Source organism: Lonchura striata, chromosome Z, assembly GCF_046129695.1.
Source record: "Lonchura striata isolate bLonStr1 chromosome Z, bLonStr1.mat, whole genome shotgun sequence".
NCBI lineage: Eukaryota > Metazoa > Chordata > Aves > Passeriformes > Estrildidae > Lonchura > Lonchura striata.
The window spans coordinates 1,225,392-1,510,508 of NC_134642.1; the positions used below are offsets into that span (position 1 = coordinate 1,225,392).

A 285,117-nucleotide genomic window follows, 5' to 3' on the forward strand; every position below is an offset into this window, starting at 1 on the left:
CTGCACAGGGACTGGGGACAAGGCAGGCAGGGACAGCACACAGGGAATGGCTCCCACTGCCACAGGGCAGGCACAGATGGGAGATTGGGAATTAGGAATTGCTGGCTGGGAGGGTGGGCAGGCCCTGGTACAGGGTGCCCAGAGCAGCTGTGGCTGTCCCTGCATCCCTGGAAGAGTCCAAGGCCAGGCTGGATGGGGCTTGGAGCAGCCTGGGGCAGTGGAAGGTGTCCCTGTCCATGACAGGGATAGAACCAGATGGTGTTTAAGGTTCCTTTCAACCCAAACAATTCTGTGACTCCACAGCACAGGTTTGGACACTCGGAATCCATCCAAAATGCTGCAATGTGAGGCTGAGCAGGTACAGGGAGAGGTACTGGAATTCAGCGGCTGCGGAGAGCTGCAAATGTCGCTTAATTCCCATCAGCCAAGCCTCGTGCTTTCACAAACAAGCAGGAGGTGCAGGACTGGCAGCCAGGGGTTTGTTTTTCAGGGCAGGCCTTTGGCAGCCCGAACGAACGGAGCTGAACCCACCCCTCAGCAGGGCTGCAGGATGCAGCGTAACGAGTTTCCTGCCATTGCCCCTTCCTGGCAAAAGCTGCTGCGATGCAGTTCTTCTGGGGGAGATGGATTTTGGAGGGGATGTGCCGAACCAGCTCTCCAACAGGAAAGCAGGAAAGTGAGATTATGGACAGCCTCTGCCCGCAGCACATCAATTTAAGCTGCAGCTGCTTTGAAAGGCAGCAGACTATGCCGGATCCTGAAAAGAGGAATCTGCGTGCAGAAAGTGGGGTGAAACTGATACCCAAAATTAAATTCCTTGGAGGGCAAAGATCAGCACAAAGTCAGAACTTGAGGACTGCTCACAGAGCTCCTCCTACCAGCAAGGTTCTCTTTGGCTTCATTATTTCTATTACAGTACTAAATATTAACAATGTGTGTAATTGTGGAGTATTTTTAAGTTAAAAAAAATCAGCATTTTCACTTTTCCTTGTAGCGTGTCCAGCGGAAAAAGAAAAAAAAAAAAAAAAAAAAAAAAAAGAAAATCACCTGGAAAACATTTCTCTTAGTTTTTTAGGAATGATTGTTATCTGGGTGAAATAGTTTGAATAAAAAAGAAAGGGCAAAGCCTGATGTTTGATGTAAAATTAAATATAAAATAATTTTAAAAAACAAAACCAAAACTAATCAAAACACCAGCCAAACCCCACCATTCTTTAATATCCAGATATTGTTACCAATTTTGTCACTTGTTAGTTTACTAAAACTTCTTAATTAGAAATATAAGGATGGTAATTTCACAGTGAGAAGAAAATTGGATCCTTAACAATAATGTTACCACCTGTATGCTGCTTGTTTCAGAACAAAGTGTTATTTAAAATCAATGGTGGCTGATTTTTTATTAAAGATGATCTAGAAAGTAGCTTGCCAGAACAAAATGTGCCCTTAGAGATGTATCCCAAACATCACAAGAAGCCCTGGCTGTGATAGTCTGCATCATTTCCTAACAAATTAATATTAAAATAAAGAGATTTCTGTTAAACATGAGATTTTACAGCAGTAAGCTGGAATTTTCAGAGTCAGCTTTGGAAGGGAGTTGGGGGAAAAAGGAAATGAAAACTACCTAACCTGATAAAGCCTCAATGGGGGCTGTGTTTCCAGAGCTGCTGCCTGCCATAGATCTCTTGTCCTGGGTAAATTGTTTGGGTTTGCCGAATTTCAGTCTGAGATCACTTTAGGAAACATGGTGGAAAAACAACAGTTTCCCACTGATTTATTTATTACATGTTCAGCAGCGTAGCTCAATGGTTTGTACTGGAAGCTGTTAACATGTGATAGGAAAAGGATCTTTATATTTCCCCTTATCCACCAGACAACGAGAATGTAATGATAAAACTCCCTTCTGCACATGAGACCACACATCTGAAAATACATCATATTGTTTTCCTCCTTCTGGACTAAACAACTTGTGGGCTCTGATACTTTCCAGAACTCATTCTCTCCCACTAAGCTTTGTTTTTCTTGAAATGCCTGGAAGCGCAGTGTGTTCCCCAAGGGTTGAAGAGGTGGCCAGAGCTCTCTGTCTTCTCCTGCAGCGCCGTGGCCTTACTGACTCACTCCCAGCTCGTGATCATCTATTTCTGCCAAAGGAGCTGCTTCCGAGTCAGCTGTTCCCCACCCACTTCTCCTGATTGCTCTTGTCCAGGTGGGCAACCCTGCTGGTGTCACGGAATCCAAGAATCCCAGGGTGGTTTGGGGGGAAGAATCTTAAACCTCATTCCACCCCAGCCCTGCCATGGCAGGAACACCTCCCACCGTCCCAGGTCACTCCAAACCCTATGCAGTCTGGCCTGGGACACTTCCAGGGATCCAGGGGCAGCCACAGCTGCTCTGGGCACCCTGTGCCAGGGCCTGCCCACCCTCCCAGCCAGCAATTCCTAATTCCCAATCTCCCATCTGTGCCTGCCCTCTGGCAGTGGGAGCCATTCCCTGTGTGCTGTCCCTGCCTGCCTTGTCTCTTCTGCACCATGTCTGATTATTCATCCCTTTCCTCCAGACCCTCGAGATCTCTTGGAAACTCTACATCTATTGCAGTCCTTGTCCTTAACACCTCCATGCGCTCCCCACATTAAAAAAAAAAAATCTCTGTTTTCTTCTCCAGGTTATTACTGAAATTTAAACCCCCAAGAGGTGGGACAGTAACCCAGGTGACACCAAGCCATGGGTGGGGGACCCAGGAGTTGTTCTGGACAGGCCATGGGGATGAAGGTGCTGTGGGGCACAGGGAGGTGTTAGAGGCCTTAACATATTAAATAAATAAAAGGCTTCTTTCCCCACAAGGCCTGTTACCCATCACAGAAGGAAATGCAGTTAGCATGAAACCGTTTGTCCTTGACATATTTATGTTGCCTGGTATTTGTCTCTGTATTTTCTTCTTGCCTGCAAATGATTCCCCAGTTACATATTCCATGGTGTCTTTAATGTTGTTAACTGAAGCTAACTGGCTTGTAATTTACAAGTGTTTTGTATTTTTTTGTCCTCAGTGTGCCAGCACCTCACCTCCCTTCCAAAAGCCCCACTGCAAACAGCTCTTTGATGGCTGGACTCACTTTCTAAGTGTTCTGGGAAAAAGCCCATAACACCAAATTTATTTGAGAGCCATCAGTTGATAAAACCTCTTTGTAACCTGTCCTTTCCTCATTCTCCCACTGACTTTAGCCCTTTATCCCTACTTTTGCTGTGCCAGCTGCTGATTGTACTGGACATTCTGGTGCCCCCACTGCAATGAGGACAGAAAATCATCCTCCCATGATTGACACATGAGGATGATGCAGAAGCATCTTCATAGTACGTGACCTTATTTCTTGGAGTCATTTGGGTCTGTTGAAAAGACTTATGTAAAAATAACAGGAAGGAAAATTCACAGTCAGCAGAGATTGCTTTCTAGCTAAAAATAATAAAATAATCTTTTATTGACATAGTAAAATTAACAGGTAGCCAAATTTGCAAAACTCAACTCAAATACTTTCACTTCCTCTTTAAGCACTCCAGCTGGGTTACACAGCCAGTTCTTGTCTCAGGTGTGAAAAAAGTGTGTTTCCCAGCACAAATATTCACCTTTCTGCAGAAGGGAAATTGTTCCTGCCTGGAGTTGGATTAGGAAGGGAAGGACTGTGCATGGCTCGGCATCCCATGCCAGCAGAGAGGTCAGCAGGGCAGCATTTCCCTGGAGTGTTCGTGTGCAAGGATCCATGTCACTGGCTTGGAATTCTGATTTCTGCCCCACCTCAGCACTCTGCCACAGGCAGCGCTGCCCCAGCTCTGCAGCTGTGCCTGCAGGGAGCTGCACCTCCTGCTCTGCCCTGCTTCAAGGACTCCGATTTGCTGGGAGGGAAATCTTGACCTTGCTGCTTATCTCACCCACTTGCTGAGCTGTGACTGAGAGCAGCCAGGCAGGATGTAGGTGGTGAAACACCAAACAATGCCTGGTGAGCTTCTCTGTGATATCCCCTTCTAATTACAAAATACAGATAAAGCGACTTGGAGATGTACAGTCTTTCTGCTGAAACCTGGAGCATGCAGGGAGAGTAAGGAGATGTTTCCTGAGATGGATCAGCTCTTGGGGCAGGGAGGTAGGGAAGGACCACAGGCGGCTTTATAGAAATAAAACTGTAAATCCACTAGTGGGCTTTACTCTGTCCTAATCATGCTGGAATTATTCACCCCCCCACTCACAACATGTTCCCTTTTTGTGGTAACCCATTGCTCTTTCAAGGCTGAGAGAAAGGAAGGAGAAAAATATCTTTTCTGCACGCCTGTGGGTGTGGAGAGAGGGAAGCAGCTGATCCTCCACCCTCCCACCCCCTTCTCCCGTGGGGATTTGGGGTAAAAAGAAGTGTTTGTCAGATGGCGCCTGGGCCAGATGTGGTTGGGGAAGGACTCTGATGTTTCCACTTCCACAGCTGGACCACAGTGACCAAGCAGGACTCATGCACACAGTTGACACCTCCAGCCACAGCCAAACACAGACCTGTCCCATCAGCTGCCTCCTTCACTCACTCAGAAAGTTCACAGAGCTCTTTTCAGCCTCCAGCTCAAAACTCTCAATCTTCCTGTAAAGCTGAGAGTAAAAAAAAAAATTAAGGACTACTTGAATTTTATGTGCCAGTGCTGGAAACTTGCATCTTGCTGCTATTAAATTCCATGGGGAGATATATGGCTGCAGCAGAAACACGTGCTGTGTCACAGGTATGCGAATGATGAGCCAATGGTGCTTAAAGCTCCACCATGAAACATCCGTGGGGCTCTGGGGCTGTAGAACTTAGTGCCAGCATGAATTTAAATTAATCACAATGGTGACGCTGCTGTCTCAGGGGAAACGGCACAATAGACACAAAAAATGTCTGTGTATATTTGGGGCTCAAGGCATGAGAAGGACGTGGAGCTGCTGGAGCCAGCCCAGAGGAGGCCACAGAGCTGCTGCCAGGCTGGAGCCCCTCTGCTCTGGAGCCAGCCTGGCAGAGCTGGGGCTGTTCCCCTGCACAAGAGAAGCTCCAGGGAGAGCTCAGAGCCCCTGCCAGGGCCTCAAGGGGCTCCAGGAGAGCTGCACAGGGACTGGGGACAAGGCAGGCAGGGACAGCACACAGGGAATGGCTCCCACTGCCAGAGGGCAGGCACAGATGGGAGATTGGGAATTGGGAATTGCTGGCTGGGAGGGTGGGCAGGCCCTGGCACAGGGTGCCCAGAGCAGCTGTGGCTGTCCCTGGATCCCTGGGAGTGTCCCAGGCCAGGCTGGATGGGGCTTGGAGCAACCTGGGACAGTGGAAGGTGTCCCTGCCCATGGCAGGGTGGGACTGGATGGGCTTTGAGGTTCCTTCCAGCCCTGGCCATTCCAGCGTTCTGTGATTCCTGCCACAGTCAGGCCTGTGTGGCTCTGCACCACAACACGTGATGCCAGCTGGCAGGTACTGCCTGTGACCGGCGACGTAAGGGAAAGATTTATATTTAACTTGCATTTTTAAAATACATTAGTAGAAGTTCTGAGCTCTGCTACTGATGCAAAGCATGTCACTGTGACACACTTTGATATCTGTGTGACTCGCCTGTTCCTGACTCAGCCAGTCATGTGGATCTGAGCAAACAGGAAATCCCCCACCAAAAAAAAAAAAAAAAAAAAAAAAAAAAAAAAAAAAAAAAAAAAAAAATTGTACCCAAAATACACAAAAAAACAAGAGTCATAGTTTCCCTGAAAAAGTACTTTGAAGACTGCCTGGAGGAAGACTCACAAGAAAGCCTGGCTGGAGGAACCCAAGATGGTGGAGTGTGACCAGTGAGGAAATCTCAGGGGGATTAATAACCAGAGACGAACTGGCAACTTCTGAAAGCCCCAGCCTGGGAAGCCAGGGGCATCTGCAGGACAGAAGGACATTTGATCCAGCAGAGGGAAGGGGCTGGTGTGCCAAAGCACTGGCTCGTGTAGCCACCACAATCCCAAAGAGAATAGGCTGCCATTTTAGGGAAAATAGTCTTTTATGAGGGGTGGGGAGGAATTTGGTTCTCTTAAATAGAGTTGATTTTCCTTCTAGAGGAAGAAGTTGAAAGTTTCATTTGTACAAAGAGGGAATTGTCTGTCAGTTGATACCAATCAGTTTCTCATACTTCCTTGAAGGACAGAAAGGCCCTACTGTCCCTGCCAGATTTTCCCACTGCAGATTTTGCTCCTGAAATTGGGCTGTGGTTTGTTGAGTTGCTCCATCCGTCAGCACGTGCTGTCTCTCCGTGCCTTCCCAGCCCTCCCCTTCTGCCGGCAGGGCTTGGAGCACCCTGGGATAGTGGAAGGCGTCCCTGCCCATGGCAGAGGTGAAACAGGCTTTAAGGTCCATTCCCACCCAAACCATCCTGGGGTTCTGTGGTTCTGTGATTATATGAAGTTTATGGGCTGTGCTGTAGAGGATCACAAAGGGGACATCACACTATGATCAATATGATCAAGTGAAGCCAGTTTTATTGTACAGAAGCCTGTATTGATAATACGTTCTGCTGGGCATGAGTCTCTAGCTAATAAATGATTGGTTAATTCTAACCGTCCCTGCATATAAAATTAAATGCTGATTGGATCATCTGATTCTTCAAATGTCTTGCTTTGGTCCTCTGGCCCACTCTGAGTTCTCTTTTTTTATTTCTTAAACTTCGCTGACAGCTTTTGCTGACTCTTCTGACTTCTTTCTCTGTGGTCAGGGATTCACTGACCCCATTTCTTGAACTGGTGACTTTGTTATCAGAAGGCTGGATTGTGCATTTGCTGACTGTGTCCATTGTCCTGCAAAAATCCTCAACAATTCCCCCTTCTTGTCTTTGCACAAGCCAGACTGACTTAATAGCTTGTTCAGTTATCCTGTGTCCTGTGTACAAATTGCAATAAGCAAGGCACTATAAGCAAAATTGCTAAAATAATGCAAAGCAATGCCAGTGTACTAAGTCCTTAAGCCAGCCTGTCATGCCCCAAGATTTTAGCCATTCATCAAAAGAGTTCTCAACAACTGTGAAATTTTTCCTATTCTCCTTAAGCTGTGACAGTTTCTTGTGAATGGATTCAGAGTGATCAGAAAGATTCATGCAGCACATACCTTCAAAATCCTCACGCCCATGTCTCTGTGCTAGCAACAAAAAATCTATGGCAGCTCTATCTTGTAACACGGCGTGGTGTATGCTACGCACATCACTGGTGAGCTCATTCAATACTGCAGATTCTACCCCCACAAAAAAGGAAAACTCCAAGAGTAGCATCCTTGCTGATTTATACTTTAGGGGTACAGGCCATATCAAATTGGCACAGTATGCCGTGGTAGTGTAATACCATGAAGAAACAGGAGATATCCAAGTGCTATAATTTTCTTGCTTAATTTTTCACTAACCATATTCTTGCTTTTGTAATGTCCAAAAAACCCCAAACAATAGTTCCCAGGCATTGATCCTAAAATGTCCAATTCCTGTGGTTCCATCCCTTAGTATTTAACTCCCGAGCAATTGTGAATGCTTGAACTCCTAGAGGGTTTCTGAGGACCCCTAGTGTTTCGCATCAATTTTTGGTAATGATCCTATTTTGACTAGTACACCAGCTTGACCAGGCCTTACTTAAGGTGTTATAAATTTGGGCTCTGTGCCAATGTTCAAATTCTTCAAAGAAGTCTAATGGAACACAAATTAAACATGTGGAAAATTGATCAGAGGGTGTAGCTAATATAAGCAAAAGGATTTCTGCCCTGTTTTGTTGGCCCATGTGACCCACGTGTTAGTTTCATGCTCAATGTTATATAATCCCTGAGTTTCCCTGATCATTGCACTGATTATCATTGTTATTACCTGCCAAACTATTGCTATTGTTGCCGTTGTGATTGATTGTGCCTATGCCTTGCCCAATAGTCTTTGGCCTTGTCCCATTGATTGTCAGAAATGTGATGCTTTTGTGGTACTGCTGTTCCTTCCCCACACTCAGTAGCTGTAACCTGACTCTGCATTATAATCTGATTTGCTGTGGCTTGTTTGGCCAAGTGCAATTGAATCCAAAGCAGCCCTCTTTGATCTTGTGTTTCTGTCAAAGATAAATCCTGTGTAAAATTCCACTGTTGTAAAAATGTTCCCTCCAAAGGGACAGGAGGAGGCCGTCTTTGATGATTAGTCCCTAAAAATATGGAAAGTGCATTTTCTGGGGTAAGTATGTTAAGTATGTTAAAGCATCTATTGCATGCTAAGTTAGTGGAACTAAATTTCTGCTTTTTCTTTTGAGCCAAGATTAGATTTTTTCTTGACGAATTTGCTGCCAAGATTTCAAATTACAATTTATACAATGAACCCGAACTCATTGCTTACATACAGCCATGCACAGGACAAGTGTTTTCAATCTGACTTACAATCTGTGATGGAAGTGGTGGTAAAGCTACAGTTCCAGTTACAGATACTCTAGGTCCAGGTATCCGTCCTGCTCCTGCAATCTCCAGCAGCCATGGGAAAACATCTGAGCACTGGTCAGCTGTCAGGTATTGGAGGAGTGGATCCAGATGTGTCCGGATTCGGTGTGACTGCCAATGTTCTGCCTCTGGGGATAGCACGGGCTGATGTCTGTGTTTTCAAGTAGGGCTTTACCCACTTGGCTGGCACCCAGTGAATACCTTTATCTGTAAGCAAGCACATATAACCTCTCCCTATTAGTTTCACTGTAGCCGGTCCATCCCACATCCCCATTTCTGGGCTTTTGAACATGACTTGAATACCATCAGGCAATTCCCTCACTTGGCCTACGTGTGAGGGCATGGTGCACAAGAATAGGTGGTTCATCCCTATCTCCTGTTGTTCTGAGGTAATTAAGCATAAAGATGGCTTTAGCTGTTCTTTCTTCTGGAGATTACCCTATAATTCCCACTTTTTGTTTTTGCAGCATGCCCTTGAGTGTCTGATGGGCGTGCTCAATAATTGCCTGACCTGTAGGGTTGTATGGAATACTAGTGTCATGTTGAATGCCCCACAGATTACAAAAACACTTGAATTGTAAAGAACAGTAAGATGGACCATTATCAGTTTTAAGGGCTAAGGGGACTCCCAATATTGCACAACAATTGTACAAATTCTTCTCAATATGACGTGCTGTTTCACCCGTTAAAGGGGTAGCCCATATAACACAAGAGAAAGTATCTATACAAACATGTACAAATTTCTTCTGACCAAATTCTGCTACATGGGTTACATCCGTTTGCCATAATTGCAAAGGCTGAATACCTCTTGGGTTAACACCAGTGCCTAAGCCAATGACATCCTTTTGGCAATCTGGACAGGATCATAGGGTGCCAGTGGCATCAGTAAGGGGAACACCAGATTGCTTAACCAACATTTTTGCAGATTGATGTAAAAAGGCATGCTTGTTGAAATTTATCAGAGGTTGACATTGGCCAGACAGCAGCTACTAATTGATCAGCTCGAGCATTACCTTCAGACAAACCAGGGAGATTTTGATGACCACGAACATGAGTAATAAAGTATTCCTGCCAACGTTGATTTAAGGTTCTGAGCGGTGGGCTCAGAAGGGAATACAAGTGTCTATTACGCACCTCCTTAATGTACAGAGCTGACTACATAAAGCAAATCAGAAACAATGTTAATGGCCTCATCATTCCAATTTTCAAAAACCCAAATGACAGCTTTCAATTCCAACGTTTGCTACGTATCTTTTGCCTCTCCAAACATGACGTCCTGTTTCCATAATTTGATTTGCTGCCATGTGCAGGCAGCCCTTTTTGCCCTTTTACCTGCATCAGTAAACACTGTCAGCCCAGACACTGGGCTCTCATATCTCCATGGTCTGTCCTCCAGACGCTGATGTTCCAATAAAGATAACACCTGATGTCATGGATACGTATTGTGAATTTTACCATCATAATCAGCCAAAGCTCTCTGTAAAGGAACAGAATGCCTAGTTCCCCATTCAAGATACCAATTAGTCAATGGCACTGCAATTGCATATGGTTCCTGACCCCAGATTTCTAAGACCCTTCCTCAGCCTTTCATGATTGAGCAAATAGTTCTAAGTGAGTGGTAATAGTTCTAGGCTGTTTCACAGGTAAAAATACCCATTCTAAAATAGTTAAAGGGTTAGCCAAAGTCTGTGTCCACTGACAAATTAAGGCAAAATGATGCTTAGCATAATGGTCACCCTCCAATTCTTGCAATGCCTAAAACAGAATTGATCACTGGCCAATTTTTAGGCCATATTGTGTTTGAAATGATGGTTACATCTGCTCCGGTATCAGTTGTGAGCCTCTTAGTGATAGAATTACCATTGGGATGAGTCAAGGTTACCCGTTTACCTCCGGTGATGTCCATGGCCCAATATAATTCCGGCTTACCTGTAGAGCCAAAGTCGCCTGTCCCCTGCTCCTTGAGGCCTGTACAGTGGACACAAGACTTAAAGTGAACAAGCTGAGCAATTTGTGAGCCTTTGGGAATAAATACAGGAGGGAAAAATGTCCTAACTATAATTTTGACAACCCCCTGATAGTCTGCATCAATAAACCCAGGAATTATATCCAGTCCTTTTTTGCTAGCAGATGATCTCCCTAACAGGAAGGCACTAAGCCCATTCCCCAGGGGTTCCTTCACATTTGTCTCTATCAGGTACACAGTAGATCCTGTGATGGTGACACTACTGTGGTTTCCACATCCACTCTGGTGTTCCAGAGGTTGCTGACTGGAGTGAGTAAAGTCCTCCACTAGATACTGAGCTATCCATGCAACTCCCCGAGCTTGTGTCTTGGCATGCAGGGCTGCACTCTGCTGTCTGTTTCCCTGGAACTGACATTCTTTGGTATTGCGGTTATCTTTTCTGCACATGGAACAAAACTTTTTAATTGTTACACAGTGGCACTGACTCCTAATATGTCCAATTTTTCCACACCCAAAGCATTTAATGTTCTTGCCTTCTGCTTTCTTTTGCAGTTTAAAAAGCAATGGTTTTACTGCACCCTGTACAGTAGCTGCTACATAAGCTGCTTTCTGTCTTTATGTAGTTCTAGCCATCAGCTCCAACATTTCCACAACATCTGCTCCCATTTTTAAGGTACCTAAAATCTGCCGAGTTTTATCATTTGCATTATGAAAAGCCAGCATATTAAATTATTGTATGTTTGTATCTGAATCAAGATCAGGATGATCACAAATAGCTTAATGTAATCAATCTACAAATTTATCAAAGTCCTCATTTCGTCCTTGACGAATTTGTATAAAAGACTTAGTGCGTAACCCATCTGGGAGTGTGAGGATGGCAGCATATGCTAATTGTTGGCTCATATGATGACTTAATCAATACTTCTGGCTCGGGTAGTTCCAGTAGCCCAGGGTCCCTTACCATGCAATTGTTGTGCTGTTAAGCCATACAGAGGGTCTCCCTGAGCTTGAGGTTTTGCTGCCTCTTGAATGCATTTTGCCTCCCAACTTTTATGAAACTGAACTTGTTGGTTGAGGGGCATTATCAGTCTTACTAGCGTTTGAACATTGGCTGGAATTAATGCGTTAGAGGTAAAAATATTTTGCAGAAGTGACTGTGCAATTTGAGATTTTAAGCCATATTCTGAAATAGAATCCTTCAATTTCTCTAAAGTCTTCCAATCAAATGGCTCCCAGGTGTGATCCCAGGTAGGATTAGTAACCACAGGGAATGCTTCAATATCATTCGAGAGGAAAGTCCCTTCCACAATGGCTTCAGTTATAATTCCTCTCCATTTCAGTTTCTGAGCTGCTTCTATTTCTGGGCTGCATTCCAGCTCTAACTCCTCATCCACAACACAGTAAGAGGGTGGCATTTTTCTAACCGGCTCCAGCCCTGTCCCAGCAACAGAATGTGAGGGTGGTATTCGCCTTCCTTTTTGCCTGTCTGAGCCGACTACCATTGGTAGATCCCTTTTCTCAAAAGAATAATCCCTTTTGGGGACAGCTGAGTCTTTTTGTTGAATCACTAATTTTTGTAAATTGTCAACCAAGGAGTTCAAATCCTCATCAAGAGAAGCACCACTCATCACAACATCACCATCCTCATCTTTTTTTACCCAATGTATGTTTTTCTTCTAAGTTACTGCCACCGGCTGTTTCTTTGCTTTGAATATAATTTTCACTTGATTTACAGTCCAAGCCTCTGTGGGAGGCACTGGCTCCCTCATTCTCCATCTGAACTGGGGGCACAGTTGGTATAATGCCTGATTCGGGAGTGGAGACTGAGCTGAGGGGTTGTGGACTGCACAAGGGAGTATCTAAGGTAATAGAGAACAGTTGCTGGACTGAACTGACTTGAAATGCTTGAGGCTTTGGGTTTAAATCAGAAGCAATAGCTGCACAAGCTGCTGCTGTAGCCTTTCTCTCTACCTTCATAGCCCACAGCACCTCTATGATAGTTTTCCACAAAGTAGCATACTTAGAAGCCTCTTTTACTTCACCACCTCCAGACACAACACAGTCCCACAACATTTGCCCCACAGCTTCGCATGTTGAAATCTCAAAGGCGACCTGCGCTCCTGCTATGAGGATACAGTCCCAAGCCCAGTGAATATGTCCGTTCAGAGTGGAAGCCTCATATTTTTGTTCTCTCTTAGAGAGGATATGTTGGAGGAGTTCGTGGACCCCATCTCTCAGTGAATATGTCCGTTCAGAGTGGAAGCCTCATATTTTTGTTCTCTCTTAGAGAGGATATGTTGGAGGAGTTCGTGGACCCCATCTCTCTCGTGGTCTGACCCCATCTCCTCCCCAGCTACTCACTTGATCAGAACAAGATTCAAGTAGTCTTCACACAGAGCACGGCACACTTGAACTCCCTTTTCCCCTCGCCAGGGCAGCGAGGATACTTTCAACTGGCTTCCCCACTTCCTGAACACTTGTCGCTGATCCTCTGCACAGCAGCCAAGTTGCTGTCTTTGGGTCCCTTGGTTGCTATCATGTTGTTTGGGTCACCAAAAAAATGTGCTTTAGAGGATCACAAATGGGACATCACACTATGATCAATATGATCAAGTGAAGCCAGTTTTATTGTACAGAAGCCGATATTGATAATACGTTCTGCTGCGCACGAGTCTCTAGCTAATACCTGATTGGATAATCCTAACTGCCCATGCATCTAAAATTAAATGCTGATTGGATCACCCGATTCTTCGTATGTCTTGCTTTGGTCCTCTGGCCCACTCTGAGTTCTCTTTTTTTATTTCTTAAATTTCGCTGACAACTTTTGCTGACTCTTCTGACTTCTTTCCCTGTGGTCAAGGATTCACTGACCCCGTTTCTTGAACAGGTGAGTTTGTTATCAGAAGGCTGGATTGTGCATTTGCTGACTGTGTCCATTGTCCTGCAAAAATCCTCAACAATGGGCCATTCCTTACAGAGAGTTTTCAGGAAGAAGAATCCAGTCCAGCCGATCCAGAACAGACCATATCCTCCATATAGCCTATATCCCATATACATTCCCAGTGAGGAAAGCCAGTGACCAGGGTCCTCTTAGACACCTAGGTTAAGGACAATCTGTTTTTTCATCAAACATTAATGTAAAATAAACTCAAAGTCACAGGCCATCTGCAATGTCTTTGGAATAAACCCAGCTTTTTTAGGAGGAAATGTTCTCAGAGCTGGTGGAAGGACTTACAGAAGAATAGGGGCTTTAGAGAATCCACACACCCCTGTTTATTTTTGGATTTCAAACAGATGGCACTGCTGCACATTTGTACACTGTCTATTACACATAAAGCTGATTGCTGGTTTTGTATGTAGATCTTAAGACTAAGGTAACATTTCCCATTAGGCACACCATAAAACCCTAGGCAGAACTACAAAATATCAGGAAATTCAGCCCTCCCTCCACTCAAATACAAGTTTTCAGGGGGAAAGTGATGTGAAGTTGTTTCCCTTTCACAAACCTCTCAAAGATGTCACAACTCAAAACGTCACAACGGTATGCCAGCATTAACTCTCTACTGAAATAAACTAAAAAGATTCCATTCTATTTCAAGCACTATCATGGTGGTATAACACATACTCCAGTGTGTAAATCCTGTGTACCAAACTGCTGTGTTTGACTGTGCAAAGATCCCATTGTTGACACCAGAAGCAATTGCACTGGGTTTTAATTGGATGAGAACAAGCTTTACATCCAGGTTAAACATTGACCTTTCTTCCCTGGGATAGTTTTTTTCAACTTGTTATCAGCCAAGCTAATATGATTATGCGCAAGAAAGCAAAGTTCTTGGCAGTGTATGTGTGTGTGTGTGTTCCAGAGCTTCAAAGCTTCACCAACAGCTTTTTCCTGAGACTCCTTTGAGGGCAATGAGCTTGAAGCAATCACTTATGCACAGCCAATGTTCTACTTCCCATTTTCCTCCATCCCAGGCAGGTTGCGAGCTTGACATCAGCTGGACATGCTGCAGGAGGTCTCTGTGACAGTCCTGACCTGGGAGCTGTGGGTCTGCACTGCTCCACCACCTGTGGGCACAGGGAAACCATTCTTGTCATTAGCTCCATTTCACAGAGTCACAGAAGGGTTTGGGTTGGGAGGAACCTTAAAGCTCATCCAGTCCCACCCTGCCATGGGCAGGGACATTCCACTGTCCCAGGAAGCTCCAAGCCCCATCCAACCTGGCCTTGGACACTCCCAGGGATCCAGGGGCAGCCACAGCTGCTCTGGGCACCCTGTGCCAGGGCCTGCCCACCCTCCCAGCCAGCAATTCCCAATTCCCAATCTCCCATCTGTGCCTGCCCTTTGGCAGTGGGAGCCATTCCCTGTGTGCTGTCCCTGCCTGCCTTGTCCCCAGTCCCTGTGCAGCTCTCCTGGAGCCCCTTGAGGCCCTGGCAGGGGCTCTGAGCTCTCCCTGGAGCTTCTCTTGTGCAGGGGAACAGCCCCAGCTCTGCCAGAGTCATTTACCTAAATCCTTTCCATTCCAGTGCCAGCCTGTCCCCACTGATGTCCACACACTGGCACCTGGGGCTGCACTCTGTGCTGTGCACGGTGGGGACGGAACCCTTTGTGGCTCCCTTCCAACTCAGGATATGTTATGATTCCATGATTAAAGAACACCCCTTCTTCAGAAACTTCTAGGTATTTCTCATTTGCCACATGGGCAGGCAGGCATTGGCACGGGCTGCCAAGAGAGGCCAGCCACAATGGAGATGCTCAGAAGCACCGGGCTGTGGCTTGGGGTGCTGCGGTGTCGTGGGGTCAGAATTATAGTGGCAGGGCTGGAAAATACGGAGGATCTCTTCCAGCTCTGATGATCCCCTGACCACAAAACACTCCTCAGTGTCCCCGCTATGCCAGGACAACCCTCAGACCGCCCGCCATGCCATGTCACCCCTCAGTGTCCCCAACATGCCAGGTCACCGCTCAGTGTCCCCAGCATGCTAGGTGCCAGGACACCCCTCAGAGGGCCCACCATGCCATGTCACCCCTCAGAGCCCCCGCCATGCCAGAACATCCCTCAGTGTCTCTGGCCATGCCAGGTCACCCCTCAGTGTCCCTGCCATGCCAGATCACCCCTCAGTGCCCCTACCATGCCATGTCACCCCTCAGTGTCCCTGCCATGCCAGGTGCCAGGACACCCCTCAGTGTCCCTGCCATGCCAGGTGCCAGGACACCCCTCAGTATCCTGCCATGTCAGGACATCCCTCAGTGTCCCCGGCCATGCCAGAACATCCCTCAGTGTCCCCGCCATTCCAGGACATCCCTCAGTGTCCTCAGCCATGCCAGGTCACCCTCAGCACCCCGCCATGCCGGGACACCCTCAGTGCCCCCTCCATGCCAGAACATCCCTCAGTGTCCCCTCCATGCCAGGTCACCCCTCAGTGTCCCCTCCATGCCAGGTCACCCCTCAGCGCCCCCGCCATGCCAGAACATCCCTCAGTGTCCCCGCCATGCCGGGACACCCTCAGCGCCCCCGCCATGCCAGGACACCATTCAGTGTCCCCACCATGCCAGGTCACCCCTCAGCACCCCCTCCATGCCGGGACACCCTCAGCACCCCCTCCATGCCGGGACACCCCTCAGTGTCCCCACTATGCCAGGTCTCCCCTCAGACCCCGCGCCGTACCATGTCACCCCTCAGCGCCCCCGCCATGCCAGAACATCCCTCAGCGCCCCCGCCATGCCGGGACACCATTCAGTGTCCCCACCATGCCAGGACACCCCTCAATGTCCCCACCATGTCAGGTCACCCCTCAGCACCCCCTCCATGCCAGGACACCCTTCAGTGTCCCCTCCATGCCAGGACACACCTCAGTGCCCCCTCCATGCCGGGTCACCCCTCAGCGCCCCCGCCATGCCAGAACATCCCTCAGCACCCCCTCCATGCCAGGACACCCTCAGCGCCCCCGCCATGCCGGGTCACCCCTCAGCGCCCCCGCCATGCCGGGACACCCTCAGAGTCCTCGCCATGCCGGGACACCCTCAGCGCCCCCGCCATGCCAGAACATCCCTCAGCGCCCCCGCCATGCCAGAACATCCCTCAGCGCCCCCGCCATGCCAGGTCACCCCTCAGCGCCCCCTCCATGCCGGGACACCCTCAGCGCCCCCGCCATGCCAGAACATCCCTCAGCGCCCACGCCATGCCGGGTCACCCCTCAGCGCCCCCGCCATGCCGGGACACCCTCAGAGTCCTCGCCATGCCGGGACACCCTCAGGCCCCCGCCATGCCAGAACATCCCTCAGTGTCCCCTCCATGCCGGGGCACCCTTCAGTGCCCCCGCTATGCCAGGTCTCCCCTCAGACCCCCCGCCGTACCATGTCACCCCTCAGTGTCCCCTCCATGCCAGAACATCCCTCAGCGCCCCCGCCATGCCGGGACACCCTCAGCGCCCCCGCCATGCCGGAACATCCCTCAGCGCCCCCGCCATGCCGGGACACCCTCAGCGCCCCCGCCATGCCGGGACACCCCTCAGCGCCCCCGCCATGCCGGGACACCCTCAGCGCCCCCGCCATGCCGGAACATCCCTCAGCGCCCCCGCCATGCCGGGACACCCTCAGCGCCCCCGCCATGCCAGAACATCCCTCAGCGCCCCCGCCATGCCGGGACACCCTCAGCGCCTCCGCCACCATGATGCCACTTCCGTCCCGCGCGCGTCCCCTCGGTAACGGCGGCGCCTCCATCCGCCATGGCGGCGCGGCCCCCGCCCCGTCCCCAGCCCCCGAGCCGCTCTCACATCCAGAGAAGCCGGGAGATCCCGGGCTGCGCGCCGCACGAAGTGGCGCTGGTGAGGGGCCAGGCCGGGGCCGCCCTGCTCCGGGGAGCTGCGGGAACGCGGGGACCGAGCCGCAGAGCGGGGCCGGCTCCGGCGGCACCCTCTGGGAGCAGCCGGGAGGGGTCCCGGGGAGCCCTGGGGTTTGGGGGTCCTGAGGAGACCAGTGCTGTGTGAGGGGTCCCGGGGAGCCTGGTGCTGTGTTTGGGGGTCCAGGGGAGACCAGTGCTGTGTGAGGGGTCCCGGGGAGCCTGGTGCTGTGTTTGGGGGTCCAGGGGAGACCAGTGCTGTGTCAGGGGTCCCGGGGAGCCTGGTGCTGTGTTTGGGGGTCCAGGGGAGACCAGTGCTGTGTGAGGGGTCCCGGGGAGCCTGGTGCTGTGTTTGGGGGTCCAGGGGAGCCTGGTGCTGTATGTGGGGTCCTGGGGAGCCCGGTGCTTTGTTTGGGGGTCCTGAGGAGACCAGTGCTGTGTGAGGGGTCCAGGGGAGCCCGGTGCTGTGTTTGGGGGTCCTGAGGAGACCAGTGCTGTGTGAGGGGTCCAGGGGAGCCCGGTGCTGTGTTTGGGGGTCCAGGGGAGCCTCATGCTGTGTGAGGGGTCCCGAGGAGCCCGGTGTTGTGTTTGGGAATCCTGAAGAGACCAGTGCTGTGTGAGGGGTCCCAGGGAGCCTGGTTCTGTGTGAAGGGTCCTGGGGAGCCCAGTGCTGTGTTTGGGGTCCCAGGGAGCCTGGTGCTGTGTTTGAAGATCCCAGGGAGCCTGGTGCTGTGTGAAGGGTCCTGAAGAGCCCAGTGCTGTATTTGGGGGTCTCATGGAGCCTGGTGCTTTGTTTGGGGGTCGCGGGGAGCCTGGTGCTGTGTTTGGGGTCCCAGGGAGCCTGGTGCTGTGTTTGAAGATCCCAGGGAGCCTGGTGCTGTGTGAAGGGTCCTGAAGAGCCCAGTGCTGTATTTGGGGGTCTCATGGAGCCTGGTGCTGTGTTTGGGGTCCCAAGGAGCCCGGTGCTGTGTTTGGGGGTCCCGGGGAGCCTGGTGCTTTGTTTGGGGGTCGCGGGGAGCCTGGTGCTGTGTTTGGGGTCCCAGGGAGCCTGGTGCTGTGTTTGAAGGTCCTGGGGAGCCTGGTGCTGTGTTTAGGGTCGCGGGGAGCCTGGTGCTTTGTTTGGGGGTCCCAGGGAGCCTAGTGCTGTATTTGGGGGTCTCATGGAGCCTGGTGCTGTGTTTGGGGTCCAGGGGAGCCCAGTTCTGTGTTTGGGGGTCCTGAGGAGACCAGTGCTGTGTTTGGGGTCCAGGGGAGCCTGGTGCTGTGTTTGAAGATCCCAGGGAGCCTGGTGCTGTGTTTGGGGGTCCTGAAGAGCCTGCTGCTGTGTTTGGGGTCCCAGGGAGCCTGGTGCTGTGTTTGAAGGTCCTGAGGAGCCTGGTGCTGTATGTTGGGGTCTCATGGAGCCTGGTGCTGTGTGAGGGGTCCTGGGGAGCCCAGTGCTGTGTTTGGGGTCCTGAGGAGCCTGGTGCTGTGTTTGAAGATCCCAGGGAGCCTGGTGCTGTGTGAAGGGTCCTGAAGAGCCCAGTGCTGTATTTGGGGGTCTCATGGAGCCTGGTGCTGTGTTTGGGGTCCCAGGGAGCCTGGTGCTGTGTTCGGGGTCTTGTGGATCCTGGTGCTTTGTGAGGGGTCCCGGGGAGCCTGGTGCTGTGTTTGGGGTCCTGAAGAGCCCAGTGCTGTGTGAGGTGTGGGTGTAGGCATGTCTTGTCTAATTTAGGAGCAATTTCATCACAGAAAGGACATTCAGGCCTTGGGAGGGGCTGCCTAGGGAGGTGTTGGGAGTCCCGATCCCTGGAGGTGTCCCAGGAACGATGGGACATGGCACTGAGTGCTCTGGGTTGGGTGACAAGGTGGGGATCAAGCACAGCTGGAGCATGATGATCTTGGAGCTCTTTTCCAGCCTCAGTGATTCTGTGATTACCCCATAATTACAGTGAACTCATCATTTGGTGTTAGATACTTGCACAGTCACTAATTCAACTGAAAAACACGCAGTCTAATAGTTTGTATTTTCACCCATGAATGATTTGCATTGGAAAGGACCTTAAGTCTCATCCAGTGCCATCCCCTGCCATGGGCATGGACACCTTCCACTGCCCCAGGTTGCTCCAAGCCCCATCCAGCCTGGCCTGGGACACTTCCAGGGATGGGGCAGCCTCAGCTGGGAAACTTGTGCAGGTGCTTCACAACCTTCACAAAGAATTCCTTCCTACACCCAGCCTAAATTTTTCCTCTTTCACTCTGTACCCATTTCCCTGGTCCTGTCACTGCAGTTTCTGATGAAAACTCACTCTCTGGATTCACTGTAGGCCCCTTCACATCATGGAAGGCTGCTGCGAGGTCTCCACTCTCTCCATTTCCTTTCTCTCTCAGCTAGCCAAGCCCCCCAAGAGAGACCTCATTGAAGAGGCGATTTTGTCTGCGAGGCTGGTGGAAGAGGAGCAGCGTGAGCAAGAACGTGCCCTGCGGGTGTTCCGCCGCTACCGCAACGTCTGCGACTGGCACAAGGGTGGCGAGGACAAATGGATGCAGCGTGCTGCCCAGAGGAAGGTCCAGGCGACGCTGCAGCAGTACCTGCAGGAGATCGAAGTGAGAAGAGAGAGGTAGCGAACAAGCAGCCAGTGCAGCGTCCCTGCTGTTTTCAGTCTGTGCACCAGTGACAAGTGTTCAAACACAGTAACCAGTGTAGCAGAGGCAGCATTTGGAGCCTCCTGTCTGCCACAGAGGATAGAAGTATAGCATAGCACTTTCATTGCTTGATTTTTAAAGAGAATGAAGAGTACCTTAATACAATCATAAAATGATGGAATGGTTCGGGTTGGAAGGGACCTTAAAGCTCATCTTCCCACCAGACCAGGTTACTACACACCTTGTCCAACCTGGTCTTGAACGTTTCCAGAGATGGGGCACATAATCAAATAATTCCAGGGTGGTTTGGGCTGGATGGGCTCATCTAGTTCCACCCACCCTGCTGTGGACATCCACAGCTTCTCTGGGTAGCAAAGTCAGAAATTCAGTTCAGTGTCACTGAGGGTTTTGTTGCAAAATCATCAAGCTATGTTTAAGTCCTACAAATAACACTTTGCAGCACAGTCAGCTGAAAAAAGTTAATATTTTTGAAAGACTTGTGGAAAATTTCAAAGGTGAAGCACATTGCTGCCATATAGAGAACAGAATTGTGCTGCACTGCTCTTTGTAAAAAATCATGTGATTTAATTTCTCAGTTACTGTTTGATGTCAAGTGACTTTGTAGCTGTGAAGGCCGTCAGTTTGGTGTCCTAGTCTAATGTGCCTTCAGGGGAATTGCACATGGGTTCCACAGAAGCACTGGGGTTAGAAGGAAGCTCCTGAGATTATCTGGTCCAACCCTAGAGTCACCTAGAGCAGGGTGTGCAGGGGTGTGCGTCCATTTGGGTTTTGCTTGTCTCCACACATGGAGACTGAATCACCTCTGCGGGCAGCCTGTCCAATATCTGACAACACTCATAGTAAAAAGAAAACAAAATGTTTTCTTGTGTTCATTGAGAATTTCTTATGGTTTAATTTGTGGCCCCTTGTCCTGCCACTGAGCACTGCTGAGGAATAGGTGTTTATCTTTTCTGCATTCCTTCCCTTCAGGAGTTTATGCACATTGGTAAGATCCCTCTACAGGCTGGACAGCCCCAGCTCTCTCAGGAGAGAAGGAACTTCCAGAGAGATTCTCCCGTTGGGAGAGGTGCTCCAGTCCCTCAGTGTCCCTCGGCTGGCACCCTCAGCTGAGGCTGTGTCCTTGGGGTGCTGCGGGGCCCAAGAGCTGGCGCGGCGCTCGGGTGGGGCTCAGCAGTGCCGAGAGGAAGGATGTCCCTGGTGCTGCTCGCACTGCTGCTCCCCCGCAGCCCAAGGTGCCAGTGGCTCCCTTTGCCACAAGGGTGCATCACTGGCCCGTGCTTAGCTTATCTGCCGGGACCCCAGGTCCCTTTCTGATGAGACCCTGTGGCATTTGGGCTGAAATCGGTGATTTCTGGATTCCTTAGCCCCAGGTTTCTCACTGCTGGGGTTAGCAGAGAGGTAAATGATGATGTGTTTAAAAACCGCCTATTTGACATAATTTTCTCATCGAAGATATTTCAGGATGAAGTGTTTTGTGGAGTGATGCTAAAATAGCAAGCAGTCATTAGAGAGAAGATACAATTATAGATGCATAAAGGAGGGAGGGCATCAAGAAAAGGTTCTTCCCCCAAAGAGTTGTGGGGCACTGATCAGGCTCCCTGAGGCTTCCAGCAGCCTTTGGACAGCGCTGCCAGGGATTCACAGGGTGGGATTGTTGGGATGTCTGTTCAGAGCCATGGAATGAGCACTGCCAGAGCTCCAGGAGCCTTTGGACAGCACTGCCAGGGATGCACAGGGTGGGATTGTTGGGATGTCTGTGCAGGGCCATGGAATGAGCACTGCCAGAGCTCCAGGAGCCTTTGGACAGCACTGCCAGGGATGCACAGGGTGGGATTGTTGGGATGTCTGTGCAGGGCCATGGAATGAGCACTGCCAGAGCTCCAGGAGCCTTTGGACAGCACTGCCAGGGATGCACAGGGTGGGATTGTTGGGGGGTCTGTGCAGGGCAGGAGCTGGACTGGGTGATCCTGGTGGGTTCCTTCCAGCTCAGGATATTCTCTAGGTCTATGCTGGAGGATAACTGTAGTACAAAATCCAATTTTTATCAGCTAGTGACAAATGTAGTCGGAGAATTAGAATGATGAATGGGGAACTGAAGTCATAAAGCAGCTTTGAAAGTGAGTTTGTAAGATCAGGAGTTTAAACTGCCTGGACAGAATCACTCATGTTGTGCTGTAAGATTCCCTTGATGGACACAACAGGAATGATCCCTGAGTTAAAATTTGATGTTCACTTCTCTGGCATTTGCAAGAGGTGTTGAAAGGAGCCCAGTACTCACTTTGTGTTAATAAAAATAAACTAAAACTTTGTTCTTTGACATAAGGATTGATTTAGCCTTTATTAAAATGTTTTCGTCACAGGCTCCGTGACTTTCTGGAGGCAGAGGAGAGTAGGTACCTTGCTGAGGTGAATGCACTTGATGAAGAAAAGGCACAGCAAAGAGAAGTAAAGATGAAGGAACAAGCTAAATTGCTGAGGGAGAAGAGGGAGCAAGAAAGACTACAAGTGGTGGCTGAAAAACGAGAGCAACAGTTCAGGTATTGTCATAACTATATCTTATAAAAGAGAATCTGCCCGAATTAAATATATAGGAGCAATTTTAAAAGAAGCTGGCAATAATGAACTGAAGAAGTAAAAATAAAAGTGATTGAAACAGTAAGACAGAAAAAAGCAAATTTATCAATTCTTGCAAGTGTAGTGTGTCCTCCTTGTCCACATGACCATCCCTGCGTTTCCACCTGTCAAATCAACCCTTTTTGTAATTCCTGTTCCAGCTTTATGCTGTTGGAGTGAACAGTGCAGGGAAAGTTAATTTGGCCTAAATAAAGCTTACTAAGACTGTACATCAAAGATTCCTAAAATGTTAAAATTGTCCAATCAGACAGTGTTTTTATTTATTGCATACTTTTCAAGAGTAGCAGCTGCAGCTAAGGGTTTAATGCAGCCTGAAGTCCTGTGCCAAATCTTCATGACTGAAAGCAGTAACTTACAGGTACTTACTAGGACCTGAGGCCTTGGCATGAAATCTGCCTTGTCCCATTCCTGTAAATCTGGTTTTCCAAGGGAGGGATGAAATAAATAATAATGTTATTTAATTGTGATTATTTGAAGTGTCTTTCCCAGTCTCCCACGGTACTACAAAATCTACACCACCTGCTTCTCAGTGTGCACAGGCTGCGAATAAAAATCAACATTGGCTCTTACTTGTGCATAAACACTCATTAACTAATTCCATACATAAATGTTTGTTAAAATGTGGGGTTTATTGGCTTATAGACTTAGATTTTAGTGTTAGAAGTGCATGCACTGCCTAATTTCACTTGGTGGTTTGAAAATGTGGTCCATGCCTTTTGCAGCTTCTGGTTTGTTCTCTATCACACAAAGTGGTTGAAACTCATTTTTAAAATAGTTTGGAGGGGGTGCTGCTGGAGTGAATTTTATTCTGTACTTGTATCTTGTTTTACACACCAGGGAGATGTTACCTAAAGGTAGGTGTCTAAGTGTTGGTATCTTTATATTCCTTGGGAATCTGCATTCCTGTTCTATTCAAAACTTACACCAAAATCAGGACAGTTACAGGAACCTAAAGTCAGTCCCAAACAGGCTTATCCTGCCCTGTCAGCTGAACTGCACCCCAGCCTCTACTGACTTTAATTAGGTTCTCATTGATCAGAGTGGGAATTTAGCACATATGCAGATTCACCTTCAGATGTCTAATTTTAGCTATTTTAATTGCAAAATGAATCACACCACTGAGCTGCATCATCTGGTGACACATACTTGAACTTTCAAGCTGTAGTTGCCTGTCCTAATGTCTCAGGTCCTTTGTGTTCCTAATGTAGCCTTGTTGATCTATGGGTCACTCAGTCTCATGGGAATATTTCATCCTATTATTGTTATTTTACCTTTGTCACTCTGCTCTGGGAACTAAGCCACATTCACACCCCACAGCATCCTGTTGAAAAGTGTTGTTAAAGCTTTACTGTTGGTGTTCTGCTGGCTGCATGTTTTCAGAGGACTTGGAGGCTGCGAAGCCATCTCTCCTCACAGCTGTTGCCAGTGGCAGTCTTGGGGTACCTGCATTTATTTGTCTTGTTTAAGTAGCCCCAGATCTGCTTTTCTCTGGCTGTTAGATGTTACTCTTCCTCCTAAACCATCCTGGTCCAGGCAGAGATCTGGGAGCAGGATTTGCTCCTCAGGAGACCAACACTTACTGAAAACAAGCAGTAATTGTGTCACCACCTGTCCTCTGGAGCAATGGCCTCCAATCCTCTGACTGCACTCCCAGAGCTGTAAAAACTTTTAATATTCATCCCAATATGTTTATTTATCAACTGTATAAATATATAACAATATACTGTACATTATAAAACATATGCACAAATAGAAATTAAAAAAGATGAGGTAAAGATGAAATAAATGCAATTTTTTACTTTGTAATGTTATTTATAAATGGTACAAAACATAATCTCTTCCTGCACACCTGCCCCCTTTGGAAATTATTTCTCCAGGGCACACCCAGGAGCCCTGGGAAGTCAAACCAGTAGCATGTGGATACAGACATGATTTTCTGTTTCACTTTGCCTGTGGATTTTCAACTCTTTTGAATATCTTTCTGAAACCTGATACAGACTTGTTTGTATTTCCTTTAACTTCAAGCAAGGTGCTCTGCTCTTTTGCAGGCATGGATTCTCAAACCTTGAGGTATAGGAGCACCTACACCATCAGACATTCGTCCAGAGCACTAAAAAGCAGCATTTTGGCTGGTTGCCATGGCCTGAGGGTACAGGTGTAACAGCCTCTCAGTAGTACTGTTAACCAGGAGGAGTCCTTTGTCTCAAGGTGACAGAGGGGACAAGGCTTGGACCACAGGAGTCCTGCTGGAATTCATTTTCAGGGAGGGCTACACCTTGTTAGAGAAGAGACTCAGCCAGTGCTAGCCTGAGGGCATGTTCATCATGGGCAACTTTAAAGAAAACTGCAATGTCTTAAAATTTGCATAAAACACAGATCACATCCTCTATCTTGTGGTAACATCAGAAGCATCCAGATGTGGAGTGATGTTATCCCAGCAACATCATGCTGAAGCCATAAAATGAGTAAATCAATAACTGGGGAGGTTCTGTCTTTGGAAAGTAGCCACATCCAGGCCCAGTTTTAATGTTAAGAAGCTTAGGATAGCAAAGTAAGGAAGAAAACCTGCCATCTGGGGGAACAGATGTTTATGAGTTGGTGTAAAAGCTGCTTTGAGGGAATTATTTTGATGAAATCAAGCAATTACAGGGTTATTTTATATTAAAATTCTAACAATGTTGAACATAATTAACTTCTACTCCCCTGTGGGAATTCAAAAAATATCAGATTAGTTTATAATCGCAGAAAAGTATAACAAGTTCTTTATTACTTCAATGCTGAGTGAACTTTGAACCCATTGTGTTAAGGTAGTACAGTGATTGCTACTTGTAAAATGTAGAATCTTAATAATAGTAAGATTTAGAATCTTAATAATAGCATGTTTCCCTCACAACATTTGAGAAATATATTTTTCATGAATACTAATTAGTGCTGTGGCCATTCATCACCACTAAAACCCATCCAGGAGATGAAAGATAGATTCTAGTGGTAAAATGTAAGAAAACCATCAATGACATAGTATGTTTGATGGCCTGCTGGGAGGCAGAGACACTCCTTGGAACGTGCCACGACTCATGGCATGCACACCCTGTGCTGCTCTCTGCTTTTTTTGCTGGGTTGAACAGTGGTCAGGAGGTTCCTGTCTCATCCAGGAGGTAAAACAACCATCCCTTTTCACCAGCCTGCATTGGCACTGAATACAGCATCTCATAATGGAATGGTTTGGGTTGGAAGGGGCCTCCAAAGTCATCTTTATCATGGGCAGGGACACCTCCCACTGACCCAGGCTGCTCCAAGCCCTGTCCAGCCTGGCCTGGGACACTTCCAGGGATCCAGGGGCAGCCACAGCTGCTCTGGGCATCCTTGGCCAGGGCCTGCCCACCCTCCCAGCCAGCAATTCCTAATTCCCAATCTCCCATCTGTGCCTGCCCTCTGGCAGTGGGAGCCATTCCCTGTGTGCTGTCCCTGCCTGCCTTGTCCCCAGTCCCTGTGCAGCTCTCCTGGAGCCCCTTGAGGCCCTGGCAGGGGCTCTGAGCTCTCCCTGGAGCTTCTCTTGTGCAGGTGAGCAGCCCTGAGCACAGGGGCAGAGGGGCAGAACCCCCCCTGCCCTGCTGCCCACGCTGGGGGATCAGCCCAGGGCAGGGGGGTTCAAGCTGGGGCAGGTGCAACAAATAGCAAGCAGAATGGAAATGTTTTCACAGCAGTGCTGTCCCTTTCACTGTTTGTCAGTGCCCTTCATCTTTCATTATGGGTTCCATGGCACTGGGTGCTTTAGCTGAGAGGATGAACAGAGAAATGTCCTTGTCCCCAGGGAAATGTGAAGCAGCTACTGTTGAATGCCAGCGGGGAGAAAATGTGGTGAGACCTCTGCTCTGCAAATTAAATAACTACCCTGATACGGAGATTGGTAATAGCATTGAGGTAGTTGCCTGGTGAATATTTAATATTTTTTTTAAACAGGATAGTCAGCTAAAGCTTGTGTAGTGTCACAGTATTTCACATTGTGAAGGTAACTACTGCTGCCATGAAGTTGTTCATGATTCAGGCTGTGGTATCTTCTCTGAATTCCTAAACACCTTTGCAATAATTTGCATAGATAGTTTTATTCAGCATGAAATTGTGGGATCTCTTTTCACTTCATAGCATTCACATGCATCTGTCACACATCCTCAGACCTTATACATCCTTTACACTTGCAGGTCTTCATCTTCCTTTGCCATCTTCACATTCTGACTTCATGAAAATCTATATCCTGTTTATAGAACAGAATTAAAATGCTTGCAGATTGTTCAAATTAAATAATGTTTGATGGCATATGTTGATCTTAATAATGCTTTGTTTGCAAAAGTAAAATCAGAATCTGCAATTAGTGCAGTGTTCTTCAGGTGAAGATAAATTACCTCTTTATATGCAACTCAGTTGCAGAGAGTAAATGGAAATTGAAAGCTGCATTACTTGTTTGACTTTCTACCTTCTCCAGGCTTTTATTGCAACTTGTCTGAATTATCCCACAGAACTTCACTTTAATAAATTTCTAGTGGTTCCTGCTCAACCATGTAACCCACATTTCCATGGTTGCAGTATTTTCTAAATATGAATGAGCTTTCAGGTGATTTACAAACCTATTCCAAGTCTTCATTTGAATAGAGAGCAACCTACATGTTTGAATAAGTGTAGCATGAATGTGTTTCATATGTTAATAAAAGATACATATGCACACAACCCCCCATGCTCCAGCCACATGTAGAGTACACATTGTGTGTACAATGTGTGGATGTGCTGCGTGTTCATTTAAACTCACAGAATGTCCCAGATTGGAAGGGACCTCCAAGGATCACCCAGCCCAGCTCCTGCCCTGCACAGACCTCTCAGCAATCCCACCCTGTGCATCCCTGGCAGCGCTCTCCAAAGGCTCCTGGAGCTCTGGCAGTGCTCATTCCATGGCCCTGCACAGACATCCCAACAATCCCACCCTGTGCATCCCTGGCAGCGCTGTCCAAAGGCTCCTGGAGCTCTGGCAGCCTTGGGCCCGTGCCCATTCCCTGGGCAGTGCCAGCCCCTCTGGGGAAGAGCCTTTTCCTGATATCCCACCCAAACCTCCCTGGTACAGCTCCAGCCCTTCCCTGGGTGCTGTCCCTGTCCAAGGGAGCAGAGATCAGTACTGCCTCTTCACTTCCCCTTGTGAGGAAGTTGATTCAGGTGTTTTTTACAAATTCAAATCCTTCTGCTCATTAATGTCAAAACCTCCATCAAATCAGGCTCTCTGTGGTTCCTTAGGTTCCACAAGGAATCAGTGTCAGACCAGGGGTATAACTGGTGTCCTGGGTTGCTTGTTTTGACCAGTGATGAGCTGAGAGCCTTCATTCACCACACGCCTCCAGACTTGCTTATTGATTTGAGACTTTTTTAAAAAAAGACTTTTACATTGCCTTCCAGAAACCGATGTCACGAGTATCAAGAACACTGTAAAAAACAGAGAGAGAAGGAACTGGGTGACTGCCAGCTGGCCCAGCAGACTCTAAAGGAGACACTGAAAAAGGAAGAGAAGATACAGGAGTGGAAGCTGGAAGAGATTTGTGAGAAGGAGCTGTTGGCTAAGGACCAGGAAGCGGAGCTGAAGGCGCGGGAGGTGGCAGCACGGATCCGGGAAATGGTGGATGTGCGTGAAGCCCAGGTGGCCGTGCACGCTGCTCGCAGAGAGGAGAAGAAGCAGGAGATCAGGCAGGATGCTGAAAGGCTGGTAATTCCCATAGTGTTCTGCATTCAGCCTTGGGCAGAAGTCCCTTCTCATGATAGGCTTACTAGACATTTAGACTAATCCATACCTTATTTGTATCTTCATGATTCCATTAGTATCTGAGCCTGTGCTGTTAAGCTAAGCCTCTTTTCCAGAGCTGTGGCAAAGGCATCCCCATTTACAGAGGAAAATACATATTTTGAAACTCAGCATTCTGAAGGGTTTTGGCACTCAGTCTCTCAGAGGAATTGTGAGAAATGGAAGCATTTTAAAGCTTTTGCCAAATACCTTTGTTGTTTTTTGATTTCCAGTTTCCTGCAGGATAGCAGGGGAATCTTTTTCCCAGGTGAAATATTTATTTTATATATATTTTTAAGCAAATTAGCTAGCAGCACTTAAGCTCTCTTGCCTGCTTAGTTAGACCTGGCTGCTGTTGAGCTCACATCACAGGAGGCATTTGGCTACCTTGGCCCAACTGCTCAGCCACTTCCTTCTTTTTCATCATCCTTTTCCATCTCTCCTGCTGTAGTTTTGCTGGCTTCAGTGTGGCTTGCTAGTTCAGTATTCTGTGTTGACTTTGAATTATGGGAAGCTATTTAGCTCAGACTCAATCTTCATTTTGCAGCTATTTACATGTAGAGGCTGAATGATCGCTCAGGATACTCTGTTAGACACTGGAAGCTGCTACTGGCATCATATATGCTTCCCCATTTTATAAAAATGAGACAATAATGAATCTAAAGCTCTGAAAATGCTGCTGTGAAAATATTCCAAGCTAGACTAATGTTTTGCTTATTTAAAAGCATGTAGAACAGAATTATTTTCTTGTAACAACTTCTAAGGCACTGCTAAACCTCCCAGGCAAAGAATGCTGCTCCTTAACTGGCCTTTTCAGAAAAGCACTATTAGAATAGAAGACTTTGCATCTTCCCCTGGAGACAGCAGCCTGGGGCTCTGTCAAGGAGATACATTTCTGGTGAAGTGGTTGGGTCTCTGGAAAAGAAAAAGCTTTCTTTGAAGGAGAGTTTCTGTATGGAAAATGAGATGTAATCCATTCTCAGCAGAAGAGAGGTGGGCAGATGGTCTCATTACAAGTCTTTCATTGCAGGCTGGTAGCCCCTAATGACCAGGAGTTCCATCTGGACAAATGGACAGCTAAGTGTGCATAAACGTTTCTCCTGGTTGTTGCAATGAAAATAGAATATTTGGTGAAGGAAAACTTGCACCTTTGGCAGAGTAGACCACATGCATGCACCAGGATATCTCACAGGTGGATGACAAAGCACAGACAGAAGTTTTTGCTTTAGCTACACTGACTACATTAGCTACTTTCCTCCTTTGTCTTATTTTCCCCTTAAAGAATGTGATTTCTTGGAAAGTGGTTGGCTTCATGTTATCCTGACTAGTTTCAAGAGTTTCTGCCATAGCACTTTGGTCCTGCCTTGCAGAAGAGTGGTTGGTAACCACTTCTGGGCACATTTGTGACATTGTGCTCCCCCAGTGAACAAACTTTCATGGATCCCATCCCTGCTCTCACACAGCTTCACTGATGTCAGAATTCATCCAAAGACATGTGCCAACTTGCACAGCAGACTGCTAACTATTTCTGCTTTCTTTTCCACCTTTGCTGTTCAAAGCCTTTTGGATTTCTAATGCTATTCCTCAAATTATATATATATTGAGTTTCAAAGCTGTTTCACCAGCTCCTGAAAGTGATTTTGGCAGTTCTGGCAGATACAAAGTCAGCTTTGGCTCTGAAATTCTGCAAGAACCTGTGAGTGCTTTATGTCCAGCATCAAAAGGGATGTTGCTTAGGGAGTGCAGCTTCTGCTTCCCTATGGGAAGATTAGATGTGCTGTTTATGACAAACATGCTAAGGCATTTTTTAAGACTCATTCACATTACAAAAGAGACATTTAATTTGAAAACAGGTTAACAGAAAGCAGTGTGCCTTAGAGACAGCTGAAGCATGATTTCTGAGATAATGCAATGCTAATGATGGTCACACACTGTGTTATGACTGTGTTTCAGTGCAGTTGTGCTTGTATACTTATTTAATTGCAAGATGTCCAGAATGAATTACTTAATTATGCTACTTTTGAAATTTTTTGTGGCTAAATAATCTTGAATATGCAAATATCTGTTTGCATTTCCAATTTGTCATTGTTTCTTTTTTAAGAATTAGGTTTCACTGCACATTTTTCCAATACAAAGTGGAATATAAAGTTCTTTCCTATATGAAGTGGGATGATTAGAAACCATGGAACTTCAGTAACTGCCCATGAGAACACAAGGATCCAGTCACTGACTTTGTGCAGCCTTATGACTGGTAGAGATGCAGTGCTTTGAACACACAACACAGGCAGAGGACAGATAATATCTACAGAAACAGCAGGAACATGTGGCCCTGTTATTTGTCAGTGCTTGTGGCTGTGTATGAACGCTTGGATATAGATCAAAAGTGCTGCAATGATACTGATTTCCCTGCAAAGACTACTTTATCTGCCTGAAACATTGGGAATACGCCGGCACAATACTGTTTTTGTATTGAAGTGCATGTGATAATTACGGGTAAAAATCCTGAATTCTAGTGAATGATGTACTAAAATGTTCGGGCTTTACCAGGTCTAGTGGATGACCCAAATTGTGTGTTGCCAGCAAGACTTTTCAATGTTGCAATAAACTAACTCTAGCCACCACTTAGTTTGAAGTTACTCAGTGATTTTATAAACGGGCTACTTTTATCCTTGTAGCAAGAAGAGCTGCACCGGCTTGAGAAAGAAAATGAAGACCTTGAGAGGAAGAAGCGATATCAGCAGAAGGAATGCAGGGATATGTGGCTCAAGGCAGTGCAGGACAAGCAGAAGCATCTTGATACAGAAAAACAAATTCAACTTGCCGAAGAGAAGGTGATCTTGGAAAATGATTTTCAGGACCCCGACAAGGAATATGCCATGATAAGAAATAAAAAAGTAAGTTGTTTCATTGTGAGCCTGTGGGGCAATACCTCATCTAGACTGGTTCTGTGGCCCTGTGGACTGCACAGGGTAGCAGAGAACAGACACAAGCTCTTCTCCCTGAAAAGATAATTCTTTTGTTGAACAGCCTGCTGCCTCTCCTTCTGCCAGCACACTGCAGCTCTGCAGAAGCCCATTAGCTGTTAAAACCACAGCATTTAAAGCCTGCTTTGCAATCAGCAAGGCTGCCAGGCTGGATATGTGAAGTGGGGGCTCTCAGGAAATCCTGGAATTTTGTCCCTCCAGGCTGATTTCATTGTGTATAAATCACCTGAACTTTATCATCCTTACACTGCATGGACGTAATAGAGGCTGGAAAACTATTTTTTTGTTTCATAGACTTGATGTGGTAAGTATTTGTAACTGCAAAAGAAAGGAAATATTTAACTTATTATAATTAATGAAAACTAAAAAACTGTAGAATATTTAAAAACTATAAAGACAGATGCAAACTCTCATGTTTTATTTCTTGGAGATGCCATGAGTCAATGGATGTGTCTATAATTTCCTGAAGTTAAAACAAGTAGATTGTCCAACTTCAGCATGCAAATGAGTCTCAGGGTATTTAAAATAGGAGAGAGGTGGTTAGAAGCTCCTGTAGGTTAGGAAAGTTGTATCAACTCAATGTTAGACCTTGCTGCAGAATTACAGGAGGTGATATATATTATATTATATTATATTATATTATATTATATTATATTATATTATATTATATTATATTATATTACATTACATTATTATATTTAATGCAGGTGATACTGGAATAGCCTTGTCAGCTGTGGAAAGTCTGTAAAATGGATGTGTTGTAGCAGCTGACCTACTGTGGGGAAAGGGATCACTCTATTTGTCCTTTTGTCTGGCCAGGTAGAGGATTCTGAGCAGTTCTTTCCCATGGCAGATTTTGGAATGGACTCTGGGCTCCCAGCTCTCACACTGGCTGTGAACTGTCGCTTTTCTTCAGGTTTGGAGAGGCTTTTTAAAACTAATTTACTCAGATCTGCAATCGTCTGTGTGTTTGCAGCAAACGCTGTTGAAGGAGCAGCTTAGTTACATGGATCATCTGGCTGAACAGCTGAGGAAGGAGAAGGAGAAAGAAAGAGAAGACGAGGAGATTTTCAAGGAAGAGAGGGATCAGGTTTGGGCTGAGAGGGTTGAGAGACTGAAACAAGAGAGGGAGGCTCGATTTCAGCTGCTGAGAGATGTCGTGAACACAAGGCAGTCGCAGATGAAGGAGAAGTGTAAGTGGTCAAACGCACATCTGGGCAGAGGCAGCACAACACCCTGCTGCTGGGAACAGCATCTGCCCCAGCACACGCTGTGTGACAGAGTGGACAGCAATGTGACCCTCCCCAAACCTGTTCCCAAAGTGCACTCCTACAGGCATTCCTTACACTAACTCCCCATTGCCATCACCAGAGCAAAGCCCAGTAAAGTAAGGATTGCATGGGCAAACAGTCATTGTTATTAGTTATATTATTATGAAACCCCGAATGTGAAAACTGTCCAGTTCTGAGTGGGTGAAAAATAAATAACTGAGAATACACTTTGTTTGTGTGGCACTTCAGAAACAACAAAACTCAAACCTAATAGTTAGACTACTTAGCCCAAATCCAGTCTCACTGTCCCTTCAAGCTCAGCAGAGCTGTTACTTTATAAAAGGACTTTTGATTTTGTTTTCCAGTGCAGAAAAAAGAAGAGAGGAAAATAGAGATTGCCGAAGAGAAGAAGGCAATGGCTGAAGCAGTCAGACAGTTTGAATATGAAGAAGCAGAAAGACACCATAGGTATTTTTCTTCTATGTCATCAGGTCATTTCTTTGCAGATCAATCTTTCAAACTTGTGAGAGAGCTGTTTCTTTTTTTCTGATACCTCTAGAACATTTAGTGGACTTCCTTCTATGTAGAGAAGCTTTCCCACCACACTTATCAGTTCCAAACTTACCAGCTCCAAACTGCCCAAGAGCAGACTTGTAATACTGCATCTGGTATTAAGTCATTAATTCTGACCTCAGAAGATAGTACATATCCTTGTGTTGGTTTTTTTGATCATCATGTGACTGACATCAATCATATTTCCTAAACACACCCCTCACACTCTGAGCTGTTGTAACAAGTGGCAGAAGTCTGGAGAGGAGGGTTAATGAAAGGTTTGCTTGTTCCTGCTGCAGGAGAGCAAGTGTGTCCGGGCTTATTGCTAAACTCCACCCACAGATATCCTTGGAGCAATCCTGTGTCAGCCGCCAAAACACCAGGCTGCAGCACATAACCCGTAGTGCCTCTGGATGAGCAGATCCTTACACGCAGTAGCTGGAATGTTCCTCTGGGTGTCATGCAAAGCCTTGGGCAGAGGGCCACTCACTCCCCTTTTGTACTCCTGCCCTTTCTCCACTCTTGTCCGTGGGATACAAGTAGCTGCTTCCCGAGCCGGTATCTGTTGTGTTGTCTGAGGGCTTTATTGGAAACGATTTCCCAGCTGTGGCAGAAGTGTCACCCTTGTGAAGGAAACACGCTGGGCTCCAGCTGGGATGTGCTCCACTTAGCTGAGATGGCACTCAGCAGTGTCAGGAAAGGTTTGTGGCTCAAGTCTGTCAGTGCACAAGTTCTGACTACTCTGTTGGCATTTAAGTGTTTGTGTGACTCCTGCTCCAGAAGGGCCTGAACATGTAAGACTTTCTCTGCTTCTCCAGAGGGGACTGAAAGCAGTACACAAGTCCTGAGGTGCAAGAGAAGATTGATTTCTTCTGACAGCCACTTCCAGCAATATCAGTGCAGCAGGGAGTTGTTCTCAGCAGGAGGGTGAGGATGGGTGCCAGCAGCAGCACTGAGCCCGAGCCAGGGACAGACTGAGACCCAGCACCCTCATCCTCTATCCTCTCATCACAGCTGTGAGGAGCAGGGAGGGCATGCTGATTACAGGGAGTTGTTCTTTCCCTCTCTCTGCTCGAGCACCAGTTTTACACTCTGCTTTACAGGACACAGCAGAGTGCAGTTAACTCTCTAAAGCACACAAGGTTAATAGTGGCAGTTACTCATAACTGCTGAAAGGAGCTTTGAATGGTTCTTTAGTATAAACTTGAATGCTAACAGATTACATAATAATAATAATAATTTTTAAAAGTTGATTATTTTTACCCATACTGCTTAAATAACCTATTAATTTGGCATTTCCAGAAAAGTACAGAAGGCCAAAGAATACAGAGATCAGCTCACGTCTCAAATTGCCTATCAACAGTGGCTCCAAAAAGCTGAGGAAGAGAAGAGGAAGAAAGAGCATGAATCAAATATGGAAGCAGAGAGAGAGTACCAAGAAAAGATAAAGCTCATTCTGTCAATGCCCCACAAGTCAGAAGTAAAGCCCTCCACTGCAAAAAAAAGCATTAATGCCTGACTCTTAAGGGCATCACTCACTATGGTATTTTAGCTCACTCAGTTGCCTTTAAAGACATTTTCTTAGGATGCTTACACCTGACAAGTTGGAAGAACTTTTTCCACTGTGATACTCCAAACATTTAATTGAAATTACAAGAAACAGAATATTTTAAAGTTTGTTTTCCCCATGGATTTTTTTTGACAAATCTGATTCAATCCAAAGTGCTTGACATTTTAATATAAGAATACTGTCTGCCCTCTACAATATAATAGTGTATTATTATGACATGAATAATGCACAGGTATTCTTTTTAATCTGCACAAACAAAAATTGTAGAAAACTTTCAGTAAACCTTTATTAAAATGCCTTTCAAACTGAAAACCTTTGCAAAATTGTTGTCTTTGTATTTAGATACCAAATATAAAACTCTGAATGTATTTTACCATGGGGTGAACATTAAAAAGGCGATATTCTTTTGCACAGATTCTGATAGCTGCTGAATGATCTGTGGAATATTGGAGTCACAAGTCTGTGTGTCCTCTGCTTGGGCAGAATTAAGTATGCAGGGCTGAAGTTGGAGGTGTCTTGTAAAAAGGTTTATTGTTTATAATTTTCATGGCGCCTCTGCCTCTCTGGGCTTCCTTGGATCACCAGACACTGAACACATGGAACGGGGGGCCGGAGCACCACCGTAATTCAAGACAGCAGCACAGAAGCTGGCAGGATGTCCCCAGGAAGGGGCTGGTGGGTTTTGGCAGTGGGGAGCAGGGACACCTCGCTGGCCTCTCTGCCCCACCCCAGCTTGGCCCTGAAGCAGGAGGAGCAGTGGGTAGGGGTGACCCAGCTGCTCCCCGCGGTGCTGCCCTTGGCCAGCTCCTAGCTGTGTGTTTCATTGGTTTTTCCTCTGGTCTGTTCAGAGGAGGGAAGTGAAGAACCCATGTGAAACCTCTCGTCCTTTCTTGGTCACAGACTTTGTGGCATTTGGAAATGTTTTATGTTCTTTTTTCTCATTTTTCTAAATGAGTCTTTGCTGCTGCTTATCTGCAGTTGTTTCTCTCTCCTTCAGCTTTTCAGCTTCTGCCATCTTTCCTCCAGCTCCTGATTTTTCACCCTTTTCTTCCAAAACTTCCATCTTTCACTAGCCACTTGCTCTGCAATTTTTGTCCTTCCACCCTCCTTTTCAGCATATTGGCTCCCTGTTAGCAAACCAGTTTGTGTTTTTGTTATGTGAGAACATGAATGGATGCGCAGGGGAGCTGGTAAATCCCTGGGATCAGAGCTCAGGAGCTCCAAATCCCAGATATCTTGGAAGAAACCAGGAATAAACACTCTGCAAAGTTGTGTCCTCTTGGTTTAAAGCAGACACCAAGTTGACAAAGGCTTTTTTGTCCCCTGTGGAGAAAAAGGCCAGGTGGAGATGTGTTAATCGGAAACGACCAGTGGTCTTTCAGCAACCCAGCTGATTCTGGGTGTACATGGTGGAGGAACCTGGCTCTGCTGAGGGCTAAAGGAGTGTGGTGGGATTTTATCATTACTTACAAAACTTCCTGAGTCACAAGGGAGAGACAAGTCTACTGGAACTGTTTCCATCCCAGCAGGGAGCCAGACAGGCCAGAGCAGGGCCTCTCATGGCTTCTTCCTTGTTTTCCTTGGATCCAAACAGGGTTTGTCCTACAGGTACTGAGGAAGGAAGTTTCCAGGAAGGTGAAGCTTCAGGCTGGGAGAGGTAGGCTGGTAGCCAGGATGTCAAGCCCTTGCACGGTGCTTTTCAGCAGCCATCTCCAAACTGCACAGAGCTGCTCCTGTTCTGCAGATGGGTAAATCCATCCCAGATGAAGGAAATAGTTTCATCAGTGCAGAGAGCTGAGGTAGTCATAGGTCCATGCTCCCACCACTGAGTCAAATTGGCAGGATGATTAAGAGATTAATTTCCTGGTCTGCTGCAGACTCCTGGAGTAGCCTGTGCAAGCAATGTATATTTTCTTTTACAATTGTGACCTCCCTTTGAAAAATGAAGATAATAGCACATCCAGAATTCCAGGATTAATTAAAGCATGTTATTAAAGGCTGTGACATTTGTTGGGTACACCTGATATAAAGAGATAAAAAAAATACCACATTGGTGAGCTTTGTGAATTCAAGTCATCCAGAACCATAATAAATCTCCTTTTTTAATAAAATAATAACTCATAAGAGGTGGTCAGAGCTATCAAACATTTATAGAGTGTCTGAGCTCCTGCTCCTGGAGGCAAATTTCCTCTGCAATGAACATGAGGTCTTCACAAGATTAAAAGATCAGACTGGAAGAAGTTTGCCTTCAGCAGGAGTGAATTCCCATGGGATAACGGGCAACTCAACTCTTCTGAGACAAAGCTGTTGGTGGGTGAGCATGTTGCTGGGGCTGAACGCTTTGCTGCCAAATGCTTTACAGGATTCAGGTTGGTCCAGAAGAACTGGTGAGGCTGGCTGTGTCACAGCCTCCTCGAGAGGCACCTTCTTGCTGCCCCCAACAGATGAGTGATGCAGTAAGAATGATTTTTCTCCCTCAAGACCGAAGGGTTTCCTTAATCCTGCAGATTTCCATATCCTTCCAGCTCCTTGGGTCTCCTTGCAGCAAACTGGGTAAATAGGGCAGCAAGCAGAACGTGCTGCAAAGCTTGGTCGTGCCTTTGCCTGCCTCGGGCCAGCACTCACGTTACACCTCTGACTTACAGGTCACCAGGCCAAACACAGCTGGAATTGTGGATTGCAGGTGCCAGGAACCTCCGGAGTGTTAGCTGCTGCTCCTGAAATCCTGTGGCATCTCCTGCCCCAGTGAGCAATCCTGCAGGGAAACCAGCTATTAAACCCCGAGTGCAGGGACACCACTGGTGAGGGAAGCAGCCTGGCCAAGCCTTGAGCTTGCCCTGCACCAGGGCTCTGAGCCACGCAGAGACAGAACCACAGCATTTGGAAACCTGGCAGTCACGGCCTCTTCCCTTACACATGTACTAGAGCTCTGCAAAATATTCTCCCCAGTATTTTTTTAATTAAATTTGTCATGGTGACAGAGGAAGAGCAGAGGTGTGCAGTGTGTGGGTGACTTGCCTGTGGCAGGGCTGGGAATGCCAGTCCCTGATCACATCATCCCAGGCTCACTCCAGGGTTTGAATCCTCAGCATCTCCCAAGGCTTTAAGACTTTTCTACGTGCACCTATGTGCTTACAAGGGGTTTTATACTGACCCCTGGGCTTTCCATGACATATTTTTGGCAAGACGATGAGCTCTGGAGTAGTTCCCCATGCCCTATGGCATGGTGCTGGCTTGGTTTCTGCTCCCTGGGTGGGGCTGGGCTGCAGGGCTCTGGACAGAATCAGTTCTATTTGCAAGATGTTAATTATTCATTGCTTTATCACCTGGAATAATTTATCATTACTTTAAGCCAGGTAGGAACTCTTGCTGCAGAAACAGCCAGTGTTCACTGTGCACTGCACCGGGGTACTGTGACTCTGTCAGGCTCCAGATTGTGCCCACATGTTGCACGTGGTGACTCCTGTGTGGCACAGGAGAAGTGAAATCCAGATTTGAGGTCTTTGGGACACTTTGCATGCAAAAATTCGGGACCTGGAGTTGTACTTAGCAGCAGCCAGCTCTGTTCTGATGACATTTAGAGCTGTCAGAACTTATGCTCCTCACTGGCCTGTGCCAGCACCTGTCCATCCATCCATCTGTTCCTGGGGTCTCCATGTGTCAGTACAATACAGGGACAAGGCCAGGACCTTAAAATGAACTCCAGCCCATCCTGTGCTTGTAAAGAATCCACTGGCTGTGCTTAAAGGGGAAAACCCCCTGGTATTTAGTTAATTTTTACCTCAAGGTGCCTTCCATGTGAATGCAAGAGGGAGTACCAAAAACCGCTATTTAAGAGCCCATGCCTGTTAAATTTGATCAACATAAGTTTTGATTCCCAAATGGAAAGAAGATTCCATCTCCTGGAGGAGACAATTTCCAGCAGCTCAGCAAGTTAGGATGTACTTCAGGGATTCTGTGTGAATTTTGGGGTTTTTAGTTTCTGAGTTTAATTAAAGTTTTAGATTAGTGGAGAATCACATGTGACACCAGCTGGTATTTCACGGGAATGGCTGTGCTTTGCCTCTGGGCTACCACTGCTACCCCAGCTTCACTGAAAGAGATGCTTCTAATTCCACCAGTGCTCCACGTTTTGTTTCTGCAGCTGATTTAATGAAATGAGAGGAGCAAGTTTTGTTTGCCTGACTAAGCTCTCTTGGAGGCTTTGCAGAGATTATGCTGTCAAATTTTCCCAGGGCAATTTCTAGACATGGTGCAAATTTTTTTCTCCCCTCCCTTCCTCCTTCCCCGACTCCCCCCAGAGCCACCTGCAATACTTTTTTTTTTGATTCATTGAGGATATCAGAGCTGGAAAAGAGAGGTATCTGCAATGCTGGCAATGTCCTTCCACTAAATCAGCACTGCTGCCTGCCAGGCTTTGGGGTGGAAGAGAGAAAATGTGACGAAGGGGAAGAGTTTATCCTGCAGGGGACAAGGAGCAGAGTGTGAGATGCCACCAGCGATCACTCTGAGGAAAGGCTGTGAGTGGCACAGCCCGAAACCACGGGAGGAGGGATCCCGGTGACGGAGTAAACAACTGTGACAGGCAGCAGGATCCGCTGAGTGTGGTTTCTGCCTGCTCAGTTAATATGCAAAATACTTTGAATGATAAAGAATAGCAGCAGTGGTTAATTAGGAACACTTTGCATTTCATTCTCCTTCTCAGGCTCTGAAAGTGCCGTATAAGCATGAATTGCAGAACAGGGCGCTCCCGTGGGATGGAAGGAAGCGGCATGGCCACAGATTGACGGGATGGGATCAATTTTTGGCTGTTGCTGTGGAAGTTGGAATTCCTGTCGTCGGTGTAGGAGAGGCACACAAGCAAGAGCCAGCAGCAGTGGTGCTGGTGGGACCCCAAACCCACCGGCAGGCAGAAGACAGAGAAAAACCTATCCCTGGCACATTTCTCGGGTTGGTTTCTAGTGGGCTCACGAGAGCAGTGCTCCTGACTCGGGAACAGATGTGTCCTGGCAAAGGACACCCCAGCGATGTCGTCCCTCCTCAAAGTGTGGGGGGTCCCGGTGGGGGAGGGAAGACCCGAAAACCACCAAGGGGCCCCTGCCTGGGACTTAATTACTCCTCTTCTGTGAGAAAGGAAGATGGATAAAAGGCAAAAAACTCCCAAACGCAGCACCAACCTACGCTGCCGGGGGGATCCTGCCCGGGGGGCGCCGGAGATGGGCGGGATGCTGAGCACCGCGGGGGAAAGCGGGCGGGAGAAAGAAATATATTTATTTAAAATAGCTTTTTTTTTTTTTTTTTTTTTTTTTTTTTTTTTTTAAATAAATAATAATAAAAGCCAAGCCAAAGGGAACCGAAGGGACCCGAGCCGAGCCTCCCCATACCTGAGCGGGGCGCGGCGGAGGCGGAGCGGCGCTGCTGCCGCCTCCTCCTCCTCCTCCTCCTCCTCCTCCTCCTCCTCCTCCTCCTCCTTCTTCTCCTTCTCCTCCTCCTCCTGCCGCTGCCGCTCCCTTCGCTTCCCCTGCCCGCGCCCGGCCGGCCGCGGCGGGTGTAAAGGTCGGAGCGCGGCTGTGTCGGAGTGTCCGTGTGTCCGTGCGGCGGTCGGTCCGGCCGCCCGCCGCCCCCATGCCCCGCGCCTAGCGCCGCCCGCCCCGGCCATGTCCGCCGCGCAGCTCTACACCAAGGTGAGCGGGGAGGGGCGCGGGGGGCTCTGCGGGTGCCTCTCCGTGCTCCTTCTGCCCTGGGGAGGGGCTGCTTCCCGGCCCTGGAGGGGCCCCGCAACTTTCCCGCACCCGCCGGGACGGCGGCCGCAGGTGCGCGGGATGCGGAGCGGCATCCCCGGCGTCCCCCCGCGGGTCCCGGGCCCCTCCCGAGCCCCTCCCGGGCCCCTCCCGGGCCCCTCCCGGTCCCCCGGCGTTTCACCCGCCCGGTTCTCCGCGCTGGAGGGTGAACTTCGCCCGTGGGTCGCGGCCGTGGCCTCGCCCTCCGTGCGCTCCGTCACCTGCGCGGCCAAAACACTCTCAGCCTCCCCAGATCCCCTTGGAATAATCCTTCCCCTCCTGTATTCCTACACCACGGGGTGGAGGGGGAGGAGGATGCAGTCCCTATAATCACAGAATCGCAGAGTAAGCGCCGTAACTCACCGAAGCGCTTCCGCGGTGTCCGGTTTCCAGAGTCCTTTTTGTTCCACAACTCCTGGATGAGATCCCTTGGCAGGGGTGCGATGGGACGCGCCCGCTTCCTCATGGAGCCAGGGCAGGTGACATGGCTGGTGGCCTGGCTGGGCACCGCGCCCCGACGGGCCCCGCTCTTCCCAGAGGGAAGGTTTGCTCTCAAAAAGTGATCGCGGCGGTAATCCAAGGCTCAGGTGCTCTTATTTAAGCAGAGCCTGAGGTCTGGACTAGAAAAAACACTGTTTCCACTCGGTGTTAATTTTTAATTTTTTGTTATTTTGTGGCTGTGGGATACTCGAATAACCCCAGCCCTTGCCCAGCCCAGGCTGTGGATGCCTCCCACACAGCTTGGGGGCTTTCAGCTCATTTTCCTGGGGTGAGGCTTGTGTCCAGAGAGATCCCTGCCGATTGCCTGTCCCGATGGAAGAGCTCGTCGCCGGCAGCGCGGGGTCCGCCGGGCTCGGAGCTCTCTGATGTGGCGAGAGTCCTCTCGCCGTGCTCTGCATCTCCCGGGGCTGCTCGGGAGCGCTGCGGGCAGCCGCGCTCCGGGAATGCGCGCTGTCAAAGCCATCGGTAGCGCCCTGAGAGGAGAGCTTGCCTTCAGAAAAGCCTTTGCTGTGTAACAGTGTCAGCATCATCTGTTGTCATAATGAGAATTTTAGTGGTTTGGATTCTTCCTGTGGCCGTGGTCAGCTCATGGAGGTGCTGCCAGATTGGCACCAGAGTCACTTTCTGTCACTTTGCTGCAGATTTCTGCTTCTGTAACAGATTTTGCCAACAGCTTTTTTATGTAATGTCGGTGGTTGCCACGTATCTTTTACTTTGGCTGCCGCTATCAAAGGGATGCAGGATGAATGGTGGGTCTAGCGATCTCTGAACCTGCGGGGATTGCAGAAGCCCTGCTGGACTGAGCTGGGCTGTCGGTGAGCAGGATGACCTCCATCCTTCTCGGGAGCACTTCAAAAGCAAAGTTTGGAACACCTTTTCCCCTTGGAAATTCCGGAGAGGAGCAGAGGTGAAACTGTGGCTAAACAGCTCTGACCTGCCGACCACAACAGCTCTCAGGATGAGTGCATTGATGTGATGGCAAGCATCCCTGGGGAGGAGGGAGGCTGGCTCCCAGTGCTGTGTTATCGCTGTTGATGGGCTGATTAAATCAACCTGGTTGATTGATTTTTGACTTGATGAGCAGGTAGTTAACCTGCGTTGTCTTTTTTGTGCTGCTTTTTGGTTTATATTCCTGTTGGTCTGTTGAACAGGTGTAAGCTGCCTCCCGGGACATTGCTTGGGATTTGGCTGCTGAATGGGGACTTTCTGATGAGGAAGTGGTGGGGATTTGGTGGCAGCCTGTGTGTGTTGTTAACTTTAAATTTATCTTTAACAACAACAAAGTTTGCTGGTGAGAGCAGGTGCTTCAGCATTGGCCCATCTCCTGTTGCCTGTCAGTTTTGCAGGAACGTTGCTAGGGACATAGCTGGTTTTTTAGTGGTGGGGCCAGGGGCTGGAACCCACATGGGTCATCTGTGCAGCTGAGTCACGGTGAAATTTAGGACTGTCCTGCTGGGCTGTCTGCTGCATGGGGCCTCTGTGCCAGCTCTGGCCTTTGAAGCAGCCGGAAAAATGTTTCTTGTGACTTTGAGAGTACAAGGAAAAGATCAAAGAAGGCTTAAAACCCACAACAAACCTAACCTGGAGGTGCACCTTCACTTGGTCTGTGGTGCTGAGGAAGGTCTTGTGCTCGCCTGCACTTCAGCTCCGTGCAGAGGTGATGCTCAGGGGCAGAGGTGATGCTCAGGGACGGGGGTGATGCTCAGGGACGGGGGTGATGCTCAGGGACAGGGGTGATGCCCAGGGACAGAGGTGATGCTCAGAGGCAGAGGTGATGCTCAGAGGCAGGAGTGATGCCCAGGGGCAGGGGTGATGCCCAGGGGCAGAGGTGATGCCCAGGGGCAGAGGAGATGCTCAGGGGCAGAGGAGATGCCCAGGGACAGGGGTGATGCCCAGGGACAGGGGTGATGCCCAGGGACAGGGGTGATGCTCAGGGGCAGAGGAGATGCTCAGGGGCAGAGGAGATGCCCAGGGACAGGGGTGATGCCCAGGGGCAGAGGTGATGCTCAGAGGCAGAGGTGATGCCCAGGGACAGGGGTGATGCTCAGGGACAGGGGTGATGCCCAGGGACAGGGGTGATGCCCAGGGACAGGGGTGAGGCCTCCTGGGTCTCTGCTGGCAGGTGAGGCTGTTTGTGGGGGGAGCAGAGGAGGGGGAGCAGGTGATCCTGGGTCAATACAGAGTTTTGCTGAGAGCCTATTGATCCCAGGGGTGCTGTTGTGCTAGCACAGCCACAACTGCACCTTCCTCTGAGCCATTCCTCCTCCTGCTGGAGTCAGGACAAGAGAAACTGCTGAGGAGCCACTTTGGAGCATCCAGGTGGGAATTCCCAGGTCTCCTTCCTGCTGAACTGCAATGGGAGCTGGAATGTGTTGCGTGGAGGGCCCTTAACTTCCATGTGGTGCTTGCAGAATTTTCTGGGACCTTGTAAGGACATGTAGTAGTTTTCTTGGTGTGTAAATTTGTCACCATGCTGATGAATTTGGTGTGTTGGATTGGCCTGGGGAGCACTTAGGCAGGAGAGGAACCCATCCTGGGAACACCAGCAGCTCTGAGCTTCTGCTGGAGGCCTTCTCCATGGGATGCCTCGTGTGCCCCTTCAAGATCAGGGCTGACTGGTGTTTAATACCCCCATCAAGCAGGATAATTAATAGCTCTGCCTAATTATGAGCATGAGAGTATTTCCAACACTGCCTCAACCTTCAAGTGTGTCGGACTCCACTTTGCTAAATAATTATGGAGAGACCATTCTGTCTCCTCACTCCCACTGCTTTACCTCGTCACTCTGGGGTTATCTGGCTGTGGCTTTTATTTTGTGGCAGAATCAAACAGGAGTTTAGTGCCTGTCCCAGCAGAAAGGGAGTTCTGTGGCAGGGGATGCAGACCTGGTCCTGGAGCTTCTGGCACCAGCCTGTGCAAGAGGAGCAGGGCAGGTAGTGGTATAGAGGATTCCAGCCTGCAAAAAACCCGTTCCAGATGGGGAACTAGGAGAACTTCTCCTAATCTGTGCGTTGCCCAAGAAACATCTTTCTAAAGCTGCTTGTGCTGGCCCTGCCACGTCCCTGATGTTCCCAGCTCCAGCACTTCCCAGGCAAATTGCTGCTGGGCAGGGGAGTTTGGCAAATCCCCTTTAGCTGCAGCAGGAGGCGAAGACAGGTCTCGAGCCCATGAGCCTGTGCAGGTGCCAGCGTGACCCTGCCGTGGGGTACCGGGGTGCTCTGTGCCCTGGGCTGGGCAGTGGCAGGAGGGATGCACCAGGACACCCCACGGAAGCTGCCATCATCACCAGCAGGGCTGATTTGCAGCGCTAAACCAGAAATTAGAGTTGTTTGTGCAGCTGTGTTGTAAGGTGAAGCTCTTCGTATGACAAAACCAACTGTAATTGCTTTGGCTTCTGGTGTTCTGCTCTCTTACAGGTGCTTCTTAAAATATGTTAATTGTCCTTGTAAGTATAGCCTCTGAACCTCATGAAAAATAGTGCTTCTGCCAGGCTAGGGAATAAGCTGTGTCTTTCTGCTCCTGGGCTGTTGTGCAGCTCAAGATAATTCTCTTCAGAAGGTCTGCAAGCTCTGGGTAAATAAAAAACCAGGGTATTTATTTTTCATATTATTTTTTTCCTCTCATTGTGCAAAGTGGCTGCTGTTTGCCAAGTGTTTTCTTACAGACTTGATGCATTTTAAAAATCCTCTTCTAATGGCTGGTGTTGGGTATAGAAAACTCTGGTTTTCGCTTAAAGTTGTATTAAATGAAATAGCTGGAATGAATTGGTGGTTTCTGACCCCGGGGAGAAACTTCTCAAAAGTGCATAAATGCTGCCAGTGTGATCACACACTGATTGAGTCAATGAATTGGCACAAACCTTCTGGCATAAAACCTCCTGAAAATTATTTATCCTAAAAGGCTTGGGGAGGATTCATCCCTAGCGTGTGCCTGTGGGCTGGTTTGGGGCTGAGGAGCAGCTGGGAAGGAGAGAGAAGGTTTTCTATGGATTGTGTAGAACAAATTCCTGGGAACAAGTGCTGGGGACAGGGAGTGTTTGGGATTCAGTCCCAGGACACCCACAGGATGCTGCAGAGCTCCTGAACTCCTGCTGCTGCCATTGCGGCTCCTGTGAGGAAAAGCAGGTTATGGCAGAAGGTTTTGTATTTGTTTCTTCATTTTAGACGATGAGAATATGTCTGGGTCACAGCACAGAGGGCAGGGACAGCTTGGAGGCCACGCTGGGGGTTTTATTTAAGGATGGGGCCATCTCGCTGAAGGAGCTGGGTCCATTGGCATCCCCGGGCTCCTCCTGCTCCTGCCTCATTATGAGCTGCAGTGGCAGGGAGAAAATCATTGAAATGTAAACTCTGATTGCTCCAGCCAGCTCTCTGCAGCTTGGGACTGTGCCAAGGGCACGGCCAGCGCCGCAGCCGCCCGGGGCCCCCTCGGCTTCCCCGCGGTGGCAGAGCCAAGCCTGGGCCTTAAATATCCTTCAGCCCACCGTGTCTGGGCCTCGTGTGGAGCCAAGGGAGGTGAGAGATTGTGGCATGGTGGGGAATTTCTCTGCCTCGATGGGCAGGGTACGCCCAGAGTTCATTCACCCCACGCTCTCCTGGCACTGCATGGGTACACATCCCACCACAGGGCAGGCTGCTCCGGGGCCTTTGTGCTGCAAAAACAACCACATTTTCTTCTCTGTTTGTGCAATTTTTCATCTCAGTTGCGCATTTAATAGCCCCTGTGCTGGGGTCAGGCAAGAGCCACTGAGCCAAGGAACAGGGAGCTGAGTGCAGGTGCTGGGGCACAGCCCCAGGAATGGTTCCAGCAGGGTAAGTTAGCTAGATCCCAGCTGTATCCCCTCTTGCTGGCTGGGATTAATCATCTTCCTCTTTTAAAAAACTATTTTTGAGAATTCCTGCCCTGATTCTGCTCCGAGGGTGTGAAACTGTGGCGTGGCAATGGCAGTGCATGCAAGCCCAAGTAGCAGTGACTTGCTGAGCTAACTCCAGGGTGAAAGATGGGGACAGCAGCGGGTCTGAGATGCTGCTGTGCTGGTTCTTATGGGATTGGGTGGGATGGGTCCTTCCTGCCCTTTTCTGCCCCGAGGAAGGAGTTTATCCGAGGTTATTTGTTACAGGCAGCCTGGCTGCTGTTGAGGAATGTATTTACAGGGGAGGATTTTTGCTTTGTTGTTCTTTCTTGCTGCCAATTACCAGGCAGAGAGAATAATGACCCTGAATGTGAACTCATGCATCTCTTCTGGTGACTGAGAAAGAAGGCTGTGTTTGTTTGTGACAGTATTTCTATACATATATGTTTAAACTACTCAGTTTGCTGTAAAGCAGTGCAGTTCTAGGTGTGCTGGACTTTTAATTTACACACCGATTAATTTGGAGCCCTGTCCAAAACAGGAGCAACGTACCCTTACTGTGATGGCTGTCCTTCAGGGAATTCACAGGAGTAGCCCCACTTGAGCATGGAGGTGCACCTTGGACTTCCTGAGCTAGCCACGGGTGTAATAAATGTCAGGTAATGCAGGTGAAACTCTGAGCTGGGTGTTTTTGTGTGGTGCTATTGCCTGATCTTTGACCCTTCCTGCACACAGAGGCGTTCGGTGCTGGTTAAAGGAACATCAGAGCAAACTGCAATCCAGGTCAGGAAAACGACTGCTGTTATTGCAGCGAAGCCTCAAGCTGTGGCAGACACCTGAAATGTTTGCAGAACACTTTAGGAAGAATTTGCTGCTTATCAAAACTGTGAAAAGTTCCCTGGGAGCTTTCTGTGTCGAGCTGGTTGTAAAGCAGTTGCCCTCGTAAGCCTCTGGCCTGCTCTAAGACACGTCTTGTTGGGATTTGGCTTAACCTGAACCTTCAAGTATGAGCAGAGACCTGTCCAGAGATGGTGGCAGAGCTGGGAAGAACCAGGCGTGGTGGGTGATGGGCTTCATGTGGCTTTCCTCCCGTGAACACTCTTTAATGTGCTGTCTGGGCCATGGTGAACTCATCAGTTGTGCTAATGAAGATTTTTGAGGGTTTGGTATTTCTGCTCTTTGCCTTTCCTGTGGTATCCAGAGGGTTTGGAGAAAAAAATCCCTACAGGGGAGAGTCTGCAGCCTGGAAATGTGTAGTTTTAGATTTCTCCAGCCGTGCTCTCCTTTTGCCCTTGGTTTTTCCGTGTCTGAAGTCTTCTCCAGCTGACTTAGACCTGGGAATCACGGGGACGAGTTGAACATGTCCAAGTAGGGGCTGTGGGACTACAAGAGCTGTGAGCAGCAGGTCTGTGACACTCACTGTGAGCAGTGATTAATTGCAGGTGGTGACTCCCAGCCCTGGTAGGGTGTAGGAGCTGGGATGGTGGTGCAGCCCCTCCAGCAGCGTGTGCCACCTGCTGTGCCACCATCCTTTGCCATTTTTATCCAAACCCGCTCTGATTGTTCCTTTTTAGATTTCACTATTAATTTCCGCCTCCCTGAGCAGTTTTCTGTGGCACTGACTTTTGCTGCCCTGTGTCTGTCCCCAGGAGCCAGCGGTGCTTCAGGCCCTGCTCTGGCAGTCCCAGTGGATCAGCAGCAGTGCTGTGTAACCCCCCTGGCTGCCCTCCCTGGCCATGTGTGGTGCAGGGCAGGCTGAAGCGACCCTCTTCGTGTCCCCCTTAATGCACAGCCCTCATTTCCCTCTCTCGTGCCCCCACACAGGCACTGTGGTGGCACCACTGGGGTGGCTGTGCCTTCTCTGGCTGCTCCAGGTGCTTCCATGGATCTTTAGTGGGAGATGTGTGTTGTGTCGTGGAATCCCAGAATGGGTTGGGTTGGGTTGGCGCTTCAAGGATCATCCAGGTCCAGCCCCACGGACAACTTCCCCTATCCCAGGTTGCTCCAAGCCCCATCCACCCTGGCCTGGGACACTTCCAGGGATCCAGGGGCAGCCACAGCTGCTCTGGGCACCCTACACCTCTGGGACACCCATGTCCATTCTGAGTTTTGGATATTTTTCCCGGCTCTCATCCACAAATCTCTGCTCACCATGTGCTTCCAGCTGTTCCTTGAGAACATCCTTTCCACACTTGGGGTTGACCAACCCTTTCAGACCACAACCAGCTCCCACCTGAAGCACCACAGGCAGCCCACGAAGGGATGAGTTTCCCTTGGTGGAGCCCTTACGCCCAGCTAATGCAAACCTTCACCCTTCCTGTGAGTCACTGCCCAGGCTCCCTCCTGGAAGTGCCACAGCACGTGAGGTGCTGGTAGGATGTGCTAAACACCACTTGCTGGGAGCAGGATGTGTTGTGGGTGAATCACGGCCACTGCCTGCCACAATAGCATGTTACACCTCAGGGATGTGGCCTGGCGAGTCACTGCTCTTCAAAGGGGAAAAAAGACCCTGGATGTATTCAAAGGTGGCTTTTTAAAAATCATGGGCATGTCTGTTTTTTTCTGGAAGCCCCACAGGGATGGTTTCAGGTGGCACAGGCAAACCTACAGCTGCCAGAGCAGGCTGGGCGTGAGCAAGCACCTGGAGCTGCTGACATGTGTATTAGGAAGTGAGCATTGAAAAGGGCTTTAAAACAAAATAGAAATAAAAAACATCTGATCCCTGTGCCTGCTGAGGAGCTGGTCCGTGGTGCTACACCCCAGGCAAGAAGGGTTGGTGTAAGCATATCTCAAGTCAGCCAGTGGATGCCAAGATGCTGAGATGATAGAAGTTGTAATTTTAAATCTAATTAAGCTGAGTAACTCTTTGTGGATTTATGCTGCTTAATTATTGTGAGCTCTGGGAAGGTGGGTGCTGTGGGTATTGCTGTTCTTTGCACAGAGACTGCCGGGGCATGGCGTGGGGCTCCTTCAGGGACACTCCATCTCCTGGTGGGGTGGGCATGGAGAGCTGGAGGTGGGCTTCACATGGCAGCACTGGACTGCTGTGGCCTTGGGCTGGTCCCACAACTCCTGCTAGGACCACGCGTCCTGTTCTGCAGGCAGGTTGAAGGAGAAGGCTCTGCTCCAGAGCAGAAGGTGGATGTGGGAATACTGGTGTGACTCTTGCCAGCTCTTCCCACACATGTGGGGTGACTGTTTGTTGCTTATCTGATTCCTCTTTCACCACCGTGTTCAGTGGTAAGAAATAAAATAATGAAAGAAATTGAAGATAAAGCACTGCCTATCCAGAGCTTGGTTGGTATCTCATGTCTTTGATTTCTTCCAAGGCCAGGTGAGACAGGAAAGCAATTCTCTGCCGGGTTAGACTGTAAACAAGTGCACTGTCCTCTTGCAAGCAGTGGTACCAACAAGGCACGTTCTAGCTGAAGCCAGACCTGTAACACCACGGGAAGGCTCTCAGGGAAGGCAGGTCTGCTGGGCTGTGAAGATCTCACCTGGTGCAGAGCTGCCCTCAGGGGTGTCTGCAGGGCCTCCCCTGCTCCCCGGGCTGGGATTTTCCCCCGTTTCTGTCGGGGAGCAGAGGTCCCAGGGTGACAGACCCCAACTTGGCAGCACATCCTTCACGGCCCTGGCCAGAGAGACAAGCAGCCCTTATCTTGCTCCTGTAAACCCTGGAAGCACCAGGTGTGAAACCTGTCACTCCCCCTCCCTTCTGCTTGTTTTCTCCTTCCTTCTGCTTCCCAAAGCCTTTGTTTTTTGTTCGGATTCTGCCCCAGCAAGGAGACAAGGAGTTCCTCCCCGTGCAGACGAGGGAAGCGGTGGTGCTTTGCCTGCCCCGTCGCAGGGGATGGAGGCAGAACTGTTAAATAAAACACTTCATTTAAAAACAAGCAAGGAGGAAAATCGAGGTGTCTCAAGGTGCAGGTCTGAGCTCTGTGGAGCCCTGGGTTGAAGGGCTGATGCTTTGGGTGCAGCTGGTGGCGCGGAGGGCTGTGGAATTCACCCGGGGGCAGCTGCTGCTGCCCGGCCCCTGCTCGTCAGAGCTGCTTTGAAGCCTCCTGTGCTTTTTGCCATGCCAAAACAAACTCAGAGTCGAGCCTGTCAGAGCGAATCTTCATCTCTCTGCACTTTGCCCTCCCCGCCGCTGGCGCGGTGAGGGGTGGCTGTGCTCGCACCCCTGGGTTTTGGGGAGCCCTGGGGTCTGTCCCCCTGCTGCCCAGGGTCACTGGAGTGCTGACCAGCTTGGAGCCACCTGAGCTGCCTGCTTGACCATCAGGGTGGGCCTGAACCATCCTGGGCAGTGTAGCCTGACTGAATTTCCCTTTCAGCACTCGGTGTTGGGGATGGCTGAGGCTGCTCCAGGCAGTCCCCAAAAACGAGCTGCAAGCAGGCTTTTCCTCCCTAAGCACTGCTCTACCCAAAATACAGGTTTGCATCTCAAAGTCCACCACCAGGTGTTTGAAACCGTGCTCTCACCCCAGTGGAAATATCCAGTGGAATCTCCCCGGGGCTCCTCTTCTTTTTCTTTTTTAATATGGATTTCTGCACCACACACTTTTTATCTTTGCATATAAAGCTAGTTCTCAGAAGCAGAATATTCTGTTTGTCAATGCCAAAAGGTCTGTGGGCCCTCTCCCTCTCCCTCTCCCTCTCCCTCTCCCTCTCCCTCTCCCTCTCCCTCTCCCTCTCCCTCTCCCTCTCCCTCTCCCTCTCCTTCTCCTCTCCCTCTCCCTCTCCCTCTCCCTCCTCTTTTTTTAATATTATCTTAATTTTTTTTTTTATTATTGGGCTGAAAATTGTGCTGTCTCCTGCCAGCCTTTGCTCTGGTGCAAAGTCTCAGCACCGGGGGGTCAAGTGAGGTAAATCAGCAGAATACAAACCCTGCTGTTATTGACTAAACTTTGCCCGGATCTCACCTAATCACCAGCCTAACACGAATTTAAGAGCTCCAGATCCTTTCCTGTGAGGAGAGAGCTCAGCCCCACATCAGCACTGGAGCAGCCCTCATCCCAGGATCCTTCCAGGGCCCTGGCATCCTTCTGCTGCAAAGAGTGGCATTTTTGAACCTTTTGGATATAACTCATGCCTGAGTGATTTCTTGCTGTTACTTTCTCTTTCTGGGGTAGCAGCTTTACTGCTTTTTTGCCCTTTTTTTTTTCTTCCCCTACTCTGACAGGATTCTGCTGTAATTTTCAGTCACTTGAGAGGTATTACCCAAATTTAGGCTGTTGTTAACTCCCAGCAGGATGGTTTTTGGTGTCCCTGTGTGAAGAGCAAGCTGGATGTTGTGGCTGATGGAAAATCTTCCATGTGCACAAGAGTTTTGACTGTGGGCCCACTCAGCTCACAGCTAGTGGGGTTTCATCCTCCTAGCAAATCTGAAGGCAGTTTCTTGTCTCTCCACTTTCAGTTCTAACGGCTGAATGTTTCCAAAGGAGGAACCTTCCAACAAAACGATTTAATTTCCCTCGGTAATATTTTGGGCACAATCTGTTGGCGACTCTTTTATCTGGCGTGCCATCTCTAGGCTTATAACCCTCTTTGATGTGGCTCATTCAGGGGAAAAATGGCATTACACACTACCTCAATCATTCAGATGTCAGAGAGGATATTGCATTTGACTAATCGGGGGAAATTTGGGAAGATTTAGTAATGCCAGGAGACATGACCCACTTCCAGTTAAACGCTTTTCAGACAATAGAGGTTGTGCTAAGTGGTGGGGGAGGGAGAAACACTCACAGAGTAGAAAAAAGTGAATAGTTACTTATAATTTTAAATTTTATTGGGCTGACCCTTTCCTAGGCTCAGGATGCGCTTGCTTTCTTTTAGTGTTTACTTTTTACTTTTTCTGAGAGAAAGGTAATACTGATGCTAACTGGTTTATCTGGAGACGACCATCGCTGTGCTGTGGGTACCCGTCACCTTTGGGATGTGGCTGGTGGATGCTGGATGTGGCTGAGGGTGTTGGGAGCTGTGGCCCAGCGAGGTGTGGCTCTGGTCCAGCTGTGGGTGACCAGCGGTGGCTGGGGATGTGGGAATGGATTTTGGCTGTCCCAGCTCAGGAAGGTGCCTGCCCAATGATGTGCATCTTAAGTGCATAAAGAATATTAGTCCACAAAGCAAGATTTAAGTTTTTTTCTTGTGTTCCAAACGTTCAGTGTGGCTCATTCCTGATCCTACAAGTGTCTGGCCAAAACCAAACAGAAACTGCAGAGGTGCAGCTCTGTGATGTTGTAAAACTGCGAGATAGCCAAACCTAAGTTTGTAGTATATAAACTCTTACTTCAAAGGCTACAAAGGAGAACATTCTTTTAAGAGGCAACTCCATAATTTTTAGTGCTGCAAGTTCTGTCAAGCGGCTTGTGGCTGTTGCTTTGTGCAAGGTTTTATCTTTGCAGCCATGTGAGCCGAGCAAAAGCAACTTACTTTGCTTAAAGCTTATTAAACCCCTTATTAAAAATAGTTCTGTAATCCTTCTGGAGTATGGCAACAACACTTGGGTCTAATTCCATATTGTAGCTAAATTCACGTTGTAGCAATGTGCAAGGTGCTGCTGAGATGCAGACACACGACATTGCAAGATCCTGGAGCGAATGTCCGACGTGATGGAGCGACGCCAGAGCCCACCTGAAAAGGCTAAGATGAGCTGTGCTGCATGGGCAGCATTTTGGGGCAAAAAGTCCACCCTAGAGATGTGCTGGAACTGCTGCTGGTTTCTGGAAGGGGGTCCAAGTCTTCAGCCTTTGTTGCTGCTTTCACTTTGGTGTGATCATTCAGGCGTGGGTGTTTTTTACTGCTCTGCTTTTGCCTGCAGCCAGGATTCCACTGCTCTCCTTCCACAGGACACAATCCACTCTTGTTTTCTGAGCTGTTCCCCAAAAGCTGCTCTTTGAAGAGCCACATTATAATAGAACTTGAAGCTTAGAAATAAACCTCAAGTACCTTCAGCGAGCAAGCTAGCACCTTCCTTGGGTTAAAATCTTTCTTCTTCTGCCTTCAAGCTTCAGAGCCAGTAGACTGACATTTTTTAGATGCATCCCCGTTGATAAATGCTGCTTTTACGTGCAGTTACAGAGATGGCTGGAAGAGACGTAGCCCTGACGCTTGTCTAGATAAATTAATTTCCTTGGCACACACCTCTGGGTGTCTGAGCTGGTCACTGGGGGCTCTGGACTCTGTGTCACCCCTGTGTCCCACGAGTGACTCCAGAGGAATTTCTGCAGCATCAGCGGTGGGTGCTGGATGCCCAGAGCTCCTGTGAGGTTTGGGGGGCTCTGGAGTGATGGCCAGGCTCGGGCTGGGCAGCAGGATTGCCTCCCTCTTGCCTCCCTGCTCACACTCACCTGCCTGGGAAGCAGATGGAAAGCTGGGAACAGCTAAAATGTTCCTGGGATCTGGACAAACCTGTCCTGGCGTGAGGCTAAACTTCAATATAATTAATTTGTCTGGGAAGAGAAAAGGCCAATTTGGAAGGACTTGGCTTCTCTCCCCCCGTTCACACAAAACAAATGTAATTTTTCAAGTCAAGGCAGAGCAAAATCAGTGCAGATCTGAAGCAGGGCTCATATTTTGAAAGCTGAAGAGCTTTTGAAACACCCCAGCAGATGGAATGGGCCCTGGCTGCATCTGCCTTACCTGCTTTAACCCCATAAACAGCTCTGACCCTTGTCTCTTACAGGTCTTGTACATAATTTATGTCTGATTTGAAAGTTGGCTGCTCTGTTAACACACTTGTCCATGACTGATGCTCGGAGGAGTCTCCTGGGAGCTGCAGTGCCCATGCCCAGGGCTTGTGTTCGATGGATGAGATGCATTAAGGATGTTTAAGCTGCTGGATGGAAGCAGGCCAGTTAAAAACGGAGACACGGCTTTTCCCACCCGTGATTTGAGGCAGAGCTCAGGGAAACCTGAAGCCACTGAGTGGGTTCTGTGCTCTGGCCATAAACCAGCAGCCAGGGGGTGGCTGCCGTGTCCTTGGTGCCACAAACCCGTGGTGCCGTGCTGGGTGTGGGTGTGAAAATGCAGCAGTGGCCGTGAATGTCTGTGGGGCTGGGGTGGCACCTGAGGCCTCGATGGGTCTCTGCAGGGGCTGTGTGTCCTTCCAATAGCCAAACCCTGCTGGTGCTGGGCTGGTGTCCTGCAGCCGTGTCCCTCGTGTCCCTCCCAGCAGGCAGGAGCCCCGCTGAGCCTTCATCTCTGCGAGGATGCTGCGAGCCCCCTGAGCTGCCCTGCCTGGGGTCAGCAGCTGCTGAGCCCTCTGCTTGTGTCCAGCATCCCTTCCACATGCTCACAGAACCCCCTCAGTTCGGGGGATTGAATCAGTTCCTGGGGATGTCTCTTGCATTTTATTCCTGCAGATGGAATGTAAGACACTGGGGATAAATTTGCTGCAGCAATAAAACACAGGTTAGGAGAGATAATGATATTAACTGTGGCAGTCTGTCTCACTACCGGAGCAGCCTCTACCCTCTTCTGTCTTGTGATGAGGAGAGATTTGTGGCTTATTTTCCCCTGTGTCAGTGCAAAATGAGATGTGGGCTTTCTCCTATGCATGCAAATCCTGAAAGAAGTGTTGGAGGAGCAGGGAAATCCCAGCTTTCCCAGAAAGAATTCCCAGCTGGAAACAGGCTGTGGGGATGCTGAGGTTTGCTGGCTTCCTTTGAAACAAAGCCCAGGCCTTTGACAGGGCTTTGTTGGTAGATGGACAGAGGGGAAACCTCCTTTCTGAACAGGCTAAAATGCCTTCTGAGCAGGTTAAGCTGCTTTCCTGTGAAAAGAGCTTTTGTGGAAACCAGTCCCGTGGGACGCCTCCCTGGGACATCAGTGCTGGCAGTCAGGAGCTGGCTTTGTGGATGTGCTGGTGGCAGCCAGGCTGTCCCCAGATCCTGCACTGCTGTGGCCATCAGCGCTGTCCTTGCTGACCTGGCAAAGGCCTGGGACATGCTGTGTCCTGAACGAGGTGGCTTCTCTGAAATGCGTCAGTCTGGAGCTCAGATCCACGATCCTACAGCTGGAAATGCCAGGAGCATGGAAATATGGGGCTTCTGCAGACCCTCTGTGGGGAAATCCCAGAATCACAGAAGGGTTTGGGTGCAAAGGATCTTAAAATTTATCCAGTCCCACCCCCTGCCATGGGCAGGGACACATTCCACTGTCCCAGGTTATTCCAAGCCCTGTCCAGCCTGGCCTGGGACACTCCCACGGATCCAGGGATAGCCAGAGCTGCTCTGGGCACCCTGTGCCAGGGCCTGCCCACCCTCCCGGCCAGCAATTCCTAATTCCCAATCTCCCATCTGTGCCTGCCCTCTGGCAGTGGGAGCCATTCCCTGTGTGCTGTCCCTGCCTGCATTGTCCCCAGTCCCTGTGCAGTGATTGAAATCAGTGACTGAGAGCATCCAGGAAAATCCGGAGGGAGGCGAGCACTGGGCTGAGCTCCGCGGGGTTGTTGGGCGTGTGGCTCTGCTCTGCTCTTCCAGCCTGGTGCAGGGGACATCCTGCTGCTGGAAGTGACCCCGATTTGCAAATGCAACACAGGGAGGTTGGGGAGAGGAGGGGAAAGCAAATATTTGCCTTTCTGTGGCTGAATCCATCTCGCTGATGCTCTGATAGGTCCTGCTCCTCTCACACTCGAGCTTCTGCTCTTACTAGAATATTTTTGTTTATACAAAGTGGGTCTTATCTCCACTGCAGCTGGGAATTGGGAGGCTGTGCTCTGGCAGTGCCTTTGATAATGCCCTGATAAGGGCTCGCTGCCCCTGGCAGGGAGGAGGAAAGCCAGCCTTGCTGCCCTGGCAGGGAGCAGCAAGGTCAGAGGTGCCACAGGGAGGTGGGAAACTGAGACAGTGGCAAATGCTGGTTTGGTATCTGGGGTGAAGAGGGTGGGTTTAGGTGGTTTGGATGCAGCTCTGCACGATGATAGCACCATGCCACGACCCAAAACAGGATTTTTTTTTTTTTCCTTAATAAAGGAACTAAGAGTACTCGTTGGAAAGTTTGCGGCAGCCTCCAGTTTCACCCCAGTGTGGGATGGAAGGTGGAGCAGCTGTGAGGGGACATGAGCTGCTTCACATCTCTCTGCTGTTTGTAGATCACATCCCCCTTGGGGAGGGTACCAAATCCCTGGTGCATCCATGAGTGTGCATGGCCACTAATGCCTCTTATGATGCATTTGGATATTGGGGAAAATTCCTTTATGGAAGGGGCTGTCCAGCCCTGGCTCAGTCACCCAGCGCAGTGATGGAGCCCCCATCCTCACAGGGATTTAAAAGCTGTGTGGATGTGGCACTTGGGGACATGGGGCAGTGCTGGGAATGGCTGGAACTGATGGCCTGAGGGCTTTTCCAAGCCAAGTGATTCTGGGGCTGTGTGGTTTGGAGTGCTGTGGGACAGGCCCATGCTGTGGGTGGTGCTGTGGGTTACCATGAGTGCAGTTGGCACGTGAGTTCAGCTGTCCCTGCCCAACCACTGACCCCTGCAGCTTGAAGGAACTCAGCTGCTGGGACTGACTATTTTGTCAGAAAAGGCAGAGACCTTTGCTCCTGCGCGTTCTGAACTGGGAACTCTCAGAATGGTTGGCAAAATCTTCGCTTTTACAACAAAATAAGCTTGAAAAATGTAAAGTTTATTCAATTTAGTTTTTACTTCCTCATTTTATTCATCTACCTAGCAAAGCATGAAGTCACCCCTTAGAGAGAGGGAAAAGTGGCAGAGCAGTGTTTGGTGGAGGTGGATTTGAGTTACTCTTTGGCCCTGGTTTGAGTGAGCTCATGACTTGTCTCCAGCAGTCTTCTGTATGTTGTTCCCCTTCCCTGAGCCCTTCCTGCAGAACACAAATGCTGCTTTTGTAAAGGCACCACCTCCCAAATCAACTTCTGAGATTCAAAATTCAGGGATTGATGGAGATGTTCTTTCCTGAATCCTTACTCATCTAAGCAATAAGTACAGTTATACTGCTATAACTTCAATATGTGTTATTTGTTTTGCTGCTTTTCTAGTTAATAATAAATGTTTTCCTCACCTTGGGTGGCATGAGTAGGTCTAACTGAGCCTTGAAATGGGTCAAGTGCTGAAGCTGAGCTGATGGGACCCCGTGGCCTCCAGGCAAGTGGCATCAGTTGCTGTGTGACCATAACTTCTGTCCTCCCCCAAGGGAAAGGCAGCCCTTGGGCAGGAACTGATTTCCTGGTGCTGGGGCAAAGCTCCTCGGGCCTGAGCCAGGGAATGTGTAGTGGGAACAGAAATCTGACAGATGTGGGAAGAGCCAGAGCTGAGGCTTCCCTTTGTGGCAGCCCTGCAGCCCTGCCTGTGCCTGATGGGAATAAAGAAATGCTCCTGTGGCACAGGGAGGGCTCCTGTGAGTTCACACATCTCCTGCTGGGACAGGGATGTCCTGTGTGCCAACCCAAGAGTGGCTCTGTTGTGGGAATGGGGAAGGCAGGAGGAGCACCCCATGGCTGAGTTAGATTATTTTGGGCTTTATTTTTACATCTATTTTTATTTTCTCCTTCTGTTTGGGTGCTTTGTTCTATGGACACTTCAGTGTTTCATGAGAGTTGTGTTTGATTTTCCTGGGAATATGTGTTTGTGCACAGCTGAGGCAGCCACCCTTCCAGAGGGAAGAGATAACCTTGGATTTGTCTATCTTTTCTGGGGACATTGCCAGACCAGGGGAAAAAAAAAATCAAAATTCAAACCAGAAGGTGAATTTAGAAAAGCTACATTTTGTGGTGGTGATTTTTGTTTTGTTGTTTTTTGTTTGTTTGGGAATTTAGGTGCCCTTTTTGTAAGCATTTTCCCACTTGGGCAGTCTTCTGTATGTTGTTCTCCTTCCCTGAGTCCTTCCTGCAGAACACAAATGCTGCTTTTGTAAAGGCACCACCTCCCAAATCACCTTCTGTGATTCAAAATTCAGTGGTTGATGGTTCTTTCCTGAATCCTTGCTCATTTAAGCTTTTGTCTCCCCTACCCTTGCTGGAGGAGATTGGATGTGGTATTTAGGGGATGCTTTTCCATAGAGTTGCTGTGTGGGGTAAAGAAGAGGCTGCAGGATATGAGTGTGGGAAGATCTGGAGAGCCCAAATTTCAGTATTTCAGCTGGACAGCTAAAACTGTGTGGGAATGAGAAGGAAAAGAGCTGACTGTCCAGCCATGCTATGCATTGCATTTTATATATTAAAAAGAAAACCTCGTTTTGTTTGAGTTTCATTGGATACGTGTTTTGAACCAGTGTTAGCTCAGCAATTGCAAAACCGTGCTGATTTATTTCACAGAAGATACAGAGTCTGTACATGAACATGGAGCAGCTCGTGACACAAGTGCTCCTCTGAGATCTGCTCTAAAAGCATCTTGGCAGCACCAGAGCCAGTACAAATCACATCCCCAAATACTCGGAAATTACTGCAAGAGAGAAATTTAGGAAGAAACTCTTCCCTGTGAGGGTGGGCAGGCCCTGGCACAGGGTGCCCAGAGCAGCTGTGGCTGTCCCTGGATCCCTGGGAGTGTCCCAGGCCAAGCTGGATGGGGCTTGGAACAACCTGGGCTAGTGGAATGTGTCCCTGCCCATGGCAGGGTGGCCTTGGGTCCCTTCCCACCCAAACCATTGTGCCATTGTGTGGAAATGCAGGAGCAGTGGTTCCCCCTAGGAGACCTTTCCTCTGCCCTGCTGTTCTCAGCATCTGGGAGTGTCTGAGGGTGTGTTCACTGCTCCAGTTATTTCAATTTAATGCATTTATTCCAGCTTTGTGTCTTGATCACTGGGGCTGTTCTCCAGGTGTCTCCTTTCTAACAGACCTTGTTGCTGGAATTCTTTTTTAATTACCTCTAGTAAAACATTACTGTGTAAATCCCTGGTGATCAATTTGTTTTCCTTTGGTTGCTCAGCAGTGAAAAGGATGCAGAGGTGGCCACGGGGGTCTTTCCAGCATAGCCCTCTTACTGGAAAATGCTGAAAAATGTCCTGTAACTTTAAGTCAAACCCCTTTGAATTAACTATGCCTGAGTGATGTTCCAAGAGGGGTTTTAATGCCCGAGTTCTGGAGATGTGAGGGGTTACTGCGCAGGTTGATTAATCCAATTACTTCTTTTGAGTAAGGTTAACAGTCCAGTCTGGTGGAGAGGTTGTACTGCAATTAATGGTGAATTTTGGTGTTGTTTGGGTACAGTGGTGCCCAGCGGGGAGCACGGCTAAGCTCTGGAGTGGTGGGGGATGTGCTGTGGTCCCCTGGATTTTGGGAGACACTGGTGACACCCTGAATGCTGCTGGCGTCACTGCAGTTACAGCCAAGGAGCAGCCACTGCTTTAAACATGCCCAGCTGAAAGCCCTGCTGTCCCCTGGCTGCATCCCTGCACCCCAGAGCCAGGCTCCTCCCAGGACCATTTTCATCTAAAATCATCTAACATGGGGTGGTCACTGCCCTGGGAAGTGAACATGCTTGTGAATTTCCCTACAGCATCACAAGGCTGTATGACAGATAGAGGACTCTGAAAACCCAAGGGAAAAAGGCCATTTTTGACTATTTAATTAAACCCAAAGGCTTTTTTTTTTAAACTATTCATTACCAATCGGCTGTAAATGGTGTATATTGAGCATGTTTTGTATCCAGGTTATGTTCACAAATGAGTACTGAACTCACATGGATTTCGGATGGAAAAGGGGACAATGATGGCAAGGTTACCTCACATCACTGCTAAAGGTTTTGATTAATTGAGAATTACAGGAGAGAAGGGTAATTAATGCCAATCAAGAGGGATTTTCAGAAAGTAGCCTGGAAGGATTTCACTCTTGCAGTGTGACAGACTGGTGAAAGTCAGGCTACAGGGACACTTGGTCCCTGCATGGAGATTTTAGTTAGAAAAAGGCAAAACCTGAGTCTGTAAAACCCCAATAACCCTTACTTTAATAATAATAATAAAAAAGTGTGCATGACTGAGCTGTATGTGAAAGGCTCATCCTGGGACAAGGATTTTTTCGTGGTCCTGTGCAGCGTGGGGATTTTTAATTAATCACTTTCCAGGAAGGGTGAGGAGTGCTGGAGGAGCTGATGTGGCTGGGTGGTGCTGGGCTGTGGCCATGGGCACCCATGAGTGCTGGAGCCAGGGGAGGTGCCTGGGGAAGGGGTGCCAAGCTCCCTGCTCCAGGATGGTGATGCCCACAGCTCTTCCAGGGAAGTCTGCAAGTGAAGTCCTGTTACCTGCATTGGCTTTATCGACAGATTTTTGTCCTTCCCAGGGAGTCTGCAGAGATTTTGGGGGCTTGCCAGAGCATCTCTCTTTCTGGCAGGGGATGGACAGTGATGGTGAGCAAATGGAAGTGTCTGCAGGGCTGAGGCAGGCCTGGCAGAAGGGAAACTCAGTGTTTTTGTGGGGCAGTGCTGCCCTGCTCAGACCCCAGGAGCTGGGGAGGGGACTTGCAGCAGCGCCCTGGGTGTTGACGTCTCTTGGAGCTGCTCTAACCACGGTGGGCACGAAGTTTTGGAGGGCTTTGCAGGGTTTGGTTAATTCTGCCGTGGAGCACATGCTCCAGCACTCCAGGCTCAGCCCTGCAGAGGGAAGAGCCCTGCCTTGCACGCCGTGCCTCACCAGGCTGCTCCCAGCTCCCAGCCTTGGCTGTGCTGTTCGGAGCCACCCAGGGAGGAGGCTTTGGATCCACCCAGGCTGTGCTCAGCCTGATCCCGGCTGGAGAGGACTGCAGAGACACCCCGAGTGCTGCCAGCTCCCATTAACCCGGCCCAGCCCTCCCCTGCCACACCTGGGGCTGCTCCCAGCTGTTTGCTAGGGTGGTGCAGGTGACAGTGCACATCCCCTTGCTGGCCCTGCTTTGGTTTAGTTGCTTTTTAAAGGGTAGAGAAGCAAAGTGAAAATAGAAGTTGCTGCACTGCCCGGAGCAAACCATGGTGTCCCAGCCCACGAGGCAGTGGCTCCCCAGCCCGGGGTGGGGGGAACTGCCTTTTTTACCCCAGATTAAGACCAGATTGTTTATTTGCGCTGTCCTGAAGCACCTGGGGCTTTACCTACTTCTGCAGCATCCGATGACTTACTGGGAGAGGAATTCTGCAGTGAGAGCAGGACTGTGTGTGCACTCAAGACCTTGACGCTGAACTTGTCACTCTTAATTAGACCTGTGATAACGAGCGACGCCGAGATGCCACAGAAGAAGTGGCGGGGGAGATGTTGTGAGCACATGAGTTGGCTTTTAGTAACATATAAGACTATTGATTAGTCTTGGAATCTGTCCTGAAAATCACAGCTAATTAATGAAAAGCCTTCAAGGGTACCCCGAGTATTTCTGTCCTGGTGTCAGGGCTTGCCTGCAGCCCCCCTGTGCTTGGTGCCAGCTTTCTCTCTGGTTTGGTGGCATGGGGTTGGTGCAGTGATGAACTGCAACCTTTTAAATGCCCCTTCGTTAGAAATGCTTCTAATGAGCCAGTGGATGAATGCTGCAGATGCTGCTTGCCCAAGCACTGCCCAGCTGCTGTGACACATTTTCAAGTCACCATCGGAGTTAATTTGGGCAGGGAATAAAGTTCCACAGGGAGAACTAAAGCAGATTTAGTGCTGGTGGGAGACTTGGAGCCATCCATCAGCATGACAGCTCTTCAGGGGGAGAGGAGAACACCCCTGTGTCTCGAAGGCATCAGTGAAGCACAAATTCAGGGGCCTCTGCAGTGCCCAGGGATGGAGAGGTGCTCCCCAAAATTTAGGAGCCCTGCCTAAAATTTGGGCTTTGTCTGGGTGTGCATTTGTGTGTTTGTCCAGGGTCCACCTCCACTAGCACAAGGATGATAGGGAATATGAGGGGTGGTGTAGATAATGCCCATCTTCCTTGGCTCTGCTGTTTGTTTTTGTACATTTTTATGAGCCCTGGGAAACACTCAATTTGTTTGTTCTCATGTTGAGGAATTAGAGATGTTCCTGCAGAGTGCCACTGTCTTTCCCTTTACATTTAACACCCTCAGCAGGTTAGCACTTTCATTCTGTAGCTCAAAACAATGTTTTTTGTGCTTTTTAAGAAGTAAAACACTATTTTCCCTATCCCTAGAGCATGATGCTGTTGTAGTGTGTGCGCCCCACTTGGAATTGAAATGATGATTTGCTAGTTGTTTTGGTGTTTGTGGGGATTTAGAGTGAGGAAGAAGCTGGTCTTTTGCTACTGGAGTTCCCTGTTTGAGTGGATACCCTCTGGGCTTGTGCTGGAGATGCTGGATTTGTGTTTTTTGTCCCCAGTGTTGGGTACCAGCGCCGGGAGAAGTGTGCAAGCCTGGGACATCCCTGTGGCAGGCAGGGACACCCTCAGCCACCCCCTCCTGTCCCCTGTGAGGCTGTGCCAGCTGGTGGTACCCAGCAGCAGGCCGAGAAGCCAGACCAGGCTGAGACACCAGGGTCAGCAGGTCCGGCAGTCACGGCACAGCTTAGAGAGCCCTGACCCAAATTTGAGCTTGGCTTGTCTGTCGGGCAGGGGAGAGATCGCTCCTGGGATGAAAATCTTATCCAGAGGATGGGAAAGGGAGGATTATGGTTTGCCATCTGCCTCGAGATTCAGTAATGTAAATAATGATAAAAAAGGTAATGATCCACAAGTCCCTTAATGGAGATATTTTGCCTGGCTGCCAGAGCACCTCGTGGTGCCTTGCTGCGTCATGGGCGAAGCAGATTTTTCTCCTGAGTCGCTGCCAAGTGGGGCAGAAGGGAAGTTTAAGGCTGCAGGGCACCCAGGAGAGGTCCCTTTCCGTGTCCCCCTCCTGCCAGCACACATCCAGTGGTTCTCCCCAGCACCCATGGGCGCAGCAAACACAAACACATTGACCACAGCAGAGTCACTCCTTCAATAACCCCCTGTGGGACCCTGCTGCCTCGGGCACAAACCCCCTGTGCTGCTGACCCCAGCTCAGCCCCAGTCTGTAGAGAGAGAAGCTGTGGACATCCAGACAGGGGCTGCAAGTAAAGTCTTTTTTTTTTTTTTTTTTTTTTTTTAATTTCTGGAAGAGCATCTTTAAATTATTTCTGGGAAGCGATCTTCGATTCTAGTTTAAAAATGAAAATAATGAACAGAAAAATGATACCCCAAGTGTGTGTGATATGGGCACTTTTATTTCCACTTACAGCATGCACTTTCCTCTTGGTTGAGAAGAGCACATTTTGGGAAAACCTCAGTTTTAGTAATAGATATCTTGTGAGTGAGATCTGCAAGGTGGTTATTGGTGTGTTTGAGTGTAAGCTGCTTAGCCATTCACAGGCTGTGTGGGAAGCCAGGGCTGACATTTGTGCTGGTTTTTCTTTCGTGTCTATTTTTAGTCCTCTTCGAAAGCATCCAGCAGTAGTGGACACTGAACAATATAGAATGAGGTTAGCAACAAGCCCACTGCAAAGGAGAAAAAAGTAGAAGTGTGTTTACTTAACAGAGAAAAATATACAGAGATTTGTCCTGATTTCCACCTTGTTCTAGTTAAAATTTGTGCATTCACCTTTGATTTTTTTAAAAAAATCACTCTTTCTGTTTTCTATAAAGTCCTTGCATAAGATTTTCTTAACCTGTGTGGAAGAACCTTTGTCACGACATGCTACGTGCTCACCTCTGTCACTGAATTCCCAGTGGTGAGGTGGTTGTTGCTATTTTATTGCCAGAATTCTGGGTTTGCTGCTGTGCCCTCCCTCTAGCTGCAGTTTGCTGGAAGGATTCCCCTGGAAAAATGCCCTTGACCCAGGAGCAATGAAAACTTCCTGGGGTCAGCTGTGAGTGTTGGCATTCCTGAAATAACTCGGGGGATTAAAACCCAGTAATAATAAAGATGGATTTGCTGATGTCCAGCTCGCCACGAAGACTTGCGACCGCCAAACAGCCCAGATGAAGCTGAGATCACTGGTTTTTAATATTTTTTACTTAATGGAAGATGATACAATTTTCTTAATGTAATGAAAATGATGCTCTGTCCATGGAGTTGTAACTCCTTGCCTGCAGACCTGCATCTCTCCTCGCTGAGATGGAGCACATTGCCCAGAGCTTGCTGGGAGTGCCTTTGGCCAGCACTGAGGGCTTTGAAACAGTAAAACAAGACCTGCCTCTTCTAATTTAATGTTGGTTTTAATCTGCATCCGCAGCGGCAGCCTGCTAAAATCTAAATCAAATCAGGAGGTGGGATTGAATTTATTAAGCTTCTGCTTAAGCTGTGTGGAATAATGCAAGAGGCAATGAGAGCACTGAATGGATTTAGTTTTACTGGGGATCTGGTTAAAAAAAAGTCACAAAGTAAACCATATATTTTTTATAATTTTCTTTTTGGAGCTGGAGCATATGGAGCTATTTCTAGTTAGTTTTAGCATTTGTTTAAAGTCATCTTTTCTTAAAAAATAAATTTAAAAAGGTAAAATGTATGGAAGCCCTGGAGTGTCTGGAAGTTGAGTGGCTTGCCCAGGGTTGTGTCTCCTGAGCCCAAACTCAAGTTAATCCTTCATTCCCAATGCTTTGAGATGGGCCCGTGTGCCCTCTGCTTTTCAACAAGCTCCTCCAGCAGATCAAGAGGCTGTTGAAGCTCTCAGGAAGCCTGGACAAGGATTGTGAAGTGGTAAAATGATGCTGGAAATGCAATTATGGGAAGCAGCATCTCACAGGGATGCTCTCCCCACCCACGCCTGGGTGGGCACCTGCCAGCGCCCTGTTTTTGGTGACACGGTGGCCCTCACCCGAGTGGGCTGACTTGTCAAAAAGAGGGGGTGTGAGGCTGTTTCGGGGCTCAGGTTGCAGAGGTCAGAGGCAGGGAATGCAGGGGAGGTGAGGGGGGTGAGCCCAGCGTGACCCCACCGGGGGCTGCCCCCAGGCCTCCTCAGGCTCTAATTAAAGCTGGCCTTGTAAAGACTCACCCGTGACACAGTGCTTTTATCCCAGCGCTGTGTGGTTGACATGTCTGGGATTTATGGCTGGAAGGGAGGGCTCGGGTGGGGGTTTGTGCAGCAGCCTGCCCTGCAGGGAGAGGAGGACGGTGGAGAAGCCCAGCAGGATGAGTGGTGTTCCCCCTCTCTGGATATGTGCGTGTGCACGCACGAGAGGACGGCATTAGGGATGCTTGGGGAGCTGCATTCACTGCAGCCTGTGCCGACAGCCCCTGGCTCTGCAGCGGGGTGGGGAGCACTCGGTGTGGGGAGTGCTTGACTGCACCTGGGACCTGCCAGCATGGGCTGTCACCAGTGCTCCTGGGGCCTTGCAAACACATCTGTACTGTGTGGTGCATTCTGTCCTGTGTGGTGTGTTCTGTCCTGCATGGTTCATTCTGTCCTGCATGCTGCATTCTGTCCTGTGTGGTGTGTTCTGTCCTGCATGGTGTGTTCTGTCCTGCGTGGTGCATTCTGTCCTGTGTGGTGTGTTCTGTCCTGCATGGTGCGTTCTGTCCTGCGTGGTGTGTTCTGTCCTGCATGTTGCATTCTGTCCTGTGTGGTGTGTTCTGTCCTGCATGGTTCATTCTGTGCATGGTGTGTTCTCTCCTGTGTGGCCCTTTGCATGTGTGTGTTTGCACAAAGTCTGGGAAAATCAGTTTTATTATTATCACTATTATTGTTATTATAACTCCGCAGTGTTGCGGGCAGGGTGGCTGGTGGATGAGCCCACACCCACCAGGCTGTGGGCAGTGGGTGCTGAGAGCTGTCACCCTCCTGTCACACCTGGGTGGCTCCTGGCCGTGGCTGGTGGTAAATTGCTGAGGGTGGCCCGTGGGACCTCTTGCTGCTGCTGCCAGGTTTCACCCCCAAAGGCACCCCATTTCAGGCTGCTCCAGGGTCAGCGTGTCCCTGTCTGCAGCCACCAGTCCAGGCAGGTCCCGGGCTCAGCCCAGCCCCGTGTGCAGGTTGGAACATTTGCAAGGTTGCCAAGACCAGCAACACCTTGTGTTTGAAGCTGCCCTGAGCTGGGTACACCCTGATCCTTGGCTATTCTGGGCACTTTCTTTCAGCGTGTCTGAATCTCACTTCTTGCCATTAGAGAGCTGGCACTGGATGAATCCACATCATCAGTGGGGAAGCGGCTGGTAGGGGTCCCAACCAGCCCCTTCCCCACTGCAGCCTCCTTTCTTTGTGGCAGGGGAGCACTGAAAGCTCATGAGGTGCTAGAGCTGGCATGCTGAGAAAATTCAAGTTTTCACATCGTTTCCCCGACTCCCTGGTAAAACTGTTGTTCTGGGAATATGATTGTGTGGCTCCATTAACATCTAAAGGTTCCTGCTGCTGTAGCTATTGAGCAGTTCTAAAAATAATTACGTGTGATAACATACAAAAATCTATTGCTTTTCAGCTGCAAAGTGGCCTGTCAGGTGGTGGCTGCTGCTGTGTTAACTCGTTGGTTGCCACAAAATGTTGCTTGGACATTGTGTGCTGGGGTTTGGTTTCAAATGAAGGCCAGAAGCACCTCTGGGGCTCTGGGGCTGCTGTCACTTGGGTTGGCTGGCATTTCCCCCAGCCCCTGGTGCTTTGAGTAGGAATAAGATGCTGTAGCTCTCATTTCAATCAGCAGGAGGAACAGGGTGGAGAGCTGCCCCAAAGGATCAGTAAATCTCTGGTTATTGGAGGGTTCCTGTTGGTGCTGTGGGCTGGAGGGGTCCAGCACCAGCCTGGCTCTGTGAGTCCGACAGCCTCATGGGCACTTGGGCTGAGCTGCACAGGTCTCCCTTGGTGACCCTAGCTTTGTAGATACAAAAGGAAGGTTAAATTTAACCTAATTGGCTAATTCATTTAAATCTAAGTGTGTTCCTGGAGCCTGTTTGTGTGTTCACCCCCAGCTGAAGGAGCTGGCTTTGGTGTCCTCATTTGCCTGCCTCTGCCCAGGGCTGTGGCTGGGGTCTTGCCCTACACACTTTGGTGTAGGGATTGATGGGGGTGAATCGTGATATTTCATTAAAGCCTTCTGGCAGGCTGTTTTTTTCTTCCCAGGGAAATTAAATTCCACGTTTACCTTGAGACTTTACCCTGCTTTGTTAGATTGGTAACGAGCCAGTGTACACCTTGTCCAGGGGAAAATTAGACTGAAAAATTAGACTTCTGGTCTGTAATTTACCCCAAGAACTAAAACTGGATTTATTTTTTCTTTCACTAAAATAAATGGTTTAGCTGCATTGACTTTACAATAAGTGTGAGGCTGCATTACTGCAGAATTAATTTATTTCTCATTTAATTTCCCGAGGTTTCATCGTGTTTAAACTTTTTCTTTCTTTTCTTTTCTTTTCCACCTCTCCAGTACACTAGGGTTTGGATTCCTGACCCTGATGAAGTTTGGAGATCGGCAGAAATTATCAAGGATTACAAAGTGGGAGATAAAAGCCTCCAGCTGAAACTTGAAGATGAAACTGTAAGCTTTTGAATGTCATTATTCTTTTTAGCAATTTAAAGCTTCGAATTAATGCGTGAAGAAGGCTGAGCCATTTCATAGTTTCTGTGAAGTGGTTTAAAATGTGTTTTATTGCTTTAACACTTCCAGCTTTTCCCTGCCTGGTCCCTCCCTAGACACTTGTGTTAGAGTAGGCTGAGAGAAAAGCCCTTGACCTCCATCATCTCTTTTCATCTCCTGGCAAACTTGTAATAGTCTGTGATACCAGGATGTATTTTTTTTAATAGCAGCAGTGTGTCAGAAATGCCAGTTTGTGCTTTTTGCTGCTGAACAAACTGTGGAGAGCACGGCTGGTGGCATCCACTCAACCTGGGGTACTGATGGAAAACCCACACACGGCTCAGAGGTGACTGCTGTGCAACAGCTTTCTCCACGCCTTAGTTTTTCTGAGTATAATCTTACATAAACCTCTTTTTTCCTCTGCTTTATTTTTAAATAAGAACAGCTTTTAAAAGGCAAAACCACAAAACTCATTTAAATGTAGATGTTCTCTAGCAAGCGCTGGCTCTAAATGCACAAACAGCCCGGGCTGTAGCATGTATACAGCCAGCAATTAATCATCCCCAGAGCAGGACAGAGGCTGGGGAGGAGCAGCTGCTCTCTGTTCCACATAAAAACCTCGTGGAGTGGGACACTGGGTGACAGCAGGGAATTGCAGATGAAGTTAACCACGGCATTTGCATCAGCTGCAAATTCAGTTTATGGGAAGGGAGCAGCCGTGCTGTGTACCCACCATGAGCTGCCTGCTGTAGCAGGAAGAATAAATACATTTTTCATGAAGAATTGCACCTAAACCATCTTTCTTCATGGAGCAGGTGGGGTTTCCTGAACTGTCTGGAGTGTGATCTGCTCTGATATCTAGAAGAGTTAGTAGAGACCACCCACTAGAAAATTCACATGTGCCAAGCAGGCCGAGCAGCTCCCATCCCCTCCAAGCCAGACAGTTCCCCACTGTGGGGAGCATTTTCACCATATTGCCTGGTGGAAGATGGAGAACAGGAATGAGCTGTGGTTGATTAGGCAGTTTGTCAAAACAGTTTTTCTTTCAGAGCAGCTAAAGCATGGGCTGTTGGCAGTGTGTGAGGGTGCCAGCTTTGCAGAGAACGTTGTTGATGTTGGGATCTGCACACAGTCCTTGGTGCTGTTGCTTTTTCCTGGCTTGGCCTCTGTGGCTTTCGTTGTCCTGCCCAGTTTGCTGTTCCAGCATAGGGCAACTTTCTGGGGAGGATCAAGGATGGAGGATGCTTGATGCCTTTTACCTTCCACAGTGATAAACCTGGATGAGGAGATGCACAGATGCTACCCTGCAACCCCTTGGGAGCACCAGGCATAGAATCACCATTTTATCGTGGAATGGTTTGGGTTGGAAGGAGCTTAAAGTTCATCCCACTCCACCCCCTGCCACTATCCCAGGGTGCTCCAAGCCCTGTCCAACCTGTCCCTGGATGTGTCCGAGGATCCAGGGGCAGCCACAGCTGCTCTGGGCGCCCTCCAGGGCCTCATTAGCAAAGAATTTACTCCTAATATCTTACCTAGGCCTACTGTCCTTCAACTTAAGGTAATTCCCCCTTGTGCTGTCCCTGCCTGCCTTGTCCCCAGTCCCTGTGCAGCTCTCCTGGAGCCCCTTGAGGCCCTGGCAGGGGCTCTGAGCTCTCCCTGGAGCTTCTCTTGTGCAGGGGAACAGCCCCAGCTCTGCCAGGCTGGCTCCAGAGCAGAGGGGCTCCAGCCTGGCAGCAGCTCCGTGGCCTCCTCTGGGCTGGCTCCAGCAGCTCCACGTCCTTGTGCTGCTGGAGCCAGGGCTGGACACTGATGGGTGCCCATCCCACCCACAGGAGCTCCTTTCTTCCTCTTATGCTGAGGCTGCCAAAGAACACCTGCTCCTATTGCTGAGACCTACAACCCCCATCTCCCTTCCTGGTTGAGATCTCCTGCAGTTTCGGTACTTGGGCAGGAATTACTGTTTTCCTCTTTAATCTGGATATTTCCTTGGAAACTAAAGGGACTGAGGAGTCCTGCAAGGTCTAATCCTTTTGTGCAGCTGAGTTCAGGATCAGCAACATTAAAGTACAAGGCAATGAAAGGATTACCAGGTGTTGTAGGTAGTAGCTTAATAAGCATGCCACAGTCATGGTGAAAAATGGAACATCTCATTTTGGGGTTGTGCTAGAGATCCAGGATCTCTGGGAGTGCCCTGTTTAATGCTTTCCTGTATGAAGCCCTGCCTGGATCTGTGTCATGTTGGACTGAAAAGCTCTAGCAAAGGAGAGCAGCACTTTTGTGCATCAGGTTGGAGATCCCAGCACTCGTACTTTCAGGGGATTCAAAGCTGTAGAAAGCCTTTTGCTCCTGACAGCCAGCATGCATTACCCAGCTGTTCAGTGCTTCCTTTTGTCCTTGTGCTTTAAGTGAGTCTTCATGTGTTTTGTGGTTTCTGGCTCTGCTCTGTATGCAGGAGTGCTCCCTCCGAATGAGGAGCTGACTGTAAAATATCACAGGGCATCCCTGGTGTGTTTGCCATTAAGATGTGAGACTGACTGCAAACTCTTGAAAATTGGCATTGACAACATGGAACTGGAGGATAAAACTAGCCTGAGGTTCTCAGACATGCTGAGAGATCCTGTCCTCATGCACTTGGGTCAGCTTTCCTTGTGCTGTTTTCACGGGCAGGGATCCAGTGGTTTTGTTGGAAGCTGAGATTCCTCCCTTCTGATGGGAGCTGAGCATCAGGCCTCCTTTCTGAGGTACCCTGTGGGAAGCAGCATCACTGGCAATTTGTTTTCTTTTCTCTGTAAAGAAAAAAAGTGCAGTTTTTCTTTAGTTGATGGCTCTGTTGCTCATTTGGGGATGATTCAAAAATAGCATAAGGCTGCCCATATGCCAACTTCAGCGGCGTAACCTGGCTCCTCAGACACTTCAGCAGCAGGGATGCTGTGCTTCTCCATGTCCTCTCTGCCTCAAGGGGTGCCAGGTTTCAGGTATAAAAGCAACTGGAAATAAAAATGAGCAGAGAAATCGCTCTGATGGTAAGAACATGGTCTAGTTTGGATGAAGCTGCTTGTCCACTAGCAGGGAGATGCTTAGATCAGATGAAGCTGTGGGTTTCTGTATGCTGCCTGCCACTGCTCGGAGCTGGCTGAGGGCTGTTTGTCCCAAGGCTGGCCTGAAGGTGACTCAGGTATTGCCAGGTTGGCGCTCGTGGACCCTCAGTGTCCACCAGGACAATGTGATGGTCAGCTCAAAGCCATTACCAGAGGGGTGGCCTGGCAGTTTGTCATCCAAGTCCCCATGGCATTTATCATTAAGGGGCTTTTAATTTAATTTAGAGCAGGGTGTGTAAGTGCTTAGCATTAGCAGGAGTTATGCCTGGAAAAGCTACAAGCCATTAAAGGAGCTGTTGTCTGTGGCATTCTCTCTCTCTCAAGACTTTTTCATAGAGGAGCTCAGAGAGAAGAAAGAGAAAACAATTTCTATTTCTGCTCCGTGTTTTTCCCATGTGGAATGTGTTTGGAGAATTGTTTAGCTGGGATGATTGCTTGGTTGAATTCTGGTGAGGATTCTTTGAGCCTGATGGCCAATCCAACCCACCTGTGGCTGGACTATAAAGAGAAAGTCACGAGTTGTGAGTTATACTACTACTAGATATAGTAGTTAGAATAAGTGGGTAGGTAGTTTTAGTATCTCCTTTAAATAGCATATTCATGTATTATTGCATAGTTATAATAAAGAAATCATTCAGCCTTCTGAACTAGAATCAGACATCATCATTTCTTCCTACCGGGTTCACCTGCATTTACAATAGTTGTTTTTTGTTTCTGTGCTCCTCGTGCGTCTCCTCAGCTCTACGAATACCCCATTGACCTCCAAGGGAGCGAGCTGCCCTTCCTACGTAATCCAGACATCCTGGTGGGGCAGAATGACCTGACAGCCCTGAGCTACCTGCACGAGCCTGCGGTCCTGCACAACCTCAAAGTCAGGTTCCTCGAGTCCAACCACATCTACACCTACTGTGGTGAGTGTCCAGACCACATGTTCAGCTCCTGAAAGGTTGTGGGGCCATGGAGAAACCCCTTGAGACCACCAGCCAGATGCTGCAGCATGAGGAAAGTCTGGGGGCAGTGGGTTTAGAGGGGTGGGAGGCATGAGTATGTGTTAAAACCAGAAGTGGTTTTTGAGGGCTGGTGCACTGTGACCCTGCTGAGCTCTTAGTGGGAACATCTTGACAGATGAGTTTGAGGCCAGCCTCGAATGTGCTTGGCAGCCCCCACAGGGGAAAAACAGGACTTAAAAAATCAGTCAACAGCAGCATGCCAGAGCAAGATATTACTGATGAATCTCCATAGCAGGTTTTCCTCCAGAAAAAAGTGCAAAAAACCATTCAGTGCTGCCATTTCCTTCCTTTTCTTCAAGGCTTTGGGAATTATCTAACTCCCAAATTCAGAGCAGGAAGAGGGCAAGTGTGACCTTGGGTTTGTGGTTTTTGGGGAGGGTGCCTTGCCAAAGCTATGCAGGGCAGCAGTTACCTGTGGATGGACAACAACAAGTTGCGGCTTGAAAAATTAAGAGGAAAGGAAAGAAGGCAATACATAGAATGTCAGACTTATTTGGGTTGGAAGGGGTTTTAAGAATCATCTTGTTCCAACCCCCTGCCTTGGGCAAGGACACCTTCCACTGTCCCAGGCTGCTCCAAGCCCTGACCAACGTGGCCTGGGACACTCCCAGGGATCCAGGAGTAGCCACAGCCTGCCCACCCTCCCAGCCAGCAATTCCTAATTCCCAATATCCCATCTGTGCCTGCCCTCTGGCCCTGGGAAGATGGGAAGCCATTGCCCCTTGTCCTGTTGAGGCTGGTGTGTACAGCTGTGGCTGTTTTGCAGTTTGGGGCTGCAGAGGAAATGCTCAGCAGGAGGAGATGACTTCTTAAAGCAGCGCCCTGAAAATACGTAGCCTCTGTGGCTCTTAGTGATGCTAACTTTCAGTATTTAATGATGTGTAGTGTTGGATTACTGGCCTAAATTGCAGCCTTTTGCAGCTGCACGTGTGTCTTCAGTCACCCACTGGCCTGCTTTCATCCAAAATCAGTGAGGTTTCATGAGAGCAGCTTTTCATGAAGGTTCGTGATCATCTGGAGCACAGCATTAATGGCGATGCAGGCATCTGGGCTGTGTAGGTTTAGTTGCAAAGCTCTGCCTGACTGCAGCATGCCCTGTGCTTTGGTTATAAAGTGGCTGGGAAGGGCAGGAAGGTGCTGGTCCGAAGTGAGGAGACCCCTCAGCTTGGTTTGCACTGTGGTTTTAGTGAGTCAGGGAAAACTGGGGGTGACCTGAGCAGAACAGGGAAGCAAGCAGGAGGAGCAGGGCTCGGGGAGGTGAAGCAGCTGGGTCAATGTCCTGCAGGGGCAGGTGGTGCGACAGACACTGACCTTTGCCTTTCTGGGTGTTTGCTGCAAGATGAGAGTTCCTGTGCTAGTTGGAGTGTGCCTGAGCCCTTGACCGGCCAGGCTGGGAGCACAACACTGCCCCACAGCCAGGAGCACCATGCTGGCCCCACAGCCAGGAGCATGATGCTGGCCCCAAAGCCAGATGTACCAGGCTGGCCCCACAGCCACATGCTCCACGCTGGCCTCACAGCCAGGAACACAACACTGACCCCACAGCCAGGAGCACCATGCTGGCCCCACAGCCAGGTGCTCCTGGAGCTCCTTGCAGGGACAGCTGAGATCTGCCTGACCCAAAACTCCTCAGAGGTGGAGCTTGGTCAGCACCTGGGTGCAGAGCAGCTCCCTGGAGCCCACGGGAAGCACATGTGTGGCTTGGCCTCTCATTAGGTCCCAGCTCAGCGCCCGGAGCTGGAGAGGAGGCAGACATTAAAGTCTCAGAGCAGGCTCTGGCATTCCTTTCCTGTCATTTATGTATTTCAGTTTGATTTGGGCACATTCTTTGTTAGGTGTTTTTACTCGCAGCCCAAGCCAGGGGAAAACCGAGGATGTTTGTTTGGGTCTAGAAGAGCTGTGGTTGCACAGAAATTTCTTTTCTGTAGTGCTGGCTTAGGCTGCATTGATCTCTCCTCACACCTGCAAAGTCTGTCTTCACACAATGGAGATTATTGCACATTTTTGCTCTTCTCACCAGCTTTGTGCATCTCCTCTGTAGCTGTACAGGGGCTTACTGCCTTGCTCTTGCAGGGGATGCTGAGATAAGAATTACAAGCCCTTCCCCATTCACTTTCTTTGTTAATGCTCAATCACTCTATTTTAAAAATCTTACTGAAGCAACTAACACAAGCCCTGAAAACCCTGAAATATGGACTCCCTGCTTGGTTTGTGAGGTACCTGCCTGTCTGTCTGCCCTCAGGTATCGTCCTGGTGGCCATCAACCCCTATGAGCAGCTGCCAATCTACGAGCAGGATGTCATCTACGCCTACAGCGGCCAGAACATGGGGGACATGGACCCCCACATCTTCGCCGTGGCCGAGGAAGCCTACAAGCAGATGGCCAGGTCAGTGGGGGCCCAGCCACAGGGGTTTGGGTCAAAAGTGGGCAAAGATGCCATTAAATGCTCCAGATACTCAGTGAAAGCAAAATTGAAAGAGAGCGGGTGGGGGGGGTCAGGTATTGCTAATTAATTCTGCCTAATGACTTGATCCCAGTTTTGCACCCAGACTCTGGGTTGATGGGGATCCCTGTGGTCCTCAGGAGCTCAGGGGTTTTGCAGAAGATCCCTCTCTTGTTGCTTCTTGGATGAGTTTCCTGGAAGAAATTCAAACCACTCTGCAAATGTCATGTTTAATAGCTTAGAGGAAACCACACTTCAGATAATTTGGTGAGATAATCAAACTAAATCCAGAAGCTAATGTTAGTTGTTGTTTCATGGAGAAGTTGTGATTTTGAGTTAGGTGGTAACTGGCAGATACTTGGAGATATTTATGGGTCCCTCAAAGCAGTGTCTTCACCAGATGGATACAGTGAGAGTTTTTACTTTATTTATTTCCATGCTTTTTGTGTTGCTGTGGACAAATGTAGGATTTTGTTCTTAACAAATAAGTCATGATCCAAAAGAGAACTGGGGAGGAAACTGAAAATTGTTGTACCAGGGTTCATTTTATTATAGTTATCAGGATTCACGCAGTATGTTTTTGTTTGCTTGTGGATCAGCTGAGATTTTGTACAGCCTTGCTTTTAATAGCAAGAGCAAGCCCTGAACCATTTTCCAAGGTTATTTATTTCTGCTGTGTCTGGATTTTAATGGTGAGTTAGGATGCATTTCTAATAAAAATGAGCTGGATTTCAATCCAGAAATGCACATGAAGGAGCCATGCCCAGAGATGGGATGGATTGCACCCAAACGGAGTCCAGCCTGCAGTTCACTCCTGCAAGTGCTTGTGCTCTGGGCAAAACCGCTTTGGGAAGAGTTCAGGAATTTGGGGAGCTGCCTGCAGAAAGACAGTGATTTAGGATTTTGTCCTTGTGTGATTCCAGACTGAGCAGCAAGCTGCAGGGCTCTTTTTAGAAGAAACCAGGGTTTTGCTGACCTGTTTGGACAGGACCTGTGGGTTTTCCAGGGCAAGTGTCTAAAACACAAGGCAGCAACTCACTTTTCTGCTAAGTTTGTGCTAGGGACAAACTTCAGGTGCTGAAGTTTGCTAGGTGCACTTCTCCCACATGCCTCAGGAATTTTGCAGGCAGTTGCCTAACAGCTCTATCCAGCAATGCTTGTCTCTGCTTTCCTCCTTATCAGAATAAAGCTACTTTTGACAGCAACTCATAAAGGATAACTGCTGTCTCTGGGTGGTTCAGACTGCTCTGTTTTCAAGGGGACAGGAAAATAACCACCTTCAGAGCTCTTAGACAAGGTGCTCACTGCTCAGTGCTCCTCTGGTGCTCTCTGTTTTGGGCTGTTATTATGGTAATTGCAGGCTTGGGTACAAAAGAGGGTTTCAGACAGGGCTGAGAGGAGACTGGGACATGGATTAGAGGAATCTACCTGGTTATTTGAAATGCACCTTCAAATGTAGCACACTGAGTTTTAAGTCTGAGTGCTCCTGGGTGGGTGTTGTGTTCTCTGCAGCTTGATCTGAGCTTTTCCCAGAGCTCCAAGGAGAGTGGTGGAGCTGTTGGGGCAGGGGGTGTGGATGGCATAGCTCCTGGGTGATGGATACAGGCCAATGAGAAGGACTTATTTCTGCCCTTTTTTTGGCTGAAATGCTGACTCTGTGGGATGCCTCGTGTCTGCAGCTCAGCTTTACTGCTTTGGGGTGAGGTGGGATGTGACTTGTTAAACCTAAAACGGTTCAAAAATATCACTTGTTTTGCACTTCAGCTTTTAAACAATTGGATTATGTCTGGTGCATCCATATAGATTAGGAATAAAACTCAAGCCTGCCATCTCAGAAGGTCAAACTTGCAAGGTGATTGAGAGCAGGAAAACAGTCTGGCCAGTCCTGGGGTTTTTTTGAGTATTTTATGTCCATTTGTGGCCCAGAGCACACAGGGAAAGTGCAGTGAAGGGGATTGAATGGGATTGAATGGATGGCAAGGGAAAAGGACACAAAACTTAAAGACTCTGTGTTAAGTGAGAAAAATTGGAGGTAATGAGATTTTTATTTCTCTGAGCTTTCCATGCAGAGACAGGGTGCCAGGGCAGAGAGTAAGGCAGTCGGTGTGTACAGCTGTTGGTGACTTGCTCCTGTGCTTTCCCACTGCCTCAGCCTCAATGCCCAAGAGATGGGACAGGAAGCACCTTCACAGGTGACCATGTGGCATCCTGTGTTTGCTTTTGTCCTGCCATCAGAAAAATGCCAATTTAAGAAGAAAAAAGGAAAAAATAAAAAAGATAAAAACAAAAGCCGTTGTTGGGCTGTACAAGGGGGCTGCAGAGGTTGTATAACAACACCTGATCCCTGTTTTGAGTCAGAATTTTTCATAAAGCACCTGAACACCTACAGCGGATGCAGTGTGTGTTAAAACTCCCCTTTAAGTGTGAGCTTTTTATGAAGAGGATGTTTTTGCAGTTCTTGCATGTGAAACGGCTTAAAAAACAACAACCAGAAAAAGGGCTAGTGATTAAAATTCATATGTGACATCCTCTAATTTTTACAGTGACCAGCTCTTTAGAAAATCCCTAGAAACCCAGTGTGGGATAAAATGCGCTCAGTTCAGTGAAACCGTGTTGTTTTAAACAAAATGAGCAGCACGGAGTCAGTTTGCTCCAAGGGCTGCTGCTGGAGGTGGAGGAGTCAAGTGTTGGGATGGTGGAAGGAGGGATCATTTAGTGATTATTAGTGGCCCTGGGCTGGAAGCAGTGAGTGCCTTGGGACATGGATTGCCTGCAGGGCAGTGCAGGCACCTGCTCTGGCCAGGGTCCTGTCCTGGGGAGGTGCAGTGGGGCTGGGGGCCCACAGAAGGTGTTTTCCCTCCTGGGAGCAGTCTGAAAGCTGTGCCATGGTCACACGGAGGGACAGCACATCCGCTGATGCCCTGGCTGGTTCTTTCTTTTCTCACAGAGGAACAAAAGATGCCTTGTGTGCCCACATCCTGGCTCTAATTTCCCTGTGTGTCATCGCTCTGGGCAGGAGCCTGGAGTCTGGCAAAAATTCCCTCTGGAAAACCTGCATTTCTACTGCAGTCAACCTGACCTGAGCAGCACACGTTTCACACTGCTCTGTGCCAGCACCGCCGAGGCCGAGCTGGGGACAGCTCTGAGCCCTTCATGACAAGGACATGGAGGGGCTGGAGCATGTCCAGGGCAGGAAATAGAGTGGGGAAGGGGCTGGAGCCACAGGAGAGGCTGAGGGAGCTGGGAAGGGGCTGGAGAGTTCCTGAGGAGCTGGGAAGGGAATGGAGAGTTCCTGAGGGAGCTGGGAAGGGAATGGAGAGTTCCTGAGGAGCTGGGAAGGGAATGGAGAGTTCCTGAGGGAGCTGGGAAGGGAATGGAGAGTTCCTGAGGGAGCTGGGAAGGGAATGGAGAGTTCCTGAGGGAGCTGGGAAGGGAATGGAGAGTTCCTGAGGAGCTGGGAAGGGAATGGAGAGTTCCTGAGGGAGCTGGGAAGGGGCTGGAGAGTTCCTGAGGAGCTGGGAAGGGGCTGGAGAGTTCCTGAGGAGCTGGGAAGGGGCTGGAGAGTTCCGGAGGGAGCTGGGAAGGGAATGGAGAGTTCCTGAGGAGCTGGGAAGGGAATGGAGAGTTCTGAGGAGCTGGGAAGGGAATGGAGAGTTCCTGAGGGAGCTGGGAAGGGAATGGAGAGTTCCTGAGGAGCTGGGAAGGGAATGGAGAGTTCCTGAGGGAGCTGGGAAGGGAATGGAGAGTTCCTGAGGGAGCTGGGAAGGGGCTGAGCCTGGAGCAAAGGAGGCTCAGGGGACCTTGTGGCTCTCACAGCTCCTGACAGGAGGGGACAGCCGGGGGGGATTTGTGATCTGTTCCCAGGGAACAGGGACAGGAGGAGAGGGAACGGCCTCAGGCTGGGCCGGGGAAGGCTCAGGGTGGAACCAGCAGGAATTTCCCCATGGAAAGGGGCTCAGGAACTGGAACTGCCCAGGGAAGGTTGGAGTGCCCATCCCTGGAGTGCCCAAGGAAGGACTGGACATGGCACTGGGTGCTCTGGGCTGGTGGCACAGTGGGGATCGGGCACAGCTGGGACTTGATAGTCTTGGGAGGGCTTTTCCAACCTTACAGAGTCCATAATTCATGCTCTGACCCCTGAGTGTGACCCACTAGTTGTTGCCAGCTCCATGGAGGAAGTTTGGATGGTGACAGTGCAACACCAGCTTCCTCACTCTCAGCCTTTGGGTGCTTTAGCTGTATTTTTAGTTAAATATTCCCCATCTTGTCTGCAGCTCCATTTTAATTCTTGACAGCTTGACTTGTCTGTGTGGTCATCATGTTTTCATAATGCTGGGCTGAGTCTATTAGGAGAATCACTACAGTGGATCTATTTGTGTGACTTTTCTGTCTTTGGCCCTTGTCTCTTCCTTTTGTATCAGCTGGGTTCGTTCTGGGCACAAGCTAGGAGCTGCTAGTCCAAGTAAGCTTTCTTAATTCTTTTGGGTTTGGTGAGGCTCTATTTCTTGGTGGTTTTTGTTTCGTTTGGGTTTTGTTCCTGTTTTCTGGTTTTTTGTTTGTTTTTTTTTTTTTTTTTTTTTTGCTATTTTCTCCATCTATTTATTTATTTATTTGATTAAAACCCACGCATAATACATAATAAAATACAGAATTGAACAGCACTAGGTGAGAGAGGCATGTGCTGTGGTCAGTGGAGCAGAAGAATGGGCCCTCCAAAGGCTGCCAAACATGTCTCAAGAGCAGGGAGCAGGCAGCAGAGGTGATCTTTGCTCAAACCATAAATCAAACACTGAAGGGTCCGTCAGCTCTGTGTGTTTTCCACATGGCAGCTCTGGGTCTCCATTGTGTGGGCCCTGAATGCTGTGACATGGCAGCAGCCCACGCCAGGTGACGGACACAAAACCAGCCCAGTGTCCATCTCTCACCGTGGCAGAGATCTCAGGCAGTAAAGGACTCGTGAAAGCCTCCTGAGAAGTGCAAGGACTGGGTCAAGTGCTGGGGGTGTTTTGCCTCCATCTGGCTGATGCTTTCACAGGTGCATCCCTGCAAAGCTGTTCCATGAGGCCAGGCAAACATATCTTGGGTCTCATTCACATGAAGCTGCTAAATCCAAATTACAGATGAGTGTGATGTTCTGCCAGGAGCACAGAAGGGTTCTGCAGGCCTTACCTGACCCTTGCAATGTCAGTGGGAAGGCAATTGTCCTGGTGACCTGTTGCCTTGACTGGAGCTTCCTCCTTCCCCGCTTGAAGATCTTCTCACAGTGTTGTTGATAGTTCTTGCAGAAGAAATCAAATAAGAAATGCAGGAGTGATTTGATGGATGAGTTCAGCTTCAGCATATCTTGTCTGAACAGCGGCTCAGTGGGTACCAGATAACCCCTGCTTGGTGTCTGCAGTTCCAGCCGGGCTCAGCATCTGTTGTGCAATTCCTGAATTGTAAATTGTATGGAAATAGGGTGTCTCCTGCCTTCAGCCCCACTGCCCACACCTTGCTTCTGTCACCAAGTGCTCAAACACATGGAATGCAGGCAGGTAACTCGATGTAGCAGTGGCTTTCCATTTTTATTGGAAGTTAGTGCTCCGAGGCTTTGCACTGCACTGTCCAAATCGCTGCTGCCTGCAGCCAGAGGGGAAATGTCTGTGTCCTGCAGAGAGGCAGGTGCCACTGGGGCTGTCCGAGGTGACCACAGCTCTCTTTTCTGCTCTGGGGCGCAATGCTGGAGCTGGAAAAGAGCAGAAATTGCAGCGACAACCCTGCACACCAGCAAATAGACTCAGGGAGGGGTATGGGCACGGCGGGGGATGTCTTTTCATAGCACTTCTGATTTCCAGCTTTTACAGGACGACTTAAAGCCATACAAAAAGAGAGCAGACAGGAGTTAAAAGAGAGATTAACCCCCGACAGAGATGCAAGGGGAATCAGACTGGCACAGTAAATAAGGCTGAATCTTGTGTTATATTGAAGGCAGGGAAAGGTTTTGTTTGTCTCCAGGGGAATGAGGCTGGGTGGGGGCTTGCAGGGTGTTTTGGGGCTGAGCTGTGCTGCAGATCACCAGGGCTGTGCAGCAGAGACTGTCCCAAAAGTAAAGCTCTGGTCTAAAAATGGGACCAGGTGAAAAATAACTCAAGAGCCTTGGATTTAGGAAGCTGCAAGCTGAGGGAGTTCTCTTATCTTTAGACTTAAAAGTGGGATGTGAATGAGGGGAGGAGATTTTGCAGGAGTTATCCCATGATAACATGCTGGTGTAAGACCTCAGGGATTGTTTTTCTTCTCCCAAGGAGATATGTAAAAAAAAAAAAAAAAAAACTGGGAGACACTCCAGGAAATGTTTCCCAAGAACTGGAGAGAGACTCTCTGGTCTTACTTGCTGTGGCAGAGATGCTCTGAGAGGTAGCCAACTAATTAACTTTTTGTAAATGTAATTTTTTTTTTCCTTTTTGGAAATTTAGAATAAAGACTGTGCTACTTACTAGCAAATTTAATAATAAATGAAACATACCCTATAGAAAAATCATAAATACTCATTAATGGGACAGAACGGGCATGGGAAAACTTAATGTAGAGAAAGGCCAGTGCCTTACTGAAAGTAATGAGTGTGTGTGTGTGTGTGTGTGAGAGAGAGAGAGAGAGAGAAATATCACTGACCAGAAAGGAGGGATAATATCCTACATCAAACATGTAACTACTGCTGTGATGCAGGAGAACTGCTGGAGCTCTGGGGGAAAACAGCTGTAACACCAAGTATCATTAAACATTCAAAACAGCATTTATGAGCATAATTACATCTTCAGAGCCCAAAGACTTGTGATTGGCCTTGCCCACCTCCCAGTCACTGCTGGCCAACCCACATCCTCAGTGAACTTCTGGAGGTCTCGGGATGGGGAACCCAGAGCGTGGTTTTTGAAAATCCCTTCCAGGGGTTTTCCTTGTGCTCATCAATTGATTAATTAGTCAGATGGCAGTGTGGGAGTTTTCCAAGCAGCAGTAGCTTAGGACGGTGGTCAGTCAGAAGGACCTTCTTTCTGGGTCTGGCATGGGGTGGAAGGAAGAGTGATGCTGTTGAGCCAGGGATGGACGAAATGACTCGTACAATTTCAGAAGGCAAATGAATGTTTATTCAAAAACACCTCTCTGTTTTATAGAGAACATAATGAACATTAATTCCATTGGTCTTAGAGTAAAAACATTTCACCTGATGGGTACACTGGACTTAGGACAGTGTGGCAGAACATTTCTATAAACAATATGAATGGAAAGCAAGATAATAGATTGTTTACATTCCTCTCGGACTTTTCCCAGGCTTAGCCTGGCAGAAATCTTTCTCTTTTTCTCTCTGACTGAACTGAGAATATCCACAGAAGAGCAGCTGACTTGTTCTCCTGGTGCTCCAAAGCTATCTGCTGGCACAGCATCCCAGGGCTCCTTCCTGTGTGTGGTGCTTTTTGGGAGGACACAGCCCCAAGCCTCCTCCCTCTGCAGCGCTCCAGCAGCTTGCAGGTGGCCTGGGCTGCAGCCAGGGATGCTCTGTGGCGTGATCCCAGCACAGAAAAGAGCATCAGGGTGCCAGAGAGCTGAGGAAGCTGGCCGGGTGCGTGTTTTGCTCTCCTTGGGAACAGCACACAAAGGAATTGCTGACCTCGTTTCCGTGAGGCCGAGGAGCTCGTGTTCCTCCCCGACGGGGTGTGCAAAGCATCAGTCCTGCAAGAAGGTCATCCAGACTGGAGACAGCTCAGCATTTTGCAGAAACTCGGAGCTGTGAGAGTTTTCTGTGCTGTTGGATGGGCATTTCCAGCTGGCTGTGTGAAGCAGACGGGGCATTAACAGGCTGGGGCGTGTGGGAATCCCAGTGCTCTCGTGGGGAAAACACCTGGAGCGCTGGAACCCCTCATGAAAGCACTCTGACCTCTGCAGAGATGCCGTGATTTGCTCCGTGGGGTTTGGTCTCAGTGTTGGGAGCGAGGGGTTGATGAGTGTTAAACAGAAGGAGCAATCCTGCCCCTCTGGAGAAGGTTCACGCTGCACCTTGCCTGGTCTCCATGAGCGTGCTCATCCTTGACCATTCTGGGCCACGCTGCTGCTTTTACTTTTTCCCAGCAACTGAGACATAAAAAGCTGCATTTTCTCTCTGGCTCCTTGCTGAAACCCAGTGGGGAGCAGATGGGCTCTAAAGCTGCGCAGAGTGAATTCCAGGGAAAGCATCACCCCCAGTTCATCTCAGAAGCACAGAACTTGCTGAGCTGGAAGGGACCCATCAGGATAATTAGGTTCAACTCAATTCCACCTCTTTGTAATCCAACTCTTTCTTTGTGACCAGAATGTATTTTGAAGCTCTGATATGGGTGTAGATTGCTGGTGAAAACAGTGTTATTTTCCCCCACCACTGGTATGTGGTACTGATGTGTATCAGAATACATATGATACACTGATATATATCAGAAGTTAGTTATCCCTACAAAAATAAAATTATCTATGTTAAATATAGTTTTCTGTGAAAAAAAAAAGAAGGACCAAAAAAAGGTTGTATAGTGTAATCCATACAGTTTATGAACAATACAGAGTAAAAAATGACCCAAATGTATAGCTTGTGAAAATCTGTCCTTGTAGTGCTCCTGGCTTCAGCAGCTGCACCACAAAAAGTGCATTTGCAGCTGATATTTGAAAATGCAAACAGAAAACAAGTCCTTAAACATTCTTGTTCATCTGGGAGAAAAATATCTTCTTGGGTTTCTCTGAGGGAAAAGTGTAACTGCCTCTAAGTTGTGGTTTTCGGTTTGCCTTGAGTAAAAATTCTAGGGATTCTAAAAACCCAGATTAGATCCAACAAATAAAAGAAGCTGCTGCCACGCTTAACAGTGATGCTGCTCCAAATTCTGGTTATCCCACAGAAATGGGAACAACTCCTGGCTTCAGAGACCATTTCAGAGAAGGCTTTTCTCTGTGTTACGATGCTGCAGCACTCTGATTCTCACCTCCAGAGTGCAACTTCTGTTCATTTGAAAACAGAGTCTGAGTTTTCCTCATTGTCATTAATACTCGAGGGATGCAATCCAGTGGTAATTAAGTTATTGCGTTTTTTATATTTCTAGCAACACAATGCTGTAGCTGTGCTCATTCTTAGCCTTGGCAGCACTGACAATGGAGAAATGCATTGGGGCTTTTGTGGGTGTTGTCATTGTGGTCAGGCTTAATTCAAACTGCAGTACTTAAAGGCTTTTTAATCTTCAGATTGCTTTATGAACACTAATCCTCCAAGCAACCTGAAAGAAGTAGGTTAAATATGATTTCCATGGTGGAGAGACTTATTGACTCATTCCATGACAAAGAGAATTAGTGTCAGATCTGGGATTAAAGCTGGAGTGACCCCTGACAATTGTTCACAGGGTCTGGCTCTGCCTTCATTTATTCCAGATCCTTTTCCCTCTTGGAAAAGCTGTGTTTTCAGTGCAACTGGTTTTGCTCCTGCTGCAGAGACCAGGGTGAAGTTGTGCAGTTAAGCTCCTTGTGCCAGTGGTGGTTTTCTGAAGGGATGACTATGAAAACAAATCCTAGATATTCCAGGTCCCTTCTCATGGGTTTAGATTGTTGCTTTAAAGAAAGATGACTTTGGAAAAATTCCAACTGGTGATATATATATATATATATATATATATATATATATATATATATATGTCCAAATAACATTTTGGGCATATTTGTGTTCAAATACTGTTTTCAAGCAGTGTTGCTGAAGGCTGAGGGTGTAAAATCTGGACTGAGGTGTCCCCCGTCTCCTCTGTCTCTGGCAGAGCAGTGGTGAGAACCATCCCTGTATTCAAACCCCTTTTAATTGCAGTGGCTTGACCATCCCCTTTTCTGAAGTGAAGATTTTTCCAGGGGTGTTCTGCCCTGGATTGATTAGGTAAAGTGGTGGGATCTGCACATGGAAACACTGAGCAGTGCCACACTTCTGCTCTGATGCATATTGCTCCGTGTCCAGCTGGGCAGCTTGGGGTGTGGATTCTTCTCCACACCTTTCCCAGGCTGGTTGGGGGCTCCTCTGAGGGCAGCAGTGGTCTCTGTGTTCCTGCAGGACTGACTGCTTTAACAGGCAGGGAAATATGTTCCCTGGGTGTAAAGGCTGGTAATTAGCTGCCAGTGCTAATCAGCAAAGGAATCTGAAGTGCCCTTTCTCCTCATAGCCAACTGACTTTTGTTTGCCTTGGGCAGCACCTTTAGATGTTGCCTTTCAAAAATGGTATCCATTAGACTTCTAGAGTAGATATAAAGAAGGAATTTCTACAGGTTGCCCAGAGCAGCTGTGGTTCCCTCATCTTTGGGAATGTCCAAGGCTGAGTTGGATGGGGTGTGGAGCAACCTGGGGTAGTGGAAGGTGTTCATGGCCTTTACTAGATGGCCTTTAAAGGTCCTTCTCAACCCTAGCATTTTTATTAGTCCATGCTATTTTTCATGTATTGTAAAACCAGTGACCCCCAGCTTAGTTTTGCTGGCTGGAGACCTCACCCCTCTCTTATTGTGTGTGCTCTTGAGGGGAATTGCTCTTAAGATGGCAAATACCTGCAGAAAGATGTGTTGCCCACCTCCAAAGCACCTCTGGAGCTACTAGTACCTCTTGCATTGAAGAAACCACTCTGGATCTTGTTCTGGTTAGACTTCTGCTCCTTTGTGGTTTTATTTGCCTCTCTGATGGCTGGGGGCTGTAGCCCAGATCGTGGTGTGGTTTTCCAGCCTGAGCATCATGTGAGTTGTGAGACACATGGAGAGGAGCCCTGATGCACTTTGTGGCAGCATAAAAAGCTGTGGTGGCAGCCCTGAAGTGCACAGGAGCCCACCCAGCCCCAGGATGAGATGGAGCAGCACTGCCATGCTGCAGCAGCAGCAGTATTCACCCATAAACACTTAATTTTATCCAGGTTTTTTCAATAATAGTTTTCTCCTGTGCTGGCACTGCCAAAATGAAATGCATTTTAAGCAGCCATGTAGCACACTGTGCCTGCACAGTGGCCAAACATTTCAGTGTCTTTTATAACACACTAAACACAAACACCTCCTGCCTGGCTTTAACCATTTCTGCTGCCTGAGCATCCTGTGCTGCCAGCTGCTCTGCAGGGTTCGTCGATCTTCCCCTGCTGGCACCAGCAGTTGGTTAACTTGTACACTGGAAAGGCTCTGCAGCCTTTATTCTGGAAAGCTTTTATTCCTGGAGTTGGAAAATAAATGTCTGAACATGCACTATCCACCAAAAAACCTCAGAAGAGACACATTACTGCAAATGCAGGAGGTGGAGTGACCTGCTAAGGGCAGCTTTCTTTTCATTTTATCTTATTGATATACTCCAAAAGTTTCTTGTGCCATGGAGATCTCACCTGGCCCATTTCATACTGCAGCACATCAACCATTAGGGCAAATTCTTGAGAAACTGTGTAAAAATGGGACCTGGCAGAGTGGCTGCAGCAGCAGTAAGTTGTGCTGGCCATAGTTCTGTCACTAGGCTCAGTGTCTTTTTAAAAGGAGGCAAGCCAGAGGGAGGCATAAAGCACTCAGAATACCACTTAAAGCCACTTTTGTGATGGGATCTGAAGCCCAGGGGAAATGTGGATTTGGGTTGGTCCTTAGCTGGGCTCTCAGGTGGGTTGGTCTCTGCCTTCCCCAGCCTGGCCCATCCCAAGAGCTGGTAATAGAGATATTATGAATGAGGTTATAATTGATGGCAAGAACTCATAATTGGGAATCTTAAAGAGAAAAAAAAGGGCTTACCAAATACTACCTTGCAGCAGTGCTGTCTGGATGCCAGGTAATCATCTTTTGAGATTTTGGCCTCATTTAGCCGAAGAGTCACTCCCAGACTGGTGGGGCTTTTGTCTTACAGCTTTAAGAGAAAAGTGGCAGAGAAATGTTATCTGAAATGTGCCACTTGGGCCATACCTGTCATGCAGAGCCGGGTGGGAAACAATAATTCTGAAGTAACTTTGAGGCAAGTGTGAGCCATGCCGCTTTGCAAGCCATGCCAGCTCTACATTTGGAGGTACTTTAGTTGTCACCTGTCCCTTCTGCTTCTCCCTCACCTCTAACCAAGGACAGCCTGTTCATCCACCCTTGCAGCCCATACCAAAGCCTCTGTCTGCCCCTTCCTTGGCAGCTGGCAGGAATTTTGTCTGTTGGGTCCTGCTGATGGCCAGGGTGGGATTTCACTGATGGAGCTCAGCAGTCCACAAGTCACTGAAACCATGGATGCATTAAGGTTGGAAAAGGCCTCTAAGATCAGGTTCAGCTGTCAGCCAGCACCACCAGCATGTTCACCTCAAGTGAACACGCTCACGTCCTCAAGTGCCACACCCACACTTTGTTTGAGCACTTCCAGGCATGGGGACTCCATCACTTCCCAGCAACCTGCGCTGGGGCTTGGCAGTCCCCTCCATGAAGAAATTTTTCCAGATATCTAATCTAAGCCTTCCCTGGCACAGCTTGAGGCCATTTCCTCTACTCCTTTCACTTGTTCCCTGGAAGGAGAGACTGATTACCCGCCTGACCAAAGGTGATCAAACCAGGGGGGAAGCTTCAACCAGAGCTCAGTCAGACGTAAACCGGGACAGCCATCAGCAGGAACTGCTGCTGTGGGTTCCCCCAGCTCCCTTCTGGGGCTGGGGCTGAGTTTCCCTTCCCCTCTGTGGATCTGGCACTGCTTTTCCTCTGCTGGCTGCCCATGCCTGGTGGCTCGTGCTGCCAGGAGAGGTTTGTTGCACACCTGTGGGAGTCCAAAGGTGTGAGACCAGCACGTTGGCAGCCCTGTGCCTGGGCAGCCCCTGCCAGCTGGCTGTGGGAGAGCCTCGGTGGCTTTGCCAAGACCTGCTGAGGGCACGACGCCGTGAGTTAGCAAGAGCAGGCTGTCCCCACCCGGGGTGAGTCACTGGGAACACGGGCTCTGGGTGCTGGCTCCTGGCTGAGGGCGTGCTCCACGGACAGCCCGTGTTTCTGCACTGCTGCCTGGGTGCTGCCGGAGCTCACCTCTAGGTTGGGGGTGGCTCTGTGTGGTGGAAAAGTCTCTCCTCCAACCCGTGCTTCCAAAGAAAGGCTCAGCAGTCTCTGTTGTTTGGTCTCAAGGCAGCTTATTGCAAGTTATCTAAAAGATTTTCTTCTGGGGCTGCTGTGGTTTGCTCACAGCTCAGGCAGAGGCACACACACACCCTGACATCCTCTCTGACCCCGACTGCTTCTTCTCTCCCACCAGGGCTGCTGCTGTCTTTGATATGGTACATTATGTGTTAAATATTTATAATTTTTCCCCAATGCCTATTACCTATATTAAATGGTGCCTTTCTATCTTTTATATGATACATTACATGTTAAATGTTTATAGTTTTCCCCTAATGCCTGTTACCTATATTAAATGGTGCCTTTCTACTCTAAACCAATCTGTGAGTGCCAACATCACCAAGAACATGGAGGTAAGGAAGGAGAAAGAGGGAGGACAGGGCAGGCCCAAATCCCTCCATCTTAAAATCTCTGACCCACATGTACAAAACAGAACCCCCCCTGTACAGCACTCAAAAATTCTTCCCTCTACTTTGTGACTACTTCTACTATAGCATCTAAACTTTTGTGACTTCTTGTTCTTCCTGCAAGGTTGTTAAATCATTCCATGGTTCAAATCCAAAATCACAGCTGTTCCCAGCTGCCTGCCAGGGTCTCAAATGCTTCTGACCTGGACCCAGAGCATCCAAAAATGTCTGAGGGACATTTTGAGTTCTGACATGTTACTGGGGTGCTTAGAGGCTCCTCTGGCCTTCCTGTTTGTTGGTAGCTAGGAGAATTAGCTGGCTAGGGGATGGATTAAGATATACACTTTGGGAATTGGTGTCTAAAAAGTAGAGAGAGATGGAAATTATCTTGTCAGTCCGCTGCTGCTGAAAGCGTCTCAAAGTCATGGCTGCACCAAAATGTTACATTGACTTGGCTGATGTTTTTTCCTCAAACCCTAAGCCTAGAAGGAATTAAGATGTTTCTGCCTGACAGTGGAGGGAAGTAATGGTATGGTGTGTCTTTGCTGGAAGTACAAAAGTGGGGTATGGCAATCATTTAGCCTCTGTCCTCATCTGGTATAAACTTGAACTGAGTACCCTAAATTGAAATGTGTTTTGATGGTGTTTCCTGATGTCAAGAGAACTGCAAGGTATAAATTTATTGTTGTGCTTGTGTATGGGATTTTCTGTGCCTGCTTTCAGCCATGATTCATGGAAGCCAGGGCAGAGTCTGGGAAGCTTAAGTTGATCTTACTTAAAAACACACTCAATTATGTCCTTACAGCTTACCCAAGAGCTCGGGTATTTTGGGAACTTATAGCAAATCCTGCAGTGAAAACTCTGCCCTTCCCAAAGTCTGCAGCCAAATTGCAGAGTTGCTGGGTTTGCTGTGTGCTGATGATGCCCCGGGGAGCAAATCCCACTGCAGCAGAGGTGCTTGGCCCTGGAGCCAGCAAACCTTTTCCTGGAGGGATGTAGGTCTGAAAATGAGCTCCTCTTACGGCCTTGGCCCTTCCTTTGCCTTGCAGCTCAAGCATGTTAAACAGATTCATTTTTGGGGTGTATCTGGTGGGTACCATGCTGGGAAGGTCTGGCTGTTTTATGGTGACTTGTGCAACAGCATTTGTGTGAATTATTAATTTTGTACGTGGAAAAAGCATTTGGAAGAGTCTGTACTCTCTGCAAGGCTCAAGAGCTGCATGAGATGGTCGCGCTGAGCTTCTCCATGCAAAGTCCTGTGCCCTGGAGGGACCTGGTGAAGTACCTCTGCGCTTCAGATCAGTGACCTCACAGTCTCACAGGATTTAGGGATGAGTCGCTGGTGAGAGTCTGGTGTCAGACATGCTTTGTATCAAAAGCATGATATCAAAATTTTAACCAGATGTTGGGAGTTTTTATCAAAATTTTAACCAGATGTTGGGAGTTGTGTGAAAATACTGATACTCATATAATTGCAAAGAGAATCAAGTGACTTCTTCTATGTTCAAATTTTAGGATGCTTTATTTTACAACTTCAGTATTTTTAATGCATTTTGAGTGTAGAGGAATCTTTCTGAGTAACTTTGTTTTAAAAGATATTTTCACAAGTTGGCTGTGCGTTAATGAGCAAAATCTCAAATGCTTGAGTGAAGGAGCTGGGAGGGAAAATTAAATATACATTATTAGGAGCTGATACTCAGCCAGTGCCTGTTCATAGTTCTCCAGACAGATGTCCAGCAGCAGAGTTTGGGTGTTGTGTAAGAAATGGGCTTCCCAGAGTCTCAGGATGAAGGAGGAAGCAGTACTTCACGCAGGGGCTCAGTTCCTGCTGTCTCTGCAGGCCTCTGGGAATGTTCTGGAGATGTCCAGTGTGTGGGGATGTTCTGGAGATGTCCAGTTGTTTATGTTTTCTCTGGGAAGTGTCACAGTTGTGTATTACTCACTGTTACTTCCCTATTCCAGAAGAAATCCAGTGTCCGTAATGTAGGTGGCCACAGGGCGAGGGACCAACGACACGGGAAGAGGGTGCAAGCAGCTGACAAGAAAATGGATTAACCCAAGAAGCTTATCTTATATTGACTTTGCTGCTCTGGCTCCCCACCAGGGATGAAAAGAACCAGTCCATCATCGTGAGCGGGGAGTCAGGGGCGGGCAAGACGGTCTCAGCCAAATACGCCATGCGCTTCTTCGCCACCGTCGGGGGCTCTGCCAGCGAGACCAACATCGAAGCCAAAGTCCTGGCCTCCAGCCCCATCATGGAGGTAAAAGCTGCTCCCTTTCCTTTGTCCTGGTCACTCTGCCTCTCTGTAAGCCACAAGGACAGTGAGAACCCCCAGGGGCTTGAGAGAAAGGTCTGATTTACAGCGTAGCAGTGTCCTGGAACTGGAACGAAATGCAGAGATGCACCAACAGCCTCCATTTAGACCACCCCAATTTCACCTGTATTTGATGGCCTTAAAGCTGAGCCTAAGTATCCCCAGCACAAGTCCAGGAGCTGGGCTTCGAAGGGGCTCCAGTGTGGAGAGCCCAAGCAGTGCAGCTGGCACTGTCAGTGTTTAATCATCTTCTTCTGCCTGTGTCACTCCATGGTGCCCTCTAATCTCCTTCTTTTCTTCTACAAACATGGAATAGAGAAGGAAGGGCTTAATCTGTTTGAGATATTTAAATCCATTTTTATTTTTATTAGTTTTCTGTTGCTATCAATTACTGTCCTCTTCCCCTAGGCAACAACAGCAATGGGACAAAAGGACTCAGCCTTAAGCTGTGCCATGGGAGGTTTAGGCTGGACATTAGCAGGAATTTCTTCAGGGAAAGGGTGGTCAGATAGTGGAAGGGCTGCCCAGGGAGGTGTTGCAGTGCCCATCCCTGGAAGTGTCCAAGGAAAGCTTGGACATGGCACTGGGTGCTCTGGGCTGGTGACAAGGTGGGCATCAAGCACAAGTTGGACTCCATGGGCTGGGAGGGGTTTTCCAACCCAACTGACCAGTGATAGGGGAATAATGAGTCTCATTATTGGGAAATCCCTGCTCTGAAGGAAAAGAATTCTTCTCATACATACAAAAGAAAGGGAAAAAGCAGCTTTGTTCCCTTTCACTGAAGCCAGATGCTGAAAATAAATGTCTGAGTACCTAAACCCCATTTTCCAAACAGATTTTGCAGTCATGAAGAACCTTCAGTTGACTTGGGGCTGTTTCAGAGTCCATGAAGCTCTTCAGACTCGTGTGGCTTCCTTTTCAAGGCAGGAACCAGCAGCGCTGCTTTAGTGGAGTGTGGTGCTGTCCTGTGCTTAACCCCAGGCTTGGCTCAGCCTTTAGGGAGGCTTCCCATCGTGGTGCCTGGTGCCAGATTGTGTGACAGACAGAGAGGGGTGGCTGAGACGCAGCTGACAGGCAGCACATGTGCTCTGACACCCTCTGCCCTGTGCTGGGGGTGAGCTGCAGTGTCCAGGCCAGTGGTGCTGCAGGTGAGCAGGAAGAAGAGCCAGCAGGTGTGTGGCTGATGGGGAAAATTGGCTGGTTTTCTGCAGCTTTACTCCTGGTAAACCTGCTAGTTTACTCCTTTCCTCACCCATCTCCCCTGCCTATGTGAAATGTGGCTGCAATACAAGGGGGGCACTTAAAACCATCCAAGACAAAAATTGATAGTGCACACTATTCTTCTGTATGACCCCAGAATTTTATTGCTCTAATTTTCCTGCCTCTGTTCAGTTCTGGCTGTAATTTCTAAGTGCTGAGGCCAGGCAACCTGCCTGTCTTTATTGGAAATTGATGAGAACATTGCCTAGGCAGAAAAAAAAAAAAAAAAAAAAGAAAACTGCCTGGTTTGCAGAAAAACCCTGAGTTAAATGGGTTTGTGAGGGAAGGCGACCCACCGAGGGAAGCTGCTGGTGTTGACTCTGAACAAAGGTGGGGGCATCCAATAAGGTGGAGCAGGAATCTTGAGACTTCTGGGATGTGGATGGTTTAATTACTCTACGAATACTTGTTGCTGTTTGTATGCATTTTTCTTCCACAAAAACCCTGGAGAAACCACATTTTCAGTGAAGAGTCCTCCCCAAAGTCACATTGCTCCTCTGCCTTCTGCATCTGGGAAAGTGGTTTTTCTCAAAACCTCCTGTGGCTGTTTATATAACACTGATTGCAAATCGAAGTGTTAAAAAAAAAAAATCAAAAATTCAATTAAAATTTAATGTTTAATTTTGTTTGTTTTATGCAGGCGATTGGAAATGCTAAAACAACAAGAAATGACAACAGCAGCCGCTTTGGGAAATACATTCAAATTGGTTTTGATAAAAGATACCACATCATTGGTGCCAACATGAGGACATATCTGCTGGAAAAATCTCGGGTTGTATTTCAGGTGAGGAGTTGTGGAGCTTTTTTCTTTTTTTCCTTTTAGGTGCTATATTCCAGGAATTCAATAGTCCGGGTCTTTTCTATGGATAAGGAAAAAAAAAAATCTCTTTATAAAAAGAACTACAGAATCATTTAGGTTGGAATCCAACTGTCCCCCCAGCACTGCTGCATCCATCACAGAATCATCATCATGGAATGGTTTGGGTTGGAAAAGATCTTAAAGATCACTTCATTCCACCCCTGCCATGGGCAGGGACACCTTCCACTGTCCCAGGCTGCTCCAAGTCCCATCCAGCCTGGCCTGGGACACTGCCAGGGATCCAGGGGCAGCCACAGCTGCTCTGGGCACCCTGTGCCAGGGCCTGCCCACCCTCCCAGCCAGCAATTCCTCCACAATATCTAACCTAAACCTACTCTCTGTCCATGGGAAGCCATTGCTCCTTGTCCTGTGCCCCCATGCTCTTGTACAAAGTCTCTTTCCATCTTCCTAGTGATCACATCCCCAAGAGTCACATCCACATGGCTTTTAAACCCCTCCAGGGGTAGGGACTGCACCAGTGCCCTGGGCAGCTTTGCCAGGGCTGGACAGCCCTTTCCATGGAGGAATTGTTCCTGATAGCCAACCTAAACCTCCCCTGGAACAGCTTGAGGCTGTTTTCCCTTCTCCTGTCACTTTCTTGGTGGGCACAGCTTCCAGATGTGTCTTTTGGACTCAGTCTTGGAGTTCTTTGTGATTCCAGCCTGGTGACCCTTGTCCTGGGCTGAGGTGTACCTGGGAGATTTGTTAGATAGAGAGCCAGGGAGAACAAATGGCAGGAAGCAGTGTTCAGTTTTGAAGACAAAGAAGGGGCAGGAGAGGGGCTGAGAAGGCTGATGTCTCTGCCACAGCACATCCCTTGGGTTTCAGGCTCTGGAGAGGCTTTCTTAGTTTCTGCTTGGGATATAGGTCAGAAGCTACTGCAAAAATTTTGTCCTTACCCAAAAAAAGAGTGCCCCAACTACAAAAATCTTAGAAAGCTGACAACTTTGAGAAGCCACGAAGAGTAAACCACCTTCTTTAATATTACTGTGGGTTTGCAACTAAGTGCTTGCTGCTTCATTTAGCCTGGCTACTCCAGAGAGGGATAAGGTGTGGAATGTAATACAGAATTATTTACTCCCTTTTCCAGGTGAGCAGTGTGTGTTGGTCAGGTTTGGCACCTCCTTTCTCCCAGGTGGCAAGGAAAACGTCCTTGTGTTGGTGTCACTGACGGGTCTCGGTGGTGGGAGGCAGGGGATGGGACCAGGGTGTCCCTGGGCTCAGGGGGCAGCAGTGTGAGGGTGGGAGCTCTGCTGTCACCCCTCTGTGCCTCTGGTAACTCGACATTTCCCCGCAGGCAGAGGACGAGCGCAACTACCACATCTTCTACCAGCTCTGTGCCTCCTCAAGCCTCCCAGAATTCAAAGACCTTGGACTCAGTAAGTGCTGGCACATCCCTGTGCCCTGCTGGCTGCTGCCTGGCTCTGAGGGCAGCAGGAGAGAGTGGTGGGGTCAGAAATGCAGGTCCCTGGGGAGGCCTGCGTGCCCCAGGAGGAGGGAAGGAGATGAGACTGAAGGGCTTCTGCTGCTGGGTGGAGCACAGGTTTGTTCACCCCATCACCAGGGATGTGGCAGCTTGGGTGAGGGTGGGGACACGCTGGCACGGGGTGCCCAGAGAATCTGTGGCTCCCCTGGATCCCTGGGAGTGTTTGGGGTTGGACTGGATGGAGCTTGAAGCAACCTGGGAAAGTGGAAGATGTCCCTTTGAGGTCCCTTCCAACCCAAACCATTTTGTGATTCCATGGAAATCGGCAGCAGAGCTGCAGTGAAACTACATTGATGTGGTGTATGCCAGCTGATGCAGGGAGAACGTGTTAATATTGTACCAACCTTGCATAAGGTGTGTGTTTTAAATGTGAGTGTGGCCAGTGTCTTGGCAGGAGTGATTGAGTCCTTTGGATTTTTTATGTTTCTTTCTTTTTAATGGCTAACTCCTGGAATGAATTGTGTTTTTTCCCCCAGGATTTGCAGCAAAACCTGTGTAGAACACCTGATTCAGGGGGTTTGCACTCGCAGCAGGTGGTGCAGCCATGAATTTTAATTATTTTTTTGTCTTGAATATTTGCTGTTGCTTAGAGAGAAAAGCAAGGTTTAAACAAGGCTTTCACACTATTTTGAATATGGAGCAAGGCAGGTTCTGATCCCACCACAGGTCTTGCAGAAATTACAATCCACACTACAGTGGAATGGCAGATGAAGAGAGGGGATTTCAGTTTTTAGGTAATTCTTAATGACCTTTTTGGTCACTGTAGGCACATTGCCCACACAGAGCACATCACATGGACCATTTTCAAGAGTATATGCCATACTTATGTGCTTCATTTTTAAAAACATACCCTGGGTAATGATGATGTTTTCTGGCATCTTAAAATTCAGACACAAACTATTTCAGCTACATCTGGGAACATGTGGATCAGGGGAAATACCAGTCATACTCATCACAGCTCTCTAAAAGCATCATCTGTGACTGTGGTGACTGGCAGGAGTGCAGGCTGAGAGGCCTTTGCTGTCCCGGTGCATCGCCCAGGACACGACTGTGCAGTTGTGACTGTGGCTCTCAGCTCCAGCATCTCAGGCATGAATGTGTAATGGCAACAGCTGGCAGTGCAGGAGGAGTGGGTGCCAGGGCCATTAGCTGCAAGGAAGCCCTCTTGGGTAATTTCTAATCAAAGTTTGGTGCCAGTGCTTGTCAGTCTCCAGCTGCTCTCTGTGGCACTTTGCATTTGCTGTGTCACAGCGTGCGCAGGTGTCCTCTGGGTGTTGGAGAAGAAGCATTTTTTCCAAAGGTGAAGGGGTGTGCCCTTGGTGTTTCCTGCCCTCTCACCTTGCAACAAGCTGGAAAAAGCACCCCCAAAGTGTTTTGGGGGCTGTCAGATGTGTGGCTGCTCACGGGCTTGGTGGGGACAGGGGTGTGGGTCCGTGAGCTGCTCCTGTTGGTGTGACTCAGGCTCTGCCCTTGCCTGTGGGATTTCTGGTGCTGGGCAGTGGGTGCAGAGGTGCACAATTCACTCGTTTGTCTTTCTTTTGAGTGATGTTTTTCATTTCCAGCTTTGCCTTGGATTTACTGGCCTGCGTGAAGATGACTAGTCAGAACTCAGATTTATTTCCTTGTGTGAGCTGTACTCACCTGTCAATCTTGTCTTCCCAAGGCTTATACCAAACAAGAGGTGTCTTGATGTGAAAATCCACTTTTTATTTATTACTCATGGAGGAGGATGTATACTTTTCCATCTAAAAACCAGGAGCTACTGCTTCTCCTTTGGGTCTTACACATACAGAGAATTATTATTACTTCCTTTTATGTTGCAAGATGCTGGAAAACAAAAAGAGTCTCTAAACATACATGAGCCCAGCAGAGCAAACCAGCGTTGGCTTCAGTCTGAGTGATCCTAAAGGCTTAATTTTAAACTAGAAAGTAAATATTTGACTTTAAATGGTAATCTGCAGTGCAAGTGCCCTTTGAAGTGTGGTGTCTAGCTTAATGATGCCTGGGCAGTGGTGCAAGGCAGAAATGTGTTTTATTTGTTTGCAGTGAATCAAAGGGTTTGTGTGGATAAAATAATTACGGAGAGCATGAAATACAGAGATTGGAGTCAGTTACACCAGGGATGACTTGAGGCAGAAACAGATCCCAGTGTGAATGTTTAAAATAAGCTGACACCACCAGCCCTGGCTGCATCTTGCAGGGCAGTGTGCACAGCACCAAGCTGTGAGTGTGATGTGCTCCACCGTGGGCTGGGTTAGCTCCTGTTGTGCTGGGGGACCAGGAAGGACACAATCTGCCTGACCTCAATCAGCATTTTCTGCCCCTCGTTCCTGATGCTCCAGCAATGAGTGGAATTACCAAAATCGCTGGGTCGCAGGGCTTTGTATGCCAAAAATAATTAAATGTTTTTTCTTTACAGCCTGAAAGTACAGCTAATGCAGAAGCCTGTGGGAGGCCTGGGAAGGGAGGGGGAGCTTCTGGTGGCAATTTGAGTCAAGAAGAGTGCAGATTGCAGTGATTTTAAAGCTTACCACTAGGCTGGTGTGGAACACAGTAGGCTTTTTTCTCTATATTCACCACGCTTGGGAAATATGTTTGTGTGTGCTAATGAGTGGGTTTTGGCAAATGACTTCTACTCAATTCTAAACAGGCTGAGGCTGGTGCTGAGAACTGATTTTGGGTGGGGTGGGGAGGCTCCCCCAGCCCTCACAGGGAAAATCTCCGGCTCTGTCGGGCTCAGCCAGCAGCCGTGGGCACACATCTTACTGCTGTGGGCCTCACAGGAGTCCTTGTTTGAAGGAGGGGGATTACCTGTGGATCTTTCTTTAAGTGGACACAAATCCTGCAATCTCTTCTTGTGGTATTTGCATTGGAAATGCCTCTCAGCCTCCACAGGATTTATTGGCGTCCTCCTGGAGTAACTTTGCTAAAGCACAGATGTTCAAGTGGTGAAATGCAGGCACCGTGAGCCGTTCTCCATTCCCTTTGCTCCCAAGGATTAAGGCTTTGTGTAGGAAAGGTGTTAAAACACCTGAATTGGTTATGGATGTGTAAAACAGGATGAGGAGTTACTGAAAGGAGTCACGTCAGTGTTTGAAATGGTTTTCCCCCAAGTGATGGAGCTGTTACTAGAATCCCAAATACACCACAGCACTGCCCTGACTGAACTTGCTGTGAATGGAAAAAGGGTTTCATCACTGCAAGAAGCAGCCACTTACCAAGGTTCTGCTCCATCCGCCCCTGAGCAAACTGTGGTTCAAAAGACATGGGTGTCCTTCAGGGGTGGGGCACAGGGAGCATCCCAGTGCCTGTTCTGGGGAGTGCTGCATTGGGGTGTTGTACTGGTTTAGGGCAAATTTGAGAGAAATCCTCCAGAAGAAGCCTCCAGAAAGCAAACCCCCATGGCCCCTCTCCCCACCTGATTCAGGAGAGAAGTGGGAAAAAACCTGTTTATTTAACAGACAAAGCACTCCCCAGCACAACAACAAGAACAACACCAGATGACAAATCTTTCACCGCTCTGAAGAGATGACAAATTCAGAAGGTCTCTACTGGGAGTGGTTGCTCTGTTATCGGTCCCTCCGGCACTGGGAATGGCTGCTGCAGGCCACAAAGTCCAAAACTCTCAATGTTTTCCCAGGTCCCAGTTTGGAGCAGCCTCAAATGGTTCCAAGAAAAGGGAAAGAAAAGCAGTCTAGGGAAAATTTGGACTGCTTAGCTAAACTAACTAATAAGAAAAAAAAAAGAAAAATAAAAAGAAAAAAAAAAGAAAAAAGGAAAAAGGAAAAAAGAAAAGAAAAAAAAAAAAAAAGCAAAAGCAAGTACAAGCAGGAGCAAGAGCAAAGGCAAAAGCAAAAAGCAAAAAGCAAAAAGCAGAAGCTGCACTATGTACTGCTGTCTGTGTCCAGCAGACTGTGGGGGATGAGCAGGCTGATAACAACGCAAATCTTGGCTTTTCAGAGCCAGTCTTGAAGACACAGGACATAATATCCAGCATAAACAGGACAGACAACTGGAGATACAGGCATCATAACATCGCCCTAGGACAGGTGTGGATATGACAGTCTGGTCAGAGAGAGAGAAAGATAAGATTTCCCATGAATTGGTCTGGGAAGTTTTAGGGAGGTGGAGAGAAAGAACTGTAAACTGTCTGCCGGTGGTGTTTTGAAGAAGTTGTTTTTGTCATAACATGTTCACCAAAGGGTGTCTTCTTAATTAGCCAGTCATGTGAATTGTGTTGATTAAATAACCAATCGGGTCCACCCGTATCGGACCAGGGTATAAAAGAAGGGGTTCTGATAAACCTGGGGCATCTAGGCTCTTTGCCTTCTGACCTGGAGTCTGTGTCACTTATTATTGTTCCTGGCTCAATGGGGACAGTGGGGAGGACTGATTGCTGGTCTCTTTCTTCTCTCCTAGCATGTGCCGAAGACTTTTTCTACACTTCTCAGGGAGGTGACACGTCCATCGATGGTGTGGACGATGCTGATGTCTTTGAGAAAACCAGACATGCCTTCACCCTGCTTGGTAAGGAGTTGCTCTGCTTGGAGCCTGCCCAGCAAAAGTTTCACAATTGTTTTCAGTGTGTTGCCTGAATTATAACGTTCCTGTTGACCTAGTTGGCTTTACTTTGCTCTTTAGTAGGAGCTGCAGAAGCATTTCTAGCAGCTGTCTGTGAAGCAGCAGTGAGATGGAGAGGGATGCAGAATTTAGCAGAAAACATTCTGAAGTCAAAGCAGGGCTGCAGTATTGACTTGCTATTTTTTACCCTGTTTACGAGCAGGCAAAGAGCTATTACTGTGCAGTTCAGTCTGTGTTGTGGTTGAGGGTGATGTCACTTGTTGGATCACAGCGTTGTACCGAGTATCTGATTCCTGGAAATGAGCTGAGTGCATCCCTGCTGTGCAGAGTCCACATCCACACGGCAGCTGCAGAAGCTGTGGCTGTGTCCAGCTCCTGTGCTCTTTGAAAGGAAAAACAAGCTGGAGGGGAAAACTTGCCTAGTGTATTTGTATTTATCTGAAACCAAGCTTATAAATCCTGATGAGTCTTGCTACCTCTCAGTTCCTTTTCACAGGCTGGGAGAAGAGCTCATGGAATTTACAGTTGCCTGTGAAATCCCGACCAGCTGTGCCTGCAGGGAGTGTGGGGACTCACTGCAAGCTGTAGAACTGCAATTGTTTTCCTAAAATTTGTCCTCTTTGTGTTTTAGATGGGTCTCATCTCTTTCTCTTTGGGGTCTTGTCTTTACCCACCTCTTGCTCAGCTTGTGTGAGTTCTGTTAACTACTCAAACAATATGATTCCTGGTAGCTCCAAACTTGCCCCCAGGACTGTAATCCCCAGAGAGCTCTCTCACCATCCCCCTGGCATGTGTAGTGTCTCTTTTGTCCCCTTTTCTGGCTCCCCAAGCAGCTCCCCTGTCTCCTTGGTCCCTGGGAAGCCGTGTGAGAGCATCTTCCTCTGGGGCCAGTCTGATTATGATTTTCTGTTCTTCACATGCTCCTCTGTCTCTGCTTTTCCTCATTTTCCTTCAGTGTTTCCCAGCTCTGCTTCTGTTCATGGCCTGCTGAAACTGCTACTAGAGTTTCCAGTCCTGCCTTTTTGGGTGTAACAAGAAGTCAAATTTGTCTGCAAATCCCCAGTCTTAGCCAGGCTTAACTCCAGTTTAGAGATCCAAGTAAGAGCAGAGCATTGCTCCTTTTAGTAACCTTGAAACAGTTCTCACTGTGCTGATAACAAAAAAGTCCTGAGAGAGAGAAAGGGAAGCTCTGGATAATTCAGAAACCAGCAGGTGATGTTTCAGACCTTGGGTGGATAATTAGGACACCAGCCCTGAGCACAAAAGGGAGACAGAAACCCAGCTGGGATGTTAAAAAAATGCAAGATATGGCAACAAGGCCATGTGTAGGCTGCTGCTGAGAAAAGTTCCTGCTGGGAATGCCTGCAAATCCTAGGAATGCCTGTAAAGAAAAATAGATAAAGCAATATATAAATAAAATACATAAAGCAATAACATCTTACACCCCCAGAAAAGACCCACAAGTGTCTCTTGTGGAGATGCTGGGGATGGTTAGACTGAGCTCCCCATCACCTCCCTGGTGACTTGCTGCATCCAGCTGTGCCACCAGTGCAGAGGCGTTGTGCAGGGCTTTAATTTTCCCTTCTTTTTGTGGGACGTTGGCAATAAGTGTAATTTGTAATTTGTGTGCTTTGGTTGTCAGCAGACACACAAGCAACTCCTTGTTCTGTGCAAGCTGCAGAGCCCCTGTAACTCTGATCCTGTTTGTTCACTCTGCAGCAGCATCCTCGGGTTTGTGTGTATTAAACCCATCAGTGTTAAAATTGAGAGTTTATGGTGTATTTATTTGAAGCAGCCTCATGATTCTGAAAACCAATTGCCTCGGAAGGAAATCAAATGCTGCAAGCACCTTCAAATAAACTCAAAATTGTGTTTCATTTTCCGTTGTGACAATCAGCTATCAATTGTTCCCACAGGAGTGAAGGAGTCTCATCAGATGACCATTTTTAGGATAATTGCTGCCATTCTGCACCTGGGGAACTTGAAAATCCAAGGGGAACGAGACGGGGAGGTCTGCCATGTGTCGGTAGGTCACCCTCAGGAGCGGGCACGTAGGGAGCTTGGTGTGCTCTGCAGTCAGGCTGTGCTCATGTGCTTGGCCTTTTTATGAAAACACATGATAAGTTCTTATTTTTTTGTTTGCCCAGGGAAATAATGCATTATTCCTCCTCTCTAGCCAGCCTGCAAGCGAGGCTGTTCAAAAATTGCTTACATCCCTGACATCCCAGCCCACCTTAATTCTTCCTGCTTCCTTAGAATGCCCAGTGCAGGGTCTTGGGGACTTGTGGCACTAATGGTGAGACCAGCACAAGGTGTGATGCTTTACAACCACTTTCCTCCAGGCAAAGCCACGGAGCTTCTGCTTGTAACGTGGCCAAAGGAGCACTGCATGGTTAATTAGCAAAAATAAGTAACACTAAGGATGCCTTAGAGGCGGTTTTTCTGTTTCTGTGTTTGTTCAGAGGTGGGGAAAGGTAAAGCAATTACATGGAAAATACTGTCCTATAAATTATCATTGCCTCCCAGGCTGGGTCGTTCATTCCTAATTAAAGTATTAAAAGGGTTCTGCACACACTTCTGTGTTACCCTAGAGACAATGTGGTGTTCAATAAGTGAGATGCTGGGGTTAATTTACTTGAGATTTGGCAACATGGATATGTGAAAGCTGCCTGCTTCAGTGATGTTGAGTTCTTTAATGAAGTTCATGTTGTTTAATTACCTCCAAATATAATTGCAAGGTATTAAATCAATTTTGGTATTACCTTGACTCTGATCAAAAAAGTATTGTAGCAATAGAACATCCTAGAACTCTTGTAAAGTGCACTTTTTTCTGCATCCCCAGCCACATTCAGCATTTCTAAGTACACTCACCTATCTGGAAACAATTTACTTCCTATAGATATGAATTATTACACAGGGGAAGGGGAAATTGTTTTCTTGTTTTCCAAAAGGCAATGCTCTATCTGACCATAATAGAGATGCAGAACTGCTTTATCTTAATCTCAGAAGGGAAGGGGTGAAATACATTGTACTAAAGAAAATGAAGTTCGCATTTCATTTTATTAATTGTGCAAAGCCTAAGCCCTTCTGGTAACGCACGATTTATAGCTTTGTTATTCAGGATACAGTTATTTTGTAGAAGGCATGGTGTCCTGGCATACCCTAAGCTGTAGTCTGAGGCATAACCAGGGTTGCTCTGGGGCAGGGTGTAGTTGCAGCTCAGGGAGGAGTGAGGTGGAGAATTCTTTTTTCTGTTCTCTTTGTGAAAGTTGAGAGCTCAAGGATAACCAGAGCAGGGCCAAGCCTTGGTACCACCATCCAGAGCTCTGTGTGAGCTGTCCCACCCCGTCCATGAGGACTCCCACAGCTGGATGGGTGTCACTGCTCCCCCACTCCTCACAGGGAGACACAGCTTTCCCCAGTAGTTACAAAAAGCCGCCACTCCTTGCACAGATCTGTGAACTTGGGTGTTAAAATGCCAGTTTGGGGTGTCACCAGCCTGCTGACTTTGCTTTTGGTCCCCCCACTCCCAGAGTGAGGACGAGCACCTGAAAAACTTCTGCAGCCTGCTGGGTGTGGAGCACAGCCAGATGCAGCACTGGCTCTGCCACCGCAAGCTCGTCACCACGGCCGAGACCTACGTGAAGAGCATGACCCTGCACCAGGTGGTGAACGCCAGGAACGCCCTGGCCAAGCACATCTACGCCCAGCTCTTCAACTGGATCGTGCAGCACGTCAACAAGGCCCTGCACACCACTGTGAAGCAGCACTCCTTCATCGGCGTGCTCGACATCTACGGGTAGGCACCTCCTCAGCTCTCCGGGCTGCTTCTTTATAATTTGTCTTCCCCTTCTTGCAAAGCACACGCTGCTTTGGCTGGTGGCAGGTGATGGGAATGATGGAAAGGAGCACAGAAAAGTACTGTGTAGTTTGCAGTTTTGATGCTCCTTCAGCGTGTGCAGCCTTCAGCACAAAATGGTGCACACGGGTCTGTGTGAGCACTGCGTTCTGGGATTTACCTCCCATGCCCTTCCCATCTGGAGTTTCTGTCTCCTGTGCTGTTTAAAACAACCTTAAAGATGAGCTGGGGTAAAGGTGCTGCTGTGGAGACCAAAGACTGTCTCATCTTGCTGTGGGGTTTGAGGACACTCCTTTCCTTCATCTGTGAAGCCGCTGCTGCAGGGCCCTGGTGCAGTGACAGCTTTCAGAGGAGCTTGGGAACCTGTGGTGGGGATGTCAGGTGCAAAAAGCTCTTGCCAGGCTTTCAGCCTGTGCCGTCAGGGGCAATGACCCGCTTTAAAATTGTTCTGGGTACCTGTTACTGCCTGGTTTGTCATCCTGAGTGGTGGTAGAAGAGGGATGTGAGAGTTGCCTGAGTTCATTTTAGCTGAAGTGCTGCAAAGAAGCAGAAGATGGAGGAGAAGGGAAGCGATTCTGTCAGCTGTGGGGTGGAAAAGGAAAGAGGTATTGTGGATTTGGGTTTTACTCTCAATTTTTTCAGCTTTTTTTTTTTTTTTTTTTGGGTGTGTCTCTGGATAGAAAGGGCAAGAGAGAAGTCCCAGGTGGCCTAGACAGGTCCATGCAAGGCCGGGTTGGATGGTACTTGGAGCAACCTGGGACAGTGGAAGATGTCCCTGCATGTGGGGACTGGATGACCCTAAAAGGTCCCTTGCAACCCAAAACCCTTCTGGGATCCTGTGGTTCTCAGTGGGACAGCAGTGGTCTCCTGTCCTCCCTTACTACATGCAGGTGCTGGATTGCTCCTCTTTTGGAGGGGAAGGTGGCATGCACAAGTTGCAGCAGCTCCAGCAGCCAGTCCCTAACCCAGGGCAGTCGCTGTGCTTGCTCAGTCCCAAATCCTGTGTCCTCCAAAGGTCTGTCAGCTCTAGGAGAACCAGGACGAAATCCTGCCAAAGCAGTTATAGATCAGAACAAAAAAGCAGCCTGTTTTTAGGGCTATAACACCTACACAATTGCTGGAACTGGGTCTTGTGTATAAACCCTCCCACAAGGTTTCTACAGCTACTGGTGTTTGGGATGATAGTTTTGACATCTGGACTACCACAGCAGCAGAAAGGATGTCAGAAAGTGCTGGAGCAGCAGTGCAGCCCCACTGGTTGCTGATCTCCATCCATAACTGCTGTCACATGGCAAGGTTATCAAGGATGATAACCACACGGTTCTGTTTGGTTTGGGATTCCAGTGATGAGGTGATGAGGTTGTTCTCTCTGGTTTGAAAGTTTCTGGGCTCACTCAGGAAGATCTGAAATATGGCACAGTCTGGTTCAAAGTCTGTATGAGACAGAGAAGCTGTTTCCCATCACTTTTTTATGAGATAGAAAAGCTGTTTTCCCCCACAGAAATTTCTGCAGGCTGGAGTATGATAAATAAAGCTTTGAGATGGAGCCCTGTGGGTGATGGTGGGTCTATACAGAAAATTGGATGCCTGACTTAGAGGATCAGACTGTCAGAAATCTGAATGAAAAGAGACTTGAGGATAAGGCTCATGAAAGATTAAGCTGGGCTTGAAAATCTGTTAGTGTGGAAGAAAAATCTCCTTCAGCCCCCTATCCAGTGCGTGAGCCAGCAGATGCTCTCAGCCCTGGTGACACCAGCAGGGCTTTTCCACAAGGACCTGCAGGTCCTACTAAAGAGGCAGATTTGCACGGGAAGGTGTCCATGTTCTTGGCTGAAATGCTTGTGGGAGTCTGGTGTCCTAAAATGACCTTTCCAAAATGGGTTTTGCTGTCAAAATGCTGAGTAATGTACAGTGTGAGGAATATGGGTGATGATAGCCTGACTCTGCTGAACATTAGAGTGGTTTGGTTCTCCTAACCCACGTGTTTTTTGATTTTTTTAAATGCATTTTTCTAATAGATTTTTTTTCCCCCAAGTGGATGTTGTTCTTTCCTTTGGGAGAGGGATTGAGCTGGAAAGGCAGGAAGCCTGCATCCAGCTTCACAGCACATCCCTGACATCCTCAGAGCTTCTGTGCCTGTGCTCCTGTGGAAGGACTGTCCCTCTGTGTGGGATTTCTAGGGATGGGATCCAAACAGAGGGTGCAGGAACTGTAGGGTTTTTCTTCCAGCTTTCTTTCCAACTTTCCAATGCTCGACTTTGCATCCTCAATTCTCTGTTAACACCGAGGTGAGAGGGCACAGCAGTGAAAGCCTTTCTGTATTTATTGAAATGGTATTATTTGCTGCACTGGTATTAATAGGGTATTATTAGTAGCATTAATTTGCTGCACTGGTGTTGTTTGGTGTTATTAGTAGCACTAATACTGAAGTCAGTCAGAAGGGTGGATTCATGTGGCACTCCTGGACTTGGTGGGGACACCTTGTTCCCCCTCTTGTTTGCCACATGAAGTGAGAACACCCAGCCAACCAGCTGTGTGCTGGACATATTAATGAACTTTAAATATTTTAATACAAACCTTGGTGCTGCAGAGGATGTAGGAGGGACCAGCAGAATGAGGAGCATCAGAAAAAACAAAATACAGCATTTGCCCCTTGAAAATCTACTTACAAGAGCTGTCCCCAAGCTGGATGTGTTTTCCAGGGAGACACAGTGATGGGCTGGAGTGGTGAATATGCTTATTTTTTCCACCAGATTACAGTGCACTAAAATGAATAGAGACCCAACAGGCACTGTTTTGCCTTCCCCATCAGGATATTGCCCTCAGTGCAGTCAGTCTGAGCAGGTAGGGCCTCCTGGCATGCACACATGTAGGGCTGGCGACTAATCTGCTTTGCTAATTAACAAATTGTGCTAGTAGATTCCCTTAATTAGCAACTTTGTGAGATCCCCCTTGGAGCTGGAGTTGTACAGCAGCTCTGCCCCCAGCTAGCACTCACTGGGAGGGTTCACAATCACATCTGGTGTCTCGTAAGGGGAGAAGTTTCCGCTCCGATTTCTTTTCCTCACGAACTCCTGCCTCATTGCCTTTTTCCACCTAGCTCTCTGTGCCTCTCCATCTATGTTTTAATTAAATCTTTCCTTGCCCTGTTGCTGTGACCATGAGCCTGCAGCAGCTGGTGTTTCCAAAGAGTCCTGGGATGCCACGTTCCTTGTGTGCAGGGCTAGAGGCGCAGGTTGCCTCAGCCACACAACCGAGCACAGTGGGGGCTCTCCAGGGACACATCCACCACCGAGGGCCACACCACGTCTATTATGTAATCATTTATTGTCCCAGGCATGGATTCTGTTGCTGTAAAGGCTGTAAAGCCCAGTTTTTGGGGAGGGGATGGGTTAAGCATCCTCTGCTTGGCACAAGTGGCACCAGCTGCGGGGGCAGTGCTGGGCGTGCAGAGGGAAAGCAGCCCCAGGCTTCCTCAAGGACTGTGGGGGTAATAAAAGCACAAAACCAGGTTGTTTCTCCCATTCCCCTTTTTCTTTTGCCATTTGGCACTGCATTTCCCCAGGGACTCTGGCATTTTGTGTGGTGATGGCATTGTCACCTGGAAGTACTCAGGGAATAACTGCATCACCAGGGTAACAGCAGGGTGGACTCAGGAAGTGGCAGAAAATAATACCTATTATTTTGAGGAAGAGAGGCTGGAAAGAAAGAGCTTCATTTATTCAGTGTTTAAAGACTGTTCTACATCTCCTACAGTGCCTATTACCCAAACAATTATTTAGTCACATATTTATAATTACAGCAGCTTACTCATTGAACATAGGAAGCATTCCCACTACTCCCCTTGGTTTAATCCTTACAGTCATGTGTCAAAGACTTTTTTTCCTCTTCCCCCTTCCAACTGTGCCTTAAAAATAGAAATATAAAGTACATAATTCCCAGAGGTAGCTCAAAATACCCTCTTGGGTTTTAAGAGCAAGCCTGGCTCCCTGTGCCTGTCCCTGGGCGTTGTGTACTTCAGCCTCAGGGGCCCTGCTGGCTCCCTGCTCCTTACCTGTAGTTCATCTTGCTAAAACTGCATATTTTTTCCTTTCTAATTGTGATTAAAAAGCTATTTTTGGGCCTGTCTTGGAGGATAATGTTTTGGCGTGGGTAGCTGTGGAAGTCCTGTGAAGAGGTGGATCACTGAATCCAGCGCCAAGGACCCTCTAAGGTTCCTCTAAGGAATGTGGAGTTAGAGCTGAAATCACCATTTTTCCCCTTCTTCCTTCCAGAAGTTGCTTACTCACGTGTGTCTAATTTTTGTGCTAACAGGGATGCAGTGCAGAAGCTATAATTACAAATTTAATACCTTCTTTTTCTGCTCTATTAAATTCCATTAAAAGTAGCATGCTGGGTCTTTTAAGACGGCAGCTACTGTTTCTTCATCACCTTTGCAGTGAATGTGTTTGGGACTTAATATTTCATAATATTTTTCCCCAGGAGAAGCAGTTACATTTCTTGTCTCAGACAGGGCTGATGGGCAGGAAGCTGCAGTCATGCCAAATGTCTCATTCCTGTGTATCAGGAGGGACATCTTGAATCCCTCGAGTTGTGCCAAGGGAAGAAAGATGTTTTGAGGAAAAAACTGTAGGTCTGGGATAGGAGGAATGGGAAGGATGGTTGACTGTTCCCTGTCACATGGATGGTACTGTTGCAGGAAAAATTAAAAAAAAAATAATATTTTGAGACAAAGAAACGCCTAATGCTGATTTATTCATTGCTTTGCAGGTTTGAAACTTTTGAAGTGAATAGCTTTGAACAGTTCTGTATCAACTATGCCAATGAAAAGCTCCAGCAGCAGTTCAACTCGGTAAGGTCAGCTTGGAAATGTTCCATAAAACTGAGCAGAAAATAACTAGGCAGGATTCTGGTGTGCCTGGCTTCTGCTTAATAGCATTTACCTGCTGCCTGGGCAGATCCTGTGATCCTTGGAATGCCCCCCTCCCAGATATTTCACTGCAGTGGTTCTAGCTGTTCCTATCAGGTTGAAAAATGTTGCTTAGTTGATGTATAAACTTGATCCTAGAAATGGATTTGTATGTGGTTTGTGCAAAGGCTCACATACTGCTCTGAATAAGTATCTAATCTGCCTTTTTTTTGGTGCTGTTTCAATCCTAAAACAAAACCTGGATGCTCTCATGCTGATTTCCAGTGTGAATTAAAATAAGTTATAGGTGTGGAAACCTTACCATTCAGCGTGGTTTAAACCTGTGAGATGAGAACTCTGTGTTAAATAACAGAATTGGAAACACTCCCCACTTTTCACTTGGACATGCCCCACAAAACCTAGAAGTTTTCCTATTTTATTAGAAACAAGCATTTACTTTCACTGGAAATGGAACCAGTTGTCTTCTGCTTCAGTTATAAGTAAGGAAAAAAATACTGCTAATTTCAGAATACAGGGGAAAACTTGTTAAGTTGAACATTTAAGTACTGCAGATTAGTTTGGCCCTTTGAAGCCATATCTTATGCATGGACATGAACATTTGCAGTCTATCTAATGCATCAGATAGATCACTGCTGCTAAAAATGAAAAGTAAATTATGGATTGTATTTGCACTATTCATATCTTACTTGATATGTCTAACTATCACTTCTGAAGCTTATAAATTCAAGCTCCAAGATGACATGTTTGAACAGATTTTAAAAAGCTATCTTTGAAGGGGGGAAAAAAAAGTGCATTTGAAAAATCATTTTTTAATATGCTTTAGAGTATCTCAGAAACAGCCAGAGACAATTTATCTGCTTGGGCAGAGGCCTGAGATACGTAAGCCTTGCAAAGATTTATTTTTTTGTTATTATAGGTTTTTTGAAATAAAAATTCTCACTAGAAGTGTCCCTGAGTCAGTCAGATGCTGCTGCTGATACCCTTTGTGGGATGAGGGGTGCTTTTTGAGAAGCCCTGCTCACAGATGGGGACACGGGCTCCCAGCCCTGGCTGGGCTCCCAGCTTGTGAACCTGCTTCAGGTCACTGCTTCAATCAGCAGAGCAATAAAGCAGAGGAGGATTTTGTCAGCCCAAGAGATATATGTGTCACTGCCACACCAGTGTGTGGCTCCCACCTTGTCGCTGTGACAGCTTCAGTCACTTTGTGGAGAAAGTCATTTCAAGCCTTATTTTTCCTTGTGCTGTGGTTTCCCAGTGTAATGGTTTTGTTTTCCTGGCCAGGAAAATGGGCTGTGTGAACGTGCAGGCTGTACCTGGGGGCACCTAGAGCCTCTCTGGCTTCTGGAGGTGCTCGTGGAATGCTGAAGTCCAGCAGGGACAAGGGGAGGGGGCTGTGCTCTGCTGGCTGGGCTCACACTCATGGCTCTGCTTTCTCCCACTCCCAGCATGTGTTTAAGCTGGAACAAGAGGAGTACATGAAGGAGGCAATCCCTTGGACTCTCATAGACTTCTACGACAACCAGCCATGCATAGACCTGATAGAAGCCAAGCTTGGGATCCTGGACCTGCTGGATGAAGAGTGCAAGGTAAAGAGGACCTCCTACTTTTTGGCCCATGTCTTTGTTTCTGTAAAAGATCAAAGAATGGGCTTTAATCTCTGGTGTCTTGCAGGTGGGTAAGTATCTCCTTTCACCATGTTGCTGCTGTGCTCATGGCAAGAGTAGGCTTGAGCTGGCATTTGCTTTGGTTTGGGACATTCAGAGCCTCCTGGGCAGGTGTTTGCTCCAAACCTGGGTACCTGCACTCACCATGTGCAGCCAGTGTGTCTAGCCTGGCTGTACTGAGGGATTGAGACCTGATGCCTTTGGTATTGCCCAAAAGGAGCTGGAGCTCCTCTCAAGCCCTATTTTGTCTCTGGGGAACCTGTGTCCTCTTGCAACAGCTCTTTAAGGTAAAATTCATTGCGTTTAGTGTGCAGATTTCAGAGAGTCGTAATGTTGGAGAGCAGCTTGCTGTCTTTTGCCCTCCCTCTCATACTGGCCAAAGTGAAATCTTGCTTGAAATTGGAGAAGAAAGGCCAGAGTGGCAAACCTTGGTGACAATCCAGGAGAAAGATTGGACTCCTTGTTCACACCTTATTCATGTGTCATTGTTCACACATTGCCATGAATAACCAAATATACCTAGGGAACAAGGAATGTCAGAGGTCAGGTTTCCTTGGGAGGCTGGGGTGCCGGTTTTGAAGCACTTTGATGATGGAGATGTCCTGTTGCAAGGGGATGGGGACTGCCTTCCTGCTTGGTGTGGCTGCCTTGAGCAGCCTCAGCCTGGTGTTGCTGTGGGGTGGCCCATGTTGTCCTCAGGAAGGGTTTCCACTGAGGCTTGGATGTATTCTGTGCCAGGGAATGTCTTTCTTACTGTGGGAGGGCTCTGAGGGTTTCTGAACAGAGGCAGGGAAGAGTGAGACAAAGTGCTGGTAGAGCTGAAGTGGATAAAGGGCCCACCTCACCACCGAGGTGATAAGAAGGACCCAAAGAATTCTGGTGGTGTCTGTGGGATCCATCAGCACAGGACAGATCTGGTGGCTCAAGAACACCAGTGTCATGTTGTATCAGAGGGAAAGGGCTGGGGTCCATTGTTCAGCCTGGTTTCCCTGAACAAGGACGCAGCACCTGTGTTTGTCTGGAAGGTGGGTGACCTGTGAAGTGTTTGCTGCCCTCCAGGTACCAGGGCTGCCTTCCCAGGCATGGTAGGGGTGTCCCAGCCTGCACATCCCACAGGCTCAGCCCTCGTCTGACCTACAGGCACTCTGGCTGCATCTTTGGGGTGAGCCAGAGTTGGGGCTTTGCCCTTTTCAAGCCTGTTCTCAGGAAATCTCCTTAAAAATTAACAAATTAGACTTAATTCGATGTCCTTAAACACAGTATCTCAGCCAGTGCTGGCTGGGAAGGAAGTCAGATTATTTCTTGATATTCAGCACCATTTCATCTGGTCTCTTTGCTATTAAGCCAGTTAAATTCTGCAGGCTCAAACTGTCTCCTGGATGCTGTGAGGACCATAAGGTTTCCCTGGTGTTGGGTGTAACACCCTTGGCTCCTCTCTGGAGCACCGGGCACTGGTTGCTGCTGATGACGTTGCAGCTCCCATGTACCAGCAGTAAGTTTACCTGGTACTACTTTTTTCATCCATACTTATTTTTTGACAAAGAAAACCAAACCAAAAATGCAAAAAACAAAACAAAACAAAAACCAATTAAACCAAACCAAACAAAAAAAACCCCAAAACCAAAACAAAAACCCCAAAAAACAAACAAACAAAAAAACCCACAAAAAAACCCACACAACCAAAAAAAACCAAACAAAACAAAACAAAATAACCAAACAAAAAAAAATAACCAAACAAAAAAATTCCAACCCCCCCACAAGATCTATTCCCTCCCCCTTCTCATCAAATGCCAATTATCTGGGTGTTTACCTGTCAGTATGGGATGCTGTCATTAGTCACAGGCCCTTATTACTGGCCCTGTAATCGCCTCTTTTATAACAACCTGCAAGTGTTCTCCAGATTTATGAAAATTTCAGCAAAATCTGTCAGCTGAAAGCAGCAGTTTATGGATTAAAGCCTTCACCCCCACAGCACTGTTTCAACTCCTGGGGTGGGACCACAATAAGGTAATTACATGCCACCTTGTTAGAACCTACAGCAATGGATGAAAACACTCTGGGATGTGAAACGGCATCAGGGGAATATTTTGTACATAATGAAGCATTGGTGCAAATGCAGAGCGTTTGTCACTAATGTTCTTGCTTCACAGTATGGTTTTTTTTTTAAATCCTTAATGTGTGGTTGGGGAGGAGGTGGCTGGGTACTTGCTGAAGCAGTTCAGGGAGTGTAGGTCATAGGAGAGTCTAGTTGCTGTTTAGGGAAAAATTGACGTAAGAATTTGTAGTGAAAGAGAAGGGCCTTGAGCTGGTATTGGAGTGTTAAGGACTAAACCTCTCTCCTGAAAGCTAATGAGAAAAACCCTGCTTCTTAAAACAGACTTTAGGATATAGAATAGTGGAATCACGGAATCACAGAATGGTTTGGTGTGGACCTTAAAGATCATCCTGCTCCACCCCCTGCCCTACTCCTTCCACTGTCCCAGGCTGCTCCAAGCCCCGTCCACCCTGGCCTTGGGCACTCCCAGGGATCCAGGGACAGCCACAGCTGCTCTGGGCACCCTGTGCCAGGGCTGCCCACCCACACAAGGGACAGTTCCTAATTCCCAATCTCCCATCCATCCCTGCCCTCTGGCACTGGGAGCCATTCCCTGTGTGCTGTCACTCCATGTCTTTGTGGAAAAATCCCTCTCCAGGAGGGAGATGTTTATGTTTGGGTTTGTAAAAACAGCTTTGTGATATAGGAGTTGGAAGCTGTTCTAGAATTATTAGGGCTGTAGTTGGCTTCTGGAGCTCATTTGGTCCTTTGTCCTGTTACATCCTTGGTCTGCCCAGGAACCCTTATAATCTCTCTGGACTGTGACCTGTGTCCTCTGCTGAGGGACCCTGCAGTCCTTGAAGTTCTCCCTGTTTTCTGCACTGGAGTTTCACCTGCCTGGATCTGTAGCTTTTAGGGCTGCTTGGTTTTGCTCTGATGCCAGAGAACAATGAAAATTCACGTCCCCTGTTCAGAAGAAGTTCTGCCTAAGGCCATCACGGTGGTGGGATGCTGATGTGCTGTAACAGAAACTGATGAGCCCAAAGAGGTGGGAAAGGGCAGAAGGGCATCCAGGAGAACCTCCCTTTGGTGAGCTGTGCAGTGTAGGTGCAGTCATCATGGAGCCAAGAGGGAAATAATCTGGAAAAGGAGTAGAGCCTGTCAGAAAAAATGAAGAATGGGGACTGTCTTCTCCAAATCTGGTTGTGGGAAGATTGGTTGGATATCTGGAATAGATTTAGGGTATGGTTGTACTTGTGGAAGGAGTTACTTTGATGGAGGGGATAGCACACTTCGGAAGACTTTGAATTCTGAGGAAACGTGGAATGAAACTCTCTGAAGAGGAGCAGCCAGCTGGGGCTGGTTTTTCAAGAGATTTAAGTTATCCTTAGAGAAAACAGAAAAACCTCAGAAATGCATTTGAGCCCCTGTCAAAGCTGGGTGAGCTGTCCTGCTTTTCAGACTGAAGCTACATGCCATGTGGGCGTGCTGCCTGTCTTCCTGAGTGCCTTGGACAATGCTCTCTGGCACAAGGTGGCATTTTTGGGGCTGTCCTGTGCAGGGCTAGGAGTTGGACATTGCTGGTCCTTTTGGGTCCCTTCCAGCTCAGATTATTCTGTGGTTCTGTTTGGGAGTACAGTCAAAGGTTACTGTGGATGCCCAGGTTTCTCCATAAGGTATCCTGCTACCTCACTGTTTCCTTGCTTTCACCTTGGCATGGGAGTAAGAATGAAAAAATTAAAGACAAAACAAGTGTCTGTTTCCTTTAAGTACAGCCAGAATGGTTGAATCAAGAGCAGGCTGGTGGGAAGGTTCACACACCAGTGTTGTCACCGTTGTCCAAGATTTGTGAGGGATTTTGTGACCCTGAGGCTGCCAAAAGGGGATGTGACTTGCCCCCAACTCCCTTATGTTCTTGAGCTCCTCTGTGGCTCTATTCTGTATTCCATGGCACGTTGCCACTGTGTTATGCTGCTGAAGTGCCAAATGCATTTTCTAGCGCTGTTCAGAAGATGCTCTTTGACCTTTGCTGTGTCCTTCTGTCAAGTGCCAGGAACGCTGCACTCCACTTCTGGCCCACTGCTTTTCCACCCTGCTCGTCCCTGTGCATCGCTGTGGACTTGGGGATCTGAGCAAATGTGTTTTTCTTGTCTGGACTTGTTAGTTTTTTGGACATCAGGAATTAGCACATGGCTTTCCTGTCCAGGGGGATTTCTGCTCCATGAGCAGATGCAGAGAGGTTGGACCCCTGGGCTTTCCCATCGGGCGGGCTGCCCGATGCGCAGGCAGAGCAGCCTCCCCTACGTCATGCTGTCAGCTCTGATGATTTAAAGTCAGGCACATCACTTGCAGTGGAACGTGTTTCTGGAGTACAGAGGCAGCCCACACGCTTTTCAGGCTTTAACTTATATTGGAGTGCTAAGGAGTAAAGAAGTAAAATGTGAGTAGCTCCTACTGTGTTTTCAGCGGGTTGACTTTTAGATCATTAGGTTTTAATTACAGAATCCCTGAATTATTTGGGTGAAGCTCATCCAGTTCCAGCCCCTACCATGGGCAGGGACTCCTTCTACTATCCCAGGTTGCTCCAAGCCCTGTCCAACCTGGCCAGGGACACTTCCAGGTATGGATCAGCTGCAGCTTTGCTGGGTAACCTGTGCCAGACCCTCACAGGGAGGTATTTCTTCCTAATATTTAATCTAAATGTACCCTCCTTCACCTAAACCATTGACCTTTGTTTCTTCTATCCATTTAATTGTCCTTCTCTTGGAGGTGGTGGTGGTGGTGGGAGTCTCAACTTCTACTCCAGGTGGCCCCAAGCATCTCCTCACCTGGCTGGTGGGATCTTGGTGGGTTCTTGGTCCTGGGATGCAGAATGGATCCTTTGGGGCTGGCCCTGGTGGCAGTGGGTGGGTGTGATTGTGGTTGCAGCACCAGTGGATCCAGAGGGGAGGGAGCCCTGCCTGTGACTCGGGAGGACAGAGCAGCACAGGCAGTGACCTTGTGCAATTCCTGGTATCAGCTTTATCCGGTTTAAAGATTCCATACAAAACTTGCAAGGCAGTCGCTTTTCCTCTTCCCTGTCCTCTAAAAAAGAGATGAGATAGCCAATAAAAAAATTTCTCGGTTGCTCTAAGGGCCTCAAACTGCCAAGGTAATACCAAAAGCTGTTATAATAGTACAGATAACAGCCTTGTTAATTTTTATCTTTGGAACTTGGTCCCTATCAGGTACTTCCCAGGTAGCTAAAAATACCCAGGCTGCGGGATGGTGAGCAGAGTATGGCAAACCCTCTTTCTGGGAGGCAGGAGTGATGCCTTTGAAGTTCAGTTCTGAGATAAGCAGTTTTTTCAGCAAAGTGGATGCCCTGGAAGAGAGCTAGTGCAGGATAAATATGGCTCAGGGTGTCTGCAGTGCTCCTGCTCTGCACCTGTGGCTTAGTCTTGCACAGGAGGCACCCAGTGATACCTCCAGAGAGGATGCTTTTGCATGCAAATATTAAATATAACCCATGAAAAGAAGCACATCTACATTTATATAACCCCATAAACATGTGAGTCTTACCTTGCATAAATAAAATATGTATATAATTGCATAGCTAAGTGCCTTTCAATATTTATATATAGCCTGTGTTATTTCTGTGTGTATCCATAATTGGCTAAACTTAAAAATTGTAAAATATAAACAAATGTGGGAGAGCACAGCCTGTGTGAGTGGCTGCTGCACTAAATTCACCCTCATGACAGGGATTGGCAGGAGATGCTTGTCCCTGTGTTCAGAACCCTTCTGGTGTGTTTTGGTTTGCTGTCATGAAATCAAAGGCTGTTTCAGAGCAGCATAAAGAAATATTCCTCACCTGTCTCGTGTTTTCCATCTTCCTGTTCTCTGTCCCTATTTCCTCTGTCATTTCTCTTATAAAAGCCTATGTAAAGTCGTGATGAATGACCAAAAGCTCTCTCTGTTCCTGCATGGTTCTTCTGTGGTTTCCAGGCTTTGTCCCATCTAAGTTTAAATATTGACAGAGACTTTTCTTCTGAACTATCTATTTTTCTAACCTAAATATCCAGTTATCCCTTTTATTTGTTAAAAAAAAAAAAGCATCTGTGTGTGTGTGTTTGTGCAGCCACTGCAGTGCTCAGCAGTGGTTCATGGGATGGGGATGAAGCCCATTGGTGGTGGCTCTCAGGCAACAAGAGAAACAACTTCACTGTTATATAAACCAGAGCATCATGTATGTGGTCTCATGTGGCAGTTTCTGAAAACTATTCCATCACCTAAAACAGCATTAAAAAATAATGTTGATGCCTGAGTCATTAATGTATCTTAAATGTAAAAATATTTCCTTAATATTTCTGTTTTAATTAGTGGGGTTTTTTTGTTGTTATTTGGGGGCTTGTGTGTTTGTGTGTATGTATTTGGGGTTTTGTTTCACTTTGGGGTTTTTGGTTTGGTTCTGGGTTTGTTTCTGTTGGGACTTTTTGGGGTTTTTTGCAAGGGGAGATTTTGGGGTTTTTTGTTGGTTTTTGGTTTGGTTTTGTTTGTTTTGGTTTTTGTTTTTGTGGGGGGTTTTTGGTTTTGTTTTGTTTCAGGGTTTGAGGATGCTTTTTTTTGTTTTGGGATTTTCTTTTTTTGTTTTGTTTTTTTTGGGGGGGAAGGTTTTGGGTTTTTGTTGGTTTTTTGTTTGATTTTGCTTGTTTTGTTGGCTCTTGGTTTTTGTTTGTTTGTGGGGTTTTGTTTTTGTTTTGCTTCAGGGTTTGTGGGTGCTTTTTAGTTTTGTTTTGGGGTAGGTTTTTGGTGGGTTTGTTTTTTTGTTTGTTTGGTTGGTTTGTTTTGTCAGTTTATTTTGCCTTTTTTTTTTCCTGCGAGAGCCGTTCCGGCTGCCGGAACGGAACCAAGATTTGGGCGTTCCTTGCTGGAAACGCAGTTTCGGTGTGTTTGTCATGAAAGTAGGTGACCACAGAGCAGCACCTGGCCCTGGCAGTGTCCCCTTTGTTCCCGTGCAGGTGCCCAAGGGCACGGACCAGAACTGGGCGCAGAAGTTGTACGACCGCCACGCCACCAGCCAGCACTTCCAGAAGCCACGCATGTCCAACACCTCCTTCATCATCCTGCACTTCGCTGACAAGGTACCCAGCAGGGAGCTCCCAGCAGGGACAGCAAAGCCTCCTGCAGCAAAATAAACCAGTGGATAGCCCCGTGAGCTGCTCCTCGGTGCCTGGAGGGTGGTGGTCGTGGCTTAGTTGCTCAAATCTGGATCAGACCCAAGGGCTTCAGCCCCCGAGCTGTGGCTCTGAGCTGTGAGTTGTGGATTCTCGAGGAGGGAAAAATCCTCTTTCCCAAAGCTGTGGTGAAATGGGTTTCTGTGAGGGCAGCTTGGCAGGAAATGTGTTTGTGTTTGAAGAGCAGGAGCTGTGAGTGTCAGCAAGGCACAGTGCAGGGAGGAGGTGAGAGGTGATCCCAGGCAGATCCTGATCCCACATTTTTGAGGGAGAAGATACCAACTGTGGCACTAAACTAAACCAGATCCCAGTGCCTGGTGGTCGGGGGTCTTGTCCATGGGCTCCAGCTTCACTGAAGCCCTGATGTGACATCTGTTATTCACAGCAAACAGGAATCTCAAAAGCTCAAAAGTTACCCCAAACACACATATGTTAGGAAAAACTTTAAAAGATCAATCCAGGGAACTTTTTAAGATGTATCTGAGGAGCTGGACAACTTCCAGGTGCTGTGATGCCCTACTCCTAGGTGCTGCTCCTAACCAGGTTTGCCCTGGATGCCAGAGGCACTTACCATGGCAAAGGGTGGTACTCACCTTTCCATAGGCAGCTGGTTTTGCATATGGATCCTTCATAAATAATATTTCTTAGAAAGTTTTTCTTTTTTTTTTAAGGTGAAAAAAGATAAATTTTCTTTTGTTGTCTCTATTTTTAAAATTTATTTCTTAAAAATTCCTTTGCAATTCAACCCTCTGCAGTTTCAAAACCCAAGAGACCTACAAGAAACTTAGGCAGGGCATATTTTGAAGTTTATTGATTAACTTAGAAGGAGTTGAGGAGTGAACAAAAGAGCGTGTAGAATTACTGATGATCCTTGCATTTTTTTTTTACCCCTGGCTTCCATACACAGCAATTTAATGACTAGGAAACAATCTGTGTTTGCAGTAAGGATTTTGCTTTCACCCAGATTCACTTTGATAAAAAGTGACCATTAAATTCCAGTTGTTCCTTTCCCTCTGAGGTTTTTGGGGTGAGCTTCTGACAGCAGGGGAGTGGTGGTGGGAGCACCTTGTCCCTGCGTGTTTGGGATTGTCCCTCTGAGCTTCTTGCCTTTGTGTCCTGGTAGGTGGAGTACCAGAGCGAGGGGTTTCTGGAGAAGAACAGGGACACCGTCTACGAGGAGCAGATCAACATCCTGAAGGCCAGCAAGGTAAAAAGAGCAGTGGGTCAGGGCAGCTGTCCGGGTTGGAGCTGAGCTGTGCCACGCCTGGCTCAGGGTGTGAACGTGCAGCTGCCTTCAGCCACCACTCACTCTCTGAGTGACCAAAGAGCCAAACCAATGGGGTGTGGAGCAAGGAAAATTGGGGAGAGGAGGGTGCTTGGGGTTACAGTCTCAGCCATGTGTGGATGTGGGTGGTTGACTGCCTTCCTTCACCCTGGTGCTGGTGTCCTGTCAAGATGCATTGCAGGAGTAGTTTCTGAACCTGCTGATCCTCTTCTTTTTTTGGCCACCAAGGGCCAAAATTAGGAACAGGTAGTTTTTGGGCACTGTAAATCCCACTTAGCTCTTGCTTGGAGCTCCCCAACCATCACCCAATCACCCATCACCCATAGAATCACAGGAGTGTTTGGGCTGGAAGAGAATTTAGGGATCATTTTGTCCCAGCCCACTGCCATGGGACACCTTCCACTAGACCAGGCTGGTCAAAAGAACAGGGATCTGGGGTTAAAACCAGTGTAGTTTGTACATTGTGGGTAGCCTTGCTGGTCCTATTCCCCTTCTGTGTGAAAATAGCTGTTCCTCTTAGCTGTAATCCATCATACTTGTCCCTGAGACTTCTAATTGCTTCAATAATTACTGTGCAAAAACAGAGTTAATACGTAATGCTGGAAAGATAACAGGAACTCTGAGATACTCCAGCTGCTGTGGAGCTGTTTTGCGCCACTGCCAATGTGTAACTTTAACAAATTAACAGGTACTAATGATCACCCTTGATGTCACTTGTCTTTTACAAGGTGGTTTTGTACCTTCCCAAGTGTTGTACAAACAACTTGTCAACATCTCATTGCACCAAGTGCCAGCAGGGATATATTGACTGCCTTTGAATGCCAGGCTCTTTTGTTTGGCTCTTGCTGTTCAAAATTTCCTGTGGGCTGCGGATTTGGTGGGATGTTGGAAATAGAAGAGCTGTGGGGCTCTGAAGGCTTTGGAGTGGGTCATGCTGCAGTAAATGAGCATTTGACCATGGACTTCAAGCTGGAGATTTTGCAGTTTTCTAAAAAAATTGAGTAGATTTTACACTGGCTTCCAGTACCATGCCTGCTTTCTATGGGCATTTGGGTAAGTTGGCTTAAAAGTGTCAATAGCACAGACAGCTAAGGCATTTCAGATCCTTGTTGTTTCAAAACCAGACCAAAAGTTCTTCCCCGCAGCCTTGAGTCTTTCATTGTCAATTAATGAACTGAAAATATAAACAACTTCATCTGTCCCAGGGGCAGCTTTTATTAAGCAGTTAGTGTGAAAATGCAGCCCTGCGAAGTCCAACTCATCATCCAGCAGCCAAAATCCAGGCTGTGGGACTCTGGGGCACCATTGTTGCTCCAAACCTGGTGTGTGGTTTAAGGAAGGAGTGCATCTGCTTTCCTCCAAAGCATTTCAAAGCCTTCCACAGAATAGGCCATCATGTTCAGTTTATTTTATTGTTTGTTTTTTTTTAACACTACAAATTTTGAAGGCCCCCTGCGTGTTGCAAGCAAGTATGTGTCATATTCTTACTTCTCTTTGTGACACTCTTGGGTTTGCTTCTGGCTGTGACCTTCTAAATGCCACCTTGAATAAGGAGTGGGATGAAGGGAGGTGGAGGAAACATTTTTTTTAGGAGGAGTTTGTTCCTGTCAAAGTTGGAAGAGATGAGAATGGGAAATTATTAAAGTGTTGTCAGTGGCTTGGCCTGTTTCACAGCAAGGAATTCATGTGAAGATGGCAAGATGAGCAATTTTCTCATCCATGGGAGTAGTTGTGAAATTAATGACTGTGAAGCTGGGCTTTAATAAAAATGCCAAAATCAAGAGCTCTGCATGTTCAGGAAGCTTCCTAGTGAAAAACTGGGCATGATTAGAGCTCATTAGAAATGCCAGGTAACCTCCAGGAATAGTTGATGCTGTATGATTAATTATTTAGCCAGTGCTGAACTTGCTGTTGGAATCAGTGCTGCAGAACTGGCAGTGTCTGATAAAGATTTCTGTTTTGCTGTTTGGTGTAGAGGAGAGATTGTAACTTACTGGAGTAGTGTGCTGTAGAGTGGTGGAGAACCTGGAAATCATTCCCTAAAAACACAGATATAAAATAAAGTCTCTCTTGTCATATATAGGGACCACAATATAATATCAGAGCAAGCTCGATTTTTGTTTAAAATCTTAAATCCCATCCAGTGCCACCCCTTCCCCTCCAGTATCCCAGGTTCCTCCAAGCCCTATCCAACATGGCCTTGGATACTTCAGGGAAGGCAGCCACAGCTGCACTGACCCAGCCCAAAACATGCTGAAATACACTTGAGTCTGAGAACTTTTGGGAGACAGTTTGTTGAATTTCTGCCTTTAATCCATTCCCCTAACAACATGGGAGCAGTGGTTTTTATCAGCCTGTGCTGATCCCGTGCAGAAGAAGAGCAGCAGGAGCATCGTCACATTCCTCTCCCAAATCCTTCAACACTGGATGATCTGCTCTTGCTGCCCCTAACCCCTGTTTGCCAGCAGGTTGTTACCCTGGTACTTTTACCTCTTGCCTGCCATTTGCCCTCCAGGGCCATAAACAATTAAAACCAATTTTATTTTATTGTGAAAGGCGACCTGGTCTCTCTGAAGCAGCAAAAGCAGCAGTGGCAGTGCTGAGTCTGTTACTCATATGTGTACATTTAAATAAAGCTCAGATTTGTGCTGCAGAGGGCTGTGCTGCGAGGACTTTGTCTTGTCCTCAGGATTGGGCTGGCACACAGTATTCCCTGCACTCTTCTTTGCATTCCCACTAAAGCAGCACAGAGGGGAAGGGGGAGCACTGAATTTAACACAGCAAGGACCTGAGCACCTCCCTGTCAGCAAGCCATCGCTGACAGAGCACTCCCACCAAAGCAGGACTGCCTTCTGCTAATTAGAATGCAATTACTGCCATCAACAAGATGGTGAAAGATACTTTATAAAGCGTTTAATTAGTTCTGTAAGCGCTGGTCAGCTAAAACAGTTGAGAGCTGTTCTTTGAATAAAGGTAAATGATTTGAATGCTGATGGAAAGCATATGGGCATGCATGCTGTGAAAGTTGCCTTTTCCAGTTCTCTGTAATTACAAATAATGCACCAGTGGTTTTGACTCTGTCAGCTGGAGAGGAGAGATCTGTCCCTCTGCTTTTGCCCCAGAACCAGCAGGAATGGTTCCTGCTGGAGATGGTCCCATTTCCACCAGGTTTGCATCGTGCAAGCTGAGAGCTTGGCTCTGAAATACTTCTACAGCGCTTGCTCAGGAGCAAGCACTGCTGTTATTAATAGCAAGTGGATGGAGGGATCAGTGGCACTCCAGCTGTGTTGAGAAGATATTTTGAAACACCAAATTACATCCAGAGGTTTTACCATATTGCCAGGTGTGAGGAAGTAATGCAGAGCCTATGTTGGATATCTTCATCAATACATGTGTCATCCATACCTCCCGTGCTTGCAGGAGTCAGAGCATCCCAGATGGTGATGTGTCATCCACAACGACTGTCAGGATGTCTTTTTTAGGGATAGAGGGTCAGGTGAAGAAGGAGAGAGCCTTTATTGTGGTAGGAATTGAGTGAGCTGCAGAGAGAGCAGTGAAAGCTGAGTGAAGCAGATACTTAGCTGGCGCTGTTGTGGAGCCTGCAAGAAATTTGCTCATGTCATGCAAATAATTTTCGTCCCACAGTGGTGTTGAGGCTGCTGTCCTAACAAGCTGTGAGAACATCCCACAGAACAGGGCTGGCATGTTCCTGTCTCAGCCCAGAGACGTGGCAGAGAGCCAGGCAGCCCTTCACGGCACAGGGCTGTCTGTCTATGTCTAAAAAGTGGTAAACCACAGCACTCTTCCTGGGATCTTAAATTGAAATACAACCAGACTGGGCTTTTGGAGGAGCTCGAGGTGGGGGCAAGAGTGCTAGGCAGCTGCCACTGCCTTGTCCTGGTGGTTTTGGGGTGGATGTGCTGGGCATGGTGTGCCATGGATGTGGGGAATGTGGTTTTCTCCCTCAGGTGCTGCAGCATCTGTGCTGCTGGGAGGCATTGAGGGTGCTTTGGCAGTGTCACCAGGCAGGAGCCCAGCTCAGCTGGTGATACATGACATCCCACCTGCTGACAGAGAGGGTTTTTTTACATTTAGGGATTTCCTCTTTGTAAATGCAGCTGTGGCAGTAGCCAGTGTGGGAGTGTGGATGGATTCAAGATGTGAAAATTCAACAGCCTTGCTAACCAGACCAGATCTATGGTGGCTTACTTAATATTCAGGTTCCCCAGCTTAACATAAATCTAAATATCCTGTTCCCTAAATAATAATTTAAAAAAAAAAAGGCATTCACTGCCTTTGCCAGTTCACCTCTTGTTTATGAAGAGTAAATGTTGCTGCTGGCTTGCCAGAAATACCAAGATGAGGGATCTGTTGAGCTAGATGTGGTTCTTCCAGGGTTGTGGGATGGTGGTGCTGCCATGAAAGGTGGGTAATTAGGGAGGAGGCGTTTGTATCCCTTAATTTGTTGAAAAGCAAGGGTGTCTCTGGGGCTGTGGTGGGGCCTGGCTGCTGCCTGTCCTCACAGGAGATCCTGTTCCTGAGACATGTGCTGTTCAGGCAGCATCCCTGTTGGGGCAGGGCTGGGTAAAGAGCCTGAAACAAAGCCTTGGGAACAAGAGTCACCTCCTGTTCAGGAGGTTTTGTGCCTTGGCAAGACCTTAGCAATCCAGCCTCTTTCTCTTTTTAGGCTCACTTGATTTAATGTGCACGTTTCAAGGTTTCATGACCTGCAGCACAGAATGCTCAGCTGCCCTGCTGATGGGGTTTATGTAGACAACTCTTCTTGCTTTCACTTCCTTGCCCTTTTTCCCTTTCCAGGATGAGGATGGGTGCAAAATGACCTGAGCAATGGGATTTGGGTGGGCTCATTCCCCAGTGAGCAGGGTCAGTGGTGCTCAAGTGTTGGCTTTGTTTCAGTATCAGATGGTAGCAGACTTATTCCAGGAGGAGAAGGACGCCGTGCCCGCCTCTGCCATGCCAAAGAGAGCACCCTGGATCAACGTGCGCTCTGCAAAACCAGCCTTCAAAGCTGCCAACAAGGAGCACAGGAAAACAGTGGGGCACCAGGTAATGTGAGGTCTGAGTGAGTCAGTGATGACAGAGCAATCCAGTTTAACATCTGGTTGCTTCAATTTGAAGCAGAGGTAAATAAAAAGATGTTGGGGGTGGAAAGAGACTTTCCCAGGATCTCTGTGTTCAGCTGTTCTCTTTGGATGACTTCTAGTGGTGTCTCTGGAACAGCAGGCATGAGTAGTCTTGGCTGAAAGCAGCTGAGACATGGTCTGGGGAGGGTGGAGGCCACTCTGGGATTCACTGGACAGTGTCCCAATATACTGTGAAGCCCTGATACTGAAACAGCTTCAGAAAAGGAACATTTTTTCCCCCTGAGGGCAGTCAAAAAGTTCAGCAGGGGCACAGAGAAGTTGTGCTGTCTCCATCCTTGGAGATGTTTCAAAGACCCAACTGGGCAGAGTCCCAAGCTTCATTGCTCATGAGTCTTTGAGCTGGAAGCCCTCAACCCCCCAGTGAATTCTCTCTGAATTCTCCCTGCCTGTGCTGGGCCCATGGGGAGGTTCACGCTGTGTGACACCCACGGGTGGCCCGTGGCACCTGCTGGCTGGGGCTGCGGGGTCACAGCTCCTTCGTGCCTCCTCCAGGTGGGTGGTTTTGTCTTTCAGTTCCGCAACTCCCTGCAGCTGCTGATGGAGACCCTGAACACCACCACCCCGCACTACGTGCGCTGCATCAAGCCCAACGACGAGAAACTCCCCTTCAAGTAAGTGGCCCTGCCCGTGAGCAGATGTGTTCAGCTGCATGGCAGCAGGGCGTGCTTTGGGCTCTTCCTCCTGCTCAAGATCTTGGCCCCTCCTTTTAATGTTGTTCCTGTAACTGGAAAGTCTACGTGGGTTGCTGGAGTCACCTTTTTGGGTTTCAGCATGTGGGGTTTGTGCCTCTGAAATGAAGACTAATTCAGGTTCTAATAATTTATAGATCCTTGCTACACAGATCCTTGAGCATCCTTGCTTTTGCAGGAAAAATAATTTATAGATCCTTGCTATATAGATCCTTGAGCATCTTTTGCTTCGTGCAGTTTTCATCTTAGACTTGCTTTGATTTAAATAACTGTAGTTCCAAACAGTGAAAAGAAAATGAAATTAAAAAGAAGAGATAAATAGTGGGCTTGCAAAATGAACAGAAATATCTTGGTGCTTCCAAAATAAATGCAGAAAAAGTAAAGACGTGGCTTGTATCAACTTCAGGCAGGTGAGCAGCTGAAGCAAAAGGCCAGTCCTGATCTTTGTCCATAGTTCAGAGACCTATCACAAGCAGCAAACACTGTGAGCAGGTAGTTGTTATCCCTGTTTGACCTCTTGGTCATGGATTTGTGCCCAGTTTTCTTCCCTGTAACTCCAGGAAAGCTTGGCCATTGGTATGCAGGGACCTTACAGATGTGATGTTCTCAAAGTGCATCAAGTGCAGGTGGTGACCTTTAAGGAAGAAGGCTGTGAATGTAATCCAGCAGCAGGGAGGCATTTCCCTCCAGCTGATCTGATGCAGGCTGAGTGCTCCCAGTGAGCACAGAGCGATTTAGGAGTGCAGAGACAGCTCCAACAGTGTCCTGGAAGGAAGGCAAAGCTTCTCTAAACAGACTCACCCTTGGTCGTGATGTGCTGGGGGAGATGTATCCACCAGGAGGCTTCCTGGCTTGACTCTGCAAACAGCAAAGTGAGGGGCATTCATCATTGCAAGACATTGAGAAACTGGTTTCTATTTACCTGATTCCTTTGATGAGTAGCTAGCAGCCCTGGAGAAGGCTGTCTGTGGTGGGATCTGTGTTCCTGTGCTCTGCTGATCTGTTTCACACACCATCCTGTAGGTACTGGACATGCTCAGGCCTTGGTTTCCTCTTGGATTTTGCAGGGGGTGTTCATTAAATGAAATTCAGGATTACACTGTGTGATTGACTGTTTTCTTTAGATGAAGCACAAAATTATTCTCTCACTTGCTGTAGTGACAGTGTGGTGGGTGCTCTGGGTGGTGAAGTGGCTTCATCTTTCTATGGGTCTTTCCAAGGCTCCATGTCCCTGCTTGGCTCTCCTTTCAGCTCACCCCTCTTCACTTCTCTGCCTTTGAACTTTCAAATTCAGTTTTTCATGTGGTCCTCAGGATACATTTAATATAATTCCATGGATGTGCAAGCTCCTGGTTTTCAGGGGGCAGTAATTGAATGAACTCAGTTGTATCCCTGAGATATTATGGGTAGCAAGCACCAGGAGGATAATTCTGCCAGTGCCTGCTCCTAGTCCAAGTGATGGCTCTGCCCAGTGTGATGCTGCTGCTGGTGAATGTCTAAGCTCAGGATTTTGGGAACAACTGACAGACCAAAATAGACACAAGGATGGTTCTGGAGGAGGTTGCTTTAGGCTCTGGTGATGGGGTTGCATCCTCATCCACAGGAGGTTCAGGTGTCTCCTGTGGGTAGTTCTGCAGGAGACTCTCCCCCCTCACCCCTCATGGATTGTTTAATTGGCATTGTCACCTGGGGATCATGGCCAAGGTTGGTCTTGCTGCCACCAGCTTGAGGATTTTGTATCCTTAGTCTGGCTCAACTAAAGTCACAGAATCCCAGGAGCACTGAGGCTGGAAAAGTGCTCCAGGATCATGGAGTCCAAGCTGTGTCCAATCCCCACTGTGTCACCATCCCAGAGCACTGAGTGGCACGTCCAGACCCTCCTTGGACACTCCAGGGATGGGCACTCCAAACCTCCCTGGGCAGTTCCAGTTCCTGAGCCCCTTTCCATGGGGAAATTCCTGCTGGTTCCACCCTGAGCCTTCCCTGGCCCAGCCTGGGGCCGTTCCCTCTCCTCCTGTCCCTGTTCCTGGAGCAGAGCCCGACCCCCCGGCTGTCCCCTCCTGTCAGGAGCTGTGAGAGCCACAAGGTCCCCCTGAGCCTCCTTTGCTCCAGGCTCAGCCCCTTCCCAGCTCCCTCAGCTGCTCCTTGTTGGACTTGCTCTATTTTTTTATGTGTAAAAGTGGAATCTAGAGACACATGCTGGAAAATCCATAATGCTGGGAAACATTTGTGAAGTGAAACATCATCAGCATTGCTGCATGTTAGCACCCAATTGTCTGTAGCATGCAGAATACTCCATGTTATGTTTGTTGTTCAGTGAGAAAGTAAGTTTTGTCTTTCTAGAAGATAACATTTTTTAGCTCACAAGAGCATGATGTTTTTACTGAAATGAGATGCTTACCCTGGAGAACGGGATGGATGTAATGGCAGCCCTTCAGTACTTAGAGGGGCTGCTATGAGGAGAAAACCATGCTCTGGGCAGTGGGAGGAAGGAGACAACAGCCCCAAATTGACACGGGAGGTTCTGACTGGAGATAAGTAATCCTGTTTTTTCTCTCCCTGAGGACAGCCTGTCGGTGGAGCAGATCTCTGCCCTGAGAGGTTGTTCAGCCTCCATCTGTGGAGGTTTCTGTCAGTTTTGACTGGATAAACCCCAGGATATGGATCTGCCCCCATAGCTGTCCCAGCTTTCACTGCTCCCCTTTTGAACATTGGGGTTGGGAGAGTTCCTCAGGTGCCTGCATTCCTACTTCACAACTTGCTGAAAAGATAAGGTCTGTAATGGGGCTGGAGGGTGTTAGGCTCCCATCCTGGGACACCTTGGCACCACACAGGGAAGTCTGCTACATCTGACTGCAGGTTGGGTCTGAGGTTAATTCCTGCTGGAGAAGACTTCTGAAGAGAGATGTGCAAGGGGAATGCTTGACTTCAGGTTGTTCCTCTGTCAGTTTTCCTTTTAGATTCTGTTTTAGGCAGGGTTTGGGATCTTTGACTTGGGTTTCCAGGCCAAAAGCAACCTGCCAGGTGCTTCTACCTGCCATGGAAAGGAAAAGGAGTTTGCAATAATAATTTTCCTACTTTTAAGGTCTTTATTTCAGCATTAGCCCATAGCTGGAGCTGTTGCTGGTAGATGACTGTGGCCTCTCTGGTGACTCCATTTCACCCCCACTAAAAAGGGCTTTGCTGCTTTGCAGTTTCCCTTGGATACCAGAGAGATTGCCCTGGGATCTTCCAGGGCTGACGCTTACCTGTTGATCTGCCACTCCTGTTTATTATTTATTGTTATGGAAATTGCACCCTTGTGGGTTCTTCCTTGAAGTGAGTGACAGCCCAGACTGATTTTTCACCCTGCACAGTGTCGGTGGTGTTGCAGTGAATAACTTGCTTGTAGACTTGACAGGTCCAGGGAATTAAAAAAAGCACAGAGAGAGAAGAAGAAGACTATTTTTCATGCTGCTTTTGTACAGAGACCAGAGAGCAGGCAGAATTATTCATGTAATCTTGACTTGCAGGTGTAAATATTTTGGGCTTTCAAAAAGAGAAAAAACTGGCATTATATGAGAGGCTTTGTTCTGGAAGCCTCACACAGCTATGGACATCTGCATCATGTCAGTCTGAGCTTGATGCAGGGACTTTTCCAGTGCCTTCCAGAGCTGGAATCTTTGTGTGCATTCAGAGTCAGGGTGGAAGGAGGGAGCAGCCTTGGGGGATGCTGGTACCTGAACTCATTCTGTGCAAGGATGGTCTGATCTGGGAGTGAGTTTTTGCCAGAAACCACAGGAAGCACTGCCCAAATATTCAGCTGGAAGCTGCCATGAGTTTTTTTGGCACAAATTGCTGATGGAAATGAGTTGCTAGTGGTAAGGGATGATGCAAGCTTTAAGGAGGAGAGCAGAAACACCTTGAATTTCCATACAGTGTGCACAAAGTCATTAGTCTGGAACACGACCACCACTGTTCTTGGAAAACTTAGTCTAGAAACTTGTGGGACCTGTTAATTACCTGGTTTTGGTATGGAATTGAATATAACAGAGTTATTTTGCTGTTGAATTTGATTTCTGTAAATATGTTTTTGCCCTGATAGCTGGTTCACCAGACAGCATGTGGTGGGGTAGCCTGTTCCCTTATTTATTGTGATTGTACTGCTTTATGAAGCCAGGTAAATTCTGGCTAATGTGGTCATCAGGTGGTCATCTTATCTCAAGAATACCCTGGCACTGATAGCAGGGTGGTAGCAAGATTTCAGGCAACCTGAAAATCAGACCTTTGTGACAGGAAAGGTGTGACATCTGTGCAGGCTGTTCTCAAAGCCAGGCACGGGCTATCCTGAGGTCTGAGGGGGCTGCGGGCTCTCTTTCACTGCGTGCTAACACCTCTCCTGAATCTAATTGCAGGTTTGATCCCAAGAGAGCAGTGCAGCAGCTGAGAGCCTGTGGAGTGCTGGAGACCATCCGGATCAGTGCAGCTGGCTTCCCATCCAGGTGCTGGGCTGGGAATTCCCTGGGGTTGTGCTGCTCCTGTCGTTTACTCAGCAGGTTCATTGTACCCAGGGCCAGGTAGGACAGGGCTTGGAGCAGCCTGGGACAGTGGAAAGTGTCCCTGCCCATGGCAGCAGTGGCACTGGGTGACCTTTAAAGACCCTTCCAGACCAAACCCTTCTGGGATGAGGGAGGAAGAAGAAAACTCTTGTGTTCTCAGGACAATGTTTATTTAGGTTTGGTTATATCCAAAATAAATTTTCTGCTTTTTGTTTTTTTTTTTTTTGCTATATTTTGCCAAACTCCCATTATGTTCTGGGTTCTTCAAGTCAAAGAGATTCATTACCAAGCAAAGAGCTGCAGAGTGGGCATGACAGAGTGTCAGTGTGAGAGAGTCCAGGGTTCCAGCTGGTGCTTTCAATTTGGTCCTGAGAGGTAATTTGCTCTCATGAAACCTCTGAAAAACCTGATGCATGTCAGATAAAGGATTCCAGCTTGGATGTTGTACCTAGGTGGACATCAAATAACAAAACAACAGTTCTGGAAGCAAGCACTCCCTAAAGCCCTTCACTGTTTGCTTGAAGCCCCTTCCACTGTTTAATTTGCTTTTCTTTGGTCTTTTTTTTTGTTTGTTTGTTTGTTTTATGTTTTGGTTTTTTTTTTTTTTGTTTTTTTCCCCGGCTTCAGAAATCTGCTGCAATCCTCATTTCAGCCAAAAAGAAGTTTTGATTCTACTTGCAGAGAAAGAAAATAAGGGTTGTAAATTATTGTTTTAGACTTTCACACCGCACATCCAGAGCATCCTAGGCTTCAAACTCTTTCATTGTAAAAAGGAGGGTTACGGGTGGTGTGGCTCCTGCTGATTGAGATATAAAATTCAAAAGAGGTTTTTAAAGCCTAATAAATCAGAAAACACAGACCATACATAAGTCCTGAAGATGACAAGGGCAAATAATTCTAAAAATGCATCAATTGCATTTTAGTGCCAAGCAGCTTTGTGTTAATGTCAGCAAAGCCATCAGCCTCTTTATACGGAACAAAGAAGTTATAAATATGCTCAGTGAAGTGTTGGCCAAGCGTGATGTGGAACACCATGAGAAACTCCCTGTCCTGGATTTTGGGGAGGAGGGTGCTGCTCTCACCTCCTGAAAAGCTGCAGAGGGTTCCTGGCAGGCGAGGGCAGCAGCTGCAGGTTGGCCAGTGACCTTCACCTCTGCTGGCCAGTGACCTCTGTGGGAGGCCACAGCTGGTGATGGGGTCCTCCCTGACCAGCTGAGTTCAGCTACTTAAAGAAGAAGAAGGGAAAACAGAAGAAGAAAAGGAGAAAACTCATGGCACCCAGTTTCTCTCTGTCCTCTGCCAGTGTGGGAGGGTAAAGATCTGTGACCTCATGCTGGCACTCTGACTCTATTAGAAGATCCAGCATCACCTTTGGCTCTCATCTCTGAAGTCTTGAAGGCTTCTATGGGTGTAGCCAGTGAAAAGATGCTTCTTCATTACATGATCCCTAAGCCATGGTGGGGTATCAAAATTTCCAGCCCATGGGCTGCCTTTTACTACCAGCTTTGTTGCCAGACCAAATCCATCAATCTCTTGTAGTAAAAGCCCTGAAACAATGAAAAATCTGGGGTTTTTTCACGTGGAAAAGGCCAGAGAAATGCAGTTCTTTGCTCTCCGAGCAAGCAGTCACATTTCCCAGTGCAGTCTGGGCCCCAGCTCTGCCATGGTGGGTCCTGGGAGAGTTTGGGCAGCTCTGACCTGAGCGTTGTGTGTTTTGTGGGGCTTGTTCTGGTCTCATCATGGCTGCACTGATACCCCGTTCCTCTCCATTCAAAATTATCCTACAGATTTGTAGCGTTTTTCCATTTCTGCTCATTTAACTGTAGTTTATACCCTGCAGCACTAAAATCAACGTAAAATTAATAACTGGGGAGGGGGAACAGAGGGGAGAAATTATTGCAGCATCTGGAGACCAGCCAGGATCTATTGACAGCAAAGAATTGACCAGTGCAAGGACCTCTCCACCCTGACAAACTAAAAAGTGATGTTCTCAGCTCTGCTTGCATGCTTTTGGTTGTGAGATCTTCTCCCAGGACACTAAGAATACAGAACTCTTCCATCACTGCAACTTGTCAGGTCTTGTTCTTTCTCCAGGGACAGAAAAAAAAGGGTGCAAAAAGCTATTTCAGCCTTTCAGAGTGCCCTTCTCCAAAGTTTGTGATTCCTGAAGGACAGATCTTTGTGTATTTTAATATTTCTAGGATATAATTGTATATGGGAACAGCTCTGCACCAAATAGAATACTCACTTTTTGCCTGGTGGTTCTTCACCTTCCTTACTCAGAAAATGACAATCTTGAAAATCCAGACCCAGGAGCTGGACTGTCATTGAAAGATTGTGAATGATCTGTGTATTTAAAATGACTTTACAGACCATCTTGGAAAAAGATGCTTTCACAGGATCTTGTTTTATAGGAAAAGTAACAAAGTTTTTAGTTCTTTCTGCAATTTTACATGTGGTCTCTCTGAGTTTTCATCACAGTGAGCATTGATTATTCCTCTGTATTTCCTTACATTTTGAGACAAGTTGACAAGTATATTTTGAGTTTTTATTGCTTGATTAAGGATAAAACCAAAAAGGAAAATCATTGCTTTAAATTTAAACCTCTTGTAAAGGCTCTAAATTTGGAATACTTTAAAATAATGCCAGAAAACTTGATCTTGGTGACTTTTGCTTCTCTTGGGTGTAAGTAATTTACCCGTAAAGAAACAGAGAATTTCCAAATTTGTTTATCTCTAGGTAAATTTTATCCAGAAGCAATAGAAAAACTCTTGTTTGCATCCTGTTTACCCCTAAATATATTCCAGCATGCTGTCACTAGAGTAACTTTCTGAGGGTGATGTGGCTTTGAGTCAGAGATCTCTGGATAAAACTACCTGCTACTGAAGAGTTCAGTGTTTTGAGTCCTTAATACTTTTTTACGTCTAAAAAAAGAAATAATTTTTAATACAAGTGGTGGTTGTTCAAACTGTGTAAGTCACAGAAATCTGAAGCCTTAGCCTCCCCACTAAGGGTGTTCCTGGGTTTATTTTACCATTTCCATGGTAGGCTGCGCTCTGGCTGTGTCTGAAATAAATTGAAAATGTATCATTTGCTTTGAAATGTTACTCAGCAGTTAAGAAATCTCTATCTGTTAGCATGTACATAAATGACTGTGATGAATGGAGTGTCTGAGGTGTGTAGGTAGAAAATCTATCATCAGCTTCCCTGGGTAAAGTGTGGAAGATGTCTCTGTGCTGTAAAACCATTCATCTTACTTACAGAAACTGGCTGCACAGAGATGAGTCTGTAGAGAACTAATTGGTGCAGATCTCCACGAATAGCAAAATAACTCTTTAAAACAAGTTTTTAAGTCGGTTCTATGAAAACTGAACATTTTTTTTCCCTGCTGGTTATGGTGGTTTCCAGTCAGTGGTCCAGCAGCAGTGGTCTCCCACCATGCCATCACTCTGAATTGCCTCATCACTGCAGTTCTCTCTCAATTATCCTCTCTGTAGCTGTTATGTATTTACAGTTTAAGTATCCTTGGCATTTGGCTTCTAACTCTGGCTGCTGGAGCTCACTGTCAGATTCAGCAATTTTGTATCAATTCCGTGTGAAATCCCAGCTGCTAAACACTATAAATATTAAACATTTATAATTGAAAACTATCACGAACATCCTTGGATACATTTTTTTTTTTTTTTTTTTTTTTGTAGAATGTGCCTTTAGCTGTCTGGCTGTCATTTCAGGATAACAAGACCTATAAATTGCTTTGGCTACCAACAGTTCTGTTTGCCCACACCCAGCAAAGGTGTAATATGTAAATGGAGGGGCTTTCCCCCCCTCATTTTTCTCTTTGAATATATTACAGCTAATTTCAAGCTAAGCCAGCCTGCATGTTTTAGAGCTAATTGAAAGGCAAATCTGTTCTGCTGCAGTAAACAAGACTGAGCGAAATTTTTTCTGGGAACTGCAGCTTCTGAAATAATTTCATGTCAAATCTTGGCTCTGCGATTGAACCTGCACCCTTCCAGATATATTCTGACTCCTCTGGAAAGATCAATATCATCCAGTTCCTTCCTGCTTAATATATTGACCCTTTCAGGGGAGGGTGCCTTGTGGTGCTGTCAGGATTTCTTACACAAAACTGAGTTTTCTCAGGACCTGGGATGGCCTTGGGTGAATCTGTTTACTCTGAGTGGAAGCATTTCATGTTCAGTTATTTTAGGGTATCAAAAGAAATCATATTATGGTTAAGAGTTTGAAGCTTTTTTGATCTATTACACTGCTTTCAGCTGTTCACTCAGTGCAGCTGGCATAACATTGCTGAAACAATGGGTTGTGGATATTTTGGGCAGTTGTTGATGCTTGGAAAGATGCTCTTTGGAAGCTTCCTTAGAATGTCAACCCCAGTTTCCTACCCACACTCTCCCTTCAATATGACATTGTAATAAATGCAGCTGGCTCTGCTCAGGTTCATAGCCCCTCAATTTTGGACAGGAGCAGCCCCTTTGCTTTGCACCTGGCTGCATTTTTGTGTGAAACATCCAAATATGGTTGCTTAAACTACAGAAAAAGAGATTAATTCATGTGTGGTGTGTGCTGTATCTTATTCCCTCTGTTTCCTCTAGGTGACAAAGACTTTGCTGGGAGGACCAAGTCTCAGGCTCTCAGCCAACCATCCTCCTTGCTGCTTGAGCCCAAGGAGGGTTTTTTCCACAGGCACAAGTTACTTTCCTGCATCCTTCCCTTCCCTTTATTGCCTTTTCCCCTTAGTGACCTGTGCTGACATCAAAGCAAAATTCAGCTTTTTGAGGTCGCCTTGATCTCAGTTTGAGCAGCATCTGCCCAGTCCTTTGTGCCTCCTCCTTCCTGCTTCTCAGTTCCGCAGGTATAAAAGTCCCCTGGTTCCATCTCTTTTCTCTGCATCACTTATCTGGATCTTAATACTTGATAATAATATGGAGCTGTATTTATTTAGTGTCCCTTGGTGGTTTCCAGCCCTCAGCACTGAGGCTTTCCCGTGCTCTGTGTTGTGTGGCAGCATGCCAAGGACCCAAAATCTGTTTTTTATTTGACACCTGTCCACAAGCTGAACTGAGCTGTACCCTTCCCATAGTATTTCCTGACCTGCTAAGCTGTGGGGTAACACAGCACATCCTTTGTCTCTTGCTGGGAGTCAGCATGTCGCCTGGCAAGTACAAGTTAAGTTTGCCTTTTTGTTTCCATGTTTTGTTTTTTTTTTTCTTTTCCCCTTTTGAAATGAAGACATTGTACCTAGAAAAAGAAAATATGTATGTGCAGAAAAATAATTTTAAAAGTGTGTGTACAGCAAAGCACTGAGCTTCAGTATTTCTGCACTGGAGAAATCTCCCTTGCAGGGTGGAGGGATCATGTTTGTTTCTCTCTGAGCACATAGTTGTAAGGAAATTTTATACAGCTTTGAGCCTCGAGTGGTTCAATGAGGCATGTTACATTAAACCTGAGTACTTTAATTGTTCTTTTCTCCGGGGAGGATTCTGCAGCAGCACCTATGAACACCTGCAGCTTTCTTTTGCCAGTGAACTAGGATGGCAAATATCCCAGTGGAACTCCTCATGGGCTGACTGAGCCCTGGTGTGGCACAGATTTTGTCTTGATGCCCCGTGGACAATAGTACAGGAGCAGTGTGGTGTCAGGGCTGTCATCTCCTGATAAATCAGAGAGTGGTGAGAGCACGAGTGAGGCAGTTCTGTGCCCTGGGGCTCAGCGTGGGGCTGTGAACCTCTGGGAGATGTGGCTGTGGGACTGGAGATGCCACCAGTCCTATAAACACCTCGGCAGAAACCAGGGAGTGTATTCCCTGACTCTTCCAATGTCTCATGTGAGACTTACTCCTGAAAAGTGAGCCATTTTTATTAAGGATGGATGTGGAAAATCAATTTTTGCCACCTTGGGAAATGAGAATGACAGGCTTTAGAGGAAGACCCATTGCGCAGTGACCTATGATCTATTTTTAAGGAATTCCTGTGGGTGTCTGACTCTTGTTTGTGAGCAGCTGTGGGATCTCTGCCGTGGTCCTGGAAGATGATGGATTTTGCTTTCTGCCCAGCTTAGACCTGTGCCCTGAGTTTCATATTCTGCCTCTTCACCATCTGCTCTTTGCTTGAAGAGCCTGGGTGGCACCTGCAGGGTGATTTTTTTAGTCCAGATATCAGCAGTTAATAATGCCAATGCCTGAGCTGACTCTGGCAGGATAATGGGAATACTCTCTCCTTCTCTCTTCCACCCTCCCAAGCTTTCCCTGGCTTGAGCAGTACCCAAGCCAGCCTTGTGTGCTTGGCTGGATGCCTCGGGCTCTGCATGCTCTGCTTCTCCTCTCAGGTTTGATTTGGAGCTGTGTAAACCCTGGGCTTAAAATGAAAACATGTTTTATTTGCACAACGCAAAATGGGAAATGTAATTATAAAATGGAGGCATTGGGAAAGCAAAAAGAAAGCAAGTTTAAGATAAACCTTACAGGACACAAGCTTGTAGTCTTGCATAATCTTTCTGTTCAGTTTTCACCCCAGAGGGAGCTTCCCATAGCTGACATCTAAGGTTTTTTTGGTGGTAATCCTGTACTTTTGGTTATTTGAGGATGAGTAGCCTTAGCTGCTTGGCCTCAGGACTAGCCCATGGAGACAGAGATTAAATCAGCATTAAATCTGGCTGTTCTGGAGCCAATCTGAGCATTCTGACATAGGAAAATCCTTTCATCACAGTTGCCCCCATGAGCTCTCCATTTTACCTTTGGCTTCAGGTGCAATCCTAAGGGTATTCTGGTTTTTGCCAGTTATTCTTTACTAGTTGTGTCCTGGGTGCTGCGTGTCCCTGCAGGAGTTACATGCGGCTTACCAGTCCACCTTTTGTCCCCATTTGCTCTCTTCATTCCTTTGGAAACATTTCCTTCTACTGCACTCTTTTTAATGGAAAAAAAAAGCATTTGCTTTCCTTTTCCCTTTTCTGAAGTGACACAAACTCTGTTGGTTTTGTGTTTTGAAATCAGCAATATGCCTGTCTTAGAAAATGCCACAGCTTCCAGCCTTCAAGGTGTTTCGTGAGAGATACCAGCAGCTGGAATAGATGATGGTGCAGGTCCCTTCCAACTGAACTATTCTGTTTCATGATGCATTTTGTAGAGCTGGCAGCTGTGACTGCTCAGGTAGTCTCGCTCAGCCTCACCACTGCAAACTGGCCACAAGCATTGCTCTGGTCCTTTGCAGTTTATTTTCCCTCCCGCACTCTTAATCCCTGGAAGTGTAAAAATAGGAAGAACTTGGTGCAGTAACACAAAAAGTTAAGGTATGCATGGGGCTTGTGGGTGAAGAGGATGTTTCTGTATGGCAGCTCTTCACAGTTTGTTTTCCTCCTGGTTGCCAGAGCATCCCTGCAGTAAGGATCAGGCCCACAGCTGGTTTTGTTGAGTGAGGGCAGAAATCAAATCCTCTGCGATTCTCTCCAGTCTCCCCTTGATGATTGTTACGCGTATTTTGTTGAAATATCAATGATCATTCTGGACATTGCTGGGAAAAGGCTAGTGTTAATTAAAAACTCAGGTTTTGAGGGGTTTATAACTCACTGTGTTAATTTAGAGAAGGCTGAAACTTGGCAGATGCTGAAGCAATTTCAGTCGCAGTCTGCTGGCTCTACATCTATCACCAGCAGCAGGAGATGATATTTCTAGCAGCAGGATACAGTGCTCTAATTCCTTCAATTAGCATTGCTTGTTTGGAAACGTTGCTGCTGGAGACAGTGAGGCATCTTTCAAGGGGCTGGTTTGTCTTTCCAGAGACAAAGATTTTGTGTTTGTTTGAAGGGTGTCAGTCATAGACCTAAAGATGGAGCAATTAGGGAGTCGATTGAAATCAGTATTCAGCAGAGTTTGGGAACACAAAAACCAAAGAATATCTATTTGATTAATTCTCTACAACTTTATCAAGGTTGCTGTCTAATTTTTATTTTTCAGCAGTCAAGAGATCTGTGATTTCTCCAAAGTTAGGTTCTCCTTTCTGATGGGAACAGCATTGTTGCATTTGGGTGGCAAAGAGCAGCAGATGGGGAAGCACATCAGGGGTGAAAACAGGGTGATCTGTGGCCTTTCTGTTCCAGGCTAGAAAGGCCCTGATATGGTCATTCAGTGTCTGAGACTGGGGCCAGGCTGGGATTGGGGGTGAATAGCTCCTTTTGGAGTTGGTCCATGCTGAGGGTAGTGGTGAGAAATCCCTTGCAGTATTTCACACTTTGACTTGTCTACAGCTCCAAGCACTTTATTTTAGTGAAACAGTGCCCAGCATGCAGATTAACCCAGCATGTGCTTTGCTTTCAGGTGGTCCTACCCTGATTTTTTCAATAGATACCGTGTGCTTATGAACAAGAGAGACCTCTCTAAGAAGGACAAGAAGCAGATCTGTCAGAGCCTGCTGGAAGACCTCATTAAGGTGAGCTGGGACCAGAGCTTTGTCAGGGATTTTAAAAGCACAGAACTGATGGCTTTGATGTGGTCTGAAATTGCTCCAGCTTCACCTGCTGCACGTGCAGGTGCTTCTCCACCCCAGGCAGCCTGGGAGTTTTCCCAAAATGAGGGAGTCTTGTGGGGAGGTGGCAGGAGCAAGTGGGACATGGGATTACATGGTTAAGAGGAGCAGATAATTTCAGTGCTGGTGAAGTCCAGAGTTTGCTGTTACTGCCTGGACATGAATGACTGGCCACTTCTAAAAAATGTGTCCCCCCATCCCTCCCTTATGGTTTTGTCTGGCCACAGCTGGAGCACATTTCAGGGGTCCACCCAGAGACAATATCATGAACCTTAGTCAATCATTAAATGACTCTTTGCACAAATGACTACGGGAAAAGTGCAATAAATGCCTTATCTTCATGTATGGAAGACTTTCAGTGGCCCTGTGTTGAAAAAATATCCAGCAGTTTGGGGCTTTTTTACCATAAATGAATCAGAAGGTTTTGATGCCTCACCTTACCAAACTTTACTGCCTGCTTGTATGCATCACTTTTAAATTGCAAATGTGCATGCAAAGGTTTCCTGCTGTTGAGTGGCTCAGAATGTGCACAGCACCTTAGACAGGTGCACCAGTGTTACCCTTGGCTGCAGAGCCTTTTGCACCACATGTATGACTTTGTAGATCTAAACATTAATATTTTTGAGAAAGAAATATTTTTCTTGAAGTGCTCTGGTGCTGCATTTCTAGTCTGGAGTAGTGGAAGGCATCCCTGCCCATTTTAGGGGGGGTTAGATATACATGAGGTTTAAAGTCCCTTTCAACCTAAATAATTTTGTGATTCCGTGATTTCTTTATTTAGATAAAAACCAACAAATAATAAAAAACCAAATACAAACAAAAAACCCCAAATCCCCAAAAACAAACAAACAAAAAAACTCAAAATAAAATAAACCCTAAATAAATTCCTGCACTACAAAAAAACAAAACCAAACAACAACAAAAAAATCCCCAAACCAACCAAGCAAAAAAACCCACAAAACACTAAAAACCCAACCCAAAACCCCTTCAAAATTTGCCTAAATATATGGAGTTTAAGACTGAGTCCTAGTGCTGCATTCCTTAATGACTGTATAGATGGTCAGGTGTAGTAAGGCTAATGATATCTGATGTCTAATAAGTTTAATAATCCAATATGTTGGAGTCTAATAATATCTTCATTACCCAATTAAGAAGAGATGTGGGTTGATAAATTTGATTCAAACTGGTGTTTTTACTCTGTATCTACTGATCAACTTAGACTGAAAACAAAAAAGAAAAAATAATGTTTGCCTCAATTTAATGTAATTTCCTTTATGCTTTTGAAAAGGATCCAGACAAGTTCCAGTTTGGCCGTACCAAGATCTTTTTCCGTTCAGGCCAGGTGGCATATCTGGAGAAACTGCGGGCAGATAAGTTCAGAGCTGCCACCATCATGATCCAGAAGACAGTGAGGGGCTGGCTGGAAAGGACCAGGTTCCGGAGGCTGAGACGAGCCACCCTCACCCTGCAGTGCTATACCCGTGGGCACCTGGCACGCAGGTGGGTCCTGGGCAGCCTCAGAGAGGGGCCAGCTGGGAACTCAAGTGTGACAACACCTCTGGCCACCTGGGTTTTCAATCTCTTGCATCTTCTAGAACTTAAACTTGGCGGTTTCATGTGAGGAGCTTCGGAAATGCTTTGCTTGCTTGAAAGAAAGATGTGCAATATGCATGTGGGTGACACTGTGATGAGAGTTTCTAAAGTTGGGACTTATTTCTGGCCCTTCTATCTAGCTTTATTTCGGGGCAAGAGATCAAAACTTTTTGCCTCAAACTGGTTGCATATTTACATTAGTTTAATTTCTAGGTGCTGGGCTGAGGTCAAAACAGACAATCTGGTTATAATGAAGTGACTACAGTGCTCTGAAGGATTTAGATGAAAGCGTTTCACAGGACTAATGTTTTCCTGGGAGTGCCTTTGGTAAAGGGCATTTGGATCAGCCAGGGAAGGGCTGCCTAGTTGGTATGCACTCCTCCCCTGCAGGGACAAGGTTTGTGTCTCCGTGATGTCCAGGGGGAGTTCTCAGGATTGAGTGGCTATATTTTTGTAATGAGGAAAATCACTCCAAATCACTGTCAGGGTGGCTGTGTACAGTAGATAATAAAGGAGCCTAATGTTAACTCTTCCTGTGCAGGAGCCCTTGTGTCAGTGGGTTGCTGGGGTTTCTGTAGGTAGCATTCTGCTGGAGGCTGGGCTGCTGGTGGCAGCTGTGACGTGGATGTGAGGGAGGAGCAAAGCAATGGAACAGCATCCAAACACACTGGCCACCTTCGTTCTTGTGGCTCTTCTTCAAGCCAGAAAATCAGCAGAAGAACATCAGAGATACTAGCTGACTTTGTGGTGTTATTTGTGATTGTGAAAGGGATTGGTGTCAGGAAGAACCAGCTGCTGCAGAGTTTCTTCTACATAATTTTTCAGCTTCTCTCTTTGCGCAGGGATTGTAGGGTGGGATAGCAACTGAGTAACTGTCTCTTTTTGAGACAGACCATCGCTTATCCTCTTCAGGAAGCCCTGGCTCAGTGGGTCCTAATGAGAAACCATTTGCCGCAATCAAAGGAATATATAAACCAATCTGATGTGGCTCTTAGTTTTGATACGCTTTTTACAAAATAAAATAAGTGGATCAAATTTCTGTATAATGCTGCATGCTGAGATCAATAAATGAATCATAAATCCATTAAAACAAGCTAATTATCAAATTTAATGGAGGATTTATGGGCATTTATTAACCAGTGTAACAGCAAATTGAACATGAGTTCAGCTGGAGAATTGGAGCAACATGGTACGGAGTTGACCACATCCCTCATTATTTACTGTCTGTGAATGGCTCAAGGCTCTGCTCAGGAATGTTGCCAAAGCAGTGCACACCAGTTTAAATGTCAAATCAATTTGCTGCTGTTCTCACTGAGTCAGTAGTGCGCTTTTTATAGTCAGGGAAGTGATGGAGCCAACCTGGGTGCTGGTTAGCACCAGTGCACAAAGCAGAGAATTCAAACCAAGGAAAACCTGGGGAATCCTTGGGTTTAATGCTGTTTGGGAACAATGAGGTGTGTTGATCTGTGGTTCCAGTGCTCCTGGGTTCCATGGCTGCTGTCTGATAGCATGGAGGCTTTCTTAGCCCAGCTCTTGGGGTGGTCTTTCCTGAATACCATCAAGCCACATTGGACCAAAGGTTTTTCTCTCCCCGTGATTTAAACCTTGCTGCATCAGAAAAAAGTGGAGTTTGTTTTCCCTGCTTACTCTCCTCCTGTGCATTTCAGGCTTTTTGAACACCTGAGGAGGACAAGGGCTGCCATCATCTTGCAGAAGCAATACCGTATGCTGCGGATGCGCCGGGCCTTCCTGAGGGTCCGCAGCGCCACCCTCACCATCCAGGCTTTTGCTCGGGGCATGTTTGTCAGGAGGATTTACCACCAGGTACACCTCCAGGAGGCTCTTTGCATGAGGAAATAACCTTTATGTTTACTTCTGAGATGTGTTTGTTGTGGCTGTGTTGATGTTTGTGAAGCTGACAACCCCTGTCGTTGCCAGAGAAATGAGGGTGATGGTGAGCTTTGCTATTTGAAGCTGTGCAAGCAAAAAAACATTTTGGCAGCAGCAGCTTAGCAGAGCAGCTAAATGGAGCTGATCACTGTGCTGCCAGGAGGTGTTGTGGAGATGTGGAAATGCCATGTGGTCTTCACCTATGCTCTGCTGAAACCTCCCCATCCCCATCCCACTGAGTGCATGTCAGAGCTGCATGCAGGGGCTCTTCCTGGTAGGGTAGGAAGACAAGGAAGGTCAGTCATGGAAGATAATAAGTAATTTATTGATAAAAATATCCAATTAGGCCTCTCCTTCAGCTTTCTGTGTTAAACCTGGAGCAGGACACAAAAGATTTAGAGCTTCATGACAGCAGTGATACAGTGAGAAATCATTGAATCCTGGGGTGGTTTGGGTGTAAGGGAACATAAAGATCATCTCATTCTACCCCTGCCATGGGCAGGAACACTTTCCACTATGCCAAGTCACTCCAGGTCACTCCAGCCTGGCCTTGGACACTCCCTGGGATCCAGGGACAGCCACAGCCGCTCTGGGCACCCTGTGCCAGGGCCTGCCCACCCTCACAGCCAGCAATTCCTAATTCCCAATCTCCCATCTGTCCCTGCCCTCTGGCAGTGGGAGCCATTCCCTGTGTGCTGTCCCCTCATCCGTTGTCTAAAGTCTTTCTCCAGCTACTCTCTGTCAGGAAACTGAGAACAGCTTTGGAGAATCTTCTGTCTGCTCCTCAGACCCAGCACTGTGTTGGTAGTTACCTAAATTGGTGCCTAACTGGGTTGTGGGGCTACTCCAAGAAATGAGAAGCATCAAGAGGGAAAAGCCTGTTCCTGGAAATAATTGAAATTACCTGGACACCTGGTGACCTCCCAGAGAGACCAGGGCTGTCCTTTGAGACACAGCAGTTGGTGATAAGGAATTTGTGCTGTCACTGCTGTTCCAGCATCTATTTTTTAAAGTGGAAGCTTCTGCAGAGGAGGCAGCTGGTCCAGCAGTTAAACTCCCTGAGATTCAAGGCCGCCCAAATCTTAACAAGGTGTGGAAGTTGGCTGAAGGCCAGGCCTCTCTGATCTGAACATCCTTAATCTCTGGAGCATCTGGGTATAGCTTTTAGATATAAATGTTTGTTCCAGTGCATGTTCAGCAATAGATGCAGGGCTGTGGGTGATGATCTGTAGGATGAGGGTGTCCACCCAAAATTTATCTATAAAGCTGAAATAAGTCCCCAAGGCAATGCTGTGGGAGTTCTTCTGCCTCTTTGGGCATCCCTATCTTTCCCCATTTAAGAATGCCAAGGCTGGAGACATACAAAGCTCATTTCACAGCCATTCTTACTGTATCCTAAATTCATACAATCCCTTTATTCTGAATTAAAATTTGCAACTGCAAAGAAAGCCTTAGGGTGAAACAAAATAATTGTAAGAGGAGCTGATAGGATAACCTTTTCTGAGACAACTTAACCAAACTAATAGCAATAAAATGTCTTGTAATCTTCAAATTCTTCTATTTGTTTCCTTAGCAGACTGAAGCATAAGGAAGCTATTAACAACATGCTGTTTGTATCTTTCAAATGTCTGCCTTCAATTTTAGAGAGCAAAATTGAACTGCCACTGACTGACAAGATAGCTGTAAATTTTGGGGAAGAAATTCAATGCAAACATGCCAGAAATTTCATGAAAACAGATAAAAATTGCTAGGAACTGAACCGTGCTAGAGAACTAGCTGCAGACTGTAGTGAAAGGACTCATGGCTTTATTTGAAGGTTATCCACATGATAGGAAATCCCATCAGGACAGAATTTATCTGCAGCGAAAATTATCATAATGCAGAGGCAGAACACAGGAAAAAAAAATCTACAGATCTGTTGTGGTGTGGGCGGTGTTTGATGCTGAGGGGACAGTAAGTTCATTGTTAAGTGTTGGTGTGTCTGTCAGTGACTGCTCTGGAGCTGTGGCTCTGGTGGATCTCAGTACCCTTCTGAGGTGGTCCACGAAGTCACACTTGAGCCCAGATGTCACCTGCTCCCACCAAGTCCTCACAACCAGGATAAAATCCCCTCATGTCACGGGCCAAGCAGGTCTTTATTTTGGGATCAAGCAGGCTCCTAGGAGAGGTGCATCCATTGAGAACAGTGCCTGTCCGTGAAGGAGGGTGCAAAACCAGATCCTCTATTTCCAGCCATCAGCACCTGCATCTGCCAGGACATTTCTTGGAGGAGAAGCCCTTCCCAGGGAAGTCTGGGAAGTGTTTAATGTTTGTTGTAGCCAAACCAGAGTGACCTTCCAGGAACGGCCTTAAGATGAAGGAAAGTAGATTTAGAGAAGATATTGGGAAGGCTGTGAGGGTGGGTAGGACCTGGCACAGGTTTCCCAGAGCAGCTGGACCCCTGGAAGTTTCCAAGGCCAATCTGGACAGGGCTTGGTGTAGCAGGTGTCCCCACCCATGGTGGATGTTCCTTCCAGCCCAAACCATCCGTGGCTCCACAATTCTACGCCCTCCCTCTGCTAACAGCCCCGTTGTGCCTGTTTCGCAGATGCTGATGGAGCACAAGGCCACCATCCTGCAGAGGTACGCGCGGGGCTGGCTGGCCCGCGCGCGGTTCCGCCGGACCCGGGCCGCCGCCGTGGTGCTGCAGAGCCACTGGCGGCGCCTCAAGGCCCGGCGCCAGCTCCAGGCGCTCCGCATCGAGGCACGCTCGGTACAGCACCTCAAGAAGCTCAACATCGGCATGGAGAACAAGGTGGTGCAGCTGCAGAGGAAGGTGGATGAGCAGGTACGCCCCTTCCTGCCCTTCCCTGCGGTCTGGGAAGGGTCGTGTTGTGTGGGAACTCAAAATGTCTCTCAGACATTTTTAGAGGTTCCAGGCCTTGGTCGGAGGCATTTTAGACCCTGGCAGACAGCTGAAAAACAGCTGTGAGTTTGAGTTTGAGCCATGGAATGAATTACCAACTTCGTAGGTGGAACAAGCAGTCACAAAGGGTTAGATAGGATAGTAAAAGTAATTACAAAGTAGAGGGGAAATTTTTTTAGTATTGTACAGGGGGGTTTTAGCACCTGTACAGGGGTTTTTTTACTTTGTACATAGGGATCAGAAGTTCTAAGATGGAGGAAAGTGGGCTGATCCTGTTCTTCCTCCTTCTTCTTCCTTGCCTCCATGTTTTTGGTGATGCTGGCACTTGTGGATTGGTTTAGAGTAGAAAAGCATCTTGTAACATAGGTAATAGGCATTGGGGAAAAACTATAAATATTTAACACGTGATGTACCATATAAAAGATAGCAGCAGCCCTGGGAGGTGGGAGAGAAGAAGGAGAAGACAGCAGACAGAGAGGATGTCAGGGTGTGTGTGCATCCCTGCCTGGGCTGCTGATCAAACAGCCGCAGCCCGAGAACAAAATCTGTTAGATAACTAACAATAAACTGCCTTGAGACCGAACAGCAAGAGCCTGCACAGTTTTTCTTTGGAAGCACGGGCTGGAGGAGGAATTTCAGCACCACATGGGAACCCAGAATAAGGCCGGGGTTCCCACAGTGTTGGTGGCAGCTGAGCATTTGTAAGGGTGGGACATGGCGAGCTCAGGGAGCTGCGCTGGAATTGTTGCGGGGACTGCCCAGCAGGGCTCAGAGGGGGAAAATAGAATGGCAGTTTTGGAAAGTGTTGCTTGAAAACCCAATCCACATGGGATCCAGTCATGGGTCTGAGGCTGAATTGCCCCGCTGTGCTTTTTGAGTGTGCAGAGTGTGTGCCACCACTGGTGTTGTGAGCCTTGTGTCTTGGCAGTCACAGTCACTGGAAGATAAACAGCAGTTTGGGTAAATACTTTACTTTTTGTTGCTAGACACAACAACTCTCCAGGAGTAACAGGAGTGAGATGTGTGATGTGACAGATCCCTGTGTGGCATGAGTTAATGACCTTACAGTGACTGTTTGATCACAGGGGTGTTTTCATCAGTAGGCATTTGCCATTAATAAGCTGCAGAATGGTTTGACTTTCTAAACATAGCAGAATAATTTTTTCACCTACTAATGTGTGTAAATTACTTTGTTAAATACCTTCTGTGTTGCTGTACAAGGAATTGAGGGGTGATCTTAAGAAATGTGGAGTGGGACATAATTGTATTGACTAATATCAACAGGGAAATTCACATCCAATTGTACCATTAAACCAAATTTTTACAGGTAGGAGAACATTCTCTTCAGTTGGGATTACCCCTTATTTGTAGCACCAGTTTTTGGTAATTCCAGTTTATCATTCTGAGATGTTGTCAGAGACCCTTGTCCATCCCACACGTCTCTCTCACCACCTGAAATCTCCCCACCCCAGTAAGACAGGAGCAGTCCTGTGCTGGGGGTGGCTCTGTGTTGGCTCAGACAGTGCAGGGTCAGCACACACTGGGGTTTGCATTGATGTGGTCACCCTCTCTGCACTGTTAATTGGCTGCAGTGCATTAACTGCACTGCAATAGGATCCAGCTTCCAGACCCCAGTGTTTAATTTTAAAATGCCTGTTTCCATACTTAGATTTTGCTAGCAGTAGGGGAATGGGAAACTTTCAGAATAAGGTTTGGTATGACCTTTCGTCCAGAAGGTATTTTGGTGGAATTGAATAGGAAGAGTCATTCCAGATCAAGATAATTTGGGCTGAACTCATGCTATGAGTGTGTACATCAGTGATGGATCTGTTGAGCAGCTGGACTTGACACTGGAACATCAGTGATATTTTATAGTTTGTATTTTTCCCTATTTCCTTGCTAGGAAAAGTGTGGCAGTAGAACAATAAAGGAAAAAAAACAATATTTGGTTAACATTGGCTTTGCTGTCATGGGTTTTGAAGGCAGCAGAAGGATCTGCTTTAGGAAAGGAGTCATGGAGAGCTTTTAACCAGGCAAAATAATGGTCTTGAGCTCATCTTGCTCTCCTTCAGCCTCTCCACAGACTATTTTGTAGGAGTTTCTTTGATGCTTTCTGTGTAGATTTTGCAGGAAAGAATTCCTGCGCTGGGTTACATGTGGTGGTCTGTCCAGTAAGCTGAATTTAACCATCCTTCCAGGGCTGCCAGGTTTCCCTGGGATGCTTTGGAAGTGCTAAGGACCACCATTCAAGTAGATTTCTCTTTTCAGTGCACTGAATCTTTTTTCTGGCACGGTGCATTTGCAGTATCATAGTTTCCCTGAAGGATATTGCTTTCAGTCCTTGCTAATCTATAAACACAACCTTTGAAAATACCAATTAACTTTACAAGAAAAAAAGCATATAGTAGGTAACCTGGAAAGCTGCAGTTGTGTTGGGTTTTTCTGAGTAGCTGTGGAAGAAAATGTTTCTATTTCTGCTACTTTAGCTCATGCATGAGTAGAGATGCAATTCTCCATGTGCCCCTAAGGAAGAGATCTTTCTTTGAAAACATGAAAACCTATTATTGTATGTCAGCCTCAGCTCAGATGCTCTGGCATCTGTAACTGGAATAATTTAATTAGGTTTTTAAATCAGGTGAGGGATTTTGCTGCAAAACATCCTCACTGGAGCACTTTCTTTTCTATTTACATTGGACCAATTCCTTTTTTTTTCTTTTTTTTTCTTTTTTTTTGGGGGGGGGAGGGGGGTGGGGGTGTGTGTGTATGTGTTTGTTTTGTTTTTTTTTTCTTTTTCCTTCAGGTAATTTTCTTTAAATCTGTTTGTTGGAATTGCCTGAGACACTTACAATGCATGTACCTAATTTAGTATTGCATGTTCTTGCAAGCCAATATTTAGACGCATTGTGAGCTCTCTACACTCTCTTTGTAAGCACTACTATCTCTGTGAGCATTTTTGTGAATAAAACTAGTTTGGGTAACAAGCTGATGAAATTGTTTCATCTGCCTTTGGTAGCAAAATAAATTGGGTTTTTTCACAGAGCCTGAGTTGAAACCAGGACTGTCTTAGGTCTACAGGGCTGGATAATGATTGATAATAAAGCAAGTTCAAGTTTAACAGGGTCTGTTGAGCAATATCTGATTGCAGTGGGGAGCAGCCCAGTAAATGCTCTCTCATGTCAGTAGTTTTTAATAAAAAAACCCCATAACCATTCCTGTGCATTTATCTTGTATTTGTATAGCAGGGGGTGGAGTGAAATGGGCTTTAATGCCCCTTCCAGCTCAAATCATTCTAGGATTCTATGAAATGCCTTTGGTCATACAGAAATTATAATTTCCTTATTTGATATGAATGCTGAATTTTGATGTTCATTAATAATTCATTACTAGGGAGCAAAGGAAAAAAAATGTTAATATGCCTCATTTACTTGTTTTTTCATTTGAGATGCGTCTTTATCTTGCTTCAGAGCACTGAGATCCAGTGAGAGGGGGTGCTTTGGGAGGTCACCTTAAGAGGGGCCAGAAGGATGATCAGAGCAGACTTTAAAAACCAGAATGCATTTTAAGTTTCAAAATGGTTCGTTTGGTACCAAGATTATCTACCCAGTCAGCACAGTTTCTGTAGTAGGCTTTTAATGAAGCTCTAGGTCTTTGGCCTATGGGTATCTAATAATGATGATGTTTTATTGGCCACAGTGACCATTGACTTTGATTTGAAGCCCAAAAATCAGCTGAGTCTGCTGAATTTTCAGTTCTCAAAACTGGGAAGAAAATCAGTGCTAAGTGCTTTTGAAGTGAAAACCTGAGCAAATGAAAGGATGGCTGAGGTGGCACATGACTTAAAACTAGAATTTGGAGCTCCTTGTGCTTGAAGATGAAGTTCTGTGTTGTCACTCCAGGTTTCTGCAGGCATGGGATCCAGGAATAGCAGGATAAAATGCAAAAGGAATACTACAAACACTCCTGAAACTACAAGTCACATTAATCAATGCTATTTGGAAGCTGTAGTAGTGCAGTATTTTGGTTTGGTTGCCAGTGCTACCAAGTGTTACTTGCCTTTGCTCTGAGTGATATCTGCATAGTACCAATTTGACAAATGCCTCTGTAATCATTCCCGAAATATTATTGAGCTTTTGTCACAGTTTAGAAATAGCTTTTAGCTTTATGAGCTTCATTAGCATATGCATGAAAACATTTGTTGTTGTGGGTCTCTCACCCACCATGCTTGAGGGTTTGAGTGGCTAATGATTTTTCTCTTTTCGAGTCAGGTCTCATAGGCTCTCAGAGAAAAGAATCACACTTGAGATAGCTCAGCTATCTCAGATGTCATAAAATTAGTAGGATGGCTTGAGACAGTGTTGAAACAGAAAAGTTTTAATAAAACGCAAAACAACAAAGGTCTTGGCAGAGAAAACCTGAGTCCGGGTGTTCTGTTCTTTTCTAGGGAATTGCTTAGGGGGGACTTTTTGGCTCCTGTCCAATTAGCTGTCCTTAAATTTGAGGTGAAGTCCCCAAAGTCCTATGAGGTGTCTTTTAACCAAATTGAGGAGAGAAACTTCTGGGCTTTTTTCCTTTTTAAGGGGGACAAAGGGTGACTTGTTTACTCCGTCAAGAGGGGGCACATTCCCACAAGTGGCTACTTTTGTAGTGGATCTCTGCATGCACTCGTGTCACTTGTGCTCTTGTCTTCTTCTTTCTGGGATGCTGGCTGCAGAACAAGGAGAACAAGCTTCTGAATGAGCAGCTGTCCATGCTGACATCAGCCCACTCCTCCGAGGTGGGGAAGCTGAAGAAGGAGCTGCAGCAGTACCAGCAGACCCAGCAGGGTGATGGCAAGCAGCTCCTCAGCCTGCAGGAGGAGACGGAGCGGCTGCAGAGGGAGCTGAAGAGGGCTCAGGGGGAGAGGGAGGTCATGGAGGACAGCCACAGCAAGGAGAGGGACCTGCTGAAGAAGGTATGTCTGTCTGTCTGTCTGTCTGTCTGTCTGTCTGTCCGTCCGCCTGCCTCGGGTTGTCTCCTGCAGGTGGTCGTGCTGGTGAGGGCTCTCTCTCCACAGCTCTTTAGGGGAGAGTCTGTTCTTTGTTATTTCTGCTGCTGAATGCCCCCAGGATTACCCCAGGCCATGGGGCAGGACAGGTTGACATCCCTGCAGGAGCAGTGGCTGCCTTGTGCCAGGACACCCCACCCTGATGTCTTTTGTGCTGCCAACCACAAAGAAACGCCCCAAACCCAAACACATCTGGAAATCGGGATGCCTAATAACCATGATCAGCATGGAATCACAGAGTTGTAAAGGTTGGAAAAGACCTGTAAAATCACCAAGTCCAACCATCAGCCCAGCACCACCATGTTCAGCACTAAACCATGTCCTCAAGTGCCACATCTGTGTGGTTTTTGAACACTTCCAGGGCTGGTGACTCCACCACTGCCCTGAGATGTGTGTTCCAATGCTTCACAAGCCTTTCAGTGAAAAAGTTTCTCTAATGCCCAATCTAAACCTGCCCTGGCACAACCTGAAGCTGCTTTTCTTGTCCTAAGATTCATGTGAGTGCCAGAGTTTTCATGTGTATACAGTGATTCCTCATGGTGTGTAATGCAAATTACTGGGACGTCTGTCACAGCTGCTGCAAATATTAGGAGGATGTAAATATTCCTCACCCCAGCCTGGGATGGGACACAAGGCTCAGTTTCTGACATAGCTGGTGTTGTAGGTATACACAGAGTATGACCAATGAGTAGACCAACTTCTCTCCCTGATGAGAGGCACTGCTCCAGCATCAGCTGCTGGTTGTTACAGGCTTTTATAGGGTTTGGAGCTGTGATATACACAAAATAGGTTTATTTTTTTTTCTTCCTCCTTCATGCAAACCCACAGAATATCCTGGTTTGGAAAGGAACTACAAGGACAATGAAATACAGCAATTCTGTGCTTTAACTCTTGGGGTGGGGGTGGACCAACACTGCCACCATTGTACAAGAAGGCATTCTGTTGGGAGGAAGAAATTCCAGAGTTTTGAATAGTGCTTGAAAATAGCAAAGATGGACCTTTTGCCCTGAATTTCTTTGCTGATCAGATTAATTCTGAGTAACACCCATTCTCTTAACCTGAGGCACTGAGATGAGAATTCAGTTTCCTTCTGCAAATGCTTGTGGCTGCTCAAGTTAAATCCATGATATCTCTTCTGCACCAGAAATTGAATTGAATCTTTGATCTTGCTATTGGAAATAATTTAGGGCTTTTCTACTCAATAAGTTGCAAAGAAAAAGCTGTTTTGCAGATGTTATTCTAGAGCAGTACTTCGTGTGTGACAACCTGAAGACGAGTCACTTTTGGAAATTAAAAAATTAAAAAAAAAAAAAAAAGCCTGGAATTAGCTGCATTATAATTTACAGTGGAAGAATGTCCTTATGAGGCTCCTCTACAGCATTTCACACAGCACCATTGCTGTGGCCAATCTCCCCTCGAGGCCGAGCCCTCAGGTGGTGGGTTTGGCTGAGAAGCTGTGGTGGAGGACTGTGGTCAGGGTGATTTACCCTAAACCTCTGGCATGGCTGAAATGCACTGCTGGTTGTGCTTCTCAAAGAGGTGAGCAGTCTGTACACTTGCTGTCCTTGGCTGGACCAAGAGAGCTGCCAGGTGATCACTCCTTGCACTTGTGGTGCACCACCCAGGGACGTGTGAAACCGGTGATTTCCTTTTAAAATTACAAGATTCTTTTTGGTGCGGGGCTCTGTTCATTATCTGGGTGCAGCACAGGCTTTTAGGGCCTGAAAGGATGCCTGATTTTAAGGGTGATGCAGCTGGGGATAAACTGTGTCTCTTTGTTCTTGATTGCAAATCGCCTTCAAGCACTTTGGTGGAAGGTTGGATTAATCGCTGAAGAAATGCTTTTAAAAAGCATGGAAACAAAGCAGAAGCTTTCCCTTGTTGTAAAAATGCCTAGAGCAGAGCAAATACTGTGCATTTCACCACAGAAATAGATGGTTTAATTATAAAAAACATTTCTAAATGCACAGGCTCCTATTTCTGGGATTAGCTTTCCATTGCTCCCTTCAGTTCCTTGTAAGTGGGAAGATGGAGAGCACCTGTTTCCTTCCTGAAAATATTAATTTAGTCAGAACGCTTCCCAAGAAAAATTCTGGGAAGAGATTTTTGAGTTGTTCTAATATCTCCTGGGAAGCATAATGAAACTAAATTTATGTAAGAAGCAGTTTTCACCTTCAATATCAAGATGACATTACTGGCATGGATGTAGTGGGACAGATTCTCAAAGACATCTTGCTTCTGAGTGAGACTGAGATGAACCTTTAATTTTTCTGCAGCTTCTGCAAATCCATGTCAGTATTGATTTAGTTACTGAAAGAAAAAGTCCTTTAATCTCTTCATCATAGCTATTCTGTCCAAGCCTTTAGCTTTAGAATAGCTCTTCTTATTTAATTTTGTGATTAAGTTTGAAACATCTGGGTAAGTACCAACGGCTCCTTCTAGGGCTTTTGGTAGCATCGATTCTTCTCACTTGGTGAACTAGGACAATTCACAGCCTGGCCAGGAATTCCATTAGGAAAGTGCCAAATGCCATCATCCTTCCCTTATAAGACTGGGAGAGGATGAGGCAGACCTTATAAGCAGGTTGTTCCAGGGAAACACTTAGGTAAGAGCTGCAGCCACCACAAGTGTTCCCTGCTCAGCATCTTCCACAGAAATCTTTCAAAGCAGGTTCTCTTGCATTTGAAGCACCTCCAGGTGCATTCAAACAGGAATGCAGAAAACAAATCCTGTTTAAGAGAACATCTTAAAAATACCTCTACCCAACCTAGATTAGAAGTTTTAAAATCTGGGAATAATTTTTATGGATTCTATTAAGTCTTGTTCTTCCACATATCCTCTCAGTACAGTTGAAAATACTCAAGATTTTGGTCCAGTTTTGTTTTTCAGCCATCATAGCTCTGGGTGGAGACTTCCTTATCAGCACCCAATAAAAAGCATTAGTAAAATAATCCCTGCCTTAATCTTTTCCTGATGGGACAAACAAGTAGAACTCCTTGCTGTTCCATTGCAGCACAGGTTTTCCTTCCATTCCATCACTCCTGTATCTCTTTCCCAAGTGCTGATCTAATGTCAGATGTGATTTATAGTGAAGGAGTGCAGTTGGTTTTGGTACAGAATATTAAAATCTGGGCTCAGTTCACAGCATTTAAAACACCAATAGCTCTTTATGCTTACATTGTGGTGTTTTTCACTTTCTAGTTGTACACCCAGACTCCAGCCTTCTAGGAGAGGTGCAGACAGATGTAATGCAGACAGCTGGAGTAAATTAACAGGGACAGTAATGAGTGGGGAGGTTTTTCAGTTTGTGCATGGAACAGGACTGATTCAGCTGTGACTTAGAAGAAAATATTCACTGTGCTTGTCTTCATCATTAGTATGTATCTGGTGTAGCCAGTGTTTGATCAAATGCCTTAATTTGAACATGGTTGTGTGGAAGACTGAGATCTGTGCTAGGAGTGCATGCCAGCTGGACTGCCTATAAATTTAATCTAGTGATGACAGCAAAATTATTACTCTTGGGCTCTGAAAACTCTTATTATGGTGTTTACAGCGTTGTTTATCGTTGGTGCCTTGAGATCCTTCTGCTGTGTGGAGCTGTTTCCTAAGCAGTGGCTACAGGAAGTGAAGGAGCAGGCACAGGGGATGACACATGCTGGGATGATGTGCATTCTGCCCCTGACAGCAGCAGAAACATCCTGCTTAGCTGTGGCAGCGTATTTCACTTGACAATATGATGGTGGTGTGTTTTGAGATAACGCTGTTGAATGCACCAGAATTCAGGGAGCTGAATGATGTTCCAGGATTGGTTGCTGTCAGCATCAGTCCAGCCTTGCCGTTGTGGCAATTGGAAGTAGCATTTTTCAGGATTTAGTTCCTTTTCCCATTATTTTTTACGAGGCAGTTGTTGTTAATAGTTGCTAAATATGCTGCTGTTGTATTGCCAAGGGCCCTGGTACATGTCATTCCTCATTGTACCAAAGGTTCTGTAGTTGTGGGATGCACTGAAGTGACTCATGATGCTACCTGGATTGGGTACAATAAAGTTAAAAAGCCTGATCTATTCACTCAGCTCTCATTCACTGTGTCCATCTCAGCTCCTGAAGTGCTACATTTCTGAGAACAATCTGCAGGTTTATTTCCCCAGCAGCTGTGACTCAGTGCTGTGACTTGAAGACAATTATGAAACCCATTGAAATCTAAGAATAACTTGATGACCTGATCACTTCCAAGAGCTTTGCTCCTACAGGTCATGGCCACTAAGTCCGGTGGCTCAGTATTTTTTAAGATTCTGCTGAAAATATTGAATTAAGGGAGAAGTGCAGTCAGGACGGGGAAAGTTATTATCTTTTGTAGTAATGCATTTCTCCTGTGTTTCTGCTACTGGTGTACAAAGGATAAGTGATAAAGCACAGGGGAACAGATCTTTTAAAGAGCAAAGAGAGGCTGAACAAAGCCCCCTGTCTCCTGCCTGGTGAAATTAATCCCTGCAGGAGCCCTGCCCGGCAGCCAGCAGTAACTCTCTGCCTTGTTCCCTAGCGTATCTCTGACCTGGAAGAAGAAAACGCTCTCCTGAAGCAGGAAAAAGAAGAGCTGAACAGCAAGATTCTCTGTCAGTCTGAAGGTAGGAAAAACTGCCTATGGCATCATCATGCCTTCATTAGACAAGGGCTTCATCTTCTCCCCTGAAGCTTGTTTCCCTGCCTTGAGAAGTGCTAATCTTCCCGAGACCCTTTCCTGGTGGCTTTTGTCTCTGTTTTGTTGTGTAGGTAGTTCTGTTCCTGCTGTCCTACTGCATGAACAGAGCTACCTGCACAATAGGTAAGCCAGAGGCCAGTTTACTTGGTGAAATACAGAATAAAGAACCTGAAAAGCAAGGCTTTTCAGTTCAGTTTTGTTAAAGCATTTCATGCAGACAGTGTGGGAGGCAGTGAAGCTGATGGAGTAGGGAATAGCTGTGTCCCAGGAATAATTAATAAAGGATCCAAGGGGCAGCATGCTTCACATTATTGAGCTGTAGTGGAGGACTTCTCTAGTGTGACACGAGCCTGTGAGTGTTTTTTCAAAAGCAGAGACTTAGCTGACAAGCCATACATAAGGGAAGCAACCTGGGAAAATCTCATTTCACAAAAGGGACTCTCATGCATTTAATGAGCTTTTCTAAATGTTGTCATCCTTTTTAGCTTTGATTTTGCAGCAGGATTTACAGAGGTCCTGCTGTGGGTGTAACTATCACTGCTCTGTGGTACTTGTGAAGTGCCTTTTGCTCCTAGCCTACCACAAAACAAAGGAAAGAAGATAACACATTAAGGAGAAACTTGCTGCAAATATTTATTCACCCCTTACAGAATGCTTTTGGAGCATCTGAGATGGGAGAAAGGAGGTGGAGAGGATTGGTTTGCTTTTCACCAATTTAAAACAGCGCATGGGCTACATTTGCCTGGTTCCTTAGGAAGAGGAGGGACCTCTTTGCTTCCAGAGGGTTGTTTTTAACAAATAATTGAATTTATTTGGATATAAACTTCTTTGAACTCCCCACAGTCTTGCCATGGTAAATGGTTGATGATGACACGAGGAAGAGCTGCTGTTGTTGATTTGCTTCTATGCCAAAGCTGATGGTGGGAAGCAGGCAGGGAAGTTTTCATGTGCAGCAAGTGCCACCTTTTCAACCCAAATGTATTTCTGTGCCATGCTGGTCTTTTCTTACGTGGGTTTATGGCTGGTCCATGGGAGCCTGAGCTGCCACAGGTAAATGATGGTTTGTAGATGCTGGAGACTTCTCTTTACAAGGCAAAGAACTGCTCTGCAAACAGAAGAGCTCAAACTGTTTCAAATATTGAGGAGACAAATACAGATTATAATAATCTCTAAATATTCGTGAATGCTTGCATATATTTTAAAGGGTCTTGGCAGAGAGTATTTTGTTCATTAGTTGTTGTTATTGTTGTTCCACATGTTTGCAAGAAGCATCTTTCTGAGCTAAAGTTCATAATTTCTCTTTTCTTCCCCCTTCCTCTTTTGAAGATGAATTTGCACGAAACACAGTTGAGGAAAATATGCAGATGAGGAAAGAGCTGGAAGAAGAAAGATCTCGTTATCAGAACCTGGTAAAAGAGTATGCAAGTCTGGAGCAGAGATATGACAACTTGAGGGATGAAATGACTATTTTTAAGGTAATGAAACTAGAATTATCTGTGTTCCTTTGTGCCTTGGACCTGATGTTGGTGCCTGGATAACATGGCTCACTCAGCCCCAAAACATTTAATAGAACTGCCAGTAGTGGGCAGTTTGTGCTTGATATTTCTAAGGATACCTATCTGCACTGGAGCCAAACCATTTGTGTGCCTTGCAAAAGGAGCTTGGTCTTCCGTGCTTCTCCGTGAAATGCTTAGAGATGTCTTTGAACCTCAGCAAAACCTGGGTCATGCTTGTTCTTGTCTTGCTTTTGTGTCAGTGATGTTTATGTGTAGGTGTTGGGTTGAAAGAGCAAACAAACAAAGCCTCCAGCAATATGACTTCAGAATTTCAAAACGCAGAGTTTTTAGGTTCAGCATTGCTAAAGTGTTAGAAAAACTGTTAAAAATCAGAGTGCTGCTGTTGGATTTGATGGAAGGCTGAGTGTTTAAAGAGTGTCCTGGAGGGTGCTGTCAGCAGCACAACCCTGAGCTCGGATCTGCATGTTCACACTTAGCAGGCATGTGGTGTCATGAAGAACCTTTAATTCATGCAGAATTTTTAAGCTGAGCTTCTATATCACTTTTGCACTTTGAAGTGTTAATGTGAACTTCGAGGGTAGGGCATAAAAACTTAGAACATGTACCTCTGTAAGGTAACTTAAGTATATAATCATACATTTGCTCTAAAGAATCGACACTTGGAGAGGGATTCTTTATGAGTCTGAATCATTTCTTGGCAGCACACACCGGGGCACAGGAGAAACCCATCCAACCAGAGCAGCTTGGAGTCTGATTCCAATAACCCATCCATCTGCACCTCTGAGATCGGGGACACGGAGGATGTGATCCAGCAGGTGGAGGTACAGTGAGTGAGGAGGGAGGGCAGGGGAGCCCTGCTCTGGGCGTGATGGGTGTGGGGTTTGCAGCACGGGGGGCAGTGCAGGTTGGGCAGGGGTGTGATGGATGGAATTGGTTCCGTGCTGTAGAAACGTGTCGTTAATTGTGTGAGCAGGGTTGTGGTGCTCTGGCAAATTCTACTTGTTTGCAGCATCAGGGCACTAAAAATAATACAGTGCTGTCTTTGGGCCATACCAGCTTGAAGACTGATAAAAATTCATCGCAGCACTTACACCCAGCTCTGATGGATCATGACTGTATCATGATCCCTCTCTGCAAGGACACCAGAATTCATTGCCCTCTTGCCCTGAGCATTTTCATTCCCATGCATCTTCACAGATGCTTTGCTGGCCAGCACAGCTCTGTAATCAAATCAACAGTCTCCTAATGCAGAAAAGAGCAGCACAAATTATTCCTTGGCTATCAAGAATCCTGTGGAAAGGGGAAATGTGTTTTTTGCTTCCATCTGATAGAATAGGCTGCTTTTAAAACTCCACTCTTCTGACTCTTGAGCGCTTACAGGTGATCAGTGTCAGCCTCACCCTTGCAGGACCATATTTTGTGTCCCACTACACACCTGCAGAGGCCCCCACTTCTCTCTGCTGGCTGCTGCATTATATTGCTTTGGTATTTTTGAACAGCTCTGAAAGCATTTTCTGAAGTCAAAATAATCAGTATTGACAGTGCTTTGATATAAAATACACCAGGTGCAGGCAGTTAAAAAACCCCAACAAATAAACACTTGACTAAAAGAGACCCAGTAGGTCACTTTTGATGTTCTTAGTCATAATCACCTACTTATCTGTTGGGCTGTTAAGCATTCAGTGATGTATCAAAACAAGTCAGGTATTCTACTGACACTAAATATAGGTGTTTAAAATGTTGATTTGCTCTTTGGAAGTACACATGTTTCTGAGGATGCTCTTGTTCCTGGCTGTGGCTGATGTACAGTCAGGGTGCATCTGGCACTGTGAATCGGTATAGAACTTGACACTCAGGTTTTCTTTTTTTTTCTCCCTTCCTCCTGTTCTTCTCCAGGAGATTGGGATGGAGAAAGCAGCCATGGACATGACCCTCTTCCTGAAGCTACAGAAGCGAGTGAGGGAGCTTGAGGTGGAGAGGAAGAAGCTGCAAGCCCAGCTGGAGAAAAAGGAGCAAGAGAGCAAGAAATCCCAGGCAAGAGGCATCTTTTCATGGATGCTAATATTTCATATTTGTAACTGGCTTTCCTTGATTGCCTGAAGCCACATGATGTAGGAATTTAGTTTTGAGAGTGATAAGTTCAACATAAGAGGCTACAAATCCATCTGCAAAAGGGAGATAATTTTTTTTTTTCTTGTTAGCTAAGGACAACTGGACAGGAGAACTGCTTTATTTATTTGTTTAAACAAACTGGTTACAACATATTTATGGCAGTAGCTTAAGCTTCTTGAAAGCAATGAAACGTGGAATCAATTTTGGCACACATTATTCCACTCAGCACTGACCCTGTGTCTCACGTGTGGCATCCTGTATATTCAACAACTCTCCCTTTTGGATGATTTCTGTTGTTCAAGCATTTCTTTGTTGTCCTGGCTTCCCCCTATCCAGCAGCGTGTGGCATGAGCTGAAAAGCACTTCACACACATGTCAGTCAGGCTGGTTTCCTCAGTTTGATTTTATTATCATCTGTGTATTTTGTCCTCAGTAATGATCACAGAGAGGAATACAGGCTAAAAGTAGTGTACTAAATAAGAAATATCAGGATAGCTGTTAGAAGAAAGGATTCTTAATTTCTGTTGCAAGGCAAGTCTTTTGCTGTATTCTCCCTACTTTGTGGGGAAAAAAAACAAAAAAAAAACTTGCAAAAACACAAACAAACAAACAAAAAACCCACCCCCAAACAAAACAAAACAAAAAAACCACCAAACAAGCAAACAAAAAAACCCCAACCAAACCCGAACTCCTAAGGTTTGAGTTGCTTGCTTGAAAGCAAATTAAAGACATGTATATAAGAAAATCAAGGTTACTGACAGCCCAGTGGTAACTCAGTAGACAGGAGTCCGTAAGTCTGAAAATATAGACTTACTGAAAATACAGCTTTTTAGGTTTTGATGAGCTGACTTCTGGTTTGGGGGTTTTAATAGCAGACCTCTTTGCAGACCTGTATGTGATTTCCCTGCCCTCTGTAGCCAAGGCTCTGTGGCTTGTCAAAGTGTGCTATGAAACAGCAGTGCTGCTGTGTGCTTGGAGCCCTGAAGCACTGAACTTTTATAAATTGCTGGGCAAATGCCATCCCTCTTGGATACATATTTGAAATTTCTGGGGCTTTGGTCGCTTTGTTTGGGAATTGTTTTCCTTATTACTCTCCAGTGTGAGATCAGTGTACCTTTGAACAAATGCAGTAGGAGACTCAACAAAATAATCAACAGTAATTATTTACTTGCTTCACTAGATATCATTATTGATCACCCCTAGAAATTTGCAGGAAACACGAAACAGGAGACTTCCCCAGACTCTCATTCCTGCTGTAGGAGGATTAAAAACCTGTTTTCCAACTGCTGTGTTGAAGATTGTTCCCTTAATGACTGTCAATTGTTTGAAAGCTGCAGCGAAAGCTGACAGTTGTCAGGATATTAATGAGAGATTAAGCCATTTTCTCTTGGAGTGTCCTCTGCCCCACTGGTGTTGCTGTCTGATGGCAATTAATGATATTATTATGGTTGAGCTGGCCAAGAGGGCTGAATGCTGATGGAGATGTGCCCTGCTACCCTGTGCTGTGTGCCAGTTCTTCCACCTGCTCCTAAATACAAATTTACTCTTTAACCTGCACAGGTAATTGAAATAAAGACTGAAGTGACTTCAGAACATGAAGATTTTGCATACAACAGCCTGAAGGTGAGTGAGAGGCTTCTGCTTAGTGCTGTAGCCTATTGCATGGCTCCAGCAGCCCAAAACAAATGGTGTGAATGTGATAATAATCCAAAACCTGCTGTAATCAGCTCTGTTTGAGAGGGCAGTTGGAAAGCTGCAGCTTTCCATTTGCTCCTGGGCATGGGATGGGCTCACATATGTTTCTCTCTGGGGTGTCATCTATTTTCTGCCAACCTACCTGTCTCTGAGTGATCCACGGAGATAACGAACCCACTCATGGTGAAGGGGGCTTTTTCCATGCAGATGTTCCTTCAGGGGCTTTTTTGGGCTCCCTTTGATGGGCACTGCTGGTCTCAGCAGCTGGTTTGGCAGCAGGTTCTTGTTCCAGGCTCCACCTCTGCTTCTTAGCCACCTTCTGTGCTATCCCAAGGTGCCACTCAGGTCAAACTCAGATAAATATGTGGAGTGATTTGAGCCTCCTTAAATGGCTCCCATCTCTCAGCAGAAGTGCTGGCTGAGCACAGTCATCCTTTGTCTTCCAGTATTGCCCTACCCTGGAATTTGTCTTGCCCCCAAGCTCTAAATCCTAACAGTTTCTGTCCCCATCACTTTCTCCCTGTGACAGTCACAGCAACTGAAACCTCCTGAGCTCCTGCTGCAGCTTCTGTGGGTTTTATTTTCCTTCTCTAACTCTATCCAAACACTTCTGACCTTAAATGTCTGCCACCAATTTTTATGTCCTGCTTACCCTCAGAAAACCAGTTCCTAGGATAGCATTACTAGAGGTAAATTTTTTATGCTGTTGGTTTTTTCAGGGCAGACCTACCTTTCTGATACTCCTTCTCTCCCTATCCCATTAGCAAATATTGCAATGCAGCTGAGAAGTCCGGAGGAGCATATGTTTTCCAGAACAGCATGATGCTAAACCATCTGCCAGTAGTAATACCAATTTTTCCTTCTGCATCATCTCCTCCAAAGGATGCTGAAAAAAGCAGAAGTTAGAGATGGAAAGGATGTCCAACCCTCACAAAGCCCTTATAGTATCAGTAGATCTTTATGACACTTAATAATCCAGTTTTATTTTCCTAGCATGATATTGGTATAGCTCTGAATTTCCTTAGTACCTCTGCATAGCCCCTTGGAGAAGAAGCATGGCCAGGTCACTGCCCACGTGGCTTCCAGCTGGTTAAGCATACTTGTGGAAGGTTTAAGTTTATTGACCTTGTAAAGCAAAGTGGAGTTGCATTTGAAGGGGGAAACCCAGCAGGTAAGAGCCACCACCTCCTTAAGTGGCTTCTGGAGTTCTTACTTCTGTGTGAGTTCACAAACTGTGTTTTCTTCAAGGTTTAACCCTGGAAGTTCAGAATGGAAATACTAATTTTGGATTTTCCTACTTTCTGCACAGTGGCATACTAGCATTCATAGTTCTACATATCTAACAAATTTTAAAATACCGTTTAATGTTAATAGTATTTCATAAGGATAGGTGGCATGTGTTACTAAAAATGCAGGGTTCTTTAAACTTTAGTCTGAAACAGATGGAAAATGAACCTGCAGGGAATTCACATTCACAAGAAGAGAGACATTCACATTCAGAAAAAGAGAGACAAATACACCTTCCAGCTGTTCTCCCTACATCTGAACACAGGACACAGCCTGAAGTCTCTGTCTGCAATCCAAGAGTCACTTACTGCTGATTTTGAGGTCTTCTTTTCCCTCTTCCCCCTTGGCAGCTGCTTCCACGGCTACGACAAAGCTATTCTTCTCTGATTTTTCTCCTGCTAATTTAAATTTCAAGTATTTGTACTATCTCTGTCTCCTTTAAGAGTTTCTTGTGAATATGTTTATTTTTCATTTTTACCAGCTTAAAAAGACTTTATCTCAGGGAAATAGTCTGAGATGCCTAAAAACTCACACACAGGACAGTCTTTCTGTGGATGCTCTTGTGAGGTACCAGTGAGTCAGCCGTGGACTGCGACACCTTCTCCTGGACCAGGCTGCTCCCACCTGGCCTTGGACACTCCCAGGGATCCAGGGGCAGCCACAGCTGCTCCGTGCTAGGCAGGGCCTTACCACCCTCACAGCTAGGAATTTTTTCCCTCCTTTCTGATCTAAACTGTAGGAATGTGCCTCCAGTTGATGGAGTGGCCAAATTATCCTTTGGCTCCTTAAAAAGGAAAAAAGCCTAGAAGTTTATCTCCTCAACTTGGTTAAAAGACCTCATAGGACCTTGGGGACTTCACCTCAAACTTAAGGACAGCCAGTTGGACATAAGCCAAAAAGTCCTGCCTAAGCAATTCCCTAGAAAAAGAAGAGAACAAAAGAAATAAATCGCTTTTGTGAAGTGTTTTAGCAGGGGCAAGAACCTCTTGCCCTGGCTTGGGTTTTCTCTGCAGAGAGCTTTGTTATTTTGCCTTTTATTAGAACTTTTCTGTTTCAACACTGTAGCCATCCTACTAATTTTATGCCATCTGAGGTAGTTGAACTATCTCAAGTGTGATTCTTTTCTCTGAGAGCTTATGAGTCCTGGCTCCAAGAGATAAGTATCACTAAACCTTCTCTCTCAGTTTGGACAAGATGAGCTTTAAGGTTCCTTAACTTGCCAACTATTTCCTTACTATTTTTAAGTAAGAGTCCATACTTTTATGTCCCATTTCAGATGTTTTTGGCACTCACAGCCCCTCAAGCAGGACAGTACAAGGTGTGGGTGTTACTGGATGGCTGTTTCTGCAACCAGCACATGGTCTGATACTTCACAGGTGTCTGCTGTCCTCCAGCTTGGAGTCTTGGTGTAATTATTACTATAATTATTACTGTCATGACACCCATGATGGCAGGGATTTGCCTTTGGATTTAGCATCTGGTGGGGAGCCTGTTCTTGATGCAGATTCTGCTGGAGGGAAGTGATTGAAGCACAGTGCTCCATTAGAGAGACTCATCTGGTTTTTTAGTTTTGTAAGACTGAAATTTGTGAAACTTGAGCTAACACTGATAAATTAACAAGCAGAGGTTACCTGTCCTTTGTAATGGAGAAATACATTTCTTAGAAGATGTTGTCCCAAAATACACCCAGCCAGATGTTTGGTTAATCATTATCCAGGAATGCAAAACAGGGAGATACTTCCCTCAGACATGCCAGTGAAAAATGTGTTTTCCTTGTTTTTTCAAGCTGGGAAAGTGGCAGTGGGAATGAAAGCACCAAGGAGCCTTTGCTCTGACTCCATGTTTCTGAGTGACCTGTTCTAGTGGAAGCTGTTCCTACAGCTGGACTAGATGGCCTTTAAAGGTCCTTCCTAACTCACACATTCTAGGATTCCAAGCAGGAGCATGATGCATAATTCAGTTTCTCACTTGGTGCGTAGCTTAAAATTGGCAACGCATCATAAAATGAGCTGCATGGAGGATTTGATTTTCTTTTCCTTCAGAGTACCAGAAAAGAAGAGAGGGGGCAAAATCCTGGCATGGCAGTGCTAACCTGTGACTTAGGCAGGCTCACACTTCACCCAGCACTGCCCTGTGGGCCCTTTGCTAAAGAGTGAAGCTATTTCCATCACCACTAGTGCTTGGGTACCCCATCAGAACTCTTTAACACTGCATATGTTGGGGAAAGTGTGAGTTCAAGGTCAGTGCATTCTGACTGTAAAATGTTTTGGTCAAATTTATTTGTCAGGTATTTGTTAAATAAATCAGCATGACTGGACTATGCTGAAGAAAGAGCATTTTTCAGTTTGCCAGAAGAAATCTCTTTCCACATCCATAGCATTTTATTTTAGCTTCTGATCTTCCATGAATATCAAGTGGATCTTCATGGATGTGGTGATGCAAAAAAGGGTGTATGAGCTGGGGACAGAAGGTGCTTTAACACTGCTCCATGAAATCCACAAAGAAAGACGTAGGGAATAAATGTAAATGTAAACTTTGAAAGGAGTATACGGCAGGGATTCTTGGAGCAGGGTTGTTGGCAATTGCTGTCTTTCCTGGTCTTTCTGGCCTTGTTTCTAACCAGAGCAGAGCATGAAATGACCAGTCCTTGGAGTTAGCAGTGTGGCTGACCCATTACAAAAAAGAGAGGGAGAAAGGGACACAAAGAGGAGGATGAAGGTTAAGAAAAAGGAAAGCAGAGGGCTTACCCAGCAGATAACAAAACCCAGAGAAGAGTTATTTTAGTAGAAAAGCAAGTAACTGCTTTCACCATCAGTGAGGGGTGATGGTCCTCCATGTAGCAGGAAGAGTTAAACCCAGTTTGATAGCAATTCCCACCATGCACACACTGCCAACTCCTGCTTTAAACACCAGTTACGGGAAAGCCCATGTGTCATATACATGGTTAATGTGGAGGAATTGATGGCTCTAAGGCATTTCTTATCCTTTGGGTTTCTTCATGACAGATGGTATAAAGTACCTGAATATGCCCCGTTACTGATGTTGTCTGTTCAGCTAGGAGCGTGCTGCCCAGATGCCAGATCAGCTATTCTGCTCACACCTCTGCTGTGATAGGCCATGCTATTTATAATTTGTAAAGATTTATAATTACAACACCCGTTTCCTATGGAAATGGGGTTTACACAGCTGTGCTAGCTACACACTGTGTAAATTGTATAAATTGCCCCCATCCCCCCCAGCCACTTTTGGATTCATTAGCTTGACTTAACCCAAGCTGATAATGAAGCAGATATCCCAGAGATAGGAAGGTTGTGAAAGGAAGCTGTGGAAGGGGTCAGTAAGCAGCAGGGAGATGAGGGATGTGACAGTGGGGAATGATCTTGTGCTGTTGTAGACACTGGAGAATCCACATGGATGGGGGTTGGTCCCTAGGAAAGAGCTGACCGCTCATCAGACGGAGGACTTTGTCAGCTCATGTGCAGGGGTGTTGGTTTGTGCCGTGTTGGACGAGGGTCCTGATGGGGTTTGGCATTGCCTGAGAACTTTGGAGGTGTGGGGACAGGAGGGAGCACTCCTGGGTGGCACCATGCAGCAGCCAGAGGTGGAGGATCATGCAAAGGGAGGTGGGTTGTTGAGAACAGGACCCCAAGGAGTCTGGCTCACAGCCAGTCTGTGACCCACAGCAAGGACTGATGGTTTTAAGCTTGAAGAGGGTAGATTTAGATGGGATATTGAGAATAAGTTCTTGGCTGTGAGGGTGATGAGTCTCTGGTGCATGTTTCCCAGAAAAGCTGCCCCTGGATCCCTGGAAGTGTCTAAGGCCAGGTTGGATGGGACTTGGAGCCACCTGGGCTAGTGGAAGGTGTCCCTGCCCATGGCAGGGGGTGAAACTGGATGGGCTTTAAGGTCCTTTCCAACTCAAACAATTCCATGATTCTGTGATTGCACCCGTGTGCAGGAGCAAAGCTGCTCTTGACCCAGCCAAGATTCTCCAGGTGGGTTTTGGGTGGTGGCAAGGAGCTGCCAAATGTTATGCTACCACCTGCAAACAAAGGCTGTCTTAGCTGCCAGAGCTCTATTCTTCTGACTTCTGCTGTCTTGCAAAAGTGAATAAGCCCTTCAGTTATCTCAGCTAAGATGTTGTTATTCAGGAGAATAAGTTGACATCAAACTAGCACAGTGTTGACCCTGCCTGTCAAATGCCAGTGTCTGAGGAGACATCAGGGTGAGGAAATCCTCCAGCTAGAAACACTGCACTAGGGTGGGGGAATTAAAAAGCACATGAGAAAAGAAGAGGGAATTCACAGACCCGTGGCTTACCTAAGGGATGTCTACCACGATGATGGTTTGTCCACATCAGCATCTCCCAGCTTATCTAATGAATATGGGAGGTGAGCTGAATGTTGTGAGGGTTGTGTGATTTATTGATTCAGAAGGAAAAAAGGTGGAGGAGAAAAAAGTATGCTTAGTTTCTTTAACAGCCTGCTTTTGTGTTTAGAAATAGTGTCAATAAATAAAAAATACCCTGGGTCACCCTGTGTTATTCAATAGCAACAGGCTGCTGACTAAAGCAAAAACCTTCTGGGCTGGCAGCAGAACCCAGATCCTGGCTTGCATTGATCTGTAACCATTGGTAATTGAGTCAGCCTAGAGGCATCTCAGAACAGGATGAGGCACCACAGGGCAGTTTATCTAAACTGCTTAATGGCTCGGTGTTTTCCAGAGGCAAGAGCTGGAGTCGGAGAACAAGAAGCTGAAAAATGAGCTCAATGAGCTGAGGAAGGCCATCGCAGACCACGCCACGGAGAACAACTCCTCCAACGACGTGCAGGACGGCTACAGCCTCCTTCTGAACCAGCTGAAATCGGCCAACGAGGAGCTGGAGGTGCGCAAGGAGGAGGTGCTCATCCTCAGGTCGCAGATCATGAAGGCAGCCCAGCAGAAAGAGGCAGAGAAAAACATGGTAAAGGAGAGGGTAATGGATTTTCTTTTCCTTCTTCCCCTCTGTTGGTGAAGAGTCACTGGCTGTCTGAGCAATGCCATTCCTGCTCTGGTGGGCAGGATGGCACAGGGGAACTATGGAGGGTTGTGGAGGGATACAGGATGTCCTGCCTGGGAATGAGATGTAGTCCTGGCATTTCAGACAGCCCTGGACTATCTGTGCCATGATACTGCCATAGGCTGCTCATCCCATACCTGATGAGAGTAAGCACCCTATGGCAGGGTAAGCCAGCCCACACTACCCCTGCACTAATGCGTGTGGTTTAGCATGTTCCTATTGATGTTTTGCAGCAATAATATTTTTCTGCAAGGAAACACAGTGAGGGAAAAGAATTTCTAGACCAGGTTCTGCTCACTTCAGGCTGGTGCAGCTGTAATGTGTTTCTTCTGACATGCAAGCAAGAAGGGAGACTGCCTCTCAAGCTGCTGGGATGGGATTTTTGTTTAGAGCACATTCCAATGGAAGGGCACATTTTCCAGAAACTCAGTCTTTATTGATTTGCTGTCTTACCATTCCTCAAGGTTTTGATGTGTTTTATATTTCAGACCAAGCCGAGCACCCTACTTATCCTCTTCCCAAGTTCACTGCATTTTTCTTCCATCTCTTATCTCTCCTGCTGCATGTGTGTGGATTCATAGAAACTCAGCAGTGTGGTGGATGCCCCAGGGATGCTTTTATTAGGATAATTGGGAGTTACTTGGTGTCAGGAACTTGTAGAGCTGAGCAGAGTTTTAAAGCAGGAAGTCACATTGCTGTTTTGCACGTTGACTTTAGGAGAGCATCTCCCCCAGTGCCAGCTGGCCCAACAGTGACCGGCACGTTGACCAGGAGGACGCGATCGAAGCCTACCAGGGCATGTGCGAGACCAACCGGTAAGTGTGGCGCTGACCCCTCCACCTCTGGGGAACGCCGTGTCAGAGAGGGATCCACACCAAAACCAATGTGTTCTAGAGGGCTGCCAGCCTCTGGCTTGTGTTATGGACCCAAGAGTGGGCCATAAAGGTGAAACCAAGGGCACATCTTACAGAATTGTAGAATCCCAGAATGGTTTGGGTTGAAAGAGACCTTCAAGATCATCTAGGTCCAGTCAGATACTGAGCAGATGGAAAAGCAAATATGGAAGTGAGCAAAACCGGGTTTTGACTTCGCTTCCAGTATGGAAATGGCAGCAAGACTAAGATTTGGGATTGTATTGTATTTATTTCACAGAATTCACAGGATGACTGTGTTGGAAGAGACCTTCAAGATCATCGAGTCCAACCCAGCCCCAGCACCTCAACTCAACCCTGCCACCCAGTGCCACATCCAGGCTTTGTTAAACACATGTAGGGATGGTGACTCCACCACCTCCCTGGGCAGCCATTCCAGAACTTTATCACTCTTTCTGTAAAAAACTTTTTCCTAATATCCAAACTATATTTCCCCTGGTGCGGCTTGAGACTGTGACCTCTGGTGCTGTCAGTTCCTGGAGAAAGAGCCCAATCCCACCTGGCCACAGCCATAGGGAGTGATAAGGTCACCCCTGAGTTTTCTTTTCTCCAGACTGAGCACCCCCAACTCCCTCAGGTGCTCCTTAGGTATCTCATACTGTGTTGGGAAGGTGCCACAGTTCTTTTCTGTTTTTTCCAGACACAAAAGCCCGTCATGGTTAACTGAGCTAATAAACATGCTGTATTCCCTGGAAACACTCACATTATTGATTTTATTACACCCAAACTGAGTGTCAGGAACAACTGTTTTATTGCCAGTTTACCTCAATGAGGATTAATGCTTTGAGCATGTGTCTGTCCTGACAGTAAAAATGGGCTGATATTGCCAAGCATTAAATCAGTCCTTGCAGCTGCCCAGGAGGATATAAAATAATAAAGCAGTACTTTGCAAGAAGAAAAAATTATATGGATTAAATAGCATGATATTATGAAAACGTAAATGTTTATTTTACTTCAAGGAAATTGAATGTTTATCTTTTTTTTTTTTTCCTCTTGACAAATACAGATGTTTGAAGCTTTTTTTTCCCGTTAATAATTTTCATTCAGCAAGGAAAAAGACCCAGCCATTGGATTAATTGCTTTTAATAACACAATATGGTTTTCTACTTTGTAGAGTGGTTGCAGAAGGTTGTTAACATTCCAGGCTGGGACCTGATTTAATGAGGATTGTATTCACACCTGTATGAATATGAGGAAAGGCTTATTTGAGCTCAAAACCCTGCTGACTAGAGGCCCTGCCCCAGCTGTTCTGATAGCTTTGCCCAGGTCTGGAGGCCTGGAACAGTGGGGATTGTTGGGGTCCAGGACTCTTGTGACATTGGTTTCTCACCTGAGCATCATGTCTGGCTAGATCAGGACTTGTCTTGTGGTTTTTTCCAATTTGCTGTCGAATATTTGCTTTCCTGAAGTGAACTTGCTAATGAAATTTGTGCCCCTCCTGCAGTAGAGGTGATGAGATTAATTTGCACATCACATTCTTGTCAGTAAATCAATGGAGCTCAGTATGTTTCCTGCAGCAAGGAGTGGATTTTGGTAATTTAATTAATTATATGAGTTTTCTCTTCTTTCCTTCTTTTTCCTTCTCTCCAGCATTCTCCTGGAGCTGTGGGTGCTCATATGAGATGTGAAGTGCCATCGTTGGGCACAGCTTTAATAAGTCCCTAAATTTTTCAGCGTGCATGCCTAGGAAAGGTTAGTTTGGTCTCAGGTGGTGGTGAAGGAGACAAAATAAAGGCTACAGGAAAGGTGTCTGACCCGGGGTGTCACTAGTCCCCAGTATAAATTGGTATCTGGACATACTGGTGCACATTGCCAGGAGGCCCCAGTCCTCCTCCTGACGTTCTGGTTTCCACACTTGACTTCTGCAGAAAGAACTGAATTGTATAATCATTTAGGCTCAAAAGGATGTCTTGAGGTTCAGCTCTTCCCCCAGCAGTATAAAGGCCAGCACTAAACCATGTGCCACATCCACATGGATTTTAAATCCCTCCAGGGCCTATATGTTTCCAAGATCTAATTTTCCACAGTAGTACAAATCTCTTTCCTTGCAATTGCACGGGTGAGCTGCAATTTTAAGAAGTTCATGTGATGTGGCCTTGGTGGTTTTTGGTCTCTTAAGTTTTGGGAGGGGAAATCTGCAGTCTCCAGGGTTAGTTCATTATTCTCTCATCTACTTCTCATGTGAAGCTTGACTGGAGCTTGGCTCCTGAAATACAGCAGCAGTAGCTCTATATGCTTTCACCCTGGTTTTCTGCAGTGATTTATCCAGTGGCTCATTAAGCACCACCAGCCTCCCCATTATAAGGTTCCCTGTGCAGTTTTGTGTTTATTAGGTTGGTTTATAAGCTGTAGGCTGGTGTTGATGGTGATAAAATGGATGAAGACAAATGCTTGGGGACCCTGGATTATTGTGTTTGTAGACATAACCTAACATTCCCTCCCCCAGCAAAACTTTGCATTTGTGTTTACACAGCTCTATACCCAAGGGTGTCAGCATGAGACACACAAATGCCTCTCCTTTCTAATCTTGATCAATACATATTTTAATGAGAAGCTTTTCTGGTGGGGTTGAGGTTCTGAAGTGCGATTGATAAGCAAGAGCCACATTTTCTCTCACCCCCTCTGCAAGAAGCACTCCCATTTCTCTTTCACAGAGTGGTTTGAGTTGGCAGGGACCTTCAAGGTCGTTCTGTTTCATCCCCTACCATGGACAGGGACATTCCACTGTCCCAGGAAGCTCCAAGCCCCATCCATCCTGGCCTGGGACACTTCCAGGGATCCAGGGACAGCCACAGCTGCTCTGGGCACCCTGTGCCAGGGCCTGCCCACCCTCCCAGCCAGCAATTCCCAATTCCCAATCTCCCATCTGTGCCTGCCCTCTGGCAGTGGGAGCCATTCCCTGTGTGCTGTCCCTGCCTGCCTTGTCCCCAGTCCCTGTGCAGCTCTCCTGGAGCCCCTTGAGGCCCTGGCAGGGGCTCTGAGCTCTCCCTGGAGCTTCTCTTGTGCAGGTGAGCAGCCCTGAGCACAGGGGCAGAGGGGCAGAATCCCCCCTGCCCTGCTGCCCACGCTGGGGGATCAGCCCCGGGCAGGGGGGTTCAGGCTGGGGCAGGTCCAGCTCTCACCCACAGCACCCCCAGGTCCTTCTCCCAGGGCTGCTCCCTCTGCTCATCCCCAGCCTGGGCTGATCCCGGGGGCTGCCCTGGCCCAGGTGCAGCTCCAACACTTGGCCTTGTTAAACCTCATGAGGTTCCCTTGGGCCACTGCTTGGGCTTGTCCATGTCCCTCTGGATGGCCCAATATTTTGGGGCTGTCAGCTGCTCTTAGCTCCCCAGTCTGAGGTGCTTTTTGAGCAGGTGGAGGTTCTTCACCAGCCCAGGCTTATGGATGTGGTGAAACCTTGCTCCACCCAGGAGGTGCTCCTTGCTCCAAGCCATCATCTCTTAGTTATTTAGGCTGTGGACAGAGCACGGCTATATTTTGGTGGGAGATCAACCTTTTATTCTCTCCATGTCTATATAATGCAGCACTTCTAAATACAGCAGGAGGAAAACAGGAAGAACTCTGCCAGGTGCTGCTAACCCTGTCCATCTAGCCGTTCCCTCTCCAAAATGCTTCCAGAGAAAAGCCCTTTGATTCCATGTCAAGGGCAGGTTTGAATTGAAATCAGCCCTTCCTTTATAAATGCATTAAACTCAGCTTCTTTCTTTCTTAAAAAAAAAAAAAAAAATCTGCTGAATTTCAGCTGCTAAGAGGAAAATCAAGTTAGTTCCTACCTCATTTTCCTCCTACAATAACTGAATTAAAGCTAAGTAGACTTTTTTTTTTTCCCTGTTTCTGCTCTTGGGATCATTCCTTCAAGCCTGTTTGATCTTGGTGGAAACAGAGCTAGTGAGAGACCAGGTGATGGTGTTAAGAGATAATAACCTGGCAGCTCAATGTAAATCGGGCTGTGTCTTTGAAATTAGCCTCCATGATAGCTTCCAAGAGATTTCTGTAGAGTACATGGATTATTTTTCGCTGTTGGGCAAGCCCTACCTGCAGCTGCTGGGCAAAGCGAAGAGCTGATGCTGGCTTCACATGAGGGATGCTTTTGCAGCTGGGAGAGACCATCATGTGGAGATGGTATCACATCCCTGCTTCCCACTCTCCAGTGGGTATCTTCCCACTCTGCCACAGATCTAGTCTGTGATTCACAGTATTTTTCCTTTTACCTAGAACAAAGAGGTAAATCTGTGTCTGAAAGTAAAATGCCCCTTCTTTATGAAGAGAGGATAATTTACTGAAGATGCTGAAATTAACATTTCTGGATTTGGGGTACATGCACCGCCTTTAAGCTACTTTCACAGGGCAGGGAGGTGTTTGGGCAGGAATTTTTTGGTTTTGATGAGGGCAGTTTGTTGACTGCAGGTCCCAGCTGCTCTCCAGACCCGTGCCTCCAAGATCAGGATAAAGGGGAAACACAGAGGGTGAGTCAGCCCTTTCAACTCCTCTCCAGCCTTATCTGAGAATAGGATTGACCAGTTATTTTAGGAAATTATGTTTCAGATGCCAATTATTCTAATTGCATTGAAAGGACCCTTTTTTACATCTTGGTCAATGTGACCTTCTGGGAGAAGGGGGAGTGCAGTGATTTCTGAGTCAGTGCTATGTTGATAGAGATGGACTGAATGCTTATTTCCCAGTGCAGGTTTACCTTAAATCAGCATTTTTATATATTTATCTTATAATGGCACTTTCTTGAGCTGCTCTCCTCATTTACCTCAATGCCTATGATGGAAAAAGGAAAGAAAGCTATTTTTCCAAAGAGGCTATCTCTTAAAAATACTGCTCATCATGTGAGATTTCACAGGTTTCTGATGTGCAATAAATAGTGGGGACCCTTCCTGCTTTTTCTTTCGGTTTTCAGTACCTGAGGACTTGTCCCACTAAGATTACATTAACAAAAAAGTAAGACGTTCCTAACAAATTCATGCAAATGAGACCAATAAACTTCCCTGTATCTGTCAGGCTGCAGACCCTTTTGGAAACCTGCTACGTATGGGATAGCAACAAGGTTTTAATTTGAATTCATACATGTGGTTCTAACAGATGAACTTTGCAAGTGTCAGTGTCTGAAATGTTTGCTGGTTTTGAGAAGTGCCGTGCTGGAGCACTGGCATGGGAGGGATGCACGAGCTGTCTGTGGTGGTGAGGCACCTCCAGAGCCCCTTCAGGGCACTGCTGCAACACCACATTTCTCACTCATTTCCTCGTGAGAAAATTTGCTCATGAATCTTTGTGTGTTGTGCTTTGCCACTGAAATATGCAGAAATTCCCTTGCCAGGGAATGGCATCTGCTACAGCTCTTTTCAAAATGTGTGTCTGGACTTCTCCTTTTTGTGTTTTTGTTTTGTTTTTTTTATTAATATAATGATATATTAAGTTTGATGGTTTCCTTGCTTACTTTTTAAATTGTTATTGCTTAAAACAAACACTCTTTTCTAACTGACATCAAATCCACGTAAAATCTTGCTGTAACAAGTGTTTCTGGTCAAGCTGACCAGCTTACCTCACTAATTTGTTATGTGTCCAGCCCCTCATTAAAGAAGATAAATCCACTTCTTGCCTCATATAACTTGGGAAAAAAAGCCCCAAACATTCAGCAGAATGTAGACTAAAAAAGCCAACTGCTAAAAGTATTAAAGTGAGATGAGACTTTCCTGGCCATTAATCTGCCTGGATGTATACAGAGAAGATTGATCTTGTGTGGATGCATGTGGTGTTTGGACCAAAGGTTGCTTTGAGGAAAGACTGATGTGTTTGAGTCAAATGCTGAGGAAACCCTTGGATGAAGTGGAAGGAGTAGAATTTATTTTAGACCAGTGGGAGTTGCTGCAGTGGGAAAGAGATGGAGAAACTTGTTTTTAAAATGTCATACAGGGCACAACCAGGGCAGAGTTCTCCTTTCCCATGGTGGAAAAAGAAATGCAATGCAATGAAAGTGTGCTCTAAAAAAATAATATTGAATGAAATAAATAAGGGTTCTGTACCTTTTCTCCTTTTCTTTCAACTGACCTTTTGTCTTTCTCTGTCCTCTTGTTTCCTTTTTCTGTCCTTTATTTCTAGCAAGACTGAGGACTGGGGCTATCTCAATGAAGATGGAGAGCTCGGCTTGGCTTATCAAGGTTTAAAGCAAGTTGCCAGGTCAAACACTTTCTGTTTCTCCCCAGTGCTGCTTCTCCTCTCTCCTCCCTTTCCCTTGCCCTCTTGTTTCTTTCTCTTGCTCTGCTGCTGCCGTGTGGTCCCGGACAGGGCTCACTGTCCTGTCTGGGAGCAGCTGGAGGCAGGATTTCCACACTGCAGGAATTGAGACCCTCCTGTAATTTTCAGAGGAGTCATGGCTCCAGCTGGCTGTTGCTGGTGGTGGCTGTTGTCACTAATGCCTGAGCTGTGATCCAGTAAGGATTATGTGACAGCAATGAAAAATTGGGTGATGAAGGGGTTGGGAAGCTGGAATCTCTAAGAAGACAAAAAACCCTTCCCATTTTATTTTTTTTTTTCTCCCAAATTGCACTAAGACATGGCACCTCTCAGAACTGTTTTTCTCCCAGTGTTTGACCTGTTGGAAGGGGAGGGTCTGTGCTTATGTCCCAGTGCTGTCACCTTTGCATGATCCTGGGGATTTTCTGCTCCCATCCATGTGTTGTCTGTGGGTGAGAAAGGCATGTGGTGGACACAGGGTGCCATCATTCCACAGTCCACCCCAGGTCCTGCTGTGCTTGGAAAATATCCCTCCCGGATTCATGTCCTGCATCACCCCCATGCTTGGTGGTTATGGGGTGTCAATATATATGATTTTATTAGTTTTAAGGACATTAAAGAGATTAAAAATTTAAGTATTTTGTATAGAGTAGTCTAAAGTGTTCACATCTAGTGGTATCAGAGCGAAACCAGATGGTAACAGAAGAAATAACAGAGATTATTTCATGTGTTTTCCCAAGCAAAGTAGGAATCCAGGTTCATAGAAGGAGCATGTTCTTCTGAGGGTGTCTCATGGATTATCCAGACTGAATCCCAACTAATCCCAGTATGAAGAAATAAAATGAAAATTATATACTTAATACTTATTTCATGGCGGGTCTGTATTTTCCAAGCCCATTAAGAATATAACTCCTGACAGGATTATGAGGCTGACTGCATTATTGCTCATGTTTCTATAGGTGGAAAACATGCTTTTCTGTCTTGTGCTGGGATGTGGGAGTAGAGACTGTGTTGTTAAATTTTCTTAAGGCAGAAAAACAACAACCACACAAAATAACCTGGAGATGATGAGTACTTTTCATCCAGGAATCTTCCCTGAAAGCATGCACTCTTTTATAAATTTGTTACAGAAAAATGCCAAAACAGTAACAAAAAAATTCCGTGCATAGTTGTTCCTGTAGGGAAACAGTTGACAGGAGTGTATCACAATCAATTTCCCAGTGGACCAGAGCGAGTTGTGGCTCTGTGTCTGTGTGTGTCCTGGGTCAGTGTGGAGCTGTCAACAGCAGAATCCTCCTCATCTTTGAGGATTGCTGTTTGCATCCAGTGTCAGAAGACCCTGAGCTGGCTGTGAGGTGACCACAGCTCTGACCAGGCACATCCGTGGGCTGCAGCAGGGGCAGGGGCTTGGTCGTCCCCTTGGGTCATTTCTTCTCTTGGCTACCACTGTTCTGTATAATTTGGGACTCAACTTTGTAGCTTCTGGCTTGGTAGCCTTCTCTCAAAGTCCTTATACCTTCTGGAGTCACTGCAATCTTCTGGCAAGAGCTGGTGGGCTGAAGGGAGATTTCCATGTGGCAGAGGGTAGGGGACACTTAAAATCAACTACCATGTCACCTGCCAGGTTTGTCACCATCACCATCAGCACATGTGTCTGCAGTTAACATCTCAGTGATTAATCAATTTTCTACTGGATTTAAAAAGGAATTCTGGCTTAGCAAATGGCATTTTACAAGAGTGAAAATTTACGTTTGACAGGAAAGGAGCACAGCAACAAATGTCCTTCAAGCTGAGCTTTTGAAGACAAAACCTGCAGGTGCTGATCTGTGTTGCTTTCTTGCTGTGTATTTGCTCTTTGCAAGTAAAGGAACCTGGATGTTTGATTCAGTTAAATAAAAAAGGGTGCTTTGGGATTTATTTTTTAAAAATCCCAACATTTGATTTCATATCTCTTAATTTCAGAAGTATTTCATCTGCAGTTTAGCATATGACAGAGTAACGTGGCAATAATAGCTTCTTGTTTGTCAGTTTTATAGGGAGATTGGCAGAATATCTCCCAAGCTGGCTGATTTTGAAGGATCTAAACTCAAATGGTGGTTACTACTGTCACGCTGACATCACAGACTGATCAGTGTGGTCCTGTTCTCAGGTTGCTGGAAGCCCAGCTCCAGGACCAGAGAAGGGAGCATGAGGAGGAGATGGAAGCTCTGAAAAACCAGGTGGATTTAATGCAAGAGGAGCTGGAGAAGCAGCAGCAGGCATTCCTGCAAACTCTGCAGCTCTCTCCAGAGGTCCAGGTGGAGTTTGGACTTCAGCAAGAAATTACACGTCTTACCAATGAAAACCTGGTAAGAGGCTATGCTGAGAACACAGAAAGAGGGAAAAAAATGGTTAGAGAGAAAGAGATATGAAGCATAATATGGAGGGAAGGGCACTAGGATCCTTTTCACCCTTCCTAAACTCTGCAGAATCCATCAGCATCTTCCACTGGTGCATTTGGGAGTGTTGGCACTTGGCCTTGAGTTGATGTTCCATGGCTGTATGACTTTTGTTACTACACAGATGCTTTATTTTTAATTTTTTAAAAAATGCTTTTTAAAGCCTGTCTACTTTGTGGCACTGCCTTCCAAATCAGATCACTGGGGACGTGTCTACTCTGTTAGGCACAGAGGCAGCACAGGTTTTTCATCTTACTTGTTTTTATTGGAAGTGTGGAAAGGCAGTTGCCACTCCAAAAAGTTGGCCTGGATCATCATAAATCTTCCCTTTCTCCCCTTCTGTATCTGTGTGCAAAGTCTGGAGGGAATGTTGGCATCTCCTGATTTTTTGCCTTTTTTCAACAACACCAGTATCTAAATAAAACTGTTTAAATGTGATTAGCAGCCAGGATTAAATGCTGTGGGTGTGCTCCTCTTCCACTGAGATGCTCAAATCGTGCCTTGGTGATGCACAGACCAGACTCCAGCCCCTAACTCACCCCAAATGAGTTGTTCTTGGGTTTAATGTTGGGATTCCTTTTAAATGTATCTTTTGTCTTTCAGGATCTTAAAGAATTGCTGGAAAAGTTGGAAAAGAATGAAAAGAAGCTGAAGAAGCAGCTGAAGATTTACATGAAGAAGGTCCAAGATTTTGAAGGTGACTTGAACATTGGGAAATACTGGGTTGGGGGAACTCACTTGGGTTTTACTTCTGTGGCCAATCTTGGAGATCTGCAGGTTTTGAGGTTTTTTTTCTCTTTTTCTTTCTATGAAAGTAAGATTTTGCTTGTTGTGTCACTGAACTAGCAGCAGGCACTGAGCTGACACTGACCCTGTACCAGGGTTTGGAGGATATTTAAGGAAAATTTTCTGCTGTCATTGCAGTCAGTGCAGTGACCCAGGCAGAGATACAGAAAGGAGCCCCATGGCCAGCAGGAAAATTTTTTGATCTGTCAGTTCTGAAGGGGGGATTATAACCCTTTAGTATCAAAATGTGTATGTATATTCTGCTTAATGATAAAATGCCTTAAATGTGGAATCTGTGTTGTATAGAAAGCACTTCCTGCTCTCTGGAGAAGCCGTGATTAATCAGAGAGCCCCATTCTCATGAGTTAATTTCTGGAAACCAGGCATTAAGTGAAATTAAGCTGAGTAACTGGAGGGTTTCCACGGCTTGCCCAGCTGCTCTCTGTCAGTGTGATTTGCATGCTGCTTGCTGCAGTATTTGCATGCTGGTCTCTTCTGCTTTATTGCACTTCAGCAGTGTGCCACTGTGGTTTGCAGCTTTGCAGACAGACAGAAGTTGCCATGCTTAGGGATTTTGCATTGACTGTCTGCTTTTTGCCTGGCTCTGTGAAAATCATTCACTAGGGTTGCTACCTTCTAGCCTGTGGTCTCTCGGAAAATAAAAAATGGCTTCATTTTTTTCCTCTTCTAAGTTCAAGTTTTGCACTTTTTCTTCCATTCAGCATCACAACTCTGTGGACTGGTAATCCAGGACCTGATTGTTTATATTTTTATATGTCCGTCAAAGCTGATGACATTATTGGGAAGTAACTTTGACTTGGTGTCTGCACTAAGGCCAGTGGAGGGCCTGAATAGCTGTTGATATCCATGTGCCAGCCAGGTGTTGATAATCTTTTCTCTTCACAGCATCCCAGACAATGGTGCCAGTGGAGAGGAGGCTGCACGAGCGGAACATGCAGGTTGCTGTCCAGAGGAAGGAGAAGGATTTTCAGGGCATGCTGGAATATTACAAAGAAGATGAGCCACTCCTCATCCGAAACCTCATTACAGGTGGGGAACTTGCTCTGCTTCTCCACCTGGCTGCTCCTTCTCGTGCCTGGGAGAGTTTGTAAACTTGAGATTAAAAAAGTAAGGTTAAGACAAATAGATCATCTCAATTAATCCATTCTAGTGTTGCATGTTTGTGGTGATGGCAGTTTAGGTAGGAAAAGTAGCGCTGCACTAAGCAGATAGACCAGATGGGACACACTCCCCTAGGGATAGCAAAAAATGGGAAACGCAAAGCAAGACTACAGTTTTTAGAGCAGGCAGCAACTTGCTGAGCTTTATATGAGGTGATAGATGGGGAGGGGGTGGCAGAAGGACAGACCCCTGGGATCTGGCACAGCCGTGGAACAAAGGTAGCTCGGTTTATGAGGCAGTAACAGACAACAGACAATGAACTTGTGAGCTCTTCTGCACTGCACAGGCTGCACTGCACATGCTGCAGCATCCCCTCACTCAGTGCAGTCAGGCTTTCCTGGCAAGGTGTTGGTATTCAGTACAGCTCTAACCCCAGCAGAGCCTAGTGGGGATCCAAAAAGTGTTCACAGAGCAGTGCTGGCCCATTTCTGTGGGCACTGAAGTTGTCCTGATCAGACAAGCTTGTTCTTTAGAGGCTCCAAATGCCCACAGCTGCCATTAGGATTCCATATCTTGAGGGAAGGAGTGATTTAATGTGTTCATCCATTCAGGGAGAGGATTTATTGTGCAAGGTATTCCTGAAAACTTCAGGGAGCTGTTCTAAGGTGGTTTGTGTGCTGCTGGGTTGAGTTTTACAGGGTAGAGAAGCTCTGGCTCCTCTGTGCATCTATAAGGAGAAATGGGGAGTTGTCACAAACACCAGTGCAGGCAGGGCTGCCCTTCCAAGCCTGAGTGCTGAGGGTCTGGGGCAGGTCCCTCTGTCCTGCAGCTGAACCTCTGGCTCTGGGTCCACTCTGCAGAGAGGGATGCAAATTGCAGAGCCAAAATGCCATTTTTCCCAGGGCTGAAGGGAGAGGGGTTTGCCTGGGTACACTCCAGCTCTGGAGTTTCTCTGCTTCACTTGTCAGTTGGGGAAATTTAAGTTTGCTTTTTTTGTGAAATCTTTTAATTTTTTTAACTGTCAAATCTTCCAGATCTCAAACCCCAGGCAGTGTCTGCTACTGTTCCCTGCCTTCCTGCTTACATCCTCTACATGTGCATCAGACACGCAGATTACATCAATGATGACCAGAAGGTGCACTCCTTGCTCACCTCCACCATCAACGGTGTTAAGAAAGTGCTGAAGGCAGGTGTCCATTTGCTCTTGTCTTGGGGTTGAGAGGCTGTCAGATGGTAATAACCATGTCCAAGTGTGTGACATTCAGCTCTCACGGTGATTTTCAAGCCAGTTTGCTCTTAGAGCCTCCCTTTTTAGAAGAGTGAGGAGAATTGGGAACTTAGCAATAAAATTGATTGAAATTAGAGGTTAAAAAAAAAAGTTTGAAGGGAAGAACAGCTAATACTGCCCAGCTGCAGAGGGAAAGCTGCCTGATTCTGGGTGGGGAAACTCAGAATTGGTTAGTTTTGTGATGCCATCACCCCCCACTGAAAGGCAGGGGGGTATCTCATGTGTTTTCACTTGTCTCTGCAGAAGCACCAGGATGACTTTGAGATGACATCGTTCTGGCTGGCGAACATGTGCCGCCTGCTGCACTGCCTGAAGCAGTACAGCGGGGAGGAGGTGAGAGCCCGGCCTGGGGGGTGGCATCTCCTCCTGGCACCGGGGGCTTCCCTCTGCCTGTGGGGTGGGGCAGCTCTGGCTGCCCTCCTTGTTCATCTGGGCAGTGCTGTGATCTGGGTATAGCACAGCTAGCTTTTCCTGGGAGAGCTCCTAAAAGCACAGAAGGGTTTTGGGTTGGAACAGACCTTAAATCCCATCTCATTCCATCACCTGCCATGGACAGGGACACTTTCCACTGTCGCAGGCTGCTCTAAGTCCCATCCAGCCTGGCCTTGGACACTCCCAGGGATCCAGGGACAGCCACAGCTGCTCTGGGCACCCTGTGCCAGGGCCTGCCCACCCTCCCAGCCAGCAATTCCTAATTCCCAATATCCCAATATCTTTGAGAGTCACAGAACCATGGAATGGTTTGGGTGGGAAGGGACAGTAAAACTCATTTAGTACCACCCTCTGCCATGGCAGGAACACCTTCCACTGTCCCAGGTTACTCCAAGCCCTGTCCATCTTGGACTTGGACACTCCCAGGGATCCAGGGGCAGCCACAGCTGCTCTGGGCACCCTGTGCCAGGGCCTGCCCACCCTCCCAGCCAGCAATTCCTAATTCCCAATCTCCCATCTGTGCCTGCCCTCTGGCAGTGGGAGCCATTCCCTGTGTGCTGTCCCTGCCTGCCTTGTCCCCAGTCCCTGTGCAGCTCTCCTGGAGCCCCTTGAGGCCCTGGCAGGGGCTCTGAGCTCTCCCTGGAGCTTCTCTTGTGCAGGGGAACAGCCCCAGCTCTGCCAGCCTCTCTGTGCTCTTTCTGGTGGGCCATTTTGAAGGCTGTTCTCCTGATTTTAATTTGTCCCACAGCTTTTCATTAAACAATATTTCATTGTGTTGAATAAACTTTATTAAAGCTGATCCCTTTAAAGAATGGGATTATCACAGTTCTCCTAGAACATTGCACTCTGCCATCCTTATAGATATGTATTCCGCATATTAAAATTTTCAACAGACCCAAATGCTGGTTTTTTTTTTAAAGTTCTTAGATATTTATTTAGCTATATTGAGCATTTAAACTCTAAGGAAAAAAAAACTCATAAAATTAAATTAACTATTCAGGAAATGTAAAAGATAATGGCTTGTGTATAAAACCTCAGCACTGGATTTTGAAGATTTAAAATCAAACATTAAATTTAAAATATTTTAGAGAATACTTACTAGCAGTTGTGCTCTTGTTTGCCCTCTTCTGTCTGGATAGTTATACTGCATTTAAAGAAAATCCTCTCCAGAAAACCAGCTGGGTTAAAACACAGTCTTTTCCATGATTTACTGTGTTAAATTAACCAGCTGTTTGCAAATTCTGTTGGCAATTTGTTGAAAAATATAAATGGGAGAAATACTTCAGAGCAGTTTGCAAGATACTGTTATCTTTAGTTTTAAATCTGGCCTATTTTTAAGAAAAGGTTAAAAAGAAAATCCCAGCCCACATGCAGTCCTGTCACGTGAAGAGCATTTTGCTCTTGAATTAGTTGAGAGAGTGGGGAAATTGTGAAACCAACTCAAATTGGTGCATGTTGTATTTTTCCATTTTGCCAGTCAGCAACCAACAACAGTTTTGGAGTTCTCATTTTTACACCAAACCGTATGAACAGGCAATTAAAGGATCTGTGTTAATTAAAACATCTCATTAACTTCTGCCACTAAAACTGGTATTAATATCTGAGCCCAGAACTGAGGGTGTACGGCAGCCAAATGCAGGATTATAGATCAGCACTATCAGCAAAAGACAGGCAACAAATTCAGTTATTTCAGATTTCTGAATTTCAGAGCAATTTAAAATGTTGTCAAGGCACATAACATGCAGTCATAATTTTTTTTCAATTTTCTAGAATCTTAATTTCAAAATACTTTATTCTCCATAAACAGTTGGAGCCCAAATAGATAAACATGTAGCTAAAAAAGTAGTTTCAGAGGGCCTGAAATGTCTTTTGCTACTCATATGTTTCAGTGTGCAGATCTTTGCTAAGGATAAAGTGAAAAACAGGTAGTTCAATGATTTTATTCAGAAGACAGTCCTCTAGTAATAATTTATGAACAAATGCCTGGGTAACTCAGAGGTGATTTATGAGTTTTGATCTTTTCTAAAATGTACTTTGGTAACATATTTTGGTATACTGTCCTGCAAGAGGGGGAGGGGGGTTGGTTTAATGCAGTGTTTTTGATGGACTGTCAGTGGGTAGGATAATGAGCCTGGGTGTTTTAACCTCCTTTTCAGTGCTTCATGACCCAAAACACGGCAAAGCAGAATGAGCACTGCCTGAAGAACTTCGACCTGACCGAGTACCGCCAGGTGCTGGGCCACCTCTCCATCCAGATCTACCAGCAGCTCATCAAAATTGCACAGGGCATCCTGCATCCCATGATCGGTGAGCTCACAGCTGCCCTTCAGCAGGGTGTTTCTTGGCCCAGATTATCTCCTCCAGCTGGTTTTCAGACTTTTGCACAGTGCCAGCATTACCCAGAGAGTTTTTATCTTCCCCCATGATAGGAGATAATAGGGATGAGGGTTTTTCCTCCCATTCCAGAAGATACCTCTTTTATTTCTGTTGGGGAGGCAGTGGAAGAGGTGAGGTTGTGCTGGTGGGTCTGCTGGGTCTGCTTTCTCCTCCAGACCAGGTTTGTGGTTAATCTTTTTATGGATGGAAATGTACATTTTAAGAGAGGAGAGGACTGGGAAGAGGAAAAAGACTCATAAAGACCTTGTCTGTTGAGGGTGAGAGAAGGTATGAGAAAAGTTACCTCTTCATCCAAATCCTTGAGGATTCATCTGAGGAATGCCCATCCCTGGCAGTGTCCCAGCCCAGGCTGGACAGGGCTTGGAGCAACTGGGATGGTGGAAGTTGTCCCTGCCCATGGCAGGGGTGTTTGACCTAAATGGGCTTTAGGGTCTCTTCCAAACCAAACACTTGTATACTTCTATGATATTTGTGTGTGGTTTTTAACTATTTCATATTATCAGAATAAACCAGCACTCATGGATCTGTCCTGCTGTCAGTTCTCACAGCATCCATGGTGTGCATCGCTGAGACTGAGATGTGCTCATTGCAGCCCATGGAGGGATCAGGTCTTCCCTCTAGTGACAAATAGATGGATACAGGCTTTTTAACCCATTTCCCCCACTCTTTTCAGTGCCTGCTGTGCTGGAAAATGAGAGTATCCAAGGGCTTTCCAGTGTCAAACCGGTGGGCTACAGGAAATACTCCTCCAGTGTGGGTGACATCTGCTACAGCTTGGATGAAATGATTCACCACCTGAACACATTCCACAGCATCATGTGTGACCAGGGCCTGGACCCAGAGATCATCCAGCAGGTGTTCAAGCAGCTCTTCTACATGATCAACGCTATCACCCTGAACAACCTCCTGCTGAGGAAGGATGTCTGCTCATGGAGCACGGGCATGCAGCTGAGGTGGGGCTGGGGCTTGGGCAGGGCTGTGCCTGCTTAGGGAAGTTTTGTTAATGTTGTAAATTGATGGAAAATAGGGGGAAAAAGTGCACTTCTCAGTGTAAATTAGTTAGATTTTCTCTTTGCTGCCCTCTCCTCTTCTCACACTGGATCTTTCTGTGCTTCCCTTGAGGACAGTGGGCACAGCTAAAGCATTTTCTGTGTAGATATTCTCAAAGGTATCTGGGTATCTTGCAGGATCTCATTAGCATTTAAAAGCTGGTTAAAAGCTTCATTTCAATTGTTGAAACTTGGAGGAATCTGAATGCTGTAGAAAAGCATTTGTCCCTTTTGTTGTTTGGCTGTTACATGATTCATCTATTTGTAAGGTACCTGGAGTATATATTTTACTCTAAGTTGTTAAATACTAAGCTTTGGTCTGATTGTCTCTTGATGTGTGTATCACAAATACGCATCACAAAATGCCATATACACCAGCACTGCAACATACCTTGAGCTCCAAAGAGGAGTTTTGAAGATACTACTTCTTACCTCTGAGCTCACATCTTGTCTCTGTTGCTTATCCAGGTTTAACATCAGCCAGCTGGAGGAATGGCTGCGTGGGAAGAATCTGCAGCAGAGTGGAGCAGCACAAACTTTGGAGCCCTTGATTCAGGCAGCACAGCTCCTGCAGCTGAAAAAGAAAACGTCGGAGGATGCTGAGGCCATCTGCTCCTTGTGCACATCGCTCACGACCCACCAGGTAGGGAGCAGGGCAGGTGTTCACAGCACAGGTAATTGAGGAGTCGGAAAGGGTGGTCTCCTGCTGCCAGCTCTTCAGTGGGCACAACTTGTGCTCTTTGGGACTGATGTTGCATCTTGGCCCCTCGCAGAGGGGGTCACAGTGGTGGCCCGTCTCTTACAGTGTCACTGATGGCACTGGAGCTCCAGAAATGTGCAGAGATGAAACCCAGCCCTGAGGAATTTGTTGTGTAAGATTCTTGGCATTTTAAACCTGCCTAGCTCTAATCACAGTTCTGCTGTCTCTGAGGCCAGCCTTTTGCAGCTTTCCCAAAATTCTCTGATTTTAATGATTCCCACACCTATTGTCCTTTGCCAGCTCTTAAACTGGCTGTGTCTGCAGGATGCCCACCAAGGATTCCTGTTTGGAGCAGGAGGTTTAGAAGTACTAACCTAGGCTGGCTGAATATGACCTTGAACTTTGAGACTTCATTTCAGGAGGATATAAACTGACATTTTTTACTGCTGGATTGCCTGTCCTTAATTTGATAATATTGTAGGAAGGGAGAAGTGGGAGGTGTGAGCTGATTTCCAGTGGTTCTTGGAGAGCCTTTCTAATGTATCTGCATCACCCTGTCCTGAACATGCATTTTTGAGAAAAGCTGAGGGAGGGGAGGAGCAGGAGTGAGGGAGTGTCAAGAGAAGTATTGTAGAGGTGACATCAGAAGTCATCCATGTCACCATGTGCCAACCAGGGTGGAGTCCCTGTGTAAAGCTGTTGTCCAAGTCTGTTGCCAATTTACAGATGTTCCCATAAGAAGTGATTTTGACAGGTCCATAGATCTTGCAATACCTTACAGCAGGCAAAGAAAAACACCAGGGTGATATTTGTGCTGCTTTTCTCTGTTTTGTCACGGCAGACTTGTGGCCATACGACAACCTGCTGCTGGTGCTTTCTGTTCTGGAGAAGTTTGGCTTCTCATGACTGTAACCATGTTTTCTTTTTAACAGATTGTAAAGATACTTAATCTCTACACTCCTGTGAACGAGTTTGAAGAACGTGTGACAGTAGCTTTCATACGAAACATACAGGTAAATTTAAAGGACTGTCAATTGGAGGGCACAAATTACATCTCTGTAGTTCTAGTGGCATCTGTATTAAATCACAGCTAACTTGGGCATTTTATAAAAGAAATGCTGCTGCAGATTGTCCTGAATTCAGTGCCCTGTGTGTGCACACACACTTACAGCACACAGCTGCAGGGATAACCAGGCTGCTAATCACAGAGGGCAACAAGAAGCCAAATCCCAAGCTCAGCTAATTCAGCTCTTCAGTAGCAACACCACCAAAGATTACAGTTGCAGAAGTCAACAAAGCATTGGTGAAATTGAGTAACTTCTGAGATAGGAGGTAGAAATTGGCATAAAGGAAAAATAAACAAATTAAAGCCAAAAACTTTTTAATGCTCACAAGGACCAGGGAGGAAAAGGAAGGGCATATGTTCAATACCCCCAGAACATATCACCATGGTTGAACAGCTGAATCAAAGGTGGTCTGCTGATAACATGTAGTCCTGGTTTTGCTTTGCTGAGGGGATCATCTTGTTTCCATGTCCTGTATCTTTGTGGTCATGTAGAAAATATAACCAGGTTCTCCTGAAGCAGTGTTTCCTAAGTCTGTATAGAAGTTCCTGTCAACACTTGCTCAGAAGGAAAGGTGCTGCAGAAAAGAACAGAATAGTTCTCACCATTTCCTGCAGTACCTATAAAATGATGCACATTCTCAAAACCTTTCATGGTGTTAAACACAACAAGAAAAAGCAACAACTGATGCTAAATCTGTTTTCTTCTCCCACACCCAACAGACGCAGTTGCAAGAACGGAATGACCCTACACACCTGCTGATAGACTTCAAGTACATGTTCCCAGTTCTGTTCCCATTCAACCCATCCGCCATCACCATGGACTCCATTCATCTCCCTGCTTCTCTCAACTTGGATTTTCTCAATAAAGTCTGAAGAAAGTAGAATTAAGCTCACCTCTCACACCCAGAGACTTCCAGCAACAAAATAAAAAAAATCGTAAAAAGAATTAAAGAGCTCTTTAAATATGGACCAAACAGGCTTATGGAAGAACCAGTACTCAGTAACAAATGGATGCTAAAACGTACACTAAAAAAGACACTGGTCTGTATGTGATTTTTTTTTTTTTTTGTAATTTGCAGCTCAGAAATAAGGATACTTGAAAAAAAGATTTTTTTTATTTTTTATTGCTTGATTTTATGTTGACATAGTTCAAAGCCCATAATCATCTCCAAAAGCCAGGAAGTGGGAGACAGCTTATTTTAATTTTCACAGGTGTCTATGACAAAAACAAAATTTGAGATACTTGTGCTGCCTTTAAGGGTGTGTTATTTGTCTAGTAGCAGGTGGGTTTATGTGTATGAATAACAGAACATGCAGTTCTGCCTTCAGTTCTTGCTAGTAACTGCATTCATGATAGTGAATTGAAAAGGTAAATTGCAGAATTTATCACACCATAAAGGTAAAAGGGCTGGGATGCTTCTTGTTTCCACTGATGTGGAATCTGTCAGAGATGGCATGTTTGAGAAATGTTGTTGCTCCTCCTAAATGCATTCAGTGCATCTGCTTCATGGAAGTTTAGATAAATTGGCAGGAATTTGTTCTGTTGGACTTTCTTATGTTACCAAATTTACATTAGCAAAGGGTTTGTCCTGGTAAAACAATTATGATGCAAAGGACTGCCTTAAACCTTCTGCTTCTAGTATAGCATCATCCTGCTCCCTACTGTTATCTTTCCTTGTGCTTTCAAGTGTCAAACACTTTCATCCAGTGGCTGTCAAGGTTCTTGGACCTCTTACATGGCCAGTGTCAGAATCCCATACCTACATCATGCTAAGGAACCCAGTTTAATCATCCAGCCCTGTGTTCAAAAATGGGTTAATCCTAGCTGTAGCTGTCCAGGGAAAAACTCCATTCAGTTCAGTAGCCATCCAAAAACATTATGAATCATGCCAATACACAGCTTGGATAAATGAAGAATATTTGAAAAATTAAAATAGTTCTAAAAGTGATGAAGTGTTCTAACACAAAAAAGAAAAAAAAAAAAGAAAAAAAAAAAAGAAAAAAAGAAAAAAAAAAAAAAAGAAAAGCTGTCAGGTAGTATGTTAGAAATGTAAGCCATTTCTTTAAGAGTGAACCCAAACTACAACAACCTTAAATGAATAATTGCTTTCAGTTCAAATTCTGTTAGTTTTGTTTTTTTTTTAATCAGACTTACAAACTAAACCAAACCAACCCTCTGACCTCAGCACACAGATGTTGAAGGAGACAAGCCATTGGTTTTTCCTTTGGTCCTTGCTAGCAGACACTGAGCTCTCGGTGACTGCTGGGCAGGGAAGGAGGAGGTGGGTTCCTGAGGGTCAGTGCTGCTCCACGACTGCTCAGCGTGGGGATGCCTCTGCCATAGCACGACGTGCCAAACTGCAGCCAGGATGTGTGGCTGCCAGCATTCTGCCCTCTCCACTTCCACAATAGTCTTAAATCAGTCTTAACTCACCTGCTTTTGTGGCTCCTTCTGTGGTCTGCAGCTCCGTCATGACTAAAAGCTTTCTATGAAAAATCCACTCTCTCTATCTGACTCTTTTTAATTGGTGTAAATCCAAACAGCAAATTTATGACCAGGTAGGCTGTCTGTTCAGAGATTCAAAGTAGAATGTGAAGTTTCTTTAAGATACACTAACTCCTGTCTGCTGCAGTTTCCTTTCTAGGCAAGGAGCGTATTGTGATTCAGACATCATGTATATAATCGGTGTATATACAAACTGCAATAGTCCTGTATGTACTATATATGTATATGACTATCCAAAAAAGCACATTTTAAAAGAAACTGTTGAGTGCTGTGCAGAATTATATTGGTCTATGCCAGTGGGTAAGTACCTTGATTCAAACTGAGACTATAGTTCAGAGCAACTGTTACCACTGAAGGACAGACTTCAGGCTAAAAAGTAATTTTCCCCCTTAACCATCACCCATGGAATTACAGATATTTTGCTTGTAAAGAGCCAGGACTGTCTCCAAATTGCAGTCCTTGGGCAGTCCTCTCCTCTGCTGTGTCTTCAGTAGTGCCTTCATCTCCCCTGGCTATACAATGAGGGTAATGCCACCAGTCTGCTGCCCGTGCCCAGCAAGCCCTGCCACCCACTCACCTGCAATATCTTTATTTGTTTTCACCTACCTCTTTTCACAATGAATGTCCTTGCAGTGCTCTGAATTTTGTTAGTTGTCACCTCTCCCTTCTTTCCATGCTCCAACGGTCATCATGGTTTAAGAATAAATAATTTAAAGCAGGATTCAGCCTTTCTGTGAGGTGGTTTAAACAGAGAGCTGTTGCTCAGGATTCATGTTAGGTCAGCACTTTCAGGCAGTTCAGGCCTCTACCTCTTTCTGATGTAAATTATTTGGAGTACAATTCCCAATGCATTGATTGAACCTATGCTTATCTCTCAGACTGACAGGTTGCTGCAGAATCCTCTTCTGCAGTGACTGTGTTGCTGATTACCACTGTAAAATGTGCTTAATGGTCTTCTAGGGGATAATGGTCCTTCACTGGCACTTTCAGGTTTGTAATTTATATGTTCTTTCTTAAAAACTCTTAGTATGTGTAGATGGGAACTGGGATTTAACATCTTGATCTGTGATCACCTAGTTTATCCACTGAGATCCATCTGAAAGAGAATTCTGTATGAAATACCTTTAATATATGTTATATTTTCTGTTAGCACTTTTTAAAATCTGTATTTAAATGTTAATTTAGTTAAATTGCTATGTTCAAGCATGCCTTCTTTCCTCAGATTTACACTTCTTTATTTAAAAAGCAAAATGAACACAAAGTATGGCTTAGAGAAAGCTGGCTCTTCTCCAGATCTGTCTTTATTTTTAAGTATTGATTATTATGTTTAGCATTTTCCCACTCTGTGCCTTCAGCTGTTTAATTCAACCACTCTTTCTCTGAAATAAGCATTAAAACAGTGGAATATATGTATTATTCTGTTATAGAAAAAGTTGTCTATGGATATAAAAGCCTACTCATAAAATCTTACATTGAGGAGGTCTGCAAAAACACTTTGAAGTTCTTGGGGAAAAAACCCAAACCATAGTGACCCACAGTGATTTTTGCAAATATGATGGCTTACATCTCAGAAAATCACTATTGGGAATAAAATAAATTAAACCATCAAAATGCCTGAATCATCAGCATTACAGAACCAACACTTCAAATATGAGTTGAGGCACATGCTGGCTGACCTACAAGAAGCATCCTGGACAATGTCCATGTTTCATTTTCACCAGAAAGTTCCTTTTCTTCTTCCTTTTTTTTTTTTTTTTTAATTGGCATTTTGTAACTGAGGTTGCTTATCTGATGAACCTGCTGTAGGTGAATGTAGGAAAAGAACATTAGACCACAAGATTGAATTTTTGCAGTCTCACATTACAAACATTTTTTTGCTCATGCAGTTTATTCCACTGGAACTGCAAGAATTCCTTCATATTTGTGAAACAGTACCAAAGTGTGGGCATGTTTTAAGCACAGTGGCTGCTTTTCATCACCCTGCAGCTTGAACACTGAAGTCTTTGCAGGACATGATTCCTCATTTCTGTGATTTGCAAAAGGTGCAAATGAAAAAGCTGCACTTGAAATAATGTTGCTTTCCTCCATTTTCAATAGTAAATGAATAAAATTGTGCAAACTTATTAACTGAAAAAATAGCATTTTATTATTGAATATAAATAGAACGTAATTAAAACAAATTGCATGAACTTCCATGAAGCTTTTTCCTCAAACTTTATTGATTCACATATATATTACAATCATAAATTGATCTTTTTTTTTTTTCCTGAAAGAAATACTAGCAAGGTGTTAAGTAAAACAATCCACAAGACATAGCCCTGATAAGTATCCAAATTATTTCAAGGTGTGAATGCCAGTGGACAAAGACTTTCAGATTAATTTGAAATCAGAAATAAGTATATTAAAAAAGTGCTACTATATTGAAATCTTTGGGGATATTTTTATTTTTTATTTTTTGTGGCGTGAAGTGTCATTACCTTAAGGAGCAGAAGGTATAGCTGCTGTCAAATGATATACATGAGTGAATACTGTAGATTAAATACTACTGCTTATAAAATATTTTTCCATTTTGAACAAATCTGTAAACAACACCTTTGTATAAGAAAATGCTTGTAACAGTGACTGTAATATTCAGCTGGGGATAAAAAAATTTGTGAAATAAACACTTTTGAAGAAATTGTGGCTCTTGGTCAAAAATGGGAATGCAAAAAATAATCCCTTTCAATATATACTTCCATCCAATAGAAACATTTCTAGGTAATTTATAAAAAGAAATTAGGAGAATCACTTTTACTTATGACACTGGAGCTTTTAAAAGATATAACTTTATTTCAGAAGTGCTGAAATATTGGCAGCTAACAAGAAACTCATTGAGTGTGAAGTGTTATGGCCCTGAGAGCCATTATAAATGAGTGGAGAAAAGGAAAGGAAACTCCATCCATTGTGCATGTGCGTAAATCACAGAAACCCAGAATGGTTTGGGTTGGAAGGGACCTGAAAGCCCATCCACTTCCATCCCTGCCATGTGCAGGGACACATTCCACTGTCCCAGGTCACTCCATGACCCGTCCAGCCTGGCCTGGGACACTGCCAGGGATCCAGGGACAGCCACAGCTGCTCTGGGCACCCTGTGCCAGGGCCTGCCCACCCTCCCAGCCAGCAATTCCCAATTCCCAATGTCCCAATATCTTTGAGAGTCACAGAACCATGGAATGGTTTGGATGGGAAGGGACAGTAAAACTCATTTAGTACCACCCTCTGCCATGGCAGGGACACCTTCCACTGTCCCAGGTCACTCCAAAACCTATCCAGTCTGGCCTGGGACACTCCCAGGGATCCAGGGGCAGCCACAGCTGCTCTGGGTACCCTGTACCAGGGCCTGCCCACCCTCCCAGCCAGCAATTCCCAATTCCCAATCTCCCATCTGTGCCTGCCCTCTGGCAGTGGGAGCCATTCCCTGTGTGCTGTCCCTGCCTGCCTTGTCCCCAGTCCCTGTGCAGCTCTCCTGGAGCCCCTTGAGGCCCTGGCAGGGGCTCTGAGCTCTCCCTGGAGCTTCTCTTGTGCAGGGGAACAGCCCCAGCTCTGCCAGGCTGGCTCCAGAGCAGAGGGGCTCCAGCCTGGCAGCAGCTCCGTGGCCTCCTCTGGGCTGGCTCCAGCAGCTCCACGTCCTTGTGCTGCTGGAGCAGGGCTGGGGCAGCTCTGCAGGTGGGCTCTGAGCAGAGCACAGGGGCAGAGGGGCAGAATCCCTTCCCTCGACCTCAAATGAGGCTTAGATGAGGGAAGTCAATGGCAAAGGGAGAAAATACAGCAAAACCTAGACTCTTTTAGAAGGCAACTTTGCACGTTCACTGATTTATAGATTTATTAAATCATTGGAATTATGCAGAGAAAGTTGTTGAGAGATTATTTTAAATGAAAAATGGGAGTCTTCACAGGATAACATCTTTTTCTTCAAGAAAATTTATAGAACTTTAAGTATGTCCCTGAAGACATGGCAAATTTTATTTGTACACAAAATATTTTCACCGGCTTCCCTGTCTTCTGCCTGACAGCCAGGATGGTTCCACTGGAGCAATTATGCAGATAAATCATACCTCAATGTGCATTTCAACCATCAGAACTGTGGAGAGTGAGTTTTGTGGTGTAGCTTGGAGGTTCGGATTCCTGGCTGGGAGGGTGGGCAGGCCCTGGCACAGGTTCCCCAGAGCAGCTGTGGCTGCCCCTGGATCCCTGGAAGTGTCCAAGGCCAGGCTGGATGGGGCTTGGACCACTCTGGGATAGTGGAAGGTGTCCCTGCACATGGCAGAGAGTGGCACTGGATGAGCTTTAATGTCCCTTCTAATCCAAACCATTCTGGGATCCTAGGATATTCATACATGATTTTAACTATTTTATATTATCAGAGTAAACCATGGATCTGTCCTGCTGTCTGTTCTTGCAGCATCTATGGTGTTGCATCACCAAGACTGATAATGCGTTCAGTGCAGCCCACGGAGGGATCAGTTCTTCCCACTAGTGACCAGTATATGGCTGCAGGCTTTTTAGCCCTTTTATCCCCGTGTTTTTCTTGTCTGCTGTGCTGGAAAATGAGAGTATCCAAATGCTGGCAGGTTTCACCTCCATCCGTGTCCAGGGAAGCCAAAGCTTGGAATTAGGGGCAGCGCTGGGTCAGCCATGGATTGTGCACAAATTCAGGTGTGCGACCCTCCACAACCCCCTCAAGAAGGTTTATCGATCTCAGCTGCATCAGGGCAAGGTTAGGATGGACATCGGGAGGAATTTCCCCATGGAAAAGGAGGTCGGGAATTGGAGCTGCCCAGGGAGGTGCTGGAGTGCCCATCCCTGGAGGTGTCCAAGGAGGTGGCACTGAGTGCTGTGGGCTGGGTGACAAGGTGGGGATCGGGTGCCAGGTTGGACTCGATGATCTCGGAGGGAATCGATTCCATTATTATCTGCAATTAACCGTAACACGCTCTAATTACCTGCGAGGCGGGCGCAGGGCAGCCTCTCCCCTCAGCCACCACCGCCCGCCGCCGATTCGCCAAAACCGCCCGGGGGGGCCGAAGCAACATTTAAAAACAAACAAACAGAAGAACACCCACATTTAAAATAGATTTATTACAAAGCTAAAATGACGCGTAGGAAATAAATTTCAGTGAAGTGCCCGCCCCTCCCGGCGCAGCGTGGCGAATGTGCGGGCGGGCGGCACTCGGGCGGGCGCGGGGCGGCCATGGCGCTGCTGAGGGGTGAGGATCGCGTCCGCCGCGGCTCCTGAGGGCTCCTGAGGGCTCCTGAGGGCGGGCACACACGGCTTGCACGCTGTGGGGCTCCCAAAAGAGAGGCAGCTCCTGGGAATTACAAAGTAGAGCCCACCGAGAGGCGGTCCCGTGCCGGCCGGGCGGTCTCCCTGCCCGCTGCGCCGTCCGTGCCTGCGCGGGCAGAGGGCTGGGGGTGAAGAGGGAATTGCCAAAAACAGCGGGTTCAAAGAGTGGGAATGGGGTTCAGGGAATTGGAATGGGGTTCCGAGGGTGGGAGTGGGTTTTAGAGAATGGGAATGGGGTCAGGGAGTGGGAATGGGGGTACAGAGAGTGGGAATGGGGTACAGAGAGTGGAAAGGGGATTCAAAGAGTGGGAATGGGGTTCCGATGGTGGGAGTGGGTTTCAGAGAGTGGGAATGGGGTTCAGAGAGTGGGAGTGGGATTCAAAGAGTGGGAATGTGGTCAGGGAGTGGGCATGGGGTTCAGAGATTGGGAATGGGGTTCAGAGAGTAGGAATGGGGTTCAGAAAGTGGGAGTGGGGTTCAGAAGAGTGGGAATGTGGTTCAGAGAGTGGGAATGGGGTTCAGAGATTGGGAGCGGGGTTCAGAAGAGTGGGAATATGGTTGAGAGAGTGGGAATGTGGTCAGGGAGTGGGAGTGGGGTTCAGAGATTGTGAGTGGGGTTCAGAAGAGTGGGAATGTGGTTCAGAGAGTGGGAATGGGATTCCGAGGGTGGGAATGGGGTCAGGGAGTGGGAATGGGGTTCAGAGAGTGGGAATGTGGTCAGGGAGTGGGACTGGGGTTCAGAGATTGGGAATGTGGTCAGGGAGTGGGAATGGGGTTCAGAGTGTGGGAATGGGGTTCAGAGAGTGGGAATGGGGTTCAGAGAGTGGGAATGTGGTCAGGGAGTGGGACTGGGGTTCAGAGATTGGGAATGTGGTCAGGGAGTGGGGCTAGGGTTCAGAGATTGGGAATGTGATCAGGGAGTGGGAATGGGGTTCAGAGAGTGCGACTGGGGTTCAGAGAGTGGGAATGTGGTCAGGGAGTGGGACTGGGGTTCAGAGATTGGGAATGTGGTCAGGGAGTGGGATTGGGGTTCAGAGAGTGGGAATGGGGTCAGGGAGTGGGACTGGGGTTCAGAGATTGGGAATGTGGTCAGGGAGTGGGACTGGGGTTCAGAGAGTGGGAATGTGGTCAGGGAGTGGGAATGGGGAGCGCAGGATGAGGAGGGGGTGCAGAAGGTGAGGAGGGGGTCGGATGTGTCAGTCAGAGCCTCTGCGTTCAGCACTCTTTTCCGCAGTAATTCGGTTTTTGGCTCCCTGCATGCTCGGCTCAGTTGTGCTGCAAGCAAACTCATTGCATAGGGTGTGTGTCTGTCATGTAACTAGATATCTGAATTGTGTATCAGGAGCAATTTCTCCGTGGAAAGGGCTGTCCAGCCCTGGTACAGCTGTGCAGGGTAGTGGTGAAACCCCCATCCCTGGAGGGATTTAAAAGCCATGTGGATGTGGCACTGGGGGGACAGTGGTGGCCTTGGCAGTGCTGGGGACTGGTTGGACTTCATGGTCTTAGAAGTCTTAGAAATCTTTTACAACACAGATGATTCTGTAATTCTGTGATTCTCTGTTTATGTCCAGTGACTCTCAGTGACACCTGAACTGTCAGTGACAGGGAGTTTGTCACATTCACACCCTGCCTGATAGTGCAGGATAAACTCCTTAAGTTGCTACAGCTCCTAAGAGTGTTTGGTGCAAAGAAATAATTTATGCTCTACATTGTTTAAATTCTGTGACTCTAAAAAATGAGGTAAATACACCTTTTAATACTGCTCTTGTATGGAAACAAAATTAAAATTTATTGCAATAGGGCTTTTTATCTATTTGACAGCAGTTTGCTACTTGACAGACTGTACCTAAATAATAACATACATGTCAGTCATGGTGTGAGACTGCAGAGCTAAGGCCTGTGTAGTCAGCATTGTATTAATTCTGATGGTTTTGCTGAGCTGGGTAACAGAGAGGGCACTTTGCCCATAATAGTTTGATTTTAGTTTTCTGTGCCCACTGCAGGATTTTCTTTTATCTCAATCCATAACACTTTCATATACCATTCTTGCTTCTTGACTTCCTTTTTTATGTTATTGGTTGTTTTCTAGGCTTTCAAAATAGCATCTGATGAAGAATTATTTTCGTATCGAGTGCATTTGAGATATGTTGGAAGATTAAATAGTGTTTCAGTTCCCTGTTTGGCAGCAAGTTAACAAAACCAGTTTAAAAGATGTCTCAAATACAGTATTTGGTAAGGATTCAGAGTGATCTTGGCTTTCTTCCCTCATAAGTTTTCAGATCTCTCTGCGTTTGGTACTATTCTGCTCTCATGCAATGTTTATCACCTTGGAAAATTGCAGAGACTCTGGAATCTTTCTCTGATAATGTAGGACAGAGCTAATTAATGGAAATTTAGTAAGAGTTGTCAAAAGACAAAGAGTCCTTTTTCACTCAGGACTTCAGCCTCCCCTTGTTGCCTCTCCTGAAATTCTGGGGAGGGGGTAGCATCTGTAAGTGCCTCTCCAGTCAAGCAAAATTTGACAGGCTCTGGAGTTATGTACCCTAAGGGAGTGTCTGTGTCCAGGTTAATTCAACATAACAGACTGTGCTGCTGCTTCTTAATCTTCTTCTCGTACTGGTTCTGTCCAGTCTTCTCTCTGAGTCTTGAGTCACTGTACAGCAGCCAGAAGGTGATCTTGGGCACAGAACTGATCCAGGTGAAAATGTGGCCCTCATGTTCTGCTGAGTTAGTGTTCAGCTGCCTCTGTTGTGTGACCTGCCCTGGTTTATTGGCCCCGTGGTGCTGTTGGGAAGTGGGCAGAAGTGAGCAGCCTTCGTGAAAGAGAGAGAGGTGGTGTTGATGTGAAAGGAGTGTTTAAGGGCAAAGTTCCATCCTTGCCCCTGGACTGCTCGTGAGGCAATGTGACTGAACAAACAATGTGGATAACTGACAACCTGGCCAAAGAGGGAGGAGAAAGAATTCTTTTTGCTTGGTCAGGTCCCCAGGCTGGTCTGCAGCAAGGCTTTTTAATCAGTTTGGGTTGGCACAATTTGGAGTAGGCAGAGAATCAGTGGACGGGAGGAGTGGTGAAAAATGTGAGCATCAAGGCCTTTTTTGCTGCAGGAAAGATTTGGCAAGGAGGGAAGGTTTATGTTGGGTATTGGGAAGAAATGCTTTGCCATGATGTGAGCCACTGGCACAGGCTTCCCAGAGCAGCTGTGGCTGCCTCATCCCTGGAAGTGTCCAAGGCCAGGCTGGATGAGGCATGGAGCAGCCTGGGGTAGTGTCCCTGCCCATGGCAGGGGGGTTGGAACTGGATGATCCTTGAAGTCCCTTCCAAGCCAACCCATTCTGTGATACGAGTCTGAGCATCCTCCCTGCACATTTTAGATCTGTACACTGTGTTCAGGTCCTTGTCAGTGGGGAACCTTGACCTTGGCCAGTTTGGAATGTCCTTTCCTAGCAGTCATGCAGCCTGGGGAGCAAATACATGCGAGATGGAGGAGCACCCTCTCTCTGACAAAAATGCCAAGTAACACAGATCAGATGACCCAAAATCAGTGCTCAGGAGCAGCTTAATGAGCAGGCATTTTCATTTCTCTCCATTCTTTTATCTCTATGTATCCCTGCAGTGTTACCTAAAATAGCTGGGTGTTTGATGGGAGCTGTGGAAAAGGGGGTTGTGAGCAATACACGGTTCAACTGGGGGAAAGTTCACAGCCTGCCTCCCACTTGTTTTTCTGCACGTGGGAGCAGAGAGCCAGTGTGACAGGCAGCCAGGAGCTGGAATTTGTATTGACTGCTCCTGGCCCTTGCATTTGTACACAAGTGCTTGCACACGGTCTCCTGCCTAGTGAAAACTGGATTTTCTTCTCAGGAACCAGAAGATTCATACTAAAGCAGTGGCATATATATTTCTGGTGGCAGGAGCATGAATTTTTTGGTTAGGGAATGTTTTTCCTCTTAACCTAAAGTATTCAAAATTGAAATGCATATAAAAAACGTGTGGGGTGGGTTGTGCTTTATTGTTTGGTTTGAGTTTGATTTTCTTTTTTAATGGAAACTGTCTGCATATAAACCAAATATCTGCTGATTTTTCTAGGATGGGGGAATGGCCTCTGCTGAAAGCACTGTTCTTTGTCTGAGTTTTTCACAGGCATCTATTACAGGATATCCTAGATGTTTCTGTCATGCTTTTAGTGCATTAGCACTAATTTTTGATGCATGTGGCAGCCTACTCCGACTCCACATTTGTACCCAAGCTTACTTTGTTGTCAAACCTCACTGTGGAACAGGGGTATTTCAAGAATCTTCCCCGCTTTTCTTTCTGACTGTTAATTCTTCACTCCTTCCCTGTCTAAAGCACCATTGCATCATTCATCTGGAGCTTCCTGTGTTCATGTTGCCTAATACTTACAAAATTGTGTGTGAGTTCGGGGTGTCACCTGCTGGAGGCTGGCTCGGCGCTCTCCCGTGAGCGAGGCGCTGTGCCTGTGGGTAATTTCTGCCCCCGCTGTGGGTGTGTGAATTCACCGCGGGTCATTTCTGCCCCCGCCGCAGGTGTGTTCATCGTGGCAGCCAAGCGCACTCCCTTCGGCACCTACGGGGGGCTGCTCAAGGATTTCTCGGCCACCGACCTGACGGAACATGCCGCTCGAGCCGCGCTGGCCGCGGGCAAGGTCCCCCCCGAGATCATCGACAGCGTCGTCGTGGGCAACGTCATGCAGGTTGGTAGCCCAGAAATCTGCTGCTCGCTCGGGGCTGTTTTGGGCACCCTCGGTGTGGCCCGATAGACAGCCTCTTCTGGCTGGCAGCAAAAGGGCTGGAAGCAAAAGGAGTCAGTAGCAGTTTGCAGTCTGGTGTTTCTTGCTTGTGCTTGAGGGATCTATCCTGTGTGATTTGTGGTGATGTTGGGGCAAGGCGTAGCTTGTTTTTTTAGTGCCAGAGGTGGTTTAATCGAGGATGAACTGACCTCCTAGAAGTGTGTATCAATTGGTTAGTTGCTAATCCCAGGTATGTGTCCCTTGTTTTAATGGCTCAAGCTGTGTGACTTGGTGATCAGTGTTTTCTCACTGAGTTGCATAAATCCCTTTTAAGCCTGTAAGTGATTTGAGTCTACTTCTCTTGTGTTTTCTATAGAATTTTTTTTGAGTGAACGTGAGTTTCTTTTGAGCTGGAAGGATACATGCTTTGATTGGCAGAGACATTTGGACAATCATGTCTTTTCCAAAGAGCTTGTGAGGAGGATGCTGTTGTATGCATTGCAAAACTGCAGTTACCCACACATACAAATGAGGATCTTTGTTTTAGGCAAGACAGCAAAGAACATTCCTAGCTTTTGTTTTGGCTTTGTATTCTGATTTTGTGTTTCAAGGATGCACAAGAAACAGCTGACTGAGAACTTTGACAATAAGCAAAGAAACAGGCAGTATCCCTTCTTTGGATTTTCAGCCAAAAGAGTAATTTGAAATTATTTTGTTTCCTACAGCTACCATTTAAACTTCTTTTATTCAGCTTTTCAATTTTGTAAGACTTGTTTGTGGCCTAGGAAAGTATTGCTGCACTCAAATCACTTGTAGTCCTTTCACATAAGAAATAGCAATGTCATGATAAAGTTTCTTTTGGTTTTGAAAGTACATGTCTTTTCCTTTCCATCATACTTCCCCATCCCAGTAGGTTATTTTTTTTAATTCCAGTTTATTGATACTGTTTGATTAAGTTTAATTAACTCTGAATGTGTGACTATTTCAAACTCCCCTTCTTCAGCAGAAGTGGTTTGATTAATTTTAATTTTCTTTTCCTGAACTTGCATTAGTATTGTAGCATTATGCACGGAACTTTGTCTTTATAATATGTTTTAGCTTAGGGTATGTTCCCCAAGGGCATAGGTGTTCTCTCTGGTTTTGGAAGGGCCTTCCCCTGATGGTCTGAGCAATGTTAATTTACCTTAAAATAATTGCAGCTTGCCAGGCAGGATCTGCCCTTGCATCAGCCTGCTGTGTGGGTGCTGTGTTGAAAATAAGGGATACAGGGAAAAAAACCACAAAGCTGCTGACTTAATACACATTCTTTAAAATGCATATTAAGACAGTGGCACTTTCAGATCCTGTAGGATAGTGTTTTCTTGAACTGAATCAAAGTCTTCTGGTGAGTGGTAGGGTTTCTGCTGAACATACACCTTCTGTCAGGGATGTAGTTACACCATTCTGGCTTTCTATCAAGACTGTTTTTGCTTTCCAAACCAATGGGAGTGTGACAAAACCTCTTCCCTGTTCTTCCTACAGAGCTCCTCTGATGCCATCTACATTGCAAGGCACGTGGGTTTGCGTGTGGGAGTTCCCATGTCTGTTCCAGCCCTCACTGTCAACAGGCTCTGTGGCTCTGGCTTCCAGTCCATTGCCAATGGCTGTCAGGTACAAAGCTGTATTTCTGTGTCACTCCTAGCTTTTGTCACGCTGTTAACATGTAGAAACATGTCCTCTGTGTTTGGGATGAGTCTTGACATGGATTTTTGGTAGAGATTTTTATTGTCCAGCACAGCTTTTGCAGGAGTTCAGCCACCACAGTGCCACAACCATGTGGCTGGTTCTTAAAATCCAACTATTGTAGTAATTTTTAGTTTAATATGAGGACTGCAACATGTGTTAGCTAGTGAAATGGAGCTCAGATCCCACAATCCTGTTTGTATGGACTGGAATTACTGGACTCCAGGCATCTTTCATCTCTTGATCATTGTTTATATTCTTACCTGGCTAGCGGTGTAAGCAGCAGCCTGTGCTTTTTAAGTATTCTTTTGTTCAAAGATCCAAATCTCTTGTGGGTTAAGTAGTTTATTCTGTCACTTCTTTTAAAATAGAAGAGAATCAGCTTCTCTTTGAGGAGCTGGCCAAAACCATTGAGTCAGAGCACTGAGATTTTTATTTCATTTACTCATACGTTGATTTTATGAATACTTGAACAAGCAGATTGTTGATTTTGTGGGATTTTTTTTTTGTTTTGCTTGGCTAAAGAATTATTTTAGGTCTGATACTGTAGAAGGAAAAATGTGGAAAATGTAGAGTTAAGGTTATGTGTTTGCAATAATATCCACCCAACTGTTTTTCCTAGTGCTTTTTGCAAAGGCAATACACATGTTTTGTCCACACAGAAAAAATATGCTGCAGAATATGACCACTTTTATTGCAACTATGGTGGTGAGGTCCTTTTCAAAGATGCCAGTGCTGCTTAGGCGCTCTCGAAGTTTTTAATAACTGTAGGGAGCATCTCAGCACACATTGCTACACACAAGTTACTAACTAAAAATCTCAAATGCATATCAAGATCACAGAATCATGGAACTGTTTGGGTTGGATGGCACATCAAAGGAAACCCAGTTCCACCCCCCCTACCATGGGCAGGGACACCTTCCATTATCCCAGGTTGCTCCAAGCCCCATCCACCAACCTAGCCTTGGACACTTCCAGGGATGGAGCAGTCACAGTTTCTCTGGGGTAATTTAATTTTTTTTCATTCTAGTTCATATAACCTCAAAGTCCAGCTCAGTGAAGCATTTTAAGGAAGCAGTATTTTTGAATGCTCTGATGGTGCATTTAAGAATTGGGACTTTTAGGTTTCTTGTGCCATTGATGAATTAGTGTGTTTAGGGCACTTACTTTGGCAGCTAACTAGCTATTGTTTTCTAAAATTATTGTGTCCCATTTTTTTTAATTGTAAGGTCATATTTCAAGCTTTGAAATGTAATTTGTATTCCTTTTGAGAAGAGCGGGAGCTCAAAACCACAAGCACAACCATTTGTGAACCAAACCACACAAGCATGCAGATGCCTGATGTCTTTGTTTCTCTGCTCTGTCACGTGTGCACACCCATATTCTTTTCTTCCCTCGTGGTTACAATCATTCTTTGGTGAAAGGAAGAAAAAGGGACGTGGCACAAAGGAGACAGACCCCACCATTAACAGAAGGGTAAACCCTTCATGCATATGCACACATGGCTAAGTTTGGATTCATTCTAAGTTCGTTGCTTTGCAGGTGACAATTTCTTCTTTCAAAACAGTTGTTATTTTCTTACTGAAACAGCCAGCTAAATCCTAGATGTGTTTTGTTTTACTGTGTTAACAGGAAATTTGCCTGAATGAGTCAGAAGTTGTTCTGTGTGGCGGAGCTGAAAGCATGAGCCAGGCTCCTTACGCGGTTCGAAAGGTTCGGTTCGGAACCAGATTAGGAGCAGAACTCAAGGTACTTCCTTTGTTCTGTGGGAAAAGCATTGTTTATTATCAGGACTATAGGCACTAAATCCTTGCAAATGAAATTATGGAGATTAGATCCAGACTTTGTAGTTAAAAGCTTTTATCTAGTATTCAGACAGTATCAAAACAGTTGGTTCAGGCCATTTGGTGAAGTGTGCCAGTTTTCCAAAACCATTTTCGAGTTCCTGTTCCATGTTAAACATACCAATAAACTCTTGGAGACAAAATTTAGTTCACTTGGTACATCCTGTGCAAGTAGTATGTACAAAATGTCTGTAAGTGGAGGCACACACAGTTTAGGTAAGGCTAGTAATGTTGGCAGTAGGTAGATAGACTGGTAAAAAGCATGTATACCCCCAAGCTGTGAGCATATCTCAATTGCAAAGTAGAACCTTAAAGTTAAATCCATTGACAAGTAAGTTATCTTTACATTTTCTTCTGAAGATGAGTCCTGAGTGAATACTGTGGGAAATGTGCAGCAGGACAAATCACTGACATGCCACCACTTACTCAGTAGGTCATAACTGACATCAAAATGCAAAATTATGATATTTCAGTGTTTCAGGCCTTTGGGGTTTTTTCCCCACTCTGTATTTCCATTGTGAAGATGAGTGAATATGATGTCCTTGGTTCTGTTCTTGTGTGGCACAGGTCCTACAAGACAGCACCTTCACAAAGTTGCTGATACACCAAGTAGGTGCAGCTGTGTTCTTACCATAAAGATAACTGATTTACACAGTGGCAGTTGAATGAATGGTTTCTCTTGCAGAACTTTACTGCCAACACAGATAACAAAACCCATCTGAACTTGCCTTTATGAGGTTGAGTGAAGGTAGGCTTGGGCATCTTCTCCCCTGAGATGTTATATCCACAGAAACCTTTGACTCTAGTAAGGATCACTTTCTCACTAGTAAGGTGATTTTACCAGACAGCAGAGAAAGAGCTAAAGAATCAGTAGGCTGTTGTGTCCTCTCACAGTGCCTCCCATTTCCTTCCTGGCAACCAGGAAGTTTGCTCAGAGGGCTCTAATAAATAATTAATACAGAAGCTGAAATACTAAAAATCTATTTTTAAAGTTTTTCCCAAGCCTCTTGGGGCCACATGTGAAAGAATTGCACTAGAGCGCAATGGAGATTAATTAGAATAGCACACAAGAACTTGCACATTGTTTTTCAGTGTGTTCATTTTAATAAATCAGTAAATTATCTGTAGGTAACCTGAATTAATTCCACAAAGAGCCATTAATTTCTAAGAGATTGCTGAACAGTTAGGAGCTGTCAGGAATAAATACATTATTGCCCTGCTTTCTGATTTTCTTCTGTTGTTCTGTGCAGCTGGAAGACACGTTGTGGGAAGCCCTCACAGATACACATGTTAAAATACCTATGGCAGTGACAGCTGAGAACCTGGCTGCAAAATACAGCATCTCCCGGGAGGACTGTGACCGCTATGCGCTCAAAACCCAGCAGAGGTGCAAAGCTGGTGAGTGAGTTGAGGAGTGAAGTGTTTACATGACGCCAGTTTCAAGTCTAGTCAGTTTTGAGCATTGATACAAAGTGTTCTAAGGTTTTCTCTAGTCTGGTGTGCTTGTCCTTTTGTTTGCATGCTGTAATTTGTGGTTTTGTCGGCCCCCATGGTTCAAATGATGCACTCTTGTCGGGGTTGACTTCGAAAGTATGCTGTGAGGTGTTGCACTCCTCAGAAGCTTTAGTGGGAACCACTTTCCACTGCCTTGCTGTGCCTTCCTCAGGGACATTCCACAGCTGTTGAGGCAGAAAACACCGCTGCCCAGTAGCAGGTCAGCTCCTGCCTGAGCAGGATTCATGTTGGTGAATGTTATTTGTTGGTGTCCCTCTCGTGGGATGCAGCATTGTCCCAGGCATGGCTGACTGCACTCCTTTCTTTCCTCTGCATGGCAGAACAGTCTTCCAGAGTGACCCACATCCTCCTTGTGTGCCAGCATGTTCTGTAATTCATCGAAATCCTTCTACTTTCTTTTGCAAATTGAATGTTGTTCTTGAATGCTTGAACAGTTGGAGCACATGGAATCTGTAGAGGGGATGTTTGTTCAGGACCTGTGTTTTAAACTGTTCTCTGGCAGGTTAACATGCTCAAAACCATAATTCAGAGGCATTCAGCTCTGGGCCTCCAATGTAAGAAGGACATGGAGCTGCTGGAGTCCAGAGGAGGCCACGGAGCTGCTGCCAGGCTGGAGCCCCTCTGCTCTGGAGCCAGCCTGGCAGAGCTGGGGCTGTTCCCCTGCACAAGAGAAGCTCCAGGGAGAGCTCAGAGCCCCTGCCAGGGCCTCAAGGGGCTCCAGGAGAGCTGCACAGGGACTGGGGACAAGGCAGGCAGGGACAGCACACAGGGAATGGCTCCCACTGCCAGAGGGCAGGCACAGATGGGAGATTGGGAATTAGGAATTGCTGGCTGGGAGGGTGGGCAGGCCCTGGCACAGGGTGCCCAGAGCAGCTGTGGCTGCCCCTGGATCCCTGGAAGTGTCCCAGGCCAGGCTGGATGGGGCTTGGAGGGACCTGGGACAGTGGAAGGTGTCCCTGCCCATGGCAGGGTTGGAGCCAGATGGACTTTAGCATCCCTTCCAACCAAAAACATCCCAGGTTTCTGTGACTCAGTTACTGTGAAGTTTAGGCTAAAATCCAATAGAATGTGCACTGGCCATCCTGGGACTCAGCATACATTGCAGGCCAAAGGTGAACATAAGAAGGAAAGATCTAAGCATGGTTTTAGATTCTAATGATGGTGCATTTTAACAGCTGCACTCTTGAAGGAAGACTTCTTTATTTTTTCTAATGGCTGTAGAAGTGCTTTTTGTAAATTTTCTTCATCATTTGTTACCCTTCCTGCTTGTTCCTCTTGTTACCTAACTCCTGCCATTCTTGGAGCCTTTGCTAGAAAGTGTGTTCCTTGTTTTCTAGGATTTTTATATTGCTGGTTTTATTTTTACCTGTAGGACAAGGTCGTCTTATCCCACAGTAAAGAGAGAGCCCTGTGTATAATCAGGAAAGAAAAAAGTATTGAGAAGCCCAGAGGTAGCTAAACAACATCAGATCTGACAGTTTCAGTGTCTTAGTTTTAAATCTCTGTCTCATGTTATATTAGGCAATCTGGTTAGATTTTTTTTTGGGCATCTTAGATATCTACAGTGATTTGAATTGTTTTAGGTTGTTTAGGCAGCTGAATCCCATTCTGAGATCCTGGCTTGACAGTGAGAGCCTTTGGAGGATCACCTTGAACAGGATTTTGACTGATATACAGTATCTTATCAGCAGAAACAATGTGGCTCAAGAGGTTTTTTGCACATTCCTCTCTGAGTGAGATTTACATCTTGACCATCTGAGAAGTGACAGAGCTGTAAAATAAAGCACCAATAAAGGAAAATATGTATTAAAAATAAACCTTGCACTTTACACATACAAAAAAAACCTAAAAAACCAAAACCCCAAAAAAAACCCCAGAAAGAGTTCAGCTGTTTAAACCTGAAATAAAATTTCAATATTTCAGACTTTCGTTGGAGAAGTTTGAGAGTGTACTTCTACAGTTTTCACCCAATTTCTTAAAATAACAAAAACCACAAAAAAGCTCCAGCAATAACTAAGCAAAACAAAGCATAAGGGTTGCTGGCCCTGAACTTCTGGTTTGAATAGAGCAGGAAGCTGTGTGCACATGAAAATATGATTGTTGATCATGCTGGACAATCATCTTGATGTTTTTATCTTGATGTTTCCTTTTTGTGGTTGCAGCTAATGATGCTGGTTACTTTAAAGCTGAGATGGCACCAATTGAAGTGAAGACAAAAAAGGGCAAAGAAAGCATGCAAAAGGACGAGCACCCCAAACCCCAGACCACCATGGAACAGCTGACAAAACTCCCATGTGTCTTTAAAAAGGATGGAACAGTCACAGCTGGGAATGCTTCAGTGAGTGCATCAGACCCTTGGGTTGGGCATGTGTCCCCTCTGTGGTTCTCCAAATTTATTGCCACTGTTTTTACCTCTCACCGAGTTGGCTGTCAGTGGTGTCTCCTGACAAAAATGACTTCTAATTCTGCAGCTAAATGCCCCAGCTGACTCTCCCAGTCCTGTGCCAGGTGATCCTGGCAGGTGCCAGGGGATCCTTCACTCAGCTCCTAAGTCCTAAATTTGATTCTGTGGGTTGCCACTGATACTGCAGTGAGGCATTGGCATTTCCTCATCAGCCTCAAGTTGTGCAGTTGGTGGCTGCAGTGGCTGTGTAGCCACTCTACATTTTTTGGGGGGCAGTGGTAACTGAACTTACTTGCTTTAAACCTACTTTTTTTTTAGTGGGCATACTGCTGCTGTTTATCTTTGTACCACAACTACTGTCCCCTCTCCCCTAAACCACATTTTGCTCTTACCCAGAATATATTCAGTGTTTAGCAGCATGTCATTGTGGACTGCTCCTTTCACAGTCATTATCTTTATTAATTGATTAAAGTTCTTTGGGCCAGATGGAGTTCTGTGATCATACAGTCTGAATTCATGCCTAAAATAGATCATAGCACACAGTAAGTGTGCGTGTCTGTAAAGTACCTTTTATAATTAATAGCACATACATTATCCATTATTAATAGTGTTCTTGAAAGTCAGCAGAATCATATTTCCAATGCAGGAAAAAAATATTTTTCTTTTCTAACACATTGAAATTCATGAAACATATATCTATATTTAACTTTCTTTCCTCAAGATTGTTTTTTGTTGTTTTGAAGAAACATTGTTAAATGTTAATTATAGTACCTTAGACTCAAGCCCCTTTTGGGTGTTTAGATTAAGGAGTGTGAGGAATTTTTTTTTTTTTGTTTCTTTGTATTTTCTCACTAAGGAAGCTTCTCTCTTACTGCTAGGGTGTGTGTGATGGAGCTGGTGCAGTCATCATTGCCAGTGAATCAGCACTTAAAAAGCACAGCCTTACTCCTCTGGCAAGAGTAGTAGCTTATCACTCAGCTGGCTGTGACCCTTCCATCATGGGCATTGGTAAGTTGCAGTAAAGCACATCATTTTATGGCATCAAACAGCACCAAAATGTTCTTGTCATGGGCATTCTGAAGGAAAGGAAAGGATACTTCACTGAGCTCAGGCTGGTGGCTCTGATGGTGTTTGTGTGTCCTGCTGTCCATCCTGCTGCGCCAGTCCATCCCTGTTGTGCAGAGGGACAGATCTGCTCCTCGGTGTGGCTGGAAGGGTGTGTGCAGTGTCTGACCCACAGTAACAGCATGAGCAGAGTCCCCCAGGCTCTTCTTTCTGCCCCTTTTTTGCTGTCTCTTTTAGTCAAGAAAACAAACAGGCATTTTTTAAAAACCATTTTCTTGTAAAATTCACTTTCATTTGCTGTAAAAGCTAAATCCCTTTATAAAAGTGTAAAAGTGTAAAATCAGTTAAAAGTAAAAGTGTAAAATCAGTTAAAAGTGTAACTGAGTTGCTGATGGAGTAGTGTAACCTTTCAGCAGTTACTCAGTGGCTCAAGCTGCTTGGATCCCAGGATATGCATCTGTTCAGTTATTACTTGGAAAACCAAACCCTTTCTGGGTTCCTTTATTCCCATATTTTCAGTTTCCTCATTAGGTATCTCTTAGTGCAAACAGTCCCTCAAAGCCAATCCAGACACCACAGGATTTTTCCCTTCGCTTTAGTTTGCAGACTGCATTGTATCCCAGCACTGCTTTTCCTCTCTGTGTTCTGTTCAGAGGAGCTCTTGTTGGCAGGTTCTGTGTGTCAGTAGAAATGCAAATGAGGCATTGTCAGATTTGTTTTCCTGGTCAGACTGCCTCACTGACACAGCCTTCAAAGCAAATGTGGAGGGAGGGTTTTCTTCTCTGCACTTTGTGCTGGCATTGTGCTTCCTAAACCAGCCCATTCTCTCTAGTTCAGGCAGCTCTCCTAGCTTGTTTAAAAACTTCATAAATCATATATAGGATCACTTAGTATCCCAACTCCTTCACACCACAGCTTGTCCCCAGCAGCTCAGAGAGAAAAAGATGAGATTCATCGACATGGCAGCAGCAGATCTGACAAACAGGAGCTCAGTCTGAGCCACTGTTCTTTCACATACTGATAGAAAGTCCTGTCTCACAGTGTTCAGTGAGAGAATTAATTGTTTTTAAAAAGAGAGGGGGGGGGGAAAGTTTACTTGGCTGTCATTAGGGGTCTTTGTGTTGTCCACATGAGACCCTCCTGTTACTCTCATGTGTAACAGGCATACTAAAATCCTTCCCTAATAAGATGCACTTAGTCTGGTGTTAAGCTGCCTGGGGCTCCCTGAAACTCCACTGAGCTCTGAACTGGGCCCTCTCTTCTTTTAATTTTTCTGTCTCTTTGGTGATGTACTTATTTTTATGTTTTTATTCTTTGATGAAAGCTCTGTGTTTTCAACACCATTCGTTGGTGGAGTGATAGCATTTAGGACTGGTGTTTTAGAATTGAATGATCAGCCACCACCCAACATCTCAGTATTTTTCTCCTACAGGCACGTACCTGATTAACCCTTCCAAATTCTTTTTGAGTGTATGTTTCCTTAGGTAGCTGTGTTTGGGATTAATTTCCCTTAGTAGTTCATATTAGGTTATAGAAGGCAGCTTTCTTCCAGAGGACAGTATTGTTGCCAAACTCTTAATAGTCTGAAACCCAAAATCTTACTTTCTTCAGTTGTCCAAGGCCTGGGTCTGAGGGAGCATTTAATTGTTTGGAATAAACTAATTAAATGTTTGGCTTTTTACTAGAAGATTTTCAGATATGTTAAGAACACCAAAACAACATTACCCCTAACTAAGCACATGAACAGAAAATTCCAGAGCAGCCTGTATTTTTCCTATTTTATTTCCCTGGAGGCTGCAAGTTGTGAAGAAAGAATAAATGGAACCAAGAGTACTGGGAAGGAGAATGCCTCAAAACTATTGTGAAGTTGTTTTATTTACCTGGGGACTGTCACTTTTCTTGACTTGAAAGTTCTATGTGCAGCAATAGTGACACTCTTAATTTCGCTGGCTGTATGTTGGCAAGGAGACCAAGTAGTTGTGAGATTTAGGAGCTCTCTTACCACCTAATAAAGCAGGTGAGTGACATATCCAGAATTCACTGTCTGCACAGGGGCTCATGGGAGGGGTTCTCATGAGGCTTTATAAATTTATCCTATGTAAAACAAGTTTCTAATACTTAATATAAAATTTTTTAAATTTAACTAACTGCATATGATTTCCAAACAGGCCCTGTACCTGCAATTACAGAGGTTTTGAAGAAGGCAGGACTGACCCTGAAGGATATGGATTTGGTAGAGGTGAGATGCTTTTACAGGAGCAGTCCTTTTAGCAGAAGAGTTCCACTCATGCCATGTAGTGTTCTTGCCTGTCAGGAGCCTGCCTGACCTCTGTCCGTCCAGTTTCTGCTGCACAGTCACTACAAAAATCCCAGTCGTGTGGACACTGGAAATGGCGTGACTGCATTCCGTGGAACAAAAATACCCTCATGTGACATGACGTTTTGCTCTGTTGGCTGGACTGCTCACGTTTTTAATTATTAATACACGTGATCAGGGCCTTCTTCTGTCAGAGCAGCAGGCTCTTCATGGATCCACTGCCTCAGAACACACTCTACATTTTTTCAGAAAATACACCTCATATTTGCTTAGTATTTGAATTTAGTTGTGTTGGATTGACAGATGTGTGTTGGCTGAGCATGCTGTTATAAACATGGCATTTAACATTTTTCTCAGAAGGACCTGGAGGACCAGTTCACCTCTGTTGTTTTGAGTTTTAAAAGTTTGTTTGTTTTTTTTTAAGTTTAAAGGTTAAAAAGGAGAGTGTTTTATTTGAGTATCTGATATTTATAGAATTCTAGAGGTGGCTGTGGATTGGAGGATGGAATTACTACTTCTTCAGCTACACTGGTTAAACTAATAATCTATTAATATTCTCTCTTCTCACAAAGAATGTAAAACAATTATTATTTGCATGAACAGTGTGTGAGAACTCTAGTAGAAATATGTAAACAGATTAGAAGGTTGAAGAAGTTTTATGAGAACTTTAAGACTTTTAAAAAAACTATAAAAGAAAACACTTTTAAAAATCAGGACACCACGCCTCATTTGATCTTGTTTGCACACATACTGCTGAAAGCGGGTGTTAAAAGTTCTATGCTTTCTCTGGTGCTTTTAGGTAAATGAGGCATTTGCACCTCAGTATCTGGCTGTAGAAAAAGTGCTGGGCCTTGACCCTGAGAAAACCAACGTCAACGGAGGTGCCATCGCCATCGGCCACCCTCTGGGGGCCTCAGGCTCACGGATCACAGCTCACCTGGTGCATGAATTAAGGTATGCACACAGCAGCTGCTCAGCGTGTGTGCACTGCTGCTGGATGGATTCATGCCTGCTGGATGGATTTTGAGCACGGATACCGTGTGACTAAACTCTTCCAGTCAGCCAGCCTAAAACTCTTCTGGCTGGAATAGGTCATTTTCTATACGAATTTGCCACCTCTGTGCTGCAGGGGAGGTCCTGTACTCACCTCACATTCCATCCTGTTGTCATGACAGATTTGTTAGTTCACTTAGATCTGATCCAAGCCCACTGGAGTCTGTGGGAAGGCTTCCTTTTTTTGAAATGGCCTTTGAGCAAAGTCTCTTCTTAACATGGTGCATTTCATAGCATCATGGAGTCCTAGAATGGCCTGGGTTGGAAGAGACTTTAGAGCCCATCTCATCCCACCCCCTGCCACAGACACGCACACCTTCCACTGTCCCAGGTTGCTCCAAGCCCCATCCGGCCTGGCCTTGGACACTCCCAGGGATCCATGGACAGCCACAGCTGCTCTGGGCACCCTGTGCCAGGGCCTCACCAGCGTCACAGCCAGCAAATCCTTCCCAATAGCCCATCTTACCCTGTCCTCGGACAGTGACAGACATTCCCCCTTGCTCTTTCCCTCCAGGCCCTTGCGTGAAGTCCCTCTCCAGTCCTTCAGCTACTGGAAGGGGATGCTTTAAAAGACTTTGTTGTCACCTTCCCTCTCCTTTAGCCCATTTTCAGAAATTTTGGCTCTTTTGGCTTGCTTGATATGCTTATCACCATTTTAATCTGAATTTTCCTTTGTTTTTCCCTCTCAGGGCAGGGATCACTGTGTCTCTTTGCTTGTACTTGCAGCACTGTCTTAGTGCTCAGCCATGAAATTTGAGATCATTTGCACCTTGCAGAAATCTGTTCCTTGGAGTGTAGCTATAGGAAACCTAGCATTTAAAAACTACCTCAGCAGTGTTCAGGCAGATTAAAAACTATTCCAGAAATGTTCAGGTGGGGTCTAGTGGAAGATGTTTCTGCCTGTGGCAAGGACTGGAACCAGATGATGTCTAAAGTCATGGTTCAGAAATATTGCAACAGCACTTGAGACTTCATGGTATTTTGCTAGAAAAATAACAACCTACACATTCTAAAACGTCATCCTTACTGACACCCAGTTGGTAGCTGGTTTCCTCTCATAAAATCAGGATGGGAGCTGCTGTGGCTCTCTGCAGGTAACCAATCTTCCCTGTTGCTGTTTGTGACAGGCGCCGTGGTGGGAAGTACGCGGTTGGGTCGGCGTGCATCGGCGGTGGGCAAGGCATTGCTGTGCTCATTGAGAACACAGCCTGAAGCCTCCTGGAGCATTGCTGTGCTCATTGAGAACACAGCCTGAAGCCTCCTGGGCACACTGCAGCCTGGCCTGAGCTGCTGATTCCCCAAGAAACCTGCCTCCTCTGACAACACAGCATCGCTGCCTGCCTTTCCTGCAAGGTAAAGGAACAACTGAGAAGTCGGAATTCCGAACAAAAAAGATTCATTGATGTCTTTCTAACTAAAGGAAGTGCAGCATCAATGTAATTTCACACTGATGAAGTATTTTCTAAAAGCCTCTTTTCAATCAACGTATTTCTGTAGGCAAAATTATTTCCATTTCCTGAGGAAATTGCCTGACAAACTTTCACCCAACCTGCCTTAAAATAGCAGTCAGTGCAGCTTTTTAAGCAAGTATTGCTTAAACTTATTTCAGCTACTGACACTGTCTGGTACATGTGCCTCTTTTATTATCAGGAAATGTGAAAATGTAATCAGAGACTTTCTGAAGTATATATTGATTGTAGATTGATGGTTATTAACCTGTACCCTGCTGTTCTGCAAGGGAAAAGAACAGAAGCTGAAATTTTCATTGTGCCTACCAAAAGAATAATAAATACAACATATAAAGAAGAAGAGCTTGGTGTTCTGTTTGTTAGTTTATTTTAAAAGTGAATCACTGTGAGAATTGTTACTTTTGGGAGATCAGTGTTGGGTTTTGGAGAGAGTGTTTTTTCTGGTTGGAGAATAACTGATGTTTATTAGGTAGTTTCTAGAGAACTCCAGCAAATCTGCTAGCCCTCTGAGAAGAGGTGTGGCTGCATCTGGCCTGTTATCACACAGAAACTGCACACATTCAGCATCTCATTCTTAAACTTCCTCTGACATTATGACCCATATTTCTTGGGTCTGTTGGTGTGGGGCTGTTCTTGTCTAGTTTGGGAGGTGCAGCTCTGAGGAAGCTGCCTCAGAGGCAGTGGAGTTTGAGTCATGAATCATTTGACAGAACCAGCATGACATTGGGGTGAAATGAAATCTTTGTGCTCACTGGACTCCTCCAGGCTGCTGTGAACTGCTTGCAGCTTGCTCTGCTGGGCATGTCTGCATCAGGTACTCACTGGAGAGAGCCTTGTCAGAGACAGCACACACCTCTCCATAGCACTGGAACAGCAGCAGAGACTTCAGCCTTTAGTCTTGTTCATCCTCTGCCCACTGTCAAATATTCCTTACCTACAAGAGCTTCTTGCCACTCTGCTGGCATGAGAGGATTGTGGAAACCGGGCAGTTACTCAAACCTGTCTGCCTTGCCTAGCAGGAAATTCAGGTCAAGGCAAGTGTTGCTACAGCTAGTGGATAACAATTGAAGTATGCTGATCACCTTCCCAGGGGTTTTTATGGGTGCAATGATTTTAACAACTGTAGAGATATTTAGCACTGTTTATATGGATCAAGAAAAATCCCCAAGTAACCCAGCTGCCGTAGGGCAGAAAACCAGATGTTTATCTAATACAGTATCTCTTTCCCTCTCTCTGCTCTTACCGTAGTAAATTAGGATGACTGTGATTTCACCACTCAAAATACATTTGCCGTGTGGATTTTGCCACATCTTTTGCAGGAGGATTTTTATTTAATAACCCACAGTGCCTTCTGTAATAACCAAAAACTAATTCGTGTTCCTTTTTAGACTCATAGAAGCATGGAATAATCTGAGTTGGAAAGGATCCCCAAGGATCACCCAGTCCAGTTCCTGCCCTGCACAGACCCCCAGCAATCCCACCCCGTGTGGCAGCGCTGTCCAAAGGCTCCTGGAGCTCTGGCAGTGCCCATTCCCTGGGGAGCCTGGGCAGTGCCAGCCCCTCTGGAGAAGAGCCTTTCCCTGATCTCCAACCTAAACCTGCCCTTACAGAGCTTAATGTCATTCCCTCAAGTCTGGTCACTGGTCACAGAGATCATGGATGGCTGCTGCCCCTCTTGGAGGAATTTATGGGCAGTTCTTGACTGTGGATGATCACTGAATTCTCATTTTCAGAGAACTAGATAAGTTTTTCCAGGATCTCATCTCCATGCAATAACAGTTCTTTCTGAGCTCATAAATGTGTATTTACAGTAAATCCCCTTCATGTGCTTTATTTAGCGCATAATGTTTCATTTCCTCTTTTTATCACTCACATTTTTGAGATTCATGTGTAATTCTAGCCATGAGAGCTGCATTTGGTCATCCTGAATTATGGCATATTTCCTGCAAAATGCATCATCATGTCCACCTTATTTTCCAGAGAACTCTATGCATAAGCTACAGCTTTTAGATACCTTGACAGATGTGTTACCAGCACAGATGATGTGCATCCTCCTGCCAGTAACCTTTCTTTGCAGTGTGAGCCAACTGCTTATTCCCCTATCATTCCATTTTTATCCTGTTCATTTTCTGTGAAAACCTCTGCTGAGAGGCTTTGCCACATGTAAGTGAGGCAGTGAAAAATCCTTTCCCATGAACTTACTGGGACTTCAGGCAGTGCAGCTCTAACACTTGCAGCTTCTTCCACATCACCCAGCTGAGGTCAGCCAGGTCAGAGTGATGTATTTGTGGAATCATGGAATAGTTGGAAGGGACCTTGGAGACTATCCCATTCCAGCCTCTGCCATGGGCAGGGTCTCCTTCTGCCAGATGAGATTGTTCCAGCCTGGCCTTGGACACTTCCAGGGATCCAGGGGCAGCTCTGGACACCTTATGCCAGGGCCTCCCCACCCTCACAGCCAGCAATTCCTTCCCAATATCCCATCTAAATCTTCTTCGTGAAAATTAAACTGTTGGATGATTGAGATCAATGACAATCCCTCTGCATTCCTCTTCTGTAGTTCCTGATTTCACTTGTAAACCTAGAGCATGGCATTCCCAGAAGGCCAAAACCAGGTCCTGTGCTAGGCCCTGCACAAACATGGTTTGCTGTGGTTCAGAATACAGAAATACAGAATCACAGAACCACAGAATCACAGAAAGGTTTGGGTTGGAAGGGACGTTAAAGATCATCTGCTTTCAACCCCAGTGCCATGGGCAAGGATTCAAAATACCGGTTTTTTTTCTTGCTTAGTTATCATTAAAGATGAGCAGAAGCATTGATGTTTGATTCCTGAGCCAATCTTCCATATCACATAGGAGTGCTGAGCCTTGAGGCTTTGGTCTGAGCTTGTCTTTGCTAGTAAGCCCTATCATTTATTGCAGAATAACAACAGAAATACCTGATCCTTGTACTAATTCCCAACTATGTTCTCTGATTTCCTGGATCTAACAATGGTAGAACTGTGTTTCTGCCTTTGGGAAATTAAGGCATCTCTGCTGAGAGCAGTTGGGATTACGGGAATTTAAGTGTCCTGGAAGAAGCGGGAGATAAGAAATGTGTTAGATTTTAGAGGGATAATCACATACTTTTAGTGTACTGAGTGCATACTTTTTTTTTTTTTTGACCTTTTTAAGCTCAGTTGTATTCTTTGCGTGAATAGCCTCTATATGCAGTATAACGAAAATGTTAATTTCTTGCTTTTTTTTAACCGTGTGGGGAAAGAAAGGGCATGTGGGATTTATTGCCCATGTGGAACTGTGCAGGATTTACTTTTTCAGGCGGGTGTAGCTTTCTGCCACTGGGTGGAGCGTTTTAGGCACCCTGCAGCTGTCCCAGCCTCAAAGGCACCTGCACTCCTTGCAGTAGCACAGCCTTTCTCCTGAGTGCTTGATAGATTAAACCTTGAAACTGAAGCACTTTAAAATTCAGGCCCCGTTTCTCTTTTTGCGGTTTTTGAACAGGCAGCTGCCACAGCACCAACACTTCTGTGCTGCTCTGCACCCCGGTGCTGCTGGACTCCAAGGGCATTGGGAGGCATTTGGTGTTTCACAGGGTGGGTCCCCACTGCAGTTTGAGGGGAGATGACTGGAGTGCTGTGTCTGGCAGGAGACAAAGAGAATAGATTCTGTGGTTCCTTGGTCCAGAAAAAAGCTATTAAACCTTATTCCTAAACAACTGTATGTGAAAGAGGGAGAAGGTACAGAGGCCTGAGATAGATTTACCTGTTGCATTCCATTCTGGATTAGACATGAGTAGTTCTGCTGCACTGCTAGTGGAGCTCCAGGAATGAAGATGGGATGTTGTGTAGCATTCTATGTATAAAAAAGTTGCATGTTGAAGCTCCTAAAGTGCAGCTTTTTGGGGAAGTGTCACCTCATCGTGAGAGTATTTCTATTAAGCTCTTCCTCCATCTGCAAATCCAGACGTTTTCCATCTGGTGTGATGCTGTTAAGCTGGGCAGGGCTCTGTCTGGCCTTTCCACCTGCCAAAGTCTGTGCTGTCTGACTGGGATGCTGCAGGGGGATGCTGAGTGGGATCAGAAGGGAAATTAATCCTTCTGAGAGCTCAAAGCTAAGGGTTTTGTAACAGGGATGCACTTCCCCTCTTCTGGAAGCAGCTACAAGGAACCTAGTGCTGGTCATGTCTTTGCTGAACTTTGGTACATTTAAATGAAAAAGTAAATTCGGCAGGTGGGTTGGAGCATGAGTTAAATTTGAATTGCACATATGGTTGTTTGTTTAAGTTTTATACTGGATATTTCTCATGGAAGTGAGTTAAGATCAAAAGGTAATGTTTTTGGGCTTATTTGAGAGCACTCTTTGAGAGCAGGTCCAGCTCTAGAGCCAGTGATGCTTGGTCAAAATGCTGGAGCCATAGGAGTTGCAAGGCAGATCAGGTGTAATCTCAGGCTGCTAATCCACAGCTATTTGAAATTGCCATCATGATAGACTCCTCCTGGCAGGTACTAAACGAGAGCAGCTATTGATTTCCCTCTGCTGATCATGCTCTTGCTCTGATTCACCAGAAGCAGGGCTGCGTGTTCACACCCTACCTGGACTGGATGAGTTTTCTGTGAGATCAGGAATTGCCCAAATGTGGCATTAGTGATTGTGAAAGCAGAGCTTTAATCTCTGTGAAAATCAGTGAGACAGGGAGCTGTTGCACAGAAGCTGAAGGCAGCAAGCTCTGGGAGTGACCCTGCCAGTCGGGAGAGGTTGTGATGCCCAGCCTGGACACCAAGGACCAGGCACACCAAATTCCTTGCTGTCCCAAACACAAGACATCACACCAGGTCCTCCACATTAGCAGCGGGAGATTTAGAATTTAAAAAAAAAAAAAAAAAAAAAAAGAACAAAGTAAGTGTCTATGAGCCAAAACCTGAGCTATGTGGTTGTAGGAAGCAGGAGGAGGGGAAAGGCTTTGTGCCCTCATTTCTGTGTTGCTTCCTGATAACCTCTGTTAACCTATGAAATGTTTTTCATTCCTGTTGCTAACTAATCAGTTGATGGAGCTTGTAAGCACCATCTGAGCACATCTCAAAAGAAAATTCACACAAGTTTTACTTTGAGAGATTCGAGCAAGCTGGAAGCTCAGAATTTTTATGGTGTTTTTTAGATTCTTCTGTGAGTTCCTTACCATGTTGTAGCCAAACATGTTTCTTCAGTGTTGAGTGCATGTGTTCTACTTCACATATTTTCTCTAGCATTGTATTTAGCCTTTGACAGGGAGGGAAAAAAATTAATCCCTCTTTATAAACATTTAGCTCTAGTACAAGATACACATGATACAATCATTGGGCTTTTACTTTTTCTTGTAAGAGTATTTTACACAACAATGTTTTTCCCCTCTGATGTGGTTATTTATAAGTAGACATTTTTGAGGTCTTGCATTTGCAAAATCCAAGAGTGTGAAGCAGAAGACAATATAAGTTTAACACAGGAGGGAGAACTTAAGAGGTGGCAGAGCATTGAGAAGTTGTATTTACTGGAACACTAATTGTTGGATTGAGCATGAAAAAACTCATTTTCAGGACCCTCTTCTGACACTCACCAGGCTAAAGTTCCTTGCCCGTACAAACTAAAGATGTGCTCTTTTTAATAAAAGTATCCACCAGACTCCAGAAACTTCTAAATCACCTTAAAAATAATCATAAAACCATGTGATTCAGCAAATCTACAGTTGCTAGAATGGTAAAAAATATTACTAATTTGGAGAAAAGCATTGTGAGGTTGTGGTGAGCAAAAAGTAGAAAATTTATGACTACTTCTCTAACAGTGGCGAGTGTCAGTCTGCAAATAAGATCCAGGAGAGGTTGTAAGGAAATAGAATATGGAGTAGGCTGAGTATGGAGTAGAGTATGGAGTATAAATTGATATGGAGTAGTTTGAAGTTGAGGGAAAGGGCAAATGTGGATATGAGCCAAGAACTCACTGTAGCAGGTGTTGGATGCAGCTACACAAACAGCAGTATTTATTAATTAATGCTGTCTCTAAGGAAAGGGTGAGGTTCAAGTGCTGTGTGCCTTCACCAGGGGTGTCCTGCCTCTGTCAGCACCTGTAGCATTTTGTCCTGGGGATTAGGAGCCCCGGGTGCTGGTGGTCTGGGCAGGAGTGTGTGCTCCAGGGCTCTGTGCTGCTGTTTTCTCTCAGAACAGCTTCCAGGTGGAGGCCCATGACTCCTGCACTGCAAAGCAGGTGTGCCCCTTGCTCAGCTCTTCTTTCTTTGAGGGCTGGTCTCTGTCTTCAGCCTTTTCCTGCTCTGCCCAGCACTGGGGTGGAAGGAAGGGTCATGGAGTGCCATGGAAAAATGCAGTTGCAGGCCTAAAAATAGATTCCCTGAGGATGACTTGAGAACCAACCAAACCCAAGGAATTTGTGGTATGTTGCTGCCACCTGTGTAATTCCAGTCTAAATCACTGGCTTCAGAGGAGGATTTCACTGTGACTCCCCTGGGTAGGAAGGGGGGAGTGTCAGTGACTCCCATCCCTGCACATGTGGAGGATAAGCAGCTTGAGACTCTGACCATATAGAGATGTTCGCTTTTTCCTTTCTTTACACCTTTCCTTCCCTGCTCTCCCCTTATTCTCAGTGTGGTTTGAGCACTGGTGCAGTTATTTGGCACAAGGTTTGGAAGCAGCCAGAGTGACAGGGATGCCACTGCTGGAATGGGCCTCTCCATGAGATTGATGAAGGTGAACTTGCTCTCATCCCTCAGCCTGCTTCTCAGAGAGAGCAGGAGCCAGATTTTTGTGTATCAGGAGATACTTTGATTTGTTTTGACACTGCAGGTGGTCCCCTGTCATAAAATCAGGGAATGCGTGGGGTTGGAAGCAACCTTGAAGCCCACCTTGTTCCACCCTCTGCCACAGGCAGGGACACTTCCACTAGACCAGGTTGCTGTCTCCCACCCTGGACCTGAGGAATGTATTGCACCAAGTGCAAGAGACATTTGGAATTGAGGTGCAAAACTGCAGAGCCCAGCACAGGCACCCAAAGGCTGGGCTCTCCCCCTCCCCACTATCCCACTTCCTCATGCTCTCCTGGACACACTCCCCTTTGAGTCTGAGCTCAAGTCAGGAGGTTGTTTTTGCATCAAGCCCTGGATAGAATCTGAGAACAGAGCTATTAGGATGGGTAAAATCTGAACTTTAAAAACCACTGCTTTTCTGTGAAAAATAGGTAACAAAGTATGTTAAAATTCTGAAATGCCTCCCCTGTTTTAGATACCTCATCAAGCCATTATTTACCACTGCTTGTGCTGGAATAGACCATGGAATCACAGAACATTTTGGGTTGGCAGGGACTTTTGAAGGACACCTAATCCAACCCCCTGCAGTAAATTGGGGCACCTTCCACTAGATCAGGTTGGTCAGAACCCCTTCCAGCCTGGCTTTGGATGTTTCCAGGGATGGGGTATCAGGGATGTACCAAATGCCTGGTACAAAGCTGCATGCAGTGGATGTCAGAATTTGGTAGACCCTAGATAATGAGCCAAAACCTGGCTTTCAAGTTCATGGCCCTGATCTCATGTTCACCCCAACCCTGAGCCCATTCCTGGCTACATGACCCTTTCCCAAAGTGCTTCTGAGCAGATGAGTTCTCCTGTTGGCCCTGGCCACTACCAGGCTGCAGCTGGGGAGCTCCATGCTCAGCTCCTGACATTCCAGCCATTCACCTGCAGCATCCAGAGCTGAAGCAACTCCTGATCTGCGTCTGACAGGGATCCAGGCTGCCAAAAGAGGTGTTCAGTGCCCAGGTTTCTCATTTCCCAGGATTGGGGCTGGGGCTGTGCCAGGCAGGTAGCTCCTGTAGCTCTTCACTGTTCTGTGTTTGATTCATCTCTGAAAAACCTGGCACCTGAGCACCACAGTGCTTCTGGAGGAGCACAACTGCTGTGTGAGCACATAATCTGAGTCCCAGATGAGGGGAGATAAGGTTAAATTGGTGTGTGCTGCATCCACAGGGCCGGATTAGGAAATTAGTGTTCTCAGCAGTTGCTGAATGAGTGCATTTCACAGTCTGTTGTTTGTTCCAGGGGAAATTTTATTTATTACGTAAATTTATGATTTGTGAGCTCCTTTGAGGCCAGAAGAGGGGTCAGTCTGACATGTTTTGAAGTGCCTATCAGCTGCGTAAAGCGTGGATTTCATATAAATTAAACCCTTTAGGACATCAACCACCAGAAATATGCTGGAGTTCATCAAGGGTTTTGTTAATCTGCTAGTAAACTTGCAACTGGAGCTGCCTGTGCCCCTTTCAGCCATGAGAGTTTGAGATAGGAAAAAAAACCAAGGACTCTTCACAGGGAATATAACATTCTACAGTTATGGAAACTGTATTTCTAAAAATATTTTATGTGACTTAGGCAGCCTGTGCAGGTGTGTGCACAGTGCTGATAGCTTGGTGGCCATGTAGTGTGAGCTGAGGCACCACTGGCTTTTGCAGGTTGGTGGTGTTCTCCAAGCTCACCTTGTGCTGAGAAGTAAAAGAGGTCTTTCTCCTCCAAATTCTCCTCCAAACTGATGCCTGAATTAGAAGTTTTTGCAACTACTATTATGTTTTAATAATTACTATTATTACAGGTGCATGATTATGCACCTGTGTGAACATAGCTGCTGAGTGTGGTAGGACTCCTCCAGTCTCAACCCTAAGGTTACGTGGTAGCTGTGCAGTTCAGTGCTAGAATAAGGAAAATGACATGTGATTTTAAAGGGCAGTTTAGACTGAGCACCCTGCTCCTCCTGCCCTCCAGGGAGGTGTCAGAGGTAGTGGCTGTACTGCTAGAAGAAACCCTTTCCAGCCTGCTGCTTCCCCATGGGGCACGGTTCAGCCTGCTCATCTTCCTGTGGCACAGACAAGGAACCATCAGTAGTGAGGCTTGCACCCTTCCTGAGAGGCAGGGAGAGAAAAACCTGCGTTCCTTTTCCGTGTGAGACCCAAGTTATATCACTGTCAGTGCTCAGAGCTGGGTTTGTGTCAGTCCCTCCTCCCTGAGTGTGTGTAATAAAGACAACCAGAGCAAACATGTGTGACATGGGATCAGCCTGTGGCCTAAGGCAGCGCCTTCTCCTGGGCTTGATCTCTTTATTCCACTTTCCAGGTGTGCTTCAAGCCCTTGAGTGTGCACATCAGAGGTGCCTGCTGGGACAGGGCTGCTCTGCAGTAATCCTCGAGGTTTCAACAGCATGGACAAGCTGTTCCTTGGAGAAGTGGTTTCTGCTGCTGTTTGTTTTGGACTGTGCCCCTGGTCTTGCTCAGCAGCAAGCTCCCTGGCAGGTGGGGAGCACTGGTTCTACCTGCTCTGCTGCTCCCACAGCTCCCCTGCTGCAGGCTGCAGGAGGGATGGGGTGGAGCGTGCTCCTCCAGGCTCAGTGCCCTGGGGATGCTGCCCTCGCCCAAGCAGGGCAGCAGGAGTGCACTGCACTGCTGTCACAGCTGGCAGAGGTTCCCTGGGGTGACCTGGGAGAGGTGACACCTCTGTTTTATCCCTGAAATGCCCCAAATTTCCTGTGTAGCTGCTCTGGCAAGGCTGTTCATACCCGTGTTTGTCCACATGAGCACTCCCCAGGCCCCGAGTTGAGGCCCAGCTGTATTTGCAGAGCAGATGAGTATCTTGGGTGTACTTGGAGCTCAGGAACATGTCACATCTTGCATGGACACGAAAACTGTGCATGCCTGCACATGGCTGATCACTGACACAATTCCCTGAGACCCTCTTTAGGAGGGCTCCAGCATCTCCTCCAACAAAGAGATGGATCAAAGTCAGGCTGAGCTTTGCTGAGTTCTTGGGCAGCCAGGGACCATGCATAAAACCATCCTGGGATGAGGCTGTCCAACTCCTGAAGGCAACAGAAAGGGGTACCTGGCAAATAAAGTTTATAAGCCGTGGCTTTATAGTGTTTTGCCATGGTCTGGAGTTAATTTTTTTTCTGTACTCAATGGGACTGGGGTCGCATCCTTAGATAGCTTTTTGGAGTGAGTAGCTGCCTGTTGGGCCTTCAGGGCTCCCAGAGACTCATTGCTGTCCTTGAGATGATGTGTTTATGTTTGTTCCTAACTCCTTTTGAACAAGTTATGCAATGAATTCTGCAAATTTCATTTCCACTAATAGAAAGTCTCAAGAAGGGGAAATGAGGATGACAAGTGGGTCTTTGGGGATGGTGCTGTCAGGAGCTGAGAGACTCTGTGGTAATGTTGCAAGTAACAGTCCTGGGATGTCTGGTGCAAAATAAAGTGATAAGGGATTTTTACTCGTTGAAAAACTATGTTGTACAAGCCTGTTTTAAATTTTGTAGACAAGGAGTTTAGTGCTTGCATCAGGAAGTGGTAATACTTAAAGAACCCTTACTTATAAATGGCACTTATTTTAGTATTTATGTCGTTTATGCTGCAGCTCCCTTCTTTTTGCCCTTGCTCCTAGTTAAAGCAAGATCTTGGGGTTGGGAGGAGGAGAACAAAAGGCAAAGAGAAATATAAAGATTAAAGGATGTTACAGATCTCCCCAATACCACAAAGTATCTGTACCAAATCATACTTAATGCTTTACTCAACAAAGGCAAACGTGCCAACTCCTTCCAGCTGGCTCGCTGTGCTTGGCAGTGACACATCCACCCAGAGTAGGATTTTTTTGTGGATTACACCTCTCAGAAGACTGGACTGTGGTATTGTTGTCTGGCTTGGACTCTCTCCATCTGGGAGGACATGTCTGAGTTGTGGATTCAGCTCACAGCCTCCTTGCAACACGCAGCCAGCGCTCTGCAAGCCTGTCACTTTTGGTATGATTTCAGTTTGACCAGATTTATTCTGAAACACTGGCTGACAGAAAGGATTTCCCTTTGTGCTGCTGGTTGTATTGCACCAAGCTCAGACCTGGGTTGGGAAACTCGACGCCGCTCTTGTAAAGCAGCTTCCACTTGCCTCCGATTACAGCAGAAGATAAAACTCCTGCGAGCAACAGGAAGCGGAAAGCTCTGGTAACTGGGAGAGAAGAAAAGCAGAAACAGTAAGTCGTGACGAAATGTATATTAAAAAAAAAAAATTAAAAAAAAGGAAAATAAAATAAAATAAAATAAAATAAAATAAAATAAAATAAAATAAAATAAAATAAAATAAAATAAAATAAAATATAATAAAATAAAATAAAATAAAATAAAATAAAATAAAATAAAATAAAATAAAATAAAATAAAATAAAATAAAATAAAATAAAATAAAATAAAATAAAATAAAATACAAGGAAACGGTATGACTTTGCAGCTGAGCAGCATCCCCAGCAGGCCCAGGAGGACCGGGCAGCAGTGCCACGGCTCCGGTGCAGCTGAGGTCAGGCTCGCAGTGCCGCTCCCACGCAGCCCGTGGGTGCTGCTCCGTCTGGATGTGCTCATGCCTCCCTCCCTCCCTCCGGCACCATCCGCGCCTCCGACCGAGATTGGCTGCGGCGGAGTCAGCCCATATCTTACTAGAGGGAAACTTGAGACCCACCAAGCCCAAATGTCAAATGCTGCTTAGTCAGATGAATAGCAGCACTCACCAGCAGCCAGACCGGGCGCTTTCCACATTTCATCAGGGGCAGCGTTTTGCGTCGAAGCTTTGTTTCTCAGAGGAACGTGTCAGAAAAAAAAAAAAAGAAAAAAAAAAAGCTTGTGTGGAGCTGGCAGCGTGCGTGGAAAACCAGCACCTGCCACGTAAAAAAAAAAAAAAAAAAAAAAAAAAAAAAAAAAAATAGAATAAAAGCGGATAAGCATGGTCCCATCTCTGCTCCCACTCTGCTCCCCACGCACCTTCCCCCTGAGGCTGGATGTTCGAAATACGCTGAAAAAGGGCAGAGCCCTCGATATACAAGCCTTGCAGTGCAACAAAAATGGGAGCTCCTTTCCAGAAGTTCTCCCTCCCCTGCCTTGGATGCTCAGAGTCTCCTGGTGGTGCCTTTTGGGCAGCCAAGGGGGTTTCTCTTGCTGCTCTCCCGCTCCCTGGAACAGCCAGTGTGTTCCCCAGCACAGCTTTGGGTGGGACCCCTCGGCCTTGGCACCCAGCTGCGAGCGTGGGGTTCGTGTGGGTGCTGCTCAGGAGCAGGGGCTGCTTTGGTCAGGCTCTGCTCCCTCCTGGTCCTGTGCATGCACACAGACGTGCCTAAATTCTTTGTGTTTTATTTGTCTTCACCCTGTTAGACCCTCTCTGAGGATTTTGCTGTCGTTCCTGCCCTTGCACTCCAGAGATGCTCGTTCCAGTGCGTTCAGAGTGATGCTGCTCTGGCAGGGCTCAAGATATCTGACACTAAAAATATCACAGGAAAGCAATCTCAGCAGAGAGGTTGGGAGCACGAGCACCTTCTTCGCTTCCACTTCTGCCTTTCCATTTGAGCCCAGGCAAATGGGCATTGCTGGGCTGTCCTGAAGGGTGCTGGGTGCTGGCAGCCAGCAGGGCAGGTCACTCTCCGCGCTGACACAGCACCTCAGGTCAACCTGACCTCCCCAAATCCCTGAGCAGCAGCAGAAGGACTGAAACACCCTTCCAGGATTACAGCCGTGATTTTTCCAGGGATTCCAGTGTGCTTTGGATACAAGGCCGTGCATTCAGGAGTTGTGCTGAGGATGGGATACCTCTGGTTTAATTTCAGCCCCCTATTTAATTTTGGCACTTGAGTGCTTTCTGTAATCTCTGGGGAGAGAGCAGCGCAGACCTGCACATAGCAGCTATTTTCATCTGGGTTTAAAAAGAATCCAAGATGACTATCAGCATTTAATTTTTAGATGGCTTATGTTAGGGGAAATGAATCTCTTCCTTTGCATCTGCTACTTGCAGAATATAGATGCAAATATCTGCTAAATGCCTTCAGCTTCTCCTCTCTCCTCTGCAGGGGTGGGAGTGTGGGACGAGCTGTGCCTTTTGAAAATGTGAACTTCTTGAGTTAAAAATGAGCTTTCTAGACTTTTTTTTTCTGGTATTGTGTCTTATTTCTACAACTGTACACTCCAGAATTTAGTTTTTTCCTCATTTTATTCCTATATATTATTTTAGTGGGGTTGATTTACTGCAAGTTCTTGTTTTGTTTCTAAAAACTTGTGAGTGTGGAATATCAGCTCACGTGGTGTTTGATATTTAGTAACTGGCTTGCTTAAGGAGAAATGACCATGGATGCTTGCAGACTCCAGTGTTTCCAGGGTTAATGTCTCCCTAAAAGTGTGGCTCCCATTGGAAAGCAACTGGAAAGGGATGGATGTTGAGGATGGAATGAGAGCAGTGACAGACACTGGGGTCGCTGTCTGTGAGTGGGAGCAGGTGGCAATTTGGGATGTGTGGCTTTGGTGTTGGAGCACCAGTTTTAAAGAAAAAAAAAAAGAAAAAAAAAATAAAGAAAAGGAATTAATTTGCAGCTGAGCAGCATCTCCAGCAGCTCACCTCCCCTTCTATTCCTCAGCCTTCACCAGTCCTCCTTTCCAGCCTTGGAGAGCCCTGAAGGACTTCCACAGGGCAGCAGGACAGCAATGAGAAGTGCATTTTCGACCAGCTGGGGGCTAATCAACACATTCCCCTGGAAAAGTAGCATATTAAGGGACAGATATATCTTGTGCATCAAGAGAACATGAAATTCTAGGGCTGTGCCTTGAAATCCCAGTGAATTTATCAACCTAAGCCAGCAAAGAGCGTGGAATTTGTATTTGGCCTCCAGCTCTAACAGCATTGGAGCTATTTTCCTTCCCTGCAGTGTTCTTCTTGCCTTCAGGGTCTGTTTATGCAAAAAAAAAAAAAAAAAAAAAAAAAAAAAAAAAAAAAAGATTGGTGAAATTTGAGGGAGCTTTTACACAGAAAAGAAGTGTTGCAATTGGAAATGTAAATAACACAATGTGTTTCTGGAAATTCAAGTACAAACCGCTTGCACAGGGCTGCCAAATGATGCATGAGCTGTCCTTGTTTCAAGAAATCAAGAGAAAATATTTCTGTTTTGTTGGAAGAAAAAATAATTAAGATGTGATAGAAAGAGGCTGTAAAAATTATCCAACTGCAATCTTTAAAAATGAGGCACTTCATATGTGTTAAGTATGGACACGATGATGTATCCACAACTTTTTTAGTATAAAAATACTCTCTGCATCTCTTCAGGAAACTGACAGATCCTTTGCAACAACAGCAGTGACTTTACCAGCAGGTTTAAAAATGTGGAACAGACTTTCCAAAAGGGATTACACCTTCCCCAAAAATATCTTTAAGTTCTTAAATAAGTAAAATGATCTTTTTAAAAGCATTTGGTAGCTCTAATAAGTGCTGCATTTTATACTAGGAGGTTTAGGGGGTTTTTAAAATGATGTATAACCAGTTGCTTACAAAGGTGTGTGGCTTCTGATAACGGGTGGACGTGAGTTGTTGAGTGTTCTGGGATTCATTTACTCAAGGCAAGGTTTTCTAAATAGTTTCTGAAATCTGATTTTTTTTCTCTTGATAGCAAAATAAGTGGTCTTCAAGAAATTCTGCAATAATCTAAATAATTTTTAAATTTATTTTTTAAAAAAATATTGTCCTTGAAAACTCTTTTTGGAGAGTGAGGAGGATTATTTTTGGTGAAAACTGTACAAATATAACCTGTTTGATGCTGTGATCCCATAAAAAAATGCAGGGGCAGCTACCCTGATGGGCTATGACTGTCTAGTGGCTTTTTTGAGAAGGTTTTGAATACAGCAAACACAGCTTCTGCAGAGACAGGAAACACTGGGGAGTGTTCAGTGTGAATAAATGGGAACACATGGAGGAAAAAATAAGTTATTCATTTTCCATAGGTGCTCCAGCAGGAAATCTCCAAGTTTCATGGCATCACTGCCAAGCCAGGGCTTGTCTGTGCAGTTTGGCTTCCTCTGCCTCCAGGAGTGTGGGGTGTAGGGCTGGAGGGAAGGGGAGACCTCGGGAGGCTTTGAATGGGGCTTGGGGGCACTGTGATAATGTCTGAGGCATGACTGAGAAATCAGATTTTACATTGGGAGGGAGGATAAAGGAAAACTGAGCTCTGGCTACCAGCAGTCATAGATGGTTGAGTTACATCTAGGAGCAAGAAGCCAAAGAAATGGGTTGGTGGCATTCTGGAGTAGGAGCTCTTGGAGGTGACAGAGGCAGCGATGGGTGAATGGGAGGGAAGGAAAATGTCTCAAACAGAGGGAAAATGGAGAAATGGAGTCTGCATTTTAAAAGCTGGCAGAGCTGGGGCTGTTCCCCTGCACAAGAGAAGCTCCAGGGAGAGCTCAGAGCCCCTGCCAGGGCCTCAAGGGGCTCCAGGAGAGCTGCACAGGGACTGGGGACAAGGCAGGCAGGGACAGCACACAGGGAATGGCTCCCACTGCCAGAGGGCAGGCACAGATGGGAGATTGGGAATTAGGAATTGCTGGCTGGGAGGGTGGGCAGGCCCTGGCACAGGGTGCCCAGAGCAGCTGGGGCTGTCCCTGGATCCCTGGAAGTGTCCCAGGCCAGGCTGGATGGGGCTTGGAGCAGCTTGGGACAGTGGGAGGTGTCCCTGCCATGGAGTTGGATCATCATTGAAGTTCTTCCAACCCAAAACCTTGGGTTGGAATGATTCCGTGTTTCTATGATTTCAGTATCAAGCCTCCTTCCCTGGAGCATCTCAATTCTTACTCCACAGAGGGAGAGCCTCCACCAGCCCAGGGAGTGAGGGAGAGAGGAGCTGGGAGAGGCTGGACACAGAGGTGGGATTGGTTGCCTTTCGGCTGTGTATTGCTGAGGTACATGAGAAAAACACCTGGACCAGCAACTGCACCACAGGTACTTCCCTGCCCTGGTAGTAGAAGGGTCTTGCAGCACAGCCTAGAGCAGGTGGAAAGTGCTGAGCTGATTCCGGTGCCTTGTGCTGAGGGAGCTGCCACCAAAGCCACATTTTTGTGTTCAGGAAAGGGGTGGAGAGTTACAGCCAGGGGGAGGTGATAGAAAAACAGGCAGCAGTGTTGTGCTGGTTACCCTACTCTGGTCTCACCACGACGTGCCTGTGCTCTGACAGTGGCAGCTCAGGAGCCAACATAAAAGTTAAATCTAAGCAAGATGTCCCAGCTCACAGACTCGGGTCACACATAAATAGGTAGGTATTTTGAGTGTCAATCCCCCAGTCTTGGCCTAGAAACTGAGAGTCATTCTGGGCTCTTTCCTGCTCACTCATTAACAAGAATAATCCCATGGATGCTTCTTCATCCCTGCCTCTGGCAGAGGGAAATGAGGCCACGCATAAAATAGGAATGAAGATTAGCACTGGTTCTTTCCCACCAGTACAGATATGTGCTGCACTTGTATCTTTGCAGGAAGAAATTGCTGCTTATAACAAACATCTTTTTCTGATCCTATCAAAATTTTAGCACCTGGCCTTGGTCCTATGTTGGGCCAAGCCAAACCTCACTGTTGGTTTCAGAAAGTTCTTTGGGACAGCCAGGGATGCAAAAACAGTGTGGTCACAGCCACGTTGGATCGGGATCTAAGCTGCTCAATTCCTGCTCTCTGTGCCCTACTGCACAAGGTGTGCATAAAGTTGCTGGAAATGAGCTCTGGTCATGCAGGGAAGTAAGGGATGAGAGCCTAAATACATCTGTAAGGTAGGAAATATTATGTAAAAATACCTGAGCAGGGCTAGCTGAGACCAGCCCCTATCTGTGTTGGGCTGTAACCTCAAACATCTGCATTCATGGGCTAATCCAGCTGTTTACTAGCAGTAGCCAGGGACTAACTCTTTCTGGGCCTAAGAACCACTGCTTAGGCACATTTGGGCTTTGCCAAAGACTTCCCAGGCTTGGTTGTGTCACTGTGACCTGCACCCATCACACCTCACACCAGCTGAACCTGCCCCTGCTCCCCTCCTCCCCAGGGCCAGTCCCGAGGTTTATTCCCACAAAAGGCAACTGAGAGCTGTGATTGCCACGGAGCAGCCCCAGGCTATGCCAGGAATCTTCCTCTTTGGTGGCTGAAAATACCCAGGTTACTTTCCCAATGACAGCTGATTTCCTAGTTTAAATTTAGGGATTGAGATCACCGTGGGCAGGCAATGGGTGGATTTTTCCTAATGCAGCTTCAAGGGAAGAGGTTGTGCTTTGTGCTTTCCCTGGATAACCAAATTTTGCAGAGGTGTTTTTTGTTAATGCGGGTTTTACTCCAGATTTTGCCAAAACTGCTGCCCTCCTGGTATTAATAGGTGTTGATAAGACGGGGAAACCTGAGAGGGAGGTAATTTGTGTTCTTTGTGACATTTCTGTGATTCCCTTGCCACCTTACCCCTGACATCCCAGCCTGGGGATCTGCAGGAGAAGCTCTGCCCAAAGAGGCTGCAGTCTCCATCCTTGGAGGCTTCTGTGACTCAGCTGGATCCAGCCCTGAGCAAGCTGGTGTGAATTCATAGCTGACCTTGTCTGGAGCAGGAGGTCAGGCTGCAGACCTCCCCTGAGACCCATTCCAACCTGAATCATCCTACAAGCCTCACAAAGAGGTTGTTAGATGAGCTTGGTAATTAGCTCTAGGTCTCTCTCTGGTGAACAGCTGCTCACTTCAAATTTGTACAGTTTGGAAACAAGCTTTTTATTTCTTGTACCTTGTCCAAAAGAAAGGAAAAGAAAACCCTGTGAGTATTGCAGCTAGGATGCCTGATTTACCATGAGCTTGTGTCTTGATGTTGATTGACTTTGGTGTTGAAGAAATTAGGAGCTCTGATTAAAAGCTCTCTGATGGCCAATGCCTTTTAAGAGGTCTCTGGTGTGTGTGTTTCTCCAATATTTAATATAATGTGAACGCACAGATGGATTCTTACTCTGAATGGATACACTTACAGGGCCTTTTTCTCCCTCTGTTCTTCCCAACACAAACTTTCAGAAGCCTTGTAGAAAAACTGGTTCCTTGAGATCTCCTTTGTCCAATTTGCTTAAAAACTTGTCAGCCTGGGGCATGGTGGAAGGCGCTGGATCCTAAACTGCTCATCTACATTCACACAGCAAGCAGAGCTGCAGACAGACCCCAGAGCTTCTAGGCTGTCTTGTGTCCTCTGCTAAGACAGAATAGACACTGGCCTCTTTGGAAATGTGACCCTTGCTCAGGTTTGTGCGTGAGAGCCAATATCTGCCAGTTTCTGGTGTTGTATTTCTTTTTGTTGAGAAAAAAAACAAGCCATAATATGACCTCTGACTGTGCGAAAGTGGAATGGACCTTCATGATCAAGGACAAGATCAAAAGCAAAATGTTTTGTGTGAGGCTTGGGGCGCCCTTTAATCTCTGATCCCACTCCCCCTTTGTCTCCTCCTCTTCCTTTTTTCTTCTCTTTGCTGTCTTTGTTGCCTGGTAGCTCTGGTGTTCTGCTACCAAACGCAAAACTACAGTGTTGTGCACTGAAAAGGGGATGTGTAGAGCAAAGTCCCACCTTCCTTTTCCTGTGGTGGCTCCCCTCATCTGCACCCTGCCACAGGATAGGCTCTTAGTCACTAAAACACCATGGCAGGAGGGTCTGGTGTCTGTCTGGGAGCTCCCCTCATATGTGCTTGAAAGATTTTTGTGTCCCTCAGCCAAACCTTGATTTTTTTTTCCTGTTTATTGACTCTGTGGACTAAAATATGGGATGAGCCCTGGGCTTCATGTGGCGGGTCTGTGACTGAAATTCCCTGCTCCTGGGCCCATGGAGCTCCAGCCTGAGCCTGATAGTAGCAGTCTGTGTCTGGAAGGAGTGTTTTACCTCCCACCTCAGACACCAGGAGGTATCCAGACACCACTTTAGTGCCCCAAAGCGTGATGAGAGGATGATCTGTCAGCCTTCCCGTGAAGATTGCCAACCCATCGTCATGCAGGACAACACAGGACCCCACAGCGGAGGTAAAGGACAAAAGAACCTCAAGAAAGCGTGGACAAGGAGCAGGATAAGCTGGTTCTGGAGGCACTGCCAGCTTGCACCGTAGGCGTTGTGTTCTGTTCCAGATCCCCAAACCAGCTTAGTGGCAGTAATCTGCCAGGAGGAGGAGATGGCATGAAAACCCTATCTCAGAGAGGATGAAGTGCATTCTTGCCCTGTGAAATATCGAATGTTGGATGGCTTTATGTGAGGCATTCATGGTTCCTGCTGGGAAGGCTGGGAAGGAGGAATGCAGCTTGTGTTTCACCCTGGGCTTGGCCACGCTCTGGCTTCTGCCACTGGGGGAAGGCTCGTACCTGCTGATGGGCGCCAGGGCTGGAACAGCAACCTGCCCAATTTACATGTATTAGAAGAAGTATTGCAACAAAGGAGGCTGTGTTCTGGCTAATTCCTCATTCAGTGCCCTGGTCAGCCCCGAAATGCCATCGAGAAGATTGGCCTCGCCAGGGAGAGGTCACGACTACAAAGAGGCAGAGGCAAGGGAGAAGGAGCGAGCTCGACGGGATTTGTCTGAGTGCTGCACATCAAGGGCCCAGTCCCTCCGTGCTTCCCACGCTCTTTGTGTTTCACTCCCGAAAGAAATATGGTGCAGGAGGGTGGTGTGAGTCCAGTGACGTGGCCTGGAGCAGCAGTGGTGTGAGCAGGGCTCCTCTTGCTCTACCTCCTGCAAGCCATCAGGGAAAGCTCTCCGTGGAGGAGAAAAAGCCACGTTTAATATGGGAAATTATTATAATTGCTATGCAAGGGTACTTAGATGTTACATGCGGTAAGAGTTTCACTGTGAGAGACTTCAAAGCGCTGCTGGGCAAGTGCTGCTGGGCCCTGTAGCAGGTGGGGAAACTGAGGCACATGGGTTTGGTCCTTGCTGGAGGTGAGGAAACAGCTCAGTGCAGAAGGTGGAGATAGGTTTTCTGCCTTTGTCAGCCCCAGAGATCAGCCCAGGCACTGGGAGAGCCAGAGGAGTTGTCCCACTCTGCAGTGTGACCCAGCACAAAGCTCCAGTGCTCAACGTGAGATTTTGGTGTTAAGACCTGAACTTTAGCATTTCATTCCCCTTCCCATAGCTGCCCAGTGCTGTCTCCTGGCAGGGCCCTCACTACAGTGCATGGGGATTTGTGGAGCCCCTTCAGAGGCATTCCCAGCCCATTTGCCATGGCACAGCTCTGTCTCCAGACTGGTTTTGCAGGGAGCTTTTGGTGCCTGGCAGAAAGCCCAGGCTGAGATCTGAGCACCCCTGAGCTAAATCCAGTGAAATTCTCTCTTCTTCCGGGGCTGGACCCACACTTGATCTGATTTTTCCCTGGTTTTATGGGCTTGCTTGAATTTTATTGCAAACATAATGACTGCAAAAGGGCAGTCAGCAGCGTCTCCTGGAGCAGGTGGTGGCTTTCCAAAGAGTTCCAGAAATCGGCCCCACCTTGAAGAGCAAATAAACATATGGATCACAGAGTCCAGGTGGTGGGGGAAGTTAAAGGAGGCTAAAAGGACCTATCTGGCACCTCCTGCCTGGGGTGGGTTTGGGTCTTCCAGCCTGAATCCCACCAAAGCTTGCTGAGGTTTCTCCTGCTCTGAGTCAACAGGAAGACCTGAGACCAGGCAGAAAAATCCTCTGAGCTGGAAGATCTCTACCTGCTGCTCTCCTGACAAAGAAACCATCTGTGCTGCTTGCTGCTAGCTGGATCACTGCTTCTAAATTTGATCCTGGACTGTGGAAAAACTTGTCAACTCCTAAAGCAGCTGGCTGGAGAAGCTGGTTGGCAGCCTGCAGTGGGGAGCGGTGTCCAGCGCGCATCATGTTTTGGCATGTCCACCTCTCTTTCGAGCCGCCTTGGAAGGCTTCCAAAGATATTAGCTCTTTATGGAAAAGAAGAAAAAGGAAAGGAAAAAGAAAAAAAGGCAAACCCCAGTGGCTGTTTTGCAGCACATCCATAACCATCTCCCTGCAGTTCACGGGAGCAGCCCCACAGCACCACGTCGCAGCTCAGCGCGCTTGCCCTGGATTTCATCCAGCCTGTGCTTTCCTGCTCAGCCATGATTATTCCCCTCTGCCTTCTACAAACACCTTTAAAAAGAAGTGCTCTGACAACAAAATTACTGGAGCAGGCTTCTAGGAAAGCCTGCTGTGCACGGTGTCCTGGGGAGCCCCATGGCCTTACAGGGCAGGCAGCCTCGAGCGCTGGGAAGCCTGAGCTCAGTCAGGATATCTGCATGTGCCAGGTTTTCTGAAGAGAGTAGAGTGGTCTGTTCTTCTACCCTATATCTGATTGATCACTTTATCTCACAGGAGAATCGCAGGAAATCAAAGCCATGGCTTGGGTTCAGTGAATCCAGATGTTGGCACTGGCAATCGCTGACTGGAGCTGGGGTTTTTTGAGGCTTTCACAGCAGCTGGAGCCTGGTCCTATGGTCAGGTTGGCTTTTCACCTCTTTGCTTCCTGTATCAGCTCCTAGGAAGGCAGGCAGAGAGGTTCCAGGGCTGCCTGACATCATCTTGGACTGGCCAAGAGCAGGGGATGCTGGCTGGGGACCCAGGTTCTGGGAGTGTGACAGGTGAGGCACAGGGATGTGTCCCAGCATTTCCCAGTGTTGGGCACACAGGGATGGCTGCAATCACTCCTGCAAGCTGGATGACAAAGCTCCTGACCTCAGTGACCAAACAAGTGTATTTGTTTCTATTTCAGGCTGCTGCACTTTTTTTAGCCTTTTGACAGAGGAGGTCTACTAATCTGTGGTAAATAAGGATTTTCTCCAGTCCATGAGTATGTTGGTAAAATATCCATGTGCATAGAATTTTGCTCTGCTGACGTCTCAAGTATTTTAATGTGCATTTTAGTGCTGTTTGTTGAAGAAAAGGGTGTTTGCAAAAGATGTCAACACTGGAGTGAAGTTTGCCAATGCTGACGTGGTCACGGCTCATGGGGGAGCCAAATGTACTCTGCAAATAAAGAAGAAGTGGTGATATCAGAGACCTTTCCTGTGTGATAGGAATTCTAGGCTATTGCATCCGAGGTGGATGGAGAAGGGACTTCGATCCATTCATCCATCCATCCATCCATCCATCCATCCATCCATCCATCCATCATCCATCCATCCATCCATCCATCCATCCATCATCCATCCATCCACCCATCCATCATCCATCCATTCATCCATCCATCCATCCATCCATCCATCCATCCATCCATTCATCCATCCATCATCCATCCATCCATCCATCCATCCATCCAGCCATCATCCATCCATCCATCCATCCATCTGTTCATCCATCCATCCATCCATCCATCCATCCATCCATCCATCCATCCATTATCCATCCATCCATCCATCCATCCATCCATCCATCCATCCATCCATCATCCATCCATCCAGCCATCATCCATCCATCCATCCATCCATCCATCCATCCATCCATCATCCATCATCCATCATCCATCATCCATCCATCATCCATCCATCCATTATCCATCCATCCATCTGTTCATCCATCCATCCATCCATCCATCCATCCATCCATCCATTATCCATCCATCCATCCATCCATCCATCCATCCATCCATCCATCCATCCATTATCCATCCATCCATCCATCCATCCATCCATCCATCCATCCATCATCCATCCATCCAGCCATCATCCATCCATCCATCCATCCATCCATCCATCATCCATCATCCATCATCCATCATCCATCATCCATCCATCATCCATCCATCCATTCATCCATCCATCCATTATCCATCCATCCATCTGTTCATCCATCCATCCATCCATCCATCCATCCATCCATCCATTATCCATCCATCCATCCATCCATCCATCCATCCTTCCATCCTCAGGACTTTCTTCTCTCGCCTCTACTGACAATTTCCTTGTGCCAAATGGAGGAAAATTCTCCATACAGATGTTTGCTCTGGTAAGAAGTGTATGGTGACTGGAGTAACCAGCAGGATACACCAGGATACTGAAAGCACTTGAGAAATATGTAAAGCAAAAACCATGTTTGGAAATTAAAATTTAAAATTTAAAATTTAAATTTAATTTGAAATTAAAATGTGCAACAGAGTTCAGTGTTTTTTATTCAACATTTTAGTGTGTCTGGAATAAATTGGGAGGGAGAGGGGAAACAAGTACCTTTCAATAAAAGGAGGGTTGCTGAATATAATCAGCGTAGTCATATTTAGGGAACACCCTGGGGACCTGTAATTGGAAGGTAAGATAGCCCTGTATATAATGTTTTGGTAGGCTGTCAGCAAGTGGCTGTGCTCCAGACATTGGAGACATCCGAGACATTTTCTTTAGTGTGTGAGCCAGTGCTCAGTTTGGGGAGGACAAACTGTGGTGATATTAGCTTTTTATTATGTCCTGCTCTGCAGAGACTCCAGCGCCTTGGAGAAGACATTTAAGAATGCATTTACCTCTTGCCTGCCTGCTTTGCTCTGGGTTTTTCCAACGAGGCACTTTAACTGGTGTAAATGCGTCAGGGCAGGGAGCAGGTCCAGATTTGGGGGCTGATTTTTGCTGCTCTGGAAGGGCAGCCTGGGAGGTTGCCTGAGGGGCAGCCCTGGGTGGGAGATGGTCTGTACAGCGCTGTGAGTGCAGATGTACAAATAAACACACGCAAAGGAGGTGCCCACGGGCTCATGTGAATTGGTGAACTTGACAAACAGATGCTTGTTAAGAGGGTCAAATCCATAGGTCTCTGCAATGCCCCCCCTGTGAATAGTTTCCTCTTTAGCAGCTGAGCCCATCACCTGTGTTCAGGGTTTGAGTTTCACACCTCTGCCAAGCTGGACATTTCCTGGCTCTTTGTAAGCAGGAAATCTCTCCTTTCCGTTTTTCTGCACTAGCAGAGATTTGTGATGATGTGCATGAGCCTCTAATTGGCTCCGTGGATTATGTGTGCAGCACAGAGCCCGTGAGCCTGACCCGGGATCCCCCATCCATCTGCAGATCAGGGGAACAGGAACTTAAGAGATTTTTGTACAATACAGACATTCAATGGGTTTAAAATTGCAGCAACCCCAGCTCAGCTTAAATTGCCAGTGCTGAACTCTGCATCCATATTTATCAACTTTCTTCTTTATGAATCACTTGCCAAGCTCATATTTGACTGTAAAAATGTCACTAAAATGCATTCATCTCTGGCTGTACTACATTTTTCTGCAGGTCAGACACCAGCTCCTAAATGGGATCTGATACTGATTCAAAACACATTGAGGCTCTTCATCCAAATCCTTTTCTTTAAGTGCACCGTGGCAAATCTGGATGTTTAATATATTTGAGGAGAAAAATAATTTCTTTTTCTTTATCTTTCAGTCTTGCAGATAGCCTTACCCTGTAAAACATGTTGCAAAAGTAGGAAGTGTATCTGCACACATGGTAATTTCTGCTGAAGAGGGGGGATCAGTGTTTACTGTGAGGCTGCTCTGGGATGAATGAATGAGTATCAAATAATGTAATGCAAGTATCTGGGGTTACTGTGAGTCAGTGAACTTCAATTGCAGCATAGGTAACACCTCAGGCCCTCTCTTCCAATAGGAAAAAGAATTTCACAGGGCAAAATCAGGAGAGTCTGTCGACCAATGAACGTGTGCTCTGGGAGTGAGTCACATTCATAAAGAGTTTCAAGTTTGTGGTCTGGCAGATCCTGGGAGATGATTAAACCCACATAAAAGACCTTTATTAATACAGTTTCTATAGTTCTGCACCAATCTTAGTGCAGATGGAGCAAGAGCAGAAGGATGGAGGGGGGGAATTACTTACCCATGCTGGCAGTGTGAGTCACTGCCACGCTGGGTGAACACAATCCTAATGCTCCGTGGGCTCTGCATACTCTGTCTTATCTGAAAATTCCTATCTGGGCCACAAACAGAAGCTCTGGTAGCTGCAGTGATAGGCCCACAGGATTTTTAGCTGCAGTGTTTACCCTGGGTTGCTTGGAAGCAGGTTTTCACCTCCTGCTCCCGGGTACCCATGGCCCCAGCTGTGCTGCCTGTCTGGGATGGTGATCCCGGGACTCCATCACTGCTCAGCACTGGGATAAAGCAGAGGGGCAGGTCAGCCCCAAGATCTTATCCAGGGCTTTCCTGCAGTGGTGCCCACCTCTGCATGGACTCCTGACAAGATGCTTGTTGGCTCTCTCTTTCCCCCACTGGGAGCAATTCACAGGTTTATAGAATCCTTGTCCTGGGTTTGGAATAATTTGTCTTCATTTTTAATATTGATAAGATTTCTTCTCAACGTTTCTAGGCCTGGAAGTATTCTGTTAAAGAAAATGTCTCTCATTATCAGCTGTGAGATTGCTAGGTCTGGGAAATATTTCTGGTTTATATTACTGCCCTGGTGTACATGAGACGTCCCAGAACCATGAGATCCTTGTTCTATCTATAAGAACAAGATGTTACAGGGGGCTGCAGCCCCATCCAAATTTGTGTAGTCTGTCACTAGATCCTCTTCCCCTTGGGCACCCAGCATGGGGATGCCTGGGGGTGCCTGTCCCTGCAGTCCATGGTCTGCACCCTCCTGACCTGCCCAGCCCATTGCAGGAGAAAAATGGGTCTGATTCTGACACACCTTTGGTACTGCAGCAGCACCTGGCAGGGAAAGTGCAGGAATAATGATGGAGGCAAGGGGAAGAGGGGAAAATTACAGAATGACAACCTCTGGACATCAGGTCAGAAGTGGATTTGTGGTAAAGTACAGAGAGACCCACACGGTGTTTGGCTGAACCAGAGCACTTGTGGGGGGGGAGCTGCCTCCCTCATCTTGGAGAAAACTGCTTGAGATAATTCCCCAATGGAATCTGATGAAGACTTGGTCAGGGTGTGAAAGCATTTAGCAAGGTTTGTCCTGTCCCTGTATGTTTTTGAGGGGCTGTAAAACAGATTTACTCAGCAGCGTCTGTTTAGGTCTTCCAGGTGGGCTCTTCTCTACCTGAGGTGGATCTCCAGAAGGCAGAGATGTCTGTGGCTTCACACCTTCCTGGTGGAGCTGTGAGTAGGACAACCTTTCTCTACTAACAACTCTCGCCTTTGCCTGAAATCAGTGTTTTCCCCCCAATCCCACCCTACCGGGGATGTCACAGGACACTGGGCTCTTGCATGGCTGGGGGAAATGTGTCCTCTACAGCTGCTCACCCTGCTCAGGGGTTCCTCAGGGAGATGCTTTCACATTTCATCCTCTGGGGAAGGAGGGAAAAGGACCCTTTTATCACCCTCCCCATGGGCTGCTCTGCCAGGATAGTTGTTTTGCCAGTGACAGGAGCAGATCCCAGCTCAGGCCACATTATTCCTACCTGAGTACACCCTGCAATTTTCTGCCTAGATAAATAATCCCACACCAGCTTCAGGAAGGGCAGTCCCAGACTGAACTAAATATTTCTAAAAGCAAATACTGCTCCAGTATTTTTGGCATGAGACTTAATAAATAAGTGAATTTGCTGTTCCTCAGGATCTCGTCCACCTCTCTTCTGCAGCAGTGCCAGGTTGGATGTTATCCTGAGCTTTACCAGCACTGAAATAAGTAATTTCCCATCACATTTATATATTGAGAAGGATCTTCTCAGCTCTTTAGCTTCCTGCTAAAGAATCAAATTATGGCTGGTCTCAGCCATACTTGCTGGTTTCGCATTTTTAGGACTTTTCATATGGAAAGGAGCTAGAAAATAATTTTCCCAAATCTTCCTTGGAGGCAGAGCTGGTAGCAGTGACTGCTCATGGCTCTGCTCTGAAGAATGGAGGAATCCAGCTCATCCCACATCCAAGTGGAGCTCTGTACTGGTGTCCTTCAAGGTATATGACCTCCTCCCTGGACTGGGGGTCTCCTGCCTAAAGAGCTCCATGGATGGGGCCAGATGGGTTGACGCAGCTCACCATCAAAGCAAATGATGCATCCAATTCTTCTGCAAAGTACCTGGGTGGAGAAAGCCCTCTCTAATTACTGCTTGTGAGTAATAGCAGCAGCATTTGTGCTGAGCATCCTCTGCTCTGAAGGCACTCCTCATGTGCTGAGGAGAGAGGAAAACGGGCATCAAGCCAGCTCACAACTGCTTCCCTCTGTGGCTGGGCCAGCTGGGAGCACTTATCCAGCATGGATCAGCCGGTAGATTTGGCCAATCCCCCATTATTTGTCACTCTTCACGGTGGACAGTGACGGCGTGAAGCAGGGCCTGGTTGTTACACGTGGGGCTGGCAGGAGGGGCTCCAGGGGTTGGGAATGACCCCCAGGCACGCCAGGATCTCACTGGGGCACATCTCCTGTGGTCTGGGGACAGGAATGACCACCAGGAACAGCAGGACCTCACTGGGGAACATCTCCTCCTGTGGCCTGGGGGCAGGAATGACCACCAGGCATGCCAAGATCTCATTGGGGCACATCTCCTGTGGCGTGGGGACAGGAATGACCCCCTGTAACAGCAGGACCTCACTGGGGCACATCTCCTGTGGCCTGGGGACAGGAATGACCCCCTGGAACAGCAGGACCTCACTGGAGAATATCTCCTCCTGTGGCCTGGGGACAGGAATGACCCCCAGGAACAGGAATGACCCCCAGGAACAGCAGGACCTCACTGGAGAATATCTCCTCCTGTGGCCTGGGGACAGGAATGACCCCCAGGAACAGGAATGACCCCCAGGAACAGCAGGACCTCACTGGAGAATATCTCCTCCTGTGGTCTGGGGACAGGAATGACCACCAGGAACAGCAGGACCTCACTGGGGCACATCTCCTGTGGTCTGGGGACAGGAATGACCCCCTGGAACAGCAGGACCTCACTGGGGCACATCTCCTGTGGCCTGGGGACAGGAATGACCCCCTGGAACAGCAGGACCTCACTGGAGAACATCTCCTCCTGTGGCCTGGGGGCAGGAATGACCCCCAGGAACAGGAATGACCACCAGGAACAGCAGGACCTCACTGGAGAACATCTCCTCCTGTGGCCTGGGGGCAGGAATGACCACCAGGCATGCCAGGATCTCACTGGGGCACATCTCCTGTGGTCTGGGGACAGGAATGACCCCCTGGAACAGGAATGACCCCCAGGAACAGCAGGACCTCACTGGAGAACATCTCCTCCTGTGGCCTGGGGGCAGGAATGACCCCCAGGAACAGGAATGACCCCCAGGAACAGCAGGACCTCACTGGAGAACATCTCCTCCTGTGGCCTGGGGACAGGAATGACCCCCTGGAACAGCAGGACCTCACTGGAGAACATCTCCTCCTGTGGCCTGGGGACAGGAATGACCCCCTGGAACAGCAGGACCTCACTGGGGCACATCTCCTGTGGCCTGGGGACAGGAATGACCACCAGGAACAGCAGGACCTCACTGGGGCACATCTCCTCCTGTGGCCTGGGGATAGATTCCTCCCCACAGCTAAAAATAGCATGTTCCCATGCTTCTGTGTCCAAGAGAGGAAAAGGATTGCCCAGAGAGGCGGTGGGTGCCCCATCCTTGGAAACAGAATCCCAAAATCACTTGGAATGGAAAAGCCCTCTGAGGCCATCCAAGCTGTGCCAAATACCCACCTTGTCACCAAGCCCAGGGCACTTAGTGCCACATCCATTTCTTGGACACCTCCAGGGATGGGGACTCCAACACCTCCCTGGGGAGACATGTGCAGTTTTAAATCACCCTTTCTGTAAAAAAAAAAAAATCCACTGAATGTTCAACTTGGTCCTCCCCTGCTGCAGTTTGAGGCTGTGAAACATTCAAGGCCAGGTTGGATGGGGCTTGGAGCAACGTGGGATAGGTGGAAGGTGTCCCTGCCTATAGCAGGGGGTGGAATGGGATGAGATTTAAGGTCCCTTCTTGCCCAAACCATCCTGTGATCCTGTAAAGGAGGATGGTTGTTGAGGCACCCCATCAAGCCCCTCAGGACAGGGAGGGTCCCAGCGAGACCATGAACCAAATGTGCCATTTGGGAGGCCGGGCCTGCCTGCCCCAAGCCAGAACAAGCCATGTTTTACCCAACAGGTTGTTGCTGTTTGCATAAGGTGGGTGTTGCAGGAATGTACCTGGGATATTAAAGCATCCTGCCCTGCAAGCTGGAAAGGCTGGTGAGGTCCCCACTTCCTCCCCAGATCTTCAACTGGAGTTTATCTCCAGATCTTTGACTTTGATTTTATCGTTGCACAAGGATTCAAAAGGAAACCCCACTATGGAAACTTTCCCTAAGTAAATTCTGCTAAACTACATAACTGTTTTTCCTGGGAGACAGAGAGAAATTTCTCACTACAGAGAAATTTGCAGGGTTTCATCTTCTGGGAAGGTTTCAGAGCCCTCAATTGAGAGGGGGATTTTTGCAGAGAAAATTCAGCAGACATGGTCATGCTAAGCAGTGACAGAAGCTTTCAAAAAGTGCTGAGACACTTCTCATTTCCTTGAAATGTTAGCTGGGGAATTTGCTTTGCTGCCTTCAGCGGCTGCTCTTTGAAGGAAATCCCCAGTGCAATACCATATCAGTAAAACATGAAAAAAAAATCTCTTCTGGGCCCTGGTCCCATGCCTGGGCAGTGTGGGATGTGTGGCCTTGAGGAGAACCTGTCTTTCACATGCGTGTTCAGAAAACACATTTTTTAAAACCTATTAGTGTAATTTAGTTTTGCTGGTTGAAGCCTATTAAAACCCAACTTTAGTTTTGCCATTTCGAAGAAATCCACATCCTCAGTTATGATTTTTCCTCATTTTTCTTTTTTTTACCCCCTCTCTACACTTGTCTCTGTAGATGGACCATGTTTCTGGGTAGATGCTTTTTGGTTTTCAGCTGTAGCTGATTCATTGCCTAACAATACAAAATTGCCCATTCTAATGATCTACCTTAGAATTAATCCATTGTCTGATTAGAAACTCTGTAGCTTAATCTTCAACTAACGTGGCACCAGTACCTTTGTTGAAATAGACACTTTGCAATTATTTTGCCATCCCAAAAGTTAGAAAATTGCTTAATTTTGATATTTTGAAGACACAGAACCATTTTTTGGGGTGCTGGTGCTATTTTTCTCTGATTTTATGGAATTAGGAGAATTTAATCCTTAAAAAAAAATCCCTGGAAAAAAGTTCTTTTGATCTCAATTTGTTGGCCAGTTATTTTTCAGGGAGGTTACTGCTGCATGATAGTGTTCAAAAGAGAAACTGAAAATGTTCCTTCCCAATAGTACCTTTTGGTTTTTTGTGATAATATTATGTAAAAATACAGTAGAATGAGGACTACAGGAGCTTGTGGAGAAGGAAATTCGCTGAGGTAGTTCTTAGAGGTCTTGAACTTGGCCAGGACCCAGTTCAGAAACGAAAGTGCCACCTGAGGTGGCTCCTCCTCACTTTTATCTTTTAGAGGCATTTCAATTGTGTGTCATTTTTAGCCTTGGCTCTCTCTCCTATTAAATTAGATAAAAGTTAATCTCTTCCCTATCTCTTCTTCCCAACACAGAAAGCTGTTTGAAATCACCTGGCTTGTTTGAAACCCTGTATTCAGGGAGGCTTGTTTACTTTTTCACTTCCAAGCTGTTTGAGCACTGTTTCTAAGCACCCACTAGAAACAGCTTTTGCTTTTATGCTGGGGATAGATTTTTCCTGTTAGAACAGAAGCCCAAAACCTAAATTTTTAAAAAAACCACTGAACGCCATGAACCTGAGGGGGTGGTAAGAGTGAAGAAGACCGAGTCAACCCTGACCTGATTTATTTTGCCCTCATGGAAGGTGCCAGCCTGCTTTGGACATGCAGGGTTCAGCTTGTGGGTGGTTCCACCTCTTGCCTGTGCTTTCAGGTTATAAAGATGCACAAGGGAAACAGAGGTGTCTTCTTTACTGTCTGATGCCTGCTAAGTGATTGCAAAGGCCCCTTGGGACTGCTTCCAGCTCTGTAGGGGAATGTGATGCTGCTGATGGTTTTTAGCATCTGAAGCTGCAATGTGGGGTTTCTGTGTGGAGTGGGAACACTGCTGACATCCTGTCCAGGAGGGGGAAACCCCAGCCCCACACAGACCAGATATTCAGTGGTCCTGTACAACCTTTGTTGAACAAATAGGGAATAATTTTGGGGTTTAGTACATTTTAGTACTTTCAAAGGGAATCTCCAGCAGCACAAGGACGTGGAGCTGCTGGAGCCAGCCCAGAGGAGGCCACGGAGCTGCTGCCAGGCTGGAGCCCCTCTGCTCTGGAGCCAGCCTGGCAGAGCTGGGGCTGTTCCCCTGCACAAGAGAAGCTCCAGGGAGAGCTCAGAGCCCCTGCCAGGGCCTCAAGGGGCTCCAGGAGAGCTGCACAGGGACTGGGGACAAGGCAGGCAGGGACAGCACACAGGGAATGGCTCCCACTGCCAGAGGGCAGGCACAGATGGGAGATTGGGAATTAGGAATTGCTGGCTGGGAGGGTGGGCAGCCCTGGCACAGGGTGCCCAGAGCAGCTGTGGCTGTCCCTGCATCCCTGGGAGTGTCCCAGGCCAGGCTGGATGGGATTTGGAGCAGCCTGGGACATTGGAAGTTGTCCCTGCCCATGGCAGGGGTGTTAGAACAATATGGACTTTAAGCTTCCTTTCAACCCAAACTGTTTTAGATTTCTATTCTAAAGTGTCCCAAGCTATTATTTAGCTATAGTTTGACTTCCAGAACATATTGAAAATGTTAACATGTAAAATAACTTTCTACCCTGTTAAAACTTAAGGAATAATATTATTCTCTTAAAACTCACTGATTCATGCAGCTTGAACCCAACTATTGAAAAAGGAAATAGCAAGGGATGAAGGTATCAGAGAGGAAGGGTTTTATTGAATATGAATCTCTGGAGAACGTGCAGCAATTTGGAAATGGACCAGTGACATCTCTGTGTTGCCCAGTCCCATTCTGGCCTCTTGACCCAACTAGTAAACAGAAAAGGTGAGGGGTAGGTTACAGCCCTGAGTTGTTGAGTTGAAGACTAATAGATTTTTCTGGGCAGGAAATGAGGAATAGACCCAACAGGTGACATCCTAAGAACACACTGCTTCCTGGAGTTGCGTGTGAAAACCTTATGTTCTTTTGACTGTGTGATAAATAAGGTATTTTTGCATAAAATTATCTGCTGGGGCTTGGTGGAACTGAAAGACCTTTTGTGGGATAGGTGTTTCACATCAAGACAGATTGCAGGCAGGGAACTGAAACAGAAATAGCATTTAAAAGCTGAAAACTAGCTCTGAGCAGTATCAGCTGGTGCCACACACAAAATTAGCTGGTTTTTGACCTTTTCAGGGAGGCAGTCGAGCCCAGGAGTGCATGGGGGCATAGGTGGGCAAGGGTGATGTTCTTGCTGAGCAGTGTGAAGCACTGCACCTTTCTAAGGCTCATGTGCACATTCAACTGTCATGCTACAGGTCAGGCACCTTTTCTTGAGTTTTTTGGTCACTGGAGAGACCTTTTTCACTCCCATACCCGGTCAGCAGCAGCTCATGACCCAAGTGGTGTCTGACACGAATCATGGAACACCCTGAGCTGGAAGGGACCCCCAAGGATCACCCAGCCCAGCTCCTGCCCTGCACAGACATCCCAACAATCCCACCCTGTGCATCCCTGGCAGCGCTGTCCAAAGGCTCCTGGAGCTCTGGCAGTGCTCATTCCATGGCCCTGCACAGACATCCCAACAATCCCACCCTGTGCATCCCTGGCAGCGCTGTCCAAAGGCTCCTGGAGCTCTGGCAGTGCCCATTCCCTGGGGAGCCTGGGCAGTGCCAGCACCCTCTGGGGAAGAGCCTTTCCCTGATATCCCACCCAAACCTCCCTGGCACAGCTCCAGCCCTTCCCTGGGTGCTGTTCTGGTCACAAGGAGCAGAGATCAGAGCTGTTCCTCAGGGAGCTGTTGTAGACCTTGTTGAAGCCAGCCTCAATGCCCATCAAAGCAGTATTTTGGGGAGGTAGCACAGTGATTTCAAGCCCCCATAGCCCAGTTTGAAGAGCCTCCAACCCCAGGGCAGGAGAACACCTTGTTGTGTCTCAGCTCACACTGACACAGTTGTAGCTAGACAAGACAGATTAAAGGGTACATGAGGCTGAAAAAAATAGATTTGCAGTAAAGGAATGAGATAAAAGAAGAAAAACCAAGGACTCTTACTCATGTTATGGTTAATTACACAGATGGTGCTTAGCTGACTCATCTCTTCGACTGACATATGTTGCTCTTTTGCTGGAAAGAAGCTGGAATTGCCCTCTCCTTCCCTCAGTTACTAAGACAAATCCCACATCTTTGTTTCCTCTCATCTGAAAGAGGAAGAACATAAGCTTTCCCATTAATGAGCCCAAGTTCAGGCCCCCCTGGCTGTGTGTATTTGTTCAAAAAAAGCTTTACTCCTTATGCTCTGTGACAGCAGGACAGTGTATGGAATTGGGAGAGTGAAATCCTGTCATTTTTGAAGCTTTCTGCAAGCGTTTCTATCCTTGTTAGCACTTCACTGGCCTCTTTCTCCCTTTTCATCTGTGTACAGATGTGTCAGCAAGAATCCTTATATCTTGAGAATATCCCATCTTTTCCAGCCGAGCTATAACTTTTTTTGTTTGGGAGCACTCTATGGTGAAGTCCACAGTAGGGTCTGTGCAAAGTAAGGAGAGGAAACAGTGATGCCCAGAGGTGTTTCCATACACGAAGCCAAATATCCCATGGGAAGAAGTCACAGGCTCAGGAAGTCATGAGGGTTGAAAATGTCGGCCCTAGGGTTCAGCCCCATTAGGCTGAAAATTAACAGAGATGTGAAAACCTCAGCCCACATCTGCGCTAAGTGAAGGTTTCCAGCTGCACAAATTCCTGACGTGGTCTGGAGACTCCATGGGTTCACTTGAGGCCTGGTAGATGTGTTCAGAGCTGCTTTTCAGCACTCCCCCACATTATGTGAGACAAGCAACAACCCCACTGTCCTGTGGAACTCCAGGCTTGTCCTGTCCTGACATCCTCACGGCTAGCAAAACACGCGGCGCAGCCAGCCGGGGAGCTAAGGTATGAACTGTGAGTGTAAACTACTTGAAGAGCAGTGAGGTTTAAGATGGAAAACTCAGTGCTGGTGACACAGGTAGAGGCCAGCACAGGAACAGAAGTGCCTGGGATAACCTCCTGGTGATGGCTGTGTGCATCTGCTGGAGTTTACCCTGCATCCAAAGGCGAGCGCTCGTGGCTGTGTGCTGAGCCCTGTGTGCTCCCAGGAGATGGCCACTCAGCTGTCAGGTGGAGATGCTGTGAAAAAACCCATGAGCTTGTTTATAAGGCCTCATTTGGAAGTTTTTCCAGCAGAGTAAACACAGACAGGATGTCCTCAAAAGTCTTGACCCAGCTGTCCCCGAGGGCATCCTGCTGGAACATCCCCGTGCTGGAAGAGGGGGCTGGTTTGGGGAGGGAGCACCATGGCACTAAAATGGATTTTTTTCCATGTGAGAGGAAATATTTCACCCTTTCAATTTTTTGGTGATTAATCTGAAGAGGAAATTTTTTTTTTTTTTTGGTGCCACCTGCATTTCTAGGGAATTCCCAGAAGCATTCCAGTTTGCTGGAACCTGCCTAGCACCCAGAGCTGTTCTCACATCATGCCAGCTCCATTCTTTCCTCCTGCAATCCATTATCCTGTACGTGCCTAGCTGCCTTCATGCTTTGCCTCCCAACATCATTTACATGAGAGGAAAATTAGCAGCTTGAGTAATTATGAATAACTCACATGAGACAAAGGGGGCCTCGAGGCTGAATGTAGGCAGCCGGAACGTCTGGCATTTGCAAATCTTCTACGGCCAGGAAAGGATCCTTTTTCTTTCATTTGGAGTTTCTCAGAAATGCCCAGGGGTTTATGAACCCACATCCCATTGGTGTTCAGCAGGAGGCTGCTGTGGACGAGGGGAGTGCTGGGAGTGCAGATCTTCCTGGTGACCATGCGGGAATTTGGTCTGGCTCAGGTTTGTGGTTCCCTTTTTGGTGGGTTGGCCATGGGCAGAGCCCAGCCATAAGCTCACTGCCCACATCTCCAAGATATTCTAAGAGCAGGAAGCCTGCTCATCCCTGCTCGAGGGCTGGACAACCCTTGGATTAAAAGAAAAAAGATCAGAGACGGTGTTGGTGTTTCCCAGATTAAGGGGAAACGCACACATTGTGGAGATTGGTGCTGCTGGGATGAGCCAAGGATAGAAGCTGTTGCTAGTAAAAACAATCGTTGTTTTTACTAGGAAAAAACTACTTGCAGACAGCACAAAAAGGAGTTCTACTTGAGCAGAAGCTGCAGAGCCTGCCTCTGAGTACCCAAATATAAAAATAAATCTTAAAAGGACAACCTGTAAACACTTAGTGGTGCAGTCTGCAAGGCCTGAAGAAAATTAAGGAATCTATTTCAATTTTTGCATATATTTTCATCCCTACTTGCATAAAAATCAGCTTGCTGTTGCTTTAAAAATATACATGTAAAATACATTAGGCCTGTGGATGGTTTTTAAAGGGGTGTCACCACAACATCCCAGGAGGAACCATACCTGTGCCTTGGCAAATTCCTGTGCTGAAAAGCCTTAAGGAACAGAGCTGATATTTTTGTTTGTTTGTTTTTGTTTTTTTTTTAATGAGGTTCAATTTTGAGATGGAGAACCCAGAGATCACATCAGGACAAACATGCTGGCCCACGTAGAGTCATTGCCCAGGGTCCCAGCAGAGCCAGACTGATATGATCATCCTATTTTCACAGCAGCCCACAACAACCTCCACAGCTTCTTCTTTTTTCTCTTGCTACTTGTCATAAAAAGAGTGAAGTGCTTCTCCCACCATTTATGCATGGAAAAGGTCTGGTTCTGAAATTGTGCACTTCCCACTTGGAAACAGATGGCTGTTGAACAGCCTGCTGTTTTTCAGTGCTATTACCCCAAAACGTGTCATAGGGTGACACATTTCAAGAGCATGGTTTCTTTTCCTGCATCACAAGACCTATTTGAATTTAGTTTTCTCAAATCTATCTTCTGATTATTTCTTGGTCCTTCAGAAAACTTTTTTTTTTTTGTTTTGTTTTTTTTTTGTTTCGTTTTGTTTTGTTTTGTTTTGTTAATGTTTTCTTATCATTTTGATATGTTTCAAGGCCAGGTTGGACAGGGCTTGGAGCAGCCTGGGATAGTGGACCCTGCCCATGGCAGGGGTGAAATGAGATGAGATTTGAGGTCCCTTCCAACTCAGGACTTTCTGTGATTATGTTTTCTCCACCAGGATCACTATTTTATTCCAGCTGTCACATTTTTGGGGGGATTTTGGTCTGTCTGGCTGACTGCAGCATGCAGAGGCCAGAATAAAAGCTTTGCTTGGCAGAGGTAGATAGCTTCTCAGTGTACTTTACTGTACACAAAGACATCAGGGAGAAGAGATTTCCTTCTGCCTTTCTCTTTTTTCCTCCCTAATTCAGCCTCTTCTTCCATTAGACCTTGTACCCCAGTGCTGCAGCTTGATGTGTATTGGCTTAAAGATTTATGGTTTTGTGGCTAATTTGCTGGTTCTTCCATCCTTTTATGAGTTTGCTTCCTAAAAAGAGGTTTTAAACCTTTTTTTCTGAGGGCTTTTTAATTGATTGTAAGAAAGTGAAGGGATTTCCAGTATTTAATCACAGTTGCTTCCTTTTTACTTGCTAATTTGAGATGATATAAGAGGGCAGGGAGTTCCCCAGGTTATGCTCCATGAAGCACTGTGTGAAATCACTGCTGAACCCTTTGACTCACTTTCGTTTTGCTCTTCAATACTCCCTGTGAATTTTGCCCTCCTCATACCAGCTGCATAAAATCACCAAAAACATCCTCCTGTAATATTCGGGCTCCTTAACAAGTAAGGATTTGTCTGCTGTAAGTCCTTTGGTATATTTTACATTTTTTTCCCTGCAAAGATAATTTTAAGAAAAGTTGCAGTATTGCAGATACTGAAAGGTCATGGGAACTTCTGGCTAAGATTAGTCCAACTTCTTCCTATCAATGGCTGTAAGTGGCATTGGCTTTGTAAGAGGAGTACTGTGGGAGCATTAAAAGACATTTTTTTTCCCAAGTACACATTGAAAAGCACTTTTATCCCATGTCTAAGGCTAGGCACTAACAGGAGCTCTATCACTATGGGCTGATGTTTTCTATTCAGGGGCTCACAGAGAATGCATTGTTCCCCAGGGAGCTGAGCTGCAGAGGTTGGAACAATTTCATAAGCACAAAATTCCTGCAAGGTGTCTAGGAGGAGCCTTCAGATGGAAGAGAAACCCTACCATAGGGGCTGCTATGAGCTCTACTCTGTATAACTCTTAGAAAAGAAAAAATAAAGCAAAAACCAACCCAAAGTTGGCGTTCCCTTCATTCTGCTCATTTTGTAATTACCAGGAGCCAGGAAGAAACTTCGTACTGTACAGGGCAAGTCCTGTGTGGAGCAGCTGAGGGATCTGGGAAGGGAATGGAGAGTTCCTGAGGGAGCTGGGAAGGGAATGGAGAGTCCCTGAGGAGCTGGGAAGGGAATGGAGAGTTCCTGAGGAGCTGGGAAGGGGCTGGAGAGTTCCTGAGGAGCTGGGAAGGGAATGGAGAGTTCCTGAGGGAGCCGGGAAGGGAATGGAGAGTTCCTGAGGAGCTGGGAAGGGAATGGAGAGTTCCTGAGGAGCTGAGGGGACTCAGCCTGGAGAAAAGGAGGCTCAGGGGGACCTTGTGGCTCTCACAGCTCCTGCCAGGAGGGGACAGCCGGGGGGTCGGGCTCTGCTCCAGGAACAGGGACAGGAGGAGAGGGAACGGCCTCAGGCTGGGCCGGGGAAGGCTCAGGGTGGAACCAGCAGGAATTTCCCCATGGAAAGGACTGTCCAGCCCTGGCACTTGGCCCGGGGCAGTGGCGAGTCCCCATCCCTTGAACCGTGTGGATGTGGCACTTGGGGACATGGGGCTGTGGTGGCCCTGGCAGTGCTGGGGAGACAGTGGCATTCGATGGCCTCTGAAGGCTTTTCCAACCCAAATGATTCTATGATTCCATTAATTTCTCCAAGGATTTACCAACAAACCAACACCTTCCAGCTGGGACCATCCCTCTCTGGTGTGCTGGCCATTATCAGCTGGTCACAGCAGTGACACTGGCGGGACATGGACACATCTTTTTCTGAACCTTGAAAAGTACAATTCTAATTTGAGCCCCCTGCCCAAATGAATTTAATTTCTCAAAGGGGTACTTCTCTTTTTACTTTGCATCATCTGGAGCCTTTACAGGGGGAGGGTTGTAAGCTGGGAGCTCATCTCCAGGAGCTGCATCCAGGAGTGGCTGGGAGCCACCTCTTTAGATCTCCGTGGGTTGTCCTGGGCACACACACACTCCACACTGAGCAACTTGAGCACTCCTGGCAGATTATTACAGCTGGGTGAGTTTCTCCTAACACTGAGGGACAAATGTGTTTCTTGGTGTGTTTTCTGTTCCCTCCGGATGGTTGCTGGCAGCCCAAGCCACTGTTCTCATGCTTGCTCAGCCCTTACATGAGGAAACAGAAAGAACTTGGAAGGCACCGACTTGTGCAGGGGGAGGGTGAGAACATCAGGGAATTGCTGAGCATTCTGCTGGGCAGTGACGACAAACGTCCTGACACAACTGCAGTCAGACAAAGACATCCCTGACAGCATCAGGGCTGGTGCTGCAGGAAGAATAAGTTGTGCTTTGGGAGAGTTTTCTCTCCTGCAAAGGACAGGCCATTCTTCAGGGAATTCTTCTCGTCTTGCTTCCCAAGTGGTGCTTCCCGCTGAAAGGCTGGTTTGTGGTGCCAAAGGATTTCCTCAGCAGAAGAAAAGTGCCTGGTTCTTCCTTATTTCCCTTTCTTCCCTCCTGCCCCCCCATTACTATTCACACACAATAACTTGGGTTGGGCTGAAGGACACTTGAGGGAGGTGACGTCTGGAGCTGAGGACACCAAGAAATGCAGGTCTGTTTCCTCCCGTGGGGGTTGTCCCATGTGGTCAGTCAAGCCTTTGGAGAAAGGGAGATTTACTCTTACTTGCATTTGTCTGGCTTCAGGGCTGGGGGTTGATTAGTACCTGTTAATTATTTTCCCAGTCCAAGCACCCATAATCAGAGATCAAAGCACTCCTCAACCCTCCTTTGGCTCAGCTAGAGAAAACTGTGCCCTTGGACCACAAGATGGGTGGGATCTGCTGTGGGCAGGAATCCCAACTGGAAAATGCCTTCACTCAATGCAATAACTAAAAATATTACCACCCTCTCTGCCACGGGGATGCCCCAGCCCCAGCCAAAATTGTGAACTCAGAGTGGATATGGTGGATTGAATATGATTTTTATTCTCCCTTTTGATACAGAGACTTGAGAATACTTTTTCTGTCTTACACTAACTTCTCCAGTCCTATTTTTTTTTTTTTTTTGGCATTGCTACCAGCTTCTTCAATATCACTGCAATTGTATCATCAATGCAATATCAATACAATACCATTGCATCTGCATTTTTTTTTCCAGCTGAAACCCTCCAGAACACATTTTCTCACCACACAGATAACAACTGCAGCTGCAACTTTCTATACAGCTCAGTGAAAATGGGGTTTGTCAGAACACCTCTGTCTGGCTCAAAGATCCCAGTGCAGTTGCCCTGCCCTCAGTGAGAGCTACCAGTGGCTGGTGCTTCCCACAGATTTTATCAGCAGGGCCATGCAGGTGTTTTTCAAAGGATCAATGATGGAAAATGTCAATTAGCATTGTAATATTTCCCACCTACAAGGTTAAAAAAAAATAAGAAAGTCGGGGGGGGGAGGGGGGGGAGGGAGCGGGATTAATTCCAAATTCTTGAGATTCCAAAGCAGTGAGTGTCTTTCTTCAAAAGGAGAAAGGAGATGATGCTGCATGAGGGAAACTGCTTCTCAAGTTGGAAATTTTTATAATTTCCATCCACTCTGATACCTACAGGTATATACTCTCTCATCACAGTGCCTGTGGGCTAGATGCAGCCAGAGATGTGGATGAGGTTTTGGTTGCAGTGTTTCCTTTCTGTAGGATATTTTTTTCCCTGAGAGAAGCATGCCAGCCTCTGTAAGTGCTCAGTGGGCGTTCAACAGCTTTCTTGGTTTTTAGAACGTGTCAAAGGGCAAGAACAGACAAATTCATGCTTTAACAAATACAAAAGCTCTGGGAAATTCAAAGGTGGGTAGGTTTGAGGTTCTGCCCCAGGTCCATTTCTAGATCCTAACAGTTCATCCCTCAGCACTGTGGCTTCTCTTTGGAAAGTCTCCTGCTCCATCAGCCAGAGTGTGTGTGCAAGGCTTGTGTGCTCTCAGAAGGGTTGTGTTGCCAGTAAGAATATTTCCCACCCTGGGAGCCCAGGGTTGGTGGTGGGATATCTTCTGGCTGAGCCTCATGTGAGCTAACAAACCAGAGCAAATATTTAATTTATATTTAATATACACCCTCAGTGAAACTTTTGTGGGATGTGTGGCTGCTTGAAATGTAAACCTGAATTTCATTCTTCATTAATTTCATGCAAAAAAATTAGGAAACCACTCACAGTGTGATGTGTGTGACAAAAACATGGCACACCACAGGGTTGATATGGTATGGTATCCTGCAATGCTAGGTTTTTTTCCCCCATTAATTTCAGAGAGTGAACACTACACAGTTCTGGCAGTCTTGGTAGGAACCACCAATGAAGCGCCACTGCAACTGGTCTGGAGCATTTCTCAAAAGTATTTCTTAAACAGGCAGCAACAGGCCAAATACATTCACTCCTACGTATCAATAAAAACAACTTTGTGGCAACAGTGAAAAATCTGATGTTGTCTTGAGCTTTTATGGTGGGAGGATAAGATCATTTGTATGGAAAACAGAATGGATGAGGTTAGATGAAAGGAAATTAACTAGAACTCTCTTTCCATAGAGAGTGGGATACAGAAATTACTTGATTGCATTTTCTAAGGCAATGTTCTGCTTGGTTTTCTTTGCTTGTGTAGAGGGGACGAGAGAACTATGGCAAAACTAAGAGATTCTTCTGTCCATGGTGGCAAACTGACAGTTCTTGATCAGGAGGCTGATGGTGCAAATCAGTGGTCACGGTCAATCTGTTAAAATCATCACAGCATCCCAGGACAGCCTCACCTGGGCACCTCCTCTGTGCCTTAGGAAAATGTACATGGAGCAGGGTAGGAAAGGCCAGCTCCAAAACACTGGTGTGGCCCAGCCTGTGGAAGCAACAGCCCCAGGAAAGCTTCTGGTCTTTGCTGGCGTTTTGGGTGTTTTGGGAGCTGCAAACCCCAACAAACCCTGAACAGCAGAGAAGATGCTGCTTTGGCTGAGGGCACTGAAATAGTTGCATTCTTAGTGTGGCTGTGGTCCTCCAGGTTAACAATCCTGCTGTTTCCACCTTTTTGGAGGCTAAAGGCAGTGTTCTCTAGGTAATAAATGTGTGTTTCCCTACAGGAGCAAAAAGGGTCCTGGTAGCTCCCACATGGCTGTGGAACACCATTCCTGAACATCCTGTGCTGAACCCAGGGCTCCATTCCTGTCCCGAGGAGTCCAGAAAATGCCAAGGCCTGTCAGTATTTAAGACTTTGGCATAACCAAGAGGTAAGAAGCTTGATGGTCCTCACAAAAATAAAAAGTCCGATAGCAGAGGATTTGGCTCCCAAGGGGAGTCAGATTGAACATTAGGAAAATTTTCTTCACCAAAAGGGCTGTCCAGCCCTGGCACAGCTGCCCAGGGCAGTGGTGGAGTCCCCATCCCTGCAGGGTTTAAAGCTGTGCGGGTGTGACACCTGGGGACATGGGGCAGTGGTGGCCTTGGCACTGCTGGAAAATGGCTGGACCCAACGGCCTCTCAGGGCTTTTCCAACCCAAGTAATTCCTTGATTCTATGACCTGTAAATACATCCTGTTATTTCACTGTCATGCAGACCTTTCAACCTAAATATTGCACGTGTGAATACTTTAAGGACTCACGGGGTGCAGAGGCTGTGTCCACGCTTGCACTTATTCAGTGATCCTTTCAGGAGGATTTGAGCTGGGTGGCACCAGGAGCTGGTGCCCCTGGAGCCTGAGGGGCCAGGCACCATGCAGAGACCCCAAAGCCATGGTCCTGAGCAAAACCAAGCTCTGGTGAGGACCAAAGGTTGGACTGTGGTTGATGCAGATCCAGTGTGGGTGCACTGGGTCCCCCAGGTACTTGTCCTCCCCCTGGCCCGGGATCCCCAGCTCTGCTGCACGGGTGGTTAAGCTCCTGCACAGCAGCTGCTCAACAGCTGCAGGTTACACTTCATATATGAAAGAAACCCTAAATCTGTGTGAAATTTCCAGTGGTTTAACAGCTGCTGCCTGAGCCAGGCTGTCTGTGTCACACACACGGTGACACTGGAGGGGAAGGAGGCAGGACAGACAGCTGGGAGCAGTCATTTCTCTAGGCACTTAGTTTTAATATGCTTTTGCTCATGTCAGAGCCTTTTCAGTGAAAACTTGAGAATGGAGAAGCCTTTGGATTTATTCCCTCCCCCTTTTCTTACCCCCTGCCCCACAGTCACAGTGAGTTGAGTCAAACTCTGTCATTACAGGATTTTATTTTTAGGGGGACTTTTTAGTGGGATTCATTGCAACCTTAAATTCTCATTCTTGTGAATGGAGAGGAGTGGTTTCTCCATCCAGGAATTGGTAGTTCAGCTGAATTAGCGATTTGATTTAGACAAAGACAATTTGCTTTGAGACTTCTCTAACTCTAAAATTTTTTTTTTTTTTGGGGGGGGGTGGGGCAGCAGTGCTGGGGATAGATCCCACAATGTACTGGGTCTCTAGAGAGGAGAAGGTGCACTGGACAGATGAGAAAGTCCTGAAGAAGTGCCACTAAAGAACAGGAAATTTGTTGTGTGCATTGAAAATCCATGTGGAGCAATTTGAGAGAGGATCTGGAGGGTGATTAAAATATCTGCATATTAATAGGCTGTGGTATGACCAACTGACTAACATTGTTTGCCTGTGGAGAGGGAGGGTTTTATACCCAGGATGTAGCAGGGAAGAGTTTGGGTCACCAGAAGGGCCTCATTCACCTCAGTCAACAAAAAATTACAGGATAAAATCTGTGGTGTTGCTGGGATTTATTTCAGAAACACCTGATGCAAACAGTTGCTTTCATTTCCCAGTATTTTGTGTTCCCTCTGTGTTTACAAAAATAAAATGACCTATTAATTCATAACTAAAACCAGCCCTTAATTCCAGTTTTTACTGAAATTCTATTTATGCCAGGAATCCCTTATTTGCTCTCAAATGCAAACTCAGGTTAACCAAAAATGATATGATTTTTAGCTGTGGGAAGCCCTGCTCTCAGCAGAGGTGATGCCACAGAGTTTAAGCACTTAGGGCACATGCTGAGGATCTCCTGTCTTCCCCACGCTGCCTGCCTGGATTTTAGCTGGATTTCCCTGGATTCCTTGCCCAATTAACCTTTTGTGATGCCTCTTCATTCCATAACTATAGGAAGGAATTACCTCTGGCTGGAACAGGGTCTCCTGCTGAAGGGTTGGTGGTCAGCTCACCTCAGTGGGAGCTACAACTTGAGTTGGAGTTTTGGTGCAAGATCAAAACTGGGCCAAAATCAAAATCAATACTCTGGTTTGGGCCAGAGTATTCCTGCACCCCAAGTCTCCCTGCACATCAAATGGCTCCACAGGGATGTGGCATCAGGAAGGGAGAGGGACGGGGAGGTGCAGGGCAGACCTTGAGGTGGGTGTTGTACAATGGTTTGAGTCAGACAGGACCTTATGGATCAGGGCTCCCAAGGGTTTGCTGGTTCTTGTGAGTGAAAAGCTGGACATGAGCCAACAGCGTGCCAGAACCATAGCCTAGAAGGTCAAACACTCCCTGGCTGCATTGAAACAGCCATGGGAAGGCCAAGGGAGGTGATTTTTCCCCCTCTACTCTGCCTCAAGAGGACCCACCTGGAGCAATGCACCCAGCTCTGGGGTTCTCAGCACAAGAGAGACATGAGCCTGTTAGAGAAGGTCCAGAGGAGGCCACGGAGCTGCTGCCAGGCTGGAGCCCCTCTGCTCTGGAGCCAGCCTGGCAGAGCTGGGGCTGTTCCCCTGCACAAGAGAAGCTCCAGGGAGAGCTCAGAGCCCCTGCCAGGGCCTCAAGGGGCTCCAGGAGAGCTGCACAGGGACTGGGGACAAGGCAGGCAGGGACAGCACACAGGGAATGGCTCCCACTGCCAGAGGGCAGGCACAGATGGGAGATTGGGAATTAGGAATTGCTGGCTGGGAGGGTGGGCAGGCCCTGGCACAGGGTGCCCAGAGCAGCTGTGGCTGTCCCTGGATCCCTGGGAGTGTCCAAGGCCAGGCTGGACAGGGCTTGGAGCAGCCTGGGACAGTGGAAGTTGTCCCTGCCCATGGCAGGGGTGACACTGGATAAGCTTTGATGTCTCTTCCTACCCAAACCATTCTGTGATTCCACAATCACCTCATTCCACCCCCTGCCATGGACAGGGACACCTTCCCCTACCCTGGGCTGCTCGGTGTCACACCAGGAGAAACCCTGCATGCCCCATGTCCTTCCCAGCAGCTCGAACACAGCTTTAGTGACCACCACCAAATGCTCCAGCAGCAGCACAAACTCGGGTTCCTTGGTGCTGTCTGTGGGCTATGAGCTCCAGATCTCCTACCCAAGGGTGAGTGGGGCACCCAGGAAAGCTGGAGACCCCAAAACTGGTGAGAGTTGTGCTGGTGCCCAGCTGCTGTTGGACCCATGGATATGTTCCCCATGGAAGGGACGGGAGAAAACTGGGCTGATCATTCCAGACTGGGACATAGCTGGCAAGGAGCCTGTTTTTCCCTTCCCCAGCCCCTGCACAGGCTCTGGCCAGCCAAAGCCCTCTCCTTGGCACTACAGGGTAGAAAATAAGTTCCCATCATTGTTCCCTGCTTCCATGACATGGTCACTGTCCCACCAGGGAGCTCGGGGTGTACAGGACACCCCACTTTTGGGATGGTCCCACTGTGGGGCACAAGTGGATGCCCCCAGGCATGGCAGGGGACAAAATGAGCTGTTCACTCCCTCCCTTCCCCATCCCTGCATTATCCCTGCCCAGAAAAGGCTGAGCAGAAAATGCCAGGGCTGGATGGGCGATGGTTTGGTTTTGTTGTCTTCTTTTAAACAGCTCCTGTGAACAACTGTTGTGCTCAAGGGGCGGGAAGGGGGGTTACCATGGCAAAATGGGATTTGCTGGGAATGAATAGCTTTCTTTTTCTCCCCTGAAATGAATGGGTCGCTGAGACCTCCCTGCATATGAAGGCTGTAGGTGCTATGCTCGGTGGAATGGACAGTGAGCAATTATCCCCCCTAGCCTCACGTTATCCACAGGCTTCTTAATACAACTCAGTGTTATTGCACACAAAAAATGTGATCTCAAGTGTGGATTGAGAGAGACAAAATGTTCCCAGTGGGATCTATCCGTGTCTCTTCCCCAGTCCCCTCTGACAACAGGGATTAGCAGCAATGTTTGCACTGACTGTAACTAGGACATAAAGACCATGGTTCATTTCTTCCCATTCAGCTAATTCTTTACATTGCAGACACTACAGGATCCATTTAGGGGTTGGTTTTTTTTTTTTTTTTTTGTCTCTTTTGTGGAAGTAGGTTGGGGTGGGAGGGGGTAAGGGGGAAAAATCTGCCGAAGAAACTGTTGGCATCTCCAAAGAAAAGTATCTTTTCAACCCTCAGGCTGCAGCCCTCAGCCCTCCTCTGCTGGGGATGAAAGAAGCCGCAGTGCACATCTGATGTGATGCCATTCACAGACAGCCTCACTTCTAGGTGAAGGCCACGATATATTTGCCAAGAATGGCAACTTTTAAGAAATAAAGTGATTTAAGCTGGCAGATTTGACCTCCCATATCAAGCTCTGGGATTTTTTTATCTTTTTAAACAAATGGGAGCACTTGCTCCCAGCCATCTCTCATTCCTGACACGTTCCCACCTCTAAAGCAAACTACAGCACCAACTTTAGGTATGTTTTTTTTCCAGGAGAGCTTTGGGAGGCAGAGTTTGAGCATGTGGGAGGAGCTGGGCCAGAACCCCATGGTGAATATTTTTGCCAGCTACACAATCCCTAATATGTACAAATGAGGAGTGTTCATGTTTTGGTCCTTTCTGGGAGAAAGCTTCACCAGCAGCCAAAACCTGAGTTGTGGGACACGAGATTTTTGCAAAGGAGATGTGAAATATACTTATGTGCTGCACAGTCACATCACTGCCTCAGTCTGTTCTGGGGAAGGGACAGCAGGGCAGTGGCCCTTGGAGCATCTCTGTGCAGGGTCTGGACTTGGTCCATCCCTCTTGTGGGTTAGGGGCGAGGGCAGAGATGGTTAATATGGTCAGCATGCCTCTGTTCCAGTGCCATCCATCAATCTTCCCTTAACAGACAAGTCCTGCTGACTCACAGCAGGTTCAGGGGAGGTTACGTGGCAAAACCGAAGGATTATGAGATGAAAGAGGGGCTCATAAATCTTTCTGAGGTAAGGGCAGGCAGGGCTGTGTGCCACAGGCGGTGCAAGGACACGGTGACCCACCTCTGCCCCGTGGTCTCTCCCTTCTCTCTGCTACAGGTAAATGCTGTAGAAATAAAAGCCCCAGAGCCAAATTCAGGCTTCAAAATACTGATTGTGGGGGTTTATTTCCTTATTTGATTTCAAACATTTAATCTTGGAGATGAAAAGTGTGCAGAGGAGACACATCTCTTGTCTGAAATTTGGTCAGCACCATCACAAGCCACAACCCATGCGAGGATTAACCCAGATCTGTGCACAGACAAGAGAGAGGAAAAATGACCTAAAATTGCACTGTGCTTCTCAGGTGACCCCAGATAATGCGCCCCAAATGTGTGTGATGATATATCTACTGCCTATCACCTCCATTCCTGGCGTGGGGAGGGAGAGCAGATGAATCTGAGCTGAATCTGAGCTGTCCTTGGGGGGAACACAGACTTGCCAAGGCCTTCAACACATGTTTTGGAGAGCAGTAATGCATGTGCTCAGAGTGCAGGATGATGCCTGACTATGTTTTCCTGCAGCACTAGAAATATCCTAGGAATGGGCAAGTACTTCTGTGAACGACATATTCCTGGGCTCCTTCCAGTAAAGGGAAGATGTGAATGATACCTTGGAGAAAGTCACCTCTCTGGCACCTCAGCTCTTCTCACAGATGGTGTTTTTTTTGGTCCAGACCTCCCAGGATATTGGTGTTGAGACCAATAGACAACACATGTTGCCTGCTGGTTTATATGGCGGGGAATAACAGAAGTTTCACAGAGTTCTACCTGAAATCTGCATGAGCAAAGTGGATCATACAAACACAGAATCATAAAATGGTTTGGGCTGGGAGGGACCTTAGAGACCACCTTGTTCCACCTCCTGCCTTGGGCAGGAACACCTTCCATTGGACCAGGTTGCTCCAAGCCCCATCAATGTGGCCTTGAAAACTTCCAGGGATGGGGCATCAGATCTCAGATGCTCTGGAGGGAGCTCAGATCTCTAGCACACATAAGGACACCTCCATTCAGGCCAGGGCTGAGCCTTGTTGGCACTCACACAGACTCCTTTTGTTCTGCTGGCTGTTACTCCCCAAAAAATACACAGGACACTTGGTCTGCTCATCCCAGGAATGGTTATGGGGGTGCCCACCATCACTTAATAGGGTGGCTGTCCTGGTGAGCTTTCCTGCCATGGAGGGATGTAGGTTTGGTAGGTCAAAGGATGTTATTTTGTCAAAATAAAGGCATTTCGGAGAGCGTGCACTCATACTGACATATCCATCTGATGCTAATTAATACAGACAGGAGATACGTTGTCAGGTTCAGAGCTGTGTGTTAGCTCTCCCCTCACAGCCCTGTGCTGCATGAATGATGTGTACCTTTAAACCTAAAGAATTTGGAAAGAGAGTTGTGTTTTCTTCGATGTGTACCTTTAAACCTAAAGAATTTGGAAAGACAGTCATGTTTTCTTCCCATGGGGTTACCACCAAACTCCACTTGTTCTAGTTTGGTTTCTTCTTCTAAAGCCTGAAATAAAGATGGTTTAAGTTCATTACTGTCAAGTGTAAATGATGCTCTGACTTCACAAAAATGAAGCATATTTCTAAAATTAGTGTCATCCTGTTAAACCTTCTTCATGGTCACATTGTGCAAGCAAAGAGATCAAATATTTTTGCTTGCCAAAACAGAAATGTTTCATGTTTGGGTTAAAGTTAGGTGGATGTGTATCCACACAGTGGATGAACTGCTTTGTGTTTAAAAATCTGGTGGGAAGAAGAGCATACTTTGATATTAAGAAATGTTTTGAACCTCAGAGGACTCCTGAAACATGCTGTGGAGGTCAAAAACCTTTGGGATTTTCTGTTGCAAAGCAGAAAGCCACAGTGTAGCCCGTAGCATAAGCGAAAAAGTAAAATATGCAGGACACGAAGTAACCTTTTTATTTATTTCAACCATCATCAGACTTCACCTGGGGCAAAGCTGAAGCATGGATTTAGGTACTACCTGTTCTTGTTTGGGCTGGAGGCATGGACTCAAAAATCCACCCTACCTGATTTTAAAAATTTTTTAATAGCGATTCTTTATTTGTTCAATGAATATCACCTAATGACCACAGGAAGGCAGCTGACAGTTAGTTCCAGGTGGACTCCTTCAGTTGTGAATTGACCTGGAGGAGTGAGCCAGAGTTTGTGCTTTCACTCAGCAGGCAAATCACCCAATTAATGCAATGACGAAGCTGCCGTGAGTGCTTGCAAGAACTTGGAGCAATTAATTACCTGTGTCTTTCCTCCTATGGCAGGAGCAGCACTGGCTGCTGGAATTATCTTAACTAACACCAGTTGCTGGAACTATCTTAACTAACACTAACAAATCTGGACAGTCTCAGCCGCCCAGAAATCACTGCTGGTTCCCACAGCTGTCAAAGTCAGTCACAGAATCATGGAATTAATCACAGAATTACGGAATAAGATGACCTGGAAGGGAACCATAGGGATTATTGAGTCATCTTACCTTGGTGTAAAGTATTTTCCATCTCCCTCCAGTGCAGTCTGGCTGCTGGTGGCCCTTGTCACTAAGAACATCTTCAGAATTGTCACCAGGAGGTGCAGCTCACCTGTAAGGAGAAATACTGCTGGCTTCTTTCTGAAATACCTGCTTTTTTTTATCCTTTTCTATTTTATATATCTTGTTATTCTCAGAGAATTCAGCATGAGTGTATGCCTGTCAGACAATATGGATGACCTACTTTGAAAAATAAGGGACTGTTCCATTTTAAATAATTTATGAAAAAAACTTTCATCACTACAGAATGAATTCTTCTAGTTTTCAAGAATATGGTTCACTTATCAATCTTTTCCTGGATAATTTAAAATCATGCTTACTGTAATTTTAAACAAGCTTAAACATATATAATGAATATACATCTTCAAATTTTGAATCAGTTCTTGAAATTATGACACATTAAAATCCACTTGAAGACCAGTTTTAATAGAATTATTTAAAGAAAAAAATTCATTGAGTTGTGTTTTTATAAAAGTAGAATTCTCTCCTCTCTGGGACAGGGAATGTAGACGGCAAATTCCATCAGTTTTACAGAACTGAAGAGATGGGATTTCTGAAGATGAAAAGATGAGCTCATTTCCTCACTCGGGGTCCCATGGCACTGCACATTAATGAATCTCCTGACATGCAGTGTTCTGCTTTCAGGCACACCCTTGCCTGAAATCCTTCCCGTATTTTTCCCATTTCTCAGCACTGTGTTATTGGATACACCTTCTATTTACAATAAATTAATCTCTGATCTATTTTCTGTTGTGAAGGTGAGCTGTGTCTCACTTGGCTGCTGAAGGAGGAACATTAGTCATCCCAAGTCTCTAGTTGCTGCAGCAAGACAGCTTCAGGAAGATAGTGGCTTTTGTTGCCTCTTTAGATTTTTGTCTCTGGGACAAGACTTCACAAAGTCATCTTCCCATGCATTTTCTTATGTCATGCTTTTTAAAGTGAGATCACCCTCCTTCTGGAAATACTCCTCTGCTGGCTCTAGAGGAGGTGCTTCCTCCACCAAACTCAAGGAATGAAAATGGGTGTTAGAGGGAGTTGAGTGGAGTTTCACCTCATGCTCAAGACCTGCATGAGCATTTACACCTGCAGCTTGGTGGGGGATTGCAGTAGCTGGGATGGGGACAAACTTTGAGGGGTAAAAGCCTCTGGTGATGGCTGGAGGGAGGTGAAGCACCCCTTTCTGTCCTGCTCACAGCACAGCACTGGCACCAGGAGCAGCACAGGTAGGGCTGCTCTGATTGTCCAGCCTGGACGTCCCTGTCCTGTCTCTTCCTGGAGATGGGCAGGGCAGAGGAGGTGGGGATGAGGGAGAGGGCAGCATGCTTAGGGCTTGGAGGATCAAAGTGATGCAGCAAGCCAGGAAGGCTTTCAAGGAGTGATCTCTCCATCCTGCTGTCTCAGCTCTGGGACTGGAGCTCTTTTGTCACTGCATTCTGATCTGGTTGTGCTTTTTATGCACAGACTCGAGCTGAGGATGAGCAGCCTTGTTCAGATGAACAGGCAGCTGGACATGGCCCAGGTGCCCTCCAGCAGGTTTGCCAGATCATACAGGGAGGGGAAAGGGAGGGTTGTATGGCTTGTGATATGAATGAACTTGGGGAAAGGAAGGAGAACATAACCCCAGATCCTGTGATTTTCTCTATTAGATTACATTTGAGGAGATGTGTTCTGCCACAGCTCCTCCATGATCAGACAGAAGTAGGAACTTGCTACTTCTGGCACATTTTGGGGGTCAGCAAGACCCTCTTTGGGGACTGTTTTTTTTTGCATGGGAGAGTGAGGGAAGCATTTATGCTCATTTTAAATCCCTTTTGTGGAATCCCGTGTGTCTTTCTTCTGCCAGAACCTTTTCCTTCAGCATTTTTCTTTCCAGGCATGTGGCTGGTGTGGACCAGGGACCAAGGACAGGAAGGACAGATGGACATGTGATACCTGGGTTGGGTTGGAAGCCAAGCATGAGAGCAGTGCAGTCCCTTTGCTGTGACTCCGCAGGGGCACCAGGGAGACTTCAGAGCTCCCAGACCTCCTTCTCCTCACATGATTGACCCAAATTCCCCCAGGATGGAGGTCTGTGAGAATTTCCTCCTTGCTGTCTATGAGCAAGAGTGTAGGTAGGTCCAGCTGCAGGGCAAGGTTGCCAAAAACAGATAAATTAAAATAATTCCTTACTGTTAGGGACATTATAAGTGGGTACTGATATGGTGATGCTCTGAAAAGCAGGGTGATGTCTTGGGCCATGTAGGGGGGACAGAAAACAGCCAGCAATGAGAGTGTTCCAGCACTCTCACATTTGGTCTCAGAAAATGCAGCTCAGTGTGTTTTTGGGGTTTGTTTTAGTTATCTTGAACAGTTGAACTTACTAGAGGTGAAACCACTTGTGGTTTCCTGTTTTCATAGTATGGCTTTTTTATTGTAGATCAAGGATGTTTCTTAGAAGCAGAGTCAAGTCTTCTGGCCCACTTCAGCAGGTTTGGGGCTACCATGTAGGTAGCATGGGCATCCGGGGCTCCTTTGTAAGTTTTGGCATCCTTTAAGAGGAAAGCAGCTCTTTAGGGTAAAGAAAAGGGCAAAGAGAAGTTGTGTGAAGCTCATCTTGTTACAAAGTCAAATAAAAATCTGGTTGTGTGTTTACTCCTGTTGTGGATATCCCCAACTCCTCAGCTAGAGATTGTCACCGAGTCATAATGCTGCAAACAAAGCAGGAAGTAAAAAAGCTGTATAAATGTACCAATTTTAAATTGTTAAGTGCTGAGCACTCTTACAGGAAGATGGTGCTTTTCCTCTTAGTATGTGTGTATAACTTAAATAACAAAGAGCATGTACTGGGCCAACTCTTCGACCACTTTTCCCAGAGTTGACTCTACAGGGAGGAACCAACCCTGTGCTTTTCCACCAAACCCCAGTTATACCCAGTACTAATATAATTGTTCAAAGCATCACAGATCACAGAATCCCAAGATGGTTTGTGTTGGAAGGGAACTTCAAGCTCATCCAGTTTCACCCCCTGCCATGTGCAGGGACAGCTTCCAGTGTCCCAGGTTGCTCCAAGCCCTTCCCAACCTGGCCTGGGACACTTTCAGGGACGAGGCAGCAACAACTGCTCTGGGCACGCTGTGCCAGGGCCTGCCCACCCTCACAGGAAACAATTTCTTCTTCCCAATATCGCATCTATCCCTGCCCTCTGGCAGGGGGAAGTCATTCCCCATTTGCCTCCCCTCTTACTTCTCTTCCAGATTCTTGAAATTTTCGAGAATTAGTGGGGGTTTTGCTGGTCCACATCATGAGGTAGAGGATGGCGCTCCTGATGGATTCTCTGTACAAACTTTGATGAAGCTGAGAGAAGCACAGTGTAGTGGGGCATTCTTGTCCCCGGGCTGGTTCAGCAGCAGTATTATCTATGTCCATGAGTTAAGAGAAATCTGAGAATGGGACAACATAGGCAAAAATTGTTCCAGCATTTGGAAAGGAGCCCCTGCTCCTGCAGCCAGTGCCACAGAGCTGAAAACATAGCAGTTAATGAAGTCTTACAAATGGTGTAATATCTTTCCATGCCCTGTTGGGTTCAGCAGGAGTTCTGCTGCTCTCTCGGGCTGATTCTGGGTTACGTCCTTGGAGCCTGTGAAGGCCAGGAAGGAGAGGAGTGCGCTGGTCTCCTCCTCATTTCCCCCCATCATCTGTCAACCCCTTCCCAAAACACCTTCTCGCGTTGCAGCGGCATCGCGATGTGCCGCGGGTGACCTTCTTCCCCAAACACCCACAGACAAACTCAGCTCTCCATCTCCTTTCATCCCCAGGGAAACTTCTCCTTTTCATGAGCTCTATAGCTGAGTCCTGGAGGTCAGCACCGACGGTGGGTTTTTGTCGTGTTTCCTGGAAAGTTTGGTAATTTATAGCACGAGATTTCTTTTAGGAGAGACGGAATAGTTCAAGTTGTGTAAACTTCTGCAAAGCACTTGGAGCTGTAAGTGCTGATAGAGCCACGCTGCACCAGTTTACATTCTGCAGATGGCTGATTTATGGAGGTGGCAAGTTGGTGGGGCTTTTTTCCCCTTCTAGATGCAAGGCAATTTCCTGAGGTTGAGTGTCTGTGACATGTGTCCTGCAAGAAAGATTTTTTTTTTAAAAAGACATCTCCAAAATGAGAGAATTTAATTCCCCCATTTGTACCAATTTTACAGAATTTGTACCATCATGTTCTCAGTCCTCAGGCTGTGGCTGAGGGAAGATGCTGATGGGAACAGGGTGACTCCCTCCTGGTTCCTGCAGACCAAAGGGCCATCACTGCAGGAACACTTCACCAAAAACCAGCTGAATAGCTGAGAGCTTTAAACAATTATTTTTCCCTTGACAAAAAGTTATTTCTGTGGAATTAGAGGTGTGTAAGCAGTGCTGGGTGGGAAATGCCACTGGTGCTCATTCTGTGGAGGTTTTTATGAACAGCCAGAGTAGCTCCCTGCAGCAGAAGACAGCTGAGTGCACTTGAGAATGCTTTTATTTATCTGTTCTACAGCTCAGCAACAGTAAACACTGTCTCCCCTTCACGAAAAATGGCTCATCCATGTTTATACCCATAATAACATGTCCATTTCCAAATGCTCCTTTGAAATTTCATCTGCTTGAAATGCCACAACTGGATTAAAAGGTTTGGGGATACATCTGAGCTGACCTTCCTTGCAAACATCAAACCTCCTTGGGTAAAGCAAGAAGAGCTGTCTGTGGGTTTGCTTTCTGGGAGCTGCAAGTGTCCCATTTATTTGGGTTACCCTTGTCTTTTTGCTACCAAATTCCAGGAATGAAACTGGGTGTTAGAAGGAGTTGAGTGGAGTTTCACCTCATGCTCAAGACCTGCATGAGCATTTATACCTGCAGCTTGGTGGGGGATTGCAGTAGCTGAGATGGGGACAAACTTGGAGGGGTAAAAGAGTTTTGCTGGAATTTCCTACCTTCTAGGTGATCCTCTTGCCCCAAAAAATCTGAAAAAAATTTCTCTAAACCACTTAGCAGTAGCAAGAGCTCAGCTTTGCCTATAGTGGATCACTTAACAGAGCTTTTCAGTGCTGTCCTGCCCTGTGGTCTCCTTCTGGTTCTGTTTCCCCTCTTTCTATGTATATCAGTACATGGATTATCTAGATTTAGATGTCCACCTGGCTGAGATCCTTAATAAGGAATCAGTGGCACTTCCCAGCTGTGCACAGGCCCCTGCATGTGTCTGCAAGTCCCCAGGAAGAAGCTCTGTAGGTATTTTCAGCTTTTTTAAGTGACTGAAATTTAGAAAGCTCTTTGTCACTGTCAGCAAATGACAACAGTAACACCTGAATGGCAGGAAGGAGAAAGGAAATGTGGTTTTTCTTTCACAGAAATACAAATTCCAAGAAATAGAAAAAAACAACGAGAATTTGACAGCAAATTAAAAACCCAAAATGAAATAAGCCCATTCTGGGGAGTTAAGATTCTCCCTTTACATCCAAAAATTGGTTTAAAAAAAAAAAAACAAACAAAAAAAAAAAAAAAAAAAAAAAAAAAACAAAAAAAAAAAAAACAAACTACACATCTTCCCCAGTGAGAGGGAGAATATTCCTGGCCATCCCTGCCCATCAGCTTTCCAGTAATCTGCATTATTTTGGCTTCCTTTATGCTCAAGCTGCAGCGTGCAGATTGCAGGGACAGCTGTCTGCAAACAGTTGATACTGGGACTAAAGCTGGTGAAATCTGGAATCGTGCCTGTTCTGCAGCTTCAGTGCTGTACTTCTGCAGATATGCCCTGATGGAAAACACAGGGAGCACTCCCAAACCATAAAAAACAACAACAAAAACCTCCAAAGCACCTGCAGCCTGTGTGCACCATCAGTGATGAGGCTTCACTTGCCACTGAAATCGTGGTCACATGTTGCTCAAAGACACACTGGTGATGGAACCAGTACAAAAGCTGCACTGAAAATTGTTTTGGAAACATCTTGGGCATGAAATGCTCTGATAAAGAAGAGTTTGTTCTAACATCCCTGACACTGAGTGGGGGAAACAAAACTGGCTAAGAAAAAATGTAAATATTAATTCAGATAAAAATTACTCCTTGCAGAGGACACATCTGGAAATAGAGCAGCTTCATGGTGTAGTCCCCTCATGTTTTCATGCAGATCCTCTCTGCAGGCAGCAGAGCCTGAGGGGTTCTTCAGGAGTGTCCATTCCTCCCTAGGAAAAAGGATAAATACGAGACAAGTGCCCATTATCTTCACTGACCATGAAAAGCCTCTGGCTGAAACTGTAATGTCAAAAGTTTTAGCAGCCTTAGAGCACCAAGGGGCCTTCTGCGTCCAGGCTGGATGGTCCAGCTGGCCCTCCTCTCTCTGTGCTGCTCCAAGTCGATGGAAATCTCAGAATAATTGAGAGGTTTAGGTTGGAAAAGCCCCCAGACCATGGAGTCCAGCCATTCCCCAGCCCTGTCCCATGCCCCCAGGTGCCACATAGACACGGCTTTTAAATCCTCCCAGAGATGGGGACTCTTACACTGCTCCAGGCAGTCTGTGCCAGGGCTGAACAGCCCTTTTCATAGAAAATTTTCCCCAGTATACAACCTGAACCTCCCCTGGCACACCTTGAGGCCGTTTCCCCTCGTCCTGTCACTTGTTCTGCAGAAGACACTGATCTCCACCTGGCTGCCCCCTCCTGTCAGGGAGCTGTGGAGAGCAAAAGATCTTAATTCTCCTTGCTGTGATGGCACCTGGGAGAGCTGGGTGAATGCAGATCCTTCTCCTTTAACAGGATCTGCCCGGGAAAGTGTTTGCTGCAGCTGCTGCCTGGATACTTGGGCAGGCTCAGATTTCAAGCCTTTTGTCTGCCCCAAATCGCATTGTTCTCTTATCCATGCACTCCTGCTCATGAGAGACATCCTCGTCAGGTTTGGCAGCGCATCTGGTGGGGCACCATGACTTTGCTGGTGGTTTTGGTGCAGTTTTAAGCGCTGGGGTGGAGTCCTGGGAGCGTGTGTCCTGTGGGAATGAGGTGGGCTGGGGTTCCTGCGCTCCATGGATGATCCCGTGAGTGAGGGATGGTGTCAGACCCACGAGTTACATCCCTGAATTACTGTGTGGTGCTGTGGAAACAGGAAGAGGAGAGGTCATCTTAATTACACGGCAAAATATGAGTGATTTTGTAACAGCTAGGAATGGATCTGGATAAAGCCTATTCATTCAGCTTTTGCAAGCATAGGAAGAACGGGTCCCTAAGTATCCTTCAGCAATTTATTTTGAGTAGTCTTCAACTGCTCTCTCAAAAAGTTTCTGCTGTCTTTAATCCCTTATTGCATTGAGAAGCATCTCCTCTGCCTTGGAAAGTGGCTTTTTAAAGGGGACAGATAGTGGTAGGACAAGGAGCAACAGTTTTAAACTTAGAGGGGGAATTTAGCATAGATGCCAGGAGGAAATTCTTCCCTGTGCGGGTGAGAGGCCCTGGCCCAGGGTGCCCAGAGCAGCTGTGGCTGTCCCTGGATCCCTGGAAGTGTCCAAGGCCAGGCTGGACGGGGCTTGGAGCACCCTGGGACAGTGGAAGGTGTCCCTGCCATGGCAGGGGCTGGGATGGGATGAGCTTTAAGGTCCTTCCAACCCAGACAATTCTGTGATTCCCTCTGAAATGCTCTCAAAACTCTCATTCATAAGAAAGGACCTTGACTTGCTGGTGATCTTTGGATCATCTTTTTCTCTTCTCAGCACCCTAATTATGTAATGACACGCCATCCTGTAGCCGTGGCAGCTTAATGCTGGTCCCCTCTGGTCATGGCAAAAGATGGTTTCATATTTGGGCTGGGAGCACAGAACTTTCTGACTCGCCCCTGGTCAGGGAGCTGTTGAAACATTTCCATGTTGGAGCAATTCTGTGGAAGTACGAGAGTGACTTGTAACCTGCCCTGTGTGGCCAGTGTGTATTCTGTTGAATTCTGTTGAATAGCCAGGAAGTTCTTCCTGCCATTTTGACTGGAATATGGGATTTTCCTGCCCTAGTTCCCTGTTAAACAGGTGCTTTGTATCATCTGGAAATAGCTGTGTTTCAACACGAGGATCAAGTGGATTTCACAGCGAGGCTGAGATTTGCTTTCAAGCCCGGCTCATGTGACATGAAAAGCTGCTCTGCATGTAATAACCACTAATATTATTAAAGTGTGCTTCAGGGTGGGCACTCTGACAAAAAATACCACTTTATCACCAATGCAAAAGAGAAGAGTGGGGATTTTTTCCAGTTTTGGGGGGATTTTTGTCTTTCATTATTGTTCCAAACCATGGTGCACTTGATCTAACCCACAGTAATAAAAAAAAAGATTATCTCATGGACAGTAAGCTCATCACCACCCTTTGCTGATAACAGAAAACAAACACCACTTGCATCTCAGTGTGTTGGAGGAACAGGCTGCACTCCCTCCCTCGCCTGGATCAAGTCAAAGCAGGAATCTTGGCTATGTCTGGGAAAGAAGGATGCCAAGAGATTTTTTTTTGTTTCACTTTTTAGTTGACTTATAACTCCACCTGCAAAATATTCCCAAACTGACATCTTTTTTTTTTCAGCATTGTCATGATACACAGTAAAATAGGATCATGATTCCCAGAGAATTAAGAGGTATGGTGTGCTTACCTTCTCTCTTTCTGTCTCCCTCCCCAGTTTTGGGCATTTTTTTTTGTGAAAAAGAGAAAGAAAAGTGAATTCCTATTTGGGATAGTTTCTTACAGAATGAGTTTTGTCAGTTGTGGTAGGAAAAAGGATCTGAAATTACAAAACACTTAATGTTTCCATCTAGCCCTTTTAATTTCTGTTCCTTTGCCTTGTCCTGGCTGTGTCAGTGTCCTCTGAAGCCTCGAGGAGCACGCTGGGTGAATGCACAGTGAGGGGAGGGTGTCACTGCCAGCATTACGTGGGCCTGTGGCATGTCTCCCAGCATCACGTAAACTGCAACAAATCCTTCATCTCCTGTGCATCTCACTCCTCCATGCTCAAAGGCTTTCATTAACTCTGGAGGCAGTAAATTTTTTGATAAATCCATCTGAAGGCCTTTTTCGGGTGCTACTGTCTGGTGCTTCTGCTTCCCAAACACACCTTCCTGCGTTTTGTAATCATGGTCTTTGAAAGATCCCCAGGGAATACAGAAACTGGGCACAAACACAAAACAAATGGAAGTAGGGAATTCACTCTTCCTCTCTCAGCTGCTGAGATTTTCCTTTCTTCCAGCTGTATTAGGTTTTAAAAGCTGATGTCAGTTGTACTCAATTTTGTGCAACAATCCAAAAACTGTGATAAAAAGTTTGTGAAGGCAGTCATACATTTTCAAATCCAAGTAATTTTCTTGCCTAAATGACAATAAGTAGAACAACTAACCAAATGAACTCAAGCATTCATAAGTAAACCTCTACCTACCACCATTCTTTCAATTATTTTGACCACTCCATATTTTTCCTGCTCAAAGTATAGACTTTTTTTTAAACTAAGGATATTTTATGCTGTTGATACAATGTCTGGATGAGTTCTGAGGAGGTGAAGAGGTATCTCACAGTGTAATAGTGGCATTGTTCTGTGGGTGATTTTCAGGGAAAATGAGGGGCTAAAGGCACTGAGGAGCTCAGGGAGGATTAGGAAACCTCTAGATGCAGGAGGTTGGACCCAGGATGCAGATGTTGGACCCAGGAGAGACCCTGGCATGGGAGAGCACTGGAGCTGTCAGAGCATCCTTCCAAGTGGAAGTCTGTCCCTTCTGCACATCGAGCAGATGCTGCAGGATCTCAAGAGTCTGCAGCCTCCATCAAACAACCCCCCTGCCTAACTGCCCCGCAAACGTCCTCTGGAAATTCCTGCACATTCCCTTTTCTTTTTGCACCATGGATCCGTTGCCAGGCTGCACACACCCAGGTTTGGCAGGGCTCCACCACCCACCACGCTCTGGCGACGAGTAAGAGCAGATTTCCCATCTACTCTGAGTGGCACCGATACTCAGAGCTGGAAGGGTTGGGTAAGGAGGTGCTCCTGGTTTCTCTCAGTTCCCCAGGAGCCACCAGGGCTCACATGAAATGAATTTTCCCTAAAGCACTAACGCTGCTGTGAAACTCATGGGATGCCGTGAAACTCATGGGGTGCCATGAAACTCACTCATGAAACTCATGGGGTGCTGTGAGTTTTGGTCTCTTGTTTCAGCTAGAACACCTGGATCTTTGGAGGACCAGGTTGCTTAGGAGACTGCTGAGGTCCCTGCCCTTCCTGCATCTCTGTTTCACCTTTGCAGCTACCAAGGCAGGTTAAAAAGTGCAGTTGTGGTTCTGAGGTGTCATTACTTCAATGCATTGAATGTCTCCTGCCTAGCAGGAAATACTCAATTTACTTTCTTAGACCTTTTCTATGAGGGTAGAAAAGGCTGAAAGAATTGGGATTGTTCAGTGTGAAGAAGAGAAGGCTCCAGCAAAACCTAATTGTGTCTGTCCAGTGCCTCAAGGAGCCAACAGAAAACATGAAGAGGGACTTTTCACAAGAGCATGTTGTGTCAGGACACAGGGAATGGCTCCCACTGCCAGAGGGCAGGGACAGATGGGAAATTGGGAATTAGGAATTGCTGGCTGGGAGGGTGGGCAGGCCCTGGCTCAGGGTGCCCAGAGCAGCTGTGGCTGTCCCTGGATCCCTGGAAGTGTCCCAGGCCAGGCTGGACAGGGCTTGGAGAAACCTCTGATAGTTCAAGGTGTCCATACCCATGGCAGGGGTTGGAATGGAATGAGTTTCAAGGTCCCTTCCATCCCCAGGCTACCCTTCCATGATTCTGTGATTCTGTGATTCCATGACCAGCTGTCAGACACACTAGGAAGGGCATTCCCAAGCCAGCAGCTTTCCTGTCCATGGGCAGGAAGCTTCCCTGTACATTCTGCACCTTCCTTGGCTGACAGCTGAGACACACCTCCCTCAATCCCCATGGATAACTTTGCCAGGAAGGCTGTGGGAAACACCTCTTGGAGGGAACCTGAGGAGCCATATCTCCTCTGGGAGCTGTTACACCTCCAGGCAATCTAGAAAACACCATTTATTATTTCCTAAGAAATAATAAATCTTCCAGGTCCCCTTTCTCATTTTGGTTTTGTTTGGTTTTTATTTTAACCTTACAATTAAGATGACCAGGAACTTGTTTATTTACTTAACAAAAGCTGAATTTCTCACAAACATAAGAAACTGGGATCTAGAAGAGCATCACAGAAGCAAAAAGAATTGTGAAACACACCCCATGGCCTGGCAACACTAGTTATATACAGGAATTATTGCATTTAAGAAATTAAGATTTTGGAAAACACATATATTCAGAAACCCTGTCTTTTAGAACCAGCTTTGAATCAAATGAAAAGTCAAATAGTTGAGCAGCAAATCTATTAGATACCAACTTTTTTGGCTTTCACCCTCACCGCATAAAAATACATATTGAACCTCCATATAATTAATTTTTCCTATCAGGTATTTGTCCTGTTTACAAGAAAAAATGACAAAATGCACTAAGAGAGTAACCCAAATCCTGGCTGTGCCATGCTTGCCCAAAGCAGCATGAGTCAACAGGCAGCAAACACTCTTGAGAAGGTTCTTGTTGGCACTTGTGACTTCAATTCCCATTTTCATGAGAATCAGCTGAACTGAGCTCATTCTTCCTCTTAACATCACGTGGCTTTTGCCAATCTTTAGCACTGGTATCAACAGCTACAAATATTCTCAAATGAGGCATCTGCTTGTGCTGGGTTTGAATTCCCACCATGATCCCTACACATCAGCCTCATAGCTGCTTAAAAAATGTGGCAAGGAAACAAGGAAACTGCCTTAAAAGAAAGAAGGGTGTTGTGGCTATGGCTGGGACCAGAGGTTTATAGTTATCATCTGCATGGATAATTAGGAAGCACATGTCTAAATACTCACTTTTTTGTACAGCATTAAAAAGCATGTTGCAGGTCCCATTTTGATGACCAGTCTGCCTATTTTGCATCCGCACTCTTGCAGCCCAGCTGCAGGAGCACAGAAAATTGAACCACCAGGTAGAAGCTTCAAGAATTGTGTCAAGAGAGTCTTTTATATCACAGAATGGGTTGGGTTGGAAGGGAGCTTTAAAGGTCATCAGGCACAATATTTTTTCATTGGTTGCCTCATGAAGCTGTAAAAAAAAACATGGACATGATGACATTGGCCTCAGTGGGGACAAGTTGGGCAGGATTAGAGGTTTTCAGGGCAAGATTAGAGAGTTTTAAAGCAGTAAAGTCTACCCAAGCTGCAGATGATATCTTGGGCTCAGGAAATCCCAGTGGTGCAGTTTGCAGCAGGACACGGCTGCAGAAATGTTTTTTTTTTTGTTTTGGACTTTCCTGGAGATCTGCTGCATCTGAGCACATCCATTTGCACCAGTGCCACAACCACACAGCGTATGAAATGCAGCATTTGCAAGCTGACAACACAATTACCAGCTGTTTGCTGCACACCCTGCCTTCCCAGCCGCCCTCCCTGCTGCTCACAGCTGCTGCCTCCCTGTTTATGGGGGTCGATATCCTACGTAAAAATGCCAAATTGGAGACTTAAAAAAGCCTTTTCAACAGGAACATGTCTCCTTTCTAACCCTCTCCCTGATGTGGGCTGGGAAGACCAATGCAAAGCAGGGAAACAGAAACAATAAAATATGTTAATCACTCTTTTGCCTACCAGAGAATCGAGCTGGGCCCCAAGGGGAAGTGACATTTTCAGTTTTATCTCAGCAGCACTATTCCCTTCAGCACTGAAAAAATCAGTGCTAGAAACTGCTTTTTCATTACAGATATCTGAATATTCAACATGTCATTTAAACTGGATCTGTTCCCATAGCCACTCCTGAGGAGTGAGGAGCCTGGTGAGGATAAACTGTCCAGCTGATATCTCACACCAGGTTGTTTTGTCTAAGCCCAAAAGTTTCTTTGCCTTGTGAAATTAAAACAAGCCTTCTTGTTTCGAGTGACTTTCACTTTTTCAAGGGAATTTCAAGCATAAGGATAATTCTGCAGAACTCTTGTTGTACATAATGACCCAGAGAGCAGTCTGCTTAACCACAAGAAAACCCTCTTTCCCCCCAGAATTTGGGAGGACTGGCTTTTCATTCTGTTTTGATGGCAAGTGCAGCATCACAAGTGGAGAAAGACTGGCATTTGTAGTCTGAGAGGGATTTTAATAGAAGTAAACATTCATTTTAAAAAGAAAGAAGAAAGACTTGGAGGGAAAATAAACTTTCTGGGCAAAGAACTCAAAGAAAGACAAAGAAAGGGCCTTTGAAATCTGCAGGGTGTCTGTGTCCCTTACCCTACCCCCAAAAGGTACCCGTGTCTCCCTCCTTTTTTACACCTCTCCCCCAGCCAAGTTAACACAAACCCAAACATAATTTGGATGTTTATACAGAGCATAATTCACACCATGTTCCCAAGGGCAGCCGGAATAGGACTGAGCCCAGCTGGGCATCTGCTATCCAAGGCTGGGCTCAGCAGGGTTTCCGCCCACAGGCACACGTGCTCAGGACACCCAAGTAACCAGCAACAGGAGGAAACGTCCTTGGGTTACAGCAGAGCAGGTTTGGTTTGGATATTAGGAAAAACTCTTCATTGAAAAGGTCGTCAAACCCTATAACAGGCTGCCAGGGGCAGTGATGGAGTCCCCAGTGTCACCTGAGGACATGGGTGACTGGTGGGCCTGGCAGTGTTTTGGGGAATGGTTGATCCGATGAACTTGAGGGCTTTTCCAACCTAAAGGACTCCATGGCAGTATCCATGACACTCCCAAAGCCCCAGCCACGCTGCTGCAGGATGTGCCTCCAAGCTCCCAGAGCACAGCCCAGCCCAGCCAGGAAGGATATATCCCTTTTGGCTCTGAGACCCTGGAACATTTCAAGTGGGTTGAGGAACCAGGCTCAAATCCACCCTGTCCAGGTTTGTGCTTTGTCCTCTGCCCTCAGCCAGTGCCTCCTGTAGGAACAGCTCTCATTTATATGAAAAATTGTGTATTGCTTGAAGAAGAGACTGCAAATCAGTGCTCTTTGATATTTCAGATGAGTGGTCTTTCCACCAGAGTACTAAATAGGAGACAGACCCTATCTTGACCCGTTTTCATTAAAAAATGACTATTACCACCTTGACTTAGTTCCACATCCCAAATGAGGAGAGTTTTTCCAACCTGATGGACTCCAAGAAATATTTCACCAGATTTTTTCCTCAGCTGAGCTCACCTCCAATAGACAGCCTTTCATCCTGGATAAATGGGAAGTCAATCTCCATATTATGAATTGTGAATATCCATTATCTCAATTCTGAATTTGAAAAAAGAGTACTGAATTGCTTCTTGTCTGACTGCCTTGGAACTTCTAATCTAAAATGTTTCTGGATCTTTTGCTTAGTTTTTTTCTTGCATTGCAGGATGAAATTACCATACTTTTACATAATGGATACTTAACTTTGGTATTGTTTGTCTGGAAACCCTTTCAGAACTGGAAATTTATTGCACTGGATGCTGAGGAACCAATTCAGAGATTCATATTTGGCACAAATAGCATCCCAGAGGTGATGAAAATGGCCTATATACTCAGGGAAATGCCTATGTACAGAGAATGGACAGAGATTTACATCACACATCTCTTGTGCTCCACTTGGTCAAATGGCTATCTGGAAATGTGATCCTGTGGCCTTGCTTGGGCCACCGTGTCCTTCTGCAGGACACCTGCCCAAGGCATGTGGTGGATTCAGAGCCTGAAGTTTGAAGAAGCATTTTTTAAGGAAAGGTTTGAGCTTGAAGTGATTAAAAACAATAAATATTTGCTGTGTTTCTGTTGGCATGAAACACTCACCATGCTAGGGGTGGGGGGGGTTAGTGGTCCAGCAGCAATTCTCCATTCCCTCTGATCTTTGATCCCAGCCCTAACGCATTTCTGGGGGCTCTGCTTTGGGCAATGTAAGGATTTGGCCCCCGTACAAAGGTGGCTGGATGGATTCAGCCTCCCAGAGTAGCTTCCAAATTGTGTGTAGGTCTGGCTCATGTTTGGATTTCATTGACTTTAGAAGTAAGAGCCACCCACGGAGATTTGGTCTAATTTTAAACTTTCCAGGAGTGTTGGGAAGATTTGACAGGGATTCTCAGCTGGGGGTTGAAGTAGGTGGATAGAATATACAGATGAGATCCATGGCCAGATAAATAAGATCCTAGCAGGGAAGGCCCATCATGACATAAACACATATGTTCCTTAACAACTAAATAGTCACTGGGGCTCTCGTTGTCTGTCTGATCATTGTTGCAATTATTGAAACACTCTGAGGTGTTGAAGGTGGTGAAGCAGAGTAAAGCAGAGATGCCTGGTTATCATGGCTCAAAATTACTTGAAGCATTCCCAGACAGCCAAGGAAAAGCTGGGGAGTGCCCACTGGAAATAGGCTTTTGGAAGGACCACAAGATGAAGGCTGGGTGAAGACAGACTTGTTGCTTTTGAGTTTCTGCAGGTTTCTCATAAACAGAACTTAGTGTTCCTGTTTATGTATCTACTCCTTGTGTATGCTTCAAACCCATAACTCACCACAAATTAACTTTTTGGCAGGAAAAAAGGAGCATCTTGACTGTTTCTAGGTTGTCAAAAACCCTTTCCTCAGGGTTAAGCTGTCTTCAGTATAATTGCCTGTAGAATTTTCAATGCTCAGAGACCTGCTAGGCAAAGTCCACCATGCAGCAAAAGAAGAGTCTCTGTCCCAAACAATTTACATCATGAATACAAGAAAAGGAAAGCAGGCAGAGAGGGAGTGCCAAAAAAAGTGAAGATATACCTCTAGAGACTGCAATAGCGAGCAATCCACATCTGCCAACTGCTAAACTCCCCTTGGCAAAGATTTCTGTAGCAGCTCTATCTGAAATATTTCTATCAATCCAAATTATTCTTCCCCCTTCCTCTCATGCAATCATTGTGATTTTATCTTTCTTTTTCCTCAGTTTTGCTGAATTTTGTCTGCTGTTCCATCTTTAGCATTCAGATTGCTTCCTCTGATCTTCACAGACCATATTTCTGGGTTTTTTTTCCCCAAGACTTTGAGAATGCAGGTTCCAACAGCTTAAAGTACATAGATGTCCAGACAAAGAATGGACATCTCTCAGCACAATTTCTGCAGAGTCTGTTGTGATCTGAGTCTTCAGCACAGATTCTGGATAACAAACTTTTTAGGGTGATGCTTTTAGATATGTGCAGAGCTGGGTAAGATAGCAAGTTCTTTAGCTCACTTATATGTAGTTCTAGTCTGGTTTGGGTTGGAAAGGATTTTAAGGATCATCCCACTCCACCGCCTGCCATGGGCAGGGACACATTCCACTGTCCCAGGCTGCTCCAAGCCCTGTCCTACCTGGCCTGGGACATTCCCAGGGATCCAGGGGCAGCCACAGCTGCTCTGGGCACCCTGTGCACCTCAGAGCCAGCAATTCCTTCCCAATATCCCATACACACCTCCTGTCTTTCCATTTAAAGCCATTCCCTCTTATCCTATCACAACAAACCCCGATAAAAAATTTGTCTTTGTAAGAGACAGACCCCTGCTTGTGACACGAGGTGGGCCGTGTTGGAAACCTCTCCCTCGGTCACCGCTGCCGTGGCAGGGTGCCCCAGGGAACAGAAAGCGAGGGAGACCCTAGGGAGGAGCAGTTTTGTTTGATGGGTTTAGCAGGGAGGCTGCCAGGTGGAGCCCAGCCAAGAGGCAGCAGACCATGACGGAGAGGCCCGCGCCATTTTAGACAGCAGCAGTGCCCAGGAGAAGGGCCGGGCTGAGGGAAATCCCCTCACCAACACACACAGAAACGTACAAATCCACACTCACACACACACACACACACAAACACACACACGGGCAGCACAGCCGAGGTCAGAGCGCAGTTTGGTACTTTATTACCCATGGAGGCCTTGTCTGGCTCTCAGGGCTGGGAGAATGGCGCTGTGCACACGCGAACCGCCGGCACCAAGAGCGATTTGCATTTGAAGCGAGTCACTGATCCCATTCCCAGGGGCTTTATTTGATGCATGGCTTAGCAGAGGGGCAGTTTGGTTTTATTTACAGCCGGGACTTGGCACAGGCTGGTGGCTCCACATTCGCCAGCAGCTCTGAGGGCATCAGCCTCGAGAGCCGCTCCTCGTTTCCAAACACCATCTAGAATGCTGGTCTGCATGGGAGTGTTAGTCCCTTAGGACTTCCTAGCCCCAAAACCCCAGCATCCCCTCTATATTTGCCACTCAAAAGCTGAAGGCTCTCCTGAGAAGCTCTGCCATTCTGAGCAGAGATTCCAGAATAGTTTGGGTTGGGAGGGACCTTAAATTTTACTCTGTTCCACCCCCTGCTCCAAGCCCTGTCCAATCTGTTCTTAAAAACTCCCAGGAATGGGGAATATCACCAATCTCAGTCAGTAGGAGCCAAGAAGACAGAAAATGATAGAACAGGTCAATCAAACAGTCCCAGGAGATGCAGCTCAGAGCTCACCAGTAGCAAGAGGCTGACTGAGAACAAGGGTGGAACCTGGATGTGGTCAATGCATGAAAAACCTCAACAGTAACAGGGAGCATAACAAGAGGGGGAGTGAGCGAGCGTAAAAATATAGGTTTATTGACTTCCTAAATATGTTTATGCTGAGTCAGATCCGTTCTCTCACCAGTCACCCTTGTGATAGAACAAATCAAGCACAGTCAAAATGTTGAGAAGGTGAGTTCAGCTAGGTGAACACTCAATATCTGGAAATACAAAGCTGTTTTTTTAGATGACTGAAAAGCCTGAAATAAGAGAGGGATACCAGGGGGAAAATAATCACTGATTCATCAGATGCCAAAGCATCATGGAAAAGTGGCCCCTAATACCAAATTCAGCTGCAAAGGGAAGTTACTTAGATACCAAAGTAAGGCTCTGAATCATGGGGGGAAGAAAAAAATACCAAAGGGAGCATAAAACTCTCTGCAAGGATGAAAATTAAGTTGCCTTCTCTTAGCAGCATAAACAGGACCTACACTTTTTAAAATCCATTCCAACTTGCAGTACTTGGGCAGCTGAAAATCCAGAAATCCAGGACTGGCTGTCACAAGGGGAAGGGCTTCTCCTCCCAAACCTAAAACCATGTGCAAATACAGAGGCAGAAACCTGATACACTCAGTCCTGGAGCCTGGCCAGCAGCACAGGCTCCAGGACTGAGCACATCTCCCTGATGGAGAGAGACCAGTCCCCTGAGCTTAAAAAATTATAAAGTGCTCTGTTAGCTTGCGGAATTTCTACCTGGAATGCTAATTTGGAATATTATCAGTTACACATGTTTGAGGGAGTCTGGTTGTTTAATAGACATCTGTTCTTTCTGGCATAGAGTCAGAGGTTTCCCACATCTAGCTGCCTCTTTCAGGATAGCATTGCTTGGGACAAGGTCTTAAGAACCATAACCTTGCACTAGCTCAAGCCCTGGCAAAACCAACCAGCTTCTCATATGGTGGACCACCTGATTCTGCAACTGGTGCAGCCCTAAAAATTGCTGCTTCGATCTATCCAACTGCTTAAATGCACGATGAGCTTTCTCTAAGTCTGACCTTCATTGCATATCCTCAGCATCTGAAAAATGCTGCCTGAACACACTCCAGAGTGACTGTGTCATAAAGGCTGGATCAGCATCCAGGAGCCTGAGTGCTCCAAATGTCATGAACCTGCAAAACTAGGCAGGAGAGCAGCCTTACTCCTTGTATCACTGATGTTCTCCAATTTTCCTTGGAATTGGCCCACAATGCAAAATATGGTTTCTGTACAGTTTTAGGTGTTTGGTAAATGCTGGCTGTGATACCCTCATCTCCATCTATTAATGTAATTACTGTCCAGTGTGTGTGTGTGTGTGTGTGTGTGTGTGTGTGTGCTACCATTAGGACAAGGGGCAATGACTTTCCACTGCCAGAGGACAGGGCTGGATGGGAAATTGGGAAGGAAGTGTTATCTGTGAGGGTGGTGGGGTCCCATCCCTGGAAGTGTCCAAGGTAAGTTTGGAGCTGGCTTGGAGCAACCTGAGATAGTGGAAGGTGTTCCTGTCCATGGCAGATGGTGGAATGAGGTGGGCTTTAAAGGTCCCTTCCAACCCAAACTATTCTACAATTTCATTCAACTTCTCAATCCCATCACAGTCCTTATTATGAGAAAAAATGTTTGCAGTGTTAGTGAATCCCACAGGGGATGTTTTGGAAGTGAAATTTCTTGATTCATATAGGCAGGGTAAAAAATTAGGTTAGGAAAGATGCCAGTGTTGGGTTGTGTGTCAATTTATTTGGTCTTTTGGGGTTTTTTTAAGGTTAAGAATCCCTAGGTGTACCTAACTTCTGTAGGATCTGCTGAGGGAGTTGTTTAGTCTCAAGAAAAGGAGGCTTAGAGGGGACCTCATCACCCTCCACAACTCCCTGACAGGAGAGTGAAGCCAGGTGGGGGCTGGTCTATTCTACTGTGGCTGAAGTGAGAGGACCAGAGGAAATGACCTTGAGACAGGGGAGATTCAGATTAGATATTAGAAAATATCTTTTCACTGTTAGAGCAGTAAGAGTGTTAGGGTGGCGTTGGATCAGTTTGCCCACAGGGCTGGTGGAGTCATCATCCCTGAAAGGTGTTTGAGGGGGAGCTAGGATCTGGTACTGGGAAATGTGGTTTGGGGGTTACAGTGTCAGTGCTGGGTGGGCAGCTGGGCTTAATGATCCTAGAGTGTCTTCCAACTCTGATGATTCTATGATTGTATGATTCTGTTTTGTTTAAAAAAATCACATAAATCTGGGGAAAGAAATGTGGCAAAGGCATTCTTCCTGGTGCCCACCAGTGAACATCCCAGGGGATCTCTGAAAGGAGCAGAGTCCCTCCAGATGAGTGCAGGTGTTGGCAGATGTTCAGCCTCTGCAGACCCCAAGGGATCAGCCCCTGGAGGCCTGGCTGTCAGCAGGGCAGCGTGAAGAAGCAGGTGCCTCACACACAGGGCTCATCACTCCAGCTCCACAACCAGCACTGAGTCCCACCAGGGGAATGAGCCTTCACTGACCCTGAGCTTGGAGCTGAAGGGAGCTTTTCCTAATAATTTCTGAGAACTTTGGTGGTTCAGGAACACTGTGTGGTGTACAAATGTTATATGGGGTTTTGGTTCAGGGAGAGACCTCAAGCTCTTGAGACTGCCTGGAGGGAAGCTGTGCTTCCTGGGGGTGCTAATTTATCCTGAGCACCTCTGCAGAGGTATTTAGTGGGTATGCAGAAATCTGGGAGCCACTGATGGGTATTGTGATCTGCCTAATTCACATTGCTGCTCTGGACCTTCATTTCCCTCCCCACATTCCTTACTGCTGGTTTATGCAGGGTGATCCCTGCCAGATCCCTGGCTCTTTATTTAGTGACTACCTGTACAGCACCTGAAAATATAAGACTCTGATCTATTTTAAGGTCTCCAAAATCTACTTTTTTTCCCATACCAAATAAATTTCTGGAATAAATTCTGCTCTATTATGCAAGGCAATCTACAGCCATCTCTTTATCTTCCCTTCACAGTGAGCAGCAGGAATAAAGAAAAACACAGAGAAAACAAATAAGCCCTGCCAGAGCCAAATGGGCTTCATATGGAGTTAATTCTTGTTTTGTTGTTGCACACACTGCAGTGATTTCTGCCCTCCTTTAATTTATCTGCCTCCCAGCCAAGCACGGGCTTGCACAGAGGCAGCTGAAAGTGGAACAAGGCCCATGGTCCATAAACACTTCACCCAAGATTAAAAGTACTCCATAAAGGCAGAGTATGTTGTTGTCAGCTGTTTCCAGATGAGGGGAAAAAATGGCTTATCCTTCAACTTGGTCAAGAAAAAGATCATATTGCACTGCCAGACTCTGGAAATCTGGTTTGAAACAAACCAAGACTGGTTTGAGGTACAAAGAAAAGTATGTTATCTTGTTATCTCTGGTAGCAAATAGGGTTCAGATGCTACAGTGTCTGACACAATTTATTCAGGATTTTTTTTTTTTTTTTTTTTTTAACCATGGAACATAGAGGTTTTATTAGCTATTTCCTTGTTAGGTCCCTGCCTGTTCTAAAAATTGAAAACGACTTTTACTCCCACTTCCAGTCTACTGCCAAGGCAGAGCAGTTCATTGTCCTAGTGAAGAGCTGGTCTTACCTGCAGGTGACAAATACCCGGCAGTGGCTAAAAAGTCAAGGGAAAAGTTGTCTTGTAATGGTGAAGTAGCCTTGGTCTAGGGAGCTGGGGAAGGGGCTGGAGCCCCAGGAGGGGCTGAGGAAGCTGGGAAGAGGCGGGAGGATCCCTGAGGGAGCTGGGAAGGGAATGGAGAGTTCCTGAGGGAGCTGGGAAGGGGCTGGAGAGTTCCTGAGGAGCTGGGAAGGGAATGGAGAGTTCCTGAGGAGCTGGGAAGGGAATGGAGAGTTCCTGAGGAGCTGGGAAGGGAATGGAGAGTTCCTGAGGAGCTGGGAAGGGAATGGAGAGTTCCTGAGGAGCTGGGAAGGGAATGGAGAGTTCCTGAGGAGCTGGGAAGGGAATGGAGAGTTCCTGAGGAGCTGGGAAGGGAATGGAGAGTTCCTGAGGGAGCTGGGAAGGGAATGGAGAGTTCCTGAGGGAGCTGGGAAGGGAATGGAGAGTTCCTGAGGAGCTGGGAAGGGAATGGAGAGTTCCTGAGGGAGCTGGGAAGGGAATGGAGAGTTCCTGAGGGAGCTGGGAAGGGAATGGAGAGTTCCTGAGGAGCTGGGAAGGGGCTGGAGAGTTCCTGAGGAGCTGGGAAGGGGCTGGAGAGTTCCTGAGGAGCTGGGAAGGGAATGGAGAGTTCCTGAGGGAGCTGGGAAGGGAATGGAGAGTTCCTGAGGAGCTGGGAAGGGAATGGAGAGTTCCTGAGGAGCTGGGAAGGGAATGGAGAGTTCCTGAGGAGCTGGGAAGAGAATGGAGAGTTCCTGAGGGAGCTGGGAAGGGAATGGAGAGTTCCTGAGGAGCTGGGAAGGGAATGGAGAGTTCCTGAGGAGCTGGGAAGGGAATGGAGAGTTCCTGAGGAGCTGGGAAGGGAATGGAGAGTTCCTGAGGAGCTGGGAAGGGGCTGAGCCTGGAGCAAAGGAGGCTCAGGGGACCTTGTGGCTCTGCACAGCTCCTGCCAGGAGGGGACAGCCGGGGGGTCGGGCTCTGCTCCAGGAACAGGGGCAGGAGCAGAGGGAACGACTTCAGGCTGGGCCAGAGCAGGCTCAGGATGCATACTGAGGAAAATTTCCCCATGGAAAGGGCTGTCCAGTCATGACAGAGCTGATTAAGATGGTGGTGGAGTCCCTATCCCTGGCAGGACTTAAAAGCTGTGTGGATGTGACACTTGTGGAATGGGTCAGTGGTGGGTTTGGCACTGCTGGGGATGGTTGGATTTGGTCATCTCAAAGGGCTTTTTCATCCTAAACAATTATGTGGTTCCATAACCAAACCACTGGGGTGCAATTTGGGTGAGATGGAGAAGCCTCAGTTAAATTCCAAAAAGTTGGCTATTACATCCTCTGTGTTTAAGTTTGCACTAACTGATGCTTAAAATTTCATCTTGAGCATTTAAGTTGAATCTAAAATTTTGCTCTTATAAGAGCTGGAGAGTTGACTGTGATGGGTGGGGTTTTGTGAGGGTTATTTTTGTGGAGTTTTTGTTAAAAGACAAAAAACTTCAACACAGAAACTGCAGAGGGGTTATCAGGTGAACTGTTTTTATTTTTTCTTTTACTACTGGGTGTATCAATAGGTAGATAAATACTTCAGCTCCACAGCTCGCACTCCACAGGATACTGAAAACCTAGACAAGGATCTAAGTGCATGCATCTTCCCCTTTCTACCATGCCAGGTCTGAAAGCAGCCACACATTCCAAAATTCATCCCATGTTTTGCTTCTCTCACTTTTTGTCCCATATGCTGAGAGCCTGGGGCAGGACCTTTGTGGTGCATTACAAATGGGGTGGGAGGCACTCCCTGCTTTGTGAGGTACTTGGAAGGCCAAACACCTATTTAATAACCTGAAATCACTGATTTTCACACCCAAGGCAGTGCCAACAGTGGTTTGAGATCTGCCATAGTGTCCAGCTTTTCCAGGAGGTGCAAGGAAGTGATTGGGGAAGGGCTGGTTTTCAGTCCAAACCCTGTGCAGCAGGTGAGCACAGGTTAGAGACGAGGATTTATCTACAGATCTGGAAATGTGGAGTGCTCCAAGACAGAAATTCTTGAATATGTAGAAAGCCCTGTGCAAAACCTGTGTTTCTTGTCTCTTGAGAAGAGAAAGCATCCACCACAAAGTCCATAAAATGCTGAGTTCTAGCAGCAGTTCTTACAAACATGCTGGAGAACTGGTTTGGGGCCTTGGCTTTAGGTATGGTATGCTCTCCTCTGCTGTGGAACAGGCCTTTGTGCAGGGAGTATTACCACCTTAGACTTTTTTTCTGAGAGTTTTGAACAACAAGGGACACAGTAGCAGCAAATGATGAATACAAAGGAGATGCCATCAAGGGACAGGCAGGGAGGACACATCCCCTGCACAGCTAGGTGTGGCCTCTGAACAGCCCAGAAGAGCCCAGTCTGATCCCTTCTTCCTTGGGCACACAAACACCTTAGAAGTTCCTCAGGACCCTGAACTGCACCAATACAGCACTGCTCTAGTAGTACAATCATGGGCAGAGAAAAGCATTTTATCTGTGGTTTTACAAGCTCTTATTTTAGAGTTTCCTTTTTTTGTGTGTCTTTGTCCTCTCTGAGCTTTTTGTGTGATTAGGAAGTGGCTGAGCTGGAAATTTCCTTGCTTATTTTTCAGTGCTGCTGGTGCTCCAAGGACAGTTCAGGAACACCAATGGTCTGTGGAGAGCTACTCTGTCCCAAGTCTGTCATTGATCTTTGGCTTCCCCTTGCAATCTAACAGGAAATGGCTCCTCCAGTTTGATGCTCCACAGCCTGAGCACCACCAGACTTCTTGGGGATCACATCCCTGGGCTGCTGCCCAAGGAGTCTAGTCATGGATGAGTGGAGAGAGCTGGTTTTACTCCAGTGGCTGGTGGGAGGCTGTCCTGCAGCTGTGCAGGACTAATGAGAGACATCAGCAGCTTTCTGGTATGCTCCCTTGAGAGTGCAAGGAACATGCTGGGGACAAGATTTTGCCCAGAAACAGGGAATTTAAAGCCACCCCTTGGTGACCCATCATCAAGGACTGTTTATTCTGCAGATTCCAGTGAGGTGGGGGGTCTGATGTTCTACTGTTGAAAAAGGTTGCCATAATAAGCATGCCCCTTTCTTCACCCTTGGTCAACACTGGTCCTTGGCATTTTGCATGGAGTTAAGGGGCCTTTCTTCTTATTCTAACTTGTGCTTGCATTCAGCTGCATGCAGGATTGCCACATGGGTGGCTGGGGTCACTCTTGGCACATCATAAGACATCCCTTGGGAGCTTTCATACACTCTGCAACTGTCCTGAGTTTGCTGTGGATCTGCAATAGAATTGTCTCAGACCCACCAGCATTTCACTTGAAAGAAAAACCACAAGATCAAGATGGAGCCAGAATAAATGTTTGTCTTTAAATAGATTCCACCCTGGAAAACCACCTTCAGCCAGGCTGGGCAGCTGGTAAATGGCCTTTCCCACCTCTCACACATCAGCAAGCAGGTGATGTCCTAACCTGGAGCAGTTTCACCTCTCCTTTTGGGCAGCAGGTGCAGTGATCACAGTGAGTTATGGGGTTGCTGTTGAGGGATCTCTGGTCTCAGGACGTGGGTAGGCTTAAATCACCCTTCAGGAACAAAGACCAGCAACCTCATGGTCTGCTTTCAGCAGACTTCCAAGGGGTTTAAAGCACATTTGGTCTCTCCATGCCAGTCTGTGACCTTTGGGTTGTCCTTGAGTATCAGTGTTGATGACCAACCTTGGATCTACTTTCCAGTTCTGTGCTATAGCCAGAGACCCTTCTTGTGGTCAGCAACCCAGTCAAAACAATACTGAGCTGGGATTGCTACAGCATCATCTCCAGAGGCCCTGAAGAAGCAACAAGAGTCCAGTGGCCAGGAGAGGGCTGTTTGGGGTGCATTTTGCAATAGGTCAACTCCCACTGCAGTGGGTGCAGAGATCGTCTGCAGTTTAAAAAGCACTGGGAGTTTTTTGTTGGCTCTTGTGACTTTCCCTAGAACTTTCTGCCATGGAGCAGTGGATCAGTTCACAAAATTCAAGGTAACCTCTCCTAAAATCTGCAATCTTGTGGGCCCAACTGCTCTATCTTAGCAAATGTGTATGGGAGGACTACAAAAGCACTGGAGGGCGGCTTTGTACAAGGGTCTGAACAGACATGTCAAGGAGGAAAGGAGTCCCAGTGGCAGAGGCAGGGTTAGATGGGATATTGGGAAGGAATTCCTGGCTGTGAGGGTGGGCAGGTCCTGAAGTTGCTCAAAGCAGCTGCGGCTGCTCCATCCTTAGATGTGTCCAAGGCCAGGTTGGACAGGGATTGGAGCAACATGGGATAGTGGAAGGTGTCCCTGCCCATGGCAGGGGGATGGAATGAGATCCTTTTTAAACCTTTCTTGGATTCTACAATTTTTTCCCTGAAAGCAGGATGAAAAATGACATCAGTATATGCCAAAGCTTGGACTTGGTCCTTTGCTTTCTTGAGTATAGTCCCATTAAAACTACAGGATGGGGTGTTTTAGGCAAGGCAGTCTGGATAGGCTGGCACAAACAGCCTCCTGGCCATTGGAACAGCAAAATGCTGCTGAAACTGCATAAGGAGGTAACTCTGTTGGATTACAAAACAAATTTTGCTTCTTTTTAAAAGAATACTTTTTTTTTCCTAAATGGAAGTTAAAAGCTGATACAGCAAAACTGGGAGAAAACAACACAGCAGGAATTTATAAAAAAACAGCTTTTGTTTGTCAGCCAGAGTAGAACAATGTGCCTCTTTGTCTGCAGCATGGATTATGCAGGAATGAAATAATAAATAAAAGGGCTGCTGAATGGGGCTGACATTGTGTGCCTTCCGAAGGACACTGAATTACTAAGAGGAATAAATCATCCTTGGTTTACAAACAAACAGGCTTGCTGGTGTGCCCATCTCCCAAAGTGTAAATAGCCCCAGCTTGCCCCTGGCAGTGAGCAGCTGTTCCACCTCTCTGGCCAGGTCCACAGCTGGTGCTGCAGGTGGCTTCATCCTGGCTTTAAAGAAAAATCAGATTGATGGAATGATCGGAGACCACAGCCCTGCTGCAGTACAACCACTGCGGATCCCCACTGAGCTGGGGGATGACATGGTCCTTCAACCCAAATTCCCAAAGTGACCACAGATTTAGGTAAGGGCTCGATATGATCATATCCACCAGCTGATGGTGGCTCAGAAGAGCATGGGATGTACCTTGGGAGGATGCACCTTTCCAAGCTGCTGATACCAGAGCAGAGCACAGGAACCAGCACTGCAATCCCTGCCTAACTCAGCATTCTCCCAGGAATGGCTGATGCTGCCATGAGTAGTAGTTGCTTCTTCAGGATGCTCACTCCAGGATTCATAAAGATATCAAGGAGGGAACCCTGTAAATTCCTTTGAGGTTTGGAATGTGTTGTTTGGCTCCTGCAGCAACTTCCAGCAACAGGAGGGTTGATCCTTGGCAAAAAGCCTGGACTTCTGGTGGCCTCCAGCGTGGCTGGGTGCATCATGCCTGCTGCTGTTATCACAGCTCCTGGTGGGAAGTTCCACACTGCCTGGAGGGCTTTTGTTGTGCTGGGTTCACAGGTGACCTCTGTGGGCCAGCAGCAGCATGTCCCAGCCAAGAGGGACATCAATGCATGTGTGTAATGACCCACATGGGCCTTACACCTCTCTCTGGAAGCTCCACAGAGAGGGTTTCCTTTATGAGATACAGGTGAGGGGGGCCTGCCAGATGTGTTTCTCCTGAGAGGTCCTAGCAGAGGTGGAGATAGAGCTCTGAGTGCCTCTGCACTGGGGCTGCACCTCTTCCAGCATCGCCAGAACACAAAGGTTAAAGGCACCAGATAGTGGCCTGGCTGGAACAAGTTCTCCTCTATCCTTGTTTAACAAAAAAAAAAAAATGAAGTAATTTTCCTGATCTCAGCTGCTTTGATGCATGGATTTGCAGGGACACAGAAAGCCCATTCAGCTTTTTCTGTTTCTAAGGGAATATCAATTGCTCATCTTACCTTGGTGTGTTACAGGGGTTGTGAGCTCCTGGGGTTTCTGCTTCTGGGCAGGGCAAACTCATCCTCAGGTACTTCAAAGCTTGCTTCAATGCTCTGCTGTACCTCTCCACTGCCCAGGTGAGGATAGGCAGAATGCTTAGAGAATTCCAGGAGTTACATGTTCAGGAGGCTGCACACATGTGGGGGAAGAAGACAAGGAGGAGCTCAGGATTTGGGGGGGGTTGGGATGTGTGTTGCCTTTGGTCAAGCTCTGTGCTGTGAGATTGCTTCTCAGCAATTTTGGTGGTGGAGGGACCACCAAGCCCATCCTGTTCCAGCCCCCTGTCATGGGCAGGGACACCTTCCACTGTCCCAGGTTACTCCAAGCCCCATCCACCCTGGCCTGGGACACTCCCAGGGATCCAGGGACAGCCACAGCTGCTCTGGGCACCCTGTGCCAGGGCCTGCCCACCCTCCCAGCCAGCAATTCCCAATTCCCAATCTCCCATCTGTGCCTGCCCTCTGGCAGTGGGAGCCATTCCCTGTGTGCTGTCCCTGCCTGCCTTGTCCCCAGTCCCTGTGCAGCTCTCCTGGAGCCCCTTGAGGCCCTGGCAGGGGCTCTGAGCTCTCCCTGGAGCTTCTCTTGTGCAGGGGAACAGCCCCAGCTCTGCCAGGCTGGCTCCAGAGCAGAGGGGCTCCAGCCTGGCAGCAGCTCCGTGGCCTCCTCTGGGCTGGCTCCAGCAGCTCCACGTCCTTGTGCTGCTGGAGCAGGGCTGGGGCAGCTCTGCAGGTGGGCCCTGAGCTGAGAGGAGTAGCTCATATTTGGGTGCAGATATTGATCCTTTGGAGGACAAACATGAGCTCACTGATTCTCTAAATTAGGCAGCAGTGGAAAGGGATAGGCCAATTCTTCTAAAACTTGGTAGAAAAAGCAGTGAGGGACATGGATATGAATCTATGGGGAGAAGGAGTGGATCACGGATGGGAGCCAACCCAAGGATGCAAATGGAAAATATGGGTGCAGCATGTCTTCTTTCACAGATAATGATTATGCAGAATTACCTAAAAAAATCTGTCTTCTAAATGGCTTCTGGATATTAATGATGAAGAGCAGAA

General features: G+C 46.7%; 3 protein-coding genes and 1 long non-coding RNA gene across 6 annotated transcripts; 3 read left to right on the forward strand and 1 right to left on the reverse strand.

The window, feature by feature from the left end:
* Positions 1 to 13,035: 13,035 nt before the first annotated feature.
* On the reverse strand, positions 13,036 to 17,334 carry LOC110481545 (uncharacterized). Its single transcript, XR_013341657.1, has 2 exons — positions 17,209 to 17,334; positions 13,036 to 14,499 (listed from the first exon to the last, which is right to left on the reverse strand). It is a non-coding gene; the product is annotated as an uncharacterized LOC110481545 (long non-coding RNA).
* On the forward strand, positions 17,105 to 35,057 carry CFAP53 (cilia and flagella associated protein 53). Its single transcript, XM_077790255.1, has 8 exons — positions 17,105 to 17,259; positions 19,644 to 19,873; positions 22,280 to 22,456; positions 27,990 to 28,293; positions 31,044 to 31,262; positions 32,329 to 32,545; positions 32,989 to 33,091; positions 34,478 to 35,057. Exons 1-8 carry the CDS (start codon positions 17,161 to 17,163, stop codon positions 34,692 to 34,694), a joined length of 1,566 nt encoding a protein of 521 aa, XP_077646381.1. The 5' UTR covers positions 17,105 to 17,160; the 3' UTR covers positions 34,695 to 35,057.
* A 5,223-nt stretch (positions 35,058 to 40,280) lies between these two features.
* Positions 40,281 to 183,011, forward strand: MYO5B (myosin VB). 3 transcript variants are annotated; one of them, XM_031507267.2, is made up of 40 exons: positions 40,281 to 40,429; positions 67,094 to 67,204; positions 71,081 to 71,252; positions 73,594 to 73,738; positions 89,399 to 89,555; positions 91,510 to 91,653; positions 93,026 to 93,107; positions 97,634 to 97,741; positions 99,712 to 99,821; positions 101,329 to 101,594; positions 106,425 to 106,506; positions 108,030 to 108,170; positions 115,284 to 115,406; positions 116,623 to 116,706; positions 121,702 to 121,851; positions 122,463 to 122,560; positions 127,033 to 127,119; positions 135,506 to 135,617; positions 137,002 to 137,213; positions 138,974 to 139,130; positions 141,784 to 142,023; positions 146,813 to 147,052; positions 151,685 to 151,769; positions 153,170 to 153,318; positions 154,062 to 154,181; positions 155,257 to 155,394; positions 157,033 to 157,095; positions 163,178 to 163,429; positions 164,231 to 164,328; positions 170,551 to 170,628; positions 172,835 to 173,033; positions 173,727 to 173,820; positions 174,816 to 174,959; positions 176,066 to 176,217; positions 176,563 to 176,652; positions 178,908 to 179,058; positions 179,822 to 180,101; positions 180,666 to 180,840; positions 181,830 to 181,910; positions 182,684 to 183,011. In XM_031507267.2, the coding sequence occupies exons 1-40, from the start codon at positions 40,403 to 40,405 to the stop codon at positions 182,834 to 182,836; spliced, it is 5,550 nt and encodes a 1,849-aa protein (XP_031363127.2). In that variant the 5' UTR covers positions 40,281 to 40,402; the 3' UTR covers positions 182,837 to 183,011. The 3 variants fall into 3 exon arrangements, with proteins under 3 accessions (XP_031363127.2, XP_031363128.2, XP_031363129.2); XM_031507268.2 differs by lacking the exon at positions 170,551 to 170,628; XM_031507269.2 differs by lacking the exon at positions 170,551 to 170,628 and having other exon boundaries at positions 163,178 to 163,417.
* A 6,656-nt stretch (positions 183,012 to 189,667) lies between these two features.
* ACAA2 (acetyl-CoA acyltransferase 2) lies at positions 189,668 to 208,266 on the forward strand. Its single transcript, XM_077790288.1, has 10 exons — positions 189,668 to 189,715; positions 194,335 to 194,501; positions 196,059 to 196,187; positions 197,892 to 198,008; positions 199,354 to 199,501; positions 201,781 to 201,956; positions 202,901 to 203,030; positions 205,256 to 205,326; positions 206,204 to 206,358; positions 207,585 to 208,266. The coding sequence occupies exons 1-10, from the start codon at positions 189,700 to 189,702 to the stop codon at positions 207,667 to 207,669; spliced, it is 1,194 nt and encodes a 397-aa protein (XP_077646414.1). The 5' UTR covers positions 189,668 to 189,699; the 3' UTR covers positions 207,670 to 208,266.
* Positions 208,267 to 285,117: the final 76,851 nt, after the last annotated feature.

Excerpts from the sequence above, each read along its gene's own strand:
- ACAA2 (XM_077790288.1), top strand. Across the intron at positions 199,502-201,780 it reads CCAGCAGAGGTGCAAAGCTG|CTAATGATGCTGGTTACTTT; the intron begins GTGAGTGAGTTG and ends TTGTGGTTGCAG. Across the intron at positions 205,327-206,203 it reads AGGATATGGATTTGGTAGAG|GTAAATGAGGCATTTGCACC; the intron begins GTGAGATGCTTT and ends TGGTGCTTTTAG.
- CFAP53 (XM_077790255.1), top strand. The coding sequence starts at position 17,161 with ATGGCGGCGCGGCCCCCGCCCCGTCCCCAGCCCCCGAGCCGCTCTCAC. Across the intron at positions 19,874-22,279 it reads ATCGAAGTGAGAAGAGAGAG|GCTCCGTGACTTTCTGGAGG; the intron begins GTAGCGAACAAG and ends TTTTCGTCACAG. Across the intron at positions 33,092-34,477 it reads GAAGCAGAAAGACACCATAG|AAAAGTACAGAAGGCCAAAG; the intron begins GTATTTTTCTTC and ends TGGCATTTCCAG.
- MYO5B (XM_031507267.2), top strand. The coding sequence starts at position 40,403 with ATGTCCGCCGCGCAGCTCTACACCAAG. Across the intron at positions 173,034-173,726 it reads GTCTTACCAATGAAAACCTG|GATCTTAAAGAATTGCTGGA; the intron begins GTAAGAGGCTAT and ends TTTGTCTTTCAG. Across the intron at positions 181,911-182,683 it reads CTTTCATACGAAACATACAG|ACGCAGTTGCAAGAACGGAA; the intron begins GTAAATTTAAAG and ends CACACCCAACAG.